We start from the raw sequence: 243,793 nt of genomic DNA, 5'->3' as shown, positions 1-243,793 counted from the left end.
CCAAATGTGAAATAGTTGTGGGTGAGGACAAAGTCACAAAGTTCAGCCACCAGGTTTGCCGTGACATTATCGGGGATACTGTTTATTTCTTGATTATTTCTGAATACTTGAAATTTATAAGGTTTCTAGCCTCACGCTGATTCAGAGGGGGAGTTTTCTCTGGAACCCCAAACAAATTAGCTAAACAAGCCTCTTTTCAAGCTGTTCAACTCCCAAAGATGGTGATGGGACTGAACAGGTTTAAATGAGGACAGAATTGACCATTGTGTGTAGAAACGGGAGGACCCCATTGCAGTTCAACACCTAGCAACGTTCAATTGAAGTTCACTCCACCAGCCTGCTAACAACATCTGTTTTTATGCAGGAATGAAGATTGGAGTACACACAACAGATGTTAAAGACAGTGAACAAATCTTTTTAAGCAATTACATTTAATTAAGATACTGCATGTTATTTACAGAAAACATACATTACACAATTCCTACACATAAAGTGCAGACTAAGTATAAAGACAGAAAAACTGTACTTCAATTACATGCTAAATAAAATAAATAAAAAGCAATTATTTTGGCACAATAGCTATTACATAAACAAATAAATACTCTAGAACATGATGAATTAACTTTTCTATTTACAGTCTATTTGAAAGTGCAAAACAATTGCTAAAAATTGAAATATTTGTAAATGTTTAAGCCCAGAAAGTATGTTTTAATAATCCACAACTAATTGTAGCTGATATTTAAGGTTATAATGTCCCGGAAAATATTGTCTTTGTGCATTTTGTGCTCTTTTGGAACCAGTCTCTTGCTACCTTTATGCTACTGATATTATGAAGCTCATTGCTTCAAACTGAAATTTTCTAAAATCCTGGTTGGTTGTTTAAGAAAACCTCAAAAGAAGTAAAATTACAAATATTAATCTATTTATAATTCAAAACATGGCAGTTCAGTCCTGCCAGGGTAACTTAAATGGCCAGAGTGCTTTACAGTTGTATGCAAATGTGGTTAAGGTGTGAAATTGTTAATAATACATGTAGTGTTTAATAAGTAAACATTTTTTTCCAATAGCTCCCTGAATACCAAACCCTGGAAATATACCATTGGACCTAGCTTGGGCCCAAATTCTGCCACTGGTTTCTTACATACATCTCCCATTGAAGTTAATGTGAACTGAACATGCAAAACTAATGGCAGATTTTGGCCTCAAACTGGATAATAAATCTTAAAATATTGTGTTTTTAATTAGAGAAAAGAAACACTGCTACATTCCTTAGAACTATTCGGAGTTTTTGGTGCACGTTTCACCAGCTCTTCTAGCTATTTTATCTCTTGTTTTTATTTTCACTAGTTACAGGAATTTTGCCTCACCTTAAAATGAATGAACAGTACCCAACGTGCACCCTCACAGTTACAATGTATAAACTCTTCATTAGTCAAACTTCTCTGAGGGCTGGTATATTGTGTGTTACCTAGGATTTTAGAATATGTTTTTGCTTATTTTTGTAGTGGCAATGCAGTAGCAAAATAAGTGGAGTTCTTAATAGATGACCTTGACTGGAAAAAAATCATTTCTTGTAGTCACTTTAAATGTTTATGCTCGACGTGGTTCTAGTCGGTGAGACATCTGTGATAAAGTTCTCTGGTTGTCAATCACATTTAATTGTCGTACATAGCTCCGTACATCCTGATGGTTCTTATTAGTTAGAGCTGCGTCAGGATCTGAAGAAACAGAAATGATGTAAGATTGGTACACGTGGTCAAACAAAAGCCTGAGTAGAATATATAACTCTTCTTTTCAGAACTCTACTATAAGTAAACTCCAGATATTGGTGCAGTAAAAATAAAATGTTTAGAAATCTGTCTTCCACTATTTTCCTCCACTTGAATTCACTCTCCCCAGAGTATTTTATATTTTTATTATCTTGTATTATTTTCCCCATAGAATAACTCTGCTTCCTGGTGTCCTTGGCTACATTCTCTCAAATTGATGGCCCTTGGGTGAAGTTTTATACCTAGCTTAATACTCAATAGTAATAATTACACAGCTAGTTGGTATAGTTTAACAGTTTAGTAATATCTACTGTTGACCTAGGAGAGCTCACACTGGCCCAAAACTGTAAAATTGCTTTAGGTGCCCTTTATGAACCAATGTAGTCCTTAATTCATTATTATTTAACATTTGTAAGGTGGTGGTGTTTAGTGGCCAAGCAGCTTCAGACCCATTATGTTAGGTGTTGTAAAAACATATAATACGTGACAGTCACTGGCTTACAATCTAAAAGCTCCCTGGGCCAGATTTGTCAAGATGGAGATAGGCACCTAGTGGGATTTTCAAAAGTGACTACCACCTAACTGATTGGTTTCAGCAGGAGTTAGGTGCTCATATGCTTTTGAAGATCCCACTAACTGCTTATCTGCATCTTTAGATGCCTAAATATCTTGAACAATCTGACAGCATGTGCTACAGCAAGGGCTAGAAACTGAGTACATATCCAGGCTCCAGGTACTAGGGTGGCTAGCTTTTGCTGAAGCCTGTGCCATCACATCTACGTTGGTAGATGATAGCTAGATTAAAGTTAGCATGGGTACCCCTACCCACACTACCATCACACCTTCACTTGCAGTGTAGACAAACCCATAGGCAGAGCCTAAGCTACAACTTGATCAGGTAACACAATTGTAAAGGCATTAAACTGTGTCTACATGAGGTATAAGGGCTGTTTTAAATCAAGTTAGTTAACTTGATTTTTAAAAGCAATTTATCTAGACATTCCCTAAATGACCACACAAGACGGTAGCCAGGGGAGAATCAAGTCTTTTGTGTTTAATTTAATCACTTTTTACTCTAGTTATACAATATAATGTAATTGCACTGTATGCATCCCTGCAATATTTATTAAAGTATTGCTATATATTGTTCCATAGACTGGTGACTTCAGAGCTGAGTAACTGCTGCTTCACAGCAATATGCACTAGGTGCTTTACAAACGTTCACTCTTCTTTTAGAAAAGAAGATGATGCAGAATCTACACTGTGTGCAAACTAAAGGGTTTACTTTATTCTCAATGTATGTGCATATGTCCATGGACTTTAACTGAAGATATGTGTGTGTGTTTACATCTAGAAGATAATGAGAGTATATTTTAATTTCTAAATCATTTATATCTGAAGGTCTCAGAGTGCCTAATAAATCAAAATTAAAAAAGAGAGATGTCCCAGAGAGATGTCCCAAAATTAAAAAAGAGATATGTCCAATCGAGATGCTGGCTGGAACAAAGAAAAAGTTTAGTCAACATGAAATTCTGGTGCTAGGATGGAAAAAAATCTATCACATTATACGTGTTTCTTTTATTCTGCTTTCTGTGAAGAAGGATAGGAGGCTGCTGTGTTAAAAAGAAAATCAGAGACTGAGTGATGCTCTTTAGCAAAGTGAGGCTGAAATTATCCAGTCTGGTTGATCAGACCTCTGTCATTGTGCATGACCACAAAGTATGGTGAAACTATTGAAACAATAGCCTCAAAATGCATTATCCAGTATGTCTTTATCATCCACAACAAACTCATTTTTAACATTCCAATTACCAATGATAATTCTGACAATGCACATATTGCAATACACTTACTGAAAGATTGGCTTCGGCAAAATTTCACTGTCCTTACAGTGTTGGCGATCATACGCTGAAAAGAAAATGTATTTTAAGTGTCCTTCTTGGTGGAGGATGCAAACAGAAAACAAACATCATATTTCATCATTTGAACTAAGCACAGGTCTGAAGATACTGACAAAGTCAATTAAAACATATTCAAATGATGTTAAAGATTCAGAATTTTAACGTTGCCCTGACATTTTGGGTCTGATTCTCATTTACATGGGCCTCAAAGTGGGCATAAATGTGATTTCCATTTTCTAAGTGGTGTAAAGGGGCCTTAGTATAAGTGAGAATCAGTACCTTTAATATTTAACCTTGCTCCCATCTTCACACGAAACAAAAGTGTTATCCCAAACCCTCTGCACACGAATACTCAACTTTAATTTTAAGATCACTAGTTCCTAACAGCAAGGACATTCTAGAGCACATTCCAATAAATTACTGAGCACTTTAAGATATTTCAAATTTTATTATGGGTTTGAGTTAAAATGCAGCTCCACTTTGAAAAGTGGCTGTAAAAATGGCATCCTGGGGATCCATGTTTATTGATTTCCTGATGAAATGTGCTCAGTTTATAATTAAAAAGCTGATGGGTGGAAACCTGGCCCTACCGAAGTCAAGAGGAGTTTTGCCATTGACTTCAATGGCGCCAAAATTTCATCCAGTCCTGCAAATTCAACTTGGATTCTTTTCTTTTTCTACAGCTGGAGTTGAAACTTTTGTTGATAATTCACAGGAAGGAACAGAATCCAACTCAGTCCCTCCTAAATGTGTTTGCTTTGCAGTGGAAAGAAGAGTAAAATGTAGTAAAAAATTATTGCAGTCCCTAAAGTAAGCCACAATGACTCAATAAACATGGGGGGTAGATCTGATAAGGAAGAAGTGCCATTTTACAGTAATGTTTCAGAGTAGAACTGCTGCTGATTAAACAAAAAGCAAGGAAGTTGAAATCTAATTCTACAACCCCAAACTTAACTCACTGGCTCAATTGTCACCTGATAGATAATGTTCTCCTGGCTGAGCAAAGTATCAATTAAATTACAACTTCAGGAGTAAATCTGAATTTCCATAGTTGGGGAGTTTGAGTTAGGCATGAAAGCTTGTGGTTTAATTTACTTATTTAAATTAAGAAAAAGAAGTAGGAAAAAAGTTTCAAATGGCAAAATTGCTATTGCTACAAGGAATCTGAAGTTTGTTCACATGTGTTCCAACACATTTAACATGTTAAAACATATTCTAATAGTTATATGTTAACATACTTTCACAGCATATTCTCAACAGGCTGTTTTACATACACTGGAAATTAAGATGATCAAGAAAATGAGTAGTGAGAGAATTGTCTGGTTAAATTTAGATGCCTCGCAAAAGAAATCCATAGATTAGGCTTTTATGTGAAAATAAAATAGCTCTTAATCCAACAGCTCAGAGGAAAATAGTAAGCACTACCTCAGAACAGGCTTGTAACTGACATTTTTCATACACGTGAATGGAGTAATCTCAGACATTTTAATGCAGCATGTAAAGTATTCCAAGAGTGGCATGACTGTTGATCAGCACGAGAAATCTAATACCTACACAATATGTAACTAGCCTGTGATAGTGCCCAAGAGGTGCCTGAGTGTACATCACAACTTTGCCAACATTTTGGGGCATATGGACCAAGGATTATTTTTTATACTCTCTAAATAAACAGATGCAAAATTAAATAGATAAAGAGCCCTCAAGTAAAAATAATTTTTTTACCTTAGTTCTGTTTACACTTCTCCAAATCATTATTATTACTTGTCTAGTATTACAGGTGTGCATGGTGTTCTCCTTTAAGAGTTTACAATCTAAGGCTCCAATCCTGCAAATTCTCTTGCATGTTCTTAACATTAAGCACATGAGTAATCCAACTGACTTCACTAGGGCTACTCAGATACTTAACGATAAAGACATATCTAAGAGTTGTGCTGGATCAGCCCAGAGTGCACAGTGCCTTGTAGGATCAAGCCTGGAAGTCTAACCTAATCAAACTGGAAAACACTTGAGTATGCTCTGGAAACAGATATGTTACATACTTCTGTGGAAGCCATGTAGTTTTGGCTAACACATTTACTAGTGGTGTTGCTATTTTGATCATACTATTTCAGGAAATACTCCCTTAAAATAAGTACTTTCAGGAGAGGTATCATAGCATTGAACAAGGCTGGCTGACTAATGCCTTGATGCAGCTTCCAGAATTACTTCTTTTAGGGGAGGCACTTCAGAAAGTTCTGTCTTTCAAGATGATGGTTAAAGTTGCATGACCTGTATATTGCTGGGTGTTTGCTGGAAACATGCAGCCTTATCTTTCTGTACTTACAAATCTTCAGTGTCTTAGGCCTCACTTCACAAAAAATTTGAACTGAACCATGAAGTTTGGATCTAGAGCTATATTCAAACTTCTCCAAAGTTTGATTAGTTTTGGATCCAGTTTTATGGTTGAGAATCTTACCTTGCGGTAAGAGACAAGCATCACTGAAACTTTTTCACCCCATGTATTTTCTTTATTTTGGGGATGTTCTGTATATTGGAGTAACATTTGGGATCAGGACAACTCTATTGTGTGCAGTTCAGAAAGATGAAAGAAATCAGGAGTATGAGCTTCCAAAAGTTCTAACTCTAAGCTTCTCCCTTTATGGACTATTCAAAATTAGGAAAATGGAAGTTGTGCATTTAGCCTCTTGTTGGGATAGGAGTATCTTCTCTCACTGAACTGTCTGAAGGATTCCATTTTAAGGAGCGGTGTTGCATGGCTCTAAAGATAGTCTCATCCAATCCTTTTCATTCAGAAGGATGCAGGCAGTGATGCAACAGCAAGGATTTTGGAAGTGGGAGTTAACACAGCAGAATATGTTGCTTCAACCCAATGAGATGACCCCAGAAGCACACCATACATCCTACAAAAAGCCCCATTCACATGGCTCTTTGTATGTCCTGTACACTTTACAAGTATTGACACAAAAGGTGTGAGTTGGACATATCACTGGCTCATAAAGAAAAACCAGATTTATTTTACCAGTGCCTTGCAAATGTGGTGGATTCTCTTCTTTTGATCCATTAATAGTGGAGTTTTACTACATGTAGATGAAGGGTTGTATTACTGAGCAAACATTAACACCAGGGCCGGCTCTAGGTTTTTTGCCGCCCCAAGCAAAAATAATTTTGGCTGCCCTCCGTCCCAGCCCTGGGCTCCTCGCCACACCCCCCCCCCCGCCGCCCCAGCCCTGGGCTCTCCCCCACCACCCGCACCCCCCTGCTGCTCCAGCCCTGGGCTCCCCCACCACCACCACCTGCACCCTCCTTCTGCCGCAGCCCTGGGTCACTGGTAACTTGCTCCCAGGGCGGGTCATTCAGCAGGAATTTTAGGTGTGCACAGAACACAGACAGGATTGGTTCCCATATGGTTACAGAAGTGCAGTAAAGTGGAACAATTTTCAGCTTGTGTGATTGGAGGATATCTGGATGCATATTATAAGACTGTCCTAATAAATAAGGAAAAGTTGAGGTGCCTTTATTATTCTTTTGTTCCACTCTTTCTTTCTAAGTGATATTGCATTGGCAAATTCCTCAGTCTTCCCTTTAAAAGGCAATGGCTGTTGAAAATAGCAATTCCAGTCCTAATAACCACTGGGAAGCATTTCTTGCTCAATTTTATCCTACTTTTTCTATAGCAAGTTACAATGGATCAGTATATTTGATTTGGGAGAAATGAAGTAACAGCCGCCCAAACTGAGCTTGAGCACTCCTGAATTTTGAGGTGTTCAAATCTGGAAGGCAGGTGCTTGGGGGGGAGGGGGCTGTGGCTCCGCAGGGGAGCACGGCAGCATGTATGCAGCAGCGTGTCTGGCGCTGCGTGAAGCCAGACAAGCTGGTCTGAGTGGCACGGTAAGGGGGCTGGGGGGTTGGAGAAGGGGTAGGGGGTTCCGGGGGGGCAGTCAAGGGACAGGGAGCAGGGGGGGTTGGATGGGGCGGAGGTTCGGGGGGCAGTCAGGGGCAGGGAGAAGGGGGGGTTAGATGGGTCAGGGGTTCGGGGGGGAGAGTCGGGGGACAGGCAGCAGTTGGATAGGCATGGGAGTCCCAGGGGGTTGTCAGGGGACAGGTAGGGGGTGGGGTCCTAGGGGGGAAGTTGGGGCAGGGGTCCGAGGAGGGGGTGATCAGGGGACAGGGAGCAGGGGGGTTGGATGGGTTGGGGTTTCTGTGGGGGGCAGTCGGAGGGAGTGGATGGTGGCAGGGTGGGGCTACCCTCCCTCCCCGTGGAGTGTCCTATTTTTTGAATGTTAATATATGGTATCCCTACCCTTCCCAGGGCAGCTCTCCATTCACAGCAGGCTGCAGCATGAGGTCTCAGCTTCCTCACTCCCTCCCCCTCTTTCCTGTTGGTAGTGGCCAAGGGAATGCTGGGAAATGTAGTTCTTTCCCTGCTCCAGGGCTGGCTCTATAGGCAGGGAGCTAACCAAGGAACTACAGCTCCCAGGGCCCCCTGTTGGTTCTCAGCTCCCAGGCTGGATCCCTGCCGCCCCTGCAAATGGGCTGCCCCAAGCACATGCTTGCTTTGCTGGTGCCTAGAGCCGCCCCTGATTAACACAGAAGTTCAATTGTTAGCACCTTAAACTTTTCTTCATTTTGGGATTGTCTCAGGTTAATATCTCCAAAAATTAGCCTCTGTTTACTCCCTATGCTACGAAAGGCCATTATTGAAAAGCCATATAAACCTAAATATGGAGCCATCTGAAATAGAACCAACCATGTAACACAATAGCAACTGCTACTATCAGCATGCTATATATACACACAACAATACCGTTTCAAGTTTTATGCTGCCTAGAAGAGTGGCAGCAGGCCAGCACATTATCTGCTAATCCATTCCTAGTCTAGGCTTCTAAATTTTATAAATATTCATATATGCCATAGAAAACTACCAGGGGCTTTAGTCACACACTTTCTGCATAATCTTTATGTTCCAAAAATGAAAGAATGTTTACCCTTTTTTTGCATAAGGATCAGAATGTGAAATCCCTTTTGTTCATAACCACAAAACCTGAAAACCAATATGCACAAATTCTCTAATCCTCATTTCACACCTCAAGGATGAAGAGACTCAATAAAAGAAGAACCAGTGACCAGCTTTGTAGCCTGATGGTACTGTCTTGTGGTGCCATAGGAAGGTGGGCTCTAGGTTTCAGAGCCACCTTGCAACTTCTATTCCCTCTGCAGGTGCCACTACTGGTAAGCAGAGAGTGCAGAGGCTGCCAGGTAAATAGATCTCTGATCACACTGCCAGATGATTTAAGGAATAGTGTTGACATAATCTCCAAAGGAAGTGCATTCCCTGCCTTCCCTTATGAAGACATGATGCTGCAATGACAGCCACATGTACTCGGGTTATAGAGGGAATGGGAGGAAAGGGTGGTAAATAATGACTTTCAAATGAACCGTAAGGGAAAAGATAAAGACCATGTATGTATTGAATTCATTTGGGGACACAAATGTGGTATGGAATATAGCATCTCCACATGGAGAGCCAGCCCCTGGAGCCTCCCACAGAACAACCATTCTAGAAAAGGGCCTGCCTAGCATATCCCATCTATTTACAAAAACCCATGAAACTGTTTAAAAATTGGCAGGTACAAAAGCAGTACAACCTGTATGTAATATACTGTTATGTACTGGCTTTGTAGGTTGCATGTTGCCCTCTAGTGGCTATCCCACAGGGAGTAAACAGGAACTACTACTATTACTAGGGTATGTCTACACTACAGGATTAATTCGAATTTATATAATTCGAATTTAGGAAACCGATTTTATAAATTCGAATGTATTCGGCCACACTAGGCACCATTAATTCGGTGGTTTGCGTCCAAGCTACCATAGTAGCATCGATTTCCAGAGCGTGGCATTGTGGGTAGCTTTTACATAGCTATCCCATAGTTCCCGCAGTCTCCACCCCCCTTGGAATTCTGGGTTGAGACCCCAGTGCATGATGGGGCAAAAAACATTGTCGCAGGTAGTTCTGGGTACAGCCTCCCCCTCCCTCCCTGAAAGCAACGGCAGACAACCATTTCGCGCCTTTTTTCCTGAGTGAACTCTGCAGACTCCATTCTGCATCAAGCATGGATCCCGTTGTGCTCCAGAACGCAGTCTTGAACATTATAAACACCTCGCGCTTTCTCGTGGAGTTTATGCTTACACAGGACCAGAAAAAAGAGGCGAGGAGGAGGAGGCGGCGATTGCAGCGCAGCGACCAGCGTGATGAGGACATGGACACGGACACAGAATTCTCTGAGACCGCGGGCCCCGGTGCTTTGGAGATTATGATGTTAATGGGCCAGGTTATAGGCTTGGAACGCCGATTCTGGGCCCGGGAAACAAGCACAGACTGGTGGGACCGCATAGTGTTGCAGGTGTGGGACGATTCCCAGTGCTGAGAAACTTTCGCATGCGTAAGGGCACTTTCATGGAACTTTGTGACTTGCTTTCCCCTGCCCTGAAGCGCCAGAATACCAAGATGAGAGCAGCCCTCACAGTTGAGAAGCGAGTGGCGATAGCCCTGTGGAAGCTTGCAACGCCAGACAGCTACCGGTCAGTCGGGAATCAATTTGGAGTGGGCAAATCTACTGTGGGGGCTGCTGTGATGCAAGTAGCCAAAGCAATCACGGAGGTGCTGCTACGAAAGGTAGTGACTCTGGGAAATGTGCAGGTCATAGTGGATGGCTTTGCTGCAATGGGATTCCCTAACTGTGGTGGGGCAATAGATGGAACCCATATTCCTATCTTGGCACCGGAGCACCAGGGTACCCAGTACATAAACCGCAAGGGGTACTTCTCAATGGTGCTGCAAGCACTTGTGGATCACAAGGGACGTTTCACCAACATCCATGTGGGCTGGCCGGGAAGGGTTCATAACGCTCGCGTCTTCAGGAACACCAATCTGTTTAAACGGCTGCAGCAAGGGACTTACTTTCCGGACCAGAAAATAACCGTGGGGGATGTTGAAATGCCAATTGTTATTCTTGGGGACCCAGCCTACCCCTTAATGCCATGGCTCATGAAGCCATACACAGGCAGCCTGGACAGGAGTCAGGAGTTGTTCAACTACAGGCTGAGCAAGTGCAGAATGGTGGTAGAATGTGCATTTGGCCGTTTAAAAGGTCGCTGGCGATCCTTATTGACTCGCTCAGACCTCAGCCAAACCAATATCCCCATTGTTATTACTGCTTGCTGTGTGCTTCACAATCTCTGTGAGAGCAAGGGGGAGACCTTTATGGCAGGGTGGGAGGCTGAGGCAAATCGCCTGGCTGCTGATTACTCGCAGCCAGACACCAGGGCGATTAGAAGAGCACACGATGAAGCGCTGCGCATTAGGGAAGCTTTGAAAACCAGTTTCATGACTGGCCAGGCTACAGTGTGAAATTTATGTTTGTTTATCCTTCCTGAAAACCCGCCCCCTTTATTGACTCATTCTCTGTAAGGAACCCACCCTCCCCCTTCCCCCAGCTTGCTTTCAAAGGAAATAAAGTCACCATTGTTTAAAAATCATTTATTCTTTATTAATTGATTATAAAAAGAGGGAGAGAACCTGAGTGGGGTTTGGGAGGAGGATCAGCGGGAAGGAAAAGCCCAGTAAAAAAAGGTTAAGAAAATGGCAGCCTTTTGCTTGGGCTGTCCACTGGGGTGGAATGGGAGGGTGTACGGAGCCTCCCCCCCCGTGTTCTTACACGTCTGGGTGTGGAGGCTATGGAACATGGTGAGGAGGTAGGGGGGTTATACAGGGGCTGTAGCGGCACAGAACCTGAGTGGGGTTTGGGAGGAGGATCTGCGGGAAGGAAAAGCCCAGTAAAAAAAGGTTAAAAAAATGGCAGCCTTTTGCTTGGGCTGTCCACTGGGGTGGAATGGGAGGGTGTACGGAGCCTCCCCCCCCGTGTTCTTACACGTCTGGGTGTGGAGGCTATGGAACATGGTGAGGAGGTAGGGGGGTTATACAGGGGCTGTAGCGGCACTCTGTTCTCCAGCAGCCGTTCCTGAAGCTCCACCAGACGCCGGAGCATGTCTGTTTGCTCACGCAGCAGCCCCAGCGTTGCTTCCCGACTCCTCTGATCTTCCTGCCGCCACCTCTCATCTCGAGCGTCTCTCCTCTCCTCACGTTGGTCCCTTCTGTCCTCACGTTGGTCCCTCATGTCCTCACGTTGGTCCCTCCTGTCCTCACGGTCACTGGCTTCTTTCCTATACTTGCAAACCGTCTCCTTCCACTCATTCAGATGAGCTCTTTCATTCCTGGTGGATTGCATGATTTCGGAAAACATCTCTTCTCTCGTCTTTTTTTTACTACGCCTTATCTGGGATAGCCTTCGGGAAGGAGGAGGGAGGCTTGAAACATTTGCACCTGCTGGAGGGAGTGAAAAAAGGAGAGAATTTTTTTAATAGATACATTTTTCAGAACAATGCTTATACTCTTTCACGGTGTATACTATTCACATTACATAGCACATGTGATTTCTGTGCAAGGTCGCATTTTGCCTCTTAATATTGAGTGCCTGTGGCTTTGCTGCTAGAGATCACAGACGCAGGTCGGGGCAACAGAATTCACCTTGCATGCTGCCATGGTAAGCCACTGTCTTTAGGCTTCTGCGCCCTGCTTTCCCACATACCAAGCAAAGCCCGTTGTGCTGCAGTTTTCCTGTTAGCTTGTTTTCTGCTGCTGAAGGTTAACACCCCCCCCCCCATCCAATTCTCTGGGATGAGTGCTTTCTCCCTCCCCCCACCGCGTGGCTGGTATCAGGGAAGATCCCTGCAGGAACCAAACTAACACCCCCCCCCCCACCCGCCATGAATTCTCTGGGATGAGTGCTTTCTCCCTCCCCCCACCGCGTGGCTGGTATCAGGGAAGATCCCTGCAGGAACCAAACTAACACCCCCCCCCCCCCACCCGCCATGAATTCTCTGGGATGAGTGCTTTCTCCCTCCCCCCACCGCGTGGCTGGTATCAGGGAAGATCCCTGCAGGAACCAAACTAACACCACCACCCCCCACCCGCCATGAATTCTCTGGGATGAGTGCTTTCTCCCTCCCCCCACCGCGTGGCTGGTATCAGGGAAGATCCCTGCAGGAACCAAACTAACACCCCCCCCCCCACCCGCCATGAATTCTCTGGGATGAGTGCTTTCTCCCTCCCCCCACCGCGTGGCTGGTATCAGGGAAGATCCCTGCAGGAACCAAACTAACACCCCCCCCCCCACCCGCCATGAATTCTCTGGGATGAGTGCTTTCTCCCTCCCCCCCACCGCCTGGCTGGTATCAGGGAAGATCCCTGCTAGCAAAACGCGAAAAGCTCTGGGCCAATCCTCCCCCCCCCCTTTGCACTTGGCTAAATGCAGGGAAGGATTTCTTTTCAGCCACAGGCAAACAGCCCAGTAGGAACGGCCACCTCAGTCCCCTTAATTAAATGCCCTTATTTCAACCAGGTTACCCTAAGCGATATCACTCTCCTGAGGATTACACAGCAAGATAAAGAACGGATGTTGCTTGAATGCCAGCAAACACCGGGACCATACGCTGCCAGGCTCTGTCAGGCAATGATACCAGATTACTTGCTACTAGCATGGCGTGGTCAAGTGTCCTACCATGGAGGACGGAATAAGGCTGCACTGCCCAGAAACCTTGTGGCAAGGCTTTTGGAGTACCTCCAGGAGAGCTTCATGGAGATGTCCCTGGAGGATTTCCGCTCCATCCCCAGACATGTTAACAGACTTTTCCAGTAGCTGTACTGGCTGCGAATGCATCCCAAGTGCTCAGGGCAAATTAATCATTAAAAATGCTTGCTTTTAAACCATGTTTTATATTTTAAAAGGTAAACTCACCTGAGGTCCCTTCCATGGGGTCATGGTCTTGGGTGCTGGCTTGGGAGGCTTGGGAGGGTACTTCAGTCAGGGTGAGAAACAGTTCCTGGCTGTTGGGGAGAACGGAGAGCTGGGTGCTCTCTGCCAGCTCGTCCTCCTCCTCCTCCTCTTCCCCTTCCACGGAATCATCAGGTGTACCTGATGAGATTATCCCCAGCTCGGAATCCACAGTCAGAGGTGGGGTAGTGGTGGCGGCCCCCCCTAGAAATGCATTTAGCTCAGCGTAGAAGCGGCATGTCCGCGGCTCTGACCCGGAGCGACCGTTTGCCTCCTTTGCTTTTTGATAGGCTTGTCTGAGCTCCTTGACTTTCACGCGGCACTGATCTGTGTCCCTATTGTGGCCTCTCTCCATCATGCCCTTGGAAATTTTTTCATAAGTTTTGGCATTTCGTCTTTTCGAACGCAGTTCAGCTAGCACTGAATCCTCTCCCCATATAGAGATCAAATCCAGTACCTCCTGTACGGTCCATGCTGGTGCTCTTTTTCGATTATCAGCCTGTATGGTTACCTGTGCTGATGAGCTCTCTGTGGTCACCTGTGCTCTCCACGCTGTGCAAACAGGAAATGAAATTCAAATGTTCCCGGGGCTTTTCCTGTCCACCTGGCCAGTGCATGCGAGTTCAGATTGCTGGCCAGAGCGGTCACAATGGTGCACTGTGGGATAGCTCCTGGAGGCCAATAACATCGAATTGCGGCCACACTAACGCTAATTCGAATTGACAAATTCGATTTTGGCGCTACTCCGCTCGTCGGGGTGGAGTACAGAAATCGAATTAAAGGGCCCTTTAATTCGAATTAAATGGCTTCGTTGTGTGGACGGGTCAAGCGTTAATTCGAATTAAGGCAGCTAAATCCGAATTAAAGTCGTAGTGTAGACCAGGCCCTACTAACAGCTATGGGACTTCTCCTTTGCCTCAAAGGGTAGAGGCTTGTTTCTGGAGTTGAGAGATAAACTTGTGTGAGGTGCCTAATTGTTGCATTTGTGGTCTACTACAGTCCTCTTCACTACTGCTTTACCTTCCTGCAGCTCCCAAATTGTATGTTCTCAACCTTGCAACAGCAGCACTTATACAACTTCGCAAGCTAGTTCCCCCCGATAATTATGACTTTGTCTTCATTGCCAAAAAAGGTGCATTTTTACAGTACGATAGCTAATACATGTTATGTAAAACTTCTAGTGGAGATAAGGCACAGACAGCTTTTACTGCAATGTAGTTAGGTGAGATCAAATCTGGGTAGAGGGTACAATATTGACTTCGTCTAGCTACACAGCACTTTTCTCCGCTAGGATTTTCAGCAAGATAGCAAACACATGGTAGTTACTGTAAAAATAGAACTTTTTGGCAGTGAAGACAAAGCCTATAAGGCACTAGTAATGCTACTGTTATGCTAATAATTCAAACATCTAATTACTGACAAAAATATTGATCATGGCCCCATAAACCCAGGGGCCAACTCCTGCTATCTGCTGCCCCCTCCCAGCTTCCCATAACGGTATTAGAAGGACGCACAAAGAGCAGGCTGTGATTTAGTACTTTAGACTTGTGAGAAAATAATGGATGAAAGAGTTCTCACAAGTCTGAAAAAGTGTCAGTCTTTTTAAAAATACAGTTGAAACATTAAACAGAGATGAGAGTGAATAAGAAAGCTGTGTTGGTTGGAAGGATGTCATTTATTATGCTATTTCCAGTCTGGGTGGCCAATTACAAGCAGACAGTTGTCGGTAACCTATCAGCTGTTGGGACTGAAACTCTTTGGTGAGAATTCAGACATAGCGCTGTAGTTACGCCAGAAGCAGAGGAACATCCCTTTTTGGAATTAAACAAGGATTTCAGTAGGGATCATCAAGAGATTTTTATTTGTAAGCACAACAAAAGTTAAAATCTCCTAATCAGGATGGATCAAAAGAAACTGTTTTCCAAAGGATGAAGAAATTCAGGACAGATCAATCATTCTTAACCATCAGAAGCAACTAGAGTTAATTATATAGCTAGAAATGACAAATCGCTAGATATGGCTCCTGGAGAAAATCTCCCACTGCCTATTTTCTGGTTTCTATCTAAAACTACATGAAAGTAGCAGAATATTGACAATGGTGTTGCTCAGAATTTATACCAGTGTAAATTACAGCAGAATTTAGCCAGTAATATGTGACTGCATAGCCTTGTCTTCACTAGGAAAAAAAAGTATTTTTTAGCCTGTGTTAGCTAAGACATGGTAATTAACATGTGATCAGGCAGTTGTAGTTGTAACATGAGTTAAAAGACTGAGATAAACAATAGTCTCCCTCCCCCATTTATTTATCTTGACCTGATAACACATGTAAAAACTACAAACTGCCTTGTCCACACTAGGATTTTACAGTGTGTTAGCTAGCACATGCTAAAAAAAAAAAAAAAAAATCACCTTTTTTCCTACTGTGGACATTCCCTTTTCACCAGGTGCCTTTTATAGCTTTGCACTAACCTGCTCTCTCTCCCATCTATTAAAATTTTTTCTCCTTCCTTTCCCAATTTCTTGTCTCCTTCTCTCTCTGTGTCCTCTTCTTGTCTTTCTTCCTATGTTCTCTCTTCCCCATGCTTTCTCCCTACCTTCCTAATCTGTCCTTCTTTCCCCCTCAAGATCTTACTACTTTCACTGTGGGTACGTCCACACTGTAATTTCCAGCCTAAGTAGAAATTCCCACACTAACTCGGATCGAACTAGCATGCTAAAAATGAGTAACCGCAGCCATGTGAGCGGTGGGAGGGGCTAACTGCCAGAGTACGTACCTGGGGTCTCCCACAGGGTTGTACTCAGGAGGCCAAAACATAGGCTACATGCCAGGCCAGTGAACTGAGATATGTGGGAGAGCTTTGACTGGAGGCTGCATATTGCTTGAGAGAGCTGTGTGTGTGGAAAGAAGCATCAGAAACACTACAGAAGCAGACAGAGAAAGCAGCAAGGAAGCCCCAGAGACATCCAGAGAAGTGCTTGTAACATGACCCTGAGGGTATGTCTAAGCTGCAGATGGCAGCGTGCTCCCCAGCACAGGTAGATAGACACATGCTAGCTCTGCTTGAGTGAGTGCACTAAAAGCAGCAGTGCAGCCAGGGCTAGTTGCCTGAGTACAAACCCACCGGGGCCAGCCCCCTGAGGTACGTATGTGGGCAGCTAGCCCAAGCTGCCACCCTGCTAACCCGACAACACTGCTACTCTTAGCACATTAGCTCAAGCAGAACTAGCATGTGTCTGTCTACCCGCACTGGGAAGCACGCTCCCAGCTGTAGTGTAGACATACCCCAAGAGAGAGCACTTTTGGGTACAGTGTGGGCTGAAGAAGAGGCTTGGAACTGTGAGCACACAAACTGTTTTCTGTTTGATTCTTACTGTGTTCAGGGGAACAGAACTACATCAAAGAAATATGTGACTTCATCATCTATTTCCCCTCCTGTCGAAAACAATCCACAAGACCCTAAATATTGGATAACTGCTTGGGTCAAAAGGGGTAACACTGTATTGCTGTATAAAACTACCTCTAAAATCTTCTGCTACTAATAATAAAACCAGGTTGTGGAGATACATGTTTGAAAAATTCCTTCTTATGGCTGGCAGACTCTATAAGTCTTGAGACAAAAAATGGTATGAAGTCAGTCGTCCATTTGGAATCGACAACTGTATATTATAGCAATAGGCAGCCAACGTACACACATACACACATAAAATCTGAATGCTGTCCTGATTCACTGTTACAATAATTAACACCACAAATATATATATCGTCACGGCAGAAGGTGTTAATGTTATGCACGTTATGAGTCATCAATATATAAGCATTCAGTATGAAACCGTGCATAGCAAGAATTAACTGGATGGCCTAGACCTAGAGATACCATTCAGTAACCACACCCAGATTATCACTAAAGGGATTAAGCACTTTCTTTTGTCAGACTGGGGACTGACCAGAAGCCAACTCCAGGCAAACCTGTCTGAGGTTCCTGTGTATTGCACAACAACTTCAGAAAGGAGAGCTAGCACCTATGCCCACCTAATTAAACCATGAAGTCCTGGTCAAACAGTTCTTTCCCAGGAAGAACACTCGGGGCTGAGGCAGAAGAAGGGAACAGAGAGTGCTTATATGCAGTTAGGGTATGCCTTCACTGTAGAACTAACTCAGGCTGCTACCTGGGCATTGCCCCTACGCCTTCTCCACCCCAAAAAGAACCTCTCACCTGAATTTGGTGGTGATTTTAAGCCAGGCTAGTTGGCTTGTCTGGGGCTGTAGGCTAAAATCTGAGTGATGCATTCAGTTGGGTTGATAATCTGCCCGCATTGCAGCGAGCACACAGGCTAATCACTCACATGCTGATAGGCCTTCCCACAATTCCCCCAAGTGCTTGAAGGGCAGACAAGTTCTCCCACAATTCACTGGGAAGAATCAGAGTGGTTCAGCTTATTGCAGCACAAAGAACCATGGAATATGCTCCCACTAGCACATGGCTGAGTGCAGCAAAGAGGAGGACACAGTAACTTGGGTAGGGCCTTGCACTGTGGTGGCTTACACTAGGGCTAGGCTTGATCATCTGAGTTAACTCTGAAGTGAAGACATACCCTGAGTAACCAATACGGACAATGACAAAACCCCCACTTCTCAGTAGCAGGAAGATGTCTCTTAGTTGAGATTTCTGCAAAAGGAAATTGCCTGCGTGCAGTTGTTGCCACTTCTTTTCTAGGTAAACAGAACTTGTTTACAATTGTTCATACATAAATTACACTGGAACATAACCCTGACTTTGTGTCATTGATTTCCCTTCCAACAGGAAGGAGAGCTACCAAGCCTGGAAATTTGCCCTCAAAGTGCCAACAATGCAACTCAGTTTCAGAAGAAAATGACATTTGTGTGCCTATTTTGTACCTAGAAATCTCTGATATAAAACCATCAGTTCTCTTTTGCACCACTGTAAATCTCAACATACAACCATAGCTGAGAACATACTGTACGTACCATTTTTTCAAAGTTTACTAGATTGTCAATGAATGTCTTGTTCCCCTCATGAGTAAACGTCATGTCTGCATAGAAATAAATGCAATAGTCTTATAGATAATTGAATCATGACATACAAAACAGCACAGCACTGTATCTCTATCTCTTCAGTTACAACAATCATACCATTTAATTGTTAAAAAGCAGGCTCCTTTTATTAGAGTGAAACTTTGAAAGATTTCTCACTGAGGCTAGTGCAATTGGAGTCTGACATTCAGATTTACTGAAAACTCTTTCACCTATCTCCATGTCATGATTTTTTTTTAATGGAAAAGGGGATTGCACCTTCCACTGAGATTGAATTTTACTTTCTCTTACTGCCTTTCACTCTTCAAATATCTGACAACTAACTTTCACATGAATAAGGCTGGTAGATTTTCTAGATTACCTTTTATAAGTAAGGGCATGAAGGGAATTATAGGAGGGTCCAGTTTAGCTACAGTAAGCCTGTAGGCCCTATGGTTTCTTGATGGATCCTTAAAAAAAGAAGAGATCAGACAATTATTAACACGGATCAAAAAGCAGACACTGTATAGCTTCATTTAAAAGCCATGGTGTTTATTAAATGTAATTACTTTGTCTTGCAGCTTTAAAAAGTGCAGCTTCAAAACAAGGACAGCTTTTATTAAATTTAACAGTTTTCCTATCAAATGACAAGATATAAGTGTGATTACAAAAGAGCTTATTTGAATAGAAACATCACATTTTTCCTCCCTCTAATGGATTTGCAGACACCGGAATAAAAAAAAAATCCATGTTAGAAAATATAATTTCCCATATGTACAATGGGAAAACATGTTATAAAGCTTTTCGGAGTTTCCCAGATTGACCTTAAGTGGTACATAAATTCTGTCAGAGTAAGTTCCTAAGAGTATAATTTATTAGTCATACATGCTTATTTTAGCAGCACTAAAATGGGATCATAAACTTCTTAAATTCAAACAAGGACATATAAAATGTTCTGAATCGAGGAATTCAAATCAGTTACTCAGAAACTGAATTAGTACAGATTGTGCACAGAATAAAGGATCTATTGCCATTTACCATCAAGCTTTCAAACTCTGCATAGATCTTCTTGAACTTGCTTGGAAGTTTCTGTTAATAAAACGAAAACAACAGAAAACTGTGTTAAATTCAATCTGCATTCAGTATAATCATTTAACTGTATATGTTTCTTGTAAACATCCATAAAGCAGGAAAAACTGTTCCTTTTGGAACAATGTGGTAATGTAAAATACAGCACGTCTCCTAGCAACCAGATTATAAATAGAGATGGGACTGAGCTACAAAACCTGGATCCTGATTTGGATCCAATCCTGAAGTTACCTAGTTTGAGATGTTCAGATTCAGATGTTGAATTGGCCCATTACAGTGACATGCTGCAGCCAAGTAATGCAGCCATTCATATCTGGATCCAAAGTGGAAATGAAAGTTTAATTCAGTGTTCCAATTCAGGCCCATCCTTAATGACAGCCTGTTTGAACCAAAGCAATTCACAAAAATACCTTGGGCAGTATTATTTCATCGGGATCATTCACATAAGTGACTTTTGGAATATTCACAAGTCAGTCAAATCACACCTGGGCATTTCCAGGAGATATTGTTAAGGCAAATGTATCATCAGCTATTACACAAATCCTTGATTCGCCTGGCATCCAAGGGTCAGTGTTCATTTGTTTGGGTTTAAGTTAATTAATAACTTTTCAGTTCACAATAGACACTGAAAATGAACTTTTGTCAGCTATGCCTACAGTGAACAAAGGATATGGTGGAACATTATTAAATAGTTGCTTTCTATCTCATATTATACTAGAAATGTTGAGCAAATTTACTGGAACTGGATACTGGTATGTGAAAAAGACAGCTTCAAAGATCACAGTAACTTTCATATATCAAATTGAAACATGTCAGCTTTCTAATTTCCATTACAAATTTGAATATATTTTCTGATCAAATCACATTACAACATTTAGCGGGCATCATAAGCAATAAAGAAATATTTCCTTAAAGTCAATTCTGCAGCAAAGTTTTTCCTCTATTTAATAGGCATGTTATAGGAAGATAGAGTACCACAGCAAGGGCCTCATTTCTAATGATGGACATGAACAATTGTGTGCCTATTTTCTATACGCATACAAATTAGGTATTAGTGAATGAAGTGGCCATATGCACCTGCAAATACCTGATTTGTGTGTGCGACTGACATACCTGCATATGAACAATAGTAAAAATCGGGTCCTAAATATTTATTTTTAATTATGTTCACTGTATATATCCTGGAAAAACCCAGCAGAGATACTCTTAGATTATGCTTTGATAACCTGACTGCTCTGCTGAACAAAAGAATGTGAAAACATTTATCTGAATACAGTATCATATCTCTTCCACTTACAAAGTTTCCCCCCTTCCAGCTCAATCCCCATATCTATTGTAAATTCCAGTTTGTTGTACACAGTAAATAATTTAAATTCCACCTCTTGTCTGCTTAGAACTCCTGCCCTCTTTTAAACCCCCAGTCTTAGTAGCTAGAAATAAAGGGCCATTTATTTAGAAATTAGCCTTCAAATTCATGCCTTCAATGTTAATTGTGAGAAGGTTTATGCTGGTATTAGAAAAATCAATATAGGCTTCTCTGGCTGCAAATTGCAGGTGCACATTTAGATTTCAGGTTGAGGTCTTTTTGTAAACTGCTGCCTTCTGATGGTACCTCGAATCCCCATTTTCAGGCCAGATTTTAGAAATGTGTTAAATGCAATAGGTCATATTTTGGTTTCAGTTACACCAGTAACGTATCACTGACATATCACAGCAATCTGGACAAACATTTTTCTATTTTTCATGAAAAATGTTCACAGAAATATCCAAAAAATGTGCAAACATTTTCTGTTTTCAACCAGCATATATAGGTCAACATTTTTATAAAAATGGAAATTTTGATGAAAATGTTTTGCTAAAAAATTTCATGAAAAATCTTTCAGAATTTTTGGAGCAGGGCTACACCGGGGTAAAGGAGAATTTGGCCCATGAAATGTAATTTCACCTTGCTTCCCACAATGATTTTGCCTCCCTCTTCACCTCCTTTTTTGTAAAATAAAACACAACACAGCAGCTCAGTATTGTGCTACACAATGCTCATTAATTACTGTCTTGAAGAATGGCATGCCTCCCTCTCAACCCTAATTCTAGAAATAACATGGATGGATGTTGTTGCTTACTAAAAGCAGAAATACAACCAAAGGTCTCGGAACTAGATTGTAGCTATCACTTACCTCCCATGTTAGTGAAAGGCGGCTCACAGCAACATTACTCAGTCCCATGATAATAGCGAAAAAGGAATTAAGATTTTTGTATTCCTTACAGCTGAAATACAAGAGGTCCAGACTTTTAATGTTATGCATATAATCAGAGAGAAGTAAAACTGAGGTCCTGAAGAGAGTGGACTAGAAGCCTTTGGTTTGAGTTTGATTACATTCTGGCAAACCTTACCAGTGGGCTTGAGACATCATTTTGCAACACCTCTCCCCCTGAGTTTTGTTTGAACCTCAAACTCAAAGCATAATGAGAAGCTTGGTAAACCCAGGATAATTGTATCCATACTGATCAAATTCACCTGGAAGCTTCTCTCCCCTCACGCCTCAAAATTGGCCACCAGTTTTCCTCTTATCTGATGTCATCTTTGGCATATGGGAATCCATGGCCTTTTAACACCTTTCCCTCCCACCAGTGCACTATCTCTTGACACTAGACTAAGTTAAGGCCCAAGGAATGCTAAAAACACTGGGAGAAGCATGGTTTACACTCCCATTGCTGCAGAACTTGGTGGGCTGGCAGGTTGTCTACACCCCAGAAGAGTCTTACTCCAGATTCAAGGGGCAGATGACCAGAGATGGCTGTGTTTCAGTGACCCCTATATACATAGTCTGTAATCAATTTGTGCGGGTTTCTTGAACTCTTTGGGATCTTTCAATTAAATAAGTGCCAGTTGTCATCTTCATCATTATAAAGACCCTTTACAACATATCCATTGCTGAAGACCCCACATACTAGGTGCGCTAAATCTGCCCTAACCTTCAATACAAGAGAGCTCCTTCATTAGTGCTGAGGAGAGACTGAAGGATATAACTGCATGTTACAGAATATCTGATATGCCACATCTTTGCAAATGATTTGCTATGTTTGTTACTATAATTGCTCAAAGTAGAAATCTTTAGGCCTATGCTTCTTTTGCTATTTGACTTGCAAAGGTTGGGTGGTAAGATATTAAGGAAACTATAAAAGCAAGAGATTCAAACTGTGATTCTCAAATATAATTCTCTACTTCAGCTCTACCTACAAAAGTTCAATCTTGAATATTTTATCCTCTCTCCGATATCTCATCTTGAATCTTTACCTTAAACTCAGCATGACTAAAAGTGAGCTCATAGTCTCGCCTCCGAAAACTCTCTCTCCTTCCAATACTATACCAGTGAACAGTGTTACCATAATCCTGTCACCCAGGTTTGTAGCCTTGGGGATTAACTTGGCTCTGTTTCCCCTCACGTCCAAGCCATAGCCACATCCTGTAGCTTTTCCTTCACAACATTTAAAAAAACACACCTTTTTCTTTTTTTTCCTGATGGTCAAATCACTTGTCCACAACCTAATCATCTACTGACTACTGTGACCTCTTCTGCTCTCGGGTCTTCTTGTTAACAACCTTACCACCCTCCACCCTTCCAATGCTGCTGCCAAAATTATTTCCCTCATAGGTTGCTTTGATGATGGTAACATGTCTTTACTTGTTCTGGGAGACACCAAGCATAAATCTGGGTTCTGTAGAAATAATAAATATTAAAATACTAGTGTTCAAGCGTAGTATGGGCTTATTTAAGGAAGCTGCAACTTGCAATTTACAACTACTCTTTGTCTGAAATAAGGGAATGTTTTGTGAGTGTGCATATGGAGAGAGATTTTTAATGACTGTGTGTGAACTGGTATGTATCGAGATGAGAGAGAGGAGGCATGGAAGAGTGAGTAAATATCTTTTGTGTATACACATAAAGAGGTTCTTTTAAATAATGTGTATGTAGAGACGCCGAGTTTGTGACCTGGTGAGCTGTGCACTTTTACCCAGCAAGTGGCAGGGGCAACCATTGCACAGTAAGCCGAAAGTACACCAGGCTCAGCACAATGAGCCCGCATCTGGTTATGCAACTTCCCCTAGGGGCGTGAGCACCAATAAGGGTGCATTGCGGGGCAGAGAGAGCATGTCTATTGGAAAAGTGGGGACCCCTCAGTCACAGTATGGAAACAAGGTGCTCAGCAGCCATTATCTCCGAATATCAGTATGCCAGGAAAGCTGTAGAGCCACACAACTTCACCGCCAGCTACCCTGGAAGAGTAACAGTGCTGTACTGAACTGAGTGCCCTTCCTAATGAGTCCAGTGCACCTTCCTCTGCTCCCAGGAATGAGTCTACTCTCATTCGGTTACTGGTTTATCAAGGCTCTTCATGTGCAAATTTAGACAGGGATATTACTTCAAGGTCTGGGCCTACCTTTTTTTAACCCAATCCCTTGGCTCTTTCTGTTCTAACTCTTCAGCACATTATATTTGTTTCAGTATGTTCTGTAGCACCTGTTACCATGGCAACAATTTATATGGTAAGAACGAGCCCCATAATTTTTAAAGTTCTCTTGCAGCCGCTGAAAATAAATCTGCCAGCTCAGTTTTTATTTAGGAAAATCTTGTGCTTCAGAACTCCCTGCCTTTAGGAGACACAGAGGTCTCAGTAGAGCAGGTCACGTTTAGCCATTTATTTTTAGAATTGTAGTGAGACCAGAACATGGAAGTAAACAGGTCATCAAGCTGATCTAAATAGCACAAGTTAACCTTGTGACACTGGGAAATCTAATGGGTCTGGGGCACTTTATGATTGATTATTTTCCCTGTTTTTTCTTCAGGTGAAGTTTAACTGTTATTTTGAAGCTGATTGATTTTAAAGGTTTATTAAATTTACCTTAATATCTTCATTTACTTGCATTTATGTATTTTCCCATTTCAGACTGCTGATTTGAGGAATAAACCTTATTCATTTGTGTGTGTGTATCCTACTGCCCTCTACTGGACAGAATATGTCAAATCTGCTTTCTGGTTTACAATTGCCCTGTAAAGAACAAGATTATGGAATGGCTGTTTTTAGAGACTACTGGAGAGGAGTATGTTCTATTTACCTTACTATGAGTCTGATCCTGTGAGGTGCTGAGTGCATCTTATAGGTGTTGGGTGCCTTAAACTTCCACTACCTTTAGTGAATGTTGAGAGCGCTCAGCAATTTCCAGAAGGAACTCAGTACCTTGCAATATCAGGCCCTCTATGCAGCAGAATTGGTCATGCTAGTGCTTGTGTATGATTTGAATGTGGGCATGGGTTTGGAATATGAAAAATTATGATTTCTGGAGCAGAATTCAGAGTTTATTTTATGGTAATCCTTTCCTCCCCCACTCCCTCATGACACTTTTAAAAATGGGGGATTTGTTTTATAAAATGCAAAAATGTTTTTTCATGTTTTAAGTGTAAATTACTTATTTGTATTATAATAGTACTCAGAGGCCCCAGTCAAGATCTGGGTCCATCATCCAAGGCATTGTGCAAACACATAGAAAGACACAGTTCCTCCCTTGAGGAGTTTAGAAGCAACAGGTGGGTGTAACAAACAATAGCAGGGATTGGGAGGAGGGAAGAAGAGGTTAACAGTGTTAGGAACTCTGGTTACATAGGCTAGTTGTGGCCTTGCTCCCTTTGAAGTCAACAGAAAGTTCCTACTGAATTCAGTGGTGAGGAATCAAGCCCTAAAAGCACAAATTGAAGGTTCCAAGTAATTTTAAATTTATTTTAAATGATGAGATATTAACAAACAAGTAAGAGATCAGCAATCCCCACTGGCCAGCTACCTAGCCAAATACACTTTGCTTGAAAGTGAGCTTACATTTTGCCTATTTTTGGGGTCAATTGTCTGTTTTTACTCACAAATTTATCTGTTTTCACTGAGCCATACTTTTTGGGGGGCAAAACTAGGATAATTTGCAATTTTCCAGCAAAATGTGCAAATACTTAGTTTTTGTAATGAGTCACCCAAAATGTATCACTCAGCTGGAGTATTACAGAATGTTATAATACGCTTTAATTATGAAGGACTGTTGTTTCTCCATGTGTCCTGCTGCTATCCATCTTTAAGCTTGGTAGCTGGAAAGAGACAATAATGTTTTGGGTGTCTGAAAAAATACCACAGAGTGAGACTAACAGGAGCCGCTCTACACTTTCACCCTGCTCTTCTCCTGCTCTACTTTCACTCTGCTTGAGGGACTTCTACCCCAGAAGAATGTAAATGACTTTATCCTGCATGTAACATAAGTGCATTGGTCCCACTGAACTCAATGAATTACTCATGTAGTTGGTTGCAGGACTGGGCTCTAAGAATGCTGGGAGCAAGGGTAAATAGAGGAGATGAACAGAAAAGGGGAAGACAAACAGTAACAGGGAACAATCCTACATTAACAAGGATGGGCAAGATTAATTAGGCTTTTTCAGCTATGCTTGATTCTCTGTAAAAATTACAAACAACAAATATATTAAAAACTCGGCATATATTTCAGCCTCTGTCTGTATATACTAGTGTATACTCACTGGGCTGCTATCTTAATGAATTTCTTTAACAGTTGAACACGCTTGCTGAGTTGGGAGCAAAGACAAATCTCTGTGACCACCCAGAACTGGATTTCATTAAATCTTCTCAAAAACAAGTCCAAATTTGCTGTGGTCTTTTTAAAATTGTGCCTTCCAAATGTGTGGTAAATCAGCTCCAGCTAGGAGAGAAAAAACAGGGTTGGTTTTCAGATGTTTCTTTTTTGGGGGGGATTGAGAGGAGTGAGAAGTCACTATTAGATTTCTAAATTATTCAGGCTTGAAACTTGCTGTGCAGTAAATGTGTGCATGATACAGCTGACAAGGATTCAGCTTGCATTGCAAATTCAGTAGACAACCACTAAGGCACATTAAAAGCATAAATATAGACTATGTAGTAACAGTTTAATACCCTCAATGAGACATATCAAAGTAATTCAATATAGAATGCACTATTAGGCGATATTTCTTTGATATACTTTATATTTTTGCGGTGGCTGGAATAGTATTTAATAGTTTCAAGGCTTACAACTGCTAAGGTTCTACAAGTTAAACTCAGAGAAAATCTGGCAAACAGTATCAGTATCTACACTGAACAGCTAAATGTTTAATAATAAATACTACGATGTTATTTAGATTCCCCATACCTCATGCACACAGTTGAAGAGCTCCCAATCATAAATTGTCATCTGGTATGCTAAGTCTTTGGAGCTCATGAGTTCAAAAGTTCCTACAGTTCCAGTCGATGGGCCTTCTTGTTCTGGCAGAGGTGTCTGTCAATAAGAATAATGATACAAGAATATTTCAGAATGATAATTTGCACCACCAGTGCTTAGTCCTCTGAAGAACTCCTGATTTTTTTTTCCAATGTCACCAATTTCTGAAGGGGTTTCAAATAGTATAGTCTGCTTTCAACTATAGGTAGCAATAAAGCCACTATTATCAATTCCCATTTCTACATGCACGCAGATCCAAACCACAACATACAAACCTAATGTTTTTGCAACAAACAGATTTTAGTGATGTGAATTATTTCCTTTATTATAATTTAGAAAGCTGTAACAATCTAGTAAGTGTATCTCATACTTTCTCTTTCAGTATACATTGCATATATTCCAGTCTTCGGATCATTATCTGACATTTGTGATTGTATAACTCCCAGTTATGTTATTGGGAGTTTTATGTGTTCACAGAATACATTCATTTGAGTTATTAAAGTATTAATTTTTAAATGGATTTTCATATAATCTAATAAAAGATGTGAGCTGCAGTTTTGCACAAAACACAAATAATTCTTAAACTAAATCAATTTAAAATGTAGGCTGGGATGATTCCATGTTTGGAGTCATCTACTGTATATATTAGGGTCAAACACACTAAACCATCCACACAAAAATTATTCAGTTGCCAAACAATATACCTGTTGCCAATTCACATGCACCCTGTAAACACATCCTTGGACTTCTTAAATAGTGCTTCACGTGAACCTACATTTTAAATTGCTTTTGCTTCCAGGAGAGGGCAGTGTAGTTCACTTACAATTTTCTCTACAAATTCCTCCATGCTGTTTTTAATTTTTAATGACCATAATCTAATATGTTGCAGATTATCATAGAAAAATGTGCTGTCAACAAAGCAGGTCCCATCCTGAGTCCAACCTGAACCAGGGCTGCAAGATCAGGTCCCATATTTCAACAGACTATATTTCCAAACAAGAAAGTTACGATTACTACATTATTCTGCACTTACAAAAGAAATTATGGCTGCAAAATTTTAACAATAAATAGAGCTCTCTGGATTAATATACCAGCAGGCCCCTAAGTAATACATAAGTATATAGTAAATTTATTTCTGCTAGAGTTGCTACTTTTTGTTCTCTACGATAAACTTGCGTCACAAACAACATAATGATACAATCACGTCAAACTGATCCAAAATAGTTTGCAATAAACTACTGGCATTATGGCTCTACAAGCCTAGCTTTTCATTTTTACCTTCAGGAAAGAGTGACTTTTGCACAAAATGAAATAGATTTTTGTTCCTATTCAGAGACTATCACAACACATTACTGTGTTACCATTACAAGCAGCTGGCCCTAAATATATTTTCCAATGCTGGAGAAGAAACATTTAGACTTAGACACACAAAATATTTGCAAATTCATCCATTCCAGAATAACCCCCTTATTTTCACAAGGGGCTTGCCAAGCAAAACATCCACAAATTCACAAGTTAGAAAGCGCATTCTTAAATGGTAAAAGGTGTTTCATTTTGTAGGATTCTGCTAGTTATTAATACCATTCTTCAGAATACTGCAGGAACAGTCAATGTGTGGACTTCTATTATGGAGAGCTGAGAAGCAACTATAAGATGCTTAATGCCCTCTATTCCTCCTGAAGCCAACAGGAGCTGAGGACTGTCAGAACATCACAGGATTGGGACTTTGTCACATTTGAATGGTACAATAAAGTGTATTTGACATATTCAGTCCATGATAACTGGAGATAGCAAAGATGGAAAAGGCAGCCAAGGACTGAAAATTTACAACTAAGTTTCTAAATCTAAAGCAGAAGCAAAACTCAGATTTTGCAATATCTATAAAAGAAAGAAGGCATACATACTAAGTAACTTGTTAAAAGCATACAGGAGGTCTGGAGTAATAGAGTTTATGCTGACATGGCTTGGCAATGACGGTTGTTTTTAATGAAGTAAAAGGAACAAAAAGTACAGTAAAAATCAAGCACCATAAAAGCAGGCCCCATGGACATTGTTAAAGTTACTGTATGAATAAGCACTTATGAACAATTTTACTTAAGGAAATCCAGACTTTCTACTTAGAATATTTTCTGTGATTCAAGTTAGAATCATCTGTGATTTTGTCACGGTATTTGTGGGGGTCAGGCAGAAATGGTTTTAAAGCACTTACTGCATGAATCAAGTCTGTATAATACTGCAATTGATAACATCTAACTCCCCTTATACATACAGGGACGGGGGGGTGGGGAGAAGAGAATTCTATAATCAGATCCGCACCACAAATCTGGGTTATAATATTTTCCTCTGCCTACATACTCAATTCCATTTAGAATATTGGAGTCAAAATTTGCTGTGTGGATAAGAGAACAATTTTTGCTCTAGTTTAAGAAATGATACTATTACCCTTTTTTTTATATATATATATATATATATATATAAGGACGCTCTTCCCACAGCACTGTGACAAAATGTTAGCTCTGAATCTCTCAGATGAGCTAAAACATTCAAAAGGCAGAATGGGGCAAGAAACTTTTGAGCTACTAGTGTTCAAAGTACAGTAAAAGCTGTGTTATCCGGCACTTGATCAAACAGAAAGCTCTATCAACCCGCATTTCTGATATCTCCCAATACAAATCTTCAGTCTAGTAACTGGGACTAGTATACTGCCCAGGAAGTTATGCAATTGAACATTTTGCACTCTACTTTTATGCAAAAGAGGTAGAAGACAAGTAAGCAACTTGGTATCAGGGATTCATTCAAAAAAGCAGCTTCCAGGATGTGTCATAGGGTCATTACAGATTCAGCCCAATTCCCTACACCTTCTACATCTACAGTAATAATTGCTATTGACAATGATGACCCTGAGGCACTGCAAGATCCTGAAGTGTCTTGTGAATCATCAAAGAAAGATTAAATTATGTTCAGTATAGTTTTAGTGTTAAGTGTATTTTTAGTGATGTAGCTGTACGCCATGCGCTGCACATAGTGATATGTAGTGTTATAAGATAACCTACTGTATAGAAAACTTTACCTGTATACACCTAAGTGCTTCAAGAAACCAACCACTCTGCAGTGCAGTACTACTACTGGATTGGTGAGTACCTGTTATTCATTTAATTATATTCTAATTCTTTGAAAATTGGTAAGTATAACTCTTAGTTAGCTGGAATTTTTGACTAACTGCCCCCCCCCCACCATCACCATTCCTCAACATGCCAGATAATAAAGCTTTTACTGTATCTGGAAAGTTAAGTTCCAAAGAAGCTCTCTGATTTGCAATGCTGAGAACAGTATGCATACATACCAGGGAATCAAATTGGTCTCGTGGGCAAGCGAACAGCCGTCCATTAACACTGAGAGTCGTAAATGCTGAAACATCATTAGGTTTGAGCACAACCTTTTCTATAAAAATGAAAGCATATGATTGCCTATTAAATGCATGTGGAATTAACAGCAGCGACCTAACAACAACAACAAATTAGTAGGTATGTGCATTACTTGAATGAGTATAGTGAATGCCTTAGATACAAGGTATATGACTATAAGAACCCACTTACTGAAGAAAAGTGACATCAATATATAAATGAGCAAAGCTCAAATGAAACTCCCATCGATCTGGGACATGGAATCCTAACCCCCAGACTGAAATCAAGAGTCAGGGATCGTGCATAGAAACCTTTAGAAACTACCACCCCTCAAAACCCAACAATAATTAGATCACCATTCTCTTGAGCAGGGAGAGATTAGATAGCTCTTCTTATTCCAAAATTGACTTGAAAGTCAGTAAGTAAGTGCATTTCACCACACCCTCACGCAATCATGGCAGTCCTAAAAAATGGAGTGCAGATCACAGGTAAAGAAAAGCTTATAAATTGATTTATGAATCACTCTCTCCCCGTGTATGCTAAGAAGGCTGCCTGGGCTGTCACCCACTTTTGAAACAAAAAAATGCTGCAACTGCAAAAAAGTGGGACAGGATTTGCTCCTAAGAAAGAGATTTCATACTAGTTGAACATGTATTAAAATGTACTGGAATAGCCTTTACCAAACTAGCATTGGTTTTGTGCTTCATTTTAAATGAGAAGCATTAAAGATCATGCAAAAACCATACCTCCTCCTGAACTCATCTTTACTATGATCAAGCCTTCTCCAGAACCCAGTTTATCTGCTACCGCGCTGATCACTTCCTTAACAGAGGCCACCACCGGCACGCGGATAGTAGTGTAGGTGTGATCTATACAGTATACCTTAAACAGAACTAAAGACAAAAGAGTGCATTGTGAATACTGTACATAACCGAATACAGTTTACTGTGCAAATTACTTGCTGTACTTCAATAACCCATTGCTCACAGATATAACAAACACCAGCAGGTCGCCACAAGTTTATTTGGTACTGTTGCTCCAAGATTGATAATTGTTCTAAAGTTTGACTAATTTCAATAACTGATTTGCAGGAACTTCTAGCAAATTATAAGATATCAGAAATTCCAATGTTACCATATTATTCATAAAAGGCAGTATCACTTGGTATTTCCTTAAGTTTCAGGCCACTGGATAGTCAGATATTTAATAAGTGATTTTTCTTTTTTCAAAAGTTAAGAAAAATTGGCTATAAATGCTCTACATACAATAGAGAGAGTTTACATATTTACAAAACCAGATTTGATAAGAGATTCATGATCACAATCAAAGCTTAATTTAAGCTGCATTGCATTTGTTCTAGTCCCCTTTTTTCTATTTAAATATATTATTGAGAAATCAAGAATGTTTCGGAAAATGAGAGGAAATGGCCTCGCAACAAACATACAATTGTAAAAAATTAGAGCTCTGAAGCGATTAAAAAAATTAATTGTGCTTAATTGTGATGTTAAACAATAATAGAATACCATTTATTTAAATATTTTTTGACATTTTCTACATTTTCAAATATATTGATTTCAATTACAACACAGAATACAAAATGTACAGTTCTCACTTTATATTTATTTTTGTTACAAATATTTGCATTGTAAAAAACAAAAGAAATAGTATTTTTCAATTCACTTAATACAAGTACTGTAGTGCAATCTCTTTATCATGAAAGTTGAACTTACCAATGTAGAATTATGTACAAAAAATAACTTAATTCAAAAATAAAACAATGGAAAACTTTATTGCCTCTGAGTCCACTCAGTCCTACTTCTTGTTCAGCCAATTGCTCAAACAAGTTTGTTTTCCTTTGCAGGAGATAATGACCGCTTCTTGTTTACAATGTCACCTGAAAGTGAGAACAGGCATTTGTGTGGCACTGTTGTAGCCGGCATCGCTAAGATATTTACTTGCCAGATGTGCTAAAGATTCATATGTCCCTCCATGATTCAACCACCATTCCAGAGGACATGCGTCCATGCTGATGACGGGTTTTGCTCGATAACAATCCAAAGCAGTGTGGACCGACACATGTTCATTTTCATCATGAGTCAGATGACACCAGAAGAAGGTTGACTTTCTTTTTTGGTGGTTCGGGTTCTGTAGTTTCCACATCGGAATGTTGCTCTTTTAAGACTTCTGAAAGCATGCTCCACACCTTGTCCCTCTCGGATTTTGGAAGGCACTTCAGATTCTTAAACCTTGGGTTGAGTGCTGTAGCTATCTTTAGAAATCTCACATTGGTACCTTCTTTGCGTTTTGTCAGATCTTTGGTGAAGGTGTTCTTAAAATGAACAACATGTGCTGGGTCATCATCCGAGACTGCTATAACATGAAATATATGGCAGAGTGTGGATAAAACAGAGCAGGAGACATACAATTCTCCCCCAAGGAGTTCAGTCACAAATTTGATTAACACTTATTTATCGAGCATCATCAGCATGGAAGCATGTCCTCTGGAATGGTGGCCGAAGCATAAAGGGGCATATAAATGTTTAGCATATCTGGCATGTAAATACCTTGCAATGCTGGCTACGACATTGCCACGCGAACGCCTGTTCTCACTTTTGTGTGACATTGTAAATAAGAAGCGGGCAGCATTATCTCCTGTAAATGTAAACAAACTTGTTTGTCTTAGCCATTGGCTGAATAAGAAGTAGGACTGAGTGGACTTGTAGGCTCTAAAGTTTTACACTGTTTTGTTTTTGAGTGCAGTTATGTAACAAAAAAAAAATCTATATTTGTAAATTGCACTTTCACAATAAAGAGATTTCACTATAGCACTTGTATGAGGTGAACTGAAAAATACTATTTCTTTTGTTTATGATTTTTACAGTGGAAATATTTGTAAACAAAAATAATAATACAAAGTGAGCACTGTACACTTTGTTTTCTGTGTTGTAATTGAAATCAATATATTTGAAAATATAGAAAAACATCCAAAAATATTTAATATATTTCAATTGGTATTCTATTATTTAACACTGCGATTAATCACAATTAATTTTTTAAATTGCGATTAATATTTTTGAGTTAATTGCGTGAGTTAACTGCGATTAATCGACAGCCCTATAAAAATAAAATATAGTAAGAATTGCCCCATAAAATAATAGGAAATACAAGGTCATATTGTTGCAGAGACTGTAATGATGTTACATCAGCCAGTAAAGAGCAGGAGAGAAGTGGCATAAATTCAAGCCAAAAGAGGAAGCAAGCAAAGAACTCCTTTAGCCCAACTGCCAAACCAAGCCAAATAGCTTATGTTCACTTTGGTGCCTGTCCTATCAATGAGAAATGTATAGCCTTGGGCTCAATTGCTATATAACCCTATAGAATGTGATGAGCTTCCTCCATGGAAGTAATATCTGTCTGGCCTTATGGCTGCTGGTGGTGGCTGGGTGGTGGTTAGTGGTCTGTGATATACAGGAAGTCAGACTAGATGATCTGGTAGTCCCTTCTGGCTTTACATTTCTATGACTCTATGTAAATCCCAAGGAGAGACACCCAAATTATGGCTCTCTGAATATGTGATGTACATCCATGGCGAGATGCACCTAGAGTCCTATGGAGGTATGAAATACATATATCGGATGAACACTTCTACAGATTGATCCACATGTGATATTGGTTCATCAGCACAAAGCCTGTGTATACACAATATCATGGTTGTTTCCACTCACAGATCCCCATATGGAGGGCCCCTTCCATGCATGACTCTTCTCCTATTCCTACAGAAGAGGAGAGTGACCAGCTGCCTCCACACGTGGAATGGACTCCCACTAATCCTACTCCACAGATCTGGCTCCGTGCTAGGGGGAGGGCAGAGATTGGGCTGGGGAGGGTCAAAGAGTACAGACACTGTCCCCCTTCCAGTCTGGTGGAGATTCCCAGAATGAGATAATATGGCCTAGTGCTGTATTTTTTAGCAATGCTACTTTAATGGAGTCCACAGAGGCCAGAGCCAATGGGTTTTTGTAGTTGTTGGGATTTTTTTAATACAATACCAATTAATTTTCTAAAATATCTGATTTAATCAAAATATGATGCTTGCTCTATCAGCAGGACATACCTGGAGTCCTGGCTCTAATAAAATACTATCCATTTTACATATAGCATCCTCCACACCTAGCATCATCAAACACTTTGCAATGAGAGGTGGAACAGAAAGATAATACAGGAGTTGGGTACAGCAACATACTATATAAAATGACATACAAAGGTAAAGTAGAACAAAAGGAACAAGGGAGAAGACAAGTAAAAGCAACAGAGATGAAAGTAAATATCCTAGCAAACTAGTAAAAGAGGGAAGGGGGGCGGAAGGATGCAGCGATGGAAAAAAGAAAGGCAAGTAGAATTTAATGTTGACTGTCAGCTAAACTGGAGAAAAAAGATTCAAGATGAGATTTGAGAAATAGAAAAAAAAGGAGTGCCTGATCCAGAGCCCACTGAAGTCAGTGCAAATCTGTCCATTGATTTTAGTGGGCTTTGGAGGAAGCCTTCAGATGGTTCTGAAGGACGGAGTGGACACAGAATACAAGACATCAGAGATGGAAAATATCTGTGAGTAATCAGATCTTTCCAGACGCCAGTGCAAGATTGCTCTTCATTTTCAAGTACCTTATCCACTGCTGGAGTATTGAACTGGATGTTCTCTCTCCAATGTTAAAGATTTGGAGATGAATTAAATTATAAAAGATGTGCTGTGCACCTGCTGTTTAGCTCTACTGCAACTCATTTTTGGAAATAATTCTTGCTCTGGCTCCCTGAATGCTGCCAGCTTTCTCAGAAGACGGACTAGTATATTAACAGCCAGAGTAAAACACAAGATGTCACCACAATATGCATCTGTAAGTCTTAAAGATAAAGTTCTTTAGAAGTTTGTACCTCCTACATTGCCTAGTTCTTAAAACATGGCATGGTATGTGTAATTTACAAAGTATTTTCCATGAATCAACATGAGATTTGCAATCTACTACAGAGATCTAGAAATTTCCACAAGTGGCACTCTTGCCTAGGATGGGCAATAAATCATAACAGACCAACACCAGTTTCCCAATCAAATGTATCAAGATTTTCATCATGTATAAGGGACAGAAACCTTAATAATTCAGGATGCTATTAGGGCCCATGATGGTGTGTGAGGGGGATGGTGAATGAGTTGGTGTCTGCATAGCTAAATGGGAGATGAATAGTGGTAGGGTAAGAGTGTGAGTGACTGTATTGACAGTCAAGTATCAGAGGGGTAGCCGTGTTAGTCTGGATCTGTAAAAACTGACAAAGAGTCCTGTAGCACCTTAGTCTGTAAGGTGCCACAGGACTCTTTGTCGCTTTGTACTGACAGTGTGTTGTTGGGGTGCAGGGAAGAGAGAGAGACACAGAGATATACAGTGATGCAGGGCACTATTTTCTTCAGAGAGCACAGACCAATACACTAAAAAGGATGCCTGGGAACCCTGCATCTTGCCTGATGTTCTTACTGTCCCTGCCTCAGTGACCTGCTCACTTGCTGGAAATGCTGTCCCTATCTCAGGTTGGAGAAACTGTTAAGAAAGAAAATCGTATCGGGTACGGCACTATTTAAACTGTGTCTTGACCTAATTAAAAAAAATGATTCAAAACCGGAGAAAGTGTGAAAGAGGCTAATGTGGGGGAAGAGTGAGGTGAGGAGTTAGCTGGGGGAAAGACAGAATGGGGTCCCCGCTTTTCAATTTTTTGGGGTGAGAACCTGATCTCACCAAAATTTGAGGAGCCTAGTATTTCCTTATTGTGATTTTCCATGCTGTAAAGGGAGAGGCAGCTGATATTTGGTCAAGAACGTGCAGATCTAAAGGAGGGCAAAAGAAGAGGGAGACCATGCTAATATAGTTTTAGAAGTGAAAAAGTCAGAAACCCAGAGCTAGACTGCTATACGGCAGTCATGGCCCATGGTCCCAGGGCAAAGTGCCCTAAAGCCAGCTTAACCAGCTTCCAGAGGACAGGGGCCTTCAGCTGGCGCACTGCTCTGCGGGCTCCTATGCATACAATCAGGAGACCAGTGCCTGGCTGAGGAAAGGCAGCATGGCCAAGGTGTCTCTAAGCTCTTCTGATCCTTAGCTGCTGTAATGGCACTTAGGGCCATAAGCAGCTGGTGCAACTTAGTTCAGGCTGTAAATTGTTCTAAGTTGCACCGAGGGGCTGGATTGGTGCAGATACATCCGAGGACTGGGGGGATGCAAGGTGATTTAAGGACACCTTTACACCCACTCTTCCTGAGCAGTACTAAGTGTGCCTCAGCTGCAGTGTAGGTTCTGTGCCAAAGGTGCAAGTTAGTGCTGTTCCTGGGCTGCTTTAGCCTACATAAGTAGACCACTTCTGCTGGAAGTGCAAGAGGAACGGCTCCATCATTCAGGAGCCCCACTTTTTACTCTGCACAGTCATTCTTGCCACTGTGCAGCGATTATAACCGTCCACACATCAGACTCTGTCTCACTCACACCATTCACGGAATATGAAACAAAGCCAAACTACAACACTTACCTGGCAACATTTTTATTCCAGTTTTTTATTTTGAAACAGTAATTTTTGTATTTTGAAATTTCTTATGGAATTCCTTCGCCCATTATCCAAATGACAGTCCTGGGCAGAGTTGAATACAACACCACATAAAATGCAAACTAGCTCAGGCTGAGCATATAGCAGAGGAGCCACAGGAAAAAAATGAAGGGTCATATCCTCAGCTGGGGTAAATTGGAGTAGCTCTATTGACTTCAGTAAGGAGAGAACACAGACAAATGAGATCAGGTTGTTGATCCATTAATTACATGATCCTGGCTCCTGCAGCGCCCATTCCTACTTCCAGGAAGGCAACTCCCTTCTATCAATAATGCACCTGGCCAACTGGCAGTGCTGGACATGGGGAAGGGGGGAATTCCTTAGTGTTCTCTGTGGCAATCAGCAAACACCTTCAGCCATTAGATTTGATTACTCTAACCGTAGCATTCATAATTATAAATGCCATTACTCATAAATGCATGGATTTTAAGGCCAGAAGGGACCATTATGATCATATAGCCTGACCTCCTGTATGAGACAAGCTACAGAATTTCTCCTGGTAATTTCTGCAGCAAATCCAGTCAATTGATGGGCTAGAACACATTTTTAATCCAGTTTTGATTTAAAGCCTCCAATATCCTTTAGTAACCTGTGTCAATATTTTATCAATACATTAGAAGCAAGAGGAAGACCAAGGACAGGGTAGGCCTACTGCTCAGTGAGGAGGGAGAAACAGTAAACAGGAAACTTGGAAATGGCAGAGATGCTTAATGACTTCTTTGTTTCGGTCTTCACCGAGAAGTCTTAAGGAATGCCTAACATAGTGAATGCTAATGGGAAGGGGGTAGGTTTAGAAGATAAAATAAAAAAAGAACAAGTTAAAAATCACTTAGAAAAGTTAGATGCCTGCAAGTCACCAGGGCCTGATGAAATGCACCCTAGAATACTCAAGGAGCTAATAGAGGAGGTATCTGAGCCTCTAGCTATTATCTTTGGAAAATCATGGGAGACGGGAGAGATTCCAGAAGACTGGAAAAGGGCAAATATAGTGCCCATCTATAAAAAGGGAAATAAAAACAACCCAGGAAACTACAGACCAGTTAGTTTAACTTCTGTGCCAGGGAAGATAATGGAGCAAGTAATTAAGGAAATCATCTGCAAACACTTGGAAGGTGGTAAGGTGATAGGGAATAGCCAGCATGGATTTGTAAAGAACAAATCATGTCAAACCAATTTGATAGCTTTCTTTGATAGGATAACGAGTCTTGTGGATAAGGTAGAAGCGGTGGATGTGGTATACCTAGACTTTAGTAAGGCATTTGATACGGTCTCACATGATATTCTTATCGATAAACTAGGCAAATACAACTTAGATGGGGCTACTATAAGGTGGGTGCATAACTGGCTGGATAACCATACTCAGAGAGAAGTTATTAATGGTTCCCAATCCTGCTGGAAAGGTATAACGAGTGGGGTACTGCAGGGGTCTGTTTTGGGACCGGCTCTGTTCAATATCTTCATTAACGACATAGATATTGGCATAGAAAGTATGCTTATTAAGTTTGCAGATGATACCAAACTGAGAGGGATTGCAACTGCTTTGGAGGACAGGGTCATAATTCAAAATGATCTGGACAAATTGGAGAAATGGTCTGAGGTAAACAGGATGAAGTTTAACAAAGACAAATGCAAAGTGCTCCACTTAGGAAGGAACAATCAGTTTCACACATACAGAATGGGAAGAGACTGTCTAGGAAGGAGTATGGCAGAAAGGGACCTAGGGGTTATAGTGGACCACAAGCTAAATATGAGTCAACAGTGTGATGCTGTTGCAAAAAAAGCAAACGTGATTCTGGGATGCATTAACAGGTGTGTTGTGAGCAAGACATGAGAAGTCATTCTTCCGCTCTACTCTGCGCTGGTTAGGCCTCAACTGGAGTATTGTGTCCAGTTCTGGGCACCGCATTTCAAGAAAGATGTGGAGAAATTGGAGAGGGTCCAGAGAAGAGCAACAAGAATGATTAAAGGTCTTGAGAACATGACCTATGAAGGAAGGCTGAAAGAATTGGATTAGTTTAGTTTGGAAAAGAGAAGACTGAGAGGGGACATGATAGCAGTTTTCAGGTATCTAAAAGGGTGTCAGAAAGAAGAGGGAGGAAACTTGTTCACCTTAGCCTCTAAGGATAGAACAAGAAGCAATGGGCTTAAACTGCAGCAGGGGAGGTTTGGGTTGGACATTAGGGAAAAGTTCCTAACTGTCAGGTGGTTAAACACTGGAATAAATTGCCTAGGGAGGTTGTGGAATCTCCATCTCTGGAGATATTTAAGAGTAGGTTAGATAAATGTCTATCCGTGATGGTCTAGACAGTATTTGGTCCTGCCGTGAGGGCAGGGGACTGGACTCGATGACCTCTCGAGGTCCCTTCCAGTCCTAGAATCTATGAATCTATGAATAGGTAATTATCCACACCACTAAAAACTTGTATCTCATTTCCAGTCTGAATATTGCTGACTTCAAATTCCAGCCATTGGATCTTGCTATGTTTTTGTCTGATAGATTAAATAGTCCTCTAATATCAGATAACTGCTCCTTGTGTAGGTACTAATTGACCATCATCAAGTCACCTCTTAAACTTCTCTTCCATAAACTAAATAGATTGAACTCTTAAATTTCTCACTGTAAGGCATGATTTCCAGACCATGAGTTATTCTTGTAGGTCTTCTTTGAGCCCTCTTCAACTTTTCAGCATTCATTCTAAAGATTGGATACCAGAACTGGGTACACCATTCCAGTAGTGGTCTCACTAATGTCATGTACAGATATAATGCCACCTCCTTAATATTCTTCACTTTATACAGCTAAGGATCATGGTAGCCCTTTTTTGCTGTAGCTTCACACTGGGAGCTCACGTTCACTTGCTTACCAACAATGACGTCCTTCTCAGATCACTGCTTTCCAGGGTACAGTCTCCCATTCTATAAGTCCATTTTTTGATCCTAGATGTACAACCTTGCATTTGGCTATATTTTTACTATTATTGTTCATACAGTTATCCAAAGTGTCCCTTGACTGACAGAACAATGCTGGGTTCGAAGCTGGGGCAGCTTTTATTGTGAAGATAAATTTTAACACCTGTTTGAAATGTTGACTAACAGTTGGGGAAAGGTGCCAGGATTTATGGGATTTTTAAAATATCTTTGGTTACAATGGATAAATCACAGAGCCAGGTCTCCAATCTGCCTCCATACAGAGGAGTTTCTCCAGCCCAAAGTAAATAGAAAGTCTGAAAAGTGAGTAGAGCTGAAAGTCTCAGTCTGAGGCACTGACGTAAATTTTATTTTCAACTCTGCATGGGAGTCAAACAAAAAGACAAAATGGTTCATGCGAGCAAACAAAGGCTTCTATTTAATAGGCCTTCCTGTCATAGGCCAGAGATCCAGAACCCGACTCTCCATTCTATTTACACATATTTTATGACAATGTAACTCCAATGAAATCTACAGAGTTACACCTGTGTGTAACTACTGGGGAATAAGGGCCCCAATGTCATGTGTGTTACAGATCACTCACTGCACACGTACTACACACCTACATATTGCTAGTGCTGTTTTTCAAACTGCTTTGTTTATTAATTATTTTAAAGGGCCTGAGGAAGTGTATTTTTTCCTCTGAGGAAGTTATATTAAAATCAGTGACTAAGCACCATGTTAAGCAAGGAAATGCAAACATGTTTTTGCCCCAGATTTATAAATTGGGGATACTTATGTTTATTTTGATCTCTACCACAGAAGTGACAAATTTATTACAAACATCAGAAAACAGAGTGCCGCAAACCCCTGCATGCATACTTACTTTCATCACTCCCCCTGATTGGCTGGCGTTTTTGAGCTCTGTCATCAGTTGTGTTAAACTGCTGCAAAAGTACTTTGTGCTGCCAGAAACAAACAAACAAACAAACAAAAACCCATAATCATAAATGCAAGAAGAAATGTGGAGTAGATCTAATCAGACATACTGTATCAGAGATGCAGGTGAAAAAGTAAAACAAATACATTTGCAGTTTAATTCTTGAAAATATTTCAATATGTGTTGTTCTAATAAATTGTATGTTACTGAAAAGGAAAGTCTATAAGTCTTAAAGCAAAGCCTCTGTTTTAGAAGATTGCCAAATAAAGTCCATTTACCTTCTTTTGTGGCGCCTTAGTTTCTTCTGAACTATAGAAAGCAGAAAAAGCATACTGTATCATTAAATATATTTTGGAAGATATTTCCTACAATATATCAGTTTAGACATTGACCACTCTCCAAACTATTGTATGTAGGTATTCATACATTTTTTATACTAAGAAAATAAAGGAAGATTATCATAGTCTAAACTAGGATTGGGCAAATATTGCAAAAATTGTACACAAATATTAATTTGCAATTTTGTTCATAGCTTCATAGACTTTAAGGCCAGATGGAACCATTAGATCATCTAGTCCAGGGGTAGGCAACCTATGGCACACGTGCCAAAGGCGGCACGTGAGCTGATTTTCAGTGGCACTCACACTGCCCGGGTCCTGGCCACCGGTCTGGAGGGCTCTGCATTTTAATTTAATTTTAAATGAAGCTTCTTAAACATTTTGAAACCTTATTTACTTTACATACAACAATAGTTTAGTTATATATTTTAGACTTATAGAAAGAGACCTTCTAAAAAAGAAAAATATATTACTGGCATGCAAAACCTTAAATTAGAGTGAATAAATGAAGACTCGGCACACCACTTCTGAAAGGCTGCCGACCCCTGATCTAGTCTGATCTCTTTGCTTCAGTGGAATTTACAATTCCTTTCATATTCTGTCTGTGAACGTTTATGAGTGAATTTGGTATTTGCAAGAATGTTCATAGAGAGAAAAAGTGTCACATATGCTTGTCTGAACATGCATGCATGGAAGTGTTTTTCTGTTAGAGCAGCCATCTTGAAAGCTTCCCATGGACTTGGGGAACACTTTCCAGCCAGCTGTAAGATAGACATTTTTCACTGGGTATTTAGTTGTAAAATGAACCAAAAAAGAAAAGACCTTACATTTGTTTTACAGTCTTATCTAGCTCTGAGAGTTGCTCTTTTAGTGCTGTAATAATTCTTGCATCATCTGATACAGATACATAAAATTCCTGTAAATGATACAGAACAGTCTTTGAACAACAAAACAATAGATGAGTTGTACCTAAAAAGATAAAGGATTAGTGAGCTTACATATGTTAGTTTACTGATTACTAAGAGTGAGACCCAGTTTAGTGAATAGGGGAACAATAAGATGCCCCACAACACTCAAATTCTGGGCCTATTCCTGTATCCCTTCTGTTTGTGTAACTCCAGCTGATTTAAATTAAAACTGCACATACAGGAAGGAAGCATGATAGTAAAAATGTGAGACAGATGTGAATGTGCTTTTTCTAGTTAAGCACTGCCCTGCCAAAGCCCATACTCCACATTTTTGATAATTTTATACATAATGCAGTGAAACACTGTTACAGTTAGGTCATTTTGTTTTAAAAGAGCAATCTCACTATTGTTGTTGTTGTTATTCCTTATATGACACCCCAAATGTACTGTGCACTACAAAGCAAATACAAAGGCATGGTACCTGCCCCCAAAGAGTTTACAATCTTCATAACAATTGACATTGTTATGGGTCAAATGCTGTAGCTGGGCTGTGTGTATGGGAGATCTGCAAGGACCTTGGGGGCAAGGACTCCAGGCTACAGCAGCCAGTGTGGCTGCAGGGCAGCCTCAGTTGGGGACAGAGTGGTCTTTGGCTTCACATAGTGACAGATCCTCTAGCCCCTCCCTGGCACATACCAACAAGATTCAAACAAACAATCTACATGACAGGGTTTAGGAAGACCTTTGTGGCATGCAGAGGGTCTATTCTCCCTTGGCGAAATCCTGCCTCTCACCCCTGCACAGCAGAACTACAATGGTTCTGCTGTTGTCAGAGCCCTCTTCACTGTGCGACAGAGTATCGTACAAATACCCACACAGCATGGATTTGTACCTGCTGGCTCTATAATTGTTGTGCATTAAAATAAAAACCAATCACATGTGTACTCTGCAGCCAAAACTGAGAAAGAAAACACAAACAGAACATTGCACTTTAAAATGATCTATGGCATCTACATACTTGTTAACAGAATTCTAAAGGTTGTGAAGTGGACTTATGCAATCCCACTGTACCTCCAGAAAGGCCATTCCTGCTTCATCCTCTTGTAGTAGATCTCCATACAAAGCAGCCCACTGTAGAACCAGTCGGATGACTCGCCTTTTATTATTAAGTGCATAATCCATTTTCTCCTGCTCTGAACCTTGGGAGGGCTGGGCATGGTAAGTGCCAAGGTGTCAAGGAAAATATTTACTGAGTTAAGATGTCCAATACAGTAAGAACTGAAGAAACAACTCTTTTCAGGGGCTTTCCAACAGGAATTTCATGATCAGTGAGGTTGGAGGGTCAGATTTACACACCTTTTTTGTTTCTTACCATATTATAAAGGTATAATGAAGCCTCTCAGTAGCATCGTTCATGAAACAATAGAGGGCATTTTCTAAGGAATGTATCAAGAATCACAATCAGACTGTTTGTCACAGCTTTATACTGGAGCAAGAGAGATGACACTTAAGAGCCAGGGAAATGATGGTTAATCATTTCATCTAAAGAGAACATTCAGTCCTGTTCTTCTGGTGGAATAAGAAGGAATCATGGAAATAAAAGAATAAAACTTTCCCCCCCTCTTTGGTTACAAATTATTTCAGCTTCTATCTGCAAGAGATTTTACCACCTGTTTACATGCAGTAAATCTTTGGCATTATTACTCTTATTTCTAATTTTATTACAGTATTCCCAGGAATCCCAACTGAGTCGGGTCCCCTTGTGTTAGATGCTATACATACATCTGTTGAAAGATAGTCCTTTCCCTGAAGAGTTTACAATCAAAACAGACAAAGGGTAGAAGAAAGGAAATATGCCCGTTTTATAGATGAAGGAACTGAGGCATAGAGGAATTAACTGATTTGTCTACAGTCATTCAGGAAGTCTCGACTCTGTCACATAAGTTAGCCGTGTATCATATCCTGTGCACAGCACTTTGTGACATGCATTTAACAACATAAACAATAAAATATAAAGCTACATATTTAACAAATGGTGGCTTTACTTTTTTAACTTTTTAATTGCAAAAACATGGAAATTAGATGCAAAAACTTTTTTTGAAAAGGAAAAAAAAATGTAGAAAAAGATAAAGCTATAAACAAACTGCACCAAAGCATAGTTTCTGCGTGCACATATCTTGTAAGTATCACAAAGGACAGCACACCTGTCAGGTGCTCACTCCTGTAATCTAAAGAGCACTGGGCTTCTATAAAAGACTGCACTGATGCCTCTATACCTCTATGGGGAGCAGACTAGAGAGCGGGGATTGGCCTGTGGACCCTCTCCCCAACCAGAGGGAGGAAGGTTCAAGAGATTTATTGAATCAAGATTTTATTTTAGTAACATTAAGCCAAATGCACCTCTGGTGTACCTCCACTGTAATGAGCAGATATCCACTGGGGAGAATTGGGCCCATTGAGACTAGGTTTAGGAAAACATTTTCTTTAAATATTATATTGAGTCATATCATGCAGGATTAGATCAAATAACGCAAATGTAAAGTGCAGTACGTAATGGTATATAATTTGTGTACTCTGTAAATTCAGTTGGCCTGAGTGTTATTTAAAGGCTTCATTCAGCTTGTGCTTAAGCTCAGGCTGCTTAGCCACATAAGGGGCCTTATACATAAATAAATAAATAGAAAGCATGTCCATGGAATTGTAAACAGAAAAAGCTCCCTTTTGGGGTTGGAAGTTTGGGGCCAGGGAAGCTTTATTTCAATTTGCAAAAAGGAAAAAAAAGGGGGGGGGCAGTGAAGATGTCTACATGGTCTCACAGAATCTCATTGGAAGAGTCTGTCTCAGAATCACTACAAAGCAAAACAAAATTCACACATAATAAATACAGAGAGGTCTACTTGTCCGTAACTTACGGGAGAGACCATCAGTACAGCTTGCCTGCCTCCTGGTCTATTGCCTCTAGGAAAGACAGGGTTTATACAGTCTCCTTATATCCCAGCAGGCCTTCCCCCATGCTTGCACTACTACCCTGCCCTAGGGATTACACTTCCAAGCCTGTGGTGCTCTCCCGGTTCTGACAGACAGACAGGCAGGACCCACCAAGAACCAACTTGATCTCTCACCACTGACGGGAGAGGGAAGTTCCAGCCCACCTCTGATTATACAGATCCACCCTGGGCACTAAAACCAAAGGTATCAGCAGCCCACATGGCTTTCCCAAGACTTCTCCCTCAGTGACCTTATTTCCTGTCCCAAATGTCCTTTATTGAAAACCTGGCATGGGGTAATACTGGACTCATAAATCTTAAATTCCCTGTATGCCCCATTATAGGCCTTATGCTGACATTAATTCAAGTCTGATCCTGCTAGGGTTCCCAACTTTGTAATATTTAAAAACCGGACACTCCAGCAAGTGCTGGAACCTCCCCTTCCCCTCCCCTGCCCCACCCCTTTCTCCTAGGCCTCACCCATGCCCCACCTCTTCCCCCAAGGCCCTGCTCCTGCCCTGCCCCTTCCCCCAGAGGCCCCGCCCCCGTTCACTCCTCTTTCTCTCTTCCTCCATTGCTCACTGCTTTTCCCCTTCCCCCTCCCCCCCCCCCCCACGTGAGTCAGGAGAGACTCGCCTGCAGAGCCGGGCTAGGAGCTGCAGCCGCCCAATGCAGGTAGGAGGTGACCCTGGCTGAGTAGGGGCTGGCAGTGACATGGGTGATGACGTGGCGCCTCCCCGCCTCTCCCACCCGCAGTAACCGGACTTTGGGAGTCTGCTCAGTAGATCTGACTGGACAGTCAGGTCCCCTTTTCAACTAGACTTTCTGGTCGAAAACTGGACACCTGGCCCTCCTAGATCCTGCTCTTGTTGAACTGAATAGGAATTTCATCATTGCCTTCAGTGGAAGCAGGATCAGACCCTTCATGAACTTGCCTTGCCTCTCGTTGATTTTAGGTTAATAGTATAAATTGTGGGAGGAAAAATTGCTCCCAATAAACTGATGTTTGTGTGTGAATTAGGGAGAGAATGATTGTGGTGGTAACTTGGAGTTGCCTTCCTTGGAAGAATTTTTAGCCAGGGCCTCTCCCACATATGATAGCTTTGATATGAATCTGGACATAGTGAACTTTAAGAATTCATTTATTTCCATTGTTTCAGTCAAATCAAAGACTGGGGTTCATTCAGGACACTTTCAAGAGCTCACCCAGGCAGGGCCGGCTCTGGCTTTTTTGCCGCCCCAGGCAAAAAAGCCTCCGCCGCCCCCCCCCCCGCGAGGGGGGGGGGCGGCGAGCCCCGGCGGGGGCTCCGCTCTCCCGCCGGGGGGAGGGCGGCCGGAGCCCCGGGGCGAGGGTGGCGAGCCCCGGCGGGGGCTCCGCTCTCCCCCCGGCGGCCGGGGGCAGGGCGCCGGAGGGGAGGGCGGCCAGAGCCCTGGGAGGAGGGCGGCGAGCCCCGGCGGGGGCTCGGCTCTCCCCCCAGCGGCCAGAGCGCCGGGGGCAGGGCGGCGAGCCCCGGCGGGGGCTCGGCTCTCCCCCCGGCGGCCAGAGCGCCGGGGGCAGGGCGGCGAGAGGGCGGCGAGCCCCGGCTGGGGCTCGGCTCTCCCCCCGGGGCTCGCCGCTCTCCCCCCGGCAGCCGGGGGGAGGGCGCGGGGGGGAGGGCGGCCAGAGCGCCGGGGGGAGGGCGGCGAGCCCGGCTGTGGCACCGCTCTCCCCGGCGGCCCGAGCGCCGCCCCCCTCCAGGTGCCGCCCCAAGCACCAGCTTGGTTGCCTGGTGCCTGGAGCCGGCCCTGCACCCAGGAGACTTCATAGAATCATAGAATCATAGAATATCAGGGTTGGAAGGGACCTCAGGAGGTCATCTAGTCCAACCCCCTGCTCAAAGCAGGACCAATTCCCAACTAAATCATCCCAGCCAGGGCTTTGTCAAGCCGGGCCTTAAAAACCTCCAAGGGAGGAGACTCCACCACCTCCCTAGGTAACGCATTCCAGTGCTTCACCACCCTCCTAGTGAAATAGTGTTTCCTAATATCCAACCTAGACCTCCCCCACTGCAACTTGAGACCATTGCTCCTTGTTCTGTCATCTGCCACCATTGAGAACAGCCGAGTTCCATCCTCTTTGGAACCCCCCTTCAGGTAGTTGAAGGTTGCTATCAAATCCCCCCTCATTCTTCTCTTCTGGAGACTAAACAATCCCAGTTCCCTCAGCCTCTCCTCATAAGTCATGCGCTCCAGACCCCTAATCATTTTTGTTGCCCTCCGCTGGACTCTTTCCAATTTTTCCACATCCTTCTTGTAGTGTGGGGCCCAAAACTGGACACAGTACTCAAGATGAGGCCTCACCAATGTCGAATAAAGGGGGACGATCACGTCCCTCGATCTGCTGGCAATGCCCCTACTTATACAGCCCAAAATGCTGTTAGCCTTCTTGGCAACAAGAGCACACTGTTGACTCATATCCAGCTTCTCGTCCACTGTGACCCCTAGGTCCTTTTCTGCAGAACTGCTACCTAGCCATTCAGTCCCTAGTCTGTAGCAGTGCATAGGATTCTTCCGTCCTAAGTGCAGGACTCTGCACTTGTCCTTGTTGAACCTCATCAGGTTTCTTTTGGCCCAATCCTCTAATTTGTCTAGGTCCCTCTGTATCCGATCCCTACCCTCTAGTGTATCTACCACGCCTCCTAGTTTAGTGTCATCGGCAAACTTGCTGAGAGTGCAGTCCACACCATCCTCCAGATCATTAATAAAGATATTAAACAAAACCGGCCCCAGGACCGACCCTTGGGGCACTCCGCTTGAAACCAGCTGCCAACTAGACATGGAGCCATTGATCACTACCCATTGAGCCCGACGAGCTAGCCAGCTTTCTATCCACCTTACAGTCCATTCATCCAGCCCATACTTCTTTAACTTGGCAGCAAGAATACTGTGGGAGACCGTATCAAAAGCTTTGCTAAAGTCAAGGAATAACACATCCACTGCTTTCCCCTCATCCACAGAGCCAGTTATCTCATCATAGAAGGCAATTAGGTTAGTCAGGCACGACTTCCCCTTGATGAATCCATGCTGACTGTTCCTGATCACTTTCCTCTCCTCTAAGTGTTTCATAATTGATTCCTTGAGGACCTGCTCCATGATTTTTCCAGGGACTTCAAACTCTTCATTAGAAATCAAAATCATCTGTAAGATCTATATTTCAATCTTTTCATTTGAAAATGACACCAAGGGCTCTTGTTTTTTTCCACATTAAAGCATTATATGAATAAAGCATTAATTGGAAAAAGGATGGGCTTATGAACATGGAATTTTCTAATATCCCTCTGACCAAAAATACCCATAGAGATTAGGCATTTCACTAGGATTACTGGGACAGTTATATGACTGCTAAGCTTTTGAGTATGAACAGAGATCTGCATTCTAATTTAGTTTAGAACGGATTTAACGTGACTAGGGAAACAACATGTCAGCCTATTTATGAGAGTGCGTAAGTCCGAGGATCATAGGAAGTAAATAATATATTGCAGACTATGCTCTCTAACGTTTCAAGCAGCAAATTTAACATTCCACGGAGTCATTTTCCTCATGCAGTTTCTACCTTTCAAACACTTATTATTTCATATATTTTTACCTACTTATTAACTGACTCACCACAGGCACCAGTAATTTTTACTGCTCATTTGCTTATTTTTAATTTGGCTCATAATGGCTCCTTTATTAATGTTATCATGGTGCAAGTTTGTGAAAACCTCCTAATTCTACATGTTGCAGATGCGTTACGGTTTGCAATCAGAAACACAATATTATGTATTTTCGCAATAAGAAAGTGTCAGATATGCAGTTAATTGTGAAACATGAATCGACACCAACATGGTTACAGCTCTGTACTTAGATCTTAGTTATGTTGGCATAAGATATCTTTGCTAGGAAGCAGAAGCAAGTTTTGAGTCTGTTCTTCCATCCATGCAATCAAAATTTCACTACATTAATAACTAATAATTGTGTAAAGCCAATGTGCATCACTGTGACGGAGTATAAATTCTTGTTGGTATGGTGGTAAATGAAATTAACAAAACATACAATGTATTTTCTGTAGCTGCACAATGTAAGTATAAAGGTCTACTGGTTAAACTGTTGTGTTTATATGAGACACATTTTTGATCAGATGATTACAGCTACTTTACAGTTTTCATTGGAGGTTCAGAATCAGGTGAAATCAAAAACACCCCCCTCTAGGCTCGTGAGTTCACAACAATTTATCTGTGCATTGAAGAGCAAACTCAAAACAATCTGCTGAAATCTATGTCACTAAGTTGTTGGTAAAGCAGGTAAAGTGCTTCAGGTGTGGAAGTCAGTGAAGCTGTTGACAATGATGTAATATTCGAAACAAGATCACTGCATCATGATCACATTCTGGATGGAAAATTTTGTGTGAGTTTATGAGAAGAGAGAGTTGAGAAATTAAGAGAGAGAAACAAACATGAGTGGCCCCAACATAGAACTTCTAAAAGCTATTTGTTTTCCTGAAGATTTTGTATTTTATAAATGCAAGTCTTCATAATAGCTGCCTGATATCATTGTTATAGGAATAGTAAGATGTTTTATCTACTAATATAGTAAGGTCATTTGATGCCAGACTAATTACTAATGTAAGAAGCCATTTAACCATAGAATATTTACATTAATGGGGAATTAATTAATGAATTACTGGCAGTGCGCAATCAAATCCTCACTCAGTGCAGGAAGACAAGAAAATTATCATTCCAAAAATTGCCATGTAGAGTCAACAACTTAGGCTAATGAATTTCCAGGAGTTATGTAATTTTGAAAGACTGTTTTGAGAACTGAAAGCTCTTATATGAAGAACAGGAGTGTTTGGAATTTTGGAAAACAGAATTTCATTTCCTGTCAAACTCTAATAAAAGTTTTAATAAACTCATAAAATGTTCTAAGTTAAAAGAAAGAGTTAAAACTCAATTTAAAAGTTACCTGGCTCTTTCCTGCCAAAAGAAGAACGAAGGCAATTAAAGAAATGTTGCTTATTCATTTAACAGACTGTATATTCAGGAGCTGAAACTGTCACAGAAGCCAACCCCAAAGGCACAGAACCAGTGAAAGAGTGGCAGCAACCAACTTGAATCTAAACTACCCCATTCGTCCCCACATGCTGTAGTTATCTGAATTGTTAATAACTGAGTCATTTGGAAAAGTGAAGTAAAGTGAAAAAAACAGAAGACCAGAATTACATGAGAAATGTCCACACTTGTCACAGAGGAAGTACAGAATACAAACACTCATGAAATGTGTTTCTGCTCTTCTTGGCTTCATTGTTTAGCGTCATTAAATTTAACTGAAAAAGCAATGTTCTGGCAAGAACTTCTGGCACCTTCTGAAAATACAGTCAGATAAACTCAGCTACTTGTAATTCATATTCTTAGAATAAAATAGTTATAACAAAGTGATTGCCATTAAAACAATCAACATTTGTCTACCGTTAACATACAACCACAGCTATTTCCTATTCCATGTATGGAGAAAAATGGCATTACAGATACCACTGTGTGGTAACATGGACAATGCTGACAATTTTAACAGCAACCACTCACCTACTCACCTTCCCTGGGGATACTTTTGTTCTGATGTTTTAATTATTCTGCTTTCATTTTGCACAAAAAAGGAACTGCTGGCTGAAGCAACCACTGACTTTCATTTACTCCAGGTGCCTTAAGACTTCAGCTATCATGCCAGAAGGGACCTTATAGGCACCTAATGTCACTCAGTGGAATTCAGCCTGCAGGATAGGAAATCTCTAGCAGGAAAGAAGGAGTTTTCAGACTCTTTATTTCACCATAGTATGAGTATGTACTGTGACACTCTGTGCCCCATATTCACTATAATGATATGATTATGATATGGTTATAATATAATTATGATGCATCTTGTACAAAATATGTCATGTAAGGTGTCAATGGAAAAGTTATGGTTTGCTGAATATGATTATCCTATTTGTATGCATGTATCATTTTTGTATCTGGAGTTATGAATATTGACTATGCATCTGTATTTCAAATGTGTTTGCTTCTGGATAATTCCCACAGGTCAGTTTACATCCAGTCTAGCCAGCACATTCTGAAGGAAATATTCAAGGTAATTGGCCATCAATGAAAACAATGGGACATGGGAAAAGCTTATCCTCACCTGTGGACACTTCAGTCAGCATATGGATAATAGCTGCCATGACTCATCGAAGCATGCAAGGGCATGTGACTAGATCAGGTGATACTGGATTCCATTTTAGTGCCTGTATTTTTCCACAAACTGTGTGTGTGAAGTTCCCTCCACATGGAAGAAACTATAAAAGGGAGAAGTGACATCACCACTGGGCCTCACTCCCTACAACACAACACCTGGAATCACCTTAGGAATAAAGACTGAACTTAGGAAGGGGAGTCCCAGGCGGGAAACAAGGAAACCTGCCTGTGTATGGAAGCTTGGTGGACTGTTTGTACTATCTAATAGGGTGAGACACGGCTTGGTTCAAATCCTATCCAGTTTAGAGAACTTAGATTGTGTTTTTGTTTATTTCCTTTGATCTGTATGTTATTGCTTATAAACACTTAAAATCTATCTTTCTGTAGTTAATACATTTGTTTTATATTTTTTACCTAAAACAGTGAGGTGTTTGAATTGAAAAGGGAAATCTGCTCAGGAACGGGGGCTGGTGCATTGTCCTCTCCACATCAAGGGAGGGGTAGATTGGGTAATAATCTTTACTGGTCAGGCTTTTGCCCAGGGCAAGACGGTACAGCTCTGGGGTCCTAGGCTCTGGAGCTGGGGTGGGGGTGCTGGCTACAGCCTCTCTATTGTTAGTTCATGAGTGGCAATGAGAGGAAAAGCACTTACATAACTGGGGGAGGGATAGCTCAGTGGTTTGAGCATTGGCCTGTTAAACTCAGGGTTGTGAGTTCAAACCTTGAGGGGGCCATTTAGGGATCTGGGGCAAAAACCTGTCTGGGGATTGGTCCTGCTTTGAACAGGGGGTTGGACTAAATGACCTCCTGAGGTCCCTTCCACCCTGATATTCTATAAACTGCAGCTGGGTATGTCCTTGTCTGTGTGAGTGCAAGTCCTGGAGAGGATTGTAGCTTATCACAGTGAGTGTGAACCCAGGCTGGTGAGTCAGAGGGTTCAGTGGTACCCCAGTTCCAGGTTGCACCCCAGGGGGGACCCTGACATGTACCACTTGCTGGCAGCTTAAACACACAAAACTGTGAGTTATGAGTAGGCTTGGCAAAAAAAAATATTTAAATAATTTTGACAGATAATATTAATGTATATTTTGAGCATTTATTTTTATCAATTTAAATTTTCACATTTGAGAAAATTATGGGTTTTAAGCATTTTTAATTTTTTTGTCTATTTAAATTGTCACAGTTGCAAGAAATTACAGGGCGTCTCAGGTAATGGTGAGGGGGCAGACAATTATTTAATGACTGCAGATGTTGAGATTCAAAAACTTAAAGCTTTATAGCCATTAAAACACAAATTATCAACATCACATGTCTAAACCTACAAAGTAAATATCCTTAAATCAAACTCTTACAGTCGTAAGCAGCATTTTTCTTATTTTGTCTATCTGTCAATTTTGATTACTATCGATGGAAATATTTTTTGTCGGTTTGTGTGTGTACAGTGAAATCTACATTACCAACATTTACCAATAAAAATCTAATCCTTCCAAGCCTAATTATGAGTATTCTGTCATTCACACACTGGGAGCTTGGCCATAAAAGTGAGGCTCTATTAAACTTTACTTGTCTTTGGAGAGCTAGGAGTTTTTCAGAATGTGTCTGTCTCTTTTCTAATAGGAATAGTCTTAAAAGGAATGTAAAATTTTAATCAAAAAAGGATATTGTGCCATCAAGGCTGGACAAAGCTGACTATTTGGCATAAAAACACAGTGCATCATAACAAAATCATTTAAAACAGAATCTGTGAAAAGAAAAACAAATAAAGCAGAAAGTTAAGCTCTTGAAAGAACTCAGGGTTCATAACAATGATGCTTCTTTTAGTTAAAGATCTCATTAGCTTCCTGAAGACTGTGAAGAGGTCAGCAGTTTGACTCGGTTTTGTATTTTTTGGCTACAGTATTAAACTTGAGTACAGAGAATCTATGTATTTATCATGAAATATTGATTTGTTTGCTTTCTTGGAATGGATTCTGCTGTGGTTATGCTTCTAGATTTAACAGGTACCTGGCTTTAGTAGATGTACTCAGTCTGCATCAAATGAATCCTTGCCATGAAATACTGCACTAAGGCTCTGATTCAGCAAGGTATGTTAGCATGTGCCTTACTTTAAGCATACATTTATAGCCATTTGACTTCAATGGGCTTATACTAAATACTTCAGAAGAAGGCATCCCATGCATCACAATACTTCTGTACAACAGTGAAATATGTGGGCATAATTCTCATGTACACTAAGATCTTCTGTGTAATGAGAATCAGGCACTCTACAGATCAGTACCTAGGAAGCACCTGTCAACAGGGTGTATCAGCATAACAATTCCAAATAGTATACTAAGATGGGGAAGAATTCCTTGCTGACTCCAGCTGGCAATCAGCAAAAGACCAGAAATAAGTAGATTGATAGTCAAAGATCTAATATATATTTTGATTCAAATCAATTCACAATTATGACATTTGAATTAAACACAGAAAACAGATTTATAATGAGATTAATAATACAAATAAAACATTTTTAGGTTGGAAAGAAATGAAGGTCTACTATACCATTCACTACATTATGGCAACTGAAGAGCTATCTCTTTCCTCCAAATGAGCTGTTAGTGGGGTTGCACTGGTGTAAATGAGGGCATCTTTTACCCCTTGTACTTGTGATGATGTATAAGGAGGACGATCTGGAATGGCTTTTAGAGCCCGACATAAGTTTGAGGGTTGGCAGTTTGTTTTAATTGTAAACGAAGCAAATTTTATATGGAATCAGTGAAACACAATAAACCCGTTACCCCAGGGAGCCATTTTTATAGAGCCACTTTTTAGTGTAATAACAATTTGAGTCTTGTAATGGAGGGATATCAGGGAAAACATAGTGTGACAGCTGTGCCAACCATACTGTATCATCGCTTCCACTCTTTATATAATTCAGCATCTGGAAATGTCTCTCTGTTGGAAGTATATAAAGTCCTATGGACCTCAGCCAGAGTATTTTTTCTTTGTATAATTCACAAAACAAACTGGTTTCATTGTTTTTAATTTACGAGAATGCACAAATGAAAAATCAGTGGTTTCAGAAGTTTGTGCCCCTACCACTTCAGAACGACTTTGTTTGTGAAATGTGATGTTTTGCAGGCCATCAGACTGAAATATGGAATTTTGCTATTGGACATTTTGGAAAAGAAATGTTTTGAAACAATTGAAAAGTTTAAGACTATTTAGAAAGTTAAAGGATAGGGATGGTAAACTTGCCATCAAATGTTGGCAGACATGAAGTCCCTATGCCCTGCTTCTGCTGCTAGATGACTATGCAACTGTCTAGGAAGCTTATTTTATTCACAGAAGCAATTAAAACAGAGAAGTTAAAAGTCATCATGCAATCTTTCAGCACATGGGCTGATGTACTGATTGTATCACTACTAATCTATGGATTATTTAAGAATGCTTTTACACTCATGCTTCCTAACAATCTGTAAGGTCAAAAACATGCTTACTGAAGGGGTGTCCTAGTTGATATACAGTAACATAATATAAATTGTCTGTGCCAGTTTACAACTACTATTATTATGAGAAATCCTTTTTTCTTGACTTTTCTTTAATGAAAAGACCTACAAGGCATAGGATAGCAGACACACATGTTCTCGGATCTGACGACTGTGCTGGTGTAAACTGCTGCAGCTCCATAGGCTTCAATGGAGCTGCAGCAATTTACACAGCAGAGGGTTTGGCCTTGATGTGCTGAATTCCTTCTGTTGGAAAAGTAGAATAAAGAAATTTAAAGTGACGCAGGAGGGATCAAGGTTAGTGCATTATGTATTATGTGGCATGCATCATGACAAGTACATTATGTGGTGGCAACGTAACTGGGTTATTGCATGTCGCCATTTATCATCATAGCTGTGACCAATAAAAGCAATTGCCTGTGTTACAACATCTTGTGAGACTTTGCTGCTTTGCTATCAATAGACGCTCCAAACCCTAAATACAATGGGGCAAGATAAGGATGGTGGATTATCACCTTAAATTTTGAATTTCCTAGCTTTTTAAAATTTGTATCTAAATATTGATTAGATTAATTTCTGCAGATAATTAAAGGCTGCATTCCCAAGCATGACGTTTTCACTTACATCTCGAGAGCCTATCTTATTTATGAATAGAAATACAGCCTTTGTCACATAATTCTACCTGTCGCTTCATTTAAAGTTGATTCAAGGCGCATAGTTTCTAGAAAGTGCTCTAAAATTTTCTCTGGAGTTCCTGACATCACAGTATACCTGTGGAAGAGAAAAGAAGCAATTAATTTTCTAAAGGCACAATGAAAATGTCAACTGAAGAAATTGGTACCAGAGAGAAGTGGAACCTAAGACTTCTGAGCACAGGAATGGAAGTCAAGAACAACCCGAGAGTGCAAATACCTGCTCTGACATGGACTCTGTGTGGCCCAGGGGAAAAATTACTCAACCTCTTTGCTTCAGGTTCCCCATCTGTAAAATGCGAACAATAATATTTACCTTCTTACCATGAGGACTAAGATGACAAAGGGCCCATTCTCCACTGCGATACCCAGTTTTACACCATTGATTTCAGTGGAGTTGCACTGGTGTAAAACTGGAGCAGAGAAATGGAAAACATGAAAAACACTGTCAGTGCTAAGTATTATTAAGGAAAAAAATATCAGCAAAATTTCTGAAAATGTAGGCTTTGGATGGATTTAAAGAGATTAACTCTTAGGATGAGATGGGCACCACTATTTATCATCATCAGTGCTCAAAGGGAAAACAATGAAAGCAAATGAATGCCTGCAGTACTGCAGGTCTGAGCTGGGGGAAAGGACATGGTGGTAGACAGTAACGTATAGTGGTGGAACTTCAAAATTTGCCAATTGCCTTAGGTAACTGCAGTAAATAAGTATCTGCTTAACTTCAGTACTTGCACCATTTCTAACAGTAAATCTAGAGAGGTACAGCACGAGGGTATATTGCATATAGTGAGGTTATCATATGTATTGCAGGGAACATTGGCAAGATTTATGTACCAGCACTATAGCAGAGGATATTACAGAATAGAGCTGCACTGATTAACTGTCCTCTCTTTCCTTCTTTCCTAGTGAATAGGATTTCTTTTTATCTTTCATTTCATTCTTTCAATCTTTGCATCATTTTTCCATGTTGAAGTGAAAAAGTATGAAACTTAAAAAACCTCCGAAACCCTAGGAGAAGTGTAGGTGTTCTGCTCCTGCTGAGAAATAAGTGGTGGAACTGAGCTCCTGGGAGCTCCCCCTCACTTTGAGCACTGACCATCACAGTTCTTTTACCTGCCAGCCCCTTTGGAAGAACTGTATTGATGTCCCAAGAACACAAACACTTGTTAAACCAGTGCACATCCTTGTAGAGATACTAACCAAGTCTGTAGGTGAGCCAGGCAGAGAGAACCCAGTTTGCTGTACTTTGAATATGAAAGTGAAAACGAAGCAGTGAAGTGGCCTACAGTGACTGTAGACTGTAGCAATGCTCTGTGAGGTGTCAGTCAGTAACACTGCATGTGTGTGATCACCCACGAAGAGAGAAGTTAGAGGTTGGAAGACAGAACTTAAGAGTTAGCTCTTCGTAGCAAGCCTGTCATTCTTTGAAACTGTGGCTGCAGCAGACAAGGGGGTGGGGATGGACCCAAACCGCAGTTCAGGGCATCTGGTCCCAAAATGGAGCCTTTCTTTCGTAAGATTAAGAGAAGGGAAAAAATAATTCTTGACAGGATGGCTCAGGGAACTAACAATACACTACAGTGTTTCACCTCTATATAATTTGGTAGGGATCAAAAGTCTGAAGGTAGTTTAGTATCTCATAAAAGTCACTTGCTGGTCTTATTTTACTTCCTAGTGAGAAAGTGCCCACATCAAAATTGGTACCTTTGTTAAGAGTCTCAGCAGAGAAGCTAAGGTTTGAACGGACCTGGAGAATGAACCACCCTCCCAGCCAGAGAGGTGAGCTCTCCGGCTCAGGCCTGAGCAACCCTGCGGGGGCAGTATGGGGAAGGTTGCATGGCCTCTGCTTTATATTTTCTGTGGATAAACAGAATGGTTTGGCCAAGACTTTCAAAGGTGGATACTTACAGTTAAATTCCTAACTTAGGCATCTAAATAAGTGGCCTGATTTTCAAAAGCGCTGAGCACTGAGTAATTCCCAAAGACTCGGCATTTTGGAAATCAAGCCATTTATTTAGGTGTCTAAATATGGACTTTGAAACGTAACGTTTGCCTCTCACTCCATTTACTAGCTTATAGCAGAAACTAGAGAGGTCACACTCACAAGTACTAATTCAGTTTAAAAGATTTAAAATAAAAATACTTTAACAAACATACTGTCAGTAAAATAAGCTGGACTCTGAAAAAATTATTTGGGAATGCTGAAATTTTTAAGCCATTTTGCTTTTTCTCAGCTTCTGCCCCTTTTGTGTTTGCTTTCTGTGACTGTTCACTGGCAGGAGTGGTCACAGAAACAATATATTTAAGCAAATTGATAAAATATTTGTGAAAAGCAAACTTCGAATTTTCATTGAAAGTATTCACCCGGGAAGTTTGATTTTGAAAACTACCCTCATCTAGCCATGGAGCACAAACATACCATATGACTTATCTGTTCAAATTTTGAATTGTTAAATGCCAGATACTAGAAGTAATACTCATAGCAAAGAGTTTTCAAGAAATCCAGTGTTTGAAATATGTTTGCATAAAACATTAATTGAACCATTTTAGAAATGCACAAAATTATGTGGTCACAATCAAGTCACAAAAAGCAAAATGGGCTAAAATCTAGAGGCCCAAATTCTCTGCTTATGTAAAATAGTGCAGTTCCACTGACTACAACTGAGTTTCACTCATTTACACTACTAAAGAATTTGGCCCTGTGGCAGGGTGGACTAGGTCTGGAGGCCCCCTGCTGGAGGCCTCGCAGCCCTGAATCACCCTGTCCCAGAATAGAGCAGTGAGGAGTCCTCTAGGCAGCCTAGAGAAGAGCAGCCAATCAGAGGGGCTGCTGGAGCGACCAATAAGGGGCCAGAAGGGCCAGAGAAAAGGCAAGCAACAGAGCAGAGCCTTCAGTTGCTGTGTGGAGCTTGATGAGGGAGGACTGGGTGCCTGGCTGGCTAGACGAACAGCAGTACCGCGGATAGCTCATTGCAGAGAGCTCACCAAACAGAACTGAGCCCAGTGAAGACTGCTAAAGACCGGGTGCCTTGCTGGCTAGAGAGTATAGCAGCAGAGCCATCGAAAGGTCACTGCGGGCAGGCTGAGCCCAGGGGACTGAGCACAAAACCTGGCCAGACCAGAGGAGGGTACCGAGATGGGCTCTGCTGGTCTGGTTGCAGACTGAACCCAGGGAGGGCTGCTAAGAAGGACGCCAGCTGAAGGTACCAATATGGGCCCCGGCTAGGTGTCTGAAGAAGGCAGTGCCTCTGGGAAGAGGCCTAAGAGCTACGGCCCCATACCAGGGCCGTGATAAGAACTTGGGACTGTATACCCCAGAAGTGGGGGATAGTGTGTGCAGCTTGGCCAGAGGGGGATGCTGGGGGATGCTCGCGAGAGGCAGGTGGCACCCCACTGAAAGAACAAAAAACCCAAAAGCAGACTCACACCTTACAGAGAGAAAGGGAGCCATCCATGAGAGGTGGGTGCCCCCTGCCCCTGAAAAAGAACTGTGTTTACAGGCACTATTGGCCAAAGAAAAGGGGGCCCGCGTGAGAGGCGGGTGCTAACTCTGTTACAGGCCCTAAAACTAAACTGTTTGCTGAGAGGGAATGCCTGGGTCTAATAACTCAGTCATAGGGTGTGATGACAGATTACATAGCAGATGAAAAATGTGTGTAAAAATATAAGGAAATGCTTTATTTAAATCCCTATAGATAAAATATCTAATTATAAATACAAATACTGTAATAACAGATGGGCGATAATCACACATCAGAGGAAAATTGTACTAATAATGGGCAGTGCTAGCACTAACCTTATGTCTTATCTTCACTAATAAAAAAACCCTCAAAATAGAGGAAAATAAGTTCCTTATCTGGGTAAAAGTGAGGAGCAGAAGAAAAGTTTCAATACTTCTCAATGCATAATGTTAGCTGTGTTAGAGATGCTAACCATACTGGATACGTGATGGCAAAGGGCCATCCATTATTGTCCAAAGAATCTGCACAACATTCCTGTGAAATGACAACACTTTGAGGGGATGAAAAGTACTGCCATCTCCTGCTATATTTTGCTTTTTTTTTTTTTGTACTTGTTATAAGTGTGCATTAGATGACTGGTTCATTTGAGTGCATATATGTGTGAACAGAACTGGGTCAAATTTTTCAGACCAATAGTTTGTTCGCTGAAAAATGCAGTTTCAATTGACCTGAAACTATTTGCCAATTTGACAGGAATTCATCAGATAGTTTCATCCAAAAAGACTTGTGGGCTGGAATTCACAAGTGGACTTAGGCACAAAATGGCTGGAGGAGAAGAGTGATGGTGCCTCCCTTATAATCTTTAGCTCAGTGGTTTGCGTCTTCACCTGGAAAACAAGTGACCTGGGTTCAATGCCCCCCTCTGCCTGATGCAGAACAGGGATTTCTCCTCTTGAAGCTGTTCCACTGTATAAACATAATTGAACATGCATTGAAGCAGGGACATGGACATAGGCCTCCCCCATCACAGGTGGACGCTCTACCCAGCGGGCTACAGAGTCACTCATACATGCGCTCTCTGGCCCAATGATTAGCTGAGTATTTTACACAAAGTGGAACAGCCTCAACAGAAGAGAATGAGAAAACCCCACCCCCAAATACCCCACAGCCTAGTGGTTAGGACACTCTCCTGCAATGTGCGAGATCAATTCCCTGCTCCAAATAAGACAGAGAGAGGGGAACTGAGGCAAGTCTCCCACATCTCAGGTGAGTGCCCTAACCACTGGGCTAAAGGTTAAAAGGGAGGCACCAGCTTTTCTGGCCATTTTGTGAACATCACGCTTTATTTCCTTTGCTTTTATTTTGAAAATGCCCAGAAATTAAATCATTCAACCAGAAAAAACCTATTATCAACTTTTTCAATTCACCACTTTTTTCCCCCAAAATTTTCAGTTTTAGTTCAACCCAAATTTTTTTTCCAGAACTGCCAGTTATTTGCCCAGATCTACATGTGAATGCATGGGTGTGCAAAATATGCATTTGCATGCAAATGTGTGTGCCTGAGGTCATTACTTCTGTACTGGGGAATTTAAACTATTGGAATAACGGAGCCAACAATCCAACCTGATTGTATGTCAATGGAGGATTCAGACCTATTTTCAAGTGTAGAAAACCAGTAAGTTTCACAGCCCCTATCTTGGGGATTTTTTTCCAGCAGTTCCATTCATTTGAAATATTGATAACTTGACTCCCCTGGACATCCTTACTTCATTTCAGAACGGTGCTTCCTGCCTCTAGGTAAGAAGGCAGGGGAAATGTGGTGAATATTATAGAAAAGAATGCAAGCCTATTCAGGGAGTTACTTTCCTGTCTGAATTCTTCACACTGTGTATAAATTGAACCTAGCAAATTTGTATTAGAATCCTGAATCTGAAATGCAAAGAGAAACATCTGTACTTAGTAACAAAACAATGTACTTTCCCCATGTATTTTACACAATTGCTCTGCTTAATGGGGTTTCATCATTCCCCATGTGCAATCTATTTAAAAGCCATCCATGAAATGAATATTTACAGTTAGAGCTTTAGAGAATTATTGTGTAAAGTTGTAGACCTAGTGCGCGGCTGGAAATTGATATATTATGCACTACAGGGCATGTGATTAGCTGATGCTAAAAAAACCAACAACCCTTACATACACTGAATTTTTCCACAGAAAGGGAGAATATGCTATTGTTTAGATAATAATACCATATGAAAAGGTTAATCACAGTCTGACATTTGCACTATTGAATGAAAACATACTTGTGCTGAGGTTGTGCGTTTCCTTGATTAGAAGCTCTGTTTCCTGCTAGGATTTTCTCCAATACCAAGACATCTTGGTCATGTTCTTTGAGTCTTACTGTATTTGCTTCAACATCCTGCAAGACAAGTTATTTTTAATACAGTTACTGCACCTGACTTGGCTGCTTAATTACTTTTTAAAAATGAATGACTTTCAAATAACTTCAACAAAAGCTGAGGAGCCAAGCCTCTATGGCTGGTCCTTCCCGTGTTGGTTTCCCTCTCTGCACCCTTTCTCCCTGCAGGCAGAGTGAAGAGGATCTGCAACTGGACTCCCCCGGTGGGCATGGGGAAGTCTAGCACAGCAGCCTCCAGGAAGGGGATCACAGGTGTGTGGTGGGAAGAAAGCAGATTGCCAGAACCAACCCTTCTCCACACCTTTAAAATGTAGAGTCATTTCAACCCCTGCCCTTCCATGATCATCATTATCCATAATCTGGCATTTGTTGGCCATTCATTTTTAAATACTGTTCTTTTGGAAGGATTATAGAAGAATTATAAATCCTAGCCCAATAGTGTTATAGCTAATCACAGTCTAGGGTGGAAACAATTATATAGAAGTAAAACAAAGCCAGAGCCAAAACTGGTGCACATTTAAACACAAATGAAAAGTAATCTGGCAGGTTTTAGTACATCAGTGCAGTCTTTGAAATCCTGCTAAAATTAGACAGCAAGAGCTACATAAAACTCAACTAGAGTCTCCAAGACCTAAAGCATCTCACTACTTATTAGTTCAGGAGCCACTCAGCAGCAGCAAGAAATATTTCAAGTACAGCACTGAGTGGCACCTGTCTGAGCTGATTTTGTCATCACTCCAGTAGACACGTAGATATTCCAATCGAAGGTAATAATGGTTCTGGCCTTAGGTATTATGGGATGTTTCCAACCAATCACAATCAGATCATCTGGGCCCACATTATAAACACCACAACTGAGCTTTTCTTCTAACATTAATAACCACAAAAATTGGGCCAGTACATCTTTCCAGATCCTTTGAGCAGGGGTCAATGTATTTTCCTGTAGTTTATTTAATGTACTACTTGATTTTTTTGTTTTTTTTTCTAGGAGGTTACATCTCTCTCCTTTAATTACAAGTTATTTCAAATGATGCTTTGGGTTGATTTGCATTTATTGATACTAATGACACAGGTTCTGAAAATGTTTGCAAGGTGAGAAAGCAGGCCACTGGATGTGGCAAATATGAGAGGACCGGTGTTAGTGTCATGTCTTACCCAACACTTACCCTAAGTATTCTATTAAAGTCCTCCTTGTCTACTCTCAAGAAGTGGCAGTTATCTTCTCGTAAAACAATGGACGCTGCTCTCGGAGCATCATTCACTAGCGCTAACTTGCCAAAATCATCTCCTTCGTGTAGGGTACATACCACACCCTATAAACAGCAAAACATTTATACACAAAAATCATCATTATAGTTCATCCCATTGAAATGCCATGTGCAAACACCAGACTTCAAAATCCAATATTAAAACAAATGTATTTGGCAGGAAATCAACAGCTAAAATAATGACTAGGAAACAATACTTGATAACTGCTTATTACTATTACTAGAGAAAGGCAAGAATAGAAAAGAATGGGCTTATTCTCTGAAATTAGACTCAGAGCGAAGGACTCTTCTGGCCTTGCTGATAACAGCAAGCTGTTGATTTAAAAAAAGAGACCATGAAAAATACAGATCTAGTTTGCTGAAGAACAGATTTGGAGTAGAAATTCTCCTCTCCAACAGTGTCAGTCTCTGTTACCTATTCTGCTCTTTTCCATAATACACATGCCCATGATGGGTGTCCTGATCTAATGATAGGAGAATCTAGGTGGAATGGAGGTACAAATTTCCATCTTCCAGTTTTGGTAAAGGAGGCTGATCATTCCTCATATACCAAGGAGGTCCTCACAGGAGGTGGGAACACCACTGTAATAAGTCAACAGACTGTGGTGGTAGAGGATTTGATTATTAGAAATATGAATAACTGGATATGTGATGATTGTGAGAACTGTTCAGTGACTTACTAGCTATATAGGTGACAGAGCTCACAAGACATCTAGAGTGCTGGAGAGTTGCTTGGTCATTTTATCTAGTGACATTAAAGAGACAGAACCAGATCTTCAGCTGGTGTAAATCAGCATAGCTCCATTGACTTCAGAGCTACACCAATTTAACTGGCTGAAAATTGGGCCCACAGGCTGGAGTGAGAGATGACCTAGAAGCTAAATCTGGATGAATAAGAAAAAGGCATAATACTGGGACTTCTATGGTAGCTGTCACTGAAATGCTTAGAGTTCCACATGCAGGTCCAGCATGAGAAAATGTCAGGGGAGATTTTCAAAGGCACAAAGTGTAGTTGGGTGCCAAACTACCATTAAAAGGAGTTAAGAGCTCCCATATTCACCGGTGAAAATCTCCCTCATAAAGAGGAAATTTATTAGGCACTGGGACACTTTCTGGGCTTTACCTTAACTAAAATGAGAACAGATTGCTGACACAAAAATTGACAGTTTTGGAGGGTTATTTAAAGTAGGAATTGAAGGAAAACTGACAGGTACAGAGGAGCACTCAGGTCAGATAAAGACATCTGCTAATATAAGTGAATATGGTGGTAAAGGCCTGGACAAAAACTCCTGATGAAATGGAGGAGTGACAGCTCACCAGGACTGAATGGTATTCATCCAAGAGTTCTGAAGGACATAAGAACAGAATGGCTCAGCTACTAATAAAAATACGCAATCTCTCATTAAAATCAACTACAATGCCAGAGAATTGGAAGGTAGCCAGTGCTGTACCTTAGTTTTCTAAAAGGTAATGGGCTGATCCTGCGAATTACAGACTAGTAAGTCTTTCTTCAGTGATGGGTGAATGCAGACCTGCCAAGTCTACTGTTTTCCACTGTACAGTACAATTTTTTGTAACTTTCTACAGAGAAACTTAGTGATGTACTAGTTTTTCTGAGGCATGGCTTAGAGTTCAGTGTGGAGGATTTTATATGGAAGTTTGTGTGTGTGAAGAAATAAGTGGTGACATTAAAATGTTTCAAAGTCATTTGTCTCCTTAACTTTTCAAAATGTAGGTTTATTGGAATCCAGATTCCTCAGTGTCTCGCAAACATCTTCCTATAAGAAAATGTTTTTCTCAAATAACAACAATTTAGGGAGAATACTAACAGGTCCTCCTCCCCACAATTCTGCCAGATTAAAGAGCCATCTTCTATCAGAAATCTCTTTGCCATGGAGGTAATTGGAGGAAGTGATCAAGTCACCTCTTAACCTTCTCTTGCATAAATTAAATAGACTGAGCTTCTTAAGTGTCTGACTAGAAGGCATGTTTTTGAGACCGCAAATCATTTTTGAAGCTCTTTTCTGAACCTGTTCCAATTTTTCAACATTTTTTAAAGTATTCCAGTAATAATCTTACAATTGCCATATACAGAGATACCAATTTCCTACTCTTACTTGATACCCCCTGTTTATGTGTCCAAGGATAGTGTCCCTCTTCTTAGCCATGGCATTGTAGTGGGAGCTCACATTCAGATGCTTATCCACCATTACCCCAAAATCCTTTTCAGTGTCACTGCTATCCAGGATACTACATTTTTTTGTTTCTAGATAGATGACCTTATATTTGGCATATTATTCAAATAAACCCACCTTACCTGGCGATCCAGATTTGTCTGTATAACTGACCTGTCACAATCAATTTTTGTGTCATCTGCAAATTTCACCAGCAATGATCTTATTTTTTATCATTGATAAAGATATTGAATAGCATTGGACCAATAACAGACCACTGTGGGATCTCACTAGAAATGCCCCCATAGGATGATGATTCCCCATTTATTATTATTATTTTATTTCTGTCAGTTAACCAACTTTTAATCCATTTAATATGGATTACACTGACTTTGTATAGTGCTAATTTCTTTATCAGATGTCTGTGGGACTCAGTCAAATGACCAGCAGAAATTTAAGTGTTGCTACAGCTGTGTTGGTCCCAGGATATTAGAGAGACAAGGTGGGTGAGATAATATCTTTTATTGGACCAACTTCTGTTGGTGAAACAGACAAGCTTTCGAGCTTACTGAGAGCTCTTCATGTCTGGAAAGTACTCAGAGTGTCACAACTAAATACAAGGTGGAACAGATTGTTTAGCATAAGTAGCTAACACGTATTCTAAGGCTTGGTCTACACTAAACCCCCAAATCGAACTAAGGTACGCAACTTCAGCTACGTGAATAACGTAGTTGAAGTTCGAAGTACCTTAGTTCGAACTTACCTCGGTCCACACGCGGCAGGCAGGCTCCCCCGTCGACTCCGCGGTACTCCTCTCGTCCAGCTGGAGTACCGCAGTCGACGGCGAGCACTTCCTGGTTCGACTTATCGCGTCCAGACAAGACGCGATAAGTCGAACCCAGAACTTCGATTCCCAGCCGCCGAACTAGCGGCTGGGTGTAGACATACCCTAAGAGAGATAAGGTGGGTGAGGTAATATTTTTTTTTCTCTCCTTTCCCCCCCTGTGACTGGAGAGTTGTTAATAGCCATTTCTCCTTGAATGGTTCATTGAAATATTTCCCAGACCTGAAGAAGATCTCTGTAGAGCTCAAAAGCTTGTCTCTCTCACAAACAGAAGTTGGTCCAATAAAAGATATTATCTCACCTGCCTTGTCTCTCTAATATCTTGGGACCAACATGACTACAACACCATACATATTCGTAGAGACCATTCAAGGTGAACTGACCCATTAACACCTCCCCAGTCATAGAAGAAAAATCCTTTTCAGTGTCACTGCAATCCAGGATACTGTCTGGTCTTTTTTCTCAGATGACTAGAAGGGTGTTAATGCCCCACTTCACCTTGAAGGGTCCCTTGAAATATGGGTTAACTACTTATGCTAAACAATCTATTCCACCTTGTATTCAGTTGCGACACTCTGAGTGAATATCTTTCCCAGACCTGAAGAAAAGCTCTGTGTGGCTGAAAAGCTTGTTTCTTTCACCAACAGAAATTTGGTCCAATAAAAGATATCGGACCCACCTTGTCTCTTGCAGAAATTTAAGATACTTTATCAGTGACATTTGTCAATCAAAAATGCTATCATGTTTATTTGACGCCACCTATGTTCCATAAAACCCTGCTGACTGGCATTAGTTATGCTATCATCCTTTAATTCTTTACTGATTGCATCACATATCTGCTGTTCCAGAATTTTGCTCAGGATCAATCTCAGGCTAACCAGCCAATAGTTACCCGGGTCATCCCAGTTATCCTTTTTACAAAAGTAACTTTCTTTGATTCCTTTAGAACTGCCCAGTAGAAGGAGTCCAAAGATGGAAGACAAATATGATTATATGTGTGGAAAGCTTTCATATGAAGAAAGACACTAGGACTGTTTAATTTAGAGAGGAGAGAAATCAAAGAGGCATGACTGATATAGAAAATAATGAATGGCATACAGAAGGTAAAAATCAGGTACTCCTATATACCCTTTCTCAAAAGAATGAAGGAGAATTTAATAATATCAAAAGGCAACATATTTAAAACTGAGAAAAGGAAATATTCTTTTACACAGTTTATAATTAATCTCTGGAACTCTTTGCCACAGTGTATCACTGAGGCCAAAAAGATTGGTAGGATTCTAAAAGGATTTGACATATATATGGTTAAGGGGAGAATACACAGTTTCATTAGACAGGATAAAAAAATTCTTAGAAGCGATATAAACCGTTATGCTTTGGGTCATAAATTGACTACTAACTGTCAGGGATTAGGAAGTAACTTCCTCTATGAGCAGGTTATTTCCTATCTGACCACTATAGGGATTCTTGTACCTTCCTCCAAAGTATCTGGTACGAAAGCAGAATATGTAGTAGATATCTTCACTCCTTTAGGGACATTTTTGCCTTAAATCAGAAGGAAAACTAAGGGCTCAGTTTTCTAACCTTTACTCGTGTGAGTCATCCTTACTTCTATGAATAGACCATTTGAAGCCACTTAATGGGAGTACCCTTGTGGGGGAGGGTTGAGGAACGCACATCAATCTATGTCAATTTATTCAAAAAGTACAATACATATATATATTATTTAAAATGGAAACATACTTAAAGGGATCATTTTTAATGTTTATCAATGGACATTTAAAAAATATTCTAAAAAGAGGTGACACATTAATTACACTGAAAATACCTATCTAGCTTCTTCAACGTTAGTTATACATGCTTAAATAATTAGACATGAAATGGCATAAAAGGAAATACAGAATTGTATCTCCATATTATGGTAAAAGGTTGGTAAGATGAACAATACTTTTTTGTATTTAAAGTTCCTGTATACAAATTATTATACTTTGTGAAGTGATAATAAAATTTAAGCTAACATATGATGGCTCATACGTGATCGTGCTCACAAACGGTGATACTTGTAATACTAGACTAAAGCAACAACTCAGAAGGAAGCAGTTGATCTTACATCCCCAAAGGACTGTGGCGACCATGATGTGGGCACAGGGCTTAGCTAAGGCTGGGAAAGTCAAAGGGACTTGGCTACGTCTAACCTATAAGCTAGGCGTGTGACTCCCCTGCTCATGTACGCATATTTGCGCTAGCTCGATGAGAGCTAGCAAGAATATAAAGAGCAGCACAGCCACAGTAGCACGGGTAGCGGCAGTGGAGGTACAGGTAGCTGTGCCAAGTACAAACCTGCCTGAAACCAGTGAGTACGTATTCAGCACAGCAAAGCCGTGCCTCCGCTGCCGGTACCCATGCTGCTGCAGCTATACTGCTAGCCTTCGATGAGAGCGAGTGCGAGTATGTGTACGTGAGCAGGGGAAATCACACCACAGTTCATCGTGTAGATGTAGCCTACATGTGAATTTGGGCATTATTTTTTGTTGTGTTGAACGTAACTACATAGGGATTATAATGCTATAACTTGGGGCAGTTTAGTAGTTGGCTATCAGTGAATGAGAACAAAGCTATATTAAGACAATGTCAGCATTATGGTGTGACAGCTACTATTGAAATTAAAGTAGTAACTACTGCTAAGTGCTAAATATGTGTGTGTGATCTATCTAGCTAAGGAGTCACTGAGTATCTTGGAGAGGGTGTGCTATGACATAATGCTTTATTGTTTGTGTTTGATTTAAACCATTTTGTAGTACAAGTGTGGATGTAACTGCACGGAGTTATATTCAGGCGGTCTATAGTCTTGAAATTGTACATATACATACAAATTATAGTCCTGAAATTATTCATCAGCCATGTAAAAGCATAATAAATAAAACAGTTTGGAATCATTTCTTGATTAAAAACTGAAAACAATATTCTACTTTTTACCTCAAGCAACATAATCTTGCTGTAAGTCAAAGTGTATTCCAGTAAAGTTTATTCTTACAGTCCCACTAATAAAAAGAATAATAAAAGGTCTTCAAAAATACCTTGCCATAAATGACTACATTTACCGATCCCTTTAGGATAATGTACCAGGAAGTACCTTCTTCTCCCTGATTGAATACTACAAAAAAGAGAAAAGATTTTATGCTGAGAATATAGGTGCCTTTTAGCATAAGTGGGCCAGATTCTTCCATCAGTTACACCAATATAAAATAACTATACTGAAGTCATTTTAGTGGGTATTACCATCTTGAAAAAGGTCACATTTGGATTTAAAAGCAATTTTCTTTTGATCTGAGATGAAAAAGCGAATACTAATCATTTTATAATATTTGTATGAAGCCCGCTTTTTTCTAAGATAATACTAAAAGCAGTTGTAATTTGCCATTGCTCTATAGGCATCTTTATGAACTTTATGTTATCAATTGCTAACTGATACATAGATTTGGATCTTACAGGGTGCTGAGTGATATAATACTAATCCTTAAAGTGCTGAGAACCTGACATTAATTTTCCAGTGCTTCTCCATATAAAAAGTTCAAAACAATCCTATTTTAAATATTTTTATACACAAAGCTGGGCTTCTGAATACCATGAGAATAACATTTTCATTAGCGTATGATAAAATTAAAATCCATTTTAATTAGAGATGAGTCCAAACCAAAACCCCAAATACAAACACCCCCAAACATTAGTGGGCACAGAAGTCCAAATAGCAGTCCAGAGACATTTTGCAACTGGCCACTCGCACGTTCTGAACAGCCAGCTTTGGAGTATTCAAGTTTTGCATAATAATTTAAATAGTCATCTAATACCACACATGAGAAAAAAGGGTATGGTTGGATCCCTTTTACTTACAAACAGTTCCTGCTTTGGGATGTGACTCAAAGATTAGAACACCTGCTAATTCTCGCTTTACCTTAAAATAAAGAGAGAAGAATTATAGTTTTTCTGTGTACTGCATTTTTGGTGCTAAATGTAACAGTATGCCAATGGGCACCATTCTGCGCCCATTGACTTAACTGGGAGCGGGGTCAGGATCAACATGTATTAAATTACATACGGATTTGGGGCCAGACTGTGGCTTTAAGCCATTGGTCACAAATAAGGGAGATGAGGAAGGACTATGCAGAAACAGAAGTCCCCAAAAGAATTTTAGCTGACTCAGCCAAAAGTCCACTTCCAGACCTAGAAGTGGCACTGGCAACACACAGTGCCTGTGCCCGTTGCCCCAACTATGGGTAGCTTCTTAGCATGGGATGGAAAGAGTCCTGGGACCTCAACCTCCACTCCTTGTGCACCCACAAAGGGCCAACCACTATTCAGCCCTTTTTTGTCAATGAGTTATATATAAAAAAACCAACCAAAACACTTACTGTGGTAGAAAGATGAGATAAGGCCTTAATGTGAAGAAGTTCTTCGTATATAATTTCTAGATCATCTACAGTTCTCTGGCCAGGTCTACAAAGAAAAGACAAAAACAACAAAATACAAAAAAACAACCCCAAAACAAACTCCTAATAAGTAATGTTTGCAGAATGAGCTCAAGGGGTCAGTTAAGTGCCTTGCCATTTCTTAACTATGAAAATAAATTTGCCCTGGATAATCTTTATACCATAATAAACTCTAACATAATTATTTAAAGTGTTTCTTGTTGGGAAACAAAATGTAACTAACAGGGAAAGAAGAATATTATGTATGCTGTACATTTGAAAGTCATCCTTCAATTTGTGTGGCTAATTAGAAATGGAAGAGAACTTTAAAACTGTTTTGTGAATATACACTTGGGGGGGGGGGGGGGGGGGGAAGGAATAAAAGGAATTTCCTTGGCTGTTTTTGCTCCACTTATGTGTTCACTACCCATTAATATTCTAGTCAACTAATTTCTAGGAAGTATGTTTATGGAATCAGTGAATTTTAGAGTGAATTTTGAATGTGTGTATAAGAGTATTTATACTAGAAACCAGGTTCTAAGTGTTATGTTTTTCCAGTCAGTAAACAAAAACATCATGTGACCTGTGTGTCCAATCAAAACCAACCCACACAACTTGAATTGTGAATATTGAACACTCACAATAAGCTTCTCATAGATACATAGACTATGAATTAGTCAACAAATGACTTGAACAGGGAATAAATTTTGTAAGTTGCTCGGAGACAACTTGTGAACAAACAAATAAAAAAAAGCACGTCTTTGCTGAATCAATCATTTTCTGCAAATTTTCAGCTCTAAAAATTACACAAAACAATATTTACTAAAGAACCTAATGAGCTTTTTCAAGGTGAATTTTGCAAAAGCATTTGTACCATTTAAGTGTGAAACAATAAACTTTAATGAAAACATCCTAAAATACAGTGGAAGACTAATATCACTTTTGAAAAAAAGTGTTTTTAACCTTTTTTTTTTAAAGTGGGAATCAGATGGAGACAGATGTTCTGAAGTAGTGAGTTCTATACCCTAACATCCTCCACATCAAGAGTTTGGTTATGTATGTTCATAGCAATGAAAAGACTCCCAAATAGAGTTAGCTCACAGCACTATTCTTTAGTTTTGTATGTTGATAAGGCCCTCTTTTATTTACTACCTCCACTAGGCTCTACTTTGGACAATTTATGCAGGAAGCTCCCATTAATATTAATGGAAGGATATTCGATGAGAAAACAATCCCCCTGCAGTGCAATAGCGAAAGAGAGTCTTCACACTGATTGGGGAATTTTGAGTTTCTGGAAAGCACATGTAATTGGGATAATTTTGGGGACATTAACAACTAACACTGAAGAGCTCAGGACTGATGTATGCTAGAGAGGTTACCTTTGAGGAACTCCACACCTAAAGGATACATTAAATTGACTATGATTAAGGGCTGTAGGAACCTCTGAGTATATTCCAACTCATTTCCCCTCACCAGAACCTCTTAATTTTAAATGTGCACCACAACCTTATTTTGTACAGGACCAAATTCCTCTGTGATGTAACTCCATTCAGGCCAATGGAGTTACACCACAGACAAATATGGCACAAAAACTGTTTCACAAACACTTTGGAGCAGTGGTTCTCAACCTTTCCAGACTACTGTATTACTATCAGGAGTCTGATTTGTCCTGCGTACCCCAAGTTTCACCTCATTTAAAAACTACTTGCTTACAAAATCAGACATAAAATTTCCAAAATGTTACAGCACACTATGGCTGAGAAATTGCTGACTTTCTCATTTTTACCATAGAATTATAAAATAATTCGATTGGAATACATTGTACTTATATTTCAGTGTGATACTTGAGCCTGTTTTTCACTTGTCAGCCTGTCTGAAGCCTGAGCTCCATCACCCGGGGCTGAAGCTTGTAACTTAGCTTCAAGGGGCCCCCTGTGGTGCAGGGACCCAGGCAATTGCCCTGCTTGCTACCCCCTAACACTAGCCCTGCATTTGCGACCCCCTTAAACCTATCCCATGACCACCACCCCCGGGGGTCACAACCCCCACGTTGAGAAACACTGATCTAGATGGAAGACCTCTGTGTACCCCAAAGGTTATACGTTCCCCTGGTTGAGAATCACTACTTTAGAGCACCCATTCCAGACAGTGGTATAAATCACAGAAAGCAGTGATACAAATACATTTCATGGCAAATAAATTATTCAATCATAGGGCCAACATCAGAGGGAGGGAGCAATCAGAAGGTATAAGCAGGGGAGGAAAGCAAGGTTTTAAGATTAGGTTTGAAAAATGGAGGCAGGTAGAGAGATACAGAAAGCCTGGTCCAGATGGCAGGAGCCACAGAGAAGTTTTCCACATCAGTATTGAAAACAGTTTAGTGCAGGGTCCTTAACTCTAGCTTTCTGCTACATATGACATCCAAAGTGTTAACAATACAGTTGAATCTTTGAACAGCCCTCTAAGATATGTAACAATGGTGCTTTTTGAAAGAAACGTTTCCAAAAAATATTCAGTACAACAGGAGATGCCAGTATCTAGAGGGTCAGAGAATCACATTAAAAATTAATATATTGCTCTAAGTTCTCTGTCTAATCACCTGTTGAAACAACAGAATAACTAAATCATTTATGAGAGAGGGGAGGGAGAGATTTGTTGCAGCACCTACCAATCTTTTCACTAAAAAGGAATTGGTTGGAGACTTCTACTGGTTAAAAGTAGTAGTGAAGAGATCACACGAAATATAAGATAAATCAACCTCTCTTGTCTGCCAGGCAAGCTAAATTTTTCATTTGTTCTACATTTACCAATGGCATGTAAGGACACCTTAGCATAAAGGTAGCATGGATGGAATTATGCTTTTCTTACACAGAACAGAATAAATTGTACAGGGAATAACAGAAATTGATTTGGTACTGCTCTGCCTTCTAGTGATTCATAAAATGTTCACTCTCCTGTTGCTGGTCAAAATTTTGCTCTCAAGTACAAGAGTGAAGCCCCCACTGGGTTCAGTGGGGATGCACCAGTATAAGTGAGAGTATAAATCAGCTACGTGTGCCCTATTCAGTAAAACAAGCTCTTTATCCTAAGCTAGTACATAGTGTCTTTCACTGTGTATTCATCTGCCATAATAAGACAACATGAGGTAAGGCTTTAACAGTTAAAACCGATATATTATTTAAGTAAGCAATAGCATTAATCACATTTGATGTGTACAAAGCAGCATGTCTGGATAAACGGGAAAAGATATACAGTACATCAATTAAAAAATAAGGATTATGTCCAATTGCATGAGATCTAATCTGAGAAACGGATATATTCTTCTGTCAACGTGTTCATTTGTCTCCCTTTAGCATTACTAAGAGTATCACACATGACATGGGGAGGAGTGGAAATCTATAGTGGATGTACCCAGTCTTTATTTCTGCTTCTCCAGATGTCACATGGAGAGATATTAGGTATCACTGCTTCGGTTAAACCCATGTGGTGCCCCACTGATATAGATTTGTAGGATCCTGCTGTGTAAAGACCTAGTTTCTGCAGGGGACACATTCTAGCAGCAATGCTTGGTTATATACAGGATAATAAATGGGGATAGATGGAGAACCAGACTACTCATTAATGAATGGGAGACCTCAGGTGATATTAAGCGATCAATAAATTCTGTTCACTGTTTGGGGAATTTATCAAGGTCAGAGACACTGAGCTTCTCTTTACTAGAATGTGGACAAAAATACAGAATTTACTTAACCATCAAGAAACGATGTATGTGCTGGAAAGATCACTTACCATTTTTATTACACTTCCCAAACTTTGAGATGATAAAAACTGGGTTGGGACTAGCTGAGGGCCAAATATAACTTTATTTTAACAGATTTATTTGGGCATAAGCTTTTGTGGGTAAAAAACCCACTTCTTCAGATGCAACAAAAGCTTATGCCCAAATAAATCTGTTAGTCTTTAAGGTGCCACCAGACTTCTTGTTGTTTTTAACTTTATTTTACACATACATAAACATATAAACACATTACAATGGCAGCTAAACTGAACACAGATTTCATAAAGGTTCATATCTTTTTCCTAATGATTCTAAATATCGTATCTTTCCGTGCTATGACCTCACAGTGAAAGCAGAACAATGGGCTACTTTTAGCTGTCACTAATATATATGTGGGTGTGTGTCTGTGTTCTCTCACCATATTATGGAAGAAGGCCATCTAAATCTGTCTTCTTGATTCAGGGCTCCTGGACAATTCCCTTAAATTCCATTTTATCACATATTTATCTTGTATTATCATGCAAACCTCAGGAAGAGGAAATGCAGAAAGACATCTGAATTTTATCTCAGTGCTAATTCTTGATTGATTTCATAGAAGTTAATGGTGAAAAATCCCATTGGCTTATATAGAATCAGAATATGGCCTTTGAGGGAAAAAATCACTATAGTTGTGTCCACTTAAAACAAGGCTGAATTTGGCATTAGAATTAAATTTTCTCAGGGTAAGAGAGTACATTCATGGTGCTATACAAATGGTTGTTAGCAATAACAGCAACATTTACTTTGCTATATATTGTGTCCTCTTCTATTTTCCTTGTACAGTATACTTTTATTTTCCTTTCTATAACATGATGCAGACCCACCATATTTTTAAAAGTGTGAGCCAATGTAAAGTCCCCAGGACACAGAAAGTTTATTAGTGATCACATGTGTACTCATGTACTTATGAATACGAAGAAGAAATCTGTAGCACAGATTTATTGTTTGAAGAGTCATGCTGCTAACATACTAAAAAATTGGAGTATAACACTGTACAAAAGAGAATATATATTACCGTATCACCTCCTAAGTTAAATACTAAATCTAAGGCATATTTTCACCTTATAGACAGACTTCTGTCATTAGTGTTTGGCTTTATACTATATTGCCATGTTTAATTAGGTCCTACCATCATTCATGCTACAGCTAAACATATTAAACACAAACTAAAAAATAGAAAGGAAAAAAAAAAAAACAGTTTCAGGATGTCATTCTCATACTGAAGGATTGAAAAGCTTGCAAGTTAGAGCTGTGTTAGACCTAAAATATTTTCCCAAGAACCGACTACAGGTCTTCACCTGTGATAGCAGGCACTGTGAGATAGCAGGGAGCTATGGTTGCAGCTTCACAAAAAGCTAATTTCAGATTCACAATGTATGTGTGTTTTTTTCAAATACCAATAGCAACAAGAGCCTGTCAAAAATTTCCCTGAAGCTCTATTCTGTTTTTTAAACTATAGAACATTCTTTCATAGTTTGACAGTTAAAATGCTGCAGTTAATGTAATAAACAGAGAATTTTTTAAGTCGGCTGTCAAAACAAGCGACACTTTTTACTGGAGAGTTTCAGATTGCGAACAATAGAAAGTACCTTTCAAAGCAACAGCTTCATTATACAATCAAATTCTCAAAGTAATCTTCTCATCAAAGAATATTGTCTTATTTGTTTCATGGTAATTATCTGAGCTTTGCAACCTCTCCGGAAACGGTGACTATTATTAAAGCAGCTGTGTTGGTTTGAAAATTGGGGGTCCTGCTCAGGTTGACGCAGAGCCAATGTCCCTGAGGCCCTGACACATCCTTGCTCTCCTGGCAGATGTAGTGGTGTCTAATCAAAACTGCTAGGCCTTTGAGGATTCACTGAGGTTTCAAAGGCATTGATACATCTTAGCACAGACAGGATGCCCAACTTCCAGTAATGTAATGTACGAAAAGTGAGCTTTATAACAGTCAATAATATGATACCATAGGTTGAAAATATGAAATATGTTCTCTCTGTTCCCAACACCTCATGGAATATCCTTAGAGGATTTTCCATGAGGATCCAGCCTGTGGAGGTGAGGAGAGGACATATGGAGGGGGAACAGACGCTATTCTCAGCAACATTCCCCCACCCTCCTCTCAATTCTCTGGAAGGAGTTAGGGTGATAATTATCACTGATCTTGTCAGTATTAACTGATATTGGTTGTGCTGAGTCCAGTGAAAGCCACCATATGCAAAAGGATTTGGTGGGCATCGTAAGCATCGTAGTCCATGGGAACACTTCTACAGAAGCCATGCAACCATCGGATGGTGAAGGGCTAGGAAGCGGTGCAAAAGTATGGGTCAATAGCAGAGATGGTTCTGGTCTCCACCGTTCTCAGGTAGTCCCTGAGTTTGATGGGTCAACTCCCATCTACTCATGGGTTTGAGGAGTTCTGCTCTCCATCTCAATAGAAGATAGGTAGGAAAACTCCATGAGTGAAAAATGCTGAGTTTCACTGACCCTAGATAGGTTTGCAGAAGCATCGGGCTCATGGCTTGGCTTTCCTTTAGTGTGTGACACAGGGAAAGCTCCTTTGATTTTCAGTGCAGTAGTGACCTCTAGCATTAACAAAAATGGAAGCTGTCCATTTTAAAGTACTGCCATACTAGAAATCATCTACAAGACCATTTTTGTTAATGCTAGAGGTCACTAGCTCGAGGCTTCTCCCTCTGCAGACAGTAGCAGCCGCCTCAGCCTGCTCTGCTCCCTTGTAGCTGGAGCGGTGGAGCAGCACTGGTGGATGCAATGTGAAAGGAGCCAGCCAGCGGCTGGCAAGGGAGCGCAGCACTGGGAGTGGCAGCCAGCCGCTGCCCAGGGTGCAGGGACGCTCCGGGGCAGGCGCACGGGGCCGGTGGGAGAGGCCCCACCCTGAACATTGGTGGAGCCGCCCCGTGTGCTCTGAATATTGGCGGATCACGGGCACCACGGGCCCATATAACTCACCACCAATGAACAAGAGGACTCTTTTGTCAAATAGTTCTATTGTATTCAAACAATTTTTAGTAGGAAAACTTTCATGTTACATTATAGGCCCAGCCTAGTTCCCGCAAATGCAAAAAGAATTTTGCCAATGACCTCAAAGGAAGCAGGATCAGGCCCTGTGTGCATATCCTTCTTGAACTGACCTTTATGAAATCAGAAGTTCACTTGAAAGAATTATTCTCAGTGCATTTAAAAGCCAATGAAACCTGTCTTAAGCAGTCACTAAAATTCATGTGCCTCATATGGACATGATAGCAGTTTTCAGGTATCTAAAAGGGTGTCATAAGGAGGAGGGAGAAAACTTGTTCACCTTAGCCTCTAAGGATAGAACAAGAAGCAATGGGCTTAAACTGCAGCAAGGGAGGTCTAGGTTGGAAAAAGTTCCTAACTGTCAGGGTGGTTAAACACTGGAATAAATTGCCTAGGGAGGTTGTGGAATCTCCATCTCTGGAGATATTTAAGAGTAGGTTAGATAAATGTCTATCAGGGATGGTCTAGACAGTACTTGGTCCTGCCATGCGGGCAGGGGACTGGACTCGATGACCTCTCGAGGTCCCTTCCAGTCCTAGAATCTATGAATCTATAAAGGGGTCTTTAAATAAAGGTTGAATGAACTTTGTATTGGAAGCTTTGCAGTCACTATAAATTGAGCATTTAAGACATAGAGTTGACTACTGGAGGAGGGACTTAGTGTGGGTTTCACTGTACCTGAAGTATATTCATAAAAATATGGACTGAACCAATGGTTTTGAGACAGAAGTTTAACCTGGTGGGTATGAAGGCGTTAGTTTCCATCTGAAAAATACAGACCTCTTTATGTGACACAGGTTCAGAATTTTAAAAAATATATATTGATTTTATAACAATAAAAAGCATATCAATAAACCATAGTCATGGAAAGTTTCATATTTTGCTAGTAAAAGCAATGAGCCGAATTAATCCCTGATATAACTCTAGTGAAGGCAGCGAAGTTCTACCGCAGATTAATTTGGCCGAACGACTGCTACTGAACATTACAGGTAAGAAACTATCTGCTGTGTTGATATCTTAACATTCCATTAATTTTTAATGGTTGACAGCTAGCTGAGTGGCATGCCAGGTCTGAGAGTGTTAAATGTAGCGGTATTCTGAAATTGCATATTTTCTTATTTCTGTGAAGAGTGGCAGCAGAAATAAAAGTTCAACATGCTGTACTTCCCACAGAGGTGAACACAGTGACTATTTACAGACCTTGCTGCTCATCTTGAATTCGCAGCCTAGCTTATAAACAGTGATAAGGGCTGAAACTGGATGGATTTTATAAGACACTTTTACATTTTGTACAGCTTCAATGGACTGATGCTGAAATGGAGTAATCAGTGAAAAGGAAGCCTATCAATATGCTATTGCTGCCTCATAGTTTCTCTTGTTATATGGAGAAAAAGGCTTGCAGAATATAAAGATTTTTTCAGAGGCCAGAGGCATGAGCAACAAAAATCGGCTATAGATTTGGGCTAAAATTTTGATCCCACTGTGTTGCAAAGTTCAGGGGTGTTGAGACTGATCTAAAATATTAACCTATTAATCTGCTTACGGTTTTCTAAGAATCATCCTCATATGGGCATCTGGACCAATCTGAGACAGCAGAAGCATAGTATCCTGCAGCTCCTCATCACATTCCTTCTTCTCTTCCTCAGTTGGCATTGGGGCATCTTCATGCTCATCATCCAAAAATCGATAAAACAAGTATTTGTCTTGGAAATGGTGTTCTTGATCCACTGAAAGCAACATCATTGACATCAGGTATCAATATTAAACTTTCCTCATTAAAAAGGAACCTTCACAGAAATGGTATATTATGTGGTGTGTGGCAGAGACATAATAATTTAACAAGAAAGAGAAAATAGCAGAGAAATACCAAGAGAGTGAATTGCCTTCTTCTTGCTGATATACGTTAATAGTTTGTACAAAACTGCAGGTCTAGGAACTTTTCTTTAATTTTGCACTACAAATGCTTTCTATACTTGTAGCTTTCTCACACACATTTTTTTTCCCAAAGCAATTCATTCAAGTGAAACTGTCCACACTGGACCAATAATTGTATTAACAACAACTCTATTTAAACAAAGCTGTTTTTTTTTTTTAAATATATGGAGATATACCTATCTCATAGAACTGGAAGGGACCTTGAAAGGTCTTTGAGTCCAGCCCCCTGCCTTCACTAGGAGGACCAAGTGATTTTGCCCCAGATCTCTAAATGGCCCCCTTAAGGATTGAACTCACAACCCTGGGTTTAGCAGGCCAATGATCAAACCACTGAGCTATCCCTCCCCCTGTTCCAACAAGACCCTCTAGTATGATTTCCTTACCCAGTCAGTGTGGCCACAGCCTAAAGGTAATATATTGAGAAGTATATTAGAAGCTCCTTCTAAGCTACTCTAACGACCACAAGGGTCCCCGGAGGTTACTGTGTATATTGGCAGGGCCAAATTCACTGGCACAGACTCTAGTGGAAGGCCTTTGAGAGCAGAATGTCTGTCACGATAAGATTACAACAGGGCAAAACACCCACCCACAATCTCCCATCCAAGCAAGCAGGCAGTTCCACTCCAAATGTGGGAAATGCTGACTTAACAGGGGGCATGGCCAGGGTGGCCAGGTGGTGGGCTGATTCAAGGCATCCAGGCAGCAAACACTGCAGGTTCTGTGTAGCCTTGTCAGACGTTAGAGCTGTAATTCCCCTCAGGGAAGGGCAGTGGAGAAAACACTCTGCCCTCCTACAGGGATGAATCCTCTCTGGGGTGCAAGGGACACAGGAAGTAGATGGAGGTGCAGTTTGGAAGTTCAGTGATTTGCACACACAAAACCTCGGCCACTGAACCTGATCTGAAAGTGTTTGTGATGTTAAAGAAGGGGAAGGGAGGGATGTTGTATAAAAATCTATTTCCGTAGATAACATACCAATGGTATATGTAAAGTCAGGGGGGAAAACAGAGATAAACCCAAACCAAAATCTAGATCTGAACATTAGGATGTTTGAGATCCAGATCTGAATTTTTTAAGTGGTCCTTATAACAGGCCAACCCAAAGCCATGGATCCAAACACTTGGAAACATCTGGATCCAGGTCCAAATGTTGTAGCTCAGGCCCACCTCTATTCAAAATCCATTACTTTTATGTCATTGTGCCAGCACATCTCATGGGTTTTTTTTCAATATATACAAAGATATATATAATCACATTAACCGTGAATCCTGAATACACACTAATAAACATAATTAGAATTCCTGCCACCATTAGATTGCAATTTCATTTACTTTTTTAACATTCTCCTGAGTTACAAAGTCAATACTGCTGCATTTACCCGGATGAATTAAGACACAGTCTGCTGTGTTTCTAATGGGATCATCATTCTTTTTTCATGAAGGAGACCCATAAAGACTTTGATGGGAGGCATTTCCAACATGTTAGCTGGCATCTGACGATGTTTATCTTACCATGGTTAAGAACACCTTCCTCCAGCAATACTTGCCACATGCCGACAGCCTGTGTTCGTGAATGAACACAAGGACTTTGTTGCATCATCCAGTCCACCAGTTCTGTTCCTACACAACATTGCCTGAGGGTCAAAAAATCATATTAAAACAGGTCAGTAAAAGGAGATTGCTTAAAGCATCTGTCAAGAGTAGCAGTATCAGCAACCTGCATCAGCGGGACTAGTCAGACCCCATTATAGAAAAAACAATGCTGAAGCATTCACTATCATCTATTTATACCTGTTTGAAAGACCTGTCAAAAATGCTTAGTTTTGAGAGAATTATTTAAGCAAAACAATCCAAACCTTCTGGAAAATGGAAATCTAAGAACATAAGAGCTACCCTGTGCCATACTAGATCACCTAGTGCAGTATCTTATGCCTCATACTTCAAAGGAAGCCTTAAGTATACTACACATAAAGCACCTACATTTGCAATACTATGCTGGGATGACACTTGTTGATGATCGACTTTTACCTTAAAGCATAATGACTGCTGTATTGGTAAAGGACTATATCTTTTTTATTTCTGTAAGTAATAACTAATAACACCACCTAACTCTTATACAGCGCTTTTCATCCGTAGATCTCCAAGCACTTTACAAAGGCAGTCAGTATTATGATCCCCATTTTACAAGTGGGGAAATTGAAGAGCCATACATATTTGAGGTACTATCTAATTAACAACAGCAATAACAATTTTTAGCCTAGCTAATGTAACTTTAGATACTATTCTTATTCACATAAATGTTCAATTCTTTTTACACTTACTACATTTCTTTTACCAGTAAATTTCACAGATTTATCTTACACTGTAGCCATATCTTTCTATAATTTTCCTAAGAAACAAACTAACTCAGAATTTCAAGGCCTACCCAGAACAGAGTTCCAAACTCCATGTGCACAGTGACTACGAAAGCTTTCTACAAATTATCAGGCATTAAAAAAAAAGGGGGGGGGGGAAGGGGGAATACACTTTACTCCAGTAGATATCAAATGTAACAAGTTTAATATGAGGCAGTTGGCTGATAAAGTACATTTGTCCTTTGGATGGGGCCAGTCTTACATTTTGCAGGGCCCTGGGTGAAGACAGATACATTAGGCCTCAAGCACTTTGCTAACCAATGGAGCCCACACAGGAGGAGCTGAAGAGAGATTATTATAATGGAGCTCCACAATCTGCATTAGTTCCCTGATCACTATTGGATTTTCTGGAATTGAGCTACAAAGCCTTTTGAGGAATTTTGCTTACACTCTTCTCTAGGACCCCCCATGCTAGATGTAATTATCTAACAGATCACGACTGACACATCCCACGTCTAAGGTCTTATGCTGGAGGAAAACCCTTCTCAACAGCAGTCCTGAGGCTCTGGAATAACCCCCCAAAGGAAATCAGAAAGACCCTGGCTCTGACCATGTTCAGATGTAAAGGCCTACTCTTCGTCATAACAACAGATAAAGCATCAGAGCAGAAGAAACCCCAGCAGCATGATCAAAGCTAGAAAAGCCCATAAATAACCACTTACAAAACAGCGACTGTCTGGTCCATCTGGACAAATATCACTATTCTACAATTCATGTACAGCTTCTAAATATGAAGGTGATAGGGGCTTCTGAAATACTCGTATTTAGGTTAGAGAGTGACTTGTTTTTGAAGACTTGCTGTAGGTGTATCCCAGGAGTCGGCAACCTGCGGCACATGTGCCAAAGGCGGCACGTGAGTCGATTTTTACTGGCACACTGCTGCCAGCTGGTGTCCCGGCCGCCGCCCACGCTCAGCCCGCTGCCGGCCTGGGTGAACAGAACCCCAGGCCGGCAGCAGACTGAGCAGGGCCGGTGGCTGGGACCCCGGCTGGCAGGAGCCGGCGGTCTGGGGTTCTGTCTGCGGGCGTAATGTATTAAATTTCTCCCCGTAGGAATGTGCTACTTGCGGAGCACCAGGACTGGCAGCCATAAGTAGTACACCGTAAGTAGCACATTCCTACGGGGAGAAATGTAATACACTACACCTGGGTAGGGAAGGCTGTGCCTCCCCAAACAGCCCGCCCCCTATCCGCCCCCTCCCACTTCCTGCCCCCTGACTGCCCCCCCCTCATAACCCCTGACCCATCCAACCCCCCGGGGACCCCCTGCCCCCTGACTGCCCTCTTCAGAACCCCCCACCCATCCAACCCCCCCCATTCCTTGGCTCCTGACCGCCCCCTCCCGGGACCCCCCGCCCCCAGGACTGGCAGCCGTAAGTAGTACACCGTACGTAGCACATTCCTATGGGGAGCAATTTAATACACTACACCTGGCCCCGCTCAGCCCGCTGACAGTCTGGAGTTCTCAAAATATGTTCTCACACCCCTTATCAAAAATTACACTACAATTAGCTTAACAACTTGAAAACTTAAAAACTTTGTATATTACAGTAATCGTTAAAAAATGTATAATGTTAATAAATCCATAGATTTGATGAAACAAAGTAGTTGTACTTATGTGCCTGTGCTTAATTTGTGTTTTGATGATTTACCTTCTAAAAAAATCTCGCGTGTTTTGCACCCCCAGAAAGGGCATCTTGCACCCCCAGGGAGTGTGTGCACCCAGGTTAAGAACCACTGCATTAAACTGATAAGATCAGCATTTTAATTTAATTTTAAATGAAGCTTCTTAAACATTTTAAAAACCTTGTTTACTTTACATACAACACTAGTTTGGTTATATATTATAGACTTATAGAGAGAGACCTTCTAAAAACGTTTAAATGTATTACTGGCACGCAAAACTTTAAATTAGAGTGAATAAATGAAGACTCGGCACACCACTTCTGAAAGGTTGCCGACCCCTGTCGTATCCCAATTCGATCACAAGAAAAAAATATTTCTCATCTTAGAGATTTGCCCCCATGACATAAACAGCACCCAGTTTGACACAGTTCTATAGCACTGGTAGTCTTTATTCAAGAGGCCGAAGAACAGAATAGCAAGTGTTTTTTGCTTAAGGTAAATTGGCAGAGTTGTATGGAGGAGCTTCCACAGCACCGACCTGCATGCACTGTGCATGCTGCCAGGGTATCTCTCCCATAAGTATTCTGAAATAAGGAACTATAACCTCAGAAACTCTTATTGCTACAATCATCCCAATAAACACAAGTGTTCCAAATTTCTCACTGGTTTATAATACATCAAATTAATGTCAGTCAATTTTAGACTGAAATCTAATGGAAAAGTATCTCTCTGAAAAAGTAGATCAGTGATACATTGATTAACTATCAAGAGTGGAAGTACTTAGAGATTGTAAACCGCTTTCTGTATACTCAGAATCACATAGGAATCATTTGGATTAAATATTAAGCAGTAAAGCTACTCAAATGTTTCTTAATCCAGCAAAACAATATGATGAAGAATCATTTATAGTTCTGGACTTTCAACGCCTATCTTGCCAGTGTCACAAAAGTCCCCTTTCAGCAAGGCAGTGCTGCCACCAAAAGGAAGATCAGAAAGACTGACTGTAAACTGAAAAGTTTAATTTCAAATAGACCTGAGAATTTATATGATGTGAAAACCGCATTTCACTATGTGAACTTTCAGAACTCCACATTGAGCAAAACGGGTGCAGCTCTTTTGGGATCAATATAGTAGCACAGTCTTTTAATGAGATTTTCATTCATTATTTAGTGATGCACCAAAAGACCTGGATCTATATTTTCACCCTGATGTGTAAAATATTCCAGCTAACCGTAATATTAACTTTTATAGGGGTTTTATATGTATGCTTCGTTCACAATCAATTTCCAGTCAAATTACCTAGAAAGGATTTACCAAGAACATTAAACACTGTATAACACCCAGAAACAAATATCATCCCAGAATAATTTCAGACCTTTTGAGACCCGCAGGCATGGTAAGGTATAAATCACAAGTCAGAGGATGGTAGATGTAAAAGTTCCAAGCCCTTTACACAATCAGCTCACACACACCTGTAAGTCTTCAGATGATATTTACGATCTCTTATCATATGAGGTGCTCGGGAAAGAATTGCATTGCGTAAAATCTTTCCAGCTCTGAGGATCTTTTCTGATGGCACCTTGGTGAAGATGAAGAATAAAGGGAACAAAATGAACAGATGTTAAACATTTTTAATATCTGACTATATAGCTTGCTGAAAGAAAAAATATCATCCAAACCCCCATAAAATAAAAGCCTCTGCACAAATGGTCAACTGTGAAGAACACTAAAATAGTGAGGACTCTAAGTCTAAGATACTCAAAGGCCCAAAGCAAAGCATCACCACGATATTAGCTGAATATCATGCCCCCATACTGGAAAACTGCTACCATCAGTTATTTCAATTTGCACAGCAGCCTAGCTCCCCGGCACATCTATGTCCCCATTACCTGTGTAATAGTTTTAGCAGGACGAAGTGGGATGTGAGGTTCAATGAGTGGTGTCTGAAAAATAAAATGTAAATGACACAAATAATAATAAAAAGTAAGAAGAAAAAAACGAGCTTAAAAATGATTAATTGATTAAAACTAAAAGGATGAACAACGTCAGGAACAATGCTTAGGGCCAAGCTCTGCCCCTGGATGTCTGTGGAAGATTCCTAGTGAAGTATGGAAACCACATACTGGCATCCCAAAGAAGAACTTTAATGTTGAGCACTTTAAAACAAATTACATGAAATGTGAAGATGTATAAACAGTTATTTACTCTTTAGGGCTTTTAAAATGTAACAAAGGGCTTAATGATCATCATAACAGTTCAAAAGCCAAGCCACAAGGGAGTTAGGCACCAACTCTCACTATTGTGATGGTTCTAGGCTTAGGTGCTGGGTCCCCTAAGAGGGTGCCAGATTGGTTCAGGGGAAACAGAGGCTCCAGCTACACGTGACTGTCTCTGCCATTCAGCCCACAGCACTGGTTGTAAAGAAATAAACAAAGGGGGTTTCTGAGTTCCAAGGGCTGTCTCTTCCCTCAGCTCCTTTCTCTCATTAACCCACATGAGACAGGATGAAAAATGGGAATGGAGAAGAAGATTATTCCCACTGAGGAGGGGCTCTGCAGTTCAGGGAGCAGAGTGTGGCCAGATCTTATTTTAACTTCTCTGCTTTACAGGAACACACAGATATGTCTCAGGTATCAATGGATTCCTCTGGTAAAAAGTGGGGTAAAAGCACAAGAGATGAGAAGGTGAGAAAATCCTGAAGCAGAATGAAGGAAGTGGAGAAGGTACCGGGAGAAAGAGAGAGAGAAGAGGAGTGAAATGGGAGAAAAGCATGAAGAGAATGAGAAAAAAAGGAGAAAGAAAAATAAGAATAAAAAAATGGGAAGCAAACCTCAGAAAAACACAGAGACAAAATTGGGAAAGCCGCCAGGACTGAAAATGATGGAAGAAGGATAAGGAAAAAAAAGTAAGCGAGACCCAGCAACCATCTCTACGTGGCAGGAAAATCCTTTGTTTTGTAAGGACAGGTAGTTACCGGTAAATGACTCAATCGTCTGAAGTTATATCAGGGATGAATCTGGGGGGAGTCCTGTAAAAGATTAAGGGCTGGATTGTACCACAAGGACATGGCTCACAGAAGGGACAGCATGCTGCTGACTCAGGGAGACACAATTGCCTCCCTGCTCCCTACTTGCTCCACAGAAGCTAGTAATTTGCTCTGGCCTATACTATCACCAAATTACTAATCTCCTTCCTCTGTACCAGCTCAGCTCCTTTGGCCAGCAGACTAGGGTAGAGAGAGAAAAAGACCTAAGGGCAGGGAGCAGGAAGGGTCTCTTACAATAAGTCAGAGGGGTGGTAGGAGCACTAGGAAGCTCAGGAAAGTCTGTGGGAAAGAAAGGTCCAGGGAAGTGTAGCAAGGAATCAAAGTCGCTGGACCTTCTCCACTTACCACGGAGTGCCTGGCCTTGGACCCAGAGTAGAGGGAGGGTCTAGATTCCCTACAATGTTACTAAGGAAGGTGGTGAGAAACCCCCTTAGATGTGGGGCAGAAGGGCTATTGAGCCTGGAGTAAGGTGGCAGACCCAGTGCAAGGTTGATGGATGTCTGTTTTGTTGTGTTGGACGTCTGTTTGTTAATTCCAGATGGGGTAGACTCTTCCAAAGGGCTAACTCACCTCAGTGAGACAATAGTGCTGAGAGCTGAAGGACTACCAAGGGAGACAGCAAGTCAACCAGAGTAGGGAAATGGAGGCAAGCACGTGACCAGAAGTTAAAGGAGGGAAGGTGATCTAGTCACACAGGCCCACTAATCAAGTACTATTTAAGTCACTTCCATAGAGGTGGAAAACATTGCAACTTCAACTTCTTTAATTATGGTTATATCTTACAACAAGCCTTTGCAAAGGTAAATTAATAAAATGAAATTGGGTTTGTATATTTTTCTCCCATTAATAAGACAAAAACATTTGCCAAAAGAGTTGGGTCAAGTTATACACACTTTCTTCTTTTAAAAAATTAATCTATCCAATATAAGTTCTGGGCATTTCCCCCCTTATTTTCTACACAATGTATTTTTGGAGTAGGATCAAAAGCATGTTTGATTTTTTGTTTTGGAGAGAGAAACCAGTAAATACAAACACACATACATACATACATAAAACAGTTTTTGTTTTAAACTAACCAGATTCTTTTTTTCCAGATTTTTCAGTTCAGCCATTGAACTAAAGAATCAATTATTAGCTTATCTCAATTTATGAATGAATAAGGATTTGGAAACTCTGCAATACAAAAGCAGAATCAAATAAAGGAATGATGGCGGGGTCATAACTTACACCCTCAGATTTCAAGGTTGGGAACATGAACTCGAGTTAGGAAGAAATAAAATAAAATCCACTGAATCATATTTTCCCCATGACCTAGTCCAGTCCATCTTTGAAAAAAAACCCAAATAACAACTTGCTGTATTTATTGGAGTTAAGCGTGGCATTTGAGATTACCAGCGAGAAAAGAACAAAACCATCAAAGAGCAGCCTCGGGTATTTCTGCTAATGTCCACAGGTGAGTCAGCAACATCTCATGATTAACAAATGATAGATCTAATAATATCATCACTGATACCTGATCTTTATTACTACTCCAAAAAATCTTGGACCCTGCCAAATTCCAAAACTTAATAATAGAAAACTACCCAAGAGTCCAAAGAAGAGAAGAATAAGTGAGGAGCTACAACTAGTCTTTGAATATAGCTATAGACACGCTTGCACCCAAGCACCTTCTCCTGGACCACAGACCACCATGGTTCTCAGACAAGGACCTGTAACTGAAAAAGCAGGAAGGAAGAAAACTTCAGCACTGGTAGCAGAGAACAGAGTCTGGTACAAGCTCAGACACAAACTGTTTCTACAAACTTATGGCACTGCCACCAAGACAGCAAAATTACACCTCACACAAACCTTCTGGACCATGAATCACTTCACATGATACCCAGAAGCAATAACTAACTATAAACTAAACAAAAATGAAATTGACTAATTAAAATTGTTAGGACTAGGAATCTGCCATTAACTTGCTGTGTGACCATAGCCAAATCACATGTCTCCGTGCCTCAGTTTCTCCGGCTGTAGAAGAGGGATAATGATATTTATCTATCTTTGCAAAGTGCTTGAGAACTATGGTTTAAAAAGCTGCTAGAGGATACTTAGCATTACTTTAAAATCTATTTTTATTGTTGAATCTTAGCAAAATGCAAAAAATACACAGCATAAATGGTGCAAATGTAATTAGTTTAAACATTGTTTGCATCTTAATTTAAGTTTATTAATAGCACAGGTAGGAATACTTTCTCTTTAAATACTTGAAGTGCAATCAGTGCAGCAAACTTATATTAGAATGTTAAATTAGACATGCATTATTTAGCATTTTGCACAGTCTCTTTGACAAACCATAACATGATTCAGCCATTACCAAAAAATGATACTTTACTGCAAACGTCAAAGGGAAAAAAGAATATTGAAGCAGAATATACTTCAGTGTACCAAAAACTTGAGAACATAGCTAATGATGTCTTATTTTCCTGTCATTTCTCTACTTCCTTGATACAATGAAACATCTGCGGTAACTACACTGAATGCATTGAATAAAATGTCCCAAAATGCTAACTCCACTGAGGCTTGGTCTACACTTACCCCCCAATTCGAACTAAGGTACGCAACTTCAGCTACGTGAATAACGTAGCTGAAGTTCGAAGTACCTTAGTTCGAACTTACCTCGGTCCACACGCGGCAGGCAGGCTCCCCCGTCGACGCCGCGGTTCCCCCGTCGACGCCGCGGTACTCCTCTCGTCTAGCTGGAGTACCGCAGTCGACGGCGATCACTTCCTGGTTCGACTTATCGCGTCCAGACAAGACGCGATAAGTCGAACCCAGAACTTCGATTCCCAGCCGCCGAACTAGCGGCTGGGTGTAGACATACCCTGAGAATGCACCGGATAGTCTGATAGAGGCGTACAGTTGTCATGGCCAAACTCAGCTAGGAGATGTGATTTGTTTGTCTGCCACAGCATTTGTTTTTAACTTAAGGAAGAATAATGAAACTTTTCCCCACCATATCTCACTAACATTGCTGTGTTTTCTTGATCTCTGCAGCACTATTAATGGCAAACTGGTTTACCTGATATCATTTACATCTCCAAAAGCAATATATGGTACTGCAGATGAAAAATCAAAGTCATAAATAAGGCAGAGATTTTTTTTTAAAGAATCATTTCCCAAACATGTTTTGATTTATAACAAATATTCAAAATATTGGCCGTGGCAAACTAAAATAAAGTTATTGTTTAACCATATGGAGGATTCTTCTTGGGTTCTCTGGACACCCGCCACCTATATACCCCACACCCTGTAAGAGGCATGTGGGGGAGGAAGTGGGCATGGATGAGGCACCCCATACCCTGGCAATCCCTAGATACCAGAACTGCTCCTTAAGCCTTAGGGAGGTGGATATAAATTTGAGCAGGCTCATGCCAAGGATTGGTCTGATGCCTGGCTGCACCAAGGATTAAGGAGAGGAGGAGTCAAGGGGTGAAATTCTGGACCTACTGAAATCAGTGGCAAAATTTCCATTGACTTTACTGGGGTAAGGATAGCACCTAAGGTGATGTAAGGCCACCTTTGCTTCCTGGGCTCTCCCACTACATTGGCCAGCAAAACTTCTCCATCTGTAAAACGGGGATAATGATAATCAACCACCTTTGTTTTTGAGATCTAGGGATCAAAAACACTATCAATTAATCATCGGCGTCAATGATTTCAGTGAGGTCAGGTTTCACCCTAAGCTTACAGTGAGTTTTGCCAAAGAAAATTTCATCAAAGTGAGACAGATCCCCTGAGCTTTAAAAGCTTCCTACAAATCCCTGAGCAGCGGGCGCCAGAGGTAACACTGTCTGCCCTCTGCGGGGTAAATCTCTCCTTTAGCTGACAGGGCAGTGCTGGTGCAGGAAGCATAATTTACAACTCCTTGTGCCATCTTTGGTGAATCCAGGCTCCCACTCCCCCCAGGTTTACAACAGTGCATTTTGCCCAGCTTCAGTTTGCCACGGGACCTCCTGGTCAACTTCCTCTTGGCCCTGGCTAAACAGGCCATCTATAAAACCAGGGAGAGGAGGTTGGCCGATGGAGGTTCCTGTGACTGTGGGGCCTGTTTCCGATCCTCTGTCCGTTCACGTATCCGGGCAGAGTTCCTCTGGGCGGCATCCACTGGCTCCCTTGACACCTTTGAGGAGCACTGGGCGCTGTCCGGGGTTCTCTGCTCGGTGTCCCCGTCAGGTTCCCTTCTTTTGACCCTTTGACGGCACTCCTGTCCCTGTTTTTTACATTAGTTGTCCCCCGTAATCATTTGGGTTTTAGGCCCTGTGGGTCCTCCCCTAAGGCTGGGGGGGGGATCCTTTAGCAGTGGGTGGGCTTCGCCCGCCCACTTCCCGGAACCCAATAGGTTCAATTTGCCACAGTGTGTGAAATGAAGATAGATAGAAGAAACATTCTGGTGGTATAATGCACCTGCCTCAGATTCTAGCTGTCCTATGTACTCCTCATTCCTCTCCTCTGTCAAAGGTAAACTTTACCTTCCTACAAATACGTTCTTTAAAAATAAAACAATCTTTTAAAAATTGAAGCTGAAAAGGAATCCAACTGGTTCAAGATCTCATATTACACCTTTTTATGTACAGTAGATCTGATAATTCTTTACAATGATGTATTGTTTTCCACAGATGTAGTTAAAGTTCCCTAATGCATGAAAATTGTTCTTAGTCGGGAATATTAACAGACGAAATAAACCCTATATCAATGGCTAGAGAGGACCCCATTTTTGGAAGGAAAAACTCACATACACCCCTACCCCGATATAACGCGACCCGATATAACACGAATTCGGATATAATGTGGTAAAGCAGTGCTCCGGGGGCGCGGGGCTGCGCACTCCAGCGGATCAAAGCAAGTTCGATATAACGCGGTTTTACCTATAACGCGGTAAGATTTTTTGGCTCCTGAGGACAGCGTTATATCAGGGTAGAGGTGTATTTAGATGCAATTTCTTCTTTCAGCCAGGCATGACTTTGCAGAACAGTATTTTTTTTCCTGTTACAATGGCCTAAAACCAAATATTATGATTGTGGTAAACATCCACAAAATTAACTCATTATCTTCCTTCAGATCCCTTCTTAAAACCCTCCTTTTCCATGACACCTACAAAAAACGTGGCAATGGTTAGGCTGTTGGAATGCTGAGACCACAGCCTACTACACTGACCAATACGGACTCATTATTTCCTTGTCTGTCTGTATCTCTTGGTTGTCTCCTGCCTTATATTTAGATTGTCAGCTCTTTGAGGCAGGGACTGTCTTGTTGTTCTGTGCTTGTACAGCACGTAGCACAGGTTGAGTGTGTAGCTGGATAAATTGACGATATTGCTGGGTGAGTTAGGGGTACCCCTGTTGTGGCCCCATGTGGCAGATAGGAAATAAAGAAACAAATCAACAGAGCCAGACGTGTAAATAAATAAATTAATTAATGGAGATATCCCATCTCCTAGAACTGGAAGGGACCTTGAAAGGTCATCGAGTCCAGCCCCCTGCCTTCACTAGCAGGACCAAGTACTGATTTTGCCCCAGATCCCTAAGTGGCCCCCTCAAGGATTGAACTCACAACGCTGGGTTTAGCAGGCCAATGCTCAAACCACTGAGCTATCCCTCCCCCCCAGAAGCCTCCTGCTACAAGACAGGCCCAAAAAAGAAACCAACAGATCTCCACTGGCCATCACCTACAGTCCTCAGCTTAAATCTCTCCAACGCATCATCAGTGATCTACAACCCATCCTGGACAATGATCCCTCACTTTCACAGACCTTGGGAGGCAGGCCAGTCCTCGCCCACAGACAACCCGCCAACCTTAAGCATATTCTCACCAGCAACCACGCACCGCACCATAACAACTCTAACTCAGGAACCAACCCATGTAACAAACCTCGATGCCAACTCTGCCCACATATCTACACCAGCAACACCATCACAGGACCTAACCAGATCAGCTACAACATCACCGGCTCATTCACCTGCACGTCCACCAACGTTATATATGCCATCATGTGCCAGCAATGCCCCTCTGCTATGTACATTGGCCAAACTGGACAGTCACTACGCAAGAAGATAAATGGACACAAGTCAGATATCAGGAATGGCAATATACAAAAACCTGTAGGAGAACACTTCAACCTCCCTGGCCACACAATAGCAGATGTAAAGGTAGCCATCTTACAGCAAAAAAACTTCAGGACCAGACTCCAAAGAGAAACTGCTGAGCTCCAGTTCATTTGCAAATTTGACACCATCAGATCAGGATTAAACAAAGACTGTGAACGGCTATCCAACTACAGAAGCAGTTTCTCCTCCCTTGGTGTTCACACCTCAACTGCTAGCACAGCACCTCACCCTCCCTGACTGAACTAACCTCGTTATCTCCATACTGATTTATACCTGCCTCTGGAAATTTCCATTACTTGCGTCTGATGAAGTGGGCATTCACCCACGAAAGCTTACGCTCCAATATTTCTGTTAGTCTTAAAGGTGCCACAGGACCCTCTGTTGCTTTTTACAGATTCAGACTAACACGGCTACCCCTCTGATACAATACAAAATTTGACACTTTTTCACTCACTGTTACCTCATTACATTCCACTACAATTTTAGCAAGTTTGTGAAGAATGTGGCTTTGTCTTAACTCTCCCAGTACCTACCAAAAACTTTATAAATTCTGTCAGTCTGGCTTTCAAGAATTTCACAGAATCACACCTGTCCTTGTGGGTCAGTTAATGACCTACAATCTTTGTCTCTTCTTATCCTACTTAATCTCATTGTTAATTTTAATATCATTGCAGACTGTGTTGTTCCATGCAACTGGAATTCTGTTCCTTCTCCCTCTGAGACATTTTCTCCCTCATTAAATCTAACCTTAAACCCTTCCTTAATTTATGATTGTTTTTTTTAGTGAAGAATTTTGTGGTATTGTATATAAAGGATGCTAGATAAAACATACTGGATTGGATTAAGTATTTTATCCTCAAAGCAAATACTGTGAAGACAAACCATTAATGTCTGCTGTCCCAGATGTGAAGTTTAATTACTGCAAACTAAAACAACTTGAGTGAAAATATTGAATGCAGATGCAATATTTGCAACTAGCTCATAAATCTAAAAATCATAATTCCTGCAACACTGCACTAAACAGTCCCTCTAATTACAAAGTGTGCTTGAGAGACTGTCATGAAGTAACATGATGCCTCATGGTGCAGTATACTACAATATTATTATGGAAAATAATGTGTATAAATTGCCACAGATTCACAGACTTTCCAAGCAGTAATACACGTTGTCTGCCCCCCAGGAGCTTACATTCTAAAATAGACAAGACAAATACACACACACGCACACAGACGATGACAGTTCAAGGACAGAGTTTTATAAAGTGATTGCTGCTGAGAAACTAACAGACTCCTTTGTGATATTACTAATATTTAGAGATTCTACCACAGTAACCTCCTTGTCCTTCCTTGCAATTTGCATGTGTATATTTGGACCATGAAGTTGTCATTATATTGTACCATTAGTCCCAGAAGTGTCAGAGAGCTGTTGCTGAAACTTTCAAGTAAAAGATGCATTAAAAACCCCACTTCTAGGGCAGACTTTTATGGTCTTGCCTACAATCAAGTTTTTGTGAAATTTTCCCACCATTGATGTGGTATCAACACAGCTCTCCTAGCATCAGCAGTGGTTGGTGCAGACCATTCACCAATGGGTTTTGTTTTTTTTTCCCTTCACCAGCATGTCATCTAGACCTGCTCTGAACAGGGTTAGACAACCTGGGGTTGCCAACCCTCCAGGAATTAAAGATTAATATTTAATTAAAGCGTATGTCATGTGATTAAACTTCCAGAAATACATCCAGCCAATATTAGCAACCCTAGACAACACAGAGGTAAAAACACCTTTGCCCACATCTGAGCCAGTACTACAGCAACAACGGAAAAAAACCTCACAAAAACCCGAATCTAGACACAGCCCAGAGATTGATACTATGCTGTTTAACCTGCTATTTAGCTGCAACTTGCAATGGTTTTGTCCTTTGGTGGTTGGAGGCCTGACAAAAGGATTTTCCACTACTAAAAGTCCTCCTTTAGTTGAAGTGGACTTTTAGATCCAAGAGTCCTTGCTTCAGATCCCAACACGAAGACAGTGATGGGGAATTTACTGCAGTTTTATCAGATTAAAGGGATAGATTTAATGGTGGTTTGTACTCCCATAAAGAAGCTGTGGTATTTAATGGGCTAAGGGGCTTTCAGAAGCTGCTACACAGAAAAACACATCAGAAGAGTGGAAAGATGGAAAGGGCTTTCTCCTTACTCTTCCTCAGACTAACACCTGGCTCATTAGTTGCTTCAAAGAGTGAGGAAAGACTAAACACCATTTTGTGATATGCAGTGGTATTTTCGAAGTTCAGTTTTGTTCTCACTCCTTTAAGCTGCTCCCTTCTCTCTTCCTTCCCAGTTATAATGTAAGGTAATGGTACATCCTTGTTTGGGGGATTGATTCTTCAATGGGTCAAGTGCCTTCTACAGCGTTGTACCATTGCTTTAAATTATAAAAACCCTGTTTCTGTGAGATGAAAACATGCGTAGTACAGTAACCCCAAGTTAGTACTGTACTGTTGTACAGTAACTGGTGTTGGGAACATGACTTCTTCCTTTATCGCTTTTATTCTGGAACCAAATGCACTGCTTTCACTTCTGTACTTGCAAACTCACGTACCTATGTGTATTTGTACTTCCTCACTAACTGATATCTTCAGTTTAATCTTCAATTCACTGATGATGAAGCCCCAACACAGACATCAAACACATTAAGGCTCTCATGTCAAGCTTTCCTCTAGACAGACACTTACAAAAAGAATAAATAATGAAGAAATCATAAATCTTTAAATACTTGAATAGCACTTTACCATCACTAAAAAGAATAGGCTAGAACTACATGTTCAACTGTGTCTTAGACATCTGACAGTTCTATCTAACATTTGTAACTTCTTATCAGAATTTTTCTCATAGGCGGCAGTGAAAATATTCTTGGGGAGTTGGGCTGAGCCTTGTCCCACACTCATCCTACAGAGGTAGCTCCTGTCCTGCAGAGCTGGGCCCCGGCTTCCTGCTTGGCCTATTGGCACTCACTGCTCGCAGATTCGGAGGAGCTCACCAGAGCATCACTTGACATACGTGTCCACAGACAGGTGGGGCCCTCCCCCTGCGAGGCCCTGCCCCTGGCACCACTGGATGTGGTGTCTCAGAAAGGGTACACTGTTACACATCACAACCCATAAAGACATGCACATATGCTCAATTTAGCTCTTGCAGTTGAAAGGCAGGAAAAGAGAGTGGGTGATTACAGTGAGGAAAAGGGTCGTTCTTCTCAAGGTTCGTGCCTTCAGGCAAGTCAGGCGTACACAAGTAACACATTTCGCACTTAGATTTGAAACAGCAAAATGAGTTTCTTGAATCTTGTAATTATTCTCTCAAGTTTGGCAGAAAAATTGAATCGGGGATCTTAAAATCAGATTTCTTATAGTCAGTCATATCATCTCCTGCAGAGCATTTTGTCTACCTGTCTTACAAGTAATATACTTGCATTCTGGAATTTGTATTCCATAAAATCAAATGTCATCCTGAGCCAGTGAATAATGATTACACTGAGGTAATAACTGGTGAGACCCTTCTCCATTTATATATTGGCGACAAAGTTTTGATGGATTAATAATTAAGGGTGGGGGAAGGAAGCTGTGAAATGATTTTATTATTATTTTATTTATTTGTAATACCATAGTCAGGGCCGGCTCCAGGCACCAGCTTAACAAGCAGGTGCTTGGGGCGGCCAAGGGAGAGGGGCGGCACCTGCGGCAATTCGGGGGCGGCAGGTTCCTCACTCCCTCTAGGAGCGAAGGACCTGCTGCTGAACTGCCGCTGCCGATTTTTTTTTTTTTGCTTGGGGCGGCAGAAATGCTGGAGCCGGCCCTGACCATAGTGCCTGTGCAACCTAGTCAAGGACCAGGACTCTATTTTCCTGTACAAACACGGAACATAAAAGACGAAAAAGAAATTATTTCTGTCTGTGACATTCATTTAAAACAATCATAGGCCGTGGGTAGCTAGGGCTAGAAGGTGCCCCCCTAAATCTGTTTTCTGAGCCACACTGTTGCCCACAAGCATGCCCAGATTGGCAGGTGAAGCCCCACATCCAGCAGCCCTAGGGCTAGGCAGGGGGAAAGGCAGTGCAGGGTGAGGGCCCTGCTTGTGCACTGGATTCCTGGCAGGTGGAGCTAGATTCTTCAGACCTGGCAGGGGACACTGACCCCTGAGCAGCACTTGGAAAAGTCCCCTGGAATAGAGGAGAGTCCTGGGAGAAGGGTGGAGATCTTGAGGGATGGGGTGGGAGGAGAAGGGGATTCCTAGGGAAGGCAGGAGATTTTGAGCTGATGTGGGGGAGGGAAGGGAGAAAGGAAGTCGCGGGGGAGATCCTGAAGTGATGGGTGGGAGGGGGGCATTTATAAGGACAGAGTTAGCAGCTTGGGACCTGCCAGTGGGGGCTCCAATGGAGCTGTGCTGCCAGGGAGCCAGGTGGAGGGCAGAGGCATAGGGCCTCCACACAGATGGCCCATCCTTCCAGTGGATCCCCATGGATTTTGGGATGGGTGTGGGGTTGGAGGGTTAAACCACATGCCACAGGGAATGAAGGGGGTAAATTCTGCCAGCTCTGCAAGGGAACGAAACAAGGGAAAGTTCATCAGCTAGCCATAATTTACTGTTCTCTACATGGGTTTTTCCTGCATAGAGGACAATCTGGGCCTAAGTTCCTGCATTACAAATACAAAAGGATGGTTTACTTAGCTTAAATCACATTGTTAAACAGACGGGCAAATTTGGCTCTTATTTACACCAATGTGCTTCCAGAGTAACTTCACTGATTTCACTGAAGTTGTACCAGGGATGAATTTGCCCCATTGTATCTGAAAAGAGCAATTGTGCGCAATCCTATGTATCCAGGCCAATGATTCCCAAACTGGAGAGGCAGGTGAGCACTTGGTGGTGGTCTGTAGCAGGGTGCTGGTGCAGAAGCACCTAATTAGCCCCTGCTACAGACCACCAGGGGAAACAGATTAGGGCTGACAGAAAAGGCCTGATGCCGGCCTGAGGATTGGCAACAACTGCCAGCCTGACAAGCCAAGGGCTATAAAGGCTGGGAGGGAGCCAGATGGAGATGGGCAGCCAGGGAGAAGTCAGTCAGGGAGGGAGCTGGAGGCCTCCTAGCTGAAGGCTGACTCTGCCTGTAAGGAAGGTAACCAAACCTGTAAAGCTTGTATATAGATGGACACTGGTGGTGGGACAACGTTAAGTAAATAAAGACATGGGTGTTGCACAACCCTAAGGCCTCTCCGAGCCTTACTGGGGAGGGCAAACGGGCCCCAGGAAGAGGGGTGGGTCGTGGAACCCTGTTACATAGTCCCATGATGTTGGCTCTTATTTGCAGAAGACAGAAAAAAGAACCGATGAGAGAGGAAAGATAAAACAAAAAGCAAAAGAAGACAGTATGATTAGCTTTGTGCCAAAAAAACAACATGCTTGTAGCACAACGACAGCTAAAATACATCTATACTTATTACTCTTTCATGTGTGAACAACTGTAGTCGCCACAGAGATGTTTCGCAATTGTGAATGGGAGAGAAGGTGGTTACAAGACAATCTCTCTGTTTGTGGCCCACACTATAAAAGTTTGGCAACCAGTTTTAGGTGCTTCTATTACACCTTGCTGTGGTGGCTGAAGGCATAGAAGAAAAATCAGACCAGTGGTTCATTGCCAGGACTTCCCAACGTAGAAATGTAATTTGAACTAGGTTTTTAAACTAGTATATACACAAACACACCTATGCAGATTTAATTTTATTCTGATCTTGTTTGTGATTGTTGTGAGAAAATAAAAGTGAAGAAAATGGTATTTCACTTGGACCTGAGTGTTGTGAGGTTCTTCCCTCCTCAGGAAAAAAGATTCCATAGCTGAAGACCAGCCACCAAGAATGTTCTGTCAGCATCTCTCATCAGTCTTACTCTTGCTGTAGACAGCTCCATTGTTCCTCAGAAGTGCAGCTGTGGTGGAAAGTCCTGATTGTAGAAGGAGAGGTGATCTTACTCGTGGAAAGGTTTTGAAGATCAGGACTATGATCTTGAACTAGATCAGGTATTTGATGAAGAGGCAAGTTAGTGAGTATTAACATCCATGTTGGTTAGCTGACATGCTGTGGCATTCTGGACCAGCCCGAGTTTTTTCAAAGCTTGTGTTCATTCCTGGTATAGCAATAATCAAGTAACAATCAATAATTAAACCTGCAAGTGTCAACAGGATGGAATACACTGGTCAGCAAGGTGTCTGTCACGTTAGAGCTTAGTCTCCTGGTCAGCTACAAATAGAAGTTGTTCATGGCAGCCATCACTACTTGGGTCTCCAGGATCAGTGAGGAGTGCAGAAAGACCCCAAAGCCCCACACCTTTTTTGATGATCTGTCAGTTGAATTGGATGACAGGTGATGAAAGAATGCTAGCTACTTCTTAGAAGCACCTCTTTTCCCACAATCATCACGTTTTTCTTGCCTGGGTTCACCTTCAGCCAGATGCTTCTCATCCACATACTGACTTCACGTATGTTTTGGGACAAATGGTTTTTGCATTTGATTTTAAGGAAATGTACAACCGTGTGTCATCTGCATACTGCTGACATTTAAGTCCATGGTGTCTTTCAGTCTTCCCTATTGACGCTCTAACAATTTAGCTTACATAAGACAAGTTTATGTAAAACTGCAGCCTTTCTAATAATGTAGCTTATGTAAAGAGATCTGGCGACATATAAAGACCTGCACATTTTTCAAGATGAAGTTTATTACTAATGTATAAAAATGCATTTGTCACAAACGCCTTCACACCTCACACCTCGGTATTTATTATCTCTCCCACCATATGCTGCCTCCAGTGTGACTCACTGCAAAGTGACTATACTCACTCACACAGTCTTTAAAACAGCCAAATTGCTATGGAATCTGATAATTACTGAACCCAAAGCATTTCCACATAGTGCAAAATGAAGAACTTAGACATCTAAGAAAATTATATTTTCATATATCGGATAATGGATGCCAAAATATTATAGCAGACACCAGAAAGAACTATTATAGTTCGGGTTGCATAAAAATATTATTTAGAAATCATTGTGTAAAGGGCATATGTAACAGTTTTAAAACAGAAAATACAAAACTATTACCTTTGCTATCCTATGCTGACAGTGTATAGGATAATAGATTTTGGCACACAGCCCAAAAAGGTTAGGACTTATAACAGTGCATATACACTGTAGGTCACTTACACAAACCATATAAATGAAGAACACGAACATGCACTAGGGAACTTTTAGTCCGCTCCAGCAGGGACTACACGAGCTATTTAGTGCAAACCACATTGGTGCACTTTAGAATTCACACCTGTCTCGTGCGCATTGCCACACTAGGTAGACAAGACCATAGAAAATCAATTCACTCAAAACTACAACACACAAATTTCATTCAAGTGCTACACTGAGATCACCACTTTCCAAAAAAACTTTGTCATCACCGCTACAATCTTGCTACAATACTTCACACATTCTCTTTTACTACAAACCCAGTATTTTACAGTAGTGTCAAAATTCTCCATAAGAATTCTGCTAGGAGTCAGACAAACCCCAAATTTGTTAACCTATTGGATATGTTAAAAGGTAAGCATTCTCCTCAGGCATTTGGGAATGGTAAACTGAGAGACAGTATAACCAGAGGTGGAATTACTGTGCTTATTACTACTGTGGTTATTATAGTAGACCACCATGACCATTATTGGTATGCCATATAGGCTGTTCAGTATTGTATCTGGTGAATTTTCAAGTTAGCTTTGTAAACAGTACATTTTACTTATTTTAAAGTGCCTAGAGCTACCAATAAGGGCTTAAAAATTAAAATAAATTAATATTAATTTGGTTGTTTATGTAGAAAAAGCTATCATTTAAATGATTAATACTCAGATTATACTTTTTCTTTCTACTAAAAGTTGTTTTAGATATTTTTATTAAAAAGATCTAGGGCTGACAAAATACCGAATACTGCTTTTCCACCCATGCTATTCCAATTATTTGAATGGACCAACTTCTGTTCTCAATTATGCCAACCTAGACCCTTGATCTAGCAAGGCACTTAAGCACATGCCTAACTTTTAGCAAGTGAGAAGTCATATAGGACAACAGCCAAAAAGCCAGAAATGCTATAATTTATTAAAGATATAATACAATTTTAAATTATTGTCTATCAAATAAATCATGGAGGAAACAAAACAAAAAGATAATTTCCAAAGAGATATATAAGCATATATTATAAAGGTCTTGGTAAGAAAAATGTCCTCAAATAAACGAATTTTTGAAAAAATTACACTCAGCAGGATTTGAATGCATTACCTTTGAAAGAAAAAGCAGACAGTTTAGCCATTGTGCTATTTAGACATTACCTAATGTTAAGGGTATTTAAAGGTATTACTTTGACCACCAGAGGGAGCCCATGTTGTTATTTCAGTATAGTAGAACTATATGCATGGGAACACATTAAAATAAAACATAACAGAGAGTTCAAACAAAGTATACTCCCAAGCTCAAATCAAGATCTACATGCAAAAAGTCATGCCAATTACATCTAATTTATTGTGTATATAGATTATTCTGCAAAAGCAGTGAGAAGAAAAAAAATGAAGAATAAGAACTTTCCTACTTTTGGGATATATATTTTTCCACAAATAAGGCATATATTAAATTAATTTTCTATGCAATGTTAGAGGAATTAGGCTGTACCAAAACAAAAACAATGTGTCAATGTTACTGTCTGAGGTTAGAATTTATATTGTTAAGGGGTCCCACGGAAAAAATAATATGTGATTATGTAATTAAAGCCCATAACATAATGCATACACACAAGGGGGCCTAATTAAAATTGCACATTCTGACATTGACTGACTTTTGAATGCTTGACTTTAAGGTTCTTTTAACATAGTTTTTTGGGTTTAATTCCCTAATTCAAAAACAAAAAAAAAACCCAGAAATCCCAACATGAGAAACCATATTGAGCCCCAGCATAGGACACCAACAGGATTGAGATCTTTAGGTCCGCAGCACAGATCTCTTCCACATGAGCTAACAGAGTAAATGATAGCAGTTGTAGGCTGTTACCCTCTATGGGACCATCACTAGAGGAGGATAAGACACATGCTTTGGCAGAGGATTTCACAGTTAATTGCTGACAGGAAAGAAATGCAAAGACTGAAGACTTCTGAGTTCAATTCCAGGTTCTGTAGGAGAGTGGTTAGAGACTCTATGCGCCTAGCCTGGGTCTTTCTCTGCTCCTATCTACCCCTGCCATCCTGCCTTCTTCTCCCTACTGTCTTGGTCCTGCAGCTCCCTCTTCCCCGTCTCCATAACCGCTGGGAATAGTCAGCCAGTTTCCTCCTGCTCCTTCTCACTGCCTGGGTGACAGCAGGAGATGCACTGAGAGCACAGAAGAGACAGTCTTCCTCCTCTCAGTTCCAGTGCCTGGCTCCACAGAGGCCCCTAGCAGCTGGGACAGGGGTGGCCAACCAGAGTCTGAGAAGGAGCCAGAATTTACCAATGTACATTGCCAAAGAGCCACAGTAATACATCAGCAGCCCCCCGTCAGCTCCCCCCCCCCCGCTCCCAACACCTCCCACCCACCAGCAGCCCTGCTGATGAGCGCCTCCCACTCCCCCTCCCCACACCTCCCAATCACCTGTTTCATGGTGTGCAGGAGGTTCTGGGGGGGAGGAGCGAGGGCATGGCAGGCTCAGGGGAGGGTGCGGGAAGGGGTGGATTGGGGGCAGGGCCTGTGGCAGAGCCAGGGAGTGAGCAGTGAGCACCCCCTGGCACATTGGAAAGTTGGTGCCTGTAGCTCCAGCCCCGGAGTCGGTGCCTATACAAGGAGCCGCATATTAACTTCTGAAGTGCCGCATGTGGCTCCGGAGCCACAGGTTAGCCACCCCTGAGCTGGGAGAAATAATTGCAGAGAAAGGCTTGTTCAGTTCCTGCAGCCCTGAGCTGGCATGCATGTGCAGAATGCGCCCAGTGCAGATGGGATCTTTGGAGAATTTAGCTGTCAAACTCTAACAAATCTCTCTAGCAAGCATGTGTGAACTGAGATTTTTCAGAGTATTATTTCTTGGGCAAAGTGTTATGGGGATGACAAAAGGTGCATCCCTGATGCCAGGGTGACATCCACTGCTAAATTTCAAGTCCCTGCATGGAGGCGCTAGAGCTTCTCCAGGAAAAGACTAAGAATTATTTTTTTTAACACGGACAAACAACATATTTTTCCCCAACCTCATTCTCCGAAATGGCCAACCAGTTTAGCTGAAACTTTCAGCCTCAGGCAGACCCCTGGCCTGGAAAATTTCAACCCAAAAAGTTAAAGATTGGAAAAGTTATAAGCAATTAAAAATAGGGTCCCATAATGAAAAGTATCAGGCAACCTTAAATACAGGCCTGGCTCCCAGCTCCACCTGTACACAATCAGGAGTCTCCTGTCTTCTTATTATTCTTCTGTAACTTTTTCCAAAATGTATCTGAGATGATCATAGATTCTGTCATTTAGCCTGGAAATTTAAGCTCAACTACTAGACCCAGTCATATCTAGGTTTAGTTCTATAAGAATTTTCAAAACTATTTCAAGAGACACTATCATACAATTATTAAACTTAACTAATCCAACAGAAAGCATTTATGTTCTTTTTTCTAAGGTAAGAGAGTCTAGAATTGATTGTTTCCATTCCCCAAAATATAACTGATGACATTAACACAATCATTTCATATTTTGTTTCAGTTATTTTATGCTCAGTTTAATTGTGTGTCTTTGTATTAAATGATGTGCACTAAAGTAACCCCAAATGCAAATGAATTCCTGTTTGGTATGAAAAAATCACTTAGCAGCTTTCTTCAGACAGAAACGCATTTTTGATCCATTTTAATTGAACCAGGAATACCAAATGCTCCCATATGGTGGGATACTTGGAAGGCATACATTAGAAGAAAAATCTATGTTACTCATCAAAAAAGAAAAAGGTGACAAGAGAAAAAAATTAAGCTATGAACATACAGCTCAAATAATTAGATGGTGAATATGGAAAATCATCTATTCTAGAGCTATTAAAAGAATTAACATAAACCGAATCAGAGATGAATACATTTCATATTTAAAGAGTGGAATATATTCTATTTAATTTGAAGCAAATTTATGAGCCATATGAAAAGATTTGTGAATTATTTACATGCAAAATTAAAACAAGCAAGTTCTACGAAAATAATAAAAACAAAAAAATTGGAAATATATCAGATCCGTGCAGGATGTTTTCTTACAGAACATAGTATTTTAAAGAGCTTCCTTTAAACCTCATCCACCTCCGCGCTTGGCTGATCTTTGAAGGGTGCTCTAAACCAGTGGTTCTCAACCAGGGGTCCGAGGCCTGCTGGGGGGCTATGAGCAGGTTTCAGGGGGTCCTCCGAGCAGGGCCAGTGTTAGACTCGCTGGGGCCCCAGGCAGAAAGCTGAAGCCCCTCAGCATGGGGCTGAAGCCTGGGGCCACGAGCCCTGCCACGCAGAGCTAAAGCCAAAGCCTGAGCAACTTAGCTTTGCGGGGGCCCCTGTAGCATGGGGCCCCAGGCAATTGCCCTGCTTGCTACTCCCTGATGCCTGCCTTGGCTTTTATGTGCAGAAAACCAGTTGTGGCACAGGTGGGCTGTGGAGTTTTTATAGCATGTTGGGGGGGCCTCAGAAAGAAAAAGGTTGAGAACCCTGCTCTAAACTGCACCTACCGCCAGCATCATTAAGGGTCATTCCAGTAGCCAAGGCTAACTGTGGCATAAGGATACTCCAGACATGCGATTCTGCACAAACCTAGTAGCTGTTCAAGTGGCTCTGCATTACCCAAGGATTCATCTATACAGGGGGAATCCTTCTCTGGCTGCTAATGCTGGATTTAGGGCAACTTTGCATCCTGGATCAGTGTAAAGCTACCCCCACACATCTGAGAATCTGGACCTGCAGGCATATTTTCCAGGTCAATCAAATCTTTAATTGATAGCAGGATATGAGACTGGTACAAGTTGTTCAGGTACTATAGTATTGGTATAATTCATAAATGCATATATAAATAAATCTGACATGCAGTAAACTAAACATGTATGCATTTACATATTGTTTGGTGCCCTTGCTTTTTTACTTCCTGTAAATAAAAAGAACTATGAACTTGTGGCAAAGGCATAGAACTAGGAGTCATGAGCTATTCTGTTCTACATAGGTTTTTATACCACACTCATCACCATCTTTCAGTAGTGCACTAAGCAAAGTGACTAACATCTCATGTTTGTTCTCTCATCTCCCTGAAGAAGAATTGTATGTAAAGTGTTTTGTTTTGGAATGTTTTTAAATATATACATGTGTTGCTATATGTTTATGTCAGAAAAGTCAATATCAAAGAAAGGTTCCTTTCACTTAGAGAAGAAGGTGGTATAATTTGTGATGGTCCTTGGTTCCTGGGGGAGTTCATCCCCAGTCTTGACTGTCTGGCCCCCAAGAAAGATCTGGGCCTCGCACACAGGAGCTTAACCCTCATTGCAGAAAGTTACATTGTGCCAGAGAAGTGAAATTGTCAGACACATTCTTCATCCCAGAGCTTTAGCTGATCTTTTAGATAACTTGGACCCAGGCCATTGAGCAACTTGAAGATAAGGGTTGAGACTTTGAACTTGACTTGACATTCTATGGGAAGCCAGTGTAGCGTGTGGAGGACAGGTTTGATGTGTTCACAGTAGTCTGTGTTGCTGAGGAGAGTAGTGCAGCATTCTGGACCGAGTGGAATTTCCTAAGAGCTTGTGATGGGGTACACAAACCCCACAATGGTAACAGAAGATTAATGAGCTGCTCTGGGCTTAGCCAGCCCCACCCCGCCACACCTGCAAGAGATGCACGGACTGGAGGAGGAGCTAAAAGGGAGCAGAACAGCTCACTTGCAAGAAGGCCAGGAAAGAGATTGGACCTGAGAAAAGAGCTGAGGGAAGACAGGACTTTTCCCTGCAACAACTGCCCAAAGTTGCCTCCCTGAGGGAAGAGAGGCCCTGCTAGGGTTGCCAATTTTGGTTGGATACATTCCTGGAGATTTCATCACATGATAATCTTTAATTAAAGATTAATCTTTAATTCCCGGAGACTCCAGGCTAATCCTGAAGGATTGGCAACCCTACCTGCTGCAGATACTCCCTGAGGGGGAGGCACTCCCCTCTCTCTCATATGGGCTCAGTGTTTGCATTAATTCCCCTTCTTTTGTCTATGGACTACCCCAGCAGGGGAGAGACTGAGGACTGACCTGGCCCAGGGCAAAGCCACCAGACGGGGCAGCTGCCACCGTGAGGAGGAGCCACCACATCACGCATGGCCACAAGGAAGTGCCAAGTGGTGAGCTGACCTCCTGGCACATCTCCTCGCCACAGACAGCGAACTCTGGACAATCCTGGGATGATAGGAAGTGGCTCAGGGAGGGCAGCCGTAAGGTTTCCCAGGTGTCAGACCTTTGATAGGCCTCACAGGGCCCTGAGCCGGAGTCTGGTGGAGTGGGAGGGCCTGGGCTCCCCTACCAAACCCTGCCTCCACAGTATGAAGGGCCTAAGTCCAGACTACGAGGCAATGCTCCCCATGAGCGAAGGCCATCATAGTGCTGAAGGCTTCATGCTCAGGTATATTGTATTGCTGTAGGCCAACCAAGAGGTGACAAAGGCGTGGTCATTGTTTGCCAGGATGTGATGGTGTCTCCTAGTCAACTGGAGACAGTAGAAAGCATTACTCACAGATGCTGCCATGTGAAAGCTTAGCAGCAGTGAGGAATCCAGGAGCATTCCTAAGCTACAGACTGAATTGACCAATTGTGAATGTGTACCTTCAACCAAAGGTGATTGCACCATTGCTGCAAACCTTCCAAATGCTTTCCTTTGCCCACCAGCATCACCTGTGTCTTGCTTGGGTTCAGTTTCAACCAGTTGATATCATCCATGAGCTGATCTCATCCAAGCACTGGGCCATCTGGGTGGTAGTCATATGCCCATATGTGGTGAAGGATAGGTAGAGCTGTGTGACATCTACATATTTCTGGCACCTGAGTCCACATTTACCTAGTGGCTGCATGCAGATATTGAATAAGACAGGAGAGAGCATCGATCCTTGTGGGATTCCACAAGTGAACTTCCGCTCTACTACTTCGCTTCAACTCTGCTACCAACTTCCTGTGTGGTTTCAAGTATGTCACCTAGCCTCTCTGTGCCTGAGTTTCCTCATATGTAGAATGGAGATGATCATGCCTCACAGAGGTGTTGTGACCTTAATTCATAAATGTTTTTAGAAAGCTTTTAGAATGGAAGGTGCTATCAGAGTGCGTAGGATTACTATTACTAAGTTCATGGAAAAGTGTTAATTTTCATGCAGGATAAGGCTGGGTCAGGAAGTGTTATGCTGTTAGTGAATAACAGAGCGGAAAAAGGAACTGCGTATGCAGTAGTGTCTGTATGCTTAATAAAGGCTAAAAGACATGATTAAGAAAGGTTACTATCTCTGAGGAAGAGGGACAGGCAGACAGGGAGAGGTGGAAGTGAACAAGAACAAATGGTTTCCTTTTTCAATTAGTTATATTCACATTAATGAAATGGGCTAAAGTATTCTTTTGCTTTATCTGCTGTCAAGAGATATTTTCAATTTCCACTTAAAAATTCTATTATTTTTTTAAAGACCTAAAATAAATGCATCATTTTAAAATACTATGTCCAGAAAGAAAAACATCCAAGCAACATTATATATCCCTGTAACTCTCCCACCCAGGCCCCAGCAGGAACAGACCCTGCTACTATTATTTCTTCCTGCTATTGTGGTTATTTTAAACCCAGACAGCATTACTAATACATTATCATATGTGTGTTCCAATTGGTTAGTATGAAGGCAGAGAAGCACTTTGTGAAAGGGAATTGAGATTACGGCTATTCTGTGCAGATAAGGTAAAATTCAGCCCTGTGTAAAGGGACAGTACAAGGGCTATGCATTACGTAAAACCCACTTAAGCCCTCAAAGTAGGTCTGAATTAGGACTATAATGGTGCATTGGCCCTCTTCACAGGGATGCATTTCACCCACATACTCTTCCATCCCAGTGGCTTTATTATAGAGACGAGCCCCAGATGTGAAGTTCTGATCCAGGCACAAGCTGTTGCCAATTTCAACAGTAGCTGAATATATTTGAGATAACAGACCTTTTTTTTTTTATGTCCTGGTCCTGGACCAGCAATGAGAGAAAAGTTCAGCCACTGCTCTTTGATCCTGCAAAGACTAAAGCCCAGTGGTAGCCTGGGATTTTCCATGTGCGATAAAGTTACACATGTGTTTTAAGCCTTTGTAGGACTGTGATCTTTCCCCCCATCCCTTTTTATTGTTTTACTGTTTTTCCAATTTAATGCTATATTTATTCTTTTTTATTTTCAAAGTAGTGAAGAATGATGTGTGATTTACCTTATTACTGTTTTTAGATACTGGGCAAAGAGCATTACTAGACATATTCTCCTTGTCAGGCATCCCTAAAAGAAAACAGGGAATACATCAATACAGCATATTGTGCATTCTCTAAATACTAAAGCAACCATTCATGAAAGTAATAAAAAAATTAGGAGGGTCTTAGCAGTTTGAGTACATGTGAATTTACTTATGAGGTTTAGTAGTTAGTGTAAGTTTGATCCACATTATTCAGAAATGAAAAATGTACTTCCTACCTACGTATGAAGGCTATAAAGATGAAATGCCCATTAAGAATAACAAATGTGTAAATCCTACATGTATCGGCAGGTTAAGCAGACCTCCCCCAATTTTAAGATTTCAAGACTGTACATGGGCATTTGGCTGGGCACACATAAAACTCAGAAATTGTTGTGCCCAGGGATTACACTGTGTTTTAATATTTAAAAACAAAAATAGCACTGTCCATAACAACCTATTCTTCTATAAAACATAATATATAATATAACATTGGTATGTGTTTCTTTAGAAGAACCTTCTGTGTTAAGATGTCATATGAATCCCATGGAATGCAGCAATGAGTACAGCAGATACAATAAATATACCAAATGTATAAACGTACTGGCCAACATTAGCAGATTTGAGCAACTAAAGTTAGACATCCTACATCCATATTCAGGCACCTAAATAAACATCCTTGATTTTCAGAAGTGCTGAGCATCTACAGCTCCCAAAGACTTCATTTCAATTTAGATACCTAAGTGTGGATTTAGGTACCTAGATAGGCACACAAGTTTGGATGTGTTGCCCTCAGCACTTAACACAAAAATTGAATGCAGTCCTCAAATTGACTGGTGTGTAGTAGGTAATTGTTCCTTGTTATCCCCCACTTCTCACTGCTATCAGCTGAAAAACGGGTAGATAAAAGAAAGAATGTTGGGGCACACCACCCCCTTTTTTTTTTTTTTTTACGGTGGACACTGACACCGCTTCCTGTCCACACTAAAAAAAGATCATGCATCACAATGCTTAAAGAGAACAAAACTCCAATATCTAAGGAGGAGGGACTTTTTAAAAACTGATTTCCAAATATATACATATATTTACTTACTGTCATTGTTAGAGCCACTTTCCATAACACCATAAGGAGGAGCCAGAAGTCCTGACATGTACTGTCGATATTTCTGAAAAACAGTGACAAATTCACTAAGATACAGATATACATTCCATTCCTTGGGTGCAGTGATGTTTGCATTCATGAGGTCTGCTCTCTTGTGCTTCACATGCACCTGAGCTGTATATTAATGGCCAGTAAGAAATGCCCTATCATATCATAAAGCTATAATAAATGCTTTATCATTTAAACAATTGCTTGCTCTTTTGATCTGTGTTCATTGCACTGGCTATATCAAAAGTCATAATGCATTTCCACTCACCTCCCTTCCTGACCTACCCAGAGTGTATGATTTTGGGTTCCAGCATAAGTTGATATAGTTGATACAGAAGTGTGACACATGAACATTTATGCAACTTTTTGTAAGGCTTGCTTGAAATTAAACCAAACTTAACAAGTTGTTTTATCTTAGAGGGAGGAGGGAAGGCCACTAATTAAGAACATAACATACTAATGGCTATACTGGGTCAGACCAAAGGTCCATCTAACCCAGGGGTTGGCAACCTTTCAGAAGTGGTGTACCAAGTCTTCATTTATTCACTCTGATTTAAGGTTTCACGTGCCAGTAATACATTTTAATGTTTTTAGAAGGTCTCTTTCTATAAGTCTATAATATATAACTAAACTATTGTTGTATGTAAAGTAAACAAGGTTTTAAAAAGCTTCATTTAAAATTAAATTAAAATGCAGACCCCCCCCCCGGACCAGTGGCCAGGACCCGGGCAGTGTGAGTGCCACTGAAAATCAGCTTGTGTGCCGCCTTTGGCATACGTGCCATAAGTTGCCTACCCCTGATCTAACCAGTATCCTGTCTTCAAATCACGGCCGGTGCCAGATCATTAAGAGGGAGCGAACAGAACAGGGCACTATATCGCGTGATCCACCCGTCATCCAGTCTCGGCTTGTAGCAGTCAGATGTTTAGAGACACCCAGAGCACGGGGTTGTGTCCCTGACCATCTTGGCTGATAGCCAACAATGGATCTGTTCTCCATGAATCTATCTAATTCTTTTTTGAACTCAGTTATACTTTTGACCGTCATAACATCCCATCGCAACGAGTTCCACAGGTTGACTGTGCACTGTGTGAAGAATTAATATGGTGTTCATCAGTAAGAATTTTTCTACTGCATATTATTATCTTGCCTACAGTTTCTAGGCTAGACACAGTTTAAAATATAGATCCCAACAAATTGTAAATTGAGGGTGACAATTCTGAATTATTTATTCCATCACATTAAATAAACAGAGGTTTCCAAAACCACAAAAGCATAGTACATACATTAATACACTGTTTCAATATTTAAACTGCAGTAACAGTCTGAACTTTAGATTGATGAAAATAGTGTCCATTACATCACTGTAAGCTTTATAATCATAACTGGTGTACAGTAATTTATATTGTTCTTCAGTGAATACTGGTACAGTGTAGACATGATCAACAGCACTCAAAGCTTATGTAACTTGCTGTCTGGGATTTAAGTAACTCCCCACTAACCTGGGAAATAATATTATGGGAAACATTGTCCTATTTAATACAAAAACATATAGGGAATACCTACAGGCAGTTTTGTTTTCAATCATATAGTGCTGTCATGCTTAAGGGTAAACTTTTGGAATTGGCAGGCAATCAGCTTGTACCGATGGGAATACTAACACTAATTAATAGGGTAGGATGTATCTTGTAGCCTGGCTATTTACGCACTGAGTTGAAGTTGAACAAAATAACTAGTTTAAATGCACGTAGGTTTCAACTAAGTATACATTAACAATTGAACCACAAAACTTCTCTTATAATATAATTTTAATTAAAAAGGCTTATTCTTTGCCCTGTGGGACTGGCTTGAAGTATTTGCTTTAAATATGCTGTCTGCTGGATTTTAATGGATGCCTGAATTACTTTTTCAAAATTTCTTCCGTGTGGAATTGGATATAAAAATGCCATTAGTTCTGGTTCTAAAGAATGAATGCCTTGTATTCTAAATGGTAACAAAAGCTACAAACTTTTATATATGTATATTTTATATATTATATTTAAGTTTATTCATCTTAATAACCCAACCCTATTTTTAGCCAAATTTTACACACTTAGTAATATTTTACAATTTTACAAGCTTAGTAATATTTTATTTAAACCTCATACATAAGCCACCTACAAACTATTAGGAGCAAAATATTTGCAATCATAACTAAGTATTCCAGGGGCTTTAGCCCTTACAAAATCCTCCTCTCTTCCACATTGTGTATCTCTTCTGCATACCACATTCAGCTCTTGTCCTGTGAATGAAACTTCCAATGACATCACTAAGAGACCCACAGAGAGCAGCAGAGATGAGAATTTTGCCCTTAATTTTAAAAAAAATGTGCATTTCTCACCATCACATCATGTTCCTTGTCAACTGCAGCACTGTAGTTTGTTCTCTGGCTAATTCTTTAATATGCTTCCTGACTTACACTGCTTATGAAAGGAAACAGGTAATATACGTCATTTCCAAAAATGATTTGGGACTAACTCAGTGAAAAATACACAGAGAACTCTTAATGAACCACATCCACATACACACAGACACTACTGCTGTCAGCAGGCATTCAACCTTCAGCACCAAAAGTGCAAGTTTTACACTTCTGTTGAGAACTCTTTGCTGTGGGATGTAACTAGCCTGAATAATTGCTAGGGTCAGCCACAAAGGGAGAGATATAATCACACACAAGAAACCAGTGATACCCAATACCACCGGGAGCTGATACTTTACGGCTGCTAGAATCCCATGTGGCTTTCTGTATTATAGAAACCTACCATTATTTAAAACACAACCCCAGTTTCAAGTACCCCCAAACTTTGTAGATGGTCTCTAGCAGTATAACAAGTCCAATATTTCAGGCTCAGCTCATATATTATTTGCTTAATTATTTGGGTTCACAATGCTTAAACTTTGGAATATCATTCACTATCTTCCTTGCTTATGTGCAGCCATAGCCACACGCAGCCCAGTGTTACATCAGAGGAAGCCACAGCAAACAAGGCACAAAGCCTGAAAGGCAGATAGTCGGATTTATGCCACTAGAAGACCCTCCCATTCCACTGGGGTGGGCCTGCTCAGGGGACCAGTACAGCAATGGGCATTGCTGGCCAGCAAGGCAGTAAAGCCAACATTACTGTGGAGGCACTGATTCACTGCCTCCCCTTAGAAATCTCTGCTCTAAATGACTTTAGGGCCTCAGCAGAAACTAAAACTGCCCTCCCCACTACAGCAGAAAGCTTGAGAGAAGGCAGGCATCAGTATCATCAGTGCTTTCCTGTCAGAATAACCTTCCCACCTGGGGTGCAGGTTGCCACAAGGAGGTGCAATTCACACCACTTTGTATTGGCTTTAGATGAATATTGCTCAATGTAACTAAAAAGGAGCCTTTCCTCAGTCAAAAAACATTCAGTCGCAGAGAGGTTAGATTATCCCGTGCTGAGGAAGCGTGTGTGCTAAGGATAGGCTGCATAGAGATTCACAATATCCGGCTGAGTAATGGAGTCCCAAGCATGCCATCTTTCAAAGCTGAGATAATGAGGAAAATACAATATTAAATGCAAGACCTAGCTTGTTACTGCAGTGTCTGTAAATAAAAAGAAAATGTGATAAACAAAAGTGTTCTGCTTGGGAACATTTGCAATGATTCCGCAGATTAAAAGAACCAAATATTTACATAAGATTTTTTAGAATGCATTCCGTTTGTGGTACGAGCCCTAAGAAAAAGTGTCTTACAAAAGGCAAGAGTAGCTTTCAAATCACCAGCAGCCTGCTTATTACTAGGAGCCTTGAAAATCTGTAAAACCAACATGACAGCAGGTTTTCAAGCTACACTCCGTGACCTATTCATTGTGTCTTCATTACACTTTCTAAATCTACCAATTTACAAACTCCATGATGCAACGGTTTAAAGATTAGAGCCTCCCTGCATCTTCTGTGCAAATTCAGGACCCTGCAGATTAGCATCAATAATAAAGACACTATTTTTTCTTACAGTTTTTAACCAGATCACTTCCATAATGTCCATGCAGTTGAGAAGCAAAGGAGAGTTTTAAAGTGCAAACATTAGGGGAAAACTAAGGAGGACAACATATTCTTCAAGATGGGGGGGGGGGGGTATGATGCTAGTGAATTTTCACATGCTTACAGTTTTTAAAGACACACACAAGCATGCTTTTCAGAGCATCCCCCACACACTGTTAGTTGGCTCGTGTTCAGTGGTACTTGGCTGCTGGTCTCAAATTATGTTTTCATTATAACTAGATTTCCTTCCACAGCATTAACATAATTTGGAAAAGACTCTTACATAACAGCTTTTCAAAAGAGGTTTGTTTATTTTTAGTGCCAATTTAAACTCTTTACAAGCCCATTCAATGCTATTAGGAAGGACAATGATTGTGAACTATTTGGGGATACCTGGAGGATAAAATGTGCTAAATTACCACCCACTCCCTTCCCTTTTCTGTTGCAAACCTCTGAAGCAAAGAATGGAAAGGACACATGGTAAGCAAAAGTCACCTATTTAGCACAAACACTACAAATAAAATCATATGCTATTTAACCATGTGTCTAAGTATAAGATCCTATGTTTGCTCCCCCCCTCCATTGCTTTATAATATGTAAAGAGGAGCAGAGCCACAAAAATCCTGCGAACAGGGGTCATGCTGATGGCAAATTCTGCTGCACATAGCTTGCCTTCTACAAGAACTATGGAAAAGCTCAGCTCTAAATCAACAAAGAGGGGCATACATCACAGGGGAAAGGATGGAACTGGGGAATAGTCACCCAACATGGTAGGTTCATCTTTCCACTATGAGCCAAACATTATGCACCAAAACAGGAACCATTACTGGAGCTTGGATTGACAAATGGGGGAAAATACAGAGTTCAGGTATTGGATAGAAGCCAATGCCAATGCTGGCCAGCCCTGGAGAGGGGAGGATGCAGCAGAGAAGCAACTGTTCAAAAATGGCTCTCCTTAGGTTGTTTCCTTGTGAGTGACTGAGTGTGAGAATCGAACAGAGTCCATAGGTTCAGAAACAAAAGATCAAATCCCCAACTAAGTATCTTTCTTAGGCTTTGAAATCTTCTCCAGATTTACAGAAAACTCATTACTTTATACTAGTCAGCTATTCAGGCTCTGCAGAGGTGAGCATCAGGAGCTAGTTACAATTCCTTAACGTGGCGGGTCAATCTATGCCAGTGCTACCCCGACTGGAGCACCCTAGCAATTGGTCTCAGCGGAGTGGAGCTCTATGCTGGAGTTTGGTGGAACAGCTGGTCGCAGGAACTGGCTCCACCAGCTTTATGTCAGTGGGAGTTCCTTTCCATCAGGGGAATTCCCTGTTGCCAATTTTCAAGCGCAATCTGGTCCCTGAATGGCACAAAAGGGCCCGATCATATTCAAAGATCTAGCCCGAGTTATCTATTTTCTTAATATGATAAATATTTGATCAGCACCGATGCCCTCAAAAACTGCTTTTTCTGAGCTTTGGTTATACTGCTCGTACCAGGCAAAACAAACAATTCAGGCTTATATGGTATGTTGCTACTTCCTGTGTTCATATGGAAACTGAATTTTCTCCAAAACTATACTGAATGATGGAAAATAGCCAAACGAGCTGCATTAAGTCCCCCTTCTTACTACAACACCAAGCACAGATCATTCTTTTCAAAAACAAACTTTTACCATATGGCTAATATTCTTTGTGTTCCGAAGGTCACTCTTCATTGGACTAAAGGCAGACCCCAAGTCTTGGATAAATGGCCTAACATATCTGCATATTCTGGGTTAACATTGCATTCATCAGCAGATTATGGTAAAGCTATGCAGGAACATTAGGCATTTTCTCACTTTCTATACCGTGCATGTTCCTAAAGAAAAACCATATGACACATTCACATTTGTACAATATTATGTTCTGAGACTTGCAGAAAACTCACTGGCATGATTCTGATTTAAGATATTGCCTGCTCAGTATATTAGGGTAATTAGTAAGTGTAAATTGAAGCTCAAATAGAAAAAAAAAACCCATACTGCAAGTCAATGCCACTTAATTGAATGTCATAAAAAGGACTTGCCCAAGGGCTATTTATTATTGGAAAGTAAATCCTTGACCGAGGTTGCAGTAATATCATTACTACTACTGCCATAACTGACTCAGATGTTAACCCAATCTAAATTGGAGTGGTGATAAGCACCTGAAAAAACTATTCAGATAAGGGCAAACTTTCAGGAAGTGAAGCAACTCGGGTTCCTCAGCATCAACGGTCCAAAACTTCACCTACTGATTAAGCAATTTAGACTTTATTTTAAAATTGATTTTTACAGCAAAATTGACTCCAGAACAAACAACTGTTCACACCACATGCTCCATGCTCCCTTAAACAGGGCTTCAAGACAGTGGCAAAGGAAGTAACCCAGGCATGTAAGAAATGAATAGGGATTCTTGTGTGGATTTCACTCTAAAATGTGCTGTCTGAATTTAATTTTTCTCACATCTCCAAAGAGGGGGATTAATCTGTGTCATTCCATTACTTATAGATGTGTATTGAACAGCACGCATCATAGCGGAAATCCAATTGGCTGATGTAAATTCCATCTCCTGGTAGTATCCATGTGACTTACAGTCAAGAGAACCTAATGAAAATAGTTTGAACTTTGTTCACAAATACAGCTATTGGATGGTAATACAATAAGATAGAATAATGTGAAATAGTTATTGTATCACCACACTGCATATGTTATGGAGCGCATACACTGTACTATGGGATAATTTTTATCTCAGTACAAAAGGAAGCTATGTACATAAACTACATACATACATACATGATTTGTGTTGGACAGTGCTTTAAAATCTATTATATATTCCTAAATACTAGCATATCTACCATGCAGCCAATATAATGAAATTCAAGTATTTTCTAAAATAATTTTAAAAAATTAGAAAGGAAAATGGAGACTAAATTAAATGAAAATAATAAGGCAACAAGTAAAGATTAAACATATTTTTCCTGAAATGCAGAAAGAGAATGAATAAAAAGTGATACTAAAATGTTTTATTAGACAAGTACAAAGCAGACATTTTTGTATTCAAATGTTCTCTAAATATGTCAGCACTACTCGCAAAACCTCATGGCCAAAAGTCAGTTGACTTCTGATCCCAGAATTAACCCAGTACATATTGTACCATGTACACACAAAATTAATCTTGCACATTTTTCCTTGTTTATTTACCACTTTTCAAAATGTTTTCAGCTTGGTTCTAATCAAATTTGCTTTAGCGTTTATTTCATTTCTGTGTCTTGGGGGCACATTTTTTCTGCCACATTCCTGCTTAAATCAATTTACTGTGCTTGAAAAACTTTGTGTGCAGAATTTGCTCGATCACAGAATCTCCTTGAGTTTAAGTCAAGAAGAAAAATGTGCCCAGTGCACTGAAATCATGCCAAATAAGAGACGTAGCTAAGAGATATAAATTTTAGATAAAAGCGCACTGTAAAAAATCAGCTCCCAGGAAATTAATGCATGAGCAATGATTAAACAAATTACTCAGCTCTATTCTACTACATCTAATTTAAATATAGAAATGACATCATGCAGCTCTCTGGTTCTAAACTCAGCATGTTTAATTCTGTTTCCTAGAGGAATCCACTTAGTAAATGGATTTGAGGGGGATTGTGTATGCTCAAATGAGGGCAGAAAAAAATATATAAAAGGAAAACAAATGACCCATCTGCAACATGAATTCTTTCACTACACTTCTAAAATTGTGACATAAATCATTTACTTATACTAAGTAAGTTACAACTAAATATCTTTAAAGTGCAGTTCAAGTAGAAAGTACCTAAAAAAAGAACATTATGGGATTCCATATATATTCTCTCTCAGTGATCTCCATACTGAATTTGTTCAATAGACAAATCAGATGATGATTTCTCTAAGTGCCCTGGCTGCAATCTTAACCCAGTATCTGAAAATCAAGCTGTGTTCTTTCTGCCTCTTCTATTATAACTTGTAAAGATTCTGCAAATCACAACTTAGCAGGAAATGTTCTGAATGATGCATGCAGCAGAACAGTATCTATCTCCCTCTTCAAGCTGTTCTTGAGTGCTAACAATTGTAAAATTATGTTTTTAACAGTGAAGTCAACAGATATGACTTGAAAACACACACAGAGCAGAACTATTGAGTTGGAAAGTGCTGTTTTAACATAACCGTTTTTCTGACAATGGTCATCCTTTCAGTTCCATGCACAGCACTAACTCAGCAGAACACCTTAGATCTCGCCAAGTCTGACAACATTGCCAGGGTCCGATTCTCACAGGGGTGAGCTATTCTGGAACAATTTCCTCAATTTGTTGGATAAAAGGGTTCCTTTCGACATTAGGCAGGTGCAGTTCCTTTTTCCATAAGTATTGCTTTAATAATGAGAGTACTGAAGAAGTGCTCTTCAGGTCAGTTTGATGTGGGTGGGTAGCCTGTAAGAAGGTGCAGAGATTCTTGTGAGAAGCTAACAAATAGGTGGATGAGGCCAGGGGCACCCCCAGAAATTTTTCACATGGTATGCACCACCAATCCCTGTGGAGCTATCTCTGCTGCAGCTGCTGTCCCCAGTGCCTTGCCCACCAAGTCTGTGCCAGCCTCAGCCCCCCTTTTCAGCCTGGCCTGCCCAGGTGCAGTGTTACTCCCCATCCCAGAGAGGGGACATGGGCTGCTGGAAGGTGGGGAGAGGTTGGGTAGGCCTCCAAGGGAGAGGGAGAGGGCCCTGTTGTGGAAGCTGGCTCCATGGCAGTGGCAAGAAGGAACAGCGTTGGCTGCCCCACTGCCACTCAGGTTTGGCCCCACCAGCTCTCCAGCATTACACGCAGTGGGGTTAAAACTGAGTGAGTGGTGCTGCAATCTAGTGCACAGCGGTTGCAGTGCCACTTGGGTTTGCCAAATTTGCCAAATGTGAGTGGCACTGCTGCCCCCGTGCACCAGGTTGCAACGCCACTCACTTAGCTTTGGCTCTGCCAACACCAGTCATGATGGAGGGCCAGCAGGGCCAAACCTGAACGTGGGACAACCAGCGCTGCTCCTCTTCACCACTGCCAGTGGTACACACCATACATAACGTGCATATGGCTACAGCTGCCACTAGATGAGGCTGGCATTTGTCAGGTCCTGACAAATATCTATGGGCTGCCTTCTACGCTACATCTAACACACGGAGCCCCTCTCTGAACTGATCCATCTGTCCCTTCCTGGAGCAGATCCTCAGCTGGTGTAATGTGTCACAGGCAATGGGCCTGTGGCAATTTACATCACCTGAGGATCTGCCCCTCTATCTACTCCTCCTCCATATTACTGTTCTTCTGAGACACCTCTAAGAAATCAGCCCGTTAATTATGGATAAGATGAAGGACAGATAGGGATACAGCTGGCATTATATGAAAATACACAATTTTAAAAATCAAGTATGTATTTTCATATAAAAATTATATATATTTGATCATATCCTGTCTCCTCTACAACCATATGTCATTTGCAATCTTAGATTTAGATCAGGGACTATGTGTACATATGTACAGTGGCTAGCACGATGGAGCCCTATCCCTGCCTGGTGCTCCTAGGTACTATGGTAATATAAATATAGTAAATATGTTATTGTTGTTATATTTCATAACAGTTGTTGGGTAAATCCTACTCTCTATTAATGTTCATGTTCTTCTGTATCCATCAACGTAGCAATGGAGTATAGGATCTGGTCCACTTCAAGATCCCAGTGGCATGGATAAAGTTATGCAAGAAAAATTTATATTGCTCTTTTTTCAATAGTAGTAATGTTGACTAGGGTAGATTAAGACTGAGTAGCCTGAATATGTCCCCCTCTGTCCTGTCTCCCCAAATGTATATTGGTACCAGCAGCTGGGGAAATAAAAGACAACAGCTGATTTGCCATCTACATGAGCATACTGTGTTGAGTTATGCCAATTTCTGGAAGAATGACCACAGCTTGATCACATGACTATCTAAAATATAACCACTACAGCGCAGTAAAGAGACCTACCTCTTCATCCAACTTTAACAATCATCATGCCCAAGGTACATTACATAACCTATATCGCATTGTGACACTGACTCCATCCCTCGACCTTGACAAGTCACTTAACACCTCTGCCTCTGTTTGCCCCACATGTATAAAAGGGGGTGGGAAAGCACTCATCAACATACCTAACAGGGGCATTTTGTTTGGAAAGCATTTTGAAAGCATTGCAAGTATTATTATTATTATGTGCCCAATTGTTTCTGATTTCCTGTAGCATGTAAACTAGGGAATAATGTGTATTGGAGAGGTTCGTAACATTCTCTGAACCAAACTCTTGTTCCACGACAATGTTCTCTTCCAAATGTGTTATGATGATATACATTAATAGGCCTGTGCTTGAATGTTATGAAAAAGAGGGCTGATTTGAACAAAAGTGAGCGGTAATTAAGTACAAGTTATTTATATATATATTTATAAAGTATCCAGTGAAAGTCGTGCTGAAGTGGAAGGTATAAGTTGTGCTCTTATAGAGTGAAATTCTATAGAGTCAGCACAAGGTCTATGCAGCACTTAAATCCTAAAAATAGGACTTCAGTAGGACGAAAATAGTGCATAGGGGTCTCATGAGAGCCCTAGAGATCAACAGAGTGAGCTGATGTGTAATATTGGTGTTCATATTTACAACTCCCAAACAGGGAAATGTTCTTCAACAAGCTTGTTTTCAGCTGGAAGAAAACTATGCGTTAAATCCTAGCATCATTGAAATCAATGGCAAACCCCATGATGAGTTTGATAGGACAAGACTTCACCTTGAGCTTTTACCTCTCATAAAAACCATCTGCCATCTGAAGCCCTTCTACCATAAAATCAGTTCTTTTGATAGGTAATCCCATAATGAGAAGACAATTTCTGCGATGATTATAGCTAACAAAAATGAGTTTATTTGGTAAGTGCAAGTAAGCAAAATATAAATGTGTTTTCCTCCGAGTCCAGCTCACTGAATTATCTTTTCTTGAATGATTTTTTAAAAATATTACTTTAATTATAACATGAGTAGCTTTAATAGAAGTTTGAACGTATCTCTCAATGTTGTTGCAAAACCTCAACATGCTATAGGAAAATCAAAGCAAAAAAAAAACAAACACTTGAGTACAAACTGTACAATTATATTGCAATTTGTGTGTGCATGCCTTGATCTGCCCAGTGCATGGAGAACAGTGCGACACTGACAAACAATTCAAAAAAATCTGATAAGTATTATTTAAGAGGATCCTGTAATGCCTGGGCCCCACACCAAAAACACAGTCACTATTATAGCACAACTGAAGTTAACTTGCCAGTTCATGTGGCTCAGAACCCACCACACCATATAGGTTGTAAGGTAATTAGTGCCACTCATAGTGTTTCCACAATAGTGCTTGCAAGTTGCAACCATATTTCAACTATTTTCTACCACAGTTAAGCCCTAGCATGGTTGTACCATTTGCATTCATAGTTAGAAACCATGCTTGAATCCTCCTATGAAAGCAGTCTGAAGTGCAGTTTCTAATATATGGGGATACACCTATCTCATAGAACTGGAAGGGACCCTGAAAGGTCATTGAGTCCAGCTCCCTGCCTTCACTAGCAGGACCAAGTACTGATTTTGCCCAAGGTGGCCCCCTCAAGAATTGAACTCACAACCCTGGGTTTAGGAGGGCCAATGCTCAAACCACTGAGCTATCCCTCCCCCCGTTCTTCTTCTTCTTCTACTTCTACTTCTAATGTGTTTGTTTGTAATAAAGCCCTGTCTGTATTAGGCCTCAAGGCTTCAAAATCTAGAGATGTAAACGAGTAAATAGATGCTAAGTTTTATCATTATTCACTACAAAGCAACCAACATTAACAATGGTGGTTAAATCTGGTTGCAGCTCAAGTGTGTTGTAACATATGAAGAGGGCCAAATTGTGTTGTAACCTACAAAGTAACTGCCAACCGTACTGATTTGGATGGGGCAGTCCCAAGTTTTTGACCTCTGTCTCCAGTCCACCCAGGCAACTTCCTCAGCCTGAAAACATTTAATTTATACTGTAGTTATCCATTTGAGCTACTAAAGCTATTGCTCTCACTACTGCTATGCAGCTCGAAACAGCATGACTAGATGCAGGCTCTCAGCCTACCTTAAGTGTTTTTTTCTGTAGGCAGCTTCACCTGTTTCTCCCCAGCCCAAATAGCATTTTCAGCCCCCATCATGAAAGGGTGCAATGAAAGAAAGCAGGTCTTGGAGACTGCGAAGAAGGAGGGAAATCCCACTGAGGCAAGGCTTGGAAAGGCAAAAAATGTATAACTTAAGCAGATCCTCTTTTACTAGAGAAGGGAGATGAGCAGAAACACATGAAATCAGGTAGGGGGCTTGCCATGCATACCTAATTTACCTGGAAAGAATTCACATCCTGTGGTGATGGACGCTATGGAAAACCCTAAGATAAGCAGACTGAAAGGAAGTGGGTTCCCCAAAAGGAGACACCACAGCTGGCTGAAGGAGGGAAAAACTGAAATACCATGGAGAGTGAAAGGAATTCAGGGAACATGGGAAGAGAGAGAGGGAAAAGGTTGAGATGACCCACAAATATGCCAAATGGAGGAACAGGCCTGCCATCTACCCCTAATGGTGCTACTGGGGAAAGGATGTTTACACACATGAGAGGGTGAATGAAGGAACCAGACAAGTAGGAGAACTGTTAAGACTGGCTATGTGTGAGTTAAGACTGGCTATGTTTATCTGGACCTATAGAAACCTCCCACCTGGCCTCAAAGGTGGGAGGTTTCTATAGGTCCAGATAAACATCCACATAAGATACTGCTCAAAACCTTTGAAAGTTCTCCCATCACTGGCTTAATTTATATATTTACAGTGTATTATGTATAATTTTACAATGTGTCATCATGGCAAAACATCAAGTTCTAAGGCAAAGTTATAATATAATATATGGGGCAGAGAATGCAGGGCATGGGGGATTTTTTTAGAAATATAGTAGGAGTTCAGATCCTCAAGAGAAATCTGAAAAAAAAGTATCAGTTTTGAGGGCTTGAGCAGATGCTCATATAAAAAATAACATACAGTAACATTCATCAGAATGCATTTAACCTATCGATAATAATTTGTCCTATTTTAATGGGATGGATCAAACACAACTGAGATATATTTTAAGAATTACTTTGGTCAGTTTTTGTAGGGTAGTTTGGCCAAGAGCATCAACCCATGCCAGCTACAACACTGATTGAGAGCATTTGGCTAGCATAGCTAAAATTGACAAGAGATTTTGAATATGGATGTAGCAAGGGTTGGTATTCCAGTGCGGGCAAGAATTCTGAGTTAAGTAGTACCGTGTTCTTTCTTTTACTGGATGTTTCCTTTCACTGTGCATTATATAATCACAAAATGGTCACTCTCTTTTCCTTTCTTGTAATCAGCCTTCATTCTCACTATGATCTGTCACGGTTAAGACCAGAACGGCATTTGGTGATAAGCAGATGGTCACAGTAACGAGGAAGCACTGTAAATTTCTTAAGGGAAAAAAACAGCAGCAAAAAGAAAAGAAATGAAATCAGAATCCAAATGGGACATAAAAAATATAACAAGAGAAATAGGAAAAACTTGGAACAACTCACAAAATAGTTAAGAATAAAGAGAAGAACCCCATTTGAGACTGATTTGTAAAACATGCTCTAACCACATCTCAGGGTGCATATGCTGAATATTTCACTGTTGCTTCTTTTCTCCGAGGAACAAAAGGAAAAGAGAGAGTGTGACATAAAACCCAACTGAGGCAACTGGAATCCACAAACAGAATCGGGGGGGCCCACTGTGCTGTACTCTACATAAAGAATAAAGGGCAGGCCCTTTATTTAAGCCTGCAAAAGCTTACAGTGTAATTAGGGACAAGACCCAGAAGGTGGGGGTGGAACACAATTGGTGGAGTTAGGAGGAAGGCAAGGGTGATAGCTATAAGAACACAAGGTTGCACAGATGGCTGAGGTCAATGAGAAATTTTTATTTTAAAATAAAGTGAACAAGAACAAAACCCACGATGAGGCACATGAAAGGCAGGCATAATACATTCTCAGTAAGGGGGTTCCAGCTATGGAACAAACTTCCAGAGGAGATCAGGTAAAACTGGAATCTAACCATCTGAAGAAATGCTGCAAAACCTTCCTCTTTGAAAAAGCCTTCCCACCATAAGAATGACACCTGCCACCCCCTTGACCCTTATGCCCCGAGCAACAAAAAAACAGAGGAATTTAAAAAGAAAATAAGTCCTACACCAAGCAGAGTTTTGATCCTCAAAAGGTAGAAGTGCCAGAGACTACACAAAGTCAACTAGGGGCTTCGCTATTTCCAGTGAATTTACCTAGAAGGAGCTCAGACACAATAGTGAGGAATGACAGTATAAAACTCTAAGATAGATAAAGAATCACTCACAGGCCACCATGCCTAACCATTATCATTGTACTGGGTGCATGACGACAAAGTAGTAGCTATGCAAATCAATTTGGTAAGGGAACTCCACATCTAGTAGCAGGCTTGGACTTACCAATGAGGGAATCAGGTTCCAAAACTAGGAGTGGTCCAGGAAGAATGCCCTACCACCTGTCCCAAAATCTAGGGTCTGATAGCATGAGCACCCCAGTATTAGCCTATCAGGTGCGAGTCAGTTTTTAGGTAGCTAGTTAGAAGATGCTGTCTATGGAACTTGTCCACATTAATGAGTTTGGTTTGCTATTCTGAGTCACTGAATGTATATTTCAAAGATTGTGCTTGATTAAAAATGTTGATAAATGCTAAATTAGACAAACAGATGGCTAAGAAATGAAACTCCTATTTTGAGCTTCTGAGAGTTCGCTCTTCTAGAGCAAACACATTTCTTCTGGGCACTGTGAGGGGGTATACAAACCCCATCTTGGGCAACACAGGCTTAACGAGCTAACGTGGGCTCAAGTGGCCCTCCCCACTGCACCCGGGAGATGTCAGAATTGGAGGGAGGAGCTCAGCTGGTGGTGGACCATTGAGGAGAGCAGATCTCCCAGGCCTCAATTCCAGGAGCAAAGCCTGGCTAAAGGCAAGGGCTCCTCAACTGCCAGCTGCCCGGCAACCCATCCTTGTAGGGAGGGAGGACCTGCTGTGGATCCACTTATGATGGGACTATTCTTTGACACTAGCCTATGAACCTAGATAAGGCCTACTGCTTTACAGGAAGCCCTCTGAGGAAAGAGGACTCTTGCTACTCCAACCCACCAATCCACCTGTGGGATGTTCATTTGTGTTGACCTCATTTGTGTTTATTGACAAACCCAGAGGGGGATGGACTATCTGGGACTCAGCCAGACAGCTGAGCTTCTTAAGTCCAGACTGATGTGATAACCCCCCCCCAGAAACTCAGAGCAGAGGCCTGGGTGAGTGACACAGCACAGCACCTACACATCACATGGCAGAAAATCATTTTAATCACACATTAAAGTCTTAATTCTGCACCACTGAAGTCAATGGGACTTTTGCTATTGACATCAATGGGAGCTAGGTTGTGCCCTAAATTATCTTCCTCACAGCCAATAGCACATACAGTAATCAGTCATTTTCTAATTAAAATGGTATCATTAGCCCAATTAATTCAGTTGTTTGTTGCTCCTCTTTATTTGTATGTTTTGCTAAAACACGTCTATGTAGAATCTTTTTTCTTTTACAGAATGACATGAAAATAGGAAAATCTACATGCCCCACCTGTCACCTGTGTCACATGGACCCTAACAGTTCTTATTCCAAACCCACTGGAAAAAAAACATTAAAGAGATGATACTGTCATGAGCTGGTGAAAACCTTGTTATGGGTTGAGTTAAAGCCTTGCTGAGATTTATGGGGGTGAATGCACCCTTTAATTAATGTAATTGTATAGAAAAGTTTATCACCATCCCCACTTAGGACAAAAGGGTTATGTGAACAGACCCAGGAGTTTCGGACTATGTGGGCAGAGTGTGCTTTGCTGAGTACAGTTTGGGAGAATGGGGTGTATGTGTGAGGAAAAGTGGAACACAGAACTACAGAGAGAGAGAGAGAAAGAAGAAATCCAAGCAGAAGCCTGTAAGCACGATGTGACCCTGAGAGAAACCTAGAGAGAGATTCTGGTCTGAGGGTGCTGGCTGAAAAGAAGCTTAGGCCTGTAAATGAAGAAACTACTTTTTTTCCTTTTGGTTCCTCCTGCGTTTGGAGAAGCAGGACTTTTACTTTCCTTGTAAATAAATAAGACTGCACCAACGAAAATACCAGATTCCATCATCAATTTCTACTGACAACTGGAATATCCCCTAGGATGCTGAACTTTGACTAGCCAACCGGTAACAATATTAATATATATATAGGAAACAGCAGCAATGGATGCACACACTACTTTACTGTATTCACAGAAAGGAAATTACGAGCTTTTGGAGACAGGAGGTTGAAAAAAACAGTAGCATAGTACATATTTAATTTCATATTGTTTTGATAAGATTAACACACCAATAGGAGTATGATACTTAGGGTATATATTGCTTGTTTGCACTTTCAAAAGTGCATTATAAATATGAACTAATACATCCTCAGAAGACCCCTTTGAGGTAGGTACAATAAGTAAGATGAGGTTCTGTTTGCAGTGATATAGTAGGATGGGAAATATTTTCCATTTCTTTTCCTGTTAATTTCTCCGACAAAGAGTTCCAGATAACATCCATTAAGCCTACATATGTAGGAACTTAGATGGCCCCCATGACCATAGTATCTGAACAAACATTAATTATCATTTATGTTATGATCATGCCCACAATATGCTGGGTGCTTTCTAGACATTCAAGAAGATAAATTCCCCCAATGAGGAACTCAGAGGCAAGAAGACAGAGGTTAGGGGAAGAGAAACAATAAGTAGGGATTTTTTTTAATACAAGTTTGTTCGATTTATTGCAGGGAACACTGTAGAAATGCATCTTCAAAAGGAACTTAATGAATTTATCCTCAGAACATCCCCATGAGGTAGGAGACTATTACAATCACATTCCAGATGAGGAACTGAAACAGAGAAAAATTAGGAATGAAATTTTTGAACATGGCCACTGATTTGGGGCACCTTAAATATTGGTTACCCTATTTGCAATGCCTGGGGCTTAACTTTTCAGATGTACTGAGCAGCTGAAGCTCCAACTGGCTTCTGCTGAAGCTGGGGGTGCTGAGCACCTTTGGAAAATAGGCCCCCGAGTGTACCCAGAAACAGTGGCCACTTTCTAAAAATATTGGTCCAGTTTTTCAGAAATATTTAGGTCCTAGGTGCCAAGGTGCTTCTGAAAATCCCATAGGCACCTATCTGCATCGTTAGCTGCCTAAATACCTTTGAAAACCTGGCCCATTGACCTTCACGACTTGCCAAAAGTCACACAGTAGAACCAGGAATTAAACCCTGATTGCTTGAGCCCCATTTCAGTTCCTTAATCACAAGACCTTCCTTGTATTTAATGAAGACACACTGTACATTCCTAGAGGAAGACTTATGAGCTTCAGGTTCAGGAAATCCTGAGTTCTAATCCTTCCTTGGCTACAGACTCAGTGTCTGACCTTAGATAGGGTCACTTCATTTCTTTGCCACAATGAGCTTTTACTCCACACATCAGAACCACCACTACCACTACCTGTTGTGAGTATGAACTGTTCACTTAGAGTCTCAGAAGAGAGTTTTTAAATTACAAAGACACTAATGATGCTTGCACCTTTTGGCTCTAAAGTCAGTGGTGTTTACCTACCTTTATTAGTGCACTTCTTTGTATTTTAAAACCTGAATCTATACCTTATAAACTCAATTTATGGCCTCAACCAAAATATTAAATCCGAACTCTCCTGAACTTTGAGCAAGTTCTGATTTGGACCCAAACTTCATCACAATCCTTTCTTTGTATAATGGTCTCCACCACGGCCCCCTAACCAAATATAATCATACCTTGGAGAAATTTGAATCCAGAGCTGAATTTGCCTATCAGAACAATTTCTAATGACATCACAGCATTCTTAAGACTTAGTGACTAGATATTTGCTACCAGGAGATCCTTTCTTGATGTACACTCTGTGTTACACACATTCAGACTAATTATTGTCCTAGCAAATAAAGACATTTTCAAAAAGTGATGCTTTTCAAGAAAAAAAAACCCAATAAACACAACATAAAATAATCAACGATAAAGTCTGCAGATGACACCAAAATTTGCGAGTGGTAAATAATGTAGAGGACGGGTCACTGATTCAGAATAATCTATATCACTTGATACACTGGGCACAAGCAAATATTATGCATTTTAACACAGCTAAATGTAAACTTATACATCTGGGAACAAAGAATGTAGGCCGTACTTGCAGGATGGGGGATTCTATCCTGGGAAGCAGTGACTCTGAAAAAAAATTGGGCGTCATGGTGGATAATGCTATGGACAAAAGAGCTAATGCAATCCTAGAATGCATAAACAGAGGAATCTCAAGTAGGAATAGAGAGGTTATTTTACCTCTATATTTGCCACTGGTGTGACCATAGTTGTAATACTGTGTTCAGTTCCAGTGCTCACAATTCAAGAAGGGTATTAATAAATTGGAGAGGGTTCAGAGAAGAACCACAAGAATGATTAAGAATTAGAAAACATGCCTTATAATGATAAATAAATTGAGCTCCTCGAGTCTAACTTAACAAAAAGAAAGTTAAAGAGTGACCAGATCACAATTTATAAGTACTAGGAGGAATATTTAATAATGGGCTCATCAATCTAGCAGAGAAAGGTATAACATGATCCAATGGCTGGAAGTTGAAGCTAGAAAAATTCAGACTGTAAAAAAGGCATACTTTTTAAAAAAAAAAACAGAGAGAGTAATTAAATACTGGAACAATTTACTAAGTGTTGTAGCAGATTCTCCATCGCTGACAATTTTTAAAACAAGATAGGATGTTGGTTTTTTAAAAATATCTGCTCTAGGAATTATTTTGGGGAAGTTCTGTGGTCTGTGCAATACAGGAGGTCAGACTAGATGATCACAATAGACCCTTCTGGCCTTAGAATCTATGAATAAATACATGTTAGCATAGATGCCGACTCCATCAGTGCTCCGGGGCTGGGGCACCCACAGAAAAAAAAAATAGTGGGAGCTCAGCACCCACCAGCCACAGCTTATCGGGGGAGGTGCTTGGAGAAGGGCAGAGAACAGCAAACAGCAGGTGGGCAGGGCCTTGGGGGAGGGGTTGGAACAGGGCGGGAAGAGGTGGAGTGAGGGCCTCGGGGATGTGGTGGAGTGAGGGCAGGGCTTCAGGGGAGGGGCAGAATGGGGCAGGGCCTTGTAGCAGAGCAGGTGTGGAGCACTCCTGACAAAAAAGAAAACTCAAGGCCTATGCATGTTAGTACAAAAAAAATTATAGGGCCGGATCCAAATTCATTACATCTGTGATGCTTCAGACTTGAAACTGACCTAATTGGCTAGCTGAGATTCCATTGTATAGAGAAGTCCTCTAGTGGCACAGAAATGGATTAGTTAGCCCTATATTAACCCTATCACAGCCGAAGCACAGATAAACTAGTTGGGGACCAGTGGAGCAGCCAGAGCACTGCTGCCTTTACAGCTGGATGTAACTTGGAATAGCTGGGTGAAACTTGGAGCAGCCCTGAAGCTGCGCTTGCACCAAGGGCTCAACTGCCCAACAATCCAAGATCAGCAGGTTGTAATGATGACATATAGCCATCACTCCCCTCCCTCTCCCCCACCTTTGGTTTTACACTAATTGCAACTTACATGGACTTGGAGATTGGGTCTTTTTATTTTATTATAAATTGGCATTAGGAATTAGAGTGACCTAGGTGACTATGATGAGTTTTACATATGCAGTTATAGTGCTGTACCTGACTGGCTAGAATCTCCTGAATTTGACTCTCTGCATAGAGACTTTGAATTTATTTTTATAGTCTTCATTAGTCATTTTTTCTTTTTTATATCCAGGATCCATTTTAGAGCAGCAATAAGGCACTTGTCACCAGGTACTATTGTCCTATAGTCACACTTCTCGGGTTCCTGAAGGGATTGGGCACCTGAGGTATAAAGTTCTGGATCAAGAGCATAGTCTTCTGTTGTCTGTTATTGCTGTAATAAAACATATATGTGGACATTCTTATATACTCATGGATGTAATCGCCAAGATATATAGTGCCTCTCAGTCAAGTAATTTAATACATACTTTCTCTAAAGTAACTGACAGCAAAAAGAAATTACAATATTATTAATACTTCTAGCAAGTATGTTGATACATTGAGATGAGAATTTTCTTCTTTCTGGAAGGCAGTATAAGAGGAAGCCAATGATAATACAATATCAGAATGCTTCTTGAGCTAAATGGTGGCTCAATTTCAAATGAACAAAATGCCAATTTATTTTTTATTAGCTTTCCTCCCTGTAGTGACTCAGGACTGACAGAGCAAGTTAACAGATTTTGATATCAAGTATCCACTCACTGTTCAAAGAAAGTCTTTGTATAGAATATGCAGTACATAAACTACAGCATGCATCATGCTGCAAGACAATCTATGCTTTTTGTGCATTATGAGGCACAAGAGGAATCAGATGAGTTGCCTGTGAGAAAGAGGCATTATTCACCAAGCCTCAAGTGTAATTATGAAATGGCCTCAAAGAAAGGTTTAATAAAAAGAGACAAAATGTTTCCTTCATGTTTAAATCTATCTTACACACACTCTTACATGATTGTTCTGCCAAAGATACTAGTTTCTGGCACAATTTTAAAATTACAATGTTTATAGTATGTATTTATCAAAAAAATGCCAGTGTAATAAATATTGAAAGTAAGAAAAGAATGTTTCTCATGTTATACATTTGAAGGGGTTTTAGATTATTTTTTTTTAAAAGAAGAGCTTATTGCATGGTAACTGTTGTTTATGAAGTCTGTTTGTTTTCCTTTGATAACACAGGAAAGAAAAAGCGAATGTGTCTGAAGAAGAGCTATATGAATATGCACATCATGTTTCCAGCTCATGGGTTTTTTTTTCTAAATATCATCACCACAATTCTACCTGTATCTCCAACTTTGTAACATTTTGAAACTGTAACTTTCTGGATTTCATGACAAACCCTGATAGCTTTTAGATACGATTGTCACAGTTTTATCTGATCCTATAAACAAGTTAATTTGTCTAACACCTTAAAATCTCATCAATAAAAGCAAATTCCATTACGTATAGGTAAACCAGACCAGATCCTTAGCTGGTGTAAATTGGCATAGCTTTATTGATCAATGGACCTATACTGATTTACAGTGAGTGAGAATCTGGCCCAAAGAAGCTAAGTAATTAGTCATTTGAGTGGGAAGGAGCATCGTCTAATGATTAGAACAGAGGACTATGCATCTGGACTTCTGCGTTCTATTCCCAGGTGTGCCACTGATTGAGCCTAACCCTGCGGAAATCATGTGTAGCCTTTTATTTTATTTAATGTTAATTATACCACAGTGGGTTTGGCTCTGGCAGCTCCAGTCTTAAGTTCAATAGAGTTATCTCTGTTTGTTCTGGATCTAGAGCCCATAGGAACACATGAAACCAGAGGCAGGTAACACATACAATCACAAGACCAAGGTTCACTATCTTTTAGTAATTTTATTAAAGTTACCAACAAAGTTATAAATGTCACAGCATATACAATTCCTAAATATATCCATGTACCAGTTATAACTACAGACATACTCACATCCTCCTAGATGGTGTTAGAGTCTGATGGCCTTCTTATGGATTGATCATCAATACAGGAGGGGTTCCTGCTGGAGGTTTCCCATAGGAAGCTCAATTTTTCTGCTCTGGGCACCCTTTTTTAGAATGTGATTCTGTCTATACGTGCATTCTGCGCATGTACTTGAAAGTGTCAACCCTCTATTTTTGTTGGTCCGTGTCCCCTAGAAACATAAGGGACCCTGAATTCTATAGGCTGTGTAGGTTCTCATTAACATTGATGTATCACCATTATCCTGTGGTTAAGACATATGTTGGAGACGATATTTGCTGTTATAGCATTTTATAATTTAAAATTTAATCTTCCAGCTAGACTTCTGCAATATTACCAGATGGTACTTCTTTTTTCATAATCTTAGAGCACTGGGTTATTTGTTGGTCATTAACTTATGTCAGCATTTCTTGTCGCCAAGGCCTAAATTAGCTAAGCTAAAATCGTTCAGCCCTCAGCCTACAAGTTCTTGTATTTCAGCTTGTTTTACTTATGTCTATTACATGATTCTTCTGAATACTGATCAGTCTTTTACTTCTATAACTCTACAAATTAATTCACATACAATGAATATACACCTCTACCCCGATATAACGCTGTCCTCGGGAGCCAAAAAATCTTACCGCGTTATAGGTGAAACTGCATTATATCGAACTTGCTTTGATCCGCCGGAGTGCGCAGCCCCACCCCCACAGAGCACTGTTTTACTGCATTATATCTGAATTCGTGTTATATCAGGTCGCGTTATATCGGGGTAGAGGTGTATATGATATAACATGTTGAATAATCATAACATTACACAATAAATGAATAATAAAAACATTGGCTACACATGTCTGCACTTGTACCAAAACAAAATAGGTATATTAATATAGACCTACTTTAAATGGCTGTTGTGATGATCAGGGTGAAATCCTGGCTCCACTGAAGTCACTAGGAGTTTTCATCACTGACTTCAGTGGAGTGAAGAATTCACTCTTTGTGTTAAGTGAAAGGTACTACATAAAAGTGTCAGGTATTACTTTCATCTGTACTAACTCTTCAGCAATTTAGATAATCATGGCAGGTTCCAAAATCAGGCCATTATCAACCTCTATGGAACAAGTATTAAAAATACTTCTGACTCTGGTTCAGATGAAGAGCTTATACAGCAACCTGGCCTGGCAGCAGAATGCAGTGATTTAGCATCATCAATATAAGAGCAAAGCTTAATGAATTTGGTAGGTATCACAAACTTGATGTGATAAAAAATGCAAAGAGCACAGTGAATTGGGAGGCCTACTGATTTATGAAAGACCACATTGTCTGACCAGAGTGTCAGTGACATCAACTTTAGATATGTTTATTCATTTAAACAAACAGAAACAAGTAGTCAGGTAGGTTAAGGATGTAGAAAAAGGCGGTGGTTTTAGGATATTGCATAGTGAACAGAAACCTGTTAATGGTGGCAAGGATAAAACAAGTCCTCTTAGGAAAAACAGAATTTCTAATAGATACTAGACAGTGTCCAAAAGTTCCATTTCAACAAAGCAGTGGGCAATGAAGAGAAGGTGGAAATTAACTATAATACACAATCTTCATAAATCACCAATATAACAGTCTGTTTCTCTGCTTTTCCAACCGACAGAAACTAAGGGCCTGGTATATCAATGTGTTCATCCAGTTTTACACCAATGTAAACTTCTTCCCATTTCTTTTGGAGCCGCACTGGTATACAACTCAAGCAACACAGAGATGAATCAAGCCACTAATACGTCAGGCTAATTAGATACATTGAGCCTTTAATTGGAAAGAAGAGATTTCCTACATCTAGAGTGCGTACTGGGAGCAGAGAGGTGGCGATGGCAAGAGGAACTGTTTTAAGCTAATAAACAAAAGGGGGTGTGTGTCAGAAACAAGACACTGAACTGGACTATGTAGCTCTGTGTGCCTTTGTTGGAGGAGCAGATCTTGTGGAAATAAGTCAAAGGCCTTTTCCTTACAGCTGTGTTCTATTAAAAAATCTAACCAGGGACCTGCGTGAATAAAGGATAATAAAATGGCTATGACAAATATACATATCTCTCTGTTTACTTATCAGAGCTACATAGTCAGTTCTCAGTATGGCTGAGAAAAAGCTTGTGTAATAAGGTGCTGGAGCTTCTCTGAAATTAAGATATTTATCAGCATATTCTATGAGTTCTCACAAGAGGAGGGAGGCTTCATTGTAGGACAGAGCTACACTCTGTTTGGAGGGAGAAAGCTGTAGAATACAGTGATCTTATGAGAAGATCCCAGGCTACTGCATCACCATACATGCAACCAATTTTTAATTTAGAGGGAAATGAATTCTCAGTGAGGATATTCATTTCACTTCTTTAAGGAAGAACTAATGGCTTCATAAATACTTGCCATATAGTATTGTAACACTGGAAAGCTATAGTCAAAAGCCTGACCTGCTCACATTTGGTCAGTACTAATGCACACATAGCAAAGACATGACTGTCATCTTGTTAGCTGTGGTCCTCCCAAAACCTCTAAACTATAAGAGTATCCATCAGACAGTCTCAACGATAACACATCCTTAGTTTGCAATTTCTCAATGGTTACTTTTTGCTTTGATGAGCACCATCAGGACTCTTCTTTCATGACACACACGGAAGAGTGCTGGATGCGGTTAATGCAAGGGGTTGGGAGGCAGGACTCTTGGATTCTAGCTCCAGCATTTGTGTATAATAATTACCCTGGGGAATCAGGTTTTTATTTAGTATAATCATATTTATGTGCCCTTCCCCATGATATCTGGTTGCATGACATACACTAAAAATAAGCAATACATTGGACCAAACACATCTCAGTGTAATTCTATTGATTTAAATGGTTTTATACTAGAATGAATTTGGCTGATTAAAATAACCTCCCCAAAACAGTCAATGGAAACCTTTCCCAAACACACCATAAGAAAAACTTCCCTAGTGATGACCTACAACGAAGCAAACACTTGACTAAAGCACTTGTCTGTCTATGGATCATCACCTAAGGAATTTTTTTGAGGGTGCTGACTAGCTTGATATTTGTAAAATACTCCAACTTCTTTGGATGAAGGGTGCTAGCAGAAGTGCTAAGCAAAATACTATTATGATGATACTGAATTTCTTAGGGGACAGACATACACGAAAATACACAATTGGAGTGATATCCTTTTAAATATACATCATTAGAACTCCAGTGAGATACACATCAGTGTCAGTGAATGTATGTACAAAGAGCTATTCATTTGATTCTCAAATAATACAAAAATGCATACATATATCTATGATGATTATACATTCAGTGTATTCACTGTAATGTCAGCACATGGTCTGAGACTTAATATTCATTGTCACATTCAGGAATGTTTGTCTTGACTGCTCCCTATCTCCCACACTTCATCTGCCTACTTAATCTCACTTCTATAAAACTTGTCCAAATAGGTTTTAAAAGAAAGATACTCTTCTCCTGCAGGATAAGCAAGAAGTGACTATATAATTTCCTGCTTTACCTACACATCTGGCGTGGTAGTGAGAACCACTGCAAATCCCATCAGAGACAGCAGAAAAATAGCTGAATATCGTTCTGTATGAAAGGCTTTTGCAGCATTGACTATAAAACCTATTAAATATTAAATAAAAGGTTAGCAGATTTCCTAGCAGAATACAATACTGTATGCAGGATTGGTTTGCTGTACAGATATAGAGCACTGAGTGATGGAGCCTCCAACAAATACTGAATGATGAACCTCAATCTGCTTCTCTCTGCATTAAATGCAAACTGTCAAGGGAAATCTGGCAGGAGGCTTCCTAATCCAAATATACTGAATAATAACATACACAAAATTTTTCAACAAATAACCTTCCACGAGTACCTGGCAAACAAGAAGAAAGGGTAAAATTTCCAAAAACACCTGAATGCTTTAGGAACCTAAGCCCCATTTTCAAAAGTGACTCAGGCACTCAGGGATCTAAGTCTCATTGAACATTAATGCGTCTCCAATGTGACGAAGTCACTTTTGAAAATGGGGCTCAGGTTCTTAAGTCACTTAGGGACAGATTTTCAAAGGTGCCATAAGATACAGACAGGTTCCTAGTAGAATTTTCAAAAGCCACGAAGCACCTAACTCCCAGGTGTTTCTGAAAATCCCACTAGGCACCTAACTTCACCTTTAAAAATCTACCGCTTAGGCACTTTTGGAAATACTGGAACTTCACAGTGTGCCTGGGAAGGGCCATGAAAGAATGAGGTTACTTTGTTGGTATTGGTGTTTGGTTAAGTGCAATATAGTCATATTCAGGACCTAGAAGCAAATTTAATGTTTTATTCACAGGGAAGTTCAATGAAAGATATACTCTGGAGGGGCCTGGAGGCTCCAAAGTGCTCAGCATTGGCCTAACTTGGTTCCCACTGATTTCAATGGGAGCAGAGTTAACCTAAAGCTGAGAGCTTTTGCAAATCCCACCTCCAACGTGGAAGAGCTGTTCATTGTGACTCCCATCTGGCAGACCTGCACTTTGGGAATTATGAGCATGAGGGCAAGAAATCTGACTCTAGAAGCAAAAATAGGGAGTGAGTCACAGGAACTATTGAGGGCAGGTAGATGACTAGGACCTTCAGCATGACTCGGAGACCTGTCCCCATTACTGGGTCAGCTGTTGGAAAGTCAGAGAAACCTAGTTTGACTTGGGCAAATCAAAGTTCAGAAGAGTTCTGCACAGAAAGGAGTGCCCTGCCCAGGAACATTGAGGAGACACTAGAAGAAGTTTCTATAAGTGACAATTCTATTACAGCGGAAACAAGTTTTGTTCAGCTTCTTAGACCAACATTTCTAGGCCTTCACATTCCTCCCAACCTCCGCTCCCCATCTCCATCACTTGTTCAGAATTCAAAATCTATAGTAGACATATCTGGGGATTTAAATTAATCTAGTAATTTATTCTACAATGTATTTTATTCCTAATATAGTTTCATTGTTTGTTGAGGTGTGATTTTTTTTAAGTTTGTGATGGGATGGCTGCCCCTCACCGGTAAAGCAACCCTGGGGAGGTTGCACGGGAGACTGCCAATAAGGAAAAAGCTTGTAGTGCCAGCCGATTAGGAGAAGGTTTTTTGGAGGAGCCAATCAGGCCAGGCTGGCCCATATAAGAAGGGGCTGCTGAGCAGAGCAGAAGGTAGTCACTCCCCGAAGTTTGAGGGAGGAGAACTGGCTACCTAGAGGGCTGGAGCACCATGGACAGAACAGTGCTAGGCAGGGTCAGCAGCGTATGAGGAAGCTCCAGGCTGATGGCTGCCCGACTGAGGCCTGGATACAAGGGCAGAGGAGAGGTGCCGGGGCTGCAGGGAAGTGGCCCAGGGAAGGAGACGGCGGAGTTGGAGGAGGGGCAGCCCGCGGCTGCCAGCTATAGGGTCCCTGAGTCGGAACCCGGAGTAGCAGGCGGGCCTGGGTCCCACCCCCACACTTGCCACTGAGGGGAGTGGCCAGTGTATGGACTGCAGTTTGCCACTGAGAGGAGCAGCTAGAACCTGGACTGCAGTTTGCCACTGAGGTAAGTGGTTGGACTGAGGACTGTCGGTCCCCTGGAAGGGGGGAAAGAACCAAGTGGGGCACAGCCGCAGGGCTGTGTCCAGAAGAGGACGACGTGGTCCGGGGAGTGATGCGGGTCCCGGAGATGGAGACAGAAGTGATGGTGGGTGAGACACCACCTGAGGAAGGCGCACTGACAACCCTGACCTAATTCTCAAGATGGCCAGCAGGCAGTGCCATGGTGGTGAGTCGAACATCCCCGTTACAAAGTTTTACAAAATTAAGAAAGGGAACACTTCATACCCAATGTCAGACACACCTAATGATGCACCAAAACTATTGAGGCTATTCTGCACTGGACACTATATCATACATCCTGCTGCCATCCAAGGACAATAGGTGAAACCCTTGAGATTTCCAGGAGGATCAAAAACTACCGTAGAACTGTGCAAGTCTTCAATAATGAAGCCCAACTGGCCTGATTTGGGATTTTGTTACCTATCTTAAAGTCAAGCTGAGTCTGCTGAAAAAGGGTTGCTGCGATTCACAATGCCAATCCTGAGGTGAGTTTCAGACAAACCTTGAAGGGTTGCTGGAAAACTCATTCCTGGCTGTCCAATGTCACTCCATGAGAAGGTCACAGGTCATAAGCTGTGAGAATATCAAAAGCTGATTGCTAGGATCAGGGAGTACTAGAGGATTGACTGCTCCTGGAACAAACATATGGACTTTTCATAACGCAGTGTTAACTAGACAAGGTCATCAGAGCAGTACTGAATAACATTATGTAAGTTTGGCAATAGAAGTTCTGTACCATGTCCTGTCCTGTACCATGAATAATATCACAAATGAATTTTTAAAAATACCTATCCCCCATCACAGAATAGGGCCTTCTTCAGCAACATTTCCAAACTCTAGCCTTTCTCTGAGATATAGCTTAAAGAGAAACAAACCTCCCTTACTCTTCAAGAACGCACACATTAAAAACTGAAGCTGCTACAGGATCCCATAACCCCGGCAATCACTTCCCCTCCCCTGAAAAGTTTCTTACCTTCCCTCAGCATATAATTTCTAAATTTAGGCTACAATCTATTTGCAGCAGAGAATTTGACCAAATTCTGTGATGAAGTGCAACATTGTAAGTGGGTCTATCAGTCTCAACTTGTGTAACTTACATGCAGAAGGACCACCGGATGGTATAAATTATACCAGCTTGACTCCATTGCAATGCCCTTACACATTACCTCTGAATTTGGCCCAGCTATGGTTCTGCATAAATAATAAATGAAAATAATACACAGAGTATAAAATTAATAAAAACAGAGTACCTGGCAGCAGATTCCATGATAGCACATGGTTTTTACAACTTATATCTAACAACAGTCCCATAAAAATTCTTTCAGTGAAAAAATACCCATTGGGAAATTAAAACAGCTCTCCATTACCTAGCTCTTGGAGTGCAGGCTTCTTTGGCAGTACATGTAACATTTTAGAATCTCTCACTGAACATTCATATCATTCAATGAAACAATCTGATAACTAGCAGCCAGGAAAGGAAAAGGTATTTCCAGTGCCACAACATGGAGTATGTGATTATTGCTTAATTAATATAATAATTTGATTGGATGGTCTTTCCTTCTATTAAAATAGAGGCCCCTTGCCACTGAAAGAAAAGCTAAGGAAATAGTTGACTCTCCCATCCTCTTTGAATTGTCACACAACATCTAATTTTCACCAATTCGTACACACATGAACACGGACTGCCAAGTCCAACTGGCTTTCTTCCACCTTACAGAGCACACAAGTGCCTCAGACTCTGGCTGGCACTACCGTTCCATGGCCTTCTCACAAGGAGTGTTTAGGTACTGTATGTTGCCTCCTTTCTTCCCAGAGACTGAATATGTCACTTCCAAGAAGTGCTCAGATTCTGGATCAAGAGCACCTATGAATTGGCAGCTGTCCTTTAGTTTTAAGTCTTCTATTTCGTAGTAGTCTACATCGCTCTGTATCAACTCAACAGCAGAAATATATTCAGAAAACAAAATGTTTCAAAGGACACATTCAAGGTTGACAAACCCAGCATTCTTTGCCACACACACAACCACAGGGCCCAATTATGGAACCCTTACCCCTGAAAGGAATCCCTCTCATGTGAACAATGATTATAAAATTGGGCCCAGGCACACAAGAAAAGGAGATATTCTCCTCTTGACATATGTACTTTACATAAATTCGAAACCATTCATGCTATTGGGAGTTACAAAAATGGAGAGGTGAATAGATTCCAGTTATACTTTTGTTTCTAGACTGGCCCAACAGTTAAATTCCACACCACGATCAGCCCCTAAAGTGGGCTGCAACAGAGTTAAACCCCAGTTGCACTGTAAGACAACAAACCTAGCAACCATTTCCCCTGCCTGCTCTATTTTAGCGCTTTCTATAGAGCAAATCACTGTGTGTAAGCACCACTCTGTCCCTGTGAGCCATACAAGTATTGAAATGGATAAGAATTTAGGTCTCTGGGCTCTTTCAAGACCAGATTTCCATCAGTTTCAGGACACAGGGGTTCAGAAAGAAAGGGGCAGATAGAGCAGAGGAATGGTGTGACAACTGCATGCTAATATTGTACATACACTCATGACTAAAATCACCACAAACCCAGCATCCTCTTTTGATGTTGGTCTGAGTTTTTCCCATTACTGGAAAGAAATTTTAAAACCACACATTTAATGTGTGTCTTTCATTTATTTTCCCCCAAATTGCATCTTGTTAATCTTGACATTATGTCAAAGATAATAATGAATTTATTAATAAAATGGTTCCCCATTCCCCCTCCATCAACCCACCAAAACAATGATAAAATAATCCACCAGTTAAAAACTAGCCCATCCACAAGTTCACTAGTCAGTCATTTATAAAGAGACAGACACAGGGCACCAATTTTAACACTGCTGTCATTTTTAATCAAACACTGACCCTTTTAATCAAACACTGACCCTTAGGCTTCAAGGAAGATATTATCACTTTGACAAGCCCATTCTTAAATAAACAAAACAAAACTTTGCTTGATTTAACAGTTAACATCTTAAAAGTATAAATAGCAAGCAAATAATAGATTAAATAGGTTCTTAAAGAAGATTCAGCAAGACTCAAAATGTACAGACAACGATTCTTCCGGGGGTGGGGGGTGAGATGAGGGGGCAAAGGGACATGCATTAACTTTTTAAAGTTTGCCATTGTCAAATTTAGGGACAGCTAGCATGTGTGACAGCGCAGGTCATCCGCCGGCGCAGGCACCTTCAGACTAGGGGCTGCAAAAACTCAATGTCTCCTGGCACCAGAAGTTCCATGAGGAAATGTGACTTGTTCTAATTTTGGAATCTGGAAAAAAGACAGACATCAGGAAGGAAATTTTAAAAAATATATTTGGAAAAAAATCCTTTCAAAGAAAAAGGAAACTCAAGTCAGATACATTAGAATAATAGTAAATTAACAATCAAATTTAAGTATCGTGCTGCTTTAGAAACAATATACAGATCCCTAGTCCCTCCATGGAACACAGAACATGAAATGATGGGTCTCATGCATCCTTTGGTTGCTCTAAAGCAGTGGTTCCCAGTCACTCTTACATGGACTGGTACCTTAGGCTTGCTTTTGTATGAGATACTCAAACTCTATCATAATAATGAGCCTTGGAGCTAGGCTCCAACACACCCGACTGTTCACCATCCATCTATGCTTCTCTCCCTATGCCTAAATAAAACTATCACTAATGTCAATGGGAGTTACATCTATAGAGGAAAAAGAGATGAACGAACTAACTTGTCCTTTTCATACTCCCAAGAATTTTTAAATACTAGGGAAGGGAGTGCTCCTGTGAAAATCTTTTCTGAGGTGTGAGGTTTTAATTTGTTTGTTTGACTGATACCAAGATCAGTCTACCCAAGACTTCTCTTCTATCATTGTAGGACCTAAACATTTGTCTGAGATTTGTTCTTAAACTTGCAGCTATAGGACCTTGTGCTGTGAGCCACTTGGAACTTGTAAGCTAAACATGGTCCAGAGGAGTCAACATTGAATGCTTAGAGCATTGTAGGAAGTGTAATTTATGGATAACATCCTTCCTTCTGCATCAGTACTGAAACCACCTCATCATGGTTTTAGGGGTTGCTGTAGTGTTGGGGATGACTTTTTCAGTTGGCATGTATGATTTATGTCCTGAGCACCAGTGGTAATTAGAGATACTATGGCTATCCCCACCCCAACTCCTTTTTGTCTTTTTAGACTAGTTTACCATGTCTTAGAGAAATATAAACTTGGCTAATTCTGCTGTAGTTTCAGCCGGATACAGTATTCTTCACTTCCCAGCCTAAATTTTTATGTAGTATTATTGTGTGCTCTGAAACAGTGGCCATATCTCATTTCAGTGGTGGATACATAATAATATAACCCAAGGTATAATAGCAACAATAGTTAGCACTTTCTGCATTTTCAGTGTGCTGTACAAACATCAACTGGTCCATCATCCCACCACTACTCAGTAGGGATGTCAGTGCTTTGGGATCCTTTACAATGAAAGGTGCTATACAAAGACAATATTATTAACCATCTTTTTGAGAAATGTTAGAGTACAATTTAAGCCAGAGTTTTCAGTCTCTGGCTTTCTGCAAACCTTTTCTGCAGTTGCAGTTTGAAAGCTAACCCCTGAGGTGGCTAACTGTCATGCCTGTTCAAATGGTCTGTAGGGTGAGAATCGAGATGGTGCCTCTTCCCACCGTTATATGAGACCAGGGTATGTTATCATGTGCATTATGGCTTCATGAAAGTACTGTGCATGGGCAGTCTTTGGTTTCAAATACTACTTAATAATTAGCCAAATCTGCTATCACTATTCATGTTTCGATATGAATATGTTATTCAAAATGTCAGGTTCATTTTAGTTTTTATAAAATAAATTCAGTTGAAATTGCACACATCGTAAGTATCTTTCACGTCAAATACACAGCAGATGAACCATAGGTCCAATTTCTCCATTTTCCCTGGATACTGTTTTGAAAATATGTATCTTAATTATCTTTATAGGCTACCAACATCAAATTGCTTTTTTCACAAGAGTCACTACAACAGACATCTTTCAAATGGGTTGGAATGTTTTGCACGGTTTGTGTTTAAAGCCTAGAATAGAAGAGCCATTCAAGCCTCCTGAATGAGTAACATACATGGCATTACCTCTCTAGAACGGCACTCAGCATATCAACTGAAAATATATCAGACACTAGGGTGATGGAGAATTTAGAAATGTATGTAATCATCATAAGAATATTACCCATCAAAATCCACACATCTATGATTTTTTTTTCATTTCCATCATATAATAGCAACAATGACCTCAGCCTAGGGCCTTACATAGGGATTAATGACTGGCTGGAATTAAGGGCCAGTGGTTGTGCCTCAGGCTATCAACTCCTCCCAGCCACTCATTAATCCCAGGAGATCCCGTAGTCTCCTTTGCATCATTATTTAAAATTAAAAAAATAAAACTTTCTACACAGATTTATTTATATATTTGTGTGAATAAAAATCCAGTGAGTTGGAAATAGAATATTTGTGTAGAAAACAGTATTGATATCCTAGAGGAGTATGTTCAGTGGGAAACAAATGCTCCCATATTGGAAAGTAATGCAGGTCTGTACCTTTGAGCACTCCCTCTGTGAGGAAACCTATATTTCATTGATAACTTTCTGTTATTCTTCCACTGTGTCTGCTCTTCCTGAAACTAAATGGTTCACCCTAAGTTCAGCCAGATTGTTTCAAAATACTTTGAAACGCCACCACTGAAGCTACCTTCACATCTATGGAATCTGTTGACTGCTCAGCACTTTTGAAAGTGGTCATAATATTTATCCAAATGCTTCACAATAAAATATTTATTGTAGCACAATAACTGTATTATCTGCAAGATCTGGGCCTTAATTTGAAATATATATATATTAACTATTTTGATCCTTGGCATAATCGTTTCTCATTTTGCTTTCAATTATTAATTACAGTAATATTTAATTTATACAAAGTGGAACAGTGGGAACATGTTCCAGTCCCTTTTCCAATGAATATTAAATTATTAATTTATCCAAAGTTTCTAAAATATTGACCCAAAACTGATTTTTTTTTCATTTTTTTCAGAACTGTCAGTGAAACAAAAAATCAGTTATTCTCACAGCTCAACTCTCCACCTATAATACTTAGTGTTAGTTTTCACCAGACTTCTTTTGGAGTAGACTGCATGTGCACTACAGACTTTTGTCAATGAAATTTTTATAAAATATTGGCTGTTATCCAGATCTGAGTCTCTTGAAATTGCAAAAAAAAAAAAAAAAAAAAAAAACCACCTTCAGATCCTGCCCTCTGGGTGTTTCTTTCCCCAGGAAACCACTACTCTGAAGAATAATCCATCTGACTAAGATGCAATCTGGAATGATGCCATTCACCACAGCAGTAATTCTTGAAATAGCCAGCAACAACTGGAACTGAAAAGAGATCTCTTTGAGTACTGGGCAATGCATACTATTCCCCCCCCCCCCCCGAAAGCTGAACTCCATGTTTATATTCAAAAGCTCATTATTACAGCATACTCTGTATATGGAATAAAGAATTCATCAATTTAAAATACTGCTTTCATAATGTACAAAGAAGTGCGCTCAGTCTTATCTGTATTAGAGCAGTGGTAAGTGTGTAAGACAAGTCCAGATTGTTTGATAAGTCAAAAAACATACTGGGCCAAATTCTGCACTCAGATATGCACACATTTGTATCATCATAGTGCCTGGTCATGGACCAAGACCTCACTGTACAAACACAGAACAGCCCCCAAGAACTTACAATCGAAGTACAACTTCCACTAAAGACCATGGGAGTTGTGCATATATATTTGCATAAATGAGGACAGAATCTGGCCACCTGTAGCTGAATATTTGAAAAATCTAACCCAGATTTGACAGCACCTTCTCAGAGGCAGTTTCATCAATTAACGAGCAGACTTAGGGTTTTTATACTGATCATAACAATCAACTGTATATGCATCATGCACCAAAAAGCAGTAAAAACATAAAATAAATATATACCAGCTAGTTAATTCTGAATTGTCCACCAACTATTAATATTAAAGACATGGGTCTGCACTGAAGTAACATTCCAGTGTAAAATGGAGTTGGCAATTCTCCTTCTGCTTATCATGGCCCAGGGAAGTCATGCATTTGTGTGCAATTATCAGTTTTCCCTAAATTGCACTGTCTGCAGGTGGTTGTTGCTGCTGCTGCTGTTGTTAGGATAGTGATGTTACTAGGATGGCTAACTTCCTTCCCATCAGAAACGGATAAATGCTCAAATGACAGAGTTTCCAATTTACTAGATCTTTAAAGAATTTCTGGCAAGCAGAGCAAAATGAGAAACGTAACCTCTGACAATAAAATAGCCAACTCTACTCTGAGTAGGGTTGCCCCCTAGGCATTTCTCAAGTCCCTATGCTGGATAAAAAATTCTGGCACTTAAAACATCTGAATCTTTCTTGCTTTGATTATTAGAGACTTTATAGCTTATGACAAAAAACATGATTAAAAGAAAGAGCCTTAGGATTTCAAACTGTTCCCAGATTTCTACTGTATCACTTACACAGTTCAGCATAGTTACATTAATGCTTCAATAGCCCTGTACTGGTATTACAGGGTTCTCATTCTCTCTCTTGCTGGTATTGCTAATGTACCTGTCACCAAAGTAGCTAAGCATCGAACAAGAAATGCAAGAGAACTGTCCATTAAAGTTCACCACTCCCTGAATTTTGCCACTGTTACTGAGAAGTGATATTTCCCCTTGTCTTCTTCAAGCCCCACCCGCTTTCTCTCTGCGTCTTCCTCCTCCTCCACCCTCCGTCGTTGCCTATCCAGGGAGAATGATGCCAGGCTATTCATCGGCCCTTGCTAACAGGAGGGTTTTTTTACAAAAGGAGGCGAGGTGTTTGTGTGGAGATCTGAAAAAACCCTCAAACTTGGGCTTCTACAGTGAAGGACCTTCTGCTCCACTCCCTTCTCCTAAGAGTTTCACCTACGAGCACTAAAACAACAAAAAGCACATACAGATAATGCATGTAAACTGAGCACTGGTAATCTGGTAGTTTTGCTGGTATTGCAAATAAAGAACTTTTGACTGCACAGCACCTGTGGTCCTCAATGGGGAATTTAAGTGGGCCATTATTCAAATTCAGTACCCGGTGCCACACTGCATTCTCTCGCAGCAGCGTAAAGCTCTGACACACATTGCATATTCCAAATTCCAAGTCAGTATTGATCCCCAGCACAGACACTTATGTTGAACTCTCCTCTTCTTTCTACTGTAGTTTTCCCTCTCTCATTCTTTAGATATTTATTTGGATTTTTGCAATTCTACTATAACGGCGTACGGATCTAGTGCTCTGGGTCCTCTCAACAATCTTTTAAAATACACTAATAAACAAACTGACCCACCAATTACCCCAGCTTAAATCAACACCCACTGACAACATACAGATAACAAAACTGAGTTAACTTCCTCACAGAATCCCCACTTGAGTTCCAGCGCCACTATCCAGCCCTACCCAACACCCATCCCCAGTAATAGATGGGCCTTGCCACATGCCCTGAAGGTTAACAAATTCGAGATTATATCACAGACCAACAGGGGAAAGTGACAATGGTGAGGCAGACGGTGAGTCGCAGCCCCTGCTTAATGAACAATAACTTACTTGCTTTATTGTTGCTTTGTCCTACTTCCTTCCTACCCCACCTTGTCATAATCTAGACTGAGTATCTGGGGTCAGGGACTGTCTCTATTTTCTGCGTGTCCATGTTTCCTAGCCCAATCGGGTCCTCATCCTTGGCTAGTGCCCCAAGAGACTACTGCTGCATCAATAATAAATGATAGTCATTATGGCCTGGATTCTGCCTTGCTCTTTTGTGTGTGCATGGAGCAGAAGGGAAGAAAAGAAGGAGTAAGGAGACTTCCCCACACCTTGTACATATAAGGGCTGGAAAGTATTGCAGCCCCTGGCTCCCCTAAGAACAGGGACTGCTCCCCAACTAGTCCATCAGGCCCACTGCCCAAAAGAGGCAGGGAGAGGGAGAAAGTAGACAAAATCATGCTTCTGCACCCCCCGTTGCTGGCTAGCAGAGTTGATTGGCTGCATGATGGGAACATGCTGTGCCCCTCAAACAGAGTAGCAGTGCAAACACTCCATTTGTGCAGGAGGGACCTCCAATGCAAGGCCCCCTCAAGAGCCTAAAACGGTACAGGTTAGACCTTCATGGATTCAATTTTAAAATGAAACTGTTGATTTTTTTTTGTAGACAGAAATGTATAAGAAATGCTGTGTAACCAAAACATGCTTCACAATTATAGTCTGAACTTTGATTTTTATTATACATTTTTCACTATAAAGCCCTTTGGTCACAGGCGCTATTGGTGTGGGACATGTGCTCCTTTAAGATTCTGGGCCCTCTTGATTCCACTATAGTCAATGGCAGCATTTCCATTAAGCTCAGTGGGAGCGGGAATGTTCTGTAGACTGTTTGGATGAATAGCACAGATATAAGCAAATTTTATATGCAAAAGCTACATCAATAAGTCACCTGCTGCTCTGAAACTGCAATAAAGGTCCATTACCACGTTTTCTCTCTTTTCTACACTGTACGCAAAACTATATTTAGATAATATTCAAGTATTGACTAAAACAGAAAACGGAAATAAAAGCCATGTGTGCGTCTAGCGAAATAGCCACTGTTTACTCTCAAACACTCAGCATAATAAATAAATACATGGGCCAGAGTTCAGCTTTGAAGGAAGAGGATGTGCCTCTCATTGACTAATGGGAGTGCACACACTCATTCCAAGGTCAAAACCGGCCCACAGACAGGCACTTTATTTAAAAAAAAAAAAAAAAGTCAGTAAACTCCAGTCTCTTGGGTTAGAAAATAAAATCCCTGAAATCTGGAGGGAAAGCAATTGAATACCAGCTTTCTCAATGTGCAAAGCAGTACATTGTTAGTTAGTGGCTCTAACTGAAGTCCACTTATTTTATGAAGCTTCGTAGAAAACCCACAGTGGCAAACATTTATTTAAAAATCTCATTGTGAAAGCAGCTGTATTCCACTTCGGCGAATGCAGAATTGCTGACCCATTAAAAATAATAATCCTGGTAGAAATCTAAACACATTGTGGCTGATTACAGAACTAAAAAGAGAAGATAAAGCTTTTAATTGTTGTGTTACGTTTTAAAAGCCAGCATAATCTCCCAAAGTTTAAGTGAATGCAGGTCACAGAAAGTAAGATTGCTTTACTTTACTAACAGAACCCTGTTCCATCAATGTAAACCAGGATTGATTATACTACTGTTATGTCTGCAAAAGGGGAATATTGCAGTGTTTTCTGACTCTCCTCTAAAAGTAGTGCTGTATACTCATATACTGTACACTGATATTATAGGTCCAAACAGGTCACTTCAAAACAAAGTCATGTTTCCCCAAAAAACTATTAAAGTTCTCTTTTCTAACCCTAACTGTGGACTGAATGGAGGATGCTACCACAACCTTCATGATTCAGCATGCCTTACATAGCCACAACTCCCTTTGAAATAAAGGGGAATTTTGGGTCGGCAAGGTATGCACAACTGGGTCCTGAGACTCACAGATCTATAACATGTTATGATACTATGAGGAGATGAGTATTATAGGAATAACAGTAAATAAAAGCCAAGTAAAACTGTAAAATCAGAAACCCTACCAGTAACAGTACTGTTTATTTTAGTTTCTTAGAGTCACTTGTGCACTCAGCATAGACTGTATGAGGTACACTACATTCAGCATATGTTTGCTCAGTGAATCTAATCCTTTACAATAGAGGGGTTTTCTACATTTGATCTGAGAGATGAGACCCCCAGCTCACGAAGACATTTCTGGTGCTAGCGCCTCAATACAGCAGCATGTACCTGGCAGCCCAAGCTGTCTGAGTACTTAGCCAGGTCGGGCAGGACTATACTCATGGCAGCTAGCTTAAGCAGCCAACTGTACCATCACAGACACATTGCTATTTTTAGGAGGTAGGTGGAACAGAGCTAGTGCAAGCACATCTACACCCAGGGCTAAATTTAGGAGCAGGCGACCCAGGTGACTGCCTGGGGTGCCGAGCTTGGGGGGCACTGCCTGAACTGTACTCGACAGAAGAGGAGAAAAAAGGTGACTTTATGGTTAGCCACCTTCAGGCTCCCCTGATCCAAAAGCCAGCAAGTGAGTGGGTCTGTTCCCACCTTATAGTCAGAGCAGCTCTGGGGCTTTTCCAGAAGCCAGGGATCAGCCAGGCATAGGGGCTGGCACCCCTTCTGGGCCTTTTGCTCCAGGGGCCAGGAAAGGATAGCATGGGAAGCTGCTACATATAAGCCAGCCAGGGCTCTATGCCATCCAGGGATTCACCTAGACAGGGGGATTCTTCAGACAGCAGTTTAAACCAGTTTTACAATTGGCTCTGTGTTGCTGGAGCAGCGCAAAACAGTCCAAGTAGAGGTCAGGATCTACCTAATAAAGCTCTATACCTGTATGTTATATACACATATATATACACACGTTATATGATACTTTAATGTTCAGCAACATTCCAAACCACAAGGAAAGGCAGCTACTAAAATAAAATGGTCAGATATCACAGACATGCAGATTTTGTAAACAAACTCCATTTTGAAAATTGAATAAGCATCACAGAACTAAAAATTGTCTTTTTTAAGTAGTGGGAAGGGTAGATCCTCTTGGCGACTTGAAACTTGAACTGAGAGTCCACAAGACTGGTCACGCCAGTGTTGTGGCTGATCTCTTGTTCATTCTGTTAGGCAATCCTTGGCTTAATTTTGTAGCTCCTAGAGAAATGGATAACTCAGGGGATGGATGGAATAACTCAGGGGACTGGTATTGGGATAATACTGATGCATGTTAAAAATTAATACTAACTGGCCTATGTGAAATGTGTCCTTCTCGGGCCATTCCCAACAAGAAGGAACTGTATGCACATTATTAAAACACCATCACTATTGGCATTAACTGGCACTGTTCTGGCAGTGTCAATAGAAGACCAAATTGGCCATACTGTGACTGAGTAACAGCATGGTCCCTTGTTTGCTGCTGAGGAACAGCTACCAGCTTTCCATAGCTGGTCAGAAAATAAATATTTCCCCATAATTTTTTTTCCGACTTTTGTGGTAAAAAGTTTATCAAAATATTGCCATTCAGAAAAGCCACCATCCTGCCTTATTCTCCTGCTCTCCTCGATAGGCCAGGCTACCTGGTCAAACTGCATCCTCTATGATGCTCTAGTTTCAATTTTCAGGTTTCAGTTTTTCAACAACAACAAATTCCAAAGAAAGCGGACACTGTTCACAAAAAAATAATTTAATCTAATTTTCCATTCAAGAACAGAAAATTTTCAACCAGTCCTAGTTCTGTCCCTTACTTGACAAAACAAGTCTAACCCATTATTATATATTTTATGTTATGCCACCGATTTATATGGCAGTTCAAAGAAGAAATAAAAATAGAGGACTGCCCCATAGAGTTATTAATTTAATACCTCATTAGAGCATCAGAATGACAGTGAAAAGGGATTAAGGCAACTGATGATCTCTCTCTCTCTCTCTTTCACACACACACATACACACACACACTTTTTAAAGCCAATTTCCTAACTTGATGCATACCTCATTCGACATTTGCCCCAAGTTGGCCATTTACTCTGCTGGGAAGGAGAACAAGCTACCACTATGTTATAGCACATCAATTCCCCCTTGTCCATTCTAGTTTTAGTAAATATGGTGAAAATATCAAAAGCAGCACCTTCACTTTGCTTAATGCTTAGCCCAAAGCAAACACAAGACAGAGAAAATGGGAGGCTAAAATGCAGTTGCTGAAAGTGAATAGGGCAACAGCTTCACAACCATCCACAACATTTCCAACTGATTCAGAGAGAAGCCAATTAGAAAATACACCTCTACCCCGATATAACGCTGTCCTCAGGAGCCAAAAAATCTTACCGCGTTATAGGTGAAACCACGTTATATCGAACTTGCTTTGATCCACCGGAGTGCGCAGCCCCGCCCCCCGGAGCGCTGCTTTACCACATTATATCCGAATTCGTGTTATATCGGGTCGCGTTATATCGGGGTAGAGGTGTATACATTTAGGCTCTCTCTGTTTCTAAGCTTCCTTTGTTTATTATATTTGGCAACACTCATACCATTGTAAAATAAATGGACACTCATGTATTTTTAGATAACTCCGGGCTTACTTCATCAACAGTTCCAAAAATTAGGAAGCATATGTCTGCAGAATCAAAGGCATAGAATATATTGTAGCTGGGTGAAGGTTTGTTTTTTTACTAAATAATAGAAACAGTAGTCCCAATTTCATATTAAAAAGGATAATGCAATTATTTAAAAAGAATTCCCTTCCACAGAAGCCCAGAAAAGCACGAATTCCCCTTCAGTTCTACTTTTTACACTCCATACATTAGCTTCCCTGAACCACTACTCCACCCTAAAAGAATATTTCAACACATCATTCAAACGGTTTCTTAAATACATTTCAAAAATTTCCCTACCCTTGAGGTGCACAGCAAAATCATCTATAGACTTTCCCTCATCTTTCTCTGAAATAGTAAGAGAAACTCTAAGTTTACATTTCTGTATCTTTTTAAGTTCATACTTCTATCTTTGAACAAAAGCACCACCTCAACATCTGAACAGTAAAATTCATACTTCCCTTTTCACTTGCCTATGCATTATTTAAGCATGCTGCTCTGAATTCTAGCATTAGGGTTTTCCATGGAGTAACAATCAACAACAGCTTTATAGTCTGGTACAGCAGGAAATATGGGATATGCAGGATAGTTTCACACATTTGTTTGCTATGTTCATCTTCAACAATTAAATATGATAATCCAATTTGGTGAAAAATAAACTGAAATCAGATCTGCTGCAAAAACTTTTTAAATGTAATTTTCAGCCTAGCAATCAATGCTTATTCAGTTTCCATGTCATCTCTGTCTTCTTGCTTTGCAGATGCTCAAGTGACGTTAAATTAAACAATTGCACAAAATTTAAGAACTGCGGGAAAATTACCATCCACACTTAATTCTGGAATACAAAAAGGTCCTTAGAAAACACCCTTCAATGATTATTTTTCCTAATAGCAAAAATAAAACAATACAAACACTCTCACCGTAAAAGTAGAATACATTTGAGACATTCTACTTGCATTTTAAGTCATTTTAAAATATAAGACTACAATGGTGAAAATGAGGTACCCCTAAAATATATTAAAAGACTGAGCTGCTAATGAAAAATGTCTAAGTAACCTCTAAGTGAGCTGTGTATTGAAACAGACAGCAACACTAAAGTATGTATCATTTACAGACATACACAACATCAAACTATTATCTAGTAAGTACTATACTTTACTCCAGGACATTTACCCTAAATTTGTGTAAACTATAAACACAGGCTTGTAAACCACAGGCTCAAACCTGTAATTACAACACAGAGGAAAAAAATTAAGAAATCTTAAACTTACAATGATGGGTTATCATAAGTCCAGCACAGCAAGTAGCCCTAAGGGTACATTTTAGATTTTTTATCCATGCTCTGTTCTTCTTTCTGATGTGACTATTCAGGCACATGGTCAAGTTGCAATCAGCTTCTCTCTTAGTGATGTATGAGAGCTGTGCTGATTTATCTAGTCTTTCTGCAGCAGATTAGCACTAATGTTTCTGCTTCTGCATCCTACCTTTCTTTAGCAGTAGGCTCTGCGTTATCATTGGCAATCCAAATTAAAGAGCCAATAAATGTAGCCCAGACTTTTTTTTCCAGTGAAACAACTGCTAGGCAGTTAGTCTCACACAAGAATACCGCCGTTTAATCTATTGAACCTCCTTTTCAATATCCCTGCTGAGAATGGTAGTCAGAGACATAGAAGGGTGGGTCCAATAAGACTGCTGTAGTCCAAAGGTCTTTTTATGATTTATTCTATTACAAGGAATATATTCTTGTGCAGATGGCCCCAAACAACGGAACAGCTGTAATACACAGATTCTTCAGCCAGAAACATAGGATTTTCACTATTTGTAACACAATATGTACATATACAGTGAAATCTAGTTTATCCAGAGGACATGGCCAACTTGAAATTTAGACAAACAAGGTTTTTTAAAATATCAAGGATGCTGGGGAGACATGAACTCATGTGAATAAGGAAGATTTCACTATATTACAATATATGTGCTTGTTATAAACTCTCTTTCTCTTGCTCCTTGTTTCTAAAATGATATTTTTTAAACATTTGCCCCCACATTTTTTCTCATGTTGTCCCTCAGGTTAGGAATATTTTACACTGTGGAAATGATGAAATCAGCATACTTCGCTATAAAATGTTGTAAGAACAAACTGAATGTCCGGTTTTGTCTTTCCAGTAAACAAGTAGTATTTTATCAGTAAAACACCATTTTTAATTCATGAAGTTTTCAGTTCAAGCCACCCTGAGACATAATAGTTTAAATTTTCATAAAGACTTTTAAAAATGTTTAGGAAAAAAGTAAATGTCTGAGAACATTTATTCATGGAAATTTTGAACATGCTGACAAGTTTGCTCATATCACTGCTCTTCCTAGATGGTTTCTCCTCTTGAATACAGAAAAGGATTAGTATTCCTCTCTGCCCTTAAGAAACAAACATGGTTCTTGAATATTATTAAATAAGCATCCAATTCATGCCACTTAAACACTAGGAATATCTGAGTAGCAGACAAGATTCTTGGAGCCCTGATCTCTGATTATTACCAGCATTAACTTTAAATACAAGTTACATGGAGCTTTCTAGGCTAAGCATGAAACACCAAAAAAGGATTTACAATTCTTTTACTGTTCATTTACTATTTTATGATAAGCCCTAAAACAAAACATAAAAAGCTGCTATTATAGTTCACTTATTTAAATAATAATAGCAATTAAAAATGCAGCACCTTTCATCTTCTCAAAGTGCTTTACAGATTTTATATATACACAGATTTTATATATTCACCCACCAATGAAGTGCAGCCAGTACACCGATGGATGTAACAATGGTTCAAAAGCATGCAGCAACACTAAACAACGCTTTAGGACAGGAAATACAGAAGAAGACTATATCCAGCTGAAACTGACGGAGGAATTTTAAGCAGGCACAATGTGGTTACCCAAACTGGAATTTGTCCTGGACAGATAAACACTTCTACCCTTGCAAAAAGGCATGGTAGAATTTTTAATGGCCACAAGTAAATAGGCCCTCCCCCTTTGAAAAATGGTATCCTTCAGCGACAAGCGCACTCAAACTTAATAGGGCATTGATTTAATATTGATTCAAAAGAATCACCAATACCACTCTCTTCAGCACTTAAGATTTCATTGGAAGTTCTTCCATACAAGTATTGTGCAAAACTAAAAACAGAGTCCAGTTACTATTGCATTGCAGTGGTGCATTAAGTCCAAATTATATCCGTAGTTATTCACCTGCACAAATACAGTACAACACTTGAAGACCCTTTGGAATGAAAGTGTTATACAAATAATATATCTTTACCTACCAGAAGTGTGGTCCTTTAGGGTATCTCTACACCAGGGGTGGGCAAACTTTTTGGCCTGAGGGCCACATTTGGTTTCGGAAATTGTATGGAGGGCCAGTTAGGGAGGGGAGTTGTGGCCCGGCCCCCACCCTCTATCTGCTCCCCCTCCCCCAAGACCCCTGCTCCATCCACCCCCCCCCCCACTCCCTGTCCCCTGACCGCCCCCGGAACCTCTGCCCCGACTGCCCCCTGCCGCCCCATCCAACCCCTCCTCTCATTCCTGACAGCCCCTCTGGGACCCCTGCCCCATCCAACCACCCCTTCTCTCTGTCCCCTGACTGCCTCCAGAACCCTTGCCCCTGACTACCCCCCGGGACCCCTGCCCCCATTCAACCCCCCTGTTCCCTGCCCTCTGACCGCCCCGACCCGTATCCACACCCCCACCCCCTGAACTCCCCTGCCCTTTATCCAACCCTGCTCCCCCGCTCCCTTACTGCGCTGCCGGGAGCACCGGTGGCTGGTGGCGCTACAGCTGCGCTGCCCGGCTGGAGCCAGCCCCACCGTCACCACCACGCAGCACAGAGCATCGGGTCAGGCCGGGCTCTGCAGCTGCGCTGCCCCAGAAGTTCGCAGCCCCACCGCCCAGAGCATTGCGCCGGTGGCCGAGCGAGCGAGCTGAGGCTGCGGGGGAGGGGGAACAGCAGGGGAGGAGCCGGAGGGTAGCCTCCTGGGGCAGGAGTTCAGGGGGCAGGCAGGATGGTCCCGCGGGCCGTAGTTTGCCCACCTCTGCTCTACACTATAGCTGGGAAGTGTGATTCCCAGCTCAGGTAGACACAGTAGTGTGTTAAAAAGAACAGAGTAGCTGCGGCTAATCCAAGCTATGGCTCGTGTTGCCATGGCCACACTCCTATTTTTAGCATGATACTTGAGCAGAGCTAGTGCATGTAACTCTACCCTAGCTGGGAATTACACTTTCCAGCTGCAGTGTAGACATAGCCATAGACAATTAGATTGACCCAGCTATGTCGCTCAGGAATGTGAAAAATCCAATCCCCTAGCAATGTAGTTAAGCCAACCTGAGTCCCCATGTAGACAGCACTAGATCCTACCTATTACTTCCTTGAGAGGTGGATTACCTACACCAACTGGAGAACCAATCCTGTCCGGGTAGACAGTGTTTACACAGAAGTGCTGCAGCTGTAGCATTTCAAGTGTAGACAAGCCCTTATGTTTTGTCTAGACTAGACTTTCTCGTCCTGTTTTAATGAGTGAATCTGAATTAACTGGCAATCAATTAACTAACTCCTTTGTAAATGCTAATCTAGATACTCCTGGAATAAATATTGTGGGGGGGGGGGAAATCTACAAAGGTGTTAGTTAATTTGAGCTAATTGACACTCAGTGAACTCAAATTACTACAGGACCACAAACTAAATTAGAAAAAGCTTTCGGGCATATCTACATTAGAAATGTATGCAGGTATTGCACCATGGGTAGGGATGTATACAGCCATACACCTTCGTGTATATGCAATTATACTGGTATAACAGTGCTTTTGCCAGCACAAGTTATTTTGTTGACTGAACCAATACGCGCTATACGAACAAAAGCACTTTTATGCTAGTATAAACTGTAACTACACAAAGGGTTTGCTGCTATAGTTATACCAGCAAAATCTTCTAGTGTAGACTAGGCCGGTACAGCACCAAAGGAAGTTTGCATGATTTACTACACCTCTACCCAATTTCTGACCAAATAATGGTACCTCTTAGGTTAATTCTTTTTCAGTTTAAAAATGAATTTAGTGTTTGTGATTTATACTGGATTTACAGCCTTGGAGTTTGAGCATTCTACCTAACCACCGTACTAGTACAGCACAGGAAACTGTGGTGTAGGCTTTCTGATACTGACCTATCTATGTGTCCCAAAACTGGTCTGGAGAAATCACCACTTGGGATGAGAAGGTAGATAAGGCTCCAGGCCCATTAGGTCCTTGGTTTAATACTGCCAACAAGGGTGCCAATTACTGACAATTATGGTGATGTAGACACCTTTTCATTAGGAAGTGGACTGAGACCAGAATCTAAATTTCATATAGGCCTTGTCTTCATTAGGAAAAATGGTGCGTTAAACAACACATGCTGAAACTGTAGTGTAGACATGACAAGTTTTAACATTTGTGAGCTGGTCGAGATAAATCCTAGGCTTCCCACTAGGTTTAGCTCAACAAGCTAATATGCATTAAAACTACAACTGCCTTGTCTACATTAGTATTTCAACACGTTAAATACACACCTTTTTTTGTACAATAGACATGGCCATAATGTAGGTCGTAGACTAGGTATCAGATTGACTCAGTCATTGTTACTATCTGTAGAAAGGATGCAGTTTCCAAACATGTATCCCCCTTGTGGCCTTGTGTGCCACTGCGGTTGCCTGCCTCAGTTTCCCTTCAGGTTCATGGAAATAATCCACTCAAAGCCAAAAATCTTTAAAATAATATTCCCCTCTCTTGGAGTCTAATTTATTCTATATTAGAGGTGGGCAAACTATGGCCCGCGGGACTGTCCCGCCCGGCCCCCGAGCTCCTGGCCCAGGACGCTCGTCCCCGGCCCCTCCCCTGCTGTTCTCCCTCCCCCGCAGCCTCAGCTCGCTCGCTCCGCTGCCAGCGCAATGCTCTCGGCGGCGGGGCTGTGAGCTCCTGGGGCAGCGCAGCTGCAGAGCCCGGCCTGACCCAGTCTCTGTGCTGTGTGGTGGCGGCGGCGGCGTGGCCTGGCTCCAGCCGGGCGGCGTGGCTGTAGCACCGCCAGCCACCGGTGCTCCAGGAAGTGAGGTAAGGGAGCAGGGAGCGAGGGGGGGGGCGGTTGGATAGAGGGCAGGGGAGTTCAGGGTGGTGGGCAGGGGGACGGATAGGGGTTGGGCGGTCAGGAGGGGAACAGGGGGTTGAATGGGGGCAGGGGTCCCGGGGGGGCAGTCAGGAAGGAGGGGGCGGCAGGGGGCAGTCAGGGGTAGGGGTTCCGGGGCAGTCAGGGGACAGGGAGAAGGGGTGGTTGGATGAGGCAGGGGTCCCGGGGGGGTAGTCAGGAATGAGTGGAGGGGTTGGATGGGGCGGCAGGGGTCCAGGGGCAGTCAGGGGACATGGAGTGGGGGGGGGGTGGATGGGGCAGGAGTCCTGGGGGGTGTGGCAGATAGGAAGTGGGGGCCAGGCCACGACCCCCTCCCCTAACCAGCCCTCCATACAATTTACGAAACCCGATGCGGCCCTCAGGCCAAAATGTTTGCCAGCCCCTGTTCTATATAGTCCAGCTCCCAAAAGAGACATTCTTTCACTCAACCCGAGGTTCAGGATTGCCACAGCACTCCTTTTGGGACTTTGTTGTGGTAGAGTCCTCCTCTCAGCAAGCTTTTCCTGACAGAGTGTGGAGACTCCTTTTGAGTCACCACTCTCTTCCCATTCATTACTTGACAACTCCCCTGACCCTTCCGAGGTGGTTCTAATTACAGTAGAACCTCAGAATTACCATCGCCTCAGGAATGGAGATTGTTTGTAACTCTGAAATGTTCCTAACTCTGAACATAACGTTATGGTTGTTCTCTCAAAAGTTTATAACTGAACATTGATTTAATACAGCTTTGCAACTTTATTATCCAGAAGAAAATGCAGCTTTTAACTATCTTAATTAAAATGAAACAAGCACAGAAAGTTTCCTTACTTTGTCAAATCTTTTTTTTTAAACTTTCCCTTTATTTTTTTAGTAGTTTACATTTAACACAGTACTGTACTGTGTGTCGTCCGTCCCCCCCCCCCGTTTTTTTTTTTTTTTTTGGTCTCTGTTGCTGCCTATATGCATACTTCTGATTCCAAATGAGATGTGTGGTTGACTGGTCAGTTCGTAACTCTGGTGTTTGTAACTCTAAGGGTCCGGCGGCAGGCAATCGATGTTCTGGGATCGATTTATCGCGTCTGGTTTAGACACGATAAATCGATCCCGGATCGATCCCGGAAGTGCTCGCCGTCGACGCCGGTACTCCAGCTCGGCGAGAGGAGTACGCGGCATCGACGGGGGAGCCTGCCTGCCGCGTCTGGACCCGCGGTAAGTTCGGACTAAGGTACTTCGAATTCAGCTACGTTATTAACGTAGCTCAATTTGCGTACCTTAGTCCGAAGTGGGGGCTTAGTGGGGACCAGGCCTAAGGTTCTACGGTACCCCAAACACCTGTCTGAGCCAGCTAGGAGAAGGGGAGCCTTGCTCAGTCCACTCTACAAGGTTCCTGATCCTTTAAAGGAACAATGGCCTGGTTTTCCTATATCATCCCTATCCCAGACACTAACTATTCCTTGAGACTATCTTCCTCTCACCCAGTGTACGTTTTGGTTATTCTTTCAGCCTTCATTCACCTTCCTCAGACACCTGGAATGGGGTAACTGGCCTCTCAAACAACCTCCTCTGGCCTTAAAGTCCCAGTATCTCATTACACACTCCAGCATGCATTGAAGCAAACTGACTACATGTAAAAAAATTTGTATCACATTACCACTGCTTTGAGCCATCCGATCTCTGGTTTGCTTAATTCCTAATTATTTATTAAAAATTACCTTTGAAGGCTTTAATCTTTTACTGAAAAGTTGGTTTGGATAAAGAAATATTGTTCCACATACGTACAGCAAGGAGCAGAAAGAAAGACCATCGCATCACCAATTGCCCCAAAAAGAGTCATCTGTCCTTTCTAAGCCCCAGTGATTTGTTACACACAAGCTATGCAAATGCATATAGCACTAATACTTCTAACATGTATATGGATTATATGTACGTCTACAGGAAATTACTCAAGGCAATTTTGAGTGTAAAGTCAAACAAATTATCATCTATAATTGAATACATGCAAGTAAGCTTTAATTAAACATGACTTCTCTGCTGAAAAGAAAAACATTAAAATCTCATAACAGAAGAAGTTGGCCAACTGAGAAAACAAGCAAGCTTGGCTGCATGAAAAAATAATAATTAAAATAAAAACCCACATTTCAGTTTTTTTTCCAACTTATTCTTGATTCACAAAACCAAATCCCTAAGACACAACAGTGCTTATAAAAAGGTGACAGGCTTGCTATCAAGATCAAATATTAGATATATACAGACAGGCAGAAAGTTTTGGGGTAAAGGGACCAGTGAAATGATTCTTTGGGACCTCTTCATCATATTTCAAAAATGCACAGACTCTTCGGGCTATAATCAGACTCCTGCCACAGAAATGGAACCCAGCTGCTTTTGTTGGGTCCGTGGCATGAGGGCCAACATTTAAAAATGTCCAAATGATAACTTGCCACAGAGGATTGGAGTTTGTGGCCTATTTAAGAGCTGTGTGTTTGCATACACTGATTTCTAACACTTACAGCATTTGCAAAATTAACCCACCATCACCCCTAGAAGGTAGAGAAAGTACTTTCTACTTGTTGAGGAGAAAGTAATGCGGGAAAGGTTAATTGACTTGACTAAGGTCACATAGGGAGACCACATCAGAGCCAGGAATCATATTAGACCACCAGGGATCACCATGGCTGCTCAGCAGAAGAGCCAGCTAAACTGCAAGCAACTGCCTGGGAGGTGAGAGGAAGTTTACACTACCAGTGACAGCCCAGACAGTACTACCAAAACAGCCATGCATTAGTTTGAAGTCCCCCAGAAAATCAAGGGATTATAACCATGGGTTTCACTGGTCCCAAAGGGCAGCCACAGGCCTTGCCTATACTAGAAGGAATTATCAGAATGGTTATACCACCAAATTCTCGTAGTGGAGATGCAGCTATGCCGACAAAACTTTTACAAGTAAACCAGGCCTAGGTGACTTTAGGAAGAGCATGAATAATCAGTGATGTTTAAGGGAAATCAATTAGTAACAACATTTCAACTCTCAGTGATCAGTTTACATTTTCCAGACTTTCCTTGCGAGGAAACTGGCAAGAACATTTTTCTGAATGAAATCAAGGGAGACTGGCAGCTGCAGATTTCATGGGTCACAAAGATGTCTCTGTAGGGCTAAGGATGAAATGTGACCATAACAGGAAAGCTAGTATGTTGTCACATGGATCATGGAAGCCACTTTGTGCCAAAACAGTGAAATACTGAGAACTACTGAAATAAGATGCAATATTAGTCACTCTCATTCTGCTATCACTATTGGCGTTACCCTTTGGGCAGCTAATGTCTAGTCTGAAACATATTTGTTAGCACAATAGAAGTGTAAACCAAGCTAAAGCTCTGCTTTTCCCAAAACTGTCCTGTAGGTCTGCTTCTTTTTTAATGGCAGTTTTGGAAAACATTTTTTTTTAACCTCTCATGTCATATTAGGTTGCATACGTCCATGTCGAAGGTTAAAGACAGATAAAACATGATATGACAGTTGCAACTTGTCAGGATGCATCACAACATAAAATATCACATAACATAACAATATCAGTTTTCCCCTAAACTTTCCCTTAAAGAATCTGTGACAGATTGAACCTGATCCATCATTAAATTTATATTTAATAATCAAGGGACATGAGTTCAACTTTAAAATCCTCCACCCAGTCAAATAAAACTACCTTTCTCCATGGAAGGTGAGCATGGCCCATCAGCAACCACTCTGATGAACACACTGCTCTGTGAAAAGTGGTCTCTGAGATAATATGTTAAGTCTTTGAAAGTCAGTTACTAAAGGCCACTTTATCCTTAATGGGCCACCTCTTAGCTCTTGTTTAGACAAAGCCTCAGAGAAAGCAGCGAGTCCAAAACCCCATTGTGGGTGTAGGGAACTGGGATAAACTGCCCAAGAGCTTATCGACACAATCTGTTAGTGCACAACGCACTATAGCACTCTAGCCCACCTCATGCTAACTGGCCATATTGACCCTGCTACCGTGCACTAGAAGTTCCATGGTGCACTTTGATGTCCTGCTGTGAAAAATGGCATGTCTTGGCCTGCAGGCTAACCCAAAGAGAGATCTTCTGGGCACAGCAAAAGAGGGCGGGGGATGGAGGGGGTGGTATCTGTCACTCTGGACAGCATGGGGCTGGAACTCTGACTGGGAGATGAATGCCAGGAAAAGTTCTTTACATATGTGACTGCATGTTTTTCTATATCTTAGAGTTCTTGTCTAATTTATGAAAAGCGTGTGGCGGGGCCTGCTTGCTCCTGCCTCTATTCAAGTTCACAAATGTCTCAGAGACCTTTTTTGCTGGTAAAAAGCCTGGTGCGGTTTATTTACAATATTAGTTTCCATCACCCTTATACACTCTATAGCCTCACCCCTATAGTCCAAGGGAGCCCTCCATTCCTGAGACAAGAAGGGAAGAGCAATGACTCTCTTCCTTTCCTCATTTCTCTTTCTGCATTCTCCCTCTCCTACTTCCCTCCTGTGCCTTTCCTACAATCAGCCTAATGGCCTAATTAGCCTCTTAGATCTCCTCAGCCCATCAATTAGGCACAGCTCTTCTTATTGAGGTCTGCTCTAGAGTAATTAATTAGAGTTGCAGTGACCAGAGTGCTGGCTCAGTTGCTGTTGCCCAGCACTCTGTCACTAAGCATAAAATCTAGATTTTTTTTTTATTTTACTCCATTTTTCCCCCCAATAAAACTTTTTACTAAGAGATTTAATATTGTGGGGGGGATTCTCACTCAGTCCATCTGAGAGGAAAACTGAATCCCGCAACTTCTAAGGAGAGATACTAAAGTGGTAAAAGTTTCTGGAACCTAAACCCTCACTCTAGTCTCACAGTCAATGAGCTTGGGGCTTTAGTGTTCTCTCCCAAGGGAGGTGCATTGCAAAAGGCTAAGGCAGGCTGGAACAAGGGCCCGGCTCCACACCCAACCTGGGATATTGCTATATAGTAAAGTTTAAGAGCTGCTAAAGCTCTATGGATCCAGGCCTCCAACTCTTCCCTACTGTGACCCTGTCCTCTTCTTTGCTGTCCCAGCCTGAGCAAACCCCTGCATTTTGCCATTCTTGTCAGATTGAAGAAGTTTCCTTGCTTCTGTGGCTTATTTTTGTTGCTTTTAGGGAAGCAAGGCAATTGGGAGTAAGTGGAGCAGCTAGCACTATGGAGACCCTCAGGCTAGAACACAGAGAATGGACTTGTTTGTTTCAGCTATGTCAGTAATAGAGACAGATGGGTGCAACATTTATAATCCGGCTTCTGGGGAGCATGTTCCCATTTATGAGTTCTAAATTCACTGTTTTGGTGAACAATCTTGTTTAATAAACTTTCACATGAACATTTACAGAAATCAAACAAAAGGGGATGGAGTGTAGAGGTGTTTTTTAGCAAATTTATGTTTTTGAAAATAAATTTCAGCTGTTCACTCAAATCCACTGCGTATGCATTAAAAATCACAGCTTCTCCAATGTACAGGCTGCAATTGTTCTATTTCTGCTTATATTCCAGACCTTTAAATGCTTATTTGCAAAAGCCAAGACAAATTTTCAATAGGAGAACAAAAATCAGGCAATGACGCAAAAAAGGGAAACTTTGAAGGTGAACTTAAGGTCATGCCAAATGAAGAAGAGGTATAACAGAAATTGATCGTTCCCTCCTCTTTACCCAGCCCTGAAACATGGAAACAAGAGAACATTCAATTGCCAGGCAATCGATCTGTAACCTGTAATGCAGCCTACAGTTAATCAGTGGAATTCACTGCCACAGAAGATCAGTTAGTAAATTTAATTTAGTTTACTTATTTAAAAGTGTATACAGCACACCTGTTGCCAAGGAACCAAATTCATAATGGAAGGTGGTTGGGAAACAGGGGTAAGTGTCAAAACAGTGTAACTTGCTTTAATTTGGAACTCGGTGGGAATGCAAAACAAGAATGCAATAAAAGTTGTATCAGCTTATGCCAGGGTTGAATTTGGTTCTGGGACTGTTGGGGGCAATGCAGGGATAGGGTAAAGTATGCGTTGGGGGGAAAAGAGCTCAGTGGGGCTGCTTTTATTATGCACTTCTGTCAACAGCTTTTTCTGCACCTTTCCCTCCACCCCATGGATGACGTTACACTCACTTCTGCACATCTTCAAATGCCAAATCAGTGAAAATTCCCCACTTACACCCATTTTCTAACAGCTTACAGCCAAAAGTAATTTACACCACCAATGCTGGCACTAAAAGATTTGGCCGAAAGACTTCTATGGAAATGACACCAGTTCACTCCAGGCTGCATTTGACTTAAGATGTCTAGGCACCTTACAGTTAACATAAAAACAAACAAGAAAGTATTTAAATTATCTAATGGGTGAATATTTACGGATACCATAAGACAGGTTCCTCCACATTGCCTTGATGTTAATTAATTCATAAACCAGTTAAATAAATCTTACCAGACAAACTTGTTGGGGAAAGAGAGATTCTTTTATAAAAATCCATCACCAAATTAGTGGATTAAGGAAATGCAGTAGATATAATATATTTGCATTTCATTAAGGTATCTGATATTTAATGTCATGAAATCTCATCTGAAAAATTAACTGAAAAGGATTTGGAGAGAAGCACTATCGGGATTAAAAACTGACTAAATGAACAAAAACGAAAGGTGATTAAACATGGCAACATATAGATATGGAGGGTGGGGGATAGGGTATCTAACAGAGTACCAAATGGACTGGTTTTAGATCCTGTCCCATTTAATATTTTCATTAATAATTTACCAAGAGAGAGTAAACAACATGTTCGTTAATGAAATACAAATGATCCTAAATTAGGAGGAGTTGTGAACACCTATCAGGACAGGAAAATAATACAAAGGAACCTAGAGAGGTCAAAAACCCTGGGAGAAAACAACAAAATTGAGGTTCAACTTGGAAAAATACATTTTTTCTGGAGAAACAAACAATCTGAAAGAGATACTCAATGGGAAGGAGAAACCTGGGAAGCAGTAATGTTGAAAAAGAACTAAAGTGCATCGGTCACCATTCAAATTTCTACCTTTACTATCAGACACAACAGTTACCAAACTATAGCCTTTCTAAATATAAGGGGCAAATGCTATCATCTTAAACACTAGTGAATGGTAACTGTTGGCAAATAATGACTGTTTAATGGTGACCACCGCAGGGGAGATAGTAGACAGCAAATTAGACGTGTTGCAGATATGGCTGCAAATAGGCCAATGCAATATTGGGCTGTATTCAAAGAGGCATCATGTCACAGAGTAGGGCAGTAACAATCACACTCCTTGTGGCTCTGTTATGACCACATCTGGAATGCTGTGTTAATTGCTAGGCACCATATTAACAAAGACAGTGACAAATTGAAGAGAATTCAGGATACATCAACAAAAATTAACCAGAGCTGGAGGAACTAGCTTTTCAGGAAAATTAAAACACACATCTGTAAAATTTGTTGAGAGATGACAAAACGGAGACAACAGTATACAGTATACTTGAAGGCCGTAAATTATTACAGAGAGGAACCATAAGGTGATATAAGTAGGAATAATAGGATGAAATTTTAAAAAAGAAAATTTAGTCTGAATATCAGAATAAATTTCTTAAATAATGTGAGATGCATTTGACTGTGGAATATTCTCCCAAGTGCAGCTCCCATCACTTATGATATTTAAAATTAGACTAAACTAAATACTAGAAAGTGAACTATATATGAAACAATCCCCCTCTGGCAGGGAGATGGAAAGCATGATCTAATAGGCCTTTTTCATTTCCATTTCGATCTTCTGTGCTATGATCCTCTTTGTTTTCAATTAATTACAAGTCTGATTTAAAAAAAAATTGTATTCTAGTTCTAAAAGTCAGGATAAGGCCGAATCAAGTCCTGAGGGCTGAGCGGAAAGAAACATGCCAGTCTTTTTGTTTATCCAATTCCAGGATTCTCTATCAGCATGTTGTTTCCCTCTGTATTTAGCACTGCATAAATAAATGGCAAGGTTCATTAAAGGTCCCTCCCCCACCCCCCCGACCTTTCTAAGCTATCAGATATTGATCGCTGCTGGAGATTGGACACAGGACTAGATGAAGTCTTTGTATGATGTGCTAGCAGGGGTTCTCACTGCAACAGCCTTCTGACAACAAAAATTACTACATGACCCCAGGAAGGGGGATTGAAGCCTGAGCCCGCCCAAGCCCCACTGCGTCAGGTGGGGGTGGGGGGCAAAGTCAAAGACCAAGGGCTTCAGCCGCAGGCGGGGGTTGCTGTAACCTGAGCACCACCACCTGTGGCTGAAGCCCCTGGGCTTCGGATTCGGCCCTGGGCATTAGCGCTCAGGCTTTGGCCAGCAAGTGTATCGCCAGCCCTGGCGACCTCATTAAAACGGGGTCGCAACCCACTTTGGAGTCCCGACGCACATTTTGAGAACCGCTGTGCTAGAGTAAACACCTATGGACCAAATTGTACCCTCAGTTACATCACCAGTCACAATGAAATCAAGAGGATTGCATGGATGTACTGTAAATGAAGAATGTCACCCTATGCTTCTACTGGGAAGACAGTTTTTAAGATGATGTAATTTGCCAGAACCCAGCCTGCGCAGTCCAAAAAGCCTTGGATATTTGCTGCTGCTCCTTAACTTGCCACTCAGAGCAACTGACAATATAAGAATTCTATCCCACTTCTCCTGATGGAGTAGTCTGATTAATGCCAAGTGCAAAAGAAGAGCTTTGATGTGGCAGTAAAAATGACAAGACACAGGTCCACAATGCAGGAGATTCAAGTCCTTGTAACCCAGCAGAATCTTTATAGTTAATCTTTTAGATAAGATACTATTCAGAAGAAAATGCTGGTTATCAAAAACTTCATATATATTTCTATTTATTTTCTTCATGCTGAGGAGTCCTGATTTTGGGGAGTGTCACATGGTTAGAGTTTTCTATTACAGCAAATCATTCTTATACAAAGAAAGCCATTCAAATGTGTTAATTTAAAAAGGAATATATTTAATATAAAGACACTATTAATTATTCTTTAACAGTTTTCAAAACAGGGTTGCTTTTTCTTTTTACTATAAAAGCTTTTTTGGATTTTAGACTATATGATTTATACTGCATTTCTGCAATGTGGCAATAACTTTGTCAGTATTCTGTTGCCTCACACATCCTTTTCATAAATGAAGTATTGGACAACTTAAATAAAAATACCGGAATTTTGCAAGATTTTCTGTTAATTTTAGCTAAATTTGGACATTTAACTGCCAGTTACAAAGGTAATTTACTAGAATTTTGGCTACATTTTTAAGCAAAAAAAAAACACCAAAAAAGCACTATACAATTATTCCGTCTATAAGATTTTATAAAAACATAGGATAGATGATACTAAAATGGATAAATAAAAAATCACTATGATATGGGATCCATTTTTCAAAGAGTTGTAATCAATCCTTCACAATTGAAATTCATCACTAGAACCCTGCAAACAGTATGTGACAAATTCTGCCTTGGACACATGAGCAGCAACCATTGGGCTAAAGCCACCACTGACGTAAGCAAACATAATTCCATTTGACCTATTGACTTCAACTAGAAGCTGTTCATATGTATCTGAGAGCAGAATTTGACCTTTAGAAGTTCAGGGTTGGTATAAAAGCCCCATGCTATGTAATGATGCTGGCTGGGCCTCCACTCCTCAATTCAGACCTAGCTCTAGTCGTTACAAAGGTCCATGGAAATCGGCCTAATCCCCACAGTAAGACTGCTATTTTCTAAGTAAACCACAGGTTAAGTTGGTCCATCAAAAACTTTCCAAAATAAACTCAGGAAGAGTGACCTCTTTCACTTCTTATGGGGAGCGGAGGGTGGGAGCGGGGGGAGGGAGGGAGAAAGCTTTTCTGTACATACAGAAAACTGCAGCAAATTTCCTAGACTAAAGCAAGGGAATTCTCTGACTTCCGCAGTGAAAGTGAAATCCCAAGAAGTGAGATAATATAAAAATTAGAACAACATCATGTAACAAGCTATTTACACCGTCTTAGAATCTGGCTTATATAGATATTGATCTTTCTTAAAAGGCTCCATTGACCTCTAAACATGTGTTTCCCTTGCACAAAAGAACTAGTCATAACTAACACTTTATGGGCCAAACTGAGTCCCAGTGTAACTGAGACAGATTTTATGCCAAGTATGAATTTGGCCCTTAAAATGTTAATGGAACTTTATGCATGTCATGAACACTGAAAGAACGATATAAATCTTTATCCACACAGAGAGAATCTTTATGTAGGATATTTTTTACTCTGAAACAAGATAGAAATATAGCACACAGGTTGGATGCAGAGAATAATAGCCAACACGTATACAGCAACAGTGTATGTAGTACTTTATGGATATATGCAATCACTGCTCCAGAGACAGTTTACAATGTAAGGGTCTAATCTTGAGTGACGCTGAGCACCTGTCACTCCTATTGACTTCAAATGGGCACAGACTGGGCAACAGGAGCACTTTCTCTGGGGAGTAGTTTCTGCTGGGCTACTATCCCGCACGCAATAAACTAGTCAGCACAGCAGATCACTTTCCCCTTGGAACCATATGGGCTCTTGTCTGCTCCTGCGCAGCACATCTATGCACTACATCATACTCAAGAGCGATTAATTGACAATCCTGCCCAAAGACACTGCCCAATTAATGGACACCAGCAACATAGTAGATGGAGCACTGGACTGGGCTTCATGGGCCTGCAGAGCGATCCTGAGAAAGTCACTTCTCCTCTCTGTGCCTCATTTTCCCCATGTGTAGAAATAGGGATAACGATATTGACCTCCTTTGTAAAGTGCTTAGTGGTCTACTGATTAAAGGTGCTATATAAAAAGTAGGTGATATTATAATATAGGGCATCTGGGTCCAACAAGTACCATCATGTAAGATTATGATTGCTCTGCTAGATTCCTGAGATATTGCCAGTATGTCCTGCAGGTCTCAACTGTATAGAAATTAGATATGATTTGAGAGCACAAAGTTGTCAATAATTCAGTTAAAATACAAATACTTACAACCGGACTGGTACCATCTGTCGCTTCCTGAAGTCTCATTATATTATTCATCAGAAAGGCACAGAGGCAGGAAACCCTTCATTTTGTTGAGGAAAAACAAAAGAAGTCCGTGCCTCAGTGTAAGATATTTATTTATTAAAACGGGTATCATTCTTCATGGGGCAACTCCCAGTACAAAATGAATATAATCACATCTGACAGAAATATCCTGCTAAGAGTTTCAATGTGAGTTTCTACCATCATCTGACAATATATAATATTTTAAACAACCATACCTCAGGCACTAACTACTCGAAAAAATAACACACGCTGATATACATCTGATATATTTTAGAATTGGGTCACATTTATGTAAAGAAATTGGAGCTGTGATTCATTCATATTGCCAACATTTACTGGTAAACTTTAATGTTATTTATAGAATAGAATTTGGTTTTCTATCATAGGTTTCATGCCATACTTGATATGGCTCAAAGCACTCTGCACAGCTCACAGTAATACAGCAACTCAAAGATAAATGCTCCAGCCATTCTATGCTCTAGGATAGTGTAAGATGTGATTCTACTCTGAAAAGGCACTATGTAAAATAATAAATAATCTAAATAATCAAATCTGCTACTTCTGTGTATTTATTGTCATGTCTGCTTACTTAAGCGACTAAACTTTTACTACTTTTTGCTCCCACAGGCAACACAGCTGAAAGAGTGCAAGGGTTTGTCTAACCTGTGGGGGAGTGTGAATCCTGGGAGAATTAAGGGACTTTTTCAGCCCTCAGGACTGTACTGCAGTGCACCCATTTACTGGTTCCAAAGGGCATTTCCAGCAGACAGGGATTGCCACAGAGCTCAGGGCATGCTCCTGCACCACTGAAGTCAATGGGAATTTTGGCTTTGACTTCAAACAAAGTTAAAAATCAAATTCATACATTTGGGGAAGAAAAGTGAACCAATAAAATGGTTATGTCCAGGAAATGGAGGCAGAAAGGAAACAGGCTTTTGAGTGTGTGTAGATAGATTAGATAGATAGATAAAATAGATAGATTAGATAGATAGAGATTATAGCATTACCTCCAGAGATAATTAAACAAAAGAGCATACATCAGCCAAAAAAAAAAAAAAAAATCCCCAAAATCAAATTTAAGAAAAATACAATATTTTGTAGTGCCATAGGAAGATTTAGTTGGCCAGGACCCAATTCAGATAAAAGTCAGACTGCACAGCCCAAAACATGCCTCTGAATATGTACACATATGAATGTGTACAGCATAAAAAAAATAAATGATTGGTCTGGGGGCAACAGCAGTAAGATAGCCAAAGGCTGAGGGTTTATTTTTACTTGAGGACAATGTTCATTTTGGTTTATTATTTCCCAGTGCTCTAAGAGAGTCAGTCTACAGTGCTGGAATCACTTGGCAGATGGGTGGCATCTTCTGATACTGGTGCTCTACATTTTGCTGGTGGAATGAAGAGCTGGAGCTGTTTTTCATCCTGCAGATTCCAACTGCTGGCTCCAGTTTTTGCAAAGCTACATGTCAGGTGTCCAATGAGGATTATTTCCTTTCATGCTTATGGTATTGCCTTGTATCAGTTGGTGAGAGCAAGCATAAGCTATATCATTTAACATACATATATATATGTATAGTTATATTTAACATGCATATTGTATTAATCACACACGTGTGCACACACAATACATATAGATATTACACACATGGTTACATGGGATAACGAAGGAATATATTTTTTTTGAAGACTGTACACCAGGCTAATCCCAGATCCAATACATCATATAGAACAGTGGTTTTCAACCAAGAGTATGTGTACCCCTGGGGGTACGCTGAGGTCTTCCAGGGGGTACATCAACTCATCTAGATATTTGCCTAGTTTTACAACAGGCTACATAACAAGCACTAGCTAAGTCAGTATAAACTAAAATTTCTTACAGACATTGACTTGCTTATACTGCTCTATATACTATAACTGAAATGTAAGTACAATATTTATATTTCATTTGATTTATTTTATAATTATATGGCAAAAAATGAGAAAATAAGCAATTTTGCAGTAATAGTGTGCTGTGTCTGATTTTGTAAGCAAGTAATTTTTAAGTGAGGTAAAACTTGGGGTGCACAAGACAAATCAGACTCCTGATATAGAAGGTGGACTTTGCCTACTTCTCAACAAAATATTATTAGCGGAATGCTGTAGTGAGGATTCATCATGTTGATTTTATTTTTTTAAACATATTAAAATTTTCCAATATGAAAGATTAACTCATCAAAATTAGATTATACAACCCAATAGTAATAATTATAGTTATGTAATGTTATGTTACATAACATCATATCTAATATAAACTCTAGATCAACTAGTATATTATTTAGGTATCTATTTTAAACTGTGTGTAGAAAAGGCATAATTAGGTTGACTGATGTGTTTGATAAAGAAATATCAATATCTTTTTCAATGATAAAACAAAACATATGATATTACAGCTGGTCATTTCTGTCCATTTTTGTTACTCAAACAATATCTTAATACAGTTTGGGGAAATAACTGAATGAGTCTCAGCTATATTTGGAAAGTTGAGTGATTAATACTCCAAGATGATGTTTTCGATTGGTAGTCAAAGGGATATTTTCAAAGTTGGAGGTGGAATGCAAAATTAAAGACAGATTACTCAGGAGAAGACTGGAGGCTGATATATAAGCAGTCTGAATTTATATCAATAAATACTAAACGCAGGATGGCAATTTTAAACTCCTATTATATAACTGCCCTCAAACAAATGACTATGACGTATAACTCTTTTATCCCACTGCATGTCTCCCCAGCATTTCTTGCTGTGCCTCTATCTCCCATCAACCCTGGAAACTACAAGTCTCAGAATTACCTTCTTGTTTGGGCTGAAACAGGAACAGAATAGTGCCAGCATGCCTTGTTACACAAGGATTCTTGAACCTTTTTCTGAAGCATTTGGTACAGGGCAGAGTTGGAGACAGAATACTGGAATATGGCCCGCTGGATGGATCCTGTATAGCAATTATCTTCCTATTAAGAAGAGATTTGCTTTTAACTTTGATATAATTTCATTTCTAAATGTTAGATTATTCTGGTGCATATGGAATTTGTATAATTTGTAAATCTTTAATTTGACTTACCTGAGCATATCTATTGCTTTTAATTTATATCTATCTATATATGCCTATACCTGTCTGATTTACATGGAGCCTAATTGACTAAAATCACGTTATCCCATCAAACCATTCCCTCCATAAATTTATCAAGCCTAATCTCTCTGGCTTCAAGATTAGGCTTGATAAATTTATGGAGGGAATGGTTTGATGGGATAACGTGATTTTAGTCAATTAGGCATTAACGTGCCATTGCTGGTAAAATGAGGGTCCGGCTGTAGAATCTTGCCTGTATGCTCGGGGTTCTACTGATCGCCATATTTGGGGTCGGGAAGGAATTTTCCTCCAGGGTAGATTGGCAGAGGCCCTGGAGGTTTTTCGCCTTCCTCCGCAGCATAGGGCAGGGGTCGCAGGCTGGAGGATTCTGTTGTGGGTGGGTCAGCTTTTGTGGCCTGCATCATGCGGGAGGTCAGACTAGATGACCATATTGGTCCCTTCTGACCTTAAAATCTATGAGTCTATGAGTCTATGAGCCCCTGAACAACTGGCCCTCAAATCTACTTGACAGCCCAACCCTCTCATTTCCTGTCACCTAGGTAAAGACGTGGAAACAGCAAAGAAGTGGCAAAAGATGTAGAGAACATAAACGTCATAGATGATGAGATGGCCAAACTGCAGGTCCTAAAAGGAAACAAGAAGTGGTAATCTGGGATGAAATCCTCGCCCAACTGAAGTCAATGGAGTAACTCCGATGGACTTCAATAAGGTCAGGATTTCACCCATGGTAGTGGGAGAAACTAGCCTCAAGGAAAGGACAAAGGGTCTCCTACTTATACCCTAGAAGGGGAGCACTTCTATTTTAAAACTTGGAATATATTCTGGGGAAAGGAAAGGCTTTTAACTGAACTGTTATACCCTACACAGGCCAAGATCTTTAAAAAAAAAATTAGACCATTTCTTATACTACACACCTAGATTAGATTTAAATAGTTGGATTGTTTAGATGCAGGCTACTCAAGCCTCTGGGAAGGGGAAACCAACAATAAGTAGGTTTTATAAGGCATGTCTTATGTGTTACTCACAAAAATTTATAAAAATATTTAAAAAAACTAAGCTACACATCAGAAAAGTGAACAGGGTACAATCTGATGCACTATCACTGCTTTTCTGTTTGCTTGCTTGCTCATTAATCTGCAAAAAGATCTTCCACTGTTTATTATCAAGGACCTGTATATTATTTTTTTTTAACTGTCAGCATCTGAAACTGATGAATTAAAAATGTAAATGTTAAAACATATATTGATGTAATAAATGATATTATTTGTCTTGTCCATTATAAGCATAAGCACCAAGCGCACAGACGTAGTATGCTCTTTAAAGCAATGCCTTTAAGGGACACATTGAAATACCCAGTACTGTAGAGTTACATAAAACAGCAATATATCTCATTATTAAAAGGAAACCTCTAACTAAGCAATGAATATATTTTACTTGAGACCCTGAAGGAATTGAACTGTCTCTGGGGTGGATAACAGATTAATCTTTTGTGCAAGATGAAAAAGAAAGATTCATTTGTAAAGAAACCAAAAACTGAGATGGCAACATTGACTGAGAGATTAGGAAGTGTCAATGCCCAAAATAACCTCATCCCCATCACCATGAGCTTGAGCAGAAGAATGGATAAACTGTGTCAAATCAAAAGGTCCAGAAGTATAAGCACAGCTTTCGCATTTGATTACTTTGGTATCCGTTCTAAGGCGATGAAAGTCCTCACCAACTACAAATCCAGTCAGAACCAAAGCTCCAGTCAATTTAACACAAATTCTGGACAAGATTAATTAAATTTTAATACAGCGATTTTCTTGTGTATGCATGGTGCTGCATTGTTTGTCACTGAAGCAAACATTTAACAAAAAAAGTTAACATTTGGCAAGAAAGACAGAGAGACTGTTTTGCAAATCTTGAAAGTCTCTTGTGAGTCTTGCAAATCTTTCTTCCATTCATTATTTTCTATCAACTGAAGTCCACAACTATGCTTCTCAAAATGGAAATTGTGTTTTTTGGAATATGTTAAATGAAGGAATAACATACAATGATAGAGATGCCATTTTACAAATATTAGCTGGCTGCTCCCGATCAAAAGTGCTTTTAGCATTAATTAAAAATAAAACAAGTTCATTGGGTAAAATGCAACTTTAGCTGTACAAATTCCAGGAGAAATAGCAGCCTCAAAACATCTTTAGAGACCACCCTTTTAATTGCTTAAGGAGATTCCCAAGACTCTGTCACCTTAAACCAAGGATAACTAAAGTGAAATGGAAACTCTGCTTTGAAATGGGAGTAGCTCAAAGTGCCTAAGTAACTATTAGTGTGCAGCAGCAGGGCCCACACAGACAGTGCATGGCAGGCTAGAGTGGGGTAAATTTACACCCCAGTTTGCCACAAACTAAAATGTTTGTGTAGACAAGTGGATTTAATGCCACTTGGCCCCTTTAGTCTTTTGCATAAATTGCATCTGCATATCATACATAAGGACACAGCACATCAATTGAAATAGAGTAGATCACCATTGATTATGATCTTACTGAACATAATCCCACTACATCATTTGTAAGCATTTACAAAATCAGTTCAGCATGCTCACCAGCACCATCAGCTGCAACATAAAAATTCCTCTGGATGACTGCCATGGAAATTCTGAACAGTTGGTGATTTCTCTTCTAAGACAATTACCAGTAAAGTCCTCACAGAAGAAGATAGATTTGTCATAAAGAGTGTTATATAATATACAGCAATTTTGTTACAAGAAGTGATGAATACATCCAAATAAAACTACCCAGGAAGGCAGAATATAATTTGCCCACTCTTTCAAATGTGCCATGTGATCTTTCATAACCACAGTGGTCAATGCTTCAGCTTTATATCTTTATAGATCTGAAAGAGCACTATAAAGGCAACTCTGGTTTGCTAAAGTCTCAGAGGGACAATACTGAGATACTCCGAACCACTTCTGGATAACACCTTAGGTTTTCCATGGAGGTCTCCCACTCAAGAACTGACCAGACCTGACCTTACTTTGTTAATGAAATCTAATGGGATGACAGATCGATGACTGGAAATAAAAATTCATCTGTTAACATTTAATTCAAGCCATAAATTGAGGTAAAGAGTATTAAACCACCTTTCAGGTGAAACAGTCATAAATATATACATAGTACATGTGATAGGACTCCATACAGTTCTCTGATTGCAAACAAAACTACATCTGATATCTGTCATGTACTGTCTCCTCAGACATAAAGAAAACATCCCAACCTCAAATGGATGTCTATTTTTTTCCTGCCATTCTCAAGGATTTTATCAAAGAAAAATTCCATCTTGTCTGCTCCCTTACTAAAAGTCTCTTAACTTATCTCAAAAGAAGTTGAGGAGGGCTTGGGAACAAATACTGCTAGAGAGACTTTTGCTTAAGCAAAGCCCCCCACTGAGGTACACTCTTATGACCCATTATGGCCTGCCACAGAGCCACAAAAGCTGGGCAAGTATTCAGCATTCCACCTTCCACCAGCACAGCTCCATTATTGCTGTGTTCTTACACAATTTCAGCTTCTTCTGGTGTACTCTTCAATTCATCTACTTGGCTAGAATTTCATTCCATATTAATTTACATCTGCACTACCAGACAGAGCATCATTTATTAAAGTTAAGAATTTTTCTTTGAAAATAAACATTTAAACTAAAGAACAAACTGTAAAAGCATATTGCAAAATAATCAAATTCAGAGTAATAGCAACACTTTGGGCCAGTTCTGCTCTCAGTCATACCTATGTAAATCCAGTATTATTTCACCATCTTCATGGGAGTAACTCTGAATTTATACCAGTGTAACCGAGAGCAAAATCTGACACTAATTTGAGTGTAATAAATATTTTGGAAGCTCTCCTTGTTCATGTTGGTAAAACACGTAAGAGGAGTACTATGCAAGATACGAAGGTGAGTTGTTGGCTGCTTAAGAAGCTTTCCCCCCACTTTCTGCCAAATCTGTGTTTACTGTCATATTAGTAATTAGCATATGCTCTGACTTTTTTAATGTGTTACTCCAGCAACAATCTTCTGTCTGCCAATCACCACTACATTTCTCAGCATCTCTCACACTAGCTCTGTTCCTTTGCACAAGCATCTGATGGTCAAGTGTGTATTTCTGAACTACACAAGACACTAGATTTTACAAGCTTGTACTTCTCCATATTTTTATTTTCCTGTCATGTGTGTTGTCTGCCTTATTACATGGACTGTTTCTTCTTCAGTCTGATGAAACAAGTATTTGACAGGTTGCCCGATGCTATGCTCAGATGGCAATCTACTATAACCTGATCTCCTTTCCATTTCTTAAATAAACCCATATGAGAGAAATGAACTATCCAAGTAGAGTTTCAGCAGCTAATGAAGAAGATGCCATTAAGTGGTTACATGTAGCTGAGTATTCCATACACATATTTTTTATACTTATGTAGGTCTCAACACTTCACTATTTTAAATCACCCGATCATCCCATTAAGCTAAATATTCTTCACTTTATTAATTATATGGTTTTATATCTGTACTGTACTTGCGTAGTGGAAATTAATAAATTATAGTAATGATTTATGCAACTGATTACTGAGCAATAAACTGTCAAAATAGTATACCATAAATCAACCAAATCATTTAGGTGTCTGGACTTGAATCTGATTTTTCTCTTGCATTTTTATTTCAATATTTCATTTCCTGTATCTAGTTTACTCTCCCTCTCAAATTAACTGTGAAACATATCAGCTATGCAATACTCAATGGTGAAAAGGTGAATTAGAAAGTGCTGATACTGACTCGAGATTCCCAGTATTCCTTACACAAGAAACAGTATTCTGAGAAAGGTTCTACTACAGAGAAAACATAAGCTTCTTCTGTACCAATATTTAATGTACGTTCTCCACTTATCAAGAGGAAAGGGAAATCCTACCTCTCAGAAATAGCCTACTGTATTTAATTCCAAAACACTTAAATGCAATTAATAATGACACAGTACTGTTTAGATAAATAACTCATTTGCTGTGTTTAAGAAGAATGATCAAATGGAAAATATAAAAGAATGAAAATCTTTACACATCCAGCCTGTTGTTAAGATCCACACAGAAGTCCCACTGACATAAAATTGGTGCCTACATCCTAAAATGAAGACTGCATTAGAAAGGTCAGACAGACATCATGTACATGTGCACTGAGGGCAAAGTAATTGCCGTTAATCTGATTATTTGAGAACCTAACCAACCCTTTCAAAAAGTTCACATCTAATACTATGGAACATTCAAGTCACTACACAGTTCAATATTTGTATTTCTTAAACAAATTTCCACTGCATCTACTTGTAAATTCCTGTGTTTTCACAGAGGATCCATTTTTGACCAGCTCATTAAATGGTAACATTAGCACTTTCCAAGAGAAAGCATTTTTTTTCAGAAGTTCTGATTTCAATGCAGTGAGACACACTGAGGTCCACTAGAATACCATTGGAAGGGCACAGCAGGACACAAGTTACACTATTATTTATCAGGCTGTAATGTGTATAATGCTGCTGAATGCAAATAAAAAGAATAAAAGTATTCATTCTGACCTTGTAGAGGCCAGCTCTCTTTCTCTCTCCAAAGTTACTGCACGCCAAGTAAAGATCAGTTCTTCATTTAATCATGATCAAATATCTCTCAGGGAATGTATGTTATTCCACAGAAGAGGAAACTAGCTGTTTGTGCATTATCCAAGAAGCTTGAGCAATTCACAGTAGTAGGAAAGACTTCTAAAAATAAGTCACCTCCCAGCAGATGCACTTCCTTCCTGTCTTAGTTTGAGTCAGTTCGTAATTGCATGAAAGGACAAAGCTTGAGGACAGAGTACTGAGAACTCCTATAACAGATACACCATACAAATAAATGTAGTTCTTTCCTTGTCTGTCTAAAAGAATCAGAACATTGGAGGCGGAGTGAACCACAGACCCAACAGGATATGCGTGACCAGAGCTCCTGGTGTGTAGTTTCTGCTTCTATGTTTATTTTTGGATATGGTTTTCTTAGTCCTTTGCAGTATTCAGGGCTAGGAAGTAGCTCTGTACTAACTTGATAATGCCAAAGGGGAAAAGTAAGTTCTTTTTGGGATAGGGAATGTCTCTTAGTATACGTTCATAAAACACCATGTAAGTCTAGTGCTAACAGAGCGACGAATAAGTTCTCACATGAAGAATATTTTTTGACTGTGTTAACACTCCTTGAAGAGGAAGACCAGAGATAAGCCAGTGCACAAAAGCATGACACTAGAGATTCTGGACTCCTCCTAGAGCTTTTTTGTCAAGCAATAATGTTCAGCTCACTGTAAGAACTTAGCCAGAGATTTCATCTTCTCCAATGTGCTGCAGCAGCTGTTGGTGTAAAACTAGATGTCTCTGAGGATGAGCACACTCTGAGACTTAGCAGATGTTCATGAACAGGGTGCTGCTTAAACAGACGTAGTCATTAGAGAAAAGACTAGACCATTTTCACTGGTAATTGCTCTTATCAGGACGATATCATCTGTTTTGACTGGCTTATTCCCTGAGTATTAAAAATGGAGGTCATAGTAGATCCTGTCTGTATTTAAAGGGCAGAAAGAATATCCTATTTTTTTCAAATATTCTTTCCCAAGAAACACAAGCTGCCTTCCCTCCTACACATATCTGGTAGAACTACTGTATTTCCATATATACAAAGTCTATAAAATTCAGGGAGGAAAAAAGACCCCTCCCCCCAAAATCTGTATAGAAGTAAATCTATTACTTTTCAGGTAGAGGGTCAAGTATTCTCAATGAAGTCCTACACTAATTAAAATAAGAGTCACAGGTTCTGTATTAAGCCAAATACACATTAACTATGTTATCAGGTTGTGTGTGTCCTGGGATATGAAGCAATATAGAAGATCAATAATATTGTTTTTTACAGTGGTATAACTTTATACAGGCATAGAACCAATTTACAATTTGATTTAAACAAATATACAGAGAAAATTGTACAAAAATAGCACTGATTCAAAATTGGCACCACGGTGACTTTATAAAGATAGCCTTACTTTAAAATTCTTCCTGAATTTGTTAAGGAAATTAAACAGTTTCTCCCATCCCACCCCTGCAGTTCAGCTCTAGTTATCCAGAGGGCTGAAAATGGTATGCAGTGGATTTTAATATTAATTTCCTGAAGATATTTGCTGCAATGATGCTGACATGGTTGCCCTCTTTTGTCTTTCCCAGGACACCACTGAAAACTAATCTGTAGACCATTCTTAGTTATGTAGAGCATTTTAATAAATGCAAATATAGAAGTTATGGAACGGCATGGTCAGAACAAGTTTGCCAAAATCTGCTTTGGCTAAACAAAGGTGACCTGATCTTAGAACAAGCCCTGAACAACACCAATCCCACAACTCATGAAAAAGTTACTGTAAAAGGAAAGATGTGCACTTATGGTACAATGAAAATATCATTATAATATTACTAATATTTTCAGAGATTTTCATAAAGAAATCACATATATTTTGAATATCTATCTTCTTTGTAAAGAATATTTTTATTTTTTAGCTGCCACATATGTTGTGGCTTTGGAATTAATGTACTGCATAGAGACAAATACCCAAATACCCCTTTCAAGTCCTGCTAATACATCCTAAACTACCAACTAGTGCTAACTTCTTCAGCATTCTTGTTGAATAGGATGTTCAGGAATATTGCCCACAAGAGAGACTTCACAAAGATTCAGAAAGAATTTGATTGCAAAGTGCGCAGAAAGCACATGCCAGTCGACCTACAGTCTATGAGTGACACCTGCAGCATGTCCAATATTCTTTGTATAAAATTTTAACAGGTCAGAAATACACTGAAAAGTGACTGCTAAACGCTCCCAAGACAGCTCTCTCTTGATGGCAGCTTCCATTTTTGTATTGGGTTGTTATAATTTAAACATTATAAAAAATAAAAGTTGCTCTGTAAAAATAAACAGCATTGTATCAACCATTTAAGTAAGAGTAGTCAAAAGAAAAACATTTTTAAAGTGCTTTGTAATTCTCGTTAGAACATCTTTAAGGTGTTTCTGACAGAGGAAAATATTTTTAAAAGCATGCAACGTTCAGAATCGAAAAAAGCAAACATATGCTAAAGGTTTTTTTTTTTCCATTTATCAAAGATGAGATCCAATTACTTTGTTTTTAGAAAGGAAATCCCTTGGATATCACAGATGACACCTCTTGTCCTACATCTAGGGAAAGGTGAACTAAAAACATTTTAACTGACAAAACCTGAGCCCAGGTTTGTTCTCTTCCATCACTAACATCCAAGACTCCATCTGCATTACAAGTTTTGCCATCTGTAAACGTAACACTAAACCAAGTTACAAGATAGTCAAGGCATGCCGTAGTTAAGCATGGCACTTAAACACTGTAAAATCTGTAGTGAGATGGAGCCTAGACCATTGCAGGAACAGCATTCTTCACATATTTGCTCGAGTGTTTTCCTACAGCTCTATTTGAGCTAAAGATGTTGGGCCAAATTCTGCTGTAAGTTACAGAAGCACAACCAATGAAGCAAAGTCTGCCACTATCAGTGTGTTCAGTGGCAGACATGTTTCAACAGTACCTTGGCACTCTGATGCCCTGCCCATGCTATAGTACAAAGGTGGGCAAACTACAGCCCGCGGGACCCTCCTACCCGGCCCCTGAGTGCCAGCCCCGGGAGGCTACTCCCTGGCCCCTCCCCTGCTGTTCCCCCTCCCCCGCAGCCTCAGCTCGCCTCGCCTCCGGCGCAATGCTGTGGGCGGCGGGGCTGCGAGCTCCTGGGGCAGCGCAGCTGCAGAGCCGGGGCCTGGCTCTATGTGATTCAACTAGCTGGTGTCAAATGTAAATATAAATCTGACAAACCAGCAAATGGAGGGCATAAATGAATATGTTAATCTGAGTTAGTTTCATTTTATGAAATAAGTTAAGGAGAGAAGTAAACAGCAGTTAAAGTAAATTCTGACTAATGCATTTGTGGAGTAACTTATTAAGCAAAGTTGTCAAGACAAAAAAAAACAGGATGGTCTTTGAAGAAATATTAATAAGGATATGTAATCTTGCAGAAGATGAAGTATCAAAAAGGGACAAGTGGATTTAACTCATTCTCCAAAAAAATGTTTACAAAATTATATTCCTCTGCTAAAACTGAACACATTAAGACACAATCATGATGTCATTATATACATACATTTCACTTTTCTGTAACTATATTAATTGTTCAATAAGTCTTTTGGCTTTACCTCCCAAAGTGCTTTGAAATCCTTCTGCTCAATTCGAAGGAGCTCACTGTATTCCCTGGTAACAATAGTAGCATGGCGAGGGGTATTATCCAGAATTGACTCTCCAAAAGCGGTTCCTATTCCCAGGGTACATATTGTCACAGCATCCTTTGAATCAAAAATAAAAAAGGACATGTATTAAATTCCTGGCTTTTGAAGGGATCTGTAGTTTCATATCACTTATCAGCTGATTATGCTACACAGCACAGCCTTAGAGTCTTAATTAATTTTCTAGGATAAGCATTTTAACATTGGAGTGGGAGGATAGGGCTGGGTTGGTCCAGTGGTGCAGGAAGCCTTGATTTCAGAATGTGCTTAGGACTTCTGTTTTCCCTGTCACTAGCTGGATCAGATCTGCCTTGCTGTAAATTACACAGCACAGGAGTCACCACCACCTTTGGAAGAAAAAGTCATGATCTCTGGTCATGTATCCCTTTAGGCAGCTGTGATGATGAGTGTGAGGTTAACCATATTTCTATGAAGAATATGGGGTGTATGATATGTATATGGCATAACTACGATATACTTTTTACAAGATGGCTCATGTAAGGTATCACTGGAAAGGTTATGATTTACTGAATGTGATTATCCAATTTGTATGCATGTATCATTTCTGTATCTAGAGTTAGGAATATTGACTATGTAACAATTACAATTGTGTGTGTACTTGGGGGGAACACCCACCAGACAGTAGGCAATCACCCTCAATGACCCATTAGGAAGAAACAAAAAGACTGTGAAGATACTAATCTCTCTCCTTCCTAAGAGATGTAGCTGTGACACTACCAGGTCAGGTGATAAGATCACTTGATACAAAATACCACCTTGGACACTGCTGGTACTTTTTCCTCTGTAGGGGGGTGGGGATCAAACGAAGGATTCCTGCCTTAGGTAAATCTTTTTTAAGGGCTGAGGAGGGGTCTGATCTCGATTCTCCTCCATTGCCTACCCAAGAAGAAGGACTGCTGAAAGAACCTGAAGGGACAAAGGAACTAACCTGAAGGGAAAGGCAGGGGTGAGTCCAGACTGAGACAGGGGTCCAGTCTGTAAGAAGAAATAACTGGAACTCTGAGCTACAGAAACTCTGCATCCTGCCTAATTCAACATGTAGGGTGAGAAATTACATTTTGTAACTCGTTTCTTTAGTGAATCAAGCTTAGTTTGTGTGTTTTGCTTTATTTGCTTAGTAATCTGATTTATCCCTTATAATCACTTAAAATCTGTCTTTTGTAGTTAATAAACTTATTTCTTGTTTATAACATAACCCAGTTTGTGCAATTCATATCTGGGGGTGGGCGGCCAAGAAGCTGTGCATATCTCTCTTCACATTGAGGGAGAGGGTGAATTTTTATGAGCTTGCGCTGTGCAGATTTTTCTATACAGCGCAAGAAAATATACCTTTGGGTCTGCACTCCAAGGGAGGTGGGCACTTGAGTGCTGGGGCAAGTCCCTTAAGCTGAGTCTTCCCAGAGCTGATCTCAGTGTCTGTGTCTTTCTGCAGCTGGGTGTGGCCCTGCCTGTGCGTGTGCTAGTGGAGGCTTAAGAGCCCGGCTCAGCAAGACAGGGTAAAGGGGGCCCAGGCTGGCAGAACAGGCAGGCTCAGTGGTATCTCAGTACATCAGGTGGCACCTTAAAGGGGGGAAAACCTATCACTGAGGCATAGTCAAGCAGGATTATGTGCGCAGTTTATTGCTATGAGACACTGGTGGTGATTTTAAGTAAGTTTTAAGTGTACTGGCTAGAGACCAGACAAAGCGGGAACGGATAGCTCAGTGGTTTAAGCATTAGCCTACTAAACCCAGGGTTGTGAGTTCAATGCTTGAGGGGGCCATTTAGGGATCAGGGCAAAAATCTGTCTGGGGATTGGTCCTGCTTTGAGCAGGGGGTTGGACTAGATGACCTCCTGAGGTCCCTTTCAGCCCTGATATTCTAGGAAAGTGGTTACTGGTTTGTTATTTTCTGTTTGCTTATTTCGGGCAAGAGAAGTAAGGAAAGGAAAAGCATAAAAATGAGTGAAAGTGAAGCTACCAAAAAGTTGGAGCTCTACAGATTGCAAGTAGAAGAAAGCAAAAAATGCATAAGAGACAGTCAGAATTGAAACAGATGGAAATTGATGAGCAAGAGGCAGCCCACCAGAGAGCCATGGAAGCAGAAGCAGCCAGGCAGAAAAATGCCCTGGAACTGAAAGACAAAGAAATGAAGCATGAACTGGCTGTAATGGAGTGGAGGAGACAGAACCCCCCCAGGCGGCTCCACCTCTCCAAAAATTCACAAGTGGAAGCGCTTGTGTCTGGCATACAGCAAATCTGTGGCCATTGCTGAATACTTCATCACCTTTGAGAGGCTGTGCATGCTCCATGCAATTCCTGAGGATCAAAAGATGATGACTTTGGTTGCAAAATTGACTGGGAGAGCTCTGGACATATTCAATAAGGTGCCAATTAGTGATGCTTCAAGCTATGGTAAATTTAAGGAATTGGTTTTGAAACAGTTTCAGATTACACCTGAAACGTACAGAGTAAAATTTAGATGCCTTAAGAGAGGGGCTGGATTAAGTAATGTGGTTTATGTGAACCAAATGAGAGATGTACTGGATAAGTGGGTAAGGGAAAAAAGTATTATAAGCTTTGAAGCAGTGTGTGATTTGGTTGCTCAGGAACAGTTCCTGACTATGTCTAATGATGATGTAAAACTGTGTTTATGGGATAAAAAGGATAAGTGGCAATTGCCTGAGGTGCCTCTGTGCTTTGGAAAAACGACGAGGAGTCCAGTGGCACCTTAAAGACTAACAGATTTATTTGGGCATAAGCTTTCATGGGTAAAAATCCCACTTCTTCAGATGCATGGAGTGAAAATTACAGATACAGGCATAAATATATATTGGATACATGAAGAGAAGGGAGTTACCTTACAAGTGGAGAACCAGTATTGACAGGGCCAATTCAGTCAGGGTGGATGTAGTCCACTCCCAATAATTGATGAGGAGGTGTCAATACCAAAAGAGGGAAAATTGCTTTTGTAGTGAGCCAGCCACTCCCAGTCCCTATTCAAGCCCAAATTGATGATGTTAAGTTTGCAAATGAATAGTAGCTCAGCAGTTTCTCTTTGAAGTCTGTTTTTGAAGGGTTTTTTTGTTTGTTTTTTGGAAGTATGGCTACTTTTAAATCTGTTATTGAGTGTACAGGGAGATTGAAGTGTTCTCCTACTGGCTTTTGTATGTTACCATTCCTGATGTCTGATTTGTATCCATTTATCCTTTTATGTGGAGACTATCCGGTTTAGCCAATGTACATGGCAGAGGGGCATTGCTGGCACATGATGGCATATATCACACTAGTAGATGTGCAAGTGAATGAGCCTCTGATGGTGTGGCTGGGTCCTATGATGGTGTCGCTAGAGTAGATATGAGGACAGAGAAGGCAACCTCTTCATCACTTATTGGGAGTGGACTACATCCAACCCTGACTAAATTGGCCTTCAACATTGGTTCTCCACTTGTAAGGTAACTCCCCTCTCTTCATGTGCCAATATATATTTATGCCTGTATCTGTAATTTTCACTCCATGCATCTGAAGAAGTGGGGTTTTTACCCACGAAAGCTTATGCCCAAATAAATCTGTTAGTCTTTAAGGTGCCACCAGACTCCTCATCGTTTTTCCAGAGCACAGAGGCACCTCAGGCAATTGCCACTTATCATACAGGGTTTTTAAAGATTGACACTGCACAGCCAGGCAGTAAGCACCTGACAGCCTTTAGAGTAAATGGCAGAGAATTCCCTGAATGGAGAAATACTGGTGCAGAAATTTCTGTGGTCAGGAGAGACCTGGTTCAGCAGAAAGACATACTGCCAGGACAGCTGGCAGAGCTTTTGTTAGTAGGAGGTCACAAAATCCTTGTGCCTTTGGCTAACGTGCACATGGAAACTGGGGATCTGCAAGCTGAAGTAACTGTTGCTGTGGTTCCTCATAATCTTACACTAATTCTTTTGGGTAACGATTTTTTTAATGTGGCTCAGGCTGTCCAGAGCTCTGTCAGCAGCAAGAAAGAATCTTGTGCTGAAGCCCCAGAGGGAAAGAACCAAGCTACAGAAACTGCTGAGGAAATGGGATCGTTTCTCTGATTCCTCTGCAGCCCTGCAAAGCAGTTTGCTACAAAGGAATGGGGGTGGGTAAAACCAGTTCCTGTCCGGTGGCTATCCCCTCAGGGGATGGGAGTGTTTTGCCTGACGATAAAGAGTCTGTCCAGGTTGCTGGCTGCCAGGAAGTGGCAGTTAAGCAAGGAACAGAACTCACTCTAAAATGCATAGGAAAATGTGTCCTAGCAGAAAGCCCAAAGAAAAGAAGTGTTGGAATCCTAGAGACCGCTGCGGTGGGTGCAGATTACATGGACTCTAACTGGAGGCAAACCCAATTCGAGGAGAGAGGAGGGTACAAAGCTTCCAGTGAAGGGTCTGTTCTGGCTGTTAGTTGTGAGCCCACAGCTGACAGGGGACAGATTCCATTCTAGAGAGCACAGGGGTGTGTGCCCTAGAAGGGGGCCCAGGCTGGTGGAACAGGCGGGCTCAGTGGTATCCCAATACATCAGGTGGCACCTTAAAGGGGGGCAACCTGTCACAGTGAGATCCTTTAAAAATGACTGGGGTGATCAGAAGGTGACTAGGAGAGAAAAGACAATTCTTGTATATAAAGTTTCTGCCCTTTCTAGGCTGCTGTGAGCAGAAGGAATATTTGACTGCAACTTTTTTCTCAACAAAGTCATCTTTCAATAATAATGGATTTATATCCTCTTGTATGTATAATATATTTGTCTATCTTTCAAGGTCTGATGGCAGTGCACTCTAAATCAAATCAATTCTTGGCCTTTCGACTGAGACTTCCAGTAAATCTGCCAATGGTTTAGTACATTAGAAATTGGACTAAAACTATAAACTCATTTTACACAGATCAGGCATTTTAAGGTAACAAATCCAGAACAATTGGGAATGGATTCAGATTAATAACTATGGTCCCCAACCTGCAGTGAAATCCACTTCAGTGACTTCAGTGGGTGAGATTCCACATGAGCACAGGAATCCACTCACATGGATCTCATTGTAAGATCAGGGCCTTAGAAATGAAAAGACCCATAGTCCAGTCTCCTTAACCATCCAGTCCCCTGGGACAGTTCTGAAATAAATGACATTACTGCAGCCAAACAAAAGCAGAGTACTAGAAATGAAGGCCCCAAAGCAACCAATAGTCTGATAAAAAAATGCATATATTGTAGTTTACTGGGGAAACAGAAAATGTAAGCTCATTTTACTTGATATAACATTAGTAACACGGTTTGATTTAATTCTAAAATTTAGGATTCTTGAAATGGCCACAAAATATAATCAGTAATTTCTGGCAATGTACCTACTTCTTGCCCATGGCTCATAAACCAGGGGAGATTCATGAGCATATTTCAGCATCATTTTCTGTGCTTAAAATTGCATTGTTTTCCTTTCATGCATCCAATATGTGATAATAGGCAAATGTTATTAAGACCAAGTAAGTGGTTCTGTAATCGCATTACAAAGACAAATATCCATAATAGTCCAGCTCCCTGAACCATGGCAAATTGCTTTTGTACAGATATTTCCATATAAAATTATATGGTCAGAAAAATAAAATAAGTATAGTCTTGGAAAAGAATTAAGGATCTAGGCAAAATTTAACAACTGTTGGTAATAAATTTTCCAGGAAGGCAACTGTGAGCAGTTGGGGGGGAAGGGGGGGGGGGAAGAGAGCATATAGGATTCTATAGATAGCGGTTACACAGCAGTCCCATTATACCCAGCGTTTCTCCCTAGAGAAAGCTTTGTATGATGTTTTTAGAGGTGACGTCCTGTAACTATCCAACCATTATCAAACAATGCACTCAAATGAGGGTACAAAGAAATGCCTTTATTGTCCATACTGATTTTGTTCTCAAGGACTCTGATACTCTCAGCTTTATTTATTAAATTCAGTAAATGGCTTCTGTTTTGTCCTTACTGCAGAAATAAATTCATGGAATGGAAGAAATAGAAACTTTCCAATTAGACAGATTATGAGCAACATTTACATCTATTACTCTCTCTTTACCTCCCAAAAATAGGGAAAAAAACCTCTCCACATTTTGGGGGTTTTAGCAATGAAAGGAAAGACTTGTTAAAACCAGAACAGATGAAGGATAGACAGGGACATGTGTTTGTTAAGGAGTCACTTTCTAAGAGACCTTTTGATGAGGCAGCTGTTCAACCTAAGAAATAAATTAACGCCATAGGTTTTCAGGTCAAGGAGCCTGAGGAATCATGTGTTCATAAAAGAAAAGTCCAGGATTCTGTCAAGTGAAAGTTCTTTCAGCTTTTTTCCAGCCATCATTTCTCTACATGAGAAGTGGTTTCTCTGAGCCAGTTAGAGAGCAAGCCCATCTTGCTTCTTCAAGGCTTCAGAGTCCCATTTCCCCCCCCTGCTCTCTGTTTATATATCTCCCACCCCCTAGGAACGCTTCCTATTAGGGGCTGTTAATGTTACACTCAAGGATCTCCTGCTGTTCATGTAGACTATCTTGAGGATTGCTGGCAGCTAGAAGTTCAGGCTGCTGTTTCCCTCTGAAATCCCAAAAGCAGCAGGAGGTTCTATCTGCCAGGTACCAGCCAAGGTTCACATAGTTATTTAAAAGGAAGAAGCATTAAGGACTTGGAAAGATATGTTTGTTCCCATTCCTGTATGTTCTTTGCACACACTGTAAAATCATAGAGAGTTCAGGTCGCAGACTATGTACTTAAGTTCACTGCATTTCAGTGGCAGGTTTAAGATTCATGTGATGAAAGATGTTGTTTCAAAAATCCTCAGTTATAAGAGAGCTGTAGTAACATCCAATGGAACCGATCAGAATCACAAATTTAAACCATCAAACACCAGACATCCACAATGTATGCTCCTCCCCTTCTTCTGAAACACTCTTTTTCAAACATGGCAGACTGTAGTGTGCACAAGGGAATTACTTATTCCCTAAGGTCCAAATTCTGCCACCCTCATTCATATGGAGTAGTGCCTTTCTCTGTGAGCAATCTCACAGAAGGAGAGAGAATGAGAAAGAGAAAAAGAATTTTGCGGGGGCAGAAGGGTTTTTTTTTAATTAGAAAGTTAAGTTTATTCAGTGTTTTGAATCTGTGATGGAAAGGTGATTTGGTTGTTTCAGTTAAAAAAAACTGGATTATTTCCCCACCCTTTGCACCTTCATCCCATACCTAAACCCTTTGGATGCTACGTATCATTCTGACAAATGTACAAATATTTATATTTTTAAAGGTGATGTGTTAAAAACACAATGGCTTGCTGACTATTTCAGGTAGTATTTCAGGTTTACTTCAAGCCAAGTTCCCTTATATAATCACAGAAACTAAAGGATATAAATGAACCAGAAGAATCAGTATTATGAAGAAACGTTCCTGTAGTATCATCCACATAAGAATACATTTAAACTGCTAAGAAAAGAAGCTCTTACCAAGTTACTGGCTTATCTGTAAGAGCTAAGGTGGCAATGATTTTCCATATTAGAATAGCAGTTCAAACAGTATATGGTCATTGTGAAAAAACTGTTAGGGAAATACTCTTTATATGAGGAAAGGTAATTTGCTTTGGGAGATAATCATATTTTTGTTAGAAGCACTACTTCTCTTATAGTTTCCAATTAAAGTATTTACGTACCACACCAATTGGGCTACTTACATAGTTAACATAGAATCCAGCAAAGGGCTTGTGTCACATATGCATAATCATATTTTCCAAAGAAAGATGGCTTGAGGAGATAGTTTTGATATTTCATAGGAAAATTAGGCAAAGATCTCATACACTTTGCTCAAGTGTAACAAGCATGGTTTAAATGGAAGTCTAACAGTCCTAAAATTCTGGTAATGCACAGATCAGCAAATGTGTAAAAATTCACATTTAAACAGAAACTGCATGAAAGTTTCTTGTAGTTCCAAATAGTCTGTTATCACATACATATATATACACATATAGACACACACAGAGATATACATATATATCTCATATAATGACTGTTTCATTTACACTGGAGCAAGCAGTCTCTTATAAAAATCAAAGAATTATAAAAATGTAGCACTAAAAGGGACCTGGAGGGAAAAAAAAATCAAGTCCAGCCCCTACACTGAGGCAGAAAGAAGTAAACCTAAACCACTCCTGACAGGTGTTTGTCCAACCTGTTCTTAAAAACCTCCAGTGATGGGGATTCCACAACCTCCCTTTGAAGCCCATTCCAAAGATTAACTACCCTTATAGTCAAAACATTTTTCCTGTTATCTAACCTGAATTTTCCTGGCTTCAGATTAAATCTATTACTTCTTGTCTTACTTTCAGTGGACATGGAGAACCATTGATCACTGTCCTCTTTATAACAGCCCTTAACATAGTTGAAGACTCCCCCTCTGGTAGTCTTAGACTTAAGTCTGAAGACTAAACATGCCCAGTTTTTGTTTTTTTTTTAAACCTTTCCTCATAGGTCAGGTTTTCTAAACCTTTGATCATTTTTGTTGCTCTTCTCTGGCCTCTTTTCAGTTAGTCCACATCTTTCCTACAGTGGGGGGCCCAGAACTGTACACTGTACTCCAGCTAAAGTCTCACTAGTGCTGGATAGGACAATTACCACCCTTGTCTTACATACAACCCAGAATGGTATTAGCCATTTTCACAATACATCACATTGTGACTCATATTCAATTTGTGATCCACTATAAACTCCAGATCCTTTTCAGCAGTAATACCACCTAGCCAACTATTCCCCATTTTGTAGCTGTGCATTTGATTTTTCCTTCCTAAGTGCTTTGCACTTTTCTTTATTTAACTTCATCTTGTTGATTTCAGACCAATTCTCCAATTCATCCAGGTCATTTTAAATTCTAATCCTGTCCTCCAAAGTCCTTGTAACTTCTCCCATCTTGGTATCATCTGCAAATTTTCTATGCATACTCTCCACTCCATTATCCAAATAATTAATGAATATATTGACCACGACTGTGGAACCCCATTAGATACAGCCTCCCAGTTTGACATAGAACCATTGAGCACTACTCTTTGAGTACCATCTTTCAGCCTGTTGTGCACCCACATTATAGTAATTTCATCTAGACCACATTTCCATAGTTTGCTTTGAGAATGTCATGTAAGGCCTTACTAAAAATCAAGACATATCATCTATTGCTTCCCCCTATTCACTAAGCCAGTGACCCTGTGAAAGAAGGAAATTAGCTTGGTTTGGCATGATTTGTTCTTGGCAAAGCCATGCTGGCTATTCCTTACAACCCTATTATTCTCTAGGTGCTTATGATCGATGTGCCTCCCCTACTTTGGTCTGCCAAGCCCCCATCCCTCATCATTTAAATCCCACCTGTAAATTCACTTCTCTGAAGCCTACAATAAGCAATTGAGTTATTTTCACTATTTTTAACTTGATCGATGTTATCTGCATATGGTCTTTAAATTTCCACCAAAACGCATACAAGCCTTAAACTTAGTAACTGTGGCCCAGTCCTGCATTCTGATTCATGCCCATGGACTGCAGCAGGATCAGGCCCTATGTGACTCTTTTGCAGATATCTTAGCCCTTTACTGCCCCATTTCCTCCACTGTGTCTTGTCCACATTAAAATTGTAAGCATTTGTGGGAAGAGATAGTGGGTCCAATCCTGTGTCCACTGAAGTCAATGACAAAGCTCAATGGTGCAGGATCAGGCCGGCCTAGTGTCTTTTTATGTCTGCTGTTATAAGTCTAGCACACTTTGTGACAATAAAAAACAAAATAATAATAAAGATGATCCTAAACGGCTGCTTAGAGGCCTTCTCTTATCAAAAACTTACTCGCAGCTTCATTTTGAGGCATTACAGTTGTGACACTTGAAAAACACTTGCCTATTTTCAAAGGGGAGTTAACAAATTTATAGTATGTGGAGGTTTCCTGTGTGTTTCTACAGCACCTAGCTAACTAGGGCCTTGATTATGATGGGGGCCTTTGGGTGCTATCACAGTACAACTTAAAAACACTGTAGGAAAAAAAAATTGTACACAGAATCCATTTACAACAGTGAGTAAGGACCTTATTCTACCAAAGTCATAACAGGGCAAGGAAGTTGTTTATCAGGAGGAGTCTTCGCTGAGTTCCATGTACAAATCCCATGTACAAGTGTTATCTCGGTAGGTGCAACTACCTAACCCATAAAAGAAGGGAATAAATGGAGTAGGAACAGGGGCAAGAAAATCCACTGAAAATTCTTCCGTGCCTTCCAGTGTAATACTTTTATCACTAAAACAGAAACATCTTCTTCCGTTTCTTACACATTGCTAAATACAGAGTCAACACTTAAACAATTTGTATGGAAATGCCCATACACCACTCAAAATTTACTGGACATGTAATTCTGTCACTTTTCTGCATTATAATTGTCTTGCCCCATTTCAATGGCAACTGAAATTATTGCAGAAGTAGGGAGCAGCTAGCATCTTTCTCTGTATCACAGGGACAGAATTACTATTAACAGAGAAATCTATTCTGGTTAAAACTCAAAAAATGAACAGATTAAATAGCTGGATGAGATTTTTAAACTACCGGTAGTCATTTTGGTATGAAATAGTCTAGGTTCCCTCAGAAGCTAATTTCTCTTGTTTCTTATGTATTCTAACACTGCCCCCTTGTGATATACTAGAGTTCTGCACATATTAAGATAGCTTAATATTATCCCAACTCAGGTAAAACAAGACGTTTTACCTGTCAAATCCTAAATTTGTGTTTTCCCTGTTATCTCTAACATCTAAATCAATGTGGGAAATATCTTGTTTTAATAAAATAGAAGAGAATCAGGCATTTCAACACCATACAGTTCCGTTCCCGTCTTGCTGATAGTAGTTAACATCATCAATGCCTAATACAAAAGAAACATAGAGCCTGTTCAGGTGTTAACTAAGTAAAAAGAAGAGCTGATTATCCCATTTTAAATTAAAATTGTTGATTTGCCATGTTTAAGTCTATGCTGATATCTTTTTCCAATGAGATTACAAGTTTGGTTGATAAAAGGGAATTATGTTGATGTAGTGTATTTAGATTTCTGTAAGGTGTTTGACTTGGAACCACACATTTTGATTAAAAAACTAGAATGTAATGTTAACCTGGCACATATTAAACAATTAAAAGCTTGCTAATTGATAGGTCTCAAAAGTCATTGTAAATGGGAGAATCATCATCCAACAGGTGTTTTTCTGAGGGGTCCTACAGGAACTGGTTCTTAGCACTATGTTACTTAACAATTTTATTAATGTCCAGGAAGAAAACATAAATCACCACTGATAATGTTTGTAGATGACAGAAAAATTGGGGGAAATGGTAATAATGAAGAGGACAGGTCACTGATATAGAGCAATCCAGATCACTTAGTAAGCTGGGTGCAAGCAAACATTTTAATGCAGCTAAAGTAAATGCATACATTTAGGAACAAAGAATGTAGGCCATGCTTACGGGATGGGGGACTCTATCGTGGGAAGCAGTTACTCTGAAAAAGATATAGGGCCCCTGGTGGATAATCAGTTGAACAGGCTCTCCCCAATGCAACGTTGTGGCCAAAAGTGCTAATGTGATCCTTGGATGCATAAGCAGGGGAATATTAAGCAGGAATAGGGAAGTTATTTATCTCTGTATTTGGCACTGGTGCGATTGCTGCTGGAATATGGTTTCCACAATTCAAGAAGGATGTTGATAAATTGGAGAGGATTCAGAGAAGAGCCTCGAGAATGTTTAAAGGATTAGAAAACATACCTTATAGCAGTAGTGGGCAACCTGCAGCTCGTCAGGATAATCTGCTGGTGGGCCACCTTTAAATTTGTACGTCCACCCGCAGCTCCCAATGGCCACAGCTCACCACTCCCAGCCAATGGGAGCTGCGGGAAGTGGCATGGGCCTGGTTGCTGCTTCCCACTGCTCCCATTGGCCGGGAGCAGCGAACCACAGCCACTGGGAGCTGCGGGAGGATGTGCAAATATAAACCAACGGTCTGGCGCCCACCAGCAGATTACCCTGATGGGCTGCATGCGGCCCACGGGCCGCAGGTTGCCCATCACTGCCGTATAGTGACAATCAAAGAAGCTCAATCTATTTAGCTTAACAAAGAGAAGGTTAAGGGGTGACTAGATCACAGTTTATATGAATCTACATGGGGAACAAATATTTAATAATGGTCTCTTCAGTCTAGCAGAGAAAGGTATAAACACGATCCAATGGCTGAAGATTGAAGCTAGACAAATTCAGCCTGGAAAGAAGACAAATTTTTAACAGTGCAAGTAATTAACATTGTAATAATTTACCAAGGGTCATAGTGGATTCACCATCACTGGCAATTTTAAAAATCAAGATTGGATTTTTTTTCTGAAAGATACACTCTAGGAATTATTTGGGGGAAGTTCTATGACTTATGTTATACCAAAGGTCAGAGTAGATCATTGATTTTCAACCTTTTTTCATTTGTGGACACCTAAAACATTTCAAATAGTGGTGCACACCCCTTTGGAAGTCTTAGATAGTCTGCAGACCACAGGTTGAAAACCACTGAACTAGATGATCACAATGGTCTTTCGCGCTTGGAATCTATGGATCTATATTCTGTTAGTGATCTGGCATAATAAATGGTTTGTTGTTGTTTTTAACCAAAAAACTTTCCAGTTCACATTTAAAGGTCATAATCAGAAATGAGAAAAACATAATCCCAAATCATAAGTGAATCATGTAAGTTTACTAGTATCTGCCATTTGATTGTCTTGATAGGGGAAGCCAGTCAGCTAGAATGCACAGGAATATTACTTACATTAGATTTTTAAAATCCTGAATTTTTCAGGTGGTACCATCCTAAGTGGTATTGGCACTAGAGATAAGATTGAGCCAGAACATTCGGAGTCCACATTTAAAGTGTGTCTGTATCTAAGATTCTGGTTCAGATCCATCTTTCAATATTTTACTGAGAGGATAAGAAATTTTGTCCTCAACACTGGAGTAATCTCATCTTTTGGGAAGTATAAACTGATCTTTTTTACCTGGGCATCCACTAGAGGTGCACGGAAAGGGGACTGCTAGGAGCACATTATCATTCTATATTGTGAGAATACTGCTGTCGATCGAGCCGAACAGCAACTTGCTCAAATTAGGCTAATTGTTCTCCCTCTCAGTCTATACTCAGTACAATTAAGAAGTTACTAAAAATAGTGAAAGAAAAGCTGTTTCTATATTTGTCATTTTTATATTGAATATGGAAATATGGAGGTAACTGTCAGGTGATTTTTTTTTTCTTGAATCCCAGCTATCACAGGCTTGTTTACACTAAAATTTTTACACTAGTGTAGCTACACTGATGTAGCTATATTGGTGCAAACGTCTAGAGTACATGACACATTGCTGCAAAAAGTGACCTGAACTGGTTTCAGATGGGTTTCAAACTGGGGAAAGCTACACAGGCTCAAGGAACTTGTTACACTGGTGTAGTGTCTCTATGTCAGTGTAACTACAAAGGAGCAACAAATCCAAAAAACAAATACAAATAAGCTCTATATGTGGCTTTTTCCAGTATCTCCTCAGGCAGAGAATTCAATGTGTTGATTACACTCTGGGAGAAAAGGTCCCCTTTATGTGTTTAATATAAACTTTAGATTTTGCAATTTCCAGGAGTGCCAAGTTATTGAGAATTTACTAAGTTTACCTAGTGTTTTACTGCTTCTCCTCTCTCCATGTCTTGCACATACATTATTTCTTGGTGCCTGGCCTAGCACACCAGCAGTCCTAATACTTTGATGTTATTACACTAGCTTCCTCATCTTACAGTGAAGGCTGCAGTGTGCTATTAGTGTCAGAGACCAGACACATGGGTGGTCATGTCTAGCAGTTGGAGCTGGAATCAGGACCGCTTGAATTGGTAGCCAGGAATCAGAGCCCATGGTCAGAGTCAGAGGTCAGATGCCAGAGCCAGAGTCAGAAGTCTGGAATCAGAGCTGAGGGTAGCATTGCCAGGCGTCCGGTTTTCAACCGGAACGCCCAGTCAAAAAGGGACCCTGGCAGCTCTGGTCAGCACAGCTGAATGGGCCACTAAAAGTCCAGTTTGCCGCAGCAGACGGTTCGGCGCGGCTCCTGGAATCGGCCGGCACATCCCACTGGCTCCTAGGCACAGGAGCGGCTGGGGTCTCCGCGTGCTGCCCCCGTCCGCAGGCACTGCCCCCACAGCTCCCATTAGCCACAGTTCCCGGCCAGTGGGAGCTGCGGAGCAGGGGCTCAAGGCAGCGCCTGTGCCTGGGACAGCACACAGAGCCACGCGGGCCGCTCCTGTGCCTAGGAGCCAATGGGACATGCCGGCCGCTTCCGGGAGCCACGCAGAGCCGGCCGCTGCAGCCAACCAGGAACTGCGGCCAATGGAAGCTGCGGGGGCGGTGCTTGCGGACAGGGGCAACGTGCGGAGACCCCTGGCCGCCCCTGCGCCTAGGAGTCAGAGGAACATGTCGCCGCTTCCCACCACCTGAGATAAGCGCTTGAGGTAAGCGCCACCCAGAGCCCACACCCCAACCCCCTGCCCCAGCCCTGAGCCCCCTCCCAAACCCCAATCCTGAGCCTCCTCCCATACCCAAATTCCCTCCTGGAGCATGCACCCCAACCCCTGCCCCAGCCCTGAGCTCCCTCCCACACCCTGAACCCCTCATTTCTGGACCCACCCCAGAGCCCGCACCCCCAGTCCACAGCCCACACCCCAACTCCCTGCCCCAGTCTGGAGCCCCCTCCTACACTCCAAACCCTTCATCCCTGGCCCCAGCCTGGAGCCCACACCTCCAGACGGAGCCCTCGCCCCCTCCTGCACCCAAGGCCGGCTCTAGGCACCAGCAAAACAAACTGGTGCTTGGGGCGGCACATTTTTAGGGGTGGCATGGCCAGCGCCAGTATGCCGCCCCTAAAAATGTGCCCCAGCCGCCCTAGCTCACCTCTGCTGCTGCCGCTCGCGCGCCGTGACAGCTGATTCGCGCGCCGCTGCTCCCCCTCCCTCCCAGGCTCTCAAACCTGGGAGGGAGGGGGAGATCCCGAGCGGCCGCGGCGCGCGAAACAGCTGATTCGCGTGCCGCTGCTCCCCCTCCCTCCCAGGTTTGAGAGCCTGGGAGGGAGGGGGAGACCCCGAGTGGCCGCGGCGCGTGCGCTGCTTCTCCCCCTCCCTCCCTCCCTCCCTCCTAGGCTTGAGAGCCTGGGGGGAGGAGGCAGGGCTGGGGATTTGGGGAAGGGGCGGAGTTGAGGCGGGGCCGGGGTAAGAAAAAAACGGGGGAGGGGGGCGGCCAAAATTGTTTTTGCTTGGGGTGGCAAAAATCCTAGAGCCGGCCCTGCCTGCACCCCAACCTCCTGTCAGTGAAAATGAGCAAGTGAGCAAGGGTGGGAGAGAGTGAGCGACCGGGGGGGGGCGGGAGGATGGAGTGAGCAGCGGGCAGGGGCAGGGCAAGGGTGTTCGGTTTTCTGCAAATCAGAAAGTTGGCAACCCTAGTTGAGGGTTAGGACCAGGTTACTTGGAGCAAGGTAAAGCAGGGGCAATGCTAAGGCCAAGGCAGGAGCAGGACTGGATCCAAGGCAAAACTAAATCAAGGCTGGAATAAAGCAGGAACAAGGCTGTGAGCAAGCAGACAAGGAAGCTAGCACGGCCATGGGCAAATGCTTTGAGCAGCCACTAAACTGCTGCTAGGCTTAAGAGCTGGTCTGCTGACTCTTCCAACCAATCAGGCAGCCGACTACAGGCCAGCTGTGCTCATTAGGGTGCGGCTCTACAGGCCTTGCTTCCTGACAGTCAGGATCAGCAAACTGCAATGGCTGGGGCTTCAGTTTAAACCTCTTAAGTAAAGGACAAAAATACATTTTTTCCATGGAATTCAATTCAAAAAGTTAGACCTTGAGCTGCACTTCATGCGAACCCACAATATGACAGACTGGTGATTCCTATTTTACATTCAGATCCAGATCCTCTTTCAGATTATTAAATTTCAGTTCCCCTAAATCAAGAACATGGGTTGCCTTTTATAGGAGCAAAAAGACAAAAAGTAAATTTAAACAGAAGAAAACGCGGCTAACACCAGCATGCTTATGATGGACAAAAGAGCAAAGTATTGACACTATGCAGACCATTTTCATCTAGCCCTTTTATGTAGTTCATAATATTTCTTTGTGCCATGCAACTGGGTTGTTTTAAAGAACAGTTGTATTTTTACCTGGTAGTTGCTCGTATCAGAAACTTTAACATCCAGTGATCCTGCCAAAACAGCATACCAATTTGTTCCGATATCACCCTGACGAAATACTAGAAAGATGAAATATTGTAAATAAACACTGTTATTGTAAACATATCTAACAATGCAGACAAACGTTGTTTTCATGTTGATGTATTACTGTACAGACTGCTAGCACCATAGGATTCGCCATACCATATCGGATTATTTATCTATCTGCTAAAATACCCAGTGAAACCGCAGCATACCAGCTTTAGGGTATCCATACATAGAATCTCAGTACAAATGAAAATAGATAGCAATGTTTCAGGCCACCTTTCTTGTTTGCTTTTCTTTTTTCTGCTATCCTAGTTAATAAAAAGGTCCTCTGAACTTGCGTTTACCATGGTGCCTCTGAAATTTGAAATATTTATTGACTTCCCCCATCAGTCATACTTTATATTAAAATTATTTTTATAAAAGGTTAATAAATTATTAACAGATGTTTAATAAATGCTTAATCAATTTTTTTAGATAGTTATACAGTCCAACAGATCAGTAGGTTGCTTATAACCATGGCGTATAATAATTTATAACACATTCTATTTATATCTGTAATACGCTTATAACATCTATTGATCATTTGCTAACCCTTTATTAACCATTCCTAAATGGAACTTTATATTACAGTGAGATCCACATGTCTTTGTTATGTTGCTACTATTATCTGATTCCCATCAGGAAAAATAATAGAGAATAGAAACCAAAGATATTTAGAAAATACCCTTATCAGGAGAAATACAAGGAGATAATTCACTTCTCTCTTTCTGGGGATGGTCCCTATAACTCTGTTTCAGAAAAGACTGTTAAAATATTTATCTACAATGCTACTTTTGTGGATTCCTCTTGTGCTTTAATAAAGTTTATGCTGAGAATCAACTTTATTTCATGCTATTTAATATTAAAGTAAAATATAGAGGATGTATGTACTATATTGATGTGTGCTTTAGAATGGGTATAGATACATTAACTAGATGTATACCAAAAACAAAACACAAAAAATCCATCTTATGACTGTAAAAGACCAAGCAAAGGCACACAAGCCTGCAAAAGCAATAGGTCAATGTTTGTGTGAATAATTTCTGTAGCACAGATCACCATTTTTGTGTTAATACCTACTTTAAATGGTGTTCATGCTGTGTACACATTATAAATCTATCGGATATGTATTTCTCTGAAAGTAATTTTAGACAAATAACTTATTTTTACTGCTTGCTGTTTTGGTATTTTTGTGGCATCTTTTCTGTTCTAAAAGTCTGCGCAAGCTAATGCTGCATTGGCAACTTGCTGCAAGATTGAAGGCTTCTGTATTAACAAGGGAGACTGCAGGTCACATACTAATACCTAGCTGTTATGCACTGCCTTTCATCCGTACATCTCAAAGCACTTTACAAAGGAGGTAAGCATCATTATCCCCAATTACAGACAGGGTAATGGAGACACCAGAAGGAGACAGGACTTGCTCAAGGCCACCCAGCCAACCAGTGGCAGAGTCCTGGTCCAGTGTTCTATCCACTAGGGAACACTGCCTCCAGGGACTCAGAGTAGAACTGCAATATGTCATATAGAAGTTCAGTCAACTCTGTCCCAGCAATGTAGATTTCTTCAACAGGATTCCCCATATATACTGTTGCCTTATCTGTCCCTAGAAGGGAATCCTGGTCTAATATATTATGAAACAACAACTTACATGTGATTCCCTTTTCCAGATTTTCATAGTATCCACAGAGACATATCTGCTGGAGAAGGTTTGGATGAAATTTCTCAAAAGCTTTCACTTCTTTCAGTCGGGTGAATATAATATCCACATCTTCACTGGAACGTTCCAATGGTCTGCATGAAGAGAAAAAGAATGGCTCATAAAGGATTTATCACAGAAACAGGTAATTCCCACCCACATACACCAAATCTAAGATTATTAGTTAAAAAATGTTTAATATTTGTGAGCCCATTAAATGCAGGTTGTAGGTGCATGCAACAACCTTGCAAACATTCCAAATAATCAAAACACCTAACCACTATATCCAACTTTATTATTATTATTATCATAGTGCCTGGCAACCCCAGTCACAACTGAATCCCCATTGTCTCAAGCACTGTATAAATATTTATGAAGATATGGTCCCTGCCCGAAAGAGCTTGCAATCTTAAAACTAAAACAAAGAGCAAAACCAAAACCACACCACAATGTGAGGAACAAGGGGTAAACATGGCATTGAAACCTATTGTTGTGGTCAAAGACACCCACGCAATGATTTTAGTTCAAAGACTCAAGCCTGAGGCCAGTTTATTGACATACATACCAGTGCACTGGGGTGCAGTCCGAAGACTGACACCCCGAGTACCGCTCGCAGGCGGCTTTATTGCATTAAACCGCAAGCAAAGTACAAACAATACGTCATGAGTTAAGAAACTAGGGTCGGGGTCAGTCCCTCCCCTAAACCGCGAGTTAAGAAACTAGGGTTGGGGTCAGTCCCCCCTCCCCCTTCTCCCCTGGTACCTTCCTCATTATTTTCCGAGAAGTGGGTGTTTATTTGGGTAGAGGGGCGCTTGGTGGTTTTCCCCAGGGGTGGTACTTGGCACCAGTTTGGGTACATTTCTCAAGACATGTTATTTTCTGGGGTCTTTTGGTTAAAGATTGGGGGGGGGGGTTTTCCATGGGACGCCTAAAGAGGATCTATGATTGGCTATTTTTGCAGATAGCTGGAATCACGGAGTGGGTCACAGATCACCCAAAGGAGAAGCTGCATGAGTTAAGAAATTGCATTTAGCTAAAGTTACCTATTGCTTCACACAAGTGGTTATTATATTTCATTAGTCATGAACATATTTCATTAGTGCTGCTGCTGGGGCTTTTCTTTTTTATTCTTTCCCTCCTTGCCCCCCCCTCCTCTGGTCACGACCCTTGACCGAGTTTGGCAGGGAATTGTGCAGTCTAGTCTAGTTCAGGCCCTGGCCTGGGCCCTGGCCTGTACTGCTTTGTGTAAGGGTAGTTAGCATAACAGATCTCTGTTGGAGGGTATTATTTTGGGGCCTTCAGACTCACAGCTCTAGCTATTAAAAAGAAGGCCCCCCTGCTCTATTTCCCCACACTATAAACCTAGAGTCCTGGCCCAGCTCTGAAGACTGAGGATACATCAGACATACAGAACTGCTTGCCATAATGGAGGTTTTCTATATTACTTTAAGGAATGCTAGTAAGCATGCTCAGTAACTATTACACCCACCCCGCTCTTTTAGATTTTACTGGGCACTTCTGAATCTCCAACTCAGTTTTCTGCATACATATAGAAACACAAATGATTCCAACAAATCCATTCCTCTGCTCCACCTCTTCTGTCCTTTTCTTTGTATAAGAAAAATAAAATGCTGTTGTATAAAAGCATGCAAGTTATGCAAGCTGGATATGAACAACTTCATTAAAAAGAAAAAAATGAAAGTGCTCCTATCTCTAAACAGATACAGCATAAATAAAAGGTATCCTACAACGGGGAGTGAAAATAATTGGAGGTAGGGCAAGACTATTGCACTCACTGGCACAAGATGGCATTGAGCCCAAGAGCTTAGTAAATTCAAAAAACAATTTAACATTTACATGGCTAATGTGAACATCCATAGTTACTTTACTAGAGCATTTTAAAATGTAGTTATAAAACTCTGTAATTCAGAGAATAAACCGACCACTAATTGAAGGCATTAGGAAGGACAATTATGGAAGATTCAGTACAAGGTTTCTTGCATCTTCTTGTGGAACTACTGAAACTGACCACTTTTAGAGTGGGATACTGCAATAGATGGACCACTGGTCTGCTATAGTATGGCAATTTTAATGTTTCTATGAAATTATGTTGGAAATTAGGTGCTGAAATTATTCTTGTACAAAGGGGTCTGGAAAACTTAAATCTTTTTCAGTGCCCTTCACGTCTACCCGCTGAATCTAGTGCTTCCACAAATCAGTTAATTTAACTGACCAAAATGCTAATTTCTTTTAAATACATGGAAATAGCATGACTAAAAAGGGACAAAGTTTAGCTTAATTTATATATATGTATTTGTTTCCCTCTTTCACCACAATGCAATGTGCACACTCTAAGTGCTCTTCCTGCAAAGAGATTTCTGGTGTTCCTCTTTGGTCATTCAATGCTGGCACCAGTGCTTGCCCCAGTGAGGAATACCATATCCCTCTCCTCTCACATTGTCTCACTGGCCCTCCATTTCTTATTAAACTGTGTCTGGGAGGGTTTAAATCCTCTATCCTCATTTACATTCCAATTTACCTTTATTAATACAGATGAGAGTAATAATTCTATGGTGTATACCAGGGGTGGCCAACCTGAGCCTGAGAAGGAGCCAGAATTTACCAATGTACATTGCCAAAGAGCCACAGTAATAGGTCAGCAGCCCCCCATCAGCTCCCCACCCCCCGCTCCCAGTGCCTCCTGCCCACTGGCAGCCCCGCCGATCAGCACCTCCCCCTCAGCTGTTTCATGGTGTTCAGGAGGCTCTGGGGAGGAGCGAGGGCATGGCAGGCTCAGGGGAGGGGGTGGGAAGGGGTGGAGTGGGGGCAGGGCTGTGGCAGAGCTAGGGGTTGAGCAGTGAGCACCCCCCAGCACATTGGAAAGTTGGCACCTGTAGCTCCAGCCGTGGAGTCAGTGCCTATGCAAAGAGACGCATATTAACTTCTGGCCACCCCTGGTGTATACAGTTGCTTCTACATCATAGCAATATCCTCTTACCTACTACCATAGGTATATCCTCTTACCTTCTTCAAACCACAGTCAATTACAATTGCTCCCTTTTAAATTCTTTCAAGCAAGGTTTTCACCCTCCTTATTTTTTTTAATCTTTGCATTAGCTGCCAGTTATTAATAAGTATTAATTCTCTTGTCAAAATGCTTTTAAGAATATTAGGAAGTGCAGCTTGAAAACAGAATTAAAATCCATTTATACTAGATCCCTACCTACACTATGCTGGCACTTGGAACACCAACTCACTTCTTTCATGTACCCCAACATTAACAGCAAAGGTTGACAAGTAAAGGGAAGACAATGATAATAATTCTCAGCACAGCACACTTTCTCCACAGAAGCCCTAAACTCTTCATGTCAAAGTTACTTTCTCAGTTTTTAAAATAAATGTGTGTAATTTTGTCTCCCGTAGTTTGCTTCCTTCCGTGTTGGAAACACTGGTAGGTTACACAGGCACAAAAAAAATAAACACCAAATCAAAGCAAACGTGCTTAAAAAGTCAAATTAATATTTCATTATATTTTTTGCAGCATTCACCCAGTTCTACTTACAAACCAGAGGACGGTATCGGGGGGTTGGGAAAGCATAGTGCTGGGAACAAGGTACTTCAAAATATTTAATGCCTTGATCCCACAATTTGCTATATGTAAGTTGACTGTTGCATTCCTGGAGAGCCCCACTGAAGTGCCGTGGGCTCCATATGGGACCAGCAGCTTTATTTTGTTGTTGTTTGATATCAAGGGAGAAGACGCAAGCAAGAAGGGTTAGCAGGCAATCTAGGTTTTTTAAAATTGCCTACCATTGTTATCTGAGCACCTTTCATGAAAAGTAAGAAGAAACATCTTTCTTCCAGCCCCGCTAGCAGGAACAAGCTTAAAGGCTTTGTTGGGCTTTTTTAAAGACAACGCGTGAGAATGCTCATTTGTTGAAAAGGGTTGCCACAAGCCAAAGAGATGGGTTTTACATTTGGCTAAGAATGCAATGAGTGGGGGTCTCTCTTATTCTGTCTGGCTATGAATGCCATAGGCTTGGACCAGTTCCAGTGAAAGTTCTCTCTCCAACAAAGCTAGTCTTTGCCTGTTGCTTCATAAGGTCATCATACTATACCTCAAAAGGTCATCGTCACGGAAGGAGAGGAACTCTGAGGCAGCAATGGTCAGTACCTGTTCAATCTTCTTTTTGATAAGACAAACAGACTGAGTTCTTTAAGTCTCAAGGCATTTCCTTCAGCCTCAGACCATTTTTGTAGATCTTTTCTTCACCTTCTCCAGTTTTTCCAAATCCTTTTTAAAATGTGGACACGAGAACTGTATGCAGCATTTCAGTATCAGTCTCACCAATGCTGTTCAGAGAGGTGAAGTCACCTCTCTGCTCCTGTTCACTACTCCCATTTATATATCCAAAGATCACATTAGCTCTTTTTGACACAGCTAAGGACTGGGAGCTGACGGTCGAGCTGCTTATTCACCATGCCAGAGTCGCTACTTTCCAGAATACAGTCCCCTATTCTGGAGGCATAGTCTGCATGCATTGCTCCTAGATATATTACTTTGGATGTGAGGGGTCTGCCTTAACTAAACCCTCCCCTGTAACTGCACCCAAATTTCTGTACAGTGCCCATTCTACAGAGGGGCCTCTGTAGCAGTGAGGCAAGGAGAAGCATGGCGGGCTCCACCACAGCTTTAGTACATCTCTGCAGTTTTCAGTCCAATAACAACAATGGTAGTTTTACTTAAGCTAATTTTATTAAGCATTTATAAACTAACAATAGCACTAGTTTTTGAAGGAAGAATGGTTTGACTTAATAGCAAATTGTAATGGAGCTAGTTAAGTGCCATACCTTCAATTACTTATTCCTTAAAACACTAGTGAAACTCAGGTTTGATCACTCTGACCACTTAAGTCTTTTAACAAAATCATCATCATCATGAAATTAAATATTAACAATCTATGTATGACCAAGTGTTTTCTATTCTCTAAGTACAAGCCGCCTAGCAAGGAACAATGTCAATACAGTATAAAATAAATTAACTTCCTTTCTCAAGCTATCTTATTAAGGAGTTGAAGATTTGATTTGATTTGATATTAATAAATAAAGCAGATTTTAATGTTAGATCTAACTAAATACTATTGTGACATTGTCTTTAGAAAGTTAATAATTGATCCAGTAATTAGAAAGGAAAAACTAATGGCAGATGTGACTCCAATCACATTTAGCTCTATGCTTCAAGTGCAGGGCTCATTCATATCAATCTAAAAAGGAACACTGACGGGGTGGATAAAAATCAATTATTTAAAATAAATAAATAAATTCGGATTTTTTTTTGATAAAATGCTTCTCGAGGAAAAACCATATCTAAATATAGTTTTAATTAAGATTCATTGTAGCTCTCATATATCTCATAATGGAATAGGGATTATAAATTCTAATTCTATAGTATGAGACAATATATTCATGTTATGTTTAAGAAAAGTTTTGTGAGTGAGTTCCAATAGTTCATGGATTAGGGACCCAATTTTATGGGGTTCCACAGGCTTCTGTATAGATTATTTAGGTTAATCTTTCTATCCACCCAATGGGACTCAGTGCTCAGTCTAGAAGATACCATCAGAGATGCTTAGTTTTGTAGTTCTCAAACTGGATTTGTGTCTCCAGAGGTAACATGCTTGTTAACAGCAAAAACGTTTTTAAATAAATAAATACATAAAGTAAATAAATAAATATATAGAGGCGAGAAATAACAGACCTCAACTCTATTGTCCCTCTACAAATTTGTGTACACAAAGTCAATCCCTTACCTCTCTCTAAAAGTGCAAAGTTTCAAAAAGTTCAGTGAATAGAAGATTGTGGGGGGCGGAATAGATCTGGACAAGGAGAAGAGGTCTGGAGATAAATGCGAGAAGCGAGAGACATATGCTTATTTTGTTAAAATATTGTATGTTTGCTGTTGAAGAAAAAAAATCCAGAATACTTAACATTGTTGTTTTAGTTAAATAAAACAATTTAAATGTCTGTCTGGTGATGATCTCCTCCTAATACAGCATGGCAAAAAAATCCTCCAAATATTAATGATTAACCTGTTGAATTGGAGATAGTTCATCTCCCAGTGACTTCCTAAATATCTGCTTCATTTACCAAAGGTAAATGAAATAACCAAACAATCATTCATTTTCTGATATAGCTGTAAAACTAATCTGAAAAGTTTTCAAAATAAATCACCGTTTAAAAATGTATAGTGTGTACCTTCTAAAAATTAAACCTACATCTCTGAGTTGTGAAGAATATGTATTAAGGTTATGACAACCAACAAGAATGCACTTTTATGTAGAAAACCATGATTAAATCGAGTCTTCCTGACTAGTGATGTAAATCATGATTTAAATAAATTTGATTTAAATCAAATCCACCCTGAACACTGATAATTTAGTTGTGTATTGTGACATCGATGTTCTTCCACTGCTGAAGTGAAAATATTCCCCTTGCTGTTGAAGCCATAGTGTTGTGAACTGATGAGAGTAGTACTGATAAAAAGGCATTTCAGTGAAGGTTAAGAAGTAAATTGACACTGGATGCCTTTCTAAAAGATACACATTATAGCTCAAACAAAAGTTATGGACTTGATGCAAGAATTACTAAATGAGGTTCTGTGGCCTGTGTTATGCAGGAGGTCAGACTAGATCAGTGGCTCTCAATCTTTCCAGACTACTGTACCCCTTTCAGGAGTCTGATTTGTCTTGCATACCCCCAAGTTATACCTCACTTAAAAACTACTTGCTTACAAAATCAGACATAAAAATGTCACAGCACACTATTACTGAAAAATTGCTTACTTTCTCATTTTACCATATAATTATAAAATAAATCAATTGGAATATAAATATTGTACTTATTTCAGTATATAGTACGTAGAGCAGTATAAACAAGTCATTGTCTGTATAAAAATTTGAATTTGTACTGATTTTGCTAATGCTTTTTACGTAGCCTGTTGTAAAACTAGGTAAATATCTAGATGAGTTGATGTACCCCCTATAAGACCTCTGCAGGGGTAAGAGTACTCCTAATTGAGAACCACTGTACTAGATGATCCTAATGGTCCCTCTGGCCTTAAAATCCATGAATCTAGGCAGTCAAGTGCCACATCCTCTCCAACCTCTCTTCCCCTCCATCAATTCCAGTTCCATCCTTTCCCTGAGGTAACTATGGTGCTTGATTACATGAGGGTAAAATTAAAATGCTCTTAAGGCAACAATATGAAAATAATCTTGCTCTAATGAGATATGTACTCCGTCTTCCTGAATTTTTATACCATGTTCATCACCATGGTATCTGGGTGTTATTATGGTGTCCCTGCTGCTTGGTTATGTTTCCCCCATTTTGTATCTATGTGCTGTTTATTTCCTCTACCAGGATGTTGGTCTTCACATTTAATCAATACTCCTCACAGTCTCTGCATTCCAATCTGTTCATGTCACATTGCATTTGTCTCTATCTTTTAGTGTGTTTGCTGCTCTTCCTAGATATGCTCTAGGAATTCTTTTGGGAAAGTTCTATGGCCTGTGTTATACTAAACTAGATTATCACAGTGGGTCCCTCCTGGCCTTGAAATCTACAAACATTGGTGCTGTCTATAAATTGATTGTCTGAATTTATACCAAAGAAACACAGCACAGAAAAGACATAACACCCATACAACATACAGAGTAGCATTTCTTTGTGTTAAACAAACCTTAAAGAGTCCTGTACTGGGCTAAAACTATCAGATAGCATCACCACTTGAAGACAGACTCTTCAACCGATGTGAGAGAAAGAAGGCCTATGGACCATCTAGCAATGCACTGCTGACCATCGGTTGTCCACACCACTGCTTTAAAGAATTTAATGGAGTGAAGTGAGAAATAGAAAAAACAATGTAAATGCTATAATGAGAATATGATACGCCCTCCTCTCCTCTCTCCCCTCCCCGAAAAGGCAAATGAAAGGGAGTATTACAATATACACAGTGCAATAACTACAGTTCTGAAGCACAGCATGTTCTGCATACTGTTCCATTCCACCATTGCAAGACATGCAATAGAAACACTTCACGTGACAGACTCTAGCAATGCTTTACTTCTATAAGGGCATACTAACTTTAACTGTGGTCACAAAGCAAAGCAGTAAAACAAAACAAAACAAACAAACAAAAAAGGTGGAGGTAGCACAATTTAGAAATTGCCACCTGAAAAATGCTTGGCTAAGTCCACAAAGGAGAATTTGTGATCATTAGCAGCCAATATTTATTGACACAATCTATTTCTAGGATGATAAAACATCATAGCCAGAAAAAGCAGGAGTCTGGTTCTTCATACAGTATTTTTCAGTTAAGTCTAGTTGTGTGGCGTCAATGTGCAGACTGGGTGTAGCAGAAATTATATTTTGCACATAGTATTTCTCAGCCAATTTCTGGCACATCTCATGGAAGAGAATGAAAAACAGCCAGAAAGAGCATGTCTAAATGTGTAGAAGTAATTACAATTCAGATCGGTGAGAAGGTTATCTTCTGACATTAAAAACTGAATTAAGTTTGAATATTGATTCTTTCCGATATTTGTTGTTCTAACTTCCAAACTATTAGTTCTGATTCTACACTAGGTTACACATTGACATGTACCATAGGATTCTGACACAAAATTTCACTTAAAAATAAAGTTTAATGCATTTGCAAATTCACATACTGTTTTCACTCCCAGAAAATGGACTGAAGCTATCCAAGGCATTTCTGCAATTTGTATCTAACAGTGAAATTAAAAACCCTAATCGTTTTAGTAGTTTGCCTATTACTATTGTCCAATTCTTCATACTGCCCAATTGTTTGTTCAAAACAAAGCAAACAATAAACCTTGTTCTATTTTGACGATAACAGTATAGTAGCTTCTAGGATTATTTCCAACTTTGGGAATATCCAGGATGCAATGGAAGTGCTGAGCTGTTGCCCCACTTAGAGAAAAAGGGAAAATAAAATGTAAGTTATATAAATGAAGAAATGTTGAAGTTTGTCTTCATTGCTAGCTTAACAATACAGCTTTTCATCTCCCAACTGGAACATCTTGGGGGGGGGGAGAGGGCAGCTTTCCAATTTTCCCCAGGTATGCAGGGGACTTCCCAGTAAGGAACTTTACAACTGAGCAACAGCACATCATGGATGGGATAAAGACTTCTCTTGAAAGCCCAGAAGCCACAAATGGGCAGAGAAGGCTAACACTGTTCAGCATTAATAGAAAAGTATAAAAAAAAAAATACTAAAAATCAGGCTGGTAGTCCACAGATCATGCAATAACACACCACTATGGGATGCATCCCAGTTCAAGATTTGGGTTTGGTTCTTTGCTCCTGGGCCTGGAGGGGTGGGGGGAGAGAAAGTATCTTGTGCCATCCTGTAACAACTTCTCTGGATCAGTTCAGGAACAGCGTTATGGAAAATGGGGGAAATTGCATGTAGGCCTCCTTGATGTTCTTCCTTCATATTAGATCCTGAAGATGGGGCAAAGGGAGTAAATCTGGAAAAGGCTGTCAGAGGACTACCCCTGATCCATGCATGCAATTTTTCAATATGGACATTATTGTTAAAAAAAAAAAAAAACCACCATCACACGATGATGAAACTTACATTGTCAGAATTTTGTATTTTCCTATCAGTCCACTATACACTCTCTTGCCTTGCTTATCCACTGAACACTTTAATCGTTATTTATTTATATTACATAATTAATTTGCCTCTTCAGAACAATGGCACAGATTTTATCTGACAGTAACATTTTCATATCCTGCATCCTCTTATTCCTCTCTCCCCCAGTTTCTTGCCTGGTTAGACTGCATAACCACTTCACAGCATGCATACACATGTGACAGCAGCATTACTAATGACATAACCCTGCTCAATTATGTCAATCTCTCTCCTCTAAAGAACATTTTAGCCTTGATTTATTTGATCATCAGGATCTCAGGTAACATACCTGACATTTCTCCTTGCAAGGAAGTTTATATAACAGACATCAGAAAAAGCCCTCTAGAAGCATAACTTAAGGAGAATATTTTATATCTTCAAAAACAGCTACACAAGTTCAAGGTTAAAAAAAAAACACACACACAAAGGGAGAGTTGATGCTCCTACTCAGCTGTACATAATCTGGGAGAGTATTTCCCTTAGTGTACAGCATGTATCAGTTTTCATAAAACAGATTTTAATATTTTGGCTGTGTTGTTATTAATTATTTGTATGTTGCTCAGTGCTGTACAAGACACAGAAATCATCAGAGTCCTTGCCCTTAAGAGTCTACAATCTGTTAGACACAGAAAAATGACACAACAGGGTCCTTCACAAATACAACTAGTCCTTCCATGGGCTAAAGTTGCAACAGTTATTTCCAACACTATAAACACAAACTGAATGAGCTGACAAGTACAACTAACCACTACAGCTGAAAACCCTGCTCATTTTATTGGTATGTTAGAATATATACACCTCTACCCCGATTTAACGCTGTCCTCGGGAGCCAAAAAATCTTACCGCGTTATTGGTGAAACCACGTTATATCGAACTTGCTTTGATCCACCAGAGTGCGCAGCCCCACCCCGCCGGAGCGCTGCTTTACCGCGTTATATCCGAATTCGTGTTATATCGGGTCGCGTTATATCGGGGTAGAGGTGTATTTTGTTTTGAAGTAGCTGCAAAAAGCAGCAGAGGTAGTCTTTTCTACCAGATGCGGCTCTCTGTGCCCTGCGTACCCACTTCCACCACCTTCTGGCAGGGAGGAGGGAAGGAGGAAACAGCAGCAGAATCTCAGCAGTAGGAGAATGCTCTCCGTCCCCTACATCACATGGGAGTAGGAGAACAATGAAGCACGTTTCTCTTCCAGACAGTTTTGGGGCTCATTGACTGGCTGCTAATTTTTCCCTTTGGCTCTCGGATATATAAATGCTCTGAGAGAGGGAGGTATACGAGGACAGAATGAAAGAAGGGACTTGAAATATGATGTCATGTCAGGAGATGGTGTTAACTTTAATATAATGGAGCACTCAGCCCCTCCCAGGAGTGCACAGCACCTAGTGTGGCAGTACTGCCAATCCCAAGCACTAAAAAAAGTGCTGAGTTTGGCCTCCCAAAATCATCAGATGTTTTTAAAATAACAAAGCGTGGGGGGGGAGGGGAAGAGTAATTTGCATTCAGTTTCTGAGTCTTTAGGGATCATGTTTTCAAGCTTTTCCCCTCCCCGCATCACCAGGAAACAAAAAAACAAAACAAAAAACAAAACAAAAAAACACCCTAAGATTATCATCCATCACATGACTCCAGGAGATGTAACTTTATGAAAAACATGAAATATCACAAGAATTGCAATAAACTCATGAGAATTGGAAACACCAGTACGCTCAGTTGTTTAGATGTAAGTATCTCATAGCAGAGACTGTCTTTCTGAAAAAAACACTCTTTTCCATGTATGCTGTTTGTTTACTTATGTTTTCCATTTGACTCAATGAGATAAGTAAAGCAAGATGGGTCTCTTTATAGCCACTTTTACTTAATGATTTATCAGCACTAGCACAGGACTCAAGTGTTGGGATTTGCAACACTGAATGGGAATAGTACAATAAAAAACAATATTTTGTATCAAACACCTTTAACATTGCAAAACTTAAACACACTACATTTTAAGCTCAAACTACTTGGCAGTGTCCCTTGAAAAAACATTTGGCATAGAAACAAACACTGTATACATTCAGGCAATTCTGCTGAACAACAAACAGAATTTTCTTCCAACACAAAGGTCAGCATTCAAGCTGTAACAATTGTGAGAGAAAAGTAGATTTGTTGAGTAATGAGATTTCATAGAGATTTATCTCCATGTAGAAATTCATTATTTGAATAGTGCAGCAGTTACAGGAAAAGAGTTTCAAGCACAGGAAAATATAAATCTGTTTTATTTTTTCATAATAAGATTACCTTTAAGAAAAAGACAAATATACTCTATATTAAAGAGAGATTAAAATTATAAGGAAACTTATCTGTTTCATTTGTGAAAATATCCTTTCCACATAATGCACACTTTAGAACTAAAATACAGATCAAATGTCATTGAATTAAACACGAGCTCTCATAAATATGAACTAGAGCTTGCAAAGACAGTTACCATTCCTTCTGATCGGAGTGGAGCTAGATAATATTATAAAGCAAATGTGCCATTTAATGTAAGAGACATTTTGAGGACTTTAATGTGAAGATTAGTGGAGATAAACATTGTTTGAAATGTACAACAGAACAATATGATTTAGTGGCAAAAATATCCCAATATAAACTCTAGCCATGAGAATCCATGAACAGAGCTTTATCCTCATTGCACCTGCACCCATATATAGTCTAGCTTAATGCTGAAGTTAATAAATATTTTAACTTTACAGAAACTATGAGATCACTTCTGGAAGATTACATTGCCATATATAAATTTTGACAGCTGTTTAATTCAAAGATCATCCACTAAAGCCATTAACGTTAATGTGCATTAACTCTATTGAAAAAATTAGTAAGAATACTAAGAGTTGCTATAATGCAAAATACAGTTAGAATGACAACAGAATAAAGGGAGTAACACAACATAAGCTGTAATGTACAATAAGTATCAAGATGCAAAAACAAAGAGAAAATTACATCTTGCATTTTGTATCAATCCTAAATAATATTCTCATAAGCAAACTAGGGAAATGTGGTCTAGATAAAATTATTATACGATGGGTGCATAACAGGTTGAAAGAAAATACTCAGGGTAGTTATGAATAGTTTGTTGTCAAACTGGGAGGATGTATCTTATGGAGTCCCGCAAGGGTCTTGCATGGTCCAGTGCTCTTCAATATTTTCATTAATGACTTGGATAATGGAGTAGAAAGTACACTTATAACATTTGCAGATGACACCAAGCTGGGAGGGGTTGCAAGCACACTGGATGACAGGATAAGAATTCAAAATGACCTTAATAAATTGGAGAATTGGTCTGAAATCAACAAGATGAAATGAAGATAAGGAAAAATCAAATGCACAAATGCAAAATGGGGAACAACTAGCTAGGTAGTAGTACGGCTGAAAAGGACCTGTAGCTTATAGTGTACCACAAACTGAATACCAGTTAACAATGTAATTCAGTTGCAAAATAGGCTAGTATTCTGGGGTGTATTAACAAGAATGTCAATATGTAAGACACAGGAGGTAATTGTCCCACTCTAGTTGGCACTGGTGAGGCCTCAGCTGAGTACTGTGTCCAATTCTGGGCACCACACTTTAGGAAAGATGTGGACAAACTGGAAAGAATCCAGAGGAGAGCAACAAAAATAATAAAAGGTTTAAAAAAACCTGACCTATGAGGAAAGGTTTAAAAAACTGGACATGTTTAGTCTTGAGAAAAGAAGCTGTGAGGGGACCCAATAACGGTTTTCAAATATGTTAAGGGCTGTAAAAAAGGATGGTGATCAATTGTTCTCGATAGTCACCGAAGGTCAGACAAGAAGTAATCAGCATATTCTGAAGCAAGGGAGATAAAAGCTTTCTAACCATCAAGGTGTTAAGTACTGGAATAGGTTTCCAAGGAAGGTTGTGGAATCCCCACCATTGGACGTTTTTAAGAACAGGTTGGACAAACACCTGTCAGGGAAGGTCTAGGTTTACTTTGTCTGGCCTCACTGCAGGGGGCTAGACGCGAAAACGTCCCGAGGTCCCTTTCAACCCTACCTATCTGTGATTCTATAGTGTGCTTAGACGTCCATTGAAGTCAATGCACTACACTGCCACTGGTGTCAGGAAGTTGAGAATCAGGGCCAGTATTTTTAAATGAACAGTCTGACATTTATCAAGTAATTTAAATGTAATAGTTTATGAAGTACAAATTTCAAGTTTGACTAAACCTGAGAGCCTGAATTTTATTTCAATGCATGAAGAATAAACGTGGGTAGGGAATGGTAGTTTCTAGGAAATACACATTTTGGGTAGGTTTCAGAGTGGTAGCCGGGTTAGTCTGTTTCAGCAAAAACAACGAGGAGTCCTTGTGACACCTTAGAGACAAACAAATTTATTTGGGCATAAGTTTTCGTGGGCTATAACCCACTTCATCAGATGCATGGAGTGAAAAATACAGTAGGTAAGTATAAATATACAGCACATGAAAAGATGGGAGTTGCCTTACCAAGTGGGGAGGGTGTCAGTGCTAATGAGCCAATTCAATTAAGGTAGAAGTGGGCTATTCTCAACAGATGACAAGAAGGGAGGAAAAATCACTTTTGTAGTGCTAATGAGTTCAATGTAATCAAGGTGGCCCATTTCAAACAGTTGACAAGAACATGTGAGTATCAGCAAGGGGAAATTAGTTTTTGTAGTGACCCATCCACTCCCAGTCTATGGTGTCCAGTTTGCATTTTGGGTAGTAGATTTCCAATTTATATCAGCTATTATGTATGTTTCTTATTGGCAACTGGGCTGGTATTTTATTTTGTCCCTGTTGCTCATTTAGAATAATTTAGCAATAGGTGTTTGGCAGTTGAACAGAACCACTTTCTGAAGTAATTGTTTGAGAAGTGCACTTTCTATAGCTCGTGGAGATGGCACAAGCCTGATTGCTGAGGGACATGGGTTTTCTTCCTGTCTCTGCCACTGACTTGCTGTGTGATCTTGAAAAAACAGTTAACCTTTCTCTGGAATCCCCATTCTTGGAGGTTTTTAAGAACAGGTTGGACAAACACGTGTCAAGGATGGTCTAGGAATACTTGATATTGCTCAGTATAGGGGACAGACTAGATTACCTCTTGAGATCCCTTCCAGCCCTGCATTCCTATGATTACAAAAATAATGTCATCTAGAATACTGAAAAATAAAGATCATTGATGGCCACTTTGTTTTTGAGGACACAACTTTCAGTTCTGCTAAGACTCCTTAACTAGATTTGGTTAAAACTTTTCCAATTACAATTTGTTGGAAAATGTGGTTTAATCAAAACTGAAATTTGTCACTTTTTTCATTTTCAATGAAAAAATGAAAGTATTTGTGGGATTTTTTTAAAAACCCAAAAATATGAAAAATGAAACATTTTAGTTTTTTTATTTTGTTTTTGACAGTCCAAAAATAATTTATTAATAGGAATAAAGTTCATGTTCCAGCCAACTCTACCCTTTATATTGCTCTGACAATGCCAACATGTTTGCGAGGGCAGCGTAAAACAAACCTTACTATAAAAGACAACCAGGCCGTCGGTATCAAGGACAAAGGGAAAGGTGAGAGCAATAGCAAACGAGATGACATAAAATTATGTGGATTTTTGCTTGGAATACAAGACTTCAATGGTTAAATCCTATCAATATGCAAGAAGCAACACAGACAACTGCAGATGCATCCAGTGCAGACAGGTTTCCAGATGTATCCAGAAAAGAAAAACCCTGGTGTTGCAGGAGAAGACACCACACATCATTTGCTAGTGCACTCGTGGGCCCTAAAAAGATGCATAAGGCACATAATGCTTGTGCACTCACTTTGCCTATGTAGGTGCGTAAAGAAGGGAAGGTAGAAAGGAAGACTAGTAATCCTGTATGTGCACAAATGGAAGCTGATGCAAATGAAAGTCCTAATCTTGTGATTACAAAAAACAAACCTTCTCGAGTTTACTTGAAGTACCTTGCTACTCCTGCCTTTGGTATGGGTATTTTCAAGCACAGCACCTTATAAAATGCAAAGAGGCTACAACATTACAGTATGCCTATATTAATATTAATTACCGTTGTTGTAAAATGGCCTTAGTCAGGTGACAGACAGGAAAAGATGTTTTTATTTATCACTGTCAGAAGACTGAGTATTAAACAGGAAACTAGAAAACACTGGGCGAAACATTGTGATGTTGCTTCCAAGGAATTATTATAAATATAAAACTGGATTAGAGACAAATACACAGAAAGCAAAGTGCTTCCTTATAGTCTTATAAAATATATATTTTTAAAAGAAATAAAACATGGTTGTCATAAGCAATAGTATAGATAGATCAGGCAGGTTAAGTACAAGCCAATCAAGTTCTTACTTCCTTGAGGCAATGATACATTGCCCAGGATGGCAATCAGTGAGATCATTCTTCTTCCTACTACCTTCTTTCTATCACCATGTATTCCCCTTTCAAAATCCCAGCTCTCCACTTTAGTTTGTCTGCACAATCACTATCAGCGCTACTCCTGTTTGCAATTATCACTAAGGGTATAAAGAGCTGGCTAGGTCCCAAACATAAATATAATGAGCCAGATGGGAAAGCCTGAATCAAATTTTTGGCCTGATCCCTATAGTCCAGTCTTAGTCTAATGAAATACAGGCAAGTCGCATCTTTGGCACATTTAACATGCGCGAATTCAGCTTTGCGCGGTCGGCAAAAACGGGGGGGGGAAAGAAAAATAACAATATAAAAACTGCATCTGAAGTGCAGGCGATTCTGCCCGCCATTGGACTCAATGAGTGTTTCACTATACGCAGTTTTCCCTTTACGCGCTAACCGCGGAACGGAACCCCCGCGTAAGATGAGACTTGCCTGTAAATGAAAATGTTGCCTGATTAAGGACTGCAAGATCAGTGTTCCACATGTGGTATTTTATTCTTGTTAGATCTAAATAATGGAGGCCTAAAGTCTATCAGGGTAACAAAAGATACAGGAAGTAACTATGTACAATATGCCCTCAAAACACCCATTCATATCTAAATAATTCATAAACAGCTTAGCCAAGATCATTACATTCTTGACACACCAGGATAGCAAAGTTACATGATTTCCTCTGTGATCTGCTCCTGCAGTCAAACATACCAGTCAGCTAAGGCACTGCAGGTTATATCGAACACATAGGAAAGCACAGAATTATAATGATAGAGCTGAAATCTCTGGGTTATCTAATTGTTGTGAGTATTGTACATCATTAAAAAGAGTTGATGTCTGAATCAAATTAAAACCCACAGAATAAAAGCTGTACTCTGGTTTTGTGAAATGATAGAATTCTGTAAAAGACGCTCGGCCTGCCCTGAACACATACTGTATATTCGTTTAAAATTAAAGATTTGAAAAAAAATGTCAGTATAGAACTCTCTCTCTCTCTCACCGACACACATTGGGGTAAAAGAAATCAGGAGGACTGCCCATAGGCTGAATACATTAAACACATTTGAACAGATTTAGCAAGCTTTTACTGAGATGTATGCAGATAAGACATATGGAAAAATGCTAAGAGAGTGGGCCTGCTTCTGCTCCCATAGAAGTCAATGGCAAGACTCTCACTGACTTCAATGACAGCAGGATCAGGCTCCTTAAAAGATAAATTATTTCAGTACCCAACAAGAATGTGGGTTCACCTCCTCTTGAGGATCTATTCTGTCCAGTAACAATGAAAAATTCTTAACACAACAGGGTTTTGTGACTTTTTTTTTTTTTTGTCTCTCTGTCATGTTTTCCCTGGATTTCAACAGCTTCCACCCCACCATCAACCTCAGCCTGGAACAATCGACATGGGAGGTCCACTTCCTAGACACCACAGTACAAATAAGTGATGGTCACGTTAACACCACCCTACACCAAAAACCCACCGACCGCTATGCCTACCTTCATGCCTCCAGCTTCCACCCCGGACACACCACACGATCCATCATCTACAGCCAAGCGCTGAGGTACAACCGCATCTGCTCCAACCCCTCAGACAGGTTCGTGACATATCCACTAAATAACACTGCCTCTGTAGAAAGTGCACTTCTCAAACAATTACTTCAAAAAGCAGTTTTAACCTAAACTGTTCAACTGTCAAACACCTACAAGATCTTCACCAAGCATTCTCAAAACTACGATATCCACACAAGGAAATAAGGAAACAAATCAACAGAGCCAGACGTGTACCCAGAAGCCTCCTGCTTCAAGACAAGCCCAAGAAAGAAACCAACAGAACTCCACTGGCCATCACCTACAGTCTTCAGCTTAAACCTCTCCAACGCATCATCAGTGATCTACAACCCATCCTGGACAATGATCCCTCGCTTTCACAGACCTTGGGAAGCAGGCCAGTCCTCGCCCACAGACAACCCGCCAACCTTAAGCATATTCTCACCAGCAACCACACACCGCACCATAACAACTCTAACTCAGGAACCAATCCATGCAACAAACCTTGATGCCAACTCTGCCCACATATCTACACCAGCAACACCATCACAGGACCTAACCAGATCAGCTACAACATCACCGGTTCATTCACCCGCACGTCCACCAATGTTGTATATGCCATCATGTGCCAGCAATGCCCCTCTGCTATGTACATTGGCCAAACTGGACAGTCACTACGTAAAAGGATAAATGGACACAAGTCAGATATCAGGAATGGCAATATATAAAAACCTGTAGGAGAACACTTCAACCTCCCTGGCCACACAATAGCAGATGTAAAGGTAGCCATCTTACAGCAAAAAAAACTTCAGGACCAGACTCCAAAGAGAAACTGCTGAGCTTCAGTTCATTTGCAAATTTGACACCATCAGATCAGGATTAAACAAAGACTGTGAATGGCTAGCCAACTACAAAAGCAGTTTCTCCTCCCTTGGTGTTCACATCTCAACTGCTAGCAGAGGACCTCACCCTCCCTGATTGAACTAACCTCGTTATCTCCAGACTGATTCTTGCCTGCATATTTATACCTGCCTCTGGATATATCCATTACATGCGTCTGACGAAGTGGGTATTCACCCATGAAAGCTTATGCTCCAATACATCTATTAGTCTTAAAGGTGCCACAGGATTCTCTGTTGCTTTTTACAGATCCAGACTAACACGGCTACCCCTCCGATACTATATAATACTTGTAATCTCGCAGCATTTTCCTCTGTAGTTCTCAATGCACTTTACTAAAATAGTGTTATTCTTAGTTACAGATGGGATGAGGAAAAGAAATATTAACGTTTTTTAAAGGTCACTCAGGTAGTCAGTAGCAGAGCCAGGAAGAAAATCCATGTTTCTCCCCTCCAGGTTCGTGACATATCCACTAAATGACACTGCCTCTGTAAAAAATGCACTTCTCAAACAATTACTTCAAAAAGCAGTTTTAACCTAAACTGTTCAACTGTCAAACACCTATTGCTAAGTTATTCTAATGAGCAATAGGGACAAAATAAAGTACCAGCCCAGCTGCCAATAAGAAACATACGTAATAATAGATATAAATTGAAAACCTACTACCCAAAATGTGTATTTCCTAGAAACTACAATACCCCACCCACATTTATTCTTCACGCACTGAAATAAAATTCAGGCTCTCAGATTTAGTCAAACTTGAAATTTGTACTTCATAAACTATTATGGTTAAATTACTTGATAAATGTCAGACTATTCATTTAAAAATTCTGGCCCTGATTCTCAACTTCCTCACACCAGTGGCAGGGTAGTGCATTAACTTCAATGTCAACCTAATGTCAACATACCATAGAATCACAGAAATGTAGGGCTGAAAGGGATCTTGAGAAGTTTTCAAGTTCAGCCCCCTGCAGTGAGGCAGGACCAAGTAAACCTAGACCTTCCCTGACAGGTGTTTGTCTATACCAGTGGTTCCCAAACTTGTTCCATCGCTAGTGCAGGGAAAGCCCCTGGCAAGCCGGGCCGGTTTGTGTACCTGCTGCGTCCGCAGGTTCAGCCGATTACGGCTCCCAGTGGCCGCGGTTCACTGCTCCGGGCCAATGGGAGCTGCTGGAAGCAGCGGCTCGGCCCGCGCCGCTTCCAGCAGCTCCCATTGGCCCGGAGCAGCGAACCGCGGCCACTGGAAGCCACGATTGGCTGAACCTGCAGACGCAGCAGGTACACAAACCGGCCCGGCTTGCCAGGGGCTTTCCCTGCACTAGCGACGGAACAAGTTTAGGAACCACTGGTCTAAACTATTCTTAAAAACCTCCACTGATAACCTATTTCAGTACCTACCTATCCTGATCGTTAGATATTAGGAAAAACTTTCTAACTTAATTTTCCCTTGCTTAAGATTAAGCTCCATTACTACTTGTCCTACGGTCAGTGGACACAGAAAACAATTGATGAATTCTCTTTATAACAGCCCTTAACATATTTGAAGACCCCCCTTCGTCCTCTCAGACTTCCTTTCTCAAGACTCTATATGCCCAGTTTTTTAACTTTTCCTCATATGTCAGGGGTTGGTTTTTTTAAACTTTTTATAATTTTTGTTGCTCTCCTCTGGAATCTCTCCAGTTTGTCCACATCTTTCCTAAAGTATGGTGCCCAGAACTGGTCACAGTACTCCAGCTGAGGCCTCACCAGTGCTGAGTAGAGGACAATTACCTCCCATGTCTTAAATAACAGAAGCGTCTTAATACACCCCAGAATGATATTCGCTTTTTTCGCAACTGCAATAAATGTTGACTCATTCAAATTGTGATCTACTATAACTCAGATCCTTTCCAGCAGTACTACTGCCTAGCCAGTTATTCTTTAGTTGTACATTTAATTTATCCTTCCTAAGTGAAGTATTCTGCACTTATCTGTATTGAATTGTATCTTGTTAATTTCAGACCAATTCTCCAATTTGTCAAGGTTGTTTTGAATTTTAATTCTGGCTTCTAAAGTTCTAGCAACCTCTCCCACATTAGTGGCATCACAAATGTTATAAACGTACTCTCCACTTCATTATTCACGTCATTAATGAAAATATTGACTAGTATTAGACCCAGGACTGACCCCTGCAGCATCCCACTAGATATGTCCTCCCAGTTTGACAAAAAAAAACATGGATAACTATGCTTTGGGTACGATCTTTCAACCAGTTGTGCACCAATGTTCCCTCTAATTTTTTACACCCATGTGCGGAATGAATTTTGTTATGTGCACCAATATGGAGGGGATGTGTGTGTGTGTGGGGGGGGGGGTTAGAGTGTGGGAGGGGGCTCAGAGCTAGGGCAGAGGGTTGGGGTGTGGAGGGTGAGGGGTCTGGCTGGGAGATGCAGGCTCTGGGGTGTGGCCGGAGATGAGGGGTTTGGCATGCAGGCTGCCCCGGGGCTGCTGCGGGTAGGGAGGACACCCCTCAGCCCTCTCTCGCCGCAGCAGCTCTGGGGCCAGGGGAAAGGTGCCTCTTGCCCCTGCGCAGCCACGCAGCTTGAAGGGAAATTAGTTGTGCACCCATTTTATAGTAATTTCATCTAGACCACATTGCCGTAGTTTGCTTATGAGAATGTAATTTAGGACTGCATCAACTGCTTCTCCCCTATCCCCTAGGCCAGTAACCCTGTCATAAAGGAAATAAGGTTGGTTTGGCTTGATTTATTCTTCAATAGCCGGAATGGATTTGTCCTTATAACCCTATTATCCTCTAGGTATTTACAAACCAATAGTTTCATAATTTGCCCAAGTATCTTTCCAGCTTTCAAAATTAGGCTGACTGGTCTATAAAGTCCCCTTTTTAAAGGTGGGTCCTAAGTTTGTCCTTCCCCAGTCTTCTGGGACCTCACCCATCCTCCAGGAGTTCTCGAAGATAACTGCTAACTGTTCCAAGCTTGATTCTGCTAGTTCCTTAAGTACCCTAGGATGAGTTTCAGCAGGCTCTGACAATTTGAATACATCTAACTTATTTCAATATTATTTAACCTATTCTTTCCCTATTTTGGCTTGTATTCCTTCCCCCTTGCTGTTAATATCAGAGTAGAGAATCAGGCCCATGCTTTAAGTTGTCATGGGATAAAAGGGAAGGTCCTTTCATGGATTGAGAACTGGTAAAAGACAGGGAACAAAGGGTAGGAATTAATGGTAAATTCTCAGAATGGAGAGGGGTAACTAGTGGTGTTCCCCAAGGGTCAGTCCTAGGACCAATCCTATTCAACTTATTCATAAATGATCTGGAGAAAGGGGTAAAAAGTGAGGTGGCAAAGTTTGCAGATGATACTAAACTGCTCAAGATAGTTAAGACCAAAGCAGACTGTGAAGAACTTCAGAAAGATCTCACAAAACTAAGTGATTGGGCAACAAAATGGCAAACGAAATTTAATGTGGATAAATGTAAAGTAATGCACATTGGAAAAAATAACCCCAACTATACATACAATATGATGGGGGCTAATTTAGCTACAACAAATCAGGAAAAAGTTCTTGGAGTCACCGTGGATAGTTCTCTGAAGATGTCCACGCAGTGTGCAGAGGCGGTCAAAAAAGCAAACAGGATGTTAGGATCATTAAAAAGGTGATAGAGAATAAAACGGAGAATATATTATTGCCCTTATATAAATCGATGGTACGCCCACATCTTGAATACTGCGTACAGATGTGGTCTCCTCATCTCAAAGAAGATATACTGGCACTAGAAAAGGTTCAGAGAAGGGCAACTAAAATGATTAGGGGTTTGGAGAGGGTCCCATATGAGGAGAGATTAAAGAGGCTAGGATTTTTCAGCTTGGAAAAGAGGAGACTAATGGGGGATATGATAGAGGTATATAAAATTATGAGTGATGTAGAGAAAGTAGATAAGGAAAAGTTATTTACTTATTCCCATAATACAAGAACTAGGGGTCACCAAATGAAATTAATAGGCAGCAGGTTTAAAACAAATAAAAGGAAGTTCTTCTTCACACAGCACACAGTCAACTTGTGGAACTCCTTACCTGAGGAGTTGTGAAGGCTAGGACTATAACAGCGTTTAAAAGAGAACTGGATAAATTCATGGAGGTTAAGTCCATTGATGGCTATTAGCCACGATGGGTAAGGAATGGTGTCCCTAGACTCTGTTTGTCAGAGGGTGGAGATGGATGGCAGGAGAGAGATCACTTGATCATTACCTGTTAGGTTCACTCCCTCTGGGGCACCTGGCATTGGCCACTGTTGGTAGACAGGATACTGGGCTAGATAGACCTTTGGTCTCACCCAGTACGGCCGTTCTTATGTTCTTATGTTCTTTCAGTTTAAGTAGCCCATAATTTTATATGTCTGACCAACCTACTCCAGTTTCATCTGTATTTCTGTCTCGGTAGTTCTAATTTTCACAGATACTGTATATTATTTTTTAACAGAGTTATACTTTTGAGTAACAGCCTGCACTGTGTAGGTGTGGTGGGCTCAGGGAGGCTGTTTCAGCCAGAATTCTTCTATGGGATCTGAGGAGTCCACCCTGGACTGGGAGCTCTACTATCCTCTCAACTTGTGCTCCAACCATCTCTCCTTTGGGATTCTAATACCAGTGACACCCTGGCTTGCACCTGCACAAGGGTAGAAGGGACAAGAAGATTTCTTGCGCACAGGCCAACCAAAATATAGCCCAAATGACTCCTACTGACAAAAGCATTCAATAATCTGCTATATTGTTAAGTGCAGTACATTCTCTTGGATATCTTTAAAGCTTGCAGTGTAATCCGATCAATTAAATCTGAAGACAATATAGTAAGGAATGTATAACGTCCCACACCTACCATATAATCAGACATCACACAGCTGCTGATAGCATAGGACTTACGTTTTTCCCTCCACCAACACCCAGTGTGAAATACAAAAGTGTTTTTTTTAATAACTATTTATTTACATTTTATAAAGTTTTAACATATCACCTTTTAATCCATGTTAAACTATAAATACTAACCGTTTTAAAGTTTACTACTAGGCCTAAAATCTGATCCAACAGAAAATTATCCTGTCAGTGTTTTGGGAACAATTACAGTCCATTGATGTGCTCTTTAAAGAGACTGCAGAGAAAACTTGTATTTATACAAGTCTCTACAAGCCAAGGGGTCCTTCATCTGCCTGTGTAGGGTGGTGAGGATCTTTTTCTTTTTTCATCCTGGTGAAAGGGGTAGCAGAATGGGGGTCTCCTTTTTTCCCCCCACATGGATGATGGAAGGGAGATCTGTGGGGAGAGAAGGATGATCTTGATGGGATTCCTTCATGCAAACCTACATCTAGATGTGGAACAGGGCCTATGAACCCAACAAACCGAATGGATGGGTTTCACCTATCCTAGGCATTCAAAAGGCAAGTAGCTGGGGTTGACTTTTAGACCATTACAGTCTATTAACTGAAAGCTTCACAAGAAGGTTTATGCTGTAATCCCAATATGCAGTCATTCAAAGCATCCACTGGAGCTATTAACCCAGAGTGCACCAACCCTGATGTTATTTAGGATCAGAGAAGTTAGAGCTAGAAAAGACCTAGACCACAGTCCCATTCCCCATCAACGCAGGATTTAACCTCTCCCATAATGCCCACAGTAGTTTTATCATCAGTGCTGGACGTATGCTTGTGTGCTGCTTACTGATTTCTCTGCCTCCTGCACCTATCGGCAACCTATGCAAAGCCAGGAGCAGCCCTAAACCAACACCCATCAGGAACCGGGGGGGGGGGGCGGTTCTTTGATACATTTCACCTCCACCACGTGCAATATTTCCAAGGCACCAGAATCCCACGGCAACGAGACCCGCTGGGCTCTTACACTGGCACTAAACCCCCTCTCCTGCCGGTGCATGTACCCCTCCTATGGGCATTTTCAGCGCCCGAACGGCCCCACTGCTCCCCCCAGGCAGGTTGCCTACGACCAGCACGCTGCTTATGTAAGCCGGGCTTATCGGGGGGAGCAGGGGCCGCAGGCACAGCGGGCCCCCCTCGCACGCCCGCTCCAGCCCTCCTGCCGCCGCTCCCGGGAAGATGCTGGTACCTTTTATCCAGGCAAGCGATCCACTCGCTGGAGGAGGACGAATGGGAAGCGTGAGCAGCGACCATGTTTGCCCGGCTCCCTGCGTACCCAGGCGGCGGCTGCTCTGCCCCCTCCCCTGCTCCCTGCCTCCTCCCCCCCGCCTGCGGCTGCCGCCTCCCCGCGCTGAGCAATGGGCTCTCCCAGCCACAGGCTCCGGCTGCCAAAGCCACCTGGCCCAGCGCTCCCGGGCTCAGGTGCTGGCTCTGCGCAGGGCGGGCCCGTGGGTCACGGCAGAGCGGAGCTGGCTGGGAGCCAGCAGGCGGGAAAGGCACAGCTAGGGGGTGGGGGGTCACCTTGCGTGAGAAAACCTCAGGGGACAGGACGGAGCCTCCCTATAGCGCCGACACCAGCGTCATACGGCCAGACGCTGCAGGGCTGTGTGGGGCCCGAGCCGTGCCAAGCGCAGCCCTGTACGCTCCAGTCCCAGCAACAGAGGTGCTGGAACTAGGGGCCTGAAGCGGTTTCCATCAGGTGGAATCTCCATCACTGGAGATTGTTAAGAGCAGGTTAGACAGACACCTGTCAGGGACGGTCTAGGGAATATTCAGTCCTGCCCTGAGAGCAGGGGTCTGGAGTACCTGCCCTCTCAAGCTCCGTTCCAGGCCTGTGTGTCTATGATCTACCGGGTTTACAGTTAGGGTCAGTGGCTCTCAGTATCCCCATTCTATAAATCATTCCAGCGCCCCACCCACCCCTCCTGGGGGCGTCTGCTCTCTCACTCCACCGCATAGGCAACCCTTCCCCACAGTCTCTCTCATGTCACTTCCCCCCCGCCCCTTTCTCAGAAGAGCCCCTCACATCTGGCAAGTCATCCTCCTCCCCCTGTCCCAAGTCAGGGGAAAGCGAGTCTATTAACCTGAGCCAGTCCAGCTAGAGAGCCCAAAGCTGGGAGAGGTACCATACACATCCCCAACCCATAAAAGCCAGTTTATTTATAGAGATATATCTAACATAAAATTGGCTTTCATGGGGTTGGGGAAGTGTATACATAAATATAGTGTAAAGCATTCACCATTGTTTTAGTCAGGAGGAACTGGGAAACAGCAGTTTCTGAGCAGAGAAATACTCTCTTCGGTGTGAGGCAGAAAGTTAAAGGAGAGAAGTTTTTCATTTTTCCCCCCAGACAGAAAAGCAATGGAGTGTTGCACTTCATTTCAGAGCTTTCTCTCCGGTGGAGGTGAGACTGTCCCCCAGGATGTCATGGACTGTCAGCAAGAGGGCCCCGAACCTCCAAGGAAAAGGAGGGCCTGAAACAAACCGCTCCAGGAGATGCAGAGGGACTTTGCCAGCAGATCATAATAGTTCTTGGAAGTGTAGAAGGAGATGCTGGAACAGGACCAACAGAAGCAGCTGCAACTGAGAGGATGTTGGAGAGGGATGAGAGAACGGTAGCCAAATACATTGCCCATGACCTAAGTTCCCTCTAAGCTGCGCAGCCGCACAGCAACCTATCAAGGGCCTCTCCTGTGGCTCTGGCCCCCTTCCCCCTCAGCCCCGGCGCTGCTGCAGTGAGAGAGGGCTGGAGGGAGTCCTCTCTCCTGGCTGCGGCCCCAGGGCAGCCTGCACTCCAAACCCCTCTCATCCCCAGCCCCACCCCAGAGCCCACACTCCCAGCTGGAGCCCCCACCCACACCCTGAACCCCTCAGCCCCAGCCTGAGCCCTCACCCTCTTGTGTCCCAATCCTCTGCCTCAGCTCTAAGCTCCCTCCAGGGCCAGCACTTCCATTTAGGCGACCTAGGCGGTCGCCTAGGGCACCAGGATTTGGGAGGGCGGCATTTTGCCGCCCTCGGCGGCAATTCGGCGGCGGGGGGTCCTTCCGCGCTCCGGGTCTTCGGCGGCAATTCTGCGGCGGGTCCTTCACTCGCTCCAGGACCCGCCGCCGAAGTGCCCCGAAGACCGGGAGCGCGGAAGGACCCCCGCCTAGGGCGCCAAAAACCCTGGCGCCGTTCCTGGCTCCCTCCCAAATCCTGAACTCCTCATCCCTGGCCCCACCCCCAAGCCTGCACCCCCAGCCAGAGCCCTCACCCCCCCACACACACACCCCAACCCTCTGCCCCAGCCCTGAGCCCCCTCCCATACTCCAAACCCCTCGGCCCCACCCCTCGCCACACATCACCTCCATATTGGTGCAAATAACAAAATTCATTCTGCACATGCATGGGAAAAATTAAAGGGAACATTGCGACCATGCCGTGAGGGAGCAGGACTGACAACTGCAGTAGGAAGATCAATCAACAGTTTACATATTCATGTACACCTTGGGGAGTGGTTTAGACAATGGGCATGTGTGTGCCATCAATGGCACCAGTATAGTTTGGGAAGCCCATTCACTCAAAGACTGCTATTATTTCAGAGACATTAGCAACCTTCACAGTTGCAATTGCCTTGCAAACCTCCATAACAACTCTACAGATGGTTGAGTCAGCTGAAATACAGAATGTCCTGTCAAATCTGGCACACCTGAGAGCTCTGCGCTTGACAGGTCTGTGAGAGGTGTGACACTTAGCAGCCCTAGCCTTGGTTTAATGAGAGCAATTGCAAGTTTCTCCTGCCTAGGAGCAGGGCCGGTGCAAGGATATTTTGCGCCCTAGGCGAAACTTTCACCTCGCGCCCCCCCACCCAAAAAAATAAATCACATACATTATACACAATACACGGTCACAGAGTAACATGTTATAATTTATGCAGGCATAACACAGCAGCAGGGCTTAAAACTTAGACAGGGCTGCCCAGAGGATTCAGGGGGCCTGGGGCAAAGCAATTTCGGGGGCCCCTTCCATAAAAAAAAGTTGCAATACTATAGTAACATGTATTTGGAAATGTAAAAAATAACTAGTGAAATACATTCAAAAATTAATTTGTAATAATTTGAAAATACACTAAATACATTATATAAAAACATTAAAAGCTGTAATGGTATGTATACATTTGCAATTACATAATGGGCTGTTGCTGGGTGATGGTGATGGCTGGTACCAATGGGCTGTCGCTGCCTGTGGGTGGTGCTGCTGTTGCCCAGGGCTGGGTGGGGTGCTGGGCTCTGGGTTCGGGGGTGCCCGGCTCACAGGGGCTGGGCTCAGAGATGTGAGATGGGGTCAGGGGGTGCCCGGCTCAGAGGGGCTGGGCTCGGAGCTGGGGGTCAGGGCTGTGTGGGGGATGGGGTCGGGGGGGTGCCTGGCCCCGGCCCCTTACCCCCTCTCCCAGGAGCCTCTGACATACTCGTGGGGCAGGGGGAGCCTCCGACATACTCGTGGGGGCCCCTGCGGGGCCCGGGGCCTGGGGCAAATTGCCCCACTTGCCCCCCCCTCTGGGCGGCCCTGAACTCAGATACCCGGCATGACAGAGGCTGGAACAGGGAGAGGGGGGCACTGGGGCAGCTCTGCAGGCTGCCGTCCTCTCCAGCCACCCACGCACAAGGGGAGCAGGAGCAGGGACCAGCCAAGGACCAAGGGGGCAGGAGCACAGGCGCCTGAGGCCGAGCTGTGTGGGGAAGCGCTTACCTTGCCCAACGCAGGGGCGTCGGGGTCCCCTTTCTTCCTCTGCTCCACCAGACTGCCGCCTGAGGCTGTTTTCTTCTCCGTGCCCCCCCTGGGGCTGACCGTGTAGGCTGAGCCAGGAGGCAGCCACCCCTTTCTCCAGCAGCCCTGCTGAGTCGCGCCCATCGCCGTCGCCAGGCTCGTGCCACGTGCCGTAAGCAGAGCTGCGGAGCTCTGCCCAGCCGCCGGCGCCCCCGCCGGCAATGACAGGAATCGCATGAGATGGAGCGGCCGCTGTGCTGGGAGGGAGAGGGAGTCTGAGCCGCTGGCAGGCAGCCCAGGGGCTCTCAGACTCCCACTCAAACAATGATTCATGCTAACACATCATAGACTTTTAAGGCCAGAAGGGACCATCATGATAATCTAGTCTGACCTGCACATTTTAGGCCACAGAACCTCACCCACCTACTCCTATAATAGACCCCCAATCTCTTGCTGACTTACTGAAGTCCTCAGATCATGATTTAAAGACCAAGTTACAGAGAATCAACCATTTACAGTAGTTTAAACCTGCAAGTGACTCATGCCCCATGCTGCAGAGGAAGGCAAAAAAACCCCAGGGTCTCTGCCAATCTGACCCAGGGGAAAATTCCTTCCCAACCCTAAATACTGAACTGGTCATTTTCAGTTCCCATGCAGCACACAGTCCTGCTGTGTATCCAGCATGGCAGGAGAATACATTTTAGAGTATGGCTAAACTGATGGTACTCCAAAAGATTCCTTGGGGAAAATTAAGAATGAATCTGGCAGGTTCAGAATTATGAGACAAGTTTAGCACCAACCCATGCTGGATTCAGCACGGCTAAGGTTCCAACCTGAAACTTTAAAAGCCTGACTGTCTCATCAGTGGCATATATAATTACTATTGACTTCAAAGGGATAAACAGGACCCAGCATAATAAAGAGAGAAGCAGGAATAGGAGCGCTATTGGGATTTGCATACTGCAATGGATGCAGAACATACAAAAGCAACTTGATCTATATATTAATAATCCTGCCATATAAATCTTATAAGCAACATATTAGTTTGGTCCCTCTTTCCATCTCAAACACTGATAAATTACAGGAAGGTTACAGTCTTATCAAAGACAAAATAGAGTATTTGTATAGCATATCAATGAGAAAACATACAGGAGCCTGCAGATTGCCCCATTACCAAGCAGTCATAAAAAAAAAAAAAAAAAAAAGTTACATGGGGAAGGATGGCATAGTGTATCTCTCATTAGCTATTTAAACCAGAATTGTGACATCCTGGCCCCAGTGAAATCATTGGGCATTTTAGTATTGACTTCAATGGGACCTGGAATGTTCCTGAAACTGGAGAACCTAAACTGAGTTGTATTGTGGCTGTAATTTTACATACACCCAACTTGTATAGCTTTCCTGAGCAGAGGAGGACTTCTTGTTCATACAGATCTTATGCTATGTAGAGTTCTGCAGTAGTTTTACCTTCCTAATTTGATGTTGTCCTTTCTAATGAAAATGAATTACAAACTTCAGGGGTTTTGCTCATGCAATAGTTGGTGAGGTCAATCACAACAGAAGGCTATGTTTAGCTAATATTCCTTAATACCAAAATCATCTCTCAGATATTTAGCATCTGATTAAAATCAAGTTTGTGATGTCATCCTCAGTAACAAAAACTGTTCTCAGAACCACCTTTTGCATTATTACTTGGCAGAAGGAACTTTAACAGGATATTTCATAAAAAAGAAAAGGAGTACTTGTGGCACCTTCGAGACTAACAAATTTATTAGAGCATAGCCCACTAAAGCTTATGCTCTAATAAATTTGTTAGTCTCTAAGGTGCCACAAGTACTCCTGTTCTTTTTGCGGATACAGACTAACACGGCTGCTACTCTGAAACCAGGATATTTCATAGACATTCTTGCCAAAAGTTTTGGATGCCCAATATCAAAGCCTTTGTGTAAAGTATCATTTTGAACAGAGGGTTATCTGATTTCTACACATGAACTGAGCCCATATCCTGGGTTATAAAAGGACTTAGAGAAACCACATTAAGGTAAGAAATGACCTTCTACTAATAATGTTGATATTCACACATTGACAACGTGGAGGAAATGCATGAGTTTTAGTATTTTTATTTCAAATTTTGTATTTTTTTTGTTTGAATTTTTTTAACTCCTCGATACAGCCTTATAGAATAGAGAAGAAAAAGCCAAGTGGGTTTGGGTCTTCTCAGGCTATTTCAGTCCCTGGATGATGGAACTATGATAGAAAGGCTAGATGTCCTATTATTTTGGCCCCTTTAAAATGGAGAAGAAAAAAGAGCCCATAAATACAAGTTACATAATATTTAGAGTCATGATTAATAATCCATAGTTACATACCTCAAGGGATGTTATGAATATTAAACAGTTGGAGAACAGTGCTTTGGAGATGAAAGGCACTACATAAATATGACTATTTTGTTATTAGGATCTACACAAATATCAACACATTTGGGTTTATATAGGTGTAGGCAGAAATTCAAATGCACAGCCCTACCTAAACACATGTTGAATGACAACAGGAAAACCATTTACAACATTAAATATTTAAGTGTTAAAAGCACTGAATTTGTACCATTATTACTTTTACCTTTCAGTCATCATGTGCTAAAAGTCAGTATTTGTAACAACACACAACTATTATGGAAATCAATCTTGAAACTAAGAATAATGGGAATATCATATCATTTAGCTTTGGATCCATGGGTAAAGTCTCTTGGTTAATTGATGGTACCAGTTCTTATAAGGAAAGAAAAAGCTCTCTGCTGCACTGAAATAATCTGCAAGCTAAACCCCTTTGGATAAGGGGGGGGGTTTCTATTTTTTAAATGAAGAAGGCGATTAAAGTAAAAAATGTTTATGTGAAGATTTTATTATACAACATATATGCTCATTTTCAGTCACACTCCTAATTTTTTATTCTATTATCACATTTTGCATAAAATGTCTCCTAATTATTTTCAGAACTCCATGACTTAGAAAATATAAGATGAGTACACATAAAGGTGCATGATAATTAGATCCAGGATTAGGTAGGTTTGTGCTTTCATAATTTTCAAATGGACAGTAAGTTATATAAAGATGAACTCCAGGACTCATCTATTCTAGCTACCATAGTGGATAAAGACTTACCAATAAACAGATACATAAGATAGAATACAACCAGTCAATTGTTGTTTACTCTTCTTTTTTTATGTAAAGGTTGCAGGATCTGGCCCTTTATGCATGGCAGGCAAACACCAATGCTATAATGTTATTTATTAGTAAATAAAAACAACACATATTATCAGGATAACTCTAGATACCAAGTATTATTATTTAGTTTGCAGAAGATTACAAAGACAAATTTCATGGTTTTCTGAAAGAACAGAGTTTCACACTAAATACACACCTGCAGTGTCTTTACCCTTTGACAATGGATGCTATAAGGAATGCTATATAGGTTAGTAAAGTGTATTTTTATATGTGGTATATTCCCAAATAAAGAAAATCCTTTTAGGGTTACCGTTAAGGTTGCTAAATAAGTACAAATTAAGACAAGATATTAAAACACTTCTTTATAAAAGAACCACAAAACATCAAACCAAACCCCTGCAAACATTAAGAATTATGGAAATAACAGCCTACGGTGACAAAAATAAATTCTCACATCAACCTTTACATGCAGTTCACAAAAAACAGACCAACAGAAAAATTCTCACTGAAACATATAGCCCAAATTCACAGCTGCAGCTAAGGACAGTAAAGGACAACTCGGGGACAGAGGAGTGTGGGGTAAGGTGCCAGGGAGGCTTTTGTCATCTTTGTGCACCTCTGATCAGAACTCAGCAGTATGTCGGTCACTTCCCCAAGCACAATTTAGAGCTGCCTGAATGCCAGTTGACTCATACATTTACCTTTACAAACTGGCTCCTATAACAGAAATCCATTTAATCACAACAATTTGGTTATTTCTCGAATGCAATAGCTTTACAAAGAATGCTATGACCAAGTGTGCAAACTAAACTATACATCTGCCAATATGGGATGTTAAATGTGTCTGACGCTGAGAAAACAAGAGGATGAAAAAACTCAGGCATTGCAACAAAATGTTGAAAAGTGCTAATTTTTATTAATTAATATGTAAAAATGCTCTCCTAGAGTTATGAAATTTTCTGGAAAAAGTTTCCCCCTAATGTATGTTATGCACAGAACAAAATCATTCACTCAGATCTAAGGTTAAAGATACGGTGGGTGGGTGTCACAATAAGGATTATAAGACAGTGTAGCCCTTAAAACAACATTGACTAAGGAGACACTACCAGGCTTCCATAACTTTATGTTTGCAGTATTGTGGCTGTGTTTATCTCAGGATATGAGACAAGCTAAGTGAAATAATATCTTTTATTGGACCTGTGACATTGTGCAGTCTATATGGTTTTATAAAAACATAATAAGAAGTGAATATAATATAACTGGAATAGTTTTATAAAAATATGATAAGTGAATATAATGTAACTGGAATATGCTTCATGCAAAAGGTCTATTGTAAGGTATCATTACAAAGCTTATAATCTACTGAGTGTGATCATCCTATTTGTATAAATGTACCACTCTTGTATCTAAAACTAGAAATATGAAATATAACTTTGAGGGCCTATTGTAATTATGCAAAGTGTGGGCCATTAATAGTGGTTTGGAATCTGGATGACTCCCATTAACCAGGACGATTGTCTGCAGATTGCTGTGTTTATCTGTTACTCTTCCTTTATATGTGTGTGCTGGCAAGTGGGTAATGAAGTCTTGCAGTGACATGTGATCATGTCACCTGACCTGGAATCCATCTTTAACCTGGGTGCTTTTCCAGTAAGGGGGGGGAGGGTGGAAACCCAGAGGGACAAAGGGTTCCCGCCTTATGCAAAAGATATATAAAGGGGTGGAAGAGAACAAGGAGGGAGAGGAGCCATCATGAAGAATCCCCTAGCTATCACCTGAGTTGCAACAAGAGCTGTACCAAGGGAAAGAATTGTGCCCAGGCCTGGAAGGTGTCCAATCTGAGAAAAAGCTTACTGAAGCATCTCTGAGGGTGAGATTATCTGTATTCAGTTTGATTAGACATAGATTTGCGCATTTTATTTTATTTTGTTTGGTGACTTACTTTGTTCTGTCTGTTACTACTTGGAACCACTTAAATCCTACTTTCTGTATTTAATAAAATCACTTTTTATTAATTAACTCAGAGTATGTATTAATACCTGGGGGAGCAAACAACTGTGCATATCTCTCTATCAGTGTTATAGAGGGCGAACAATTTATGAGTTTGCCCTGCATAAGTAAAACAGATTTATTTAGGTTTAGACCCCACTGGGAGTTGGGCATCTGAGTGCTAAAGACAAGCACACTTCTGTGAGCTGTTTTCAGGGAAACTTGCAGTTTTGGGGCAAGTGATTTAGACCCTGGGTCTGTGTTGGAGCAGACGGGAGTGTCTGGCTCAGCAAGACAGGGTGCTGGAGTCCTGAGCTGGCAGGGAAAACAGGAGCAGGGGTAGTCTTGGTACATCAGGTGGCAGTTCCCAAGGGGGTTTCTGTGATCCAACCCGTCACAGGACCAACTTCCGTTGTTGGAAGGGACAAGCTTTTGTGCTACACACAGCTCTGCTTCAGGTTGGGGGGAAGGAAACCAGAGTGTCTGAGGGCTTATCTACTCTAGAAACACGACAGTGCTACACTACCTATGCCTACAAGAGGGTTCTCCTGTCGGCATAGGTAATCCAGCTCCCTGAGAGGCGGTAGCTAGGTCAATGGAAGAATTCTTCTGTTGACCTGGAGCTGTCTACATAGAGACTTAGGTGAATGATGTAGCTGGGTCGACCTAACTTTTTAGTGTAGACGAGGACTGAGCTAAATACAAGTTGGGACAGATTGTTAAATAGAATTCATTTAAGCTGAAGTAGCCAATTAGACTGTTTTGCATAAAGAGTTTACACATGCTGTAGGTGACCATTTAAAATAAATTAGGCAATTAAGGGCTGGTCTACACTGAAAACTTTCATCAGCATAGCTACATCTGTCAGGTGTGTGAAAAATCCACACCCCCAGGGACATAGCTACATCAACCTAACCCCTGGTGTAGACCGTGCTAGGTCAACAGAAGAATTCTTACATCTTCCTAGCGACTGTTTTTGGGAAAGTGGATTCATTTACTACAGTGATGGGAGCCCCCCTCCCATTGCTGTCATGAGTGTCTACACTGAAGCACCACACCAGTGCGTTAAGTACCCTCAGTTGCTTGGGTCTCATTGTAGTGGGGCAGACCTTTACTATGTTCAAGAATGGGAGTCCATTATATACCTCCATGAAAGGTCCTATTGTTCACTATGCCTCCTCTTAGCTATTGGGTCACTAACAGATATTATACAGTATGAGATGGTTAAAAAGCAAGGAATGTATTTCATTATCTTTACAATATTGTTTTCAAACTTAATTCAAATTGATTTCATCCTCAAATACATTTTATTAAGTTAAGAAATATATTTGACTTTAATCTTAATAAAATGGGGCCTTCTTCACTGTAAATAAGTTTGACATAAGTGTAGTATTCCCCCACTCTGCCAGCAGTAAGCTCAGGAATTCAAGAACATTTGGTCTGCAATTCTATTTCCAAACAACATACTGATATATAAGCATTTAAAAGCAAATGCACTTCTCCGTTGGATCATATGAACTGGAACCATAAACTCCCTGAACATTAAATCTCACCAAATGAGGGTCAATCCATCCTCATCATCATATCCACTCATTATTATCCACACCCGAACATAGCCACTTTATGAACTTCATACCCTCATATCTCAATGTCTGTACTTTGACCCATCAACCTTTTACCCCCAATCGGGGATATTGCAGATTATGTATTCCTCATGCCACCTTATCTTAAACCAAACTTTGCACCCTCGATAATCTGTATGTTATTCCCTGATAACCAGAAACTTCTATGCTCAAACTCTGTTCACTATTTTTTTTTTATCATCATCTTAATAAACTTTTTAATTCCCCCACTCTGCCAGCAGTAAGCTCAGGAATTCAAGAACATTTGGTCTGCAATTCTATTTCCAAACAACATACTGATATATAAGCATTTAAAAGCAAATGCACTGATCTTCACTTCAAGATTCTTCTACTTATTTACATTTCTGTATTGCTAAAAAGATGCGCGTGGTGCACACCCCTACCTGGCTGCAATCACACCTCCCTATGATGATTTATATGTAACTATATTCTCTCCGGTCATGAAAAACTCACTGCAGGGAGGAGATATGTGGAGAATTCTATGTAGAGGACCATCCAGAGCACCCTACAAAAACTCTCAGGAAATGTGCAGAGAGGATGGGGTTCTCAGACTTGTGAGAAAGCAGGGTTCCCCCTCTACAGATGATTTGACATCTTTATGGTCTATTAGGTCCTCAGTATTGCTCTCTGCCCAGCTGTATTCTCCACATCTCTGCTGCTTCTAAATAGTTAAAGTTGCTCCCTTCTGTCCCTCAGCTTCCTCATCTGTAAAATGGATAACTCACATATCTGAGTCAGATGCTGTAATAATTAGTGTTTTCAAACCACTCTGAAGATTAAAAGTCCTAAGTATCTTATATACAATGATGATCTTATGCGCTGCACTACTTTAAAAAAAACCCACAACTTTCAATTTCCAATTAGCAAATTCCATTTTAAGAGCCTGTCTAGAAGAAATAGGATTAAGTGTCCAACCCTGTGATGTTCCCCACAGGATATTCAGAACCATAAGCCACTGTGTTACTCCTCTGCCTTAGCAAGAGAGAGCTTTGCTGGCACTTGCACTGTGTCAGATCCGTGCCACACAGTCTGTCCACCTCACCAACAAACGCCTCAAGATTGCCAGTTCAAACTTTGACTTGCTGGTAACCTACAGTGCACTCTAGTTCGAGTTCCTCAGAGACATTTCTCTGCAGAATCCAGTCCCTGTCACTGGACAGTCACAGAAATTAAATGTGCTGCCTCTAAAGAGACAGCACAAACCCTGGCCTGTTAGTTTAGCTGAGGACTCACACTTCACTTTAATGCGCAGCACTGAAGTGGTTTTGTAATAAAAAAGAATAAGTTTATTAAAAGAGAACAGAGATTTAAGTCATATTAAGAAGGAGAAAACAAGACAGTTATGGTTAGAAACTAAACTATACACACTTTCCAGTGACTAAAACTTAATTTTAGCAAGTTACATTCTTTACTTAAGGAGGTTTTTAACTTACGTCAAGTTATCGGCAACTCCATCCATTCAGGTAAGAGAGTCCCCTTTCCACAGAAATTTGTATCCTAAGTGATGGATAACTAAAATGTCTTTTTACTCTCTCTCTTTATATTATCCAAAGTCCATTGCCTTTGCTTTCAGAACCAGGAAGACTTCCTGGGGGCACAGTCTGTGTCCCGCTGTTTCCTCCCCTGCTTGTTAGCTTGATTGCTTTGTTTACCTTGTATGCCAATGTACTTTCATTGTCTTCTGCCAGTAATCAAGCCAGTCAGACAGGGAAATCCACATTCCTTTGTTTAGGGTGGGCTTGATTTATGCAGTGCCTCCAAAACACATTTTAAGAACATATTTCCAGCATACATATATAATTATTTATACACAACCCATACAAACATCACACAATGATATTCATGACCAGTATTTCACCATTTACATATGATACATTACAAGATACCTTTTGTATACATATTATGACAGTATTTTGAGGGGTAGTGTCAGGCCTGATATGAGTTACAGTATAGGGGGCCTCCTCCTGTGGGCACTGAGGGGCTGTTATGATCATAGTGTTGATCGCCTTTAACTTTTGCTAAATCCAATCCTGACATTCTTATACAGTAGCAGCTCAGGCAAAACAACGGATTTGAATGTGACCCTTTACACATTCTAAGGGGACTATTCAAGGTGAAGAGCTTAAATTCATAACTTTGCTAGACACTACAAATCATCGTCTTAATAAAGACATTGGATTTATGACATATTACAATAATCTGTAACCCACTAACCTTCCTTTTTATCCTATGACTACAGGGGTGTTAATGGGCCACTTCACCTTGAATGGTCCCTTATAATATGTGCTAACTCTTATTCCAAGCTGCCTGTTTGATCTTGTATTTAGCTCTGACACTCAGAGTACCTTTTCCAGACCTGAGGAAGAGCTCTGTGTAGCTCGAAAGCTTCTCTCTCACACCAAGAGAAGTTACTCCAATAAAAGAGATTGCCTCATCCACCTTGTCTCTGTGTGTGACAAAGGGCACAGCTACTGCAGCTGCGCCATCGTAAGCTCTCTAATGTAGCCGTTCTAAGCCGACAGGAGAGAGCTCTTCCATTGGCTTACCTACTCCAGCCCCCGCGAGCTCTCCCACTGACATAGCGCTGTCCACACCAGCACTTATGTTGGTGTAACTTATGTCACTCAAGGGGGTGATTTATTCACCCCCCTGACTGACATAAGTTATACCACAGTAAGTGCTAGTGTAGACATAGCCAAAATAAGTCTCAGGTCACCCCAAGTGACATCCCCACAACTCGTATCTGTTTTGAACTATCTGAGACATGGAACTCCCTTACTTGAAACTTTATTTGTGAAAAATGGTGGCCCATGTCACCAGCCCTTCTCCTTCAACCTCCAAGACACATATACACCCTTCAGCAGGGCTACCATGAGCTAGCAAAACAGGGATGTTTCAGAGGGTGAAGCTATGGATCCTGCATTTGCAGATAGAGGGACTTGGTGTGTGTTGTGTTTCTTCCCTGTTTGTATTTTTCTTCATGAAGGTTGTGTGGCTGGGCTACGTGCCCCTGAACTGGCCAGTGAGACAGATCTGTTTATGCCTCAGTGAAGGCCTTTGAACAGAACCAGTGTTTCAAGTCTCTGAGTGGTTGTTCCCTCTCTGTTTGTGAGGGTGGGAACTGAGCATTGAGGCTTAGTCAATTGCCAGGTGAACAGGACTGGCAAACTAGATGAGTTTCAGGGGAGGTTTACAGAGGGCAGACGATTCCTGTTTTAGGTATGTTGCTATACCAAGTAGGAGATATGGATGGTGAGAGAAAAACTACTGTGAGCTGCCTTGGATGTGCTATGTTTTCCTTTCTTCTGGAAGACAGAATAAATTTCTACAAGTTGGTGTCCATACTTGAGGAGAAGTTATGTGGTCTGAAAGCATAAGTTGCAACCTTGTGCAGCATCTGAGAAAATGAATACTTCTTGGACAAAGCAGACTGCAAAGAGTTACAAAGGGATTTCACAAAACTGGGTGACTGGGCAACAAAATGGCAGATGAACTTCAATGTTGATAAATGCAAAGTAATGCACGTTGGGATAATCCCAACTATACATACAAAATGATGGGGTCTAAATTAGCTGTTACCACTCAGGAAAGATTTTGGAGTCATTGTGAACAGTTCTCTGAAAACATCCACTCAATGTGCAGCAGCAGTCAAAAAAGCTAACAATGTTAAGAAACCTGTAGGAAAGGGATAGATAATAAGACAGAAAATATCATAATTCCTCTATATAAATCCATGGTACACCCACATCTTGAATATTGCATGCAGATCTGGTCACACCATCTCCAATATATTGGAATTGGAATAGGAAAATGTATGGAGAAGGGCAACAAAAATGATTAGGGGTATGGAACAGCTTCTGTATGAGGAGAGATTAAAAAGATTTGGACTTTTCAGCTTGGAAAAGAGACTACTAAGGGGAGATATGATAGAGGTCTATAAAATCTTGACTGGTGTGGAGAAAGTGAATGTTATTTACTCCTTCACATAACGTAAGAATGGCCATACTGGGTTAGACCAAAGGTCCATCCAGCCCAGTATCCTGTCTGCCTACAGTGGCCAACGCCAGGTGCCCAAGAGGGAGTGAACCTAACAGGTAATGATCAAGTGATCTCTCTCCTGCCATCCATCTCCACCCTCTGACAAACAGAGGCTGGGGACACCATTCCTTACGCATCCTGGCAAATGGACATTAATGGATTTAACTTCCATGAATTTATCTAGGTCTCTTTTAAACCCTGTTATAGTTCTAGCCTTCACAACCTCCTCAGGCAAGGAGTTCCACAGGTTGACTGTGCGCTGTGTGAAGAACTTCCTTTTATTTGTTTTAAACCTGCTGCCCATTAATTTCATTTAGTGGCCCCTAGTTCTTATATTATGGGAATAAGTAAATAACTTTTCCTTATTCACTTTCTCCAGACCACTCATGATTTTATATACCTCTATCATATCCCTACTTAGTCTCGTCTTTTCCAAGCTGAAATGTCCTAGCCTCTTTAATCTCTCCTCATATGGAACCCGCTCCAAACCCCTAATCATTTTAGTTGCCTTTCTCTGAACCTTTTCTAATGCCAGTATATCTTTATTGAGATGAGGAGACCACATCTGTATGCAGTATTCAAGATGTGGGCGTACCATGGATTTATATAAGGGCAATAAGATATTCTCCATCTTATTCTCTATCCCTTTTTTTAATGATTCTTAACATCCTGTTTGCTTTTTTGACTGCTGCTGCACACTACATGGACGTCTTCAGAGAACTATCCACGATGACTCCAAGATATCTTTCCTGATTAGTTGTAGCTAAATTAGCCCCCCATTATATTGTATGTATAGTTGGGGTTATTTTTTCCAATGTGCATTACTTTACATGACCTAGGGGGTCACTCAATTAAATTAATAGGAAGCAGGTTTAAAACAAACAAAAGGAAGTACTTCTTCACATAATGCACAGTCAACCTGTGGAACTCTTTGCGAGGGGATTTTGTGAAGGCCAAAACTATAACAGTGTTCAAAAAAGACCTAGATAAGTTCATGGAGGATATGTCAATCAATGGCTATTAGCCAGGATGGGCAGGGATGTAACCCCATGCTCTGAGCGTCCCTAGCCTCTGTTTGCCAGAAGTTGGGAGTGGACAACAGGGGATGGATCACTTGATTGCCTGTTCTGTTCATTCCCTCTGAAGCACCTGTCATTGGCCACTGTCAGAAGACAGGATACTGGGCAAGATGGATCATTGGTCTGACCCAGTATGGCCGTTATTATGTTCTTAACCAGATATGGAAATCATTATCACAGATACCTCCAGGGGAAAGATCGGCAATAAGAGAATTAGAGAAAGTAGAAACCAAAGAAGTGAACAAGCAATTGTGACCAAGAGAGGAAAGAGAGCCAGGAGACATTTAACTCAACAAAAAGTATCAAAACATTTTCAAGTACTCAGCAGGTCAGCTATGGAAGAATCTGTCTCTGGAGGAATGGAACAGAAAGCTGCCAGCAACATACCTGATGTGTGTTCTTTCAGTATGAAATAAGCAACAGTCAAGAAGTTCTTCAGTCATCCTAAGAATGCAGACAATCAACACTAGTGATTACATATTAAGAAGGGTGGACAGAGAATTCAGTAAGGGACACAAGGACAATAGGATGGCATGCTGTCTCCCTGAGTTGTAACCACAGGATTAGATAGGTTTATGAAGTTGTCTGGCAAGTCTCCACTGACAGTGATACACATTGGAACCGATGACAGAGTATCACATGGAATACACAGATTATAGAAGACCTCTAGCATCTTGGAATGGAGTGGAAGAAAAGGAAAGTTCACATGGTCTTGTAGATCCTACAGGTCCAATGAGTGAGGGAAGGAAGAAAATACTGGAGGTGAACTGTTGGCTGCACAATTGGTCTGAGACAGAAGGTTTTGATTTTGTGGAACATTGTTCCACATTCCCTTGGGAGAGGTGACTGTACAACTGTATGGGCCTGCATGTCACAGGTAGGGGCTCACCTTCTTGGCTAGAGACTACCTGGAGCAGCAAGGAAGACATTAAACTACCAGTGCAAGGGGAACTCAAACTTAAGAGGTCATGAGCAAATTGAACTGATATGGCAAAAAACACAAAGAAGAATTTTTCAATTGCTTATATACCAATGCTTTCTAGCTATCAAAAAAGAAGAATTACAAATTCTCATTCTTGCAGCATGGGTTACTTGCTGGTTTTAACTAAAGTAAATGGTGGATTCTGTGTAACTTGAAGTCTTTAAAATCAAGATTTGCGAACTTCAGTACTGCAGCCAGAGGTTATGGACCTATTGCAGGAGTAGGTTGGTGAGGTTCTGTGGCCAGTGATGTGCAGGAAGTCATACTAGATGATCATTCTGGCCTTAAAGTCTATGAGAAAAATGTTTTTATATAATTAGCATTACAGAAACCTGGTTGAACAATTCACAATTCACCAAATGATTGGTTTTAACCTGTTTACGAAGAATAGAGTGGGTAAAAGAGGTATATATTGGGTTGGGGGGGGAGGGGATGGGGGGGAGTAGCACTCTAATTTAAAAACACCATTATCTGTTTTAGAATAATTCAGAACCACAGGGTCTTGAATGTACATGGATCAATGTGCTAATTAATAAAGCCTAGGATAGGGTCTGTTACAGGCCACTAAATCAAACCTGAGAACAATATGAGTTACTCCTTACAGACCAATGCTTAAATGTGTTGACAGAAATGGTACTGTTATGGGGGAATTCAATGTAGGAGACACGCTGGAGGCCTCATGCAGCCACTAATAAAACATCATTCCAGTTATTAGAAATTATAGATAACTTTCTAACACATGAGGCACTGCATCCAGCAGGAGGTAGCTCCATTTTGGGTGTCATTATGACAGGTAATGGTGAATTAATCTAGGGTGACCAGATGTCCCGATTTTATAGGGACAGTCCTGATTTTTGGGTCTTTTTCTTATATAGGCTCCTATTACCCCCCACCCCCTGTCCTGATTTTTCACATTTACTGTCTGGTCACCCTAAATTAATCACTGCACTGGATGTTGATGGTAGGGGACCAGTGATCATGACCTGATTACATTCAATATAGGCAAACACAGAGAACAGTCCCAACCAGTAATAAATTATATATATATGTATATATATACTTGGTTCTACAAGAGGGCTAATCTCCCAAAGCTGAGGAAAATTATGAATGAAATTGATTGGGAGAAAAAAATTAGACAGAAAAATGTGAATGAAAATTGAGAGTTCTTTAAGAGGAGCTTTTTGGATGTACGAAGAGCTGTGCTTCCACAATCAAGAAAAGTGATCAGAAACTTATGTTGTCATATACTGTCTATCAAAACTCAGCTTCTTATTTAATTAATTAGTAATTAACATTTGTCACAATCACATTAATTTGATGAAGTTTCTAGAAATTTAATCTTACACTGATATTCTTAAAATAATTTTGGCCTTTGGGAGCCACAAATAAGGAACTGGAGTAAGGAATCAACTTTAGCCTCTTGGTAGACGTTTTATTTCCCTCAGAGCCTGCTGGGGGCACCAACACATCCTTAAAAACAAATACTGAAACTGGGTAAATAAAACTAGAGAAACAAACACCAACATTTACATCTGATAAAATCATACACTGTACACACTAGACTTAAAAATAAATTTTACACTAATATTTACAGGATTCTTTTTATAATCTTAAATATTCTTCACAATCAAACACTTACAGGCTTGTGTACAAAAATCATTTATGTTATGGTCAAACTAAATGATTAAGGAGTGAGCTGTTTATAGCATAGACAGCCCTGAGGGAAAAGTGTTCTAGCCAAGAAGAACAAAGGTGAGCTGCTGGATAAATACTAAGAAACGCCACAGCTGAGGGCTTCGTTCTGGCTGCCACAAACAGATGGCATTTATTGGTAGCAAACAGACCGTAGAGTGCTGTTGTGCAACACAATCTGCTCTGTAGTAAAACAGCACCCATCAGGTGCTACCTGCTTGTACAAGCAATGAGAGGAGTCTGAATGAATTAAAACATGTTAGTGATAAGACACCACAAAATAAATGATGCAATAAACACCCATTTTGCTGCACAGAGATTTCCACATAGAATTCCCATTAGTGCTAGAGGAAGTTGTGAACAAATCTACAAGCTTCAAGATACGCTATATCAGGGGTCCCCAACGTGGTGCCCGCGGGCACCATGGCGCCCGCTGGGGTGTCTAAGTGCACCCGTGTGGCCGGTGGACGAGCATCTGCCGAAATGCCGCCGACAAGCAGCGTCATCCAGAGGCGTCACTGCCAAAATGCCGCCGATTTTCGGTGGCGACGCCTCTGGATGACGCTGCTTGTCGGCGGCATTTCGGTGACGACACCTATTGACGTTGTCGCTTGTCGGCGGCATTTTGGCGGATGCTCGTCCGCCGCCACGGTCCTCCGTGGCTCGTCGTCTGGCACCCGCCAGACAAAAAAGGTTGGGGACCACTGCGCTATATTGTGTATAGCCAAACTCTTCAGAAACCTTCACTTATTTTCAGTGGTCTCTTATTTTCCTGATGTGAGTCTTTCCATTTGAAGGTCTCTCTTGTCCCCTGAAATTAACAAGATTCATGCTTGACAATAGCTTTTAAATTGTCTAAAAATGTCTGTCTTTCCAATGGATTCTTTCATAGTTTAAAGAAGGAAGACAGGGATAAAGTGGATGAGGCAGACTAGAGAAGGCTAGGAGAGAAAGCAAATGAGGAGCAGGCAAAAAAAACAGGGTGAAAGAGGGAGCACTAGACTGGAAAGAAATGGCTGGAACAGACTGCAGAAATTAATTGAATCCTAATATGTACAGTATCTGAATTTCTCAAGGACAAGGCAGAAGTGACTGTAATTTAACAATCATCATATTGATCAAGAAAAAAAAAAAGCATTATTTTCTTGGTCAAAACAGAATGGTCATTGTCACACTGTCTGGGGTGGCTCACAACCGTGAGTGTCTACCTCAGGGCAGACTGTCAAAAACAGGGCAGACACGGTGTGTTCTATAATTAGATTTCACCAAGCCAGTAACAAATGTGAACTCCTGGATCACAATATCAATCTTACCATGGAATCACAGACAGTCCCCTTAGACTCTCCAGTCTATCTTGCTACCAGACAAACTGGACTTTGTGATAAATGGTCGCTTACATTTAAAAAAAGAAATAAAAAAAAAATAATAATAAAAAAAATAAATCACACCAGATTCAGGTTGCTCTCAGTCCCGAGAGACCAGTCACTTACCCCAAATCAATTGCTACTCTAGATTCTACACCAAAGATGATGCTTGTAGCCAATCCTGTAATAAACTATTTAAAGGTTTATTAACTAGCAATAAGGAGTAAGAGAGCGATTTTAGAGGTTAAAGCAAGCAAAAAATATACACACCAATCAGTTACCCTCTAAATCCTAAGAGTGACAGAGTTGTGGTGATCTGTCTATTCAAGGAGTCTTTCAGGGCAGCCCCTGGAAGCAGCCCCCTTGGGAACTCTGACTTCAGTTTAGAGTCTCTGGCCCTTCGGAGTTCAAACAGCCAAAAAGATGCAGTTTCTTCTTCTCCGGGATTTATATTCCCTTCCCCCCAGAGTTCAAGATGATGGGATGAGTTCACTTGTACGTCTCCTCTTCCTGGGGCGGGGGGGGGGGGGGAGCTATCAAAGTATTTTGTCCTCTGATGTTCCACAATTGTTTGTCTGGTGTCTATGGGTCTTTTATTGGACAGGAGATAACACCTCTTGTGGTACACTAGTATTTCACACTTAGGCCTGGTCTACACTAGGAGATTATGTCGAATTTAGCAGCGTTAAATCGAATTAACCCTGCACCCGTCCACACAACGAAGCTATTTAGTTCGACATAGAGGTCTCTTTAAATCGATTTCTGTACTCCTCCCCGACGAGGGGAGTAGCGCTAAATTCGACATGGCCATGTCGAATTTGGGTAGGTGTGGATGGAATTCGATGCTAATAGCTCTGGGAGCTATCCCACAGTGCACCACTCTGTTGACGCTCTGGACAGCAGTCCGAGCTCGGATGCTCTGACCAGCCACACAGGAAATGGCCCGGGAAAATTTGAATTCCTTTTCCTGTCTGGCCAGTTTGAATCTCACTTCCTGTTTGGACATCATGGCGAGCTCAGCAGCACTGGCAACGATGCAGAGCTCTCCAACAGAGGTGACCATGCAATCGCAGAATAGAAAGACAGCCCCAGCATGGACTGATCGGGAAGTCTTGGATCTGATCGCTGTGTGGGGCGATGAGTCTGTGCTTTCGGAGCTGCGATCGAAAAAACGGAATGCGAAGATCTACGAGAAGATCTCCAAAGCCATGACGGAGAGACGATACAGCCGGGATGCAACGCAGTGCCGCGTGAAAATCAAGGACCTGAGACAAGGCTACCAGAAGACCAAAGCGGCAAACGGACGCTCCGGATCCCAGCCCCAGACATACCGTTTCTATGAGGCACTGCATTGCATTCTAGGTGCGGCCGCCACCACTACCCCACCACTGACCGTGGACTCTGACGATGGGGTATTGTCGACGGCCGCTTCCTCGGAGATGTTCGCGGACGGGGAAGATGAGGAAGGAGATGAGGAGGACGAGGCAGTCGACAGCTCTTACAACGCTGATTTCCCCGACAGCCAGGATCTCTTCATCACCCTCACGGAGATCCCCTACCAACCCTCCCAAGGCGTTAACCGTGACCCAGAATCAGGGGAAGGATCAGTCGGTAAGTGTTTTAAACACGTAAACATTTATTTGGAACAGAACAGGAATGGAATATTAACAATGGGGTTTTCATGATTACTTTGCCCTAGGCGCTTAACTTTTTAGTCCTTGCCAGTGCAACTACTGCAAAAGTATCTCAAAATGTCCAGTTTCTCATGATTAGTTTGCCCTAGGTGCTCTACTTTTTAGTCCTTGCAAATGCAGCTACTGGAAAATTAGGTCAATATGTCCGGGGATAGAGCTGAAATCCTCCTGGGACATCTCCACGAAGCTCTCCTGGAGGTAATTTGAAAGCCTTTGCATCAGGTTCCTGGGGAGAGCGGCCTTATTGCGTCCTCCATGGTAGGAAACTTTTCCGTGCCAGGCTATCAGCAAGTACTCTGAGATCAGTGCCTCGCACAGCATGGCCGCATATGGCCCCGGTTTTTGCTGGCATTCACGCAGCATGCAGTCTTTCTCAG

General features: G+C 40.9%; 1 protein-coding gene across 1 annotated transcript; it reads right to left on the bottom strand.

Annotated features, from left to right (window-relative positions):
* Nucleotides 1–1,590: 1,590 nt before the first annotated feature.
* RAPGEF4 (Rap guanine nucleotide exchange factor 4) lies at nt 1,591–222,218 on the bottom strand. Its single transcript, XM_065412928.1, has 31 exons — nt 222,154–222,218; nt 197,401–197,543; nt 195,654–195,742; nt 179,333–179,479; nt 108,782–108,854; nt 107,671–107,735; nt 84,868–84,921; nt 84,451–84,557; nt 80,452–80,573; nt 78,549–78,732; nt 70,096–70,180; nt 69,578–69,638; nt 68,764–68,840; nt 62,567–62,713; nt 61,285–61,400; nt 55,505–55,593; nt 52,994–53,072; nt 43,171–43,321; nt 42,019–42,107; nt 41,132–41,162; nt 40,800–40,878; nt 31,117–31,263; nt 30,310–30,407; nt 26,898–27,023; nt 26,254–26,432; nt 21,859–21,949; nt 19,634–19,684; nt 18,978–19,065; nt 18,551–18,615; nt 3,623–3,677; nt 1,591–1,718 (listed from the first exon to the last, which is right to left on the bottom strand). The coding sequence occupies exons 1-31, from the start codon at nt 222,216–222,218 to the stop codon at nt 1,591–1,593; spliced, it is 3,081 nt and encodes a 1,026-aa protein (XP_065269000.1).
* Between the last annotated feature and the right edge of the window lie 21,575 nt (nt 222,219–243,793).

This window comes from Emys orbicularis, chromosome 11 (genome assembly GCF_028017835.1).
Source record: "Emys orbicularis isolate rEmyOrb1 chromosome 11, rEmyOrb1.hap1, whole genome shotgun sequence".
Taxonomy (NCBI): Eukaryota; Metazoa; Chordata; order Testudines; family Emydidae; genus Emys; species Emys orbicularis.
This window is presented reverse-complemented; position numbering and strand designations above follow the sequence as displayed.

What these genes read in the sequence shown, in the direction of transcription:
- RAPGEF4 (XM_065412928.1), bottom strand. Translation starts at nt 222,218, where the DNA reads ATGGTCGCTGCTCACGCTTCCCATTCGTCCTCCTCCAGCGAGTGGATC. An exon ending in TCCCAAAGCAGGAACTGTTT is followed by an intron (nt 68,841 to 69,577) that starts GTAAGTAAAAGG and finishes TCTTTTTTGTAG; the next exon opens with TATTCAATCAGGGAGAAGAA. An exon ending in ATGTAGTCATTTATGGCAAG is followed by an intron (nt 62,714 to 68,763) that starts GTATTTTTGAAG and finishes TGCTGTTTATAG; the next exon opens with GGTGTGGTATGTACCCTACA.